Source organism: Myxocyprinus asiaticus, chromosome 15 (genome assembly GCF_019703515.2).
Source record: "Myxocyprinus asiaticus isolate MX2 ecotype Aquarium Trade chromosome 15, UBuf_Myxa_2, whole genome shotgun sequence".
Taxonomy (NCBI): Eukaryota; Metazoa; Chordata; class Actinopteri; order Cypriniformes; family Catostomidae; genus Myxocyprinus; species Myxocyprinus asiaticus.
The window spans coordinates 28170314-28458671 of NC_059358.1; the positions used below are offsets into that span (position 1 = coordinate 28170314).

At 38.4% G+C, this 288358-nt stretch overlaps 12 protein-coding genes and 1 pseudogene across 32 annotated transcripts; 6 read left to right on the plus strand and 7 right to left on the minus strand.

Moving 5' to 3' along the window:
* Positions 1-16204: 16204 nt before the first annotated feature.
* Positions 16205-37930, minus strand: LOC127452848 (leukocyte receptor cluster member 8 homolog). 2 transcript variants are annotated; one of them, XM_051718637.1, is made up of 16 exons: positions 37632-37930; positions 37493-37519; positions 36889-37027; positions 32638-32799; positions 26948-27022; positions 26413-26824; positions 26108-26276; positions 25730-25900; positions 25348-25569; positions 24722-24886; positions 24325-24619; positions 24021-24122; positions 23873-23941; positions 21044-21173; positions 20672-20879; positions 16205-20571 (listed from the first exon to the last, which is right to left on the minus strand). In XM_051718637.1, exons 4-16 carry the CDS (start codon positions 32758-32760, stop codon positions 20409-20411), a joined length of 2304 nt encoding a protein of 767 aa, XP_051574597.1. In that variant the 5' UTR covers positions 32761-32799; positions 36889-37027; positions 37493-37519; positions 37632-37930; the 3' UTR covers positions 16205-20408. The 2 variants fall into 2 exon arrangements, with proteins under 2 accessions (XP_051574597.1, XP_051574596.1); XM_051718636.1 differs by lacking the exon at positions 37493-37519.
* Positions 37931-42502: 4572 nt separating this feature from the next.
* LOC127452986 (gamma-aminobutyric acid receptor-associated protein-like 1) lies at positions 42503-48102 on the plus strand. Its single transcript, XM_051718934.1, has 5 exons — positions 42503-42697; positions 45980-46069; positions 46206-46284; positions 46628-46746; positions 47605-48102. Exons 2-5 carry the CDS (start codon positions 45980-45982, stop codon positions 47668-47670), a joined length of 354 nt encoding a protein of 117 aa, XP_051574894.1. The 5' UTR covers positions 42503-42697; the 3' UTR covers positions 47671-48102.
* A 459-nt stretch (positions 48103-48561) lies between these two features.
* On the plus strand, positions 48562-53571 carry si:dkey-26c10.5 (uncharacterized protein LOC563797 homolog). 2 transcript variants are annotated; one of them, XM_051718932.1, is made up of 7 exons: positions 48562-48863; positions 48968-49090; positions 50237-50347; positions 52368-52487; positions 52600-52751; positions 52834-52934; positions 53123-53571. In XM_051718932.1, exons 1-7 carry the CDS (start codon positions 48749-48751, stop codon positions 53256-53258), a joined length of 858 nt encoding a protein of 285 aa, XP_051574892.1. In that variant the 5' UTR covers positions 48562-48748; the 3' UTR covers positions 53259-53571. The 2 variants fall into 2 exon arrangements, with proteins under 2 accessions (XP_051574892.1, XP_051574893.1); XM_051718933.1 differs by lacking the exons at positions 48562-48863; positions 48968-49090 and adding an exon at positions 49467-50134.
* A 158-nt stretch (positions 53572-53729) lies between these two features.
* LOC127452983 (transient receptor potential cation channel subfamily V member 6-like) lies at positions 53730-59717 on the minus strand. 5 transcript variants are annotated; one of them, XM_051718929.1, is made up of 17 exons: positions 59640-59717; positions 59065-59228; positions 58226-58289; positions 58002-58124; positions 57771-57911; positions 57529-57627; positions 56946-57121; positions 56650-56796; positions 56098-56177; positions 55628-55763; positions 55379-55465; positions 55174-55250; positions 54898-55063; positions 54733-54799; positions 54385-54653; positions 54143-54249; positions 53730-54044 (listed from the first exon to the last, which is right to left on the minus strand). In XM_051718929.1, exons 2-17 carry the CDS (start codon positions 59107-59109, stop codon positions 53810-53812), a joined length of 2019 nt encoding a protein of 672 aa, XP_051574889.1. In that variant the 5' UTR covers positions 59110-59228; positions 59640-59717; the 3' UTR covers positions 53730-53809. The 5 variants fall into 5 exon arrangements, with proteins under 5 accessions (XP_051574889.1, XP_051574888.1, XP_051574887.1 ...); XM_051718928.1 differs by having other exon boundaries at positions 57595-57627; positions 58226-58323; XM_051718927.1 differs by having other exon boundaries at positions 58226-58323.
* A 6690-nt stretch (positions 59718-66407) lies between these two features.
* Positions 66408-137958, minus strand: LOC127453426 (ephrin type-B receptor 5-like). Of its 4 annotated transcripts, XM_051719743.1 has the most exons (20): positions 130910-131015; positions 107813-107877; positions 102158-102430; positions 96961-97124; positions 95338-95633; positions 86689-86844; positions 86132-86403; positions 84486-84567; positions 82537-82661; positions 81337-81499; positions 80818-80932; positions 80650-80705; positions 79926-80042; positions 79501-79748; positions 78751-78969; positions 77079-77228; positions 70420-70604; positions 70180-70335; positions 69254-69319; positions 68118-68233 (listed from the first exon to the last, which is right to left on the minus strand). In XM_051719743.1, the coding sequence occupies exons 1-19, from the start codon at positions 130971-130973 to the stop codon at positions 69271-69273; spliced, it is 2955 nt and encodes a 984-aa protein (XP_051575703.1). In that variant the 5' UTR covers positions 130974-131015; the 3' UTR covers positions 68118-68233; positions 69254-69270. The 4 variants fall into 4 exon arrangements, with proteins under 4 accessions (XP_051575704.1, XP_051575702.1, XP_051575705.1 ...); XM_051719744.1 differs by lacking the exons at positions 69254-69319; positions 130910-131015 and adding an exon at positions 137501-137958 and having other exon boundaries at positions 66408-68233; XM_051719742.1 differs by lacking the exon at positions 69254-69319 and having other exon boundaries at positions 66408-68233.
* A 7302-nt stretch (positions 137959-145260) lies between these two features.
* On the minus strand, positions 145261-152549 carry slc2a3b (solute carrier family 2 member 3b). Of its 3 annotated transcripts, XM_051719025.1 has the most exons (12): positions 152458-152549; positions 152239-152362; positions 149539-149640; positions 149273-149433; positions 148792-149032; positions 148451-148613; positions 147920-148107; positions 147515-147619; positions 146580-146681; positions 146318-146392; positions 145986-146189; positions 145261-145887 (listed from the first exon to the last, which is right to left on the minus strand). In XM_051719025.1, exons 2-12 carry the CDS (start codon positions 152263-152265, stop codon positions 145624-145626), a joined length of 1632 nt encoding a protein of 543 aa, XP_051574985.1. In that variant the 5' UTR covers positions 152266-152362; positions 152458-152549; the 3' UTR covers positions 145261-145623. The 3 variants fall into 3 exon arrangements, with proteins under 3 accessions (XP_051574985.1, XP_051574986.1, XP_051574987.1); XM_051719026.1 differs by having other exon boundaries at positions 145986-146186; positions 152239-152520; XM_051719027.1 differs by lacking the exon at positions 149273-149433 and having other exon boundaries at positions 152239-152520.
* Positions 152550-162920: 10371 nt separating this feature from the next.
* Positions 162921-172489, minus strand: LOC127453272 (cytochrome c oxidase subunit 6B1). The gene is made up of 4 exons (XM_051719509.1): positions 172372-172489; positions 171860-171978; positions 169293-169393; positions 162921-163206 (listed from the first exon to the last, which is right to left on the minus strand). Exons 2-4 carry the CDS (start codon positions 171963-171965, stop codon positions 163153-163155), a joined length of 261 nt encoding a protein of 86 aa, XP_051575469.1. The 5' UTR covers positions 171966-171978; positions 172372-172489; the 3' UTR covers positions 162921-163152.
* Positions 172490-176544: 4055 nt separating this feature from the next.
* rasip1 (Ras interacting protein 1) lies at positions 176545-191764 on the plus strand. 2 transcript variants are annotated; one of them, XM_051719034.1, is made up of 16 exons: positions 176545-176860; positions 177924-178086; positions 178694-179145; positions 180271-180531; positions 180905-181134; positions 182163-182321; positions 182800-183004; positions 184609-184907; positions 186131-186292; positions 186925-186965; positions 188982-189136; positions 189641-189753; positions 189899-190187; positions 190344-190507; positions 190775-190916; positions 191001-191764. In XM_051719034.1, the coding sequence occupies exons 2-16, from the start codon at positions 177965-177967 to the stop codon at positions 191177-191179; spliced, it is 2973 nt and encodes a 990-aa protein (XP_051574994.1). In that variant the 5' UTR covers positions 176545-176860; positions 177924-177964; the 3' UTR covers positions 191180-191764. The 2 variants fall into 2 exon arrangements, with proteins under 2 accessions (XP_051574994.1, XP_051574995.1); XM_051719035.1 differs by having other exon boundaries at positions 177965-178086.
* A 43311-nt stretch (positions 191765-235075) lies between these two features.
* znf628 (zinc finger protein 628) lies at positions 235076-245886 on the plus strand. 6 transcript variants are annotated; one of them, XM_051719940.1, is made up of 8 exons: positions 235076-235555; positions 236304-236485; positions 236889-237399; positions 237798-237870; positions 239048-240139; positions 240520-240856; positions 241146-241300; positions 243054-245886. In XM_051719940.1, the coding sequence occupies exons 3-8, from the start codon at positions 237023-237025 to the stop codon at positions 245298-245300; spliced, it is 4281 nt and encodes a 1426-aa protein (XP_051575900.1). In that variant the 5' UTR covers positions 235076-235555; positions 236304-236485; positions 236889-237022; the 3' UTR covers positions 245301-245886. The 6 variants fall into 6 exon arrangements, with proteins under 6 accessions (XP_051575900.1, XP_051575901.1, XP_051575903.1 ...); XM_051719941.1 differs by having other exon boundaries at positions 235076-235537; XM_051719943.1 differs by having other exon boundaries at positions 235076-235373.
* A 3699-nt stretch (positions 245887-249585) lies between these two features.
* On the plus strand, positions 249586-252204 carry LOC127453524 (probable N-acetyltransferase 14; annotated as a pseudogene).
* A 3050-nt stretch (positions 252205-255254) lies between these two features.
* On the plus strand, positions 255255-259481 carry LOC127453529 (single-stranded DNA cytosine deaminase-like). Its single transcript, XM_051719965.1, has 5 exons — positions 255255-255364; positions 257936-258101; positions 258266-258545; positions 258628-258743; positions 259248-259481. The coding sequence occupies exons 1-5, from the start codon at positions 255345-255347 to the stop codon at positions 259296-259298; spliced, it is 633 nt and encodes a 210-aa protein (XP_051575925.1). The 5' UTR covers positions 255255-255344; the 3' UTR covers positions 259299-259481.
* A 5966-nt stretch (positions 259482-265447) lies between these two features.
* On the minus strand, positions 265448-270919 carry mfap5 (microfibril associated protein 5). Of its 4 annotated transcripts, none has more exons than XM_051719968.1 (7): positions 270838-270919; positions 269845-269928; positions 269704-269733; positions 268807-268839; positions 268637-268724; positions 268375-268448; positions 265448-265999 (listed from the first exon to the last, which is right to left on the minus strand). In XM_051719968.1, exons 2-7 carry the CDS (start codon positions 269888-269890, stop codon positions 265896-265898), a joined length of 375 nt encoding a protein of 124 aa, XP_051575928.1. In that variant the 5' UTR covers positions 269891-269928; positions 270838-270919; the 3' UTR covers positions 265448-265895. The 4 variants fall into 4 exon arrangements, with proteins under 4 accessions (XP_051575928.1, XP_051575926.1, XP_051575927.1 ...); XM_051719966.1 differs by having other exon boundaries at positions 269836-269928; positions 270838-270911; XM_051719967.1 differs by lacking the exon at positions 270838-270919 and adding an exon at positions 270044-270572 and having other exon boundaries at positions 269836-269928.
* Positions 270920-275345: 4426 nt separating this feature from the next.
* Positions 275346-283448, minus strand: sbk3 (SH3 domain binding kinase family, member 3). Its single transcript, XM_051719957.1, has 4 exons — positions 283071-283448; positions 280238-280382; positions 279854-280056; positions 275346-278166 (listed from the first exon to the last, which is right to left on the minus strand). Exons 1-4 carry the CDS (start codon positions 283074-283076, stop codon positions 277384-277386), a joined length of 1137 nt encoding a protein of 378 aa, XP_051575917.1. The 5' UTR covers positions 283077-283448; the 3' UTR covers positions 275346-277383.
* Between the last annotated feature and the right edge of the window lie 4910 nt (positions 283449-288358).

Here is a 288358-nt window from a genome sequence, read left to right on the forward strand (position 1 = left end):
CTGCTTCTTGCATGGCGTCACGTTACCCCCATAGAATCAGTTTTTTTTACGTTTCACTTATCGTTAAGGTGTGGATTTGGCTTTGAGAAACTGACCAGCAGTTATGAGCCACTTTAACCCAAAGCAGAAATCAAAAGCTGTTCGATTAAGTGAGATAATTCCACTATGAAATTCTCTATACGAGAGCGGAAATCTTTACTAATCAAATGCTCAGTTGTACAATAGAGGCATGAAAGCAGAATGCTCCGCCTTCAAATTAAGACACACTGATCTGCAAGATCATACATGTTTATTGGTTTTGTGTGTGTGTAAGCTGGGATTCAAGGCAAAATGCTTTGCCAATATACAGTATTATTAAGCTTACATATTCAATTGAGGGTGCTCTAACATTCGCAACCCCGTAGAACCGGGCTTGCATCTAGCAGCTGCACTGACATGATGGCAAAACAACAAGATACATGACTTATCTATTAATTTATTATCGAATAGTAGTGTAGCTTACTAGCTCACCTTTTGCTGCACTACATCGCGTAGCACATCCTCGTGCTCTCTGGCAATGTGACGCGTACGATTCCAAAAGGTATATTTGCTCATTCTCACGGTCTCTCCACACTCCCTTTTGATTTTTCCGTTCTTAGCTTTGATTAATACTTTGCATTTATTTTGGTTATAAGGTTCGCAACTTCACTAAAACAATGTTAGAGCTCCATAACCTCAGGCCTATTGCTTATTTAGCAGATTCCTAAACCAGCATATCACGAAGCGCATTCTGGGTTGAGCGAGCGCTCTGAGCGGCCTGAGCGAACGAGCGGAATCTTCAAAAAGGGGCTCTCCGCTCAGGTGAAATTATCACTGCTCCGCTCCGCTCCGCTCACATGCTCTGGTAAGGATACATGTGAATAAAGGATAGGGTATTTCACTCACAAAGAACTCTTATAATGGAGCAGTGATGCGTCTTATACAAAATATTATACTCATTTATTCACATTTGTATCTTTTTGACGTCCATGCAATGGTACTGCAAAGAACATATAGATCTGCTACTGAGGGTGTGACCCATCACAATAATCAAAATCAGATTACATTTTATCACTTTATGAAGTGATGCAAGGAATTACTTTTTATAGCTATACAATTATAACTTCTGTTCTGTTGTTACTTAAGTTACAAATACGATTTTAATTTGATCAAAATTATTGCGCTTCATTTTATTTTGTAGACGTGCATGTGCAAGTGTTTTAAGCGCTCTCTTCTACAGTAGGCTACAGTATGTCCTCACTCAAATGGCGCTAAAAAAGCCCGTGAACCATTTTTCTTGCTTTAATGAAAAACAGAACTAACAAATTAATTACAGTATACTTCCCAGTGCTACAAAGGACGTGCTGGAAGAATATGCTCAGTTCGCGCGTCTGTGCCCTCGCACAACAGCAGCTCTAGCCTACTCAGTTGTATGATGTGAGGTATCAGGACATTTTGATAAGTACATGAGTAAAGTGTCTAACCTGATGTCAGTCCTTTAATAAAGGCATCATTCTTTCTGCGGGGCGCTTCATCCTTGGAAATAACGAGTAGTGATGGGTCGTTCATGAACGATTCAACGAATCTTTTATGTGACTCAGAAGAACGAGTAGTCTCAGAGAGTGATTCGTTCATTTTGTGTTGGCCGCGCATGTGCATTGCGCAACCTACGTTCGTTTGTTACGTGAAAACCGCATAGGCGCTGTACAGGAAACAGAAATGATTAGTTCACCTCTCGAGTCTTTTGGTCCGAGTCGTTCGTTCTTTTGTCACGTGACAGCCGTATACACTATGCAGTGACAAAAGAACGAGCGACTCCGACAAGAAGATTCCAGAGGTGAACTACTCTTTCTGTTTCTCATAATTTGTCCTTGGCTGCATTATACATTTTTCCTTATTGGTATTATAATCAAAGTTTGCGGCGTGTTGGGGGGAATTGGCTATTGAAAATGTAACATTTTAATTGAATTCGGCTCAAATGAACGAAATTAACGAAATGACTTGAATAAAGATTCGTTCATTTTGCTGAACGAGACTCAAAGATTCAAGTCAGTAAAATGATCCGATCTTACCATTACTAGTAAAGAGTATTCCAAACTCAGGTCTGTTAAACTACCAGTGGATGAAGCTGATGACGACATAGGGGATATTCTGTCAGGTCCCGCCTTCTGCGTTCGGATTGCTACTTACTCTGCGATTGGGCAGTTGAGAAGTCGTTCATATCGTCTTAGTAACCATAAACAGAGGGACATCATAAAGTATAAGTTGCAGAAAAACAAACAGCCACTTAATTCGAAATTCAGTGCGAATTTTAAATGGTTAACTTTAGACAAGACAAAACTACCACATGCATTTAAATAAGTTGTTTAAATCTTTGTCGATTAATATTATAATGGGGGCGATGTAACATAACTTCCAGTGTATGAACCACTGATCTATGATCAGTGTATGAACGTGTTTTTACTCTCTTCTGTCCTATACAACTGATAAACCTATTTACTATACAGTATATTCATACAGCTATAATATACGATATGTAACATCATTTGTCACTTCTTTTATTTAACTTCATTATCATTAATTAATTCTGCAATTAGTTTTTAATCATTTAGAACTTTTAATTTAGTGTTTAAACTTAAATTATCAAGATGTGTGTTTGTGTAGCAAACTTAATATCAAGAGATTAAAAGTCATGTAAATTACATGTTTATTAAAAAGAACAATATTTTAAATGAACAATTAGAACAAAGGGATAGTTCACCCAAAAAAAAAAAAAAAAAAACTCTCTCATCATTTACTCACCCTCATGCCATCCCAGATGTGAATGATTTCTTCTGCAGAACACAAATGGAGATTTTTCAGAAGAATATCTCAGCTGTGTACGTCCATACAATGCAAGTGAATGGTGACTAAAACTCAGAAGGTCCAAAAAGCACATAAAGGCAGTATAAAAGTAATCCATTAGACTCCAGTGGTTTAATAAATGTCTTCAGAAGTGATATGACAGATGTGGGTGTGAAACAGATATTTAAGTTCTTTTTATCTGTTTCTAGGAATATAGAAAGTAATAACTGAAGATTTTATATTTCTTATCTTACAGAAAAGTGAGAAATACACTGTCAACTCTGAATTAAAAATGTTGTTTTCCAACCTTGCTGTCTTAAAATTATAATAATAATGCATCTGTCTCCATATATTATTCAATCAATTCAAGTTCTGCTTTAAATGGAATAAAATAACCTTGAAATATTTTCAGTCCCAAGGGTGGCTATGTGCTTACCATCAATTCACTGTACTTACCAATATTGCCTTCAGGACTTCGACAAAAAAAAAAAAAAAAGATTTACATTACTGCTGCCTGGCTTCAAATGTAAGCTTCCTCCCCAATGGAAATGAACAACTGTTTAATTTCACTTTTACAAATACTTTTTTCAGATAAATGGGTGATTCTGTAACTATAGGCACTTAAAAATTTCTTCTTTCTATCTAAAACTTAAATCTCCAAAACGGCAGGTCAATATTAGGATCAAAGAACATATTTGAAATCAGCAGTAAAATCTGACAACACTGGTATCATAAATTGTGCTTCTTTACCTCAGATTATGGAAGAAGAAGAAGAAGAAGAAGAAGAAGAAGAAGCAAAAAAAAACAAACAAAAAAAAAACAACAACGGATTTTCCCCAGATTGTCTCGCGCATGCGCATGAGCCCGTCTTTGCTAAGTCTCTGACACTCAGTTTAGCATTTCAATTTTGACTAGCAGTAATTCACATTTAAGATAGCTACAATGCATATATATATAATTATACAAAATATAATCACGGATAGTTAGACAAAAGCTTTAAAAGCCAAAACGGTCTTGCGATAAGCAGCATCCCACTAGCCGGTTAAAAACTACTTGATTTTGACTGAAAATGGTATACCTACCTATCGCAAGCCATTTTGGCTTTTAAAGCTTTGTCTAACTATCCGTAATTACGTTTTAAATATCTACAATTGCATTTTGACGAGTCACAGTTATAATTTGACTAGTCAGAATGCTAATTTGAGATATCTGCAATTATAATTTGACAAGTAAGAAAGAACATTAAAGATATCTGTTAATATATTTTGCCTAACTGAAATATCTTCAATGACGTCAAAGATTTTGTCACTTGTCACGTCACACATCCACAAAGATGATTAGAGATATCTGTAATTCAGGTTCCAAGATGGCACCGTGGATAGTCGTGGTTCTCTAAGCTGAGAAACAAATCGGGTATTTCTCACAAATGGACATGTAAATTCCATAAAGTTGCTAGCTACTATTGATAGATTGCTTATAGTTGCCGAATTTGAATAAATATTGACGTTGGTAGTGCAACAAGACAATATTAAATTACGAAATCAGCATCAGTTTCACTGTACAATTCAGAAAAATGGCTGAGGATCTTGGCGCAGAGATGGAGGTCAATACTTTAAAAGAGAAGTTTTAACGAAACTCACTCTTATGCATGTAAAGTAAAAAGCGGAGGAAGTTGTGATTCTTGTCCGAACACGCCAAACAAAAATCAAACTCCCAAAAAACATAAAAATGTCGTTGACTCCTCTGCCAAACAAAGTGAACTTTCTTTGAGTGATGTGCAGGAGAATATCATCCGAATTCTCTCGGAGAATATCAACGAGCGATCCGACCAGCTTGAAAGAATGGTTAAAGAGAATTCTTCCAACATTGAAGCTTTGGGCAAATCTCTTACCTCAGTGCATGATGATGTAATGGTTCTGCAGAAAGAAAAATGCAAATGCTTTCCTGGAAAAAAAGTTAAAGGAAATGAACACGAAAATTCATGACCAGGAACGTTACAGCCGCAGATGGTGCCTGCGTTTGTATTGACTGTCCGAACAAACTAATGAAAACGTGAAAATGAGAGTCATGGAAGTATGCAAAACGGTGGTTTCGGACGCGGACAAACCTGTGGTAGCAGACGGTCTGGATGTGGCACACCGGCTGGGTAGGCTTAAAACTTCGGATGATGGCAGAAGAGTGAAACCAAGACCGGTGATCATGAGATTCGTTTCCCGTACAGCCAGAGATTTAATCTGGAAAAATTCAAAAAACAACGAGTACCTGACCACCAAGGGGCTGCGATTTAAGGAGGACTTGACTGCTTTCGACATAGAAGCAAGGAATCGTCTTTGGCCGACTTTGGAGAAAGCAAGGAAAGAAGGCAAACATGCATACTTCAGTGGAGCGAGGGCCTTCGTTGATGGTAAACAGATTCGTCTTGAAGAAGGCAACGGAACTACTTAGACTTATGATCGTCTTGTTGCAGTCTGCAGTTGGCGGTATCTTGTAAGATAGGTTGATCTTTGTTTGGGAAAGAAAAGAAGAATGTATGCTTTTGGGTTCTAAATCTGGTGGTTATAGGAAGGGGCTCTTTAATCTTTTCTTTCCTAAATGTTTGCAACTGTGAAAATGTTTGCATAACATTTGTGAGAATCCCATTATGTAAAGTTTAAAGTTTAGGATTATATTAAGTAATCGTTGAACGTTATGTCTCTTTCTTTATTTTCTATCAATGCCAGAGGTATTCGTGATCTCCTGAAGAGAAAAGCTTTATTTTTGTATTGCAAAGGGAAAAGTGTCGATTTTTGTTTAATTCAGGAAACGCACGCATGTTCCTCAGATGCTGTGTTTTGGAAAAATCAGTGGGGAAAAGAGGTTTGGTTGTCATTTGGCAGCAACCGCTCGGCGGGGGTCGCTATTTTACAAGATAGATTTACAGGGCAAATACTAAATTTCGAAAAAGATGATTGTGGTAGATGGATATTGCTTGTGTTAGATAAGGATAACGAACAATTTGTAGTAGTCAATTGTTATGCCACTAATAATAAAGTGAACAATTATATATTTTTTTCAAATATTGAATCTAGGATTCAGCATTTCATTTCCCTATATCCTTCAGCTAAAGTTATTTGGGGAGGAGATTTCAATACTGTGTTTGATGAAACCATTGATAGATGGCCTCCTAAAACTAGACCGGGCCCTTCTAGCGAACTGGATAATGTATGTTTAAGATTGGGTCTTACTGATGTGTGGCGATGTAAGAATCCAGACAGGGAAGAATATACATGGAGTAATAAGGACTCATCTCTTCATTCTCGTATCGACTATTGGTTAGTGTCTAATGATTTAACAAATAATGTAACCTCTGTATTGATAGAACCTTGCATAATGACGGATCATAAAGGAGTATTTATAAAAATAAATGTGGTACAAGAACAATCAGTCAAAAAACATAGCAGCTATTGGAAATTAAATAAACTGCTTGAAAATGAATGTTTAAAGGAAAAAATTAAAGATATTATTAAAAAATATAGAACAATTGCAGATTTAGAAAAATCATATGGAAAGAATTGGGAATTAATGAAGTTTGATATTAGAATGGCATTTATTAATCAAGGAACATGGGAAACAAAAAATAAAAATATTAAGGAAAAATCAATTATTGGAGATATTTTTAATTTGTGTAAAAAGAAAAAGGAATCTTTGACTAATTGTGAGTTACAAAAATTGGATTTATTGCAAATTGAATTAGATAAGATCTATGAGGATAAAGCAAGAGGAGCATTTATTAGAACTAGACTTAAATGGTTAGAAAAAGGGGAAAAAAATACAAAATATTTTTTTGGCCTCGAAAAAAGAAAATGTGATTTTGCCTCAATTTCAAAATTAATGATTAACAACAAATTAGTAGATAATTCCTCAGTTATTTCGAAATATGTTGCTCAGTTTTTAGTAATTTGTATTCTCCCATATCAGCTACTTCCAACATTGATACTTTTTAAATAGCTTGGTGAGTGATACCAAAAAAATAGACCAGAACTTTCAGAATATTTGTGATAAAGAAATAGACATTGAAGAGTTGAGAGAGTGCATAAACTTATTAAAGAATAACAAATCCCCAGGCAACGACAGGCTAACTGGTGATTTTTATAAGACTTTTTCCAAAGAACTTTCACCTTTTTTATTATTAGTATTTGTAGAAGCTATACAAAATGGTGAATTGCCTGTTTCTTTAAAACAAGGAGTTATAACTGATTCCCAAACCTAATAAAGACAAGTTATTCATTGAAAATTGGAGGCCTATTAGTTTATTAAATAATGACAGTAAATTGTTTGCAATGATTTTTGCTAGAAGACTGAAGCAAGGTTTAGACAAAATAATTGATATAGAACAGTCTGGGTTTATGCAAGGCCGTCATATCAGGAATAATATTAGACTAGTCTTAGATATGATTGATTATAATCACCTTATTGAGGATGACAGTTTTATTTTATTTATTGATTTCTATAAAGCATTTGATACGGTGATTCATGATTTTATTTTCAAAGTTATTAAATTGTTTGGTTTTGGAGATATGTTTTTGAAAGCAGTTAAAACATTGTATAGTGGATGTAATAGTTCTGTCAAACTTGCTCATGGTACCTCACAAAGATTTGATATTCATCGTGGCATTAGGCAAGGATGCCTTCTCTCTCCTTTTTTATTTTTGTTAGTCACTCAGGTTTTAGCATCGCATATAAAAAGAAATCAATTTAATGGTATCACAGCTTTAGGTGTACAATTTAAACTTAGCCAGTTCGCTGATGACACTGCAGTGTTTTTGAAAAACAAATTTGAAGTACCAAAAATAATTAGATATATTGAGGAATTCACTGGTGTTTCAGGCCTAAAAATGAATATAGATAAATCTGTATTATTTCCCCTCAAAGATTGCTCCTCTTCAGAAATAGAGAACATTCCAGTTAAACATAAATTAACATATTTAGGTATAATAATTTGTAAAAATGAAAAACAAAGGAGTCAATTAAATTTTGAATCAATTATTGAGAAAACTAAAAAGAAATTTAATTTGTAGTTAATGAGGGACATCTCATTATTTGGGAGGGTATTATTGTCAAAGGCGGAAGGTATATCTAGATCTGTCTATACGTCATTATCGTTAGAGGTGCCTCCCAAGACTACTAAAGATTTAGATCAGATTCTTTATAAATTTATTTGGAGGAAAAAAACACATTATTTAAAAAAGGAGATAATTTGTAATCCTAAAGAGCAAGGGGGACTGGAGGTCTTAGATTATAATACTCTCAATGACACTTTTAAAATTAAATGGTTGATAGAGTTTATGAAGAATAGAGAAAGTCCTTGGAATACATTTCCTAATTATATATTTAATACTCTTGGAGGCATAGACTTTTTGTTGAAATGTAATTTTTCTGTTGACAAAATTCCTGTTAAATTGGCCTGTTTTCATTGACAAGCCCTGTTAGCATGGAAATTGGTGTATAAGCACAATTTTTCACTATTTCATATGGAATAACAAGGACATATTATTTAAAAACAAATCTTTATTCTATCATACTTGGTTCAAGGAAGGTATTCTTTTAGTAAGACAGTTAGTTAATTCCCATGGGTACTTGTTGTCATGTACTGAATTTCTTCAGAAATTTCAATTACCAGTTAAACCAAGATAATTTGCTATTGTTTTTGACGCAATTCCAAAGAGTGTGATGTTACTTTTGAAAAACTGTAACTCAGAAGAAATCAGCATGGTTAATCTTTGTGGAAACATTTTCATTGAAAATGTTGATGTTTTAAAACAACAGTGTAGCAATAAGATTATAAGGAATGCTCTTTGTTCTGTGTCCTTACCGGCAGCAAGATTTTTTTGGTCTTCTTTATTCGGTAATATCTCTTGGGTTAAAGCATGGAAACTGCCAAATAAGTTTTGTATCAATAACAAAGTTAAGGAAGTGTCTTACAAAATACTTCATAGAATTTATCCTGCTAAGCATGTTTTGGAAAGATTTAAGATTAATATTTCATATTCCTGTGATTTTTGTGGTCAAGAAAAAGAAACTATTTTGCATCTTTTTTTCATTGTCTTTACTCAAGATTATTTTGGAAGGATTTGGAATTTTATATTAAAAGAAAAATGGAGTGTATGATAGAAATTTGTATATTTGATGTACTTTTTTATACAGAAAAAGAAAATTTGAATTGTAAAGAACAACATATTATACATTTGTTTATTTTGTTAGGAAAATTCCATATACATAAAAAGAAGTGGGCTCAATGTAAACCAAATTTTGCACATTTTATAAATGACTTTAAATTATATGTAAATCTCTTGGAAAAAACAAAAAAGCACTGAAAACATGTAATGCTCTGAAAGCATTGAAATTTATGTAATTTTCTTTATTTTTTCTCTCTCTCTGGCAGCTAATGTTAATTTGATTATGTGGATATGTAATACCTCTTGTTCTTGTGGCATTGAATCAATAAAGCATTAAAAAAATATATATATATCTGTAATTCAGTTTTGACTAGTCATAATTATATTTTCAGATATCTAAATTGCTCTTACCCCTAGTCGATCTGCTGTGTTGTGACATGCAATGACTCTTAATTACATAGCGCTATCGAAGCTGTTAAAGTAACTAGCTGCTAACAGAAAGATAAGTTGATGCTTGACAACTTAATAAACAATATCTTGATATGTGTTAAAAGGTCTCAGTTAACTATGTGTAGCAAAGTTATATGTTGCAGCACGGACCAATTTAAGTGTAAATGATTAATAAAGACAACCACAAACGGGTCTTTTGAATGTATTATGCAATCTATAAAAATGTGAAATTGGGCAAATAAATTAATGTAGTGGTTTAATGCTTCAGAATCAAGGCACCCATGTTTTTTAATGTTAAAATCTTTAAACACAGTTAAAAATTACAGTCACTTGAAAAGAGAGAAGCCTCATTCAACAATTTAAATAATCGATCATAACTGCTATAAAGTGGCTGTGAATTTCCTAGTTACTATAAATTCTGTATTCTGAATTAATACATAGCCTATATTAATAAATGGTAACAATTAAATACATTTAATTAATTAGTATATTAAACATGCTTGTGTATTATTTGCCAATACCGTTAAAGCCCACTTGATTGCAGTGTGTAACACTGAGAGAAGCAGTGCTCGAATTGAATCAAGTCTTATGGGGGGTCCCCACCATAATACTTTTTTTTTTTTTTTTTTTTTGGTGGGGGGTTAGTCTCGCAATATACAATTTATACAAAATATACAATATATTTATTTGATCATAATATGCATAACTATATAGTATTTATTAAAAACAGGCTTACATAAAAGAACAGGCTTTTGTGTTGATAAAGAATAAAAAAAATATACATTTTCAGTCCAATGTTATATAACAAAGAGAGAGAAGCTACTATTCTTCTTTTAAATGGCTTTCTCCAAGTAATATTGGATTTAGAGGGTGACAAAGCAGCAGACCCAAAAGGGCAACTATGGCAAATATACCAGGGCACTACATATAAGGCACTTGAAGACCCGTAAAAGCATGTGACTTCAAAATACATTGAAATGTCTCAAAAACAGTAGAAAATAATCAGATGCCTTCCAGACTCACTGGATGGTATCACTGTCAGATTCAGCAGTGGCACAGGAATAATTATTTCATAATGTCTCAGAAAGAGCAGACTATTCAACCGTTTCAGTCATAAAGGCTTCTTTATTCAGGAACAAACAATACTATGGTTATCAATATGTAAATCATTGCTATTTCAAGAATGAATCCCGCATTTATATGCGGATGTAATTCCCGAAACTTTGCAGCGTGTACGTGGCCGTTGGTCCTCCTCTTAGCAGCATGAAAAACAAGTTTTATACAAATTCTGAATGGATTATATATAGCATAGAAAGCGCACAACGAGCGCTCCCTTTATAATCACTAAAAAGCTGTCACTCATCTTCATCGTGATCTCTAGCACCCCAGTAAAATCAGGCCTATTAATAATGAAAAATGAGTAAGCCTAAATGTATCCAATTTATGCAAGGGAATACAAAAGCCCCGACATGGAGTGGATAGATAAAGTAGAAAGATAGAGATAGAGAGAGAGAGAGAGAGAGAGAGAGAGAGAGAGAGAGAGAGAGAGAGAGAGAGAGAATTACTCCTCAAAAAAGTCAGTAAGAAGCTTTCTCTTCCCGACTGCGAGTGGAGGTTTATTATTCTCCATTTTGTAGCTAAAGTTAGCTTCAGCGGAGTGGCGCCAAGCAAGCAGTCATGTCAACGATGTCATGCGCTTAGCGGTCTTTAGATATGGGGCGGGGCGTTTACATTTTAAAGGGACATGACAACTAGCCTATAAACAAACTTGATATAAATTATTGTAAATAATGAATTCACGAATTTTACCGTATCCACTGATGAATTTAATCAGATTTGTCATTATTATTTTCACTAAAATATAAGTATCTTGGGGACCCCCCAAGTCTATTTTTTACTTCTTTTGGGGGTCCAGGATTCAAGAATTTGCATTTATCTAGTAAAAATTAATTTCTTGATATCAATAATTTATATATTTTTTACTAGTAACAATGTAATTGTTGATATCAAAAATACTACATTCTTGATATCAAGAATTATAATTTTAATTAGTGAAAATGTAATTGTTGATATCTGTAATTACTTTTGCATAGTTTTGGCACCCTTTTAAATTTTAATCACATGTAGGATATGAATTGTTGATATCAACAATTCAATTTCTACTAGTGGAAATGCCAGTTTGATATCAGTAATTAAATTTCCACCAGTAAAATCGAGAATTCTTGATATCAACAATGACGTCATCACTCGTGGAAATACATTCTTGATATCAAAAATGGAATTTCAACTTGTAAAAAACGTCATTCTTGATATCTGTAATTAAATGATTACGTGTTAAAAAGGAATTGTTACATGTTAAAATGTCATTCTTGTTAAAATTGTCATTTCAGATGTGATAAATTCCTCTTTGGATATGTGCATAATAATGAGGAGTGAGTTACTTATGTACCTTATGAATATCCAAAAAAGAAAGGTATGGAACCTCAGGAGATATGCAAGAAGAAAGAGATTGTCTCTGTGAGGTACGTAACCTTGGTTCCCTGAGAAGGGAACGAGACATTGCATTTTTTAACATATGGGGAGTGCCTTCTTACACGACCTAGTTGAAACCTCTACAATAACATCAATATCCTAATATTGGCTATGGTGTTTGAGCCCCACCTGTTTTGGTGCGAAACTGTCTGCAATAAAAACAGGTGCACAAATACCATTTCCTCAGAATTTCTGACTGAGAACAAGGAGTGCATCGCTCGTACCTCAAGAAGTTTTGTAGTGCGGCTAGTGTTCGCAACGTCTCGTTCCCTTTGTCTTGGGGAACCGAGGTTACGAACATAACAGAGACATTCCCTTACGACTCAGTACACTTGACATTGCGTTTATTAACGCATGTAGGGAACAGAATCCCATCATGCCACACTACACAACATATCCAGAAAGGAAGCATGAGGGCGCAGTCTCGTGGGACGGCGACCGACAAGAGTATGCCGCAGTGAGTGACCCTCGTGTTGGGCCAGGAGGGGAGCACTCAGGACAAATATATGAACTATAGTCATATAGTATGAAATAACTCCTTCACGAACCCAGTTGGGAAGGGAGTTTAATTATAATGTAAGTGCTTGTGACTTACGGTAAATTATAACAGCCTAATACAGGTGGTTGTGTAAAAGATGTGGAGCTCGTTCTAAAAGGGAGGAGCATAAGTATATATATATATATATATGCCCAATGGATAGCAAGCGCTCTAAACAGAGAGGACTTGTGAAGAGAGAGATGTTACGTCTAGGTTGTAAAACCTTGCGAATGTGTTTTGAGAGGACCATCCTGCTGCAAAACATAAGTCCTGTACAGACACACTATTAGTCCATGCCCATGAGAAGGCCATGCCTCTAGTTGAGTGTGCTTTAACACCAATTGGGCAAGTCTTAGCTTGCGACTAATAAGCAAGGGCAATTGCATCGACAATCCAGTGAGAAAGTATCTGCTTGGAGAGGGACATTCCTTTTGTGCGTCCTCCATATCATACAAAGAGCTGATCAGACAGTCTGAACTGGCGTGTACGCTCAACGTATATGTGTAGTGCCTGCACAGGGCACAACAAAAGCAATTATTGTTCCTCATTCTAATTAATGGAGGAGGGAAGAAGGCCTGAAGGTGAACCACCTGTGCTCTGAAGGGTGTGGTTAGGACCGTAGGCACATAGCCTTTTCTGGGTTTGACAGCAGCTCTTGAAAGACCAGGGCCAAACTCAAGATATGAATTGTCGACTGATAGTGCATGCAAGTCACTGACCCATTTTATTGAGGCCAGAGCCGGCAGTAGTGCGGTCTTAATGGAGAGCATGCGCAAATCAACAGAGTCCAAAGGTTTGAAGGGTGGCCCTGCAAGAGCTTTTAGGACTAAAGTTAAGTCCCAAGTCGGGAATGTAACTGGCCGAGGTGGGTTTAATTGTCTTGCTCCTTTAAGGAACTTTATGATTAAATCATTCTTGCCTATAGAGGCGCCGGCTTTATGTGCGTGATACGCAGATTTAGTTGCCACATACACTTTGAGCATTGACGGGGTGAGTCCTGCGTCTAATTGCTCTTGAAGAAATATGAGAATTTCATGTATGGGGCAGTTTACTGGATCCTTGCCATGTAAGAGGTACCAATCAGTTAACACCTTCCATTTAGCGTCTCGTGGGCAGCGCTCTGGCCTGTAAAATGGTGTTCACGACTGAACACGTCAGATCTATTGACGCAAACCAATCGTGTGGGCATACATACTATAAGATCTGTTTCCGAGTAATCATTTTGAATGGGCGCTTTGTGTGTGCACAATTTAATTGTCTCAGATCAAGGATCGGTCGAAGTCTGACATCTTTCTTTGGAAAAAGAAAATAACGGCTGTAAAACCCTTTTGGGGCTTGATAATTTGGCACAATCTCTGTCGCGCTTTTCATGTAGAGATTGTGTATTTCAGCTCGTAACATTGCTGCGTTTTCGGGTGAAACAGTGGAAGACAGAACGCCATTGAAACGGCGTGCAAATTGGATCGTATAACCATGTTCGATCGTTTTTTGCAACCATTCTGAAATACCCGTTAGGGCTCGCCACGCATCCGCGTAACAGGAAAGAGGGCAATTCGATATGTTTACCGTATGTTATAATGCACCGCTCACGATAGGGAAGCGGTTGAGCATAATGTTTGTGCTTTGAAGAGGAAAAAGGGCTCTTTATTGAGAATGTGTGAGCATCTCGTGCATTTGCAACAAATGCTGTTTTCTTTTTTGCACATTGCATTTTTTTTTTTTTTTTTTTTTTTTTTTCATTTATTTGAGTGCAAGACACAGAAACAACATTTTGAACAATACTGTGAACAACAATATTCCTTTCCCGACAAACAGTAGTGGGGAGATGGGGAACAGTGTTTTGTGTCTCCAACAGGGTTGTGCCCAACAGCTTTTGCTGTGCATGCTGATACTCAGATGCCGGTGAGGCAGCAGGTCGGGCGATGGCTGTGATGTATTCTGTTTGGGCATAAAGTGTCTCAGAGCCTGTGACTGCTGCTGAATCATGACGTAACGCTCAGCAAATTTATTCACAGAACCGCTAAAGAGGCCGGCTAGAGACACTGGAGCATCCAACAGAGTGGCTTTTCCCTTATCACTCATTTCTGTGAGGGTCAGCCATATGTCGTTCGAGAACTGCCAGGTTGCCCATGGACTTGACGATGGCCTGCGCAGTGACTTTCGTGGTATGCAGCGCTAAGTCTGTGGTGGTGCTGAGTTCTTTGAATGTCTCTGGATCAAAGCCGTGCTCGTCCATTTGCCTGAGGAGTTTGGCTTGAAATACCTGGAGCACCTCCATTGTGTGGAGTGCTGATCCAACTTGTCCTGCCGCTGAGTAATCTTTGTCGACACGTTTGTCGACAGGGTTTGGAAAGATGTATGGGGTGTGATTTCCACGCTGTTACTCGCTGGGCAGAGGTGTGCTGCTTCCGCATCCTCCACAGGGGGTAATTGGGCATAACCGTTTTCTTCCCCGTGATCCACATTAAAGAGGATGGCGTCACTGCGCGCGCGAGCGAGCTAAGAAGGGCGCATGCCAAGACTTAGATAGTTATAAACTTAGGGGAATAATGGGGCAGATTTGTGGGACGCTGTCGTTTGACGGCGTCTAGACTGCAGGAACCATTCATCGAGGTGAGACTGTTCAGGTTCCTCTAGGGGAGACCATTCAAGGTGAAGCTCTTCATCCGCCCTTGTAAGGATGCGGAGCATCTCCCTGTCAGTGGTGTTTGCACGTTCCTCGTCTTCACTGGAGGGAGGGGCGGCAGCATCATCCACTGACCACTCGCCTGAAGCAGCAAGAGACATGACAACGTCATTATTATCCCCAGCGTCAGAACCACTGCACGAGACGAGCTCGTCTCGCACATAGCGTATCGGAAAACATAGCGAGGCGTGCCACTACGAGGACCACCTCAAAGTCATCCTGCTCGACCTCGCGTCCCCGCCGTGCCTCCTCCTGTGAAACCTCGGGTATCACAGAAGAGGCGGGTGGTAAGGCACGTGAGGCTGAATCATCCCTCAGAACCAGGGTGATTTACGAGCAAAGCGTCTTGAGACTCACGTCCACACAGTGAGGGCAGTGTCTCCATGAGAGCCGTCTCTACGTGGGCGCGGCCCAGGCAGTAAATGCAGCTCTCATACTGATCTGACAGCAGAACGTGTCCCTCGCACAAGGAACACTTACGGAACGATATCTTTTAAGAAGTGATGCGAGCACATGACTTTTAGATATCTAAATATTTATATCACACAATATACAATTGCTTTGTAAGGATTCACAAACCCTGCCGAAGCGCTGCGGGGAATAAGATACGGAGGCCCGTTTACCAGCAAATCGTCAATGCGGTGTGATGTTCGCCGGAGCACTGCAGTGGAGTGGAAAGTCTTCCCGCTAAGATTCCACCCACTGACTCAAGTATATCGACGTCAAACACCATAGCCAATATTAGAATATTGCCGTTATTGTAGAGGCTTCAACTAGGTCGTGTAAGAAGGCACTCCCCATGTGCGTTATTAAAATGCATTTTCAAGTGTACTGAATCGTAAGGGAACTGGATATGGTGTAATGAATACTGCATGTACAGTACAATAATTCTACACAAGAATTACATGACGTAATTAGTAGACTAACCTGGGAATCAGTATAATATTTAGTAGACAAATGTAACGCATATGCTTATACAGCTTCATTCAAATAAATCACTCTTTATTTTTTCCCCTCAAGATAAGAAAGTAAATACATTATATACAGCATTTACAAACGGCAGTACATTCTAGGTGAACTCCACTGTACAACATTTGGAGCTTTAATCAGGGAAGAGATATTAGAGCCGAGTATGAGACGTAAAAGAAAAATGTTGCAAGCACAATCCTGCAGAAAATACTTACTGCCAAGCACTGACCACATGTAAAAAACAAAAAAACAATCCAAAACCACAACATTGCATTACAGAACCCAGTACACAGAAGAGAGAATGGAGAGAGGTACAAACAGAAAGAGAAGGATAGAGGATATAGATGGCTGAAGAAAAAGGAAAAAATGAGAAGGAAAGCAAAAGCAGTCACTGAATGGCTAGAAGTTCAAATGATTTAGGAGAGAGAACATCACTTACAGAGGCAAATAAAAACAACAATTCACAAAAGCAAAGAGCCTGATGCATGAGAAAGACGAAGAAATTAGGGATTATAGAGGACCGGCAATATTTGAAGAGACAGATGGATCTGTTAGTAATGTAGCTGTGAATACAACAGTTTAACAGTAAAATCTAAAGAGCCATTTAATAAAATAAAAATAATAAAATAAAATAAAAACCCTACTGGCTTCACTTTAGATGATTAATATTGCTTGGGACAACTGGTATTAAAGGCCAAAAATCAAGTAATAAATAGAGCATTATGGGCACCATTTCATTAACACTGCAGTGGGATCTAATTTTGGTGTACAATAGGGCTAGAACTACCTATATGTCCAGGAATGTCCAGTATGCCATTCTACAGCTTATATCGAATCAGTCCATATCATGAAACAGAAAACCCAATCTAAATGTAACCAAACTATACAGCAATAACTAGCAGAAAAGAAAAAAAAAGCAGATAAATACTAAAGGAGAAAATTAATCAGCTACAAACGCAGAGAAAAATCAAGCATTAACAAGAATGGACATTAGGCATCACTGAACATACAGCAGATGAACAAGACTATATAGTGATTCCTAAAATAAAACTCTTACATTGAGATGGTCTGTATTCTGACAGGCTTTGAAATTAGTAGTAAAAAGTGAAACATTGTAAATTCAGATTCATCAGACAACAACAGGCATAAGGAATCTCAATAAGCAGATGTCTGGATGTCTCAATGCCCATTTTCCAGTATGTCTTTGGACAAGATCTGCCCTCATCTTTTAATCTCTTGCTTTGCTCCGCTTGTGCCTGACTGCAAGAAGAGAAAGAGAATCTGGTAATGGAGGAGTACAGGAGGAGAGAGAACAGGGGATGGGAGGGGTTGGAACAGACAGTTGAGAAGGAGAGAACAGAGTCAGTGTGGCAATGTAATTTACATTCAACCAGTATTTATCCTAAAGTGATTAATCCAGGTACAAGCAAATACAAGCATCGAAATAAAATTAGTAAAAATGAACACAACTGAAAGGAAAAACATTGCTTAACTATGTTTAAAAAGCTTTCACTGTTGCCCCAACTTCAATGCATTTCAGTATTCATTTGACCTCAAATCAAAACATAAGTTGAGAAGTAACAGCAGAAAGGATAAATGCATTTTTGCCCCAAAACAATATAAATTGTCAAACAGGGTCTAAAACCTGCATAAAGTGTAATGAAACCAAATCTTTCTCTTGTTGCATGGATATTTTAGGTGTCTCTCATAACGGACATGACCAAGGTTCTGTTAAAAGCATGCTTTTAGCAAGAAAAAGCTGAAGAGGGAAAGAGAGGATGATGAAAAGATAAAAGACTGACAAACAGAGAATGGGTAGGGAGGTGATGAGAACAATGAGCAACGAAGAACTAAAACTGACAGACACAGCGATCAGTGCTTTTTGGCTATGACCAACAAGGGAAAGATTTGCCATATTATTCATTCATGAAATCCCTGACAGCATTAAGAGTTTATATTTAATAGCAGCCTGAGCTTTACTTTCGAACTTATTTCATGTCTTGTGTAGGGGAACCAGAAATTTAAGAATATTTTGAAATGTTTAATTCAATTTCACTTGTTTGCACCAAACCATACATTAAGCGTGCACACGCCCACCCAAGAAATTACATTAAAAACGGCCATCAAAACTCTTGTATGGCTCAAAATGACTTACCATTGTACAAAAAAAATAAAAAATAAAAAAAAAATAAAAAAACTATGAAACCAAAGTACTATATAAAGAGAGAGTAATAAATCTCACTCTGCACATTATTTACATCACTACATATAGCATGTACAAACTTTACGAGTCATTAGCTCTTTTAGCAGTCTTGAGCAACCATCTTGCTAAAGCACTCATTTTTCAATTCCAAGCCCTATCCATGCTGGCCAAATGTCAAAATTACCACATTAAATATATATCTATTTACATTAACACCAAAAATGATAAAAGGCTCCTTGCTTGTTTGCAATGGGAGCAGTTATTTGAGTCCATTACAGACCAAAGAGCATTAAATTTTCAGCATAAGACTTTGAATTGGTACACTGACTGTAATATTAACTATAGTGTATCCATGTTTCTCTGAGACTGTAATATTATGGCCATTATGCTGTATAAATCTGAGAATTACTACTGAAATCACAGTAATATCCCTTAAAAAGCAGATCCATTAGATCTTAATTTGTTTGTACAGATCTCTTGGTATCACTAATACTTCAATCTTGCTGAAGCAGAGTGCAACAGGAATCAATATTATGGCCTATTTCAAAATGGCGCACACAGCTAAATAAATAAACATAACACTATTGAACAAAATGCCAGACCTTTGATAACACCTCAGCAGAAAAGCGGAGTATCCTTTTACCAGTATTACAAACATACTAAGCTTGCACAGCCATACAAACCCAAACAGGACAGAGAATGCCCTCATAGCGTGACGATCACCATCTGAAGGGAACATCTTGCTGTGAGGGAAACTGCTCTTGCTTTTCCTTCAGAATTACTGAACTTGGTCAGGCTGCCTGCATAATGGGCGTAGGGACCATCTATGTTGGGTGGTGCGTGAGGGAACACTCTCCAGTGGATAGCTGGTAGTCAAACTCTGGGGTAAACATTTCCTAAGTGGACCAGGATGACTTTAAAGCAGTTGTGCCTATTCAGATCACAGATGGGCCGTAGGCAAACATTTTCTAAGGTAGCGAGTCACTGACTGGCAGCAGCCATTTCATTGAGATGCACTCGCATCTGTAGAGATTAGAAGGGTAATATGACTAATGAAGCCCAGCTTCTTGAGTGTTGAGATGCCATATCGTGTGCTGTAGGAGGAGCGGAGACTGTGTGGGAGGGAGACAGACAAGTGATGGTGTGGAATGAGGCCTATCTGCATCTCTGGAGGTGATCATCTTGTTACATATTTCAGTTCGAATCTTATGGGCTATTGGCATGAAGATCACAGAGCTGAAGGGATGTAGAAGCTAACTGAGCACCTCAAACTCCACTGACTTACTGAAGACATCTTGGGCAAGGTGAAATACAGGGCATACAAACCATCCTCTTGCCAATCACAGGATTGCCTGGAAGCTCACTAGGCAAAGTCCATTAAAGATGACAATGTGAACTTGGGTTGTTCTGGAACAGACATCTTGCAGCAGTAGCCTTTGTCTTCTCACAGACTTGATGAGCTGGCAGTAAAGTGGCTCACATATTAAAACTTTTTTCCTTATTGCTGTTGTCAGGTCTTGAGCTTTGCGGCTGTTTGCTTGAGAGGAGAGAAACATGAGAACACAACACAATTAGCTTGAAAATGCTTTGAGGTCTGTGGTGTAGGAGACCCTAAGTATTTCCTTCCGGCTGTCTGAACCTCGCTCTCTGACTGCTTAGCTGATTCCATCAGATCTTTGCCCCATGTTGATGAGATAAACTGTAAACTAATTATGCTAAGTCAGTGTTTGCCAAATACTTCACTAAATGGGTTGTGTGAACAGGCTATACTACATCTTGAAATGGCACCATAGTGACTGTGTGGATTTGTTAATTGTTCTTCTCTGTCAGAAAGTCCTTTACTCTACAAGAGTTAGAAACACCAGAGATCTCATAAATATAAGCAGCTATATATTCTAAGTGTGTGTGTGTATTATGCAGATATCTGGTCCCTTTTCTACAGTCTTTCAATAGGCTGTGGACTTTTAAGCAATATAAAAGTGTAAATTCCCTGGCCCTCCACCTTTCCTAATACTAAGAGGTGGACAGACAGGCTGAGCTGACTTTACAGTCTATTTTGCTAGGGTCAGAGGGGATGAATGTAACCCCAAGACCAGTTAGAAATTCTAAACAGGAATCTAAATCTGGGAAGCCCAAGCTGGACTCCACATACTCCACCGGCACAGAGGGCCTGAACCTGCAACAGAGGAAAAAAAAGAAAACGTAGAAAAATTAGACTTCTACAGCATAATTTTTGCAATGACACTTACGTTCATCTCCCTGCTATCTGCACTCACGTTTTAAGAATGGCCCTCAGCGCCAACTTCCTTTCACGCTCCGCAAACTTGTCTATAAGGTAAGAAGCCATACGCGGAGCTTGCTGATACAGTTTAAAGAACCGGTGGAAGTTTCCAAGCGCCCAGGCTGTACGGAGCTCAAGAGCATGAGCTACACATGGGTCAGCACGAAGCTCAGGGGTCAGGTACACAAGCTCAGTTGTAAGGTCTATAAAAAAAAATAAAAAAAAACATATATATATAAAAAATAATAATAAAAAAAAAAAGATTTAACCAAAGGCATTAAAGTCTTGCTGTGCATCCAAGAATGGGGAAGCCTGAATTAAAGTGCAAAATTATAGGGAAGGCCAAATGACTGAAGTAATGTGACACCTCCAGAGTTCTGAGTAAAGATGTAGTAGATAAGTCTGTAGGCGGTGAATTCTCCCACATTGTCTGATGGGCAGTCCTTATACAATGCCTTCAGCTGGGTCTGGCACTGGTTGAACTCTTCGTGATCGCCCTGATAAAAGAAAAACTTGGGTGTAGTGTTGCCACGATACCAAAATTTCAGTAGTCGATACAGATACCAATAGATACTTCAGCAAAAATGTGCTAATATGGTAATGTGCTACTGAACACACACTTTTAGCCCATTTAAAACGTTACATTTCAATGTAAATTTAAACAAATGCATGTGTCCTTCAAGAGTTTCTCAAAGTATGCAACTATGCATTGCTTAAGTGTTTAAGAAGGGCTCTACTGAAATCTACATCCCGTGTTTATTTTATAAATTTTTAGAATTCCATGTTTTAAAATTTAATTTTATCATCAAAAGTGTCTAATAAAATGAATTCCTAAAACTTAAATGAAAACAGAACAATTATTTCAACATACCATTGCATTTTTTTAAACAAACTTTTCAGTACAATAGCACTTTTGCTTTTGATATGTTACTTAATTATTATTATTATTTTATAATTTAAATAATTCTATTACAATTAATTTTACATTTTACTACACCATTGTAATATTTGTCTGAATTTCTTAAATTTCAGGCATTCTGCTATTATTTTGATGTGTTTTGATTGAATCTTATCCAGATCCACAGTTCGCTACATGGCCCAGTATGATTATTAAAAGTGCAAATGCAGTGATTTATTATATATATTATTTTCATGACTGAAAATAATGAGTGCTGTGCTATGCTTTGGCATCTCATAACACACAGCCCACATGATTCTGTGGAGTTTGGAGTTATGAGCAGCTTGCTTCACACATTCACTTTTAAAGCACGTAGCTCAAGTGGACTAAAGCCACTTTTTCCACCATTGGGCCGAACAGTTCTGAGCATGTTACGGAACGGTTACAGCATTTCCACTGGAGCACGGTTCGGTGCGATTATAAACAGTTCTTGACCCTGAATTCTTGGCATGGTTAGCGAACCATATTCAACCGTGCTGGTAGAATGGGTTTAGTATGTGGCGACTCATTTAGTGTATCTTCATGATGGTTTAACTAGTATTGAAGCCTACATTTATTTTTCTACATGTCTTTTTTGTCAGGGAAGTAGATTAATAGCTCATTTAAATAAAAAATATCAATATATTCTCATATACTATTTTTATAAAATACTTTGTCAATAAATATTCTTTTAAGCTAGCCTGGGAACTTTTAACTTTCTGCATGTGTGTGTCCGGATGTAAACACACGTTTACCTTCTTTTTTGCAACGGGGCCGTGTCTTTGCTGTTTGTTAGTGGAGTAAAACCGGGGAAAAGCAGTCCTAAAAACTGGAATATGCGATCATCCTCCATACACTGGCGGGCAAAAGTTTGGAATAATTTACAGATTTTGACGAAGAGGAAGGGAATTTGTACTTTAATTCACCAAAGTGGCATTCAACTGATCACAAAGTATAGTCAGGACATTACTGATGTTAAAAAAAACAGCATCACTATTTTGAAAAAAGTAATTTGATCAAATCTAGACAGGCCCCATTTCCAGCAGAAATTGCCAAAAAAAAACTGAAGATTTCATACAAAGGTGTACACTACAGTCTTCAAATACAAAGGACAACTGGCTCTAACAAGGACAGAAAGAGATGTGGAAGGCCAGATGTAAAACTAAACAAGAGGATAAGTACATCAGAGTCTCTAGTTTGAGAAATAGATGCCTCGCATGTCCTCAGCTGACAGCTTCATTGAATTCTACCCGCTCAACACCAGTTTCATGTTCAACAGTAAAGAGAAGACTCAGGGGGTGCAGGCCTTATGGGAAGAATTGCAAAGAAAAAGCCACTTTTGAAACACAAAAGAAAAGGGCAAAGAAACAGACATTGGACAATAGATAATTGGAAAGTGCATTATGGATCATAACCTCATTGAGTTTTTGTGGGATCAGCTAGACTGTAAGGTGCATGAGAAGTGCCCGACAAGACAGCCATATCTATGGCAAGTGCTACAGGAAGTGTGGGGTGAAATGTCACCTGACAGCTGGACAAACTGACAGCTAGAATGCCAAGGATCTGCAAAGCTGTCATTGCTGCACATGGAGGATCTTTTTTATGAGAACTCTTTGTAGTTTAATAAGTTCTATACATTTATTTCAAGTTGAAATAGTCATTTTTCATGTTATTAATGTCCAAACTATACATTGTGATCAGCTGAATGCCACTTTGGTGAATAAAAGTACCAATTTCTTTCCATAAGAGCAAAATCTGTACATTATTCCAAACTTTGGCCACCAGTGTACATAGTGCGCCGCACTCGCTCCAATGTTTACCTCTCACGTGGATCCGTTATGTACATTCTACTGATTTCACAGCATCACAGTGGAAAAAGAAAGCGTAACCGTGCCAACTGGCCCAGAATGGTACAATTTTGCAATGAGAACTGTTCGGCTCGATGGTGGAAAAACAGCTTTAGATTGCAGTCTTATGCCATTTAACAATCAGACTAGGACACATCACAATTTTAATATGATTAAATGTGCACCCCCCCCCCCCCAAAAAAAATGTCAAATGTGTGTGCGAGTCATGTGTCAGTCAGACAGCGTGCAGGTATCGAATTGAGTCAGTGCTTGGTACTACCAGTACTGCAGAAACACTAGTATCGTATCATCTTTTATATTTTAGTACTGAAGTACTGGTAATTTTGACACTACATGGGAGCACACTGAATGAGAGCTGACTTCAGTTGGGAATGCAAAAGGCACTACGTACCTTTTCCAGAGCGATACGAGCATGTGTCTCGTAGACCTCCACTGTAAAGTCTGTACGCACACCTTGAACCTTAACAAAACAAGAATTCAACATAAGATCCAGAGACAGAAAGAGAGGGAGAAATAAGTAGGTGGTAAATTTTACTCACAGTGAGGTCCTGTCGTATTGATTTCATTTGTTCACATGCATACAAGTAATCCTGGTTTGTTTTCCAATGAGTTTTAACCGCAACCAGAGACTTTCGCAACACCTGGAACATGAGAAAAAATCCAACACAGTGAAACCACACAAACAATGCATGAAACGCATGCTCTGATCACAATCCAAAAAAATAGCTCGATAATAAACCACTGAATATCAATGTCACAGCACCCTTTATTCACTAGCAGAACTATGACAACTAAGCAGATTACTAATGATATGAAACCCCTCAATTTACAGGAGACACTCACAGGTACAGGTCTGACAGTTGCTGGGTCAGGAGCACAGGTGAGGCGCAAGTAGTTTTTGGTGATGTCCTGGCAAGTGCCGACAATGGGGCAATCGTCCCAGCTGAGTCCTTCCTGAGTGCCGTTGGGCAGGTCAAAGACATTGATGTTTAATACAAGGGGCTCAGTGCGTAGTTTAGTGTGGAAGCGTGAAGCTCGGCTCTGCTTCTTGGCTTCCCGATTTGGGTCATGAAAGTCCAGACCTGCGTTACCGCCTTTTCGCTTTTTACCAATACCACTGCTTGGATCTTCCATATTCCTGAGGAAAAGTAATGGGGTGATTGGAAATGTTGTGCAATGTTCCCTATAGTTCAGGTGGATTTCATTTATTTTTGTCATACAATCAGTGCTGATTTCTTACCTCCGCCCTCTGTTTGCTTTGCCTCTTCCTCTGCCTCTCTCTCCTGCAGCTCCTCTACCTCGCTCCCTATCTGCCCCACGGCCTCGGCCAGCCTTTTGCTGCCGCCGGGACAATGGAAGTCGAGGATCACTTGACATGCTGCTGTCTGACTGGGAGCCAGAGTCACTGTGGGCAGGAAGTCAATCACCAATCAAATCTTGCAGTGATCAAATCAAATCAAATCAAATCACTTTATTGTCACACAGCCATATACACAAGTGAAATGGTGTGTGAAATTCTTGGGTGCAGTTCCGATCAACATAGCAGTCGTGACAGTGATGATACATATACCAATTTACAATAACATCAAATTAACACAACGCAATTTAAACATCTGTTATACATAATTAAACTCGACTTAAAACATCAAATTAACACAACACAATTTAAACATCTGTTATACACAATTACACTCAACAATTTACAATAATAACATACATTGTACAGTACACAATATGCTGTTTTTTTTTTTTTTTTTTTTTCCCAGCAACAATTCTCCTTATTAACCCAATTTTACAATCTTACATAGTGTTTTTTATTTATTTATTTATTTTTTAGATAATTTAGTTTGTAACAAGGCACAATACCTGCGGTTATGTCTACTCCTGTCTCGGTGGCGGCTGTGAGGTGAGGGGGATCGTGAAGAAGATGAGTGGGAGGAGCTGGAGGAGGGGCTTCTTTGAGAAAATACATTCCTATAGTTCCCCAGCCTGGCCCCGCCCCTGCCTCGAGTGGCTCCACCTCTCCCCACACCACTGTCCTTTGCACGTTGAGCAACTACTTCCCAGCGAGACTGCTTTGGCTTGAGACTGATAAAAAACAAAGAAGGTAGTTTAGAGTCAAAGGTTAAACAGTTTGTAAAGACAGAACTGATTATATTTACTAATTTATCTATATGAACAGGCCATTTTGGCAAAGAATGGTAAACTAAACATAGTTCAGAAATCCCAGGTAGAAAAGACAACTCACTCTGGCAGTGGTTCTCTAGTCCAGTCAATAGTATAAGCAGAGCCATCCTGTAGTCTGGACTGCAGAAGATCTTTCAGCACTTTTTCGGTACAATCCTTATCCTCTTCAGATTCACAGGCTGTGAAGCAGCGCTGCACATACTCTTTCATTGCCTGTGGCCAGTCCTGAGGCCTAAAAGAACAAATAAAATGTAGTTTATATTAATTCTAAAAAATGTCAATATACACTGGCTTAAATGATAATATCAAAGATCAATTATGTGAGATACATTTTAAATTGTATTAGCACAGCTCTAACAAATGTTCTGTTGTTTTTAACTGAAAGATGTGCATGTTCCAACCAGCACTACTAATTTAGGATATTGCCTTGCACTCTCACCGAGTCTGGGCACTTCCAGCCGAAGTGGTAGATGTAGTAGGCCCAGACGATGCAGGGGCAGCAGCAGAAGTCAGTCCAGGGGCCTGTTCACCTGGAGGGAAGTTCTGATTGGCCATGACATATGGACGCTTGTGTATATTAAATTTGACAGCACCAGTTCCAGGAGCCTCTATAGAGGAAGATTCAATCACAACTCACCAAGCAGCAATAAAACATCATACTGAAGCACACATTCAATTGGAAGGGTGACATCTAATTACACATATACACACACACACACACACGAAATACACAGGGACACATACGTTTCATGCGTTGCCACAGCTGCTGGCCAACTTTGTTCATATTGTTAGGTTTCTTAGCATCCACCCTGCCTGGTCCTCCATATGGGCCTTGTCCTGGACCCTGCTGCTGAGTGGGCTGATATCCTGGACCCTGGTAACCCTGGTACCCTGGCCGAATCGGTCCTTGATTGTAGCCCCGCATGGGGTTTGAATCAGTGGGGCTGTATGGCAGGGTTCCGTTAGGGCTGTAGGGGGTCTGGGACAGTGGTGGAGGGTACTGGGCATTGGGTGGGGGAGGTATGGTGGGTGGCGGAGGGGGTGGGGGCTGGTCAGAGGACGTAGGGCTCTGGGGTGGAGGCTGAGGGGCTACAGGAGGAGGGGGTTGGGAAGGATAACTGGAGGACTGATCATCCATCATAGGCATGGCAGGGGGCTGAAAGAGAGAAGAGGGGGGAAATGCATTGCTTACACAGGATTTCCACTAGGTTACTCTAGGTTCTCTCTCTCTCTCTCTCTCTCTCAGCAGGACTTCACACTCATGTATGGAGGTCTATACCTGTCCAGTGTGGGTTGTGGGTGTCTGGTAGGCCCCTGGAACACCATACTGTCCTGGAGGATATGCTCCTCCATACTGTAAAAATAATTATACAATATTTAGAGCTGCACAAAAAAGGACTCAATACCAGTTACGCTCTATTGAAAGCATTTGTGGCATAATATGTATCGTGTTCAAAATGTACATAATGTTTAATCGTCATGTTCTCCTTGCCGATGCACGCATCGAATCAACTGCATCCATATGGATTTTAAGCAGCACTATGAAAGTTTGAGGGTAGCCTATCATGCGTGATCACATATCTAAATATACAGTATTATATTGTTTTACAAAATTGCCTTAGTCTTTTACTGTTACCAGATGGCCACACACAGAGACTACAAGAGAGCAAATTGAATGAAATCCCAGATGCAGTTTATTGTGCTACTCCAATCCCAATCAATAATTACCAGGAGAAAAAAAAAAGCTGTACACAATACAGGACGTTTAATTGTAAAGAAGCCCGAAACACACATGGGACTCTTATTTTGAGATGTCTGCACTCCCTGTTGAGAGCTCACTGATAGCTGATTTGCTGAGAAAGTGAATCTGATTCAAACTGCCAACTTGAGCTCCTGAGTTCAAACCCTCAGTTCTTTTCGGGTGATTCATGAAGATCCGGTTCAAAAGAATCATTTGGTCACGACTCTCGTGCTGGGTTTGTTGCGTGCGGTGCAGCAAGCTCGTCAGAAACAGACCGGGTGAAAAGCAGCGTGAGACACACTGATGGTGCACACTCTATAGATGTATTCAATAACTCACAAGATATCTGATGAAACCGCATATGAATGCACACCCAACTGTCGCCAATGGCGACTAGATTTTAAATTAGTCGCAATAAATTATTTTGTCACATTTGTGACCATTTTAGTTGCAGTCTGAAGCCCTGCACTGCCATCTTTTCTCTCTCTGAATGAGAAAGTGATGCAAGAACTAGGAGGTCGACCGAAATATCAATGTAAAGATTACTTGGGACGATAGTTGCGTTTTTAACTATTGGCAAAAAAAAAAACTACGATAGTTTCCGATAGTTATTTTTGGCGGGCGCTGGAGGGTTCTACAGTCTGAACGCCTTGGTTCTACGGTATAATGGCACCCTCTAGAGGTTGAATAAAAACAATCACTGACTCCACATGGAGTTTGTTGTGCAAGGTGACTAGGCTATTTATAGAGGGGGGTGCTTCAAATGTGGGTTTAAAATATTGACAGGGAAAAGCCAAGGTATGTATACAATGCACGTTATTATTGTCATGGTACAATAGCCATTTACATCAGTAATTTAAAACAAAGGTGGTTTGATAATTAATTAGTTTATAATTAATAGCTGCACTGGAGAATTGCATTGCCGATAAGGTGAAGAGGCCAGTCAAATGGACATTGGTTGTTCGAATGGTTAGAACATTAAGGATGGAAACTGCTTACTTTTAATATGCCGTTTTGAATAAAAATTTGTGTAGATCATTTGAGTTTCTTTCTCCAGGGTAGAGGGGCATCCAAATTGTTCCAGTCAGATTATAAATGAGCGCTCCAAAGACGTTTTTTTTTCCCTAAGTGAATTTATAAATTAAAATCAGTAGTAAATCAATCATTAATGGCAGTTTTTGCTCAGCCGTTCGTTTACTTCAGAAGAGGTTCATTGTGTGAATGCACGTGCACAGGAACAGTTTTATAGTTTTACATTTTATAGTTTGACTATAAAGTTTCCCAAAGTTTTATCTGTTCTGACAAAATGAACTTCTGTCCAAACTTCCTGATTTTTATGATGTAGTTATGTACAAAAAACTTGGAGCATGATATATCCATCTGAAATACATTTTATAGCCTATTCATGAGAGGGCACATTGTAATACTATATAATACAATGTGTTCATGTGAGGGCATATGGATATATATATAGAAAATGCCATTCTAAAATTACTTTTAAAAGACAAGACATGAGTTGATTTTAAATCTATCCCTTTTTCTCTCTCTTCCTTTCTTGTCCATAATTTATGGATTTAATGACAATAAATACTCTGCTTAATCACTACTGACAATATTTGTTACAGTCGCTATTTGGCTTTGCAAGGCAGTGTTATGTTACAGTTGAACAAACACATTTGACCTGTAATATCTTAATAATACTCTAATTTCAGATGGTGCCATGTGTACATGATCATAGCTGGACTTCGCATTATGAGGGGTAATCTGATGCATTGTAGCATTTACAAGTTGATTCTGTATACTTGTGAAATAAAGGCAAGTTCGAAAAATTCATGCAGTGCAGTTCACACTGCCTCTCTGTCTTTGGGATCAGTTTTGTCTTCCTGATAAATGCTCCTTTTGTTCTGAATCACGAGTTCCTCAATTGTGGTGTCGTGCCAAATGGCCACAGGATGCTCTGGTCTCATGATCTCCCATTTTGTTCTCCAGTAAATTGGTGTCTAAATTAACATGAGGGGGGGGTTCTTGACCACCACGGCACCTCCACAAGCCCTGCTTTTATTTTGTGGTAGTTGAATTTATGCAGACTCTAAATATTATTTACTATTCAATTGATTAAATTCTATTTTTAATAAGAACATTTCAATATTAAGTGAAAACAATAACGATACAGTGTATTCAGGGTCTTAAATTAATTTCAGAAAATGAAGGGAATTCCATCTAACATGGTCCATATGGGGGGGATCAAATCTATAATACTAAAACTAGGGATGTGTGAAACTAGTTGACTAAATGGTTCTGATGCTGCTAGTCGACACTGGAATTACTATGAATTGTTCAACATTGACAACGTTTATATGCCGACTGCTTAACGGATGAAACGATATTTTATTATATGTGCTCGTCATGTTTAGAAAACATTAGATTTATTGTACATTTCACACAGGCCTATTTTTCTGTCATATAGCCATTTATTTTTCTACATCGTAACTGTTATTGGTTCCCGTTCTTTACCGAACAGCGGTCATATATATCAATGTCTAATGCACGTCCAGGAATATGCGCAACTTTCCAGCGAATTTCTCTCGTAGATTTGGCTTACGTAATTTTCAACAATATTCTGACTATTTTAATATGTTAACTAACTTTTACTTTGCATCATTCATAATTTTTCAATAAATTTGCCTGTATTTGCTAACGTTGATTCAGTGAATGCGCATCACATTCTATATTTAATGTAAAATGATAATGCAAGGAGCACGTAGCAGATAAATGCCCCTCTTCAGCTGAATTTAGCGTCAGATTTGGAATAGATTAAGTATTTTTCTTAATCTTTTTTCCCACCGTTTTCTGAAGGTTTCTTTTTAGACTAATCGATTCATTTAAACATCAGTGAAATTAATCGTTCTGCACATCCCTAACTAATACATCAAAACTTAAATCTCACGGAGGGGTACTTTCCTCAATTCTTACCACTAGTTTTTTTTTTTTTTTTTATAAAGATTTAAAAAGATATAGTTCACCCAAAAATAAAAATTCTCTCATTTACTCACCCTCATGCCATCCCAGATGTGTATGACTTTTCAGCAGAACACAAACTAAGATTTTCAGAAGAATATCTCAGATCTGCAGTTTCATAGTGAATGGTAGCCAGAACTCTGAATCTCCAAAAAGCACAGACAGTCATTGTAAAAGTAATCCATATGACTCCAGTGGTTAAATGAATGTCTTATAAAACAATATGATTGCTTTGGGTGAGAAACAGAGTCTTTTCACTATAAAATGTTTACTTCCAGTCACTCTTCAATGCGAGTACTTGAGAGGAATAAGTTCATGCAACCTTGCTTTCAGAACAATCATTAGTCTCATGGAATAATTTATTAGACTTCTGAACTATATTACTATTCTATTATTTATTACTTATTAAAACTGACTGTTTTACATTATTCACTTATTGAAGAGAAAATACCTGTAGAGGTAAAATGGGAGCACTAGAAAGATGGAGATGAGATGTAACAGGTGTTTAAGCATTTCTCTTCACCCAGCAGCAGAGAAGTTCTGGTAGCATTTTACACGAAATATTTTTGCTATTTCTGCCTTTCTTGTCAAAGGTGCTGCAATATGAGGGAGCACCACGATATGAAAGGCAGAAAACTAGATCGCTCCAATGTTGACAGTTTTGCTGATAATAAACAGGAGCGATAGTTTTATCGCATCACTCCCTCGCAGAGATAAAGTATTAAATAAAGTATTCCTTTTGCATGTTGAATTAACAGGTTTATTTATCCCTTATATCTAGGGTTGGGAACCGAGAACCAGTTCTTGTTAAACCAGTTCTATTCTTTAAAAAAAAAAATGGAATCATATGATCTTCGTGACTTTCGGTTCCGTTAACGGTTCTCCAGCGTGCAATTTTCCGCCGATGTGGCTGGAACGCAGTCCTCAAATACTCTGACAGCGCTGCCCACTACTGACTCCACAGAGTAAAAACACAGTTCTACCAGTGTATTTAATTCCCAATCGAATGAGTCTCGAGCCAGCTTTTTTTTTTTACAGCGCGAAACATTTGTTTCTGGTACAGTTCAATTCCCGAACTAATTATTCAAAGGAGCCGGTTCTTTTGAATCAACAGTGCAAAACATACAGTGCTTCCAGTATACAAGTAATCTTATGTTGATGTGCAAGTTATGAATGTCCAACTAAAAAAAACAAAAAACTGTTGAATTCTCAGAAGCCTGAAGTACAACATTAGGCTACAAAACACAGTAAAATCTGTCTCTGAAACTGTTACAGTTTATTCAATGATGACCTGTCTATTAAATCAAGCAGTGCAGTTACTGACTGGTTGTTCATATGACAATGTATAATTAAAAGATACACAAGTTTTGTTGTAATAAGTGGAATTTTATAAAATAAATGAATTAATGAAATATGCCATCACATTTCATGTTGGTTTAGATTTACTTAAAATAGAGTAAGGATCTATTATTGGATTGTATTATGTCTCTAAAAGCCTGCAAACTCACTTTAACAAGAACTGTATTACATTTATTTCTGATTGGTTATATCTGCCCTGTACAAATCTGAAATGATCTCATTTGGTAACGGACAGCAGAGAGTAGTAAATGCAATAAGAAATGCATTTCTCATTTCTAAATAATAATAAAAAGTACTAAAATAATTACTGGGATCGTTACTGGAACCGGAGGATGAGGAATCGTATTGTAAAATTCCTTACAATTCCCAACCCTACTCAACATCTTGAGTTCAGCAAATAGCTATGCGACAGCGAGCTTCCTCACTGTGCACGCTCACACTAAACTCATAAGTGTTCAATGAGCTGCTGAGAGCTGCGAGAGGAGCGAGCGAGCGAGACAGAAAAGATGATTTATACATGCAGATTCTTATTGATTTGATTAGTTCATCTGTATAGGTTGGTTCACCAATTCTCAGCTACATGTTGAAGTGAATTAAGCGTATGGGAATTGCCGCAATTTACAAGGGGAACATGTGGGAATAATTCAAATTGGGCACAATACCCATAATCCATGCCGAACTTCAGGTCCTGGTATTATTTGATATGTGAAGACATTAATCCACAAATGCTATCGTTAGAGCTTAACTTATATTAATCCTGGCACATTCCTTTCAGTAACTGAAGTTCAAGTTGTAACGGACTGTATACGGACACATTGTAAGCACATAAAGGAGTGTGTATGTTTATATACCGGAGGCATGGGGTAGTAGTAGTTATAGGGATATGGGTAACCAGCATACTGTTGCTGGTTCTGTTGATACCACTGTTGATAGTACTGCTGCTGCTGCTGCTGCTGCTGCTGCGGTGTCGGCATTGCAGAGGAGTCTGTAACTGTTGTCTGATACTGGCCAGCCTAACATACATAAAATAAATGATATATACACAGTTTATTTCAAAAGTATTTTCCCCCATCCTGATTTCTTCTGTTTGTGTATCTCATACTAAATTGTTTAAATTCAAACAAAATCTAACATAAAAGGCAATCGGAGTAAACACAAAACTTTAAATTCTGTTATTTATTAAAGCAAAAAGTTATCCAATACCAACTGTGCCAAAAGTATTTGCCCCTTAGTTCCTAAATCCCCAAATCTATGAAACTGCATTCATAATGGGGTTCAGCTGGACTAGACACACCCAGGACTGATTACTTCCAGCCCTGTTCAAATCAACACCTAAACAGAACTTTTTCAGCAGCATGAAGTTGGCTAAAATGTCACACACTATGCCAAGGTCAAAAGAAATTCCAGAAATTGAGGAAAAAGGTGAACGACATACATCTGTGAAGGGTTACAAAGCTATTTCAAAGGCTCTGGGACTCCAATGAACCACAATGAGAGCCATTATCTACAAATGGAGAAAACTTGACAGTAGTGAACCTTCCCAGAAGTGGCCGACCTTCCAATTTCCTCCAAGTGCACAGTGACGACTCATCCAGGAAGTCACAAAAAAAGCCAAGGACAACATCCAAGGAACTGCAGGTCTCTCTCAAATCAATAAAGGTCACTGTTCAAGACTCCACTATCAGAAAGACACTGGCCAAAAATGCCATCCATGAAAGTGTGGTGAGGCGAAAACCACTGCTAACCCAGAAGAACATTAAGGCTTGTCTCAATTTTGCTAACACACACCTTGATCCTCAATCCTTTTGGGAGAATGTTCTGTGGACTGACGAATCAAAAGTGGAACTGTTTGGAAGACAGGGGTCCCGTTACATCTGGCATAAATCAAACACAGAATTCCACAAAAAGAACATCATACCTACGGTCAAGCATGGTGGAGGTAGATTGATGGTGTGGGGATGTTTGCTGCTTCTGGGCCAGGGCAACTCGCAATAATTGAGGGAAACATTAATTCTGCTCTCTACCAGTAAATCCTAAAGGAGAACATCTGGTCATCAGTCTGTGAATTGAAGCTCAAGCGCAACTGGATTATGCAGCAAGACAATGATCCAAAGCATAGGAGTAAGACCACCTCTGAATGGCTCAAAAGAAGCAAGAATAAAGTTTTGGAGTGGCCTAGTCAAAGTCCAGACTTGAACCTGATTGAGATGCTGTGGCAGGACCTTAAATGGGCAGTTCATGCTCAAAAACCCTCCAATGTGTCTGAACTAAAGCAGCTCTGCAAAGAAGAATGGGCCAAAATTCCACCACAGCATTGTGAAAGAATGATCTCCAGTTATTGGAAGCGTTTGGTTGCAGTTGTTGCTGCTAAAAGGTAGCACAATCAGCTATTAAGTTTAAGGGGGCAGTTACTTTTTCCACATGGGTGATATAGGTGTTGGACAACTTTTTTGCTTCAATAAGACATAAACTCAGCAAAAATAAATAAAGTCCTCTCACTTTCAACTGCTTTTGTTTTCAGCAAACTTAACATGTGTAAATATTTGTATGAACAAAGATTCAACAACTAAGACATAAACTGAACAAGTTTCACAGACATGTGACTAATAGAAATGGAATAATGTGTCCCTGAACAAAGGGGGGGGGAGGGTCAAAATCAAAAGTAACAGTCAGTATCTGGTGTGGCCACCAGCTGCATTAAGTACTGCAGTGCATCTCCTCCTAATGGACTGCACCAGATTTGCCAGTTCTTTGATTTGGCACTTGCAAGTTCCCGGACATTTCTGGGGGGAATGGCCCTAGCCCTCACCCTCCGATCCATCAGGCCCCTTGAGATCCTGGCTCTTCACTGGCCATGGCAGAATACTGACATTCCTGTCTTGCAGGATATCACGCACAGAACGAGCAGTATGGCTGGTGGCATTGTCATGCTGGAGGGTCATGTCAGGATGAGCCTGCAGGAAGGGAACCACATGAGGCAGGAGGATGTCTTCCCTGTAACGCACAGCGTTGGGATTGCCTGCAATGACAACAAGCTCAGTCCGATGATGCTGTGACACACTGCCCCAGACCATGATGGACCCTCCACCTCCAAATCAATCCCGCTCCAGAGCACAGGCCTCAGTGTAACGCTCATTCCTTTGATGATAAACGAGAGTCCAACCATCACCCCTGGTGAGACAAAACCGCAACACGTCAGTGAAGAGTACGTTTTGCCAGTCTTGTCTGGTCCAGCGAAGGTGGGTTTGTGCCCACAGGGCAACGTTGTTGCCGGTGATGTCTGGTAAGGACCTGTCTTACAACAGGCCTACAAGCCCTCAGTCCAGCCTCTCTCAGCCTACTGCGGACAGTCTGAACACTGATGGAGGGATTGTGCGTTCCTGGTGTATCTTGGGCAGTTATTGTTGCCATCCTGTACCTGTCCCGCAGGTGTGATATTCAGATGTACCAATCCTGTGCAGGTGTTGTTACACGTGGTCTGCCACTGCAAGGATGATCAGCTGTCCTTCCTGTCTCACTGTAGTGCTGTCTTATGCGTCTCATAGTATGGACATTGCAGTTTATTGCCCTGGCCACATCTGCAGTCCTCATGCCTCAGGCACGTTCACACAGATAAGCAGGGACCCTGGGCATCTTTCTTTTGGTGTTTTTCAGAGTCAGTAGAAAGGTCTCTTTAGTCTCCTAAGTTTTTATAACTATGACCTTAATTGCCTACTGTCTGTAAGCGGTTAGTGTCTTAACAAGCGTTCCACAGGTGCATGTTCATTAATTATTTATGGTTTATTGAACAAGCATGGAAAACATTGTTTAAACCCTTTACAATAAAGATCTGTAAAGTTATTTGGATTTTTACAAAATTATCTTTAAAATACAGTGTCCTGAAAAAGGGATGTTTCTTTTTTTGCTGAGTTTATAAGTAACCACCTTTCCATTTACCATCAGGCAAGTATCTGTCTAAACATGCAGGCAGAAAATTACTTACACAAATGAAGACAAAAACGCAATTATGAAATGTAAAAAATTATAATGATAATAATCACTGAAATATAAATCATGGTTCGAGGTGAACGTGTTTTTGTATTTTATGTTTTAATCACAGATGTATAGGCTGCAGAGTTGTAGTCACAATGAACTGCTCTGTGGAAATAAATTGAACTGAACTCAAAGCACCTCCTGAGTGGAGATGTCTGAGGTCATTTGCAGCACTCACAGACAATACTGTTTTTACAAAAAAAAAAAAAAATATTCAGAAGACAGAAACAAAGAGAGTGAAAACCCTTTACATACACGTGTTCCACGAGGCTGCACGCTTCCGTTCAAACAGCGTGTCATACATGCGCATAGACGGCTTTTCTGTCATCTGTTCTTAATAATACAACAAAGTGTTTCTTCAAATGTGTGTTTGTGTGTCTACGGGCAAATTATTTGTAATATTAATCTGATAATAATAATAGCCTAATAATAATAAAAGAAATTAATGGGAAAACAAGCCAAATATCATCTTGACATCTCAAAGGCATCAGCTATTGGCGATCACTCTGACCATCGTCGATCCCCGAGATCGTCTGTTGGCACAACCCTAATGTGCATTTCTCTCTATAAATTAAAATGTTCAGACAGTCTCCTTGCTGGTTTTTCCAACACATTCAGAATCATTACCGCTTTTGCCCGTGTCACTGCGGCTCGCTTTGTGTGTGCGCTTGTAAAATGTATATTTTAAAGGCTCATTATTACGGTTCAGTATTTCTCTTTAATGTAGAACAGTGTTAGCAATGTTACTTATTCTTTCTCAGCCCTGGAACTCAAACCATTTTCTGATTCCCCCCAAAATATATATGTTTAGGTAATTAAATTAATATTATAAACGTGCGACAACAAGTCGACTAATGGCTTAAACTAATGGCTATTAGTCGACTAGGAAAATATTTGGTCGGGTTAGTGTAGAAAAAACCCCCCACAAAGATAGAAAAAAAATCAGGAAGAGGGCAAATACTTTTTCACAGCACTGTATATATGTCACATTCCATAAAACTGCAATAAACAAGTGATGCAACTGAGATAAAAACTAAAAAAAAACAAACAAACAAACAAAAAAAACATACCTGTTGGGTGGTGCAATCTGTTGGTGAAGTCTTGGAAGACTTCTGACATTTACTGATGGATGCTAGAGCTTGTCTGGCTTTTTCCCATTCTGGGTTCTCATGGACTGGGCCCTCTCCACTTGAATTAGTACCAAACGGCCTATGGATGACAACATGATATATATATAACAATCCCACTTTAGGGTACGCCATTTGTACAAGCAGTGACGTACCTACAGGCAAACGATTACAAAAATAAAAGCAAACCTAATTCCTGACAAAAACAGCAATCAGTCTATATCAATTATCTTAACATTTTAAAAACTCTAAAGTTCGTTTTACACAAAAACAGAATAATGATTCAGCAGGATTACAATCTGTACTGGTTATCCAGCAAATGTGGCAATTTAGGCCAACACAGGCCTGTAGTAAACAGGCCAAACGTTACAGTACCGATGACTGACTGATATGAGACTTAAACTTCAATTAGAAAGAATAGTGTCAACAGCACTATATTTAACTAATAACAATAAAATCATCAAAAACAAACAGTTTTACGATCGACGACAGATTTTCTATATGCAAAGAGAGCGAACGATACAGACCAATGGAGATTTATACTTACTTTCAGCTTGCAAATGCTTGATACGGTCTGCCATTTGTGAAAGTAACCGTCCAACAATCAAAATGATACAGCGGAACACATTGGTTGGTAAAATAAAGAAAGAAATAATCTGGAGTACAGAACTTTGTAAGACTCTTACCAGCTCGGTGTTGGGGCTTGTTGTGCCGCGTTCGCCGCCATTTCCCAAAAGCTAACGAGTTAGCTACCGTTAGCTCGTCCACAAATTATACGCAAAGTCTGAGAAGACGCAAGTAAAAATAAATATAGGATATTCTGTAGAAATCGCTTAAAAGGGTTACGCCGCAATGGTTTATACCGAATAACATTAAAGAAAACAAGTTCGAGAGAATTTTATGAAGACATTGGAGCCCATTTCGGAGATTCTTCTAACTCAACGTGTGACTGTCAACACCTCAAATAAAATGGCTGGAAACAGCGACCCTGGAAATTCTGTCACCTTCTCTGATTGGTCGAGAGAATATTCCGCACATGCACATTCGAGGGAGAAGACTAAATTGGCATCGTTTAGAATTTATGTAACGTCCCATTCTGGCAAAGTGTATACATTTGTAAAATAATAATAATAATAATAATAATAATAATAACTAGATAGTAAAGTTTGAAAACAAACTTTATGTTGGCTTGACAAAGCCTTGTCTGAAAGTTTAAAATAGTTTGAAAAGTTGGAAGTTTGAAGGTCTTACAGTCAGACAGATAGAAGGAACATCATACAGATAGACAGCCAGCTGCAAAAAGTCCTATGCAACCCTACCCCTTGCTTGTTTTTCTGAATGGCAAATTGGTTGCTAGGGTAACCCCATCTGGTTGCTAGACAGTTACCAAGGTGATACTGAAAAGGCTCCTTGCTACCCTGAGTCAAATGAATGAAACCAGTAATCTCTACGATGTTCTGGGGCAGAGATTTGTGATTTTTTTTACTTAGTTGCTAGGGTAACCCCATCTGATTGCTAAGCAGTTACCAGGGTGATACTTATCAAGGCTACTTGCCATCCTGAGTGAAATAAGTCAACTCAAAAGTCTCTACGATGTTCTGGTGCAGAGATATGTAATTTGTTACTTGGTTGCTAGGGTAACCCTATCTGGTTGCTAGGCAGTTACCAGGGTGATACTTAACAAAGCTTCTTGCCATCCTGAGTGAAATAAGTCAACCCTCAAATCTCTATGATGTTCTGGTGCAGAGATATGTGATTTGTTACTTGGTTGCTAGGGTAACCCCATGTGGTTAATAGGCAGTTACCAAGGTGATACTTAATGAGGCTCCTTGCTATCCTGAGTGAAATAAGTCAACCCTGAAGTCTCTACTATGTTCTGGTGCAGAGATATGTGATTTGTTACTTGGTTGCTAGGGTAAGCCCATGTGGTTGCTAGGCAGTTACCAAGGTGATACTTAACATGGCTCCTTGCTATCCTGAGTGAAATAAATCAACTCGGAAGTCTCTACAATATTCTGATCCTGAGATACCCATCTTAGTGATTTTGAATGGAAGTCAATGGTGTTTGGTTGCTAGGGTGCTCTAAATGGTTGCTAGGGCGTGGCTAAGTAGTTTCCATGATGATACTTGAAGACTGTTTGCTCACCCAATTCAAACAAGCCAAATCTCATGTCTGTAGGACATTCTGATCTGAAGATATCACACTCAGCCTTTTTGAATGGAAGTCAAAGGGGTTTGGTTGCTAGGGTGCTCTAAATGATTGCTAGGGCATGGCTAAGTAGTTTCCATGATGATACTTGAAGACTGATTGCTCACCCAATTCAAACAAGCCAACTCCCATGTCTGTAGGACATTCTGATCAGGAGATATCCATCTAAGCCATTTTGAATGGCAGTCAATTGGTTTTGGTTGCTAGGGTGCACTAAATGGTTGCTAGGTTGTATGCAGTTGCTAGGGTGTTAAAGTGATAGAGTGAAAGAAAGAATAAAAAGAGTGATGTAAAGATATAAAAAGAGTGATAGATAGAAAGTATGAGTGGTGGAGTTATAGGATGTAGCTTGAATCCTCTAAAGGAGTTATTACAGGAAAAAGTTTTCATACCTTGAATGGAAGTCAAAGAGACATGAGGCCTATTCGGAAGTCCGATACTGGAATACCGTAATTCCGATCAGTTAGAAAAGATAGAGCACACTATTCGGGATTAGTCTGAAGGTCTGTGCCGAGTTTGGTGCATGTAGCTTAAAAACTCTTGGAGGAGTTAGAGTCAGAAATTTTAGTCTCAGAATAATAATAATAATAATAATAATAATAATAATAATAATAATAAGCTTAAATAGTAGATCAGTATGTTGGCTTTGTCAAGCCAACATAATAATAACAATTTCCCTATTCCACAAAATTGACCTTTATTCAACTTATAGATTCTGGTCAAATGTCCATGCTCAGACATGTACAAATAAAAAATAAATAAAAATAAAAAAACACAATTGATTTAGTCTACTCATTCATACCTCCCAAGATTAAAAAAAAAAAAAATCTAATAGTGGATCGCTGTGTAGCAAACATGCATTGTTCCTTCATGCATCACCCTGGATGTCCATTGTATGAATCACTTTCTGGGGTAGTCTATATTTACTGTGGTACCACATCATAATAATGACTGTCAATTTGCCAAGACAATTAGACCCTCAACTAAACCTTTCTCTTGCATCACCGGGTTTTAAAAACAGTTCACACCCTCGGAGCAGGACGAATCAACCAATTCTCAGGAATATACATTTCCATTTCTTTTCTTGCCTGATACTTTGTTCCAAATGTGCACATGCATTGAGTAACAATAAAGTTTTAGTGTTAATGGAATAGTTCACTCAAAAAGAACAATTCTCTTATCATTTACTCACCCTCATGCCATCCCAAATGTGTATGACTCATGAACACAAATGAAGATTTTTAAAAGAATATCTCAGCTCTGCTGGTCCATGCAAGTGAATAGTGGCCAGAACTTTGAAGCTCCGAAAAAAGCACATAAAAGTTAGCATAAAAGTAATCCATAACACTCCAGTGGATAAATCCACGTCTTCTGAAGTGATATGATAGGTCTGGGTGAGAAACGGTTCAATATTTAAGTCCTTTTTTTTTTTTTACTATAAATCTCCACTTTCACATACTCCTTGTGCTTTTGGTGATTTGGATTCTGCGAACATATCTCCACCTACTTGTCAGGCAGGAGAATTTGTAGTGAAAAAAGGATTTAAATATTGATCTGTTTCTCACCCACACCTATCATATCGCTTTGTATACACACACACACACACACACACACACACACACACACTTAAAACCACCTGCCTAATATCATGTAGGTTATATTTTATATATATTTTATTTTTGCTGTACTTGTACTCTGCACAATAAAGTTGAATCTAATCTAATCTTATATATATATATATTTAGGCCTATTGACTTGGAGAATGTCATGTGACCATCAAGAAAAAAACATTAAAATACTTTCCTTGCACCTTATAATATATGAGTATAAACAACTTAATCATTAATTTAAAAAGTTTTCAAATACATTTCTTGTAAAAACTATTTTTTTAAATAATATCATGAATTTTTGAGTCAAAAGTATAAATACGTTTTCTCAGGGTTATACCACATGAGCCGAACAAAATGAGAATTTTCATAAAAATGTCAAAATATAAGATATCTTTTCAAAACTCCCCACACAGTCATGAGGGTATAAAGGGGTCCGCTCTGTTTTATGGTTTTTGCCAACATAAACAACAAAATGGTTACCTACAGGTACATGTTGGTTCCACCATATGACTTTGATTTTGTGGACAAAGTTTTTAAATAATGTTATTTTAAAACATAAATGTTTCACTGCTTATTTTTAAAAGAAATAATAAGAAAAGATTATTCTGCACTACTTCTGCCAATATATATATATATATATATATATATATATATATATATATATATATATATATATATATATATATATATATATATTAAGAATTTCAGCTTTTAATGTGTCTCTGGATGGTTACACCACATGACATTTTTGACTCTAAGCTTCAGAAAAAATATCAGAATGACTTTAAACACAAAACTTTTACTATGCATCATAGAAGAGGTGTATTCAAGTAATTGTTTTGAGTGAATGGCATTTTTTATGTATTTTTGAATAATTTAATAGATCTGGAAAAAAAAATAGCATCACATCAATGACGCTATGGTATTCAAATGGTATTAAAAATTAAGTAATAACATTTTGTAAGACCACTATACCATTGTAACCATTAAGATATCTGTGCATCCACTGTCTGGCATGTATTATGGGCAGCCTAGTGTAAAAATAAAGGTGGAGATGAGCATCATTTTAAGAGAATTAGAGACTATAGCCAGAGCTTACAAAGTATGCAGTCAAAGACTTTGACAACAATCCACTTTAAAACAAGACAGAAAACAACCCACAGACTAATCAGAACAAAGCATTCAATTGTACTTTTTCATTTGAAGTAAGTGTTTGCAACTACTCTAAACAATATATACATGCACTTCCCACTGATCAATCTGAGGAAACATATTTGTTATGGAGAGAAACTAATGGAGACATTTGTTATTTGGTTGATGTCAGTGGTGATAATAACTAAGCTTTTGGGAAGTCTGATTGTTCTTAATTGAACTGAACATGAACATTAGCCAGATCATTAGGACGTTAGTAAAGAATGCCGTCATAGTTTCTTGGTACGTTAAAAAACTGGGTAAAATAACAGCATTATCTCTGTCCTGTGTTGTAGAATCACATGCTGGTTCGTTTTGCCAATATAAGGACACATCAGACACGTAACGCAGATACACTACAGAGCTCTTCATTGGCCTAATTTTCCTTTATTTTGATTGGTTCAAATGACCAAGGGGACACACGAGCGACAGTTCAGCTGTGCAATAGAAAAACTGTAAACATATTGAAATCCCGCCCCTTTGCCCTCTAAATGGTTAGTGATTATGTCAGTCTATTTTTCTAGTTCTCATTATCCTCAGAATAGGGCGGTACATTGTTTGTTGTTGTTTTAGTGGGAGAAGTGGACCAGTCGACGTTTTCAACACAGAAGGGGGTTTATAAAGTTTTTGCGTTTGGGAGACTAACATAGACACAGTTCTGACAAGGGCATGTAATCTTCGTCCAAGAAGGGTGACAGGCCAGGCGCAATATTGATTCCTGAATCTATCAGTTGTATTAGAGGTATGTTTTGTGTGTTTACCATAAGGGTTAAGTAAGAAGTCCAGTCAGTCGATTGTCTGAATCGTGTGGATATGTGGTGGATTAAAAGTTCAAACAGCAACCCAACAGATGCCCGCGATACATTCACTTTTGTTCGCTGAATGAGGATTGTACGGAAGAGCAGATCAGGTTGTGTGAGAACTAGTAGTGGGTGAACTCACGGCCTGGCGTCAACAGCATTTGTTATCGGCGCCGTTATCTCACATTATTATCATGTACTTTCTGACGCGAGCAGGTTATTGTTTTTTATTACTAAAAGCTGAGTTTGTGGAAATTGTAAGTTTGCTTAGAGCAGGCAGTAGTGGGGAGAACATGTTTTCGCACTGCAGCACTCTGTTGCAACTTGAAAACCGTCACCAACGACAATCAATGCACACAAAAGCCTGTTGGCCTCTAAAGTACTTTAAACTACTGGAAATCCTTACAAAATTGCTTGTGGCTGTACCATGGTATAGTGATGGTATCAGACAACAAAAACCATGTTACTGAATATTGACTATATTCATATATCATGGTATTTAAACAAAGTACTTCAAAGAATGGTACTTTTTTGTTAATGAACATTCACGGTTACTGCGATATCAATCAACGGTTTTAGTAGTAAAATACAAATACAGTAGCACGTGTTTGTGAGGGATGTAGTGAAAAAGCCACCAGCAATGGTCTTTTGCACATTAAACAAGCTATTTAGAGTAAATAAAAAAGAAACCAACAGGGCCGAGTTACATATGACTCAGAAGTCATAGTAAATGGGAATAAATGCAAACCCACTCTGAATTCCCTACATCATGCAGACATGCTTTGTTATGAAGCAAGCATTTCTGTTCTGATGGAACTGGTGTGCATTTCTGCATGATGTATCATCCCTCTACAGGATATGAGTGGATCTACTGGGGGGTATTCAACTTTCAGGAAATGTTAGTAGTCATAGCAGCTTACTCTCTGAACATAACCTGCTCCGGAGTAGGTTATTTTCCAGAGTTAGTTTAAGGTAGATGTTAGTACATTTCAGAGGCTATCAGCGCAGTGTGTCAGATTACACACAATATTATACTTTTAAAGCAATATTATGGTAAACTGCAATCTTTACATCACAAATCTTCTTTTCTCCAACATTTCCAGTCTGACACTGCAGATTTGCATTCAAAAGTGAACAAACTGTACATTGTGCTTTAACTTTTAATGGGAAGGTTTTAATACTGTAATATTTTTTAACGCAGAACACATTGGAAAGTCCCCCACACTCTTCACTGTGAAGACAGGGCTTTATGTATTTATATTTAGCTCTTCTAATAAATAATTTTTATTCTATAAATTTCATAGAATAAAATTATTATAGCACCCACATTCTATTTACAGTTCCTTCAGTCAATGAATATTAATGATATTTATAAAATAACATTCCATAGTATCAATATGTAGGTAATGTATGCCAGTTAAAAGCTTAAGCAATTAATCACTCGTTATTCTTCTTTACTAACTAGATAATATGTGATAATTTCACAATTGCCCTCATTTAGCTGGTGGTCAGGTGATTCAATGAAAAGATGTATCTTTCTGATGCTCAACTTCCTCTACTCCATCAGAAACTATACATGGTCCATCCCTAAATTACATTTTTGTTCTGTATTTCAATAGGGACCTTTTACAGCTTCCTATTAACAAGGAAGAGATGAGTTACTTTTCCCTAATGCTGAGATTATGAACATCTATATTGTATAGTCAGACACATGATCTTCAATTAAAACAACACCATTTCATCCTGTACCAAGTTGGTGGAGGCAGATGGACCCTACTGTACATGACAACACAACATGACAAGTTTTAATGCCACATCAAATGAGAAAAGAACACAATGGACATGTAACTCCTATCACTGTCCACCACTGTTACAGCACAATATATGTACCAAATTTGTTGACCGTAGGTGAAAAAGGGGGTGCTACAGAGGCCCCATTACATGCCCATGTTTAAGGGGGCGCTACAGAGCCCCCCTACACGCCCCAACTACAACTTTTGTCCAGGCCTTATGGCCGACAACTCTGTTGTGTGTGCAAAATTTCATTAGGTTTTAAGCATGTTAAGTGCCCCAAAAGCACGCAAAACCTTGAAAAGAATAATAATAATAATTCTTAGAAGAACAATAGGGTCTTCGCACTTTCAGTGCTTGGGCCCTAACAAGCAGTTATACAGGCATCACTGTCATTAGAATATTCATTTCCACAGTTATGGAAGATGCTAAACCATTTCCCATGACCATCAGTGATGAAAATATGATGTCACAAATGTAAAACTAATGTATGATTTACTATTGCTGGTAAATGTTGAGGCAAATGTTGTGACGATATAATGCCACATAAAGTTATCTGACCCAGGTATGTTGTTTCTCTATCAAATATACGTATATAGTTCAGCTAATAGATTTGACAGAGCTAATATGTATTTTAAATGTGCTCATATTGTTTCAATTGCACCTTGTAGCACAAGTAATGTGTAGAAACAGTACAGCTGTTTTGACTTATATTGTAATAGTCAGGACTCTGGACATGCGTAAACAACATCTGGACTGAGGGCAAAGGAGAGGAAGAGCCCCTGGTAGGATGGCACAACTCCCAGAAAGTTTGCTGAAACAGAATCAATTCCCTACATGCAGCATTTCTGCATTATGTAACGTCCCTCTACAGGATATGAGTGGATCTACTGGGGGGTATTCCCAATTGTAGAGCATCTGAGTGACTGATTCAGATAAGAAGTGTGTCTGAATTCATTAATGGCCATCTTGTATTGGATCTTAAAACCATGCTGCCTGTTTTTGAATGATATTACTACTGAGGTGGTTGGTAAATAGTAACATATAATATATATTTTTGTAATTATATAATAGGAACATGTCCATTTGTTGTATTTTTGAGCTTTTTGCCTTTAAATTCATAGAGAAAGTGAGAGGAGGTAGGAAACGATGGGGAGAATAGTGGGAAGTTGGCTCAGAAAATTACATTTTAAAAGTTGGGTTGAACGTGTATACAGTAAGCACCATAGAGCACTAAGTTGGATCATTTGCACTTCCCTCCAGCCCCATCTCCAACATCAAATTTGCATTTTATTGTAGTTTTTCAGGCGCCTCCAGACTTTTATGATGCAAATTGCTGTGTGAGTGTAAATAGTCACTCAAACAGTCATTTTAAATATGTTTTTTTTTTTTTCATGTTTGTTGATATTATTGTTCATGTGTTTTGCTCTTAGATGTCTAGCCAATATCAGCAAAGTGTTCCACTGGAGGTCAGGAGAGCGGAAGGGGAGAGAGTCCGCGCCAAACATCCGGATAAGATTCCAGTCAGTCTCACTGTTGGAAACAACAATAACACCTGTGTTACATTCCAGCTTCATAAAATATTAGGGGGTTCAGTGCATATATACTGAAGTGTCATATATTGTAATGAATGAATGTTTATTTTGTTTATCTCATTAGATAATAGTGGAGAGAGCTGCAAGATCCCGAGCTCCTGAACTTGACAAAAAGAAATACCTTGTTCCTTCAGACCTCACAGGTGACCACTCTTATTCTGTGTATCCCATGTATTGCTCCACAGTACATTGCTGATCCAATAATAAGAACCGCCGCTCCCTATATGCATATAATGCAGTCTGTGTTAGGCACCGGCTACCCTTACTCGCATGTTATACATTATTCGACTGCCTTGCGCTTGCACTTTCTCAACCCCCCCCCCTTATGCAATAATTCCAGACTTGAGCTACCGTCTCAACTCTGACCCTAAACTTCCTCATTCCTGTCATCCTCTTAAGGAAGAAATGAAACTATTTACAAATTAAGTTTTGATATAAATAAATCAGTTTCTGTTATTCTGTCCCTCTCCCTCTTTTTTTCTAAAGTCGGGCAGCTTTGCTTCCTGATCAGAAAACGGGTGTCTATGAGGCCAGAGGAAGCTCTCTTCTTTTTTGTAAAAAATTCCCTCCCTCCATCCAGTTCCCCCCTGTCTGCAGTGTATGAGGTAACTCAAGCACCCTTTCTCTTTGCTAGTGCTGAGGAGTATACAGATTCTATAGCTATAACACATTTTATGTACTGTAAAATTTCTATACAAAGAACTTTAAAATCACAAAATGGCCATTATTATATATTTATATTCAGTCATTTAGCAGATGCTTTTGTCCAATGCGACTTACAAATGAGGAACATTCAAGCATTTTGTCATATAAGAGCCGACAATATCAGCAAATCGAGTTTGAAAAGTGAGCTGCTGTATATACAAACTATGCTATATATATATATATATATATATATATATATATATATATATATATATATATATATATATAAAAAATTCAAACTACATTTAACCTTTCAGAGCAGTCTGACCAATATTTCTGACAAACAATATTTTGACTTTGCAGCCACTTTTTGTATTAAGTTCTTTACTTGTCTGTTACCACAAGATGATGTAATGAATTATTAAATAGTAAATTATGTTTATTTGTGGCCTTCCTCTGTAAATATTGATATGTGATAAATTGTGACTAATTTGATTAATTGGCACAATAAATGAAATTAAAATTTTAAGTGATTGACAGCCCATATACTGTATGTGTGTGTGTGTGTATATGTATATATATATATATATATATATATATATATATATATATATATATTTAAACTAATACCAAAGCCAAGTTGTATGTTATTTTAGCAATATACCCTCAACTCACATCACAAAACATTAATAGGATTCGAAAAATCTTCCCTATGTCCTCCAGTATAAATTTTAGTCCTGTGTGTAAAAAGGGGTTAGAGACCAGGTTATTATTGACCATGTCTGATCTAAATGTTTCGTCTCTGTCCATGTTTTTAGGAACACCATGAGGAAGACTTGTTCCTGTACATGACATACAGTAATGAGAGCGTTTATGGTGCCTGAGACAGAGGATAAAAGGATTGGAGAGAGGGAGAGGGAAAGATGATTGCTAAAAAATGGAAGGAGATAGTTTTATATTTTACCACAGTTATCCCATGTCCAATACATTGTTCCTTACATGGGGCATTGGTCTTAAGTGGGGTCTTAAAAGGGTGCTGTTGAGGGCAACTATAATATGTTTAACTAAGTGGATTTATGAAAATAATGTATTGTGTGTAAAGGATTAAAACTACAAAGGAAGAGAGAATCTGAAAGGTCAGAAAGACAGCTGAATTGTGAAAACACAGTGGTAAAGCAAGAAAGTATCAATTTCATCTTTCTCGCCCAGGGGCGAGTCATTTGTATTTAATGCAAATAGGATTTTGTTATTATTTTTATTATTTTGTAAAGTATTATCAATAACATTTGGGCATATAATAAAGTCTTTAAAATGTTTCAGCTTCACTTTTTGGTCATTTCATTATATGTCATTTGCGCTGTGTATAAAATGCATAACGTTTGTTTTAGTACATATGAGGTTTGGATCATTCTTGTCCACTATTTGTTCCATTTAATGCTATAAGAAGGATTTACTATTCCTGTTTTAGCACATATTCACCTAATATTTAGCAGATGCCTTTCTTCCGAAGCAGCTCACATATCCTGTTTCAAGTTGCCCGTGTGAGATTGCACTTGCAACTGTTATAGCAGCCCAGATTCTTAACGATAAGGCTACCTCAAACCAGTAATGACCCATAAAAGCAAAGTGATTGTTATGAGATGTTTTGTTTTCTTCTTTTCCTCCAGGATGAAACATAAGTGGTTTTATTACATATGACACTGACACTAAGAATAAGAGAAGTGAGGGATATCGTGGCGAGGTGCTGAATTGTAAATAGGAAGTTGCGGATAAAGCAATGATCATGTGTAATGTTCAGAATTATCTTGCTGTGAAAAAGAATTAGTGTCAGGTCAGCAAATTTAAATGTGTGAAGTCTTCCAGCGATTACTAGTTGTGTTTAATGGAGTACAGGAGAACTGTAGTTCTTGATCAGTTTTATCAAAGAGTTTGTAAAACTTAATGGGACACTGATAAATAAGTATGGAAACCGCAGAAAGAAGAGTCATGGAGAGCAAAGAGACGGAGGTTGAAGTGGAGTTGAAGGAGATCACCACAGCTGAGGAGAAAGAGGATAAGGAAAAGCAGGAGACAAATGGTATAAATATATATATATACTTACTATACACAATCCAAATATTTAGTCTTCACTAGGTTTGATTGTCTTTTTATCTTTTCTTATCTAACCATTCTTGTATTCAGCTAAATCTTCTAACATTGAAGAGGAAATTGTAGAGGAAGGGAATGTATACTCTACTTTAAGCAACCCATCTGAGCATGTCTATGGTGTGCCCTCTTCAACTCGGTCTTATACAGTCAATAAAGGTAACACAATTAGTTCTTTTAAACCTAAATCACTGGTGGTCTTAAAACTATGCATTCAATCCTGACAGTCAGTGCTGATGCCAAACCAATAAAGTGTCAATAAATAAAATACAAAAAGACATTTTATTTAATACTAAAAATGCCAAAAATAACTTATTTTGTACATACTTAATATTATGACATTATCATGAAATTTATAAACTGACAGTGTTCAAGATAATGCAGTAATTAAAGAGTATAGGCATACTTGTGGGAAAAGTCATTGCATGATTTGAAAAATGTGTGGTAGATCCAGCTGTCTCTTCTAAAACAGGTCATAAAGAGGAACAAAAACTGAGGGAGAAAAAGAACAAGTGCTGCACTGGACAGTGAGTTAGAACAAGTATTAAAGCCAAATGTTTTATTTTTATGTGTAATGGATGCAAGTGATCAGTATATTATTGTGTCTGAATAGAACGGTGGAATTTGGAGGACGACTTTGAGTTGAAGTGCTCTTTCATGCCAAACGGTTTATTTCTTTAGCATGTTTGTTTGTCAGCCTAAACTGCTTTCTGTTACCAAAGTCCCACATAAATGAAAGGCCTTCTACTTTTTAATGCAGTAATCTTTTGCATGACCATCCTTCAGACCTTATCTGGGACACAGCAGCGTTATTTTGTTCTCTTAAAGGACTAGAAGGTCAGCGGGTATCTTTTATTTTGTATTTAAAGCAGTGCAATGTTTCCTGCATGTCTACAGTGTTGCCAGCAGAAGGGCACATGAGGACACAGAGCCAGTGTTGTGTTACAGGGCTTCATTATACACCGTCAGAGTTTCCACAGCAACGGGTGAACGAATCAAACGCCCCTACGCTCAATAAAGCAAAACCTGGCACTGTTTGTGTGAGTGCGCCAAACTCATTAATCTTTTAGTACCACAAGCTGTGCAAAAGACTATAGATTGCGTTAGAACAGCACAGACGGACCATGTACATTAAACTGTGTAATTTCGGCAAGTACACGGACGGCAAAGTATCGTCTGGGGCGAAGCAGCAGCCGGATTCAGGTGATATAATGATGAATCTTGTGAGTGCGTAACTGCGCATCTCTTGACTTCCGTATTTTGTTGGTCATCGTAACGTCAATTATCTGTGCTATTTTTCTCCAGACACATCACCAGATATTCACGGGAAGATTCGTGTTTACCGGATCATTTCACTGATTCTCTTTGCCATCTGCGTCCTGTTGATGATTGTGGTCCTTGTGCTGTTTGTCAAGTGTAAGTGCAACCTCTCTTTTTTTACACTTAGGTAGAAGCACTAATACATTAAGACTTATTTTTATGGAAGACATGAAAATAGTTTATTTTTATACATTTTGAAAGGGTACGAAAAATTAAACGTTTTCCCTTCCAATAATTAGCCATACTAATGATGCCCCACATTTTGAGAATCACTGACCTAATCCCTTTGTGTTGGGACAACATGAATATTTTTGTTGTCTTTTACTGAAACCACAGGGGTTTCTGGTTCCTAGTGTGATTTGCATAGAACTGGATGGAGAGAGGAAATTTGATATTAAGTTTTTGTGCTAGATGAATAAAGGGGGAGACTAGTTTTTAATGTCGACATTTAGATGATTTTCTGTAATGTTGGTTTGGCATTTTGGGGGTTACTTACCACTGTGGTGAAGAGTGGAGCTTGAGAATAGTTTGAGAAGGAGAGCTAATTAACACTTGAATACAATAGTGCTTTGTCTCATGAGCAATTTCTGAACCACTCACAGGTGAGTGGTAAGTCTCAACTTAGTTGTAAGTCATGCCAGACAGTGCCATACCATGTCAACATAAACTGTAACTTACCAATTCTTAATTGTAAGAATAAGTTAGAACTTCTGAAGTTCAAAGCCTATTATCAAGCAAGACAAACATATAATAATATACCTTCACATCTCCATCCTTGAAGCAGATTTCTCTCTGTCTTCAAAATACAGCTAAAGAATGGGGCCTGGGTAGCTCAGCGATTATTGACGCTGACTACCTTCCCTGGAGTCGCGAGTTCGAATCCAGGGTGTGCTGAGTGACTCCAGCCGGGTCTCCTAAGCAACCAAATTGGCCTGGTTGCTAGGGAGGGTAGAGTCACATGGGGTAACCTTCTCGTGGTCGCGATGAGTGGTTCTCACTCTCAATGGGGCACATGGTAAGTTGTGTGTGGATCGCGGAGAGTAGCATGAACCTCCACATGCTGTGAGTCTCTGCGGTGTCATGCACAATGAGCCACGTGATAAGATGCACGGATTGACTGTCTCAGAAACAGAGGCAACTGGGACTTGTCCTTCGCCACCCGTGTTGAGGTGAGTAACCGCGCCACCACGAGGACCTAGTAAGTAGTAGTGGGAATTGGGCATGTCAGTTTGGGGAGAAAAGGGATACAAAAACAACTAAAGACACAATTTTTCGTGAGCACTTAACCCTACACCTTTTTTTTATTTTTATTTTTTTTATCTTGTTGCACTCCAGTCTCTGTCTTGGCTAAACTGATACAATTGAAACTTTGTAATGCAGCACTTATCATGTTACTGTCTCCTTAAGATTAATCGCTTATGTTGTATCATTCCTCATTTTGTAAGTCACTTTGGATAAAAGTGTCTGCTAAATAAATAAATGTAAATAATTGTAAATGTCATTTGTAACACTAACAAATCCAAATGAATTGCATTTACTCAGAGCTTTTGCCCAGTTTATATGAATTTCTTAATTTCACACAATTAAACTGCTTCTTGTCGGAACTCATCAATCCTGTTGAGTGGAACCACTTGGCACTGCTTTTTTAAAGTAAATCAGCTGTTTATTTTATTTGAGTGCACTGTCATCAAAAAGGAAATTAAACAAAATGACAGATTCTGAAAGCTTCTTAGGGGCCGTTTCCACCGAACGTGTTTTTTGCATCTGTGCTGTTTTTCCAAAAAATTTCTAAGTAATCATGTGCTAGACAGACGTCTTTGATCGTTGTACCCCATCTCACTGTTTTTTCATCTTTTCATTGTCATCAACTTTTAAAAAATGTCTCTCGAGACACTTGCTTTTTAAACTTTTTTTAGCACAAGCGAGTTTGGTCTGAACTGCCCCTTACACAGGTAAAAGATTAGCCCATATTAGGCTGCTTATTTATTATGGTTTTACAGTTGTAACAAAAACTATTGTTATTATGGCATTTTGGAAAATATGAAGCTGTGTTTGTAATGGTCAGTTTTTAAGGTGTCAGCTGTGCTGAAACATTGTTACATTATGTTATGAACAGTGACTGGGAAGCAGCCATGTGAGATTGTAAAGGACACTGACAGGACTCCACTGGCACAGGAATGCAGCTTGACAAAATGCCAAGAGGTTTACAGACAGCAATCGGTTCATGACAGCAAACGTGAGTTTGTGGACAAAATACATACAGCTATCTAAAATATTTTTTGTTAGCTTTAGTTACAGTTTATATGAAACTTTTTCATTTCACTTGTTTTCTTGTTTGTGTTGTGCAGAGTGTGTGTGCAGTGATTGTGGCAGGGACTGGTTGCGTTTTGAGAATTCTTGCTACTTCCTGTCCCAAGACCGTCTCACCTGGCAGAAAAGCAGGGAGGAGTGCCAGAGGAAGGGAGGAGATCTTGCCATCATTACTAATGAACGTGTGCAGGTATGTAAATCTGGCTAATCAAAGCCTAACATGAGTTAAGTTCTTTTGATCTGTACCGTTCCACAATATCTCATCTCTGCAGATGTACCTGACTGAGAAAGGGAAGTTGCACTACTGGATTGGGCTAAATCATGTGGGGACAAATCAATGGGCATGGATTAACAACAATGTATTGACAGTGAGGTAGGAAAATGTTATAGCTGCAGTAATGTGACTAAATGAGAATAGGCTACATAATGACTGGTACATTAATGAGTAAATAAATCATCACATGTTTAAAAAAACAAAAAAACAAGTATTATAAAATGAACAGATTTAGTTGAATGTGGTTTAGCAGATAATTACTGACTATGCCTCTACTGATTGCACAGATATTGGGGAAATGATTCCTCCAGTGGGGACTGTGCTCTCCTAGCTACCAATGAACCACCTGAACGGAGCTGGCACCCATCCTCCTGCAGAATATACTCACAGTACATCTGTCAGAAGATCTTAGGATCTGCTTAGCAACACCAGCTAGCAAAATCACCTGCATATCTGGTCATCAGAACTTAACTCCTATAATTAAGACAATCATTAATCTTTTTCATCTAAAAATTAGTCAAATGTAGTGAGAATTGAGCCAACAGCATACAGTGCATTGCTTTTTTTGCTCAACGTGCATTACGTAGTTAAGCTTTAAGGGGCAGAAAAAATGTTTTTTGGAAGCTGTCAAGTTTATTTGTCAGTATTATCACTGAACTAATTTTTAACTGTTTATTTGCACTAAACATGTCTAATGTACACACAATATTGTAATAAAATATATGCTTGAATTTCACATACATTCTAATTTTTGTAATGTCTCTGTTTGTATTGCTTGATTAAATTTCTACCCTTATATTTAACAGTATTGATAGCGCACAGTTTGAATTTGTCTACCAAACATTTCAAGTATATATTTAAATCTGGTAAAACACTGAAATAATTCAGAATAAGTTAAATGGAACTCAATATATTTTATGAATGTCACATCAGTTTACATTACTACATTACCTTGACCCGTTTTCACACATACTTCAGAGGGAATCAGGGCTATCAACATTTTTTTCCCTCTCAACTTCTATGCTCTGTTGAATAATCTGCCAGTATTTTAGAGGCCTCCTTTTGTGTGAACTATGATGTCCTTCAGTAGACTTGGTTTGCATTTGATTGCTTCCAGTTTCAATCTTCACAGTTTCCTCCTCCTCCTTTGAAAATGAATTAATATAACGTCTCATCTTTTGCACAAATGGGTCATTGCGATCCTCCACTCTGGAATCATAAGACAAAGATTGAGCATAGTCAAGATCAGTGTGTTCAGGAATGCTTTTGCATTAGAATTGTGATCTGTGGAATTGCAGAGTACTTACCGGAGGTACCAACGTTCACCCAGGCCATACGCCAGACCACAAGCACCCAGCCTTGGCCACAGATGCAGTGGAATCCTCCTTTCAAGCATCAGAGTAGTGACCACCACCTAAGAACAGAGAAACCAATTTTCAACCTGCTACAAAAGACGCTCTAGTCTCTGGTATGTCTGAATACAGTTTCCTCGCATGTGTCCAGTGCACTTACTGTAGTGGGACTGTAGTCTACTAGCTACACTACCAACCTGGGTCCTCCAGAGTTCGTCACGTTCTTGGGTGACCCTCCACTGTGTGTCACTCATCATGGCGACCAGGAGGTTGAACAGGAGGATGTAAGAGATCATGCTGAAGCAGACGTGGAGACAGTGCACGACTGGATGGGTGTAGATAGTGTGGTCCACCGGCAGGTCAATCAGACCAATACTCAGCTCAAACTGAGTGAATATGGAAATGGGGAAAGAACGGTATGCTGGTACAGCAAGAGGTTCTTGAGTCATATAGACCATCCACAAGGCTGAGAAGGGTAAAGAGAAGGGTCAAACTTTAAACATTCACAAATGAATATCTGGTAATTTAACTATAATTGAACTAACCAGCAGAGAATCCTATGAGAAAGATGAGGCTCAACCACATGAACTTTGTCAAGTCTCCAAATATTGTCTACAAAACAAAATCCGCACAAATACGTTATGCTATGTTGGGTTGGAAAACAAACAACATTGAAATGCTGTCTCTGCTGTCTCTGCTAATCACTCCACCTTCTGGATCACAATGACATAGGGCCCCAGCATCTCAAAACCTCGGGCGAAGTACATAACATTAGACCAGCAGAGAACCAGAGACCAAGCCATTAGCACAGCCTCTCCTGCCATTTCAGTGATCCTCAGCACACACAGAATCACAACCAGACCCGCATAGCTAACCCTGCCACAGAAATATATGGAAAGGAAACAACAGAGATGTAAAGCATTCAAGTCAAACCTATCTCATTCAACATGATAATGGGCTGGTTCATTATAACAGCATGAACTTACAAAGTGACATGGAAGGGGCCTCCAAGGGCACTTTGGCCAAAATAGCGTTTAGCCCCCACTTTCACAATACTGGGAATCTGAAAATAATTAAACATTAGGTATGAGGGTTTTGATTCAATAGCAATCTTTAAATGTTTATATCTTTAGATGTTATAGCATAATGTTTCTAAAGTTACATTGGGTTGTATGGTAAAATTATACTGACCTCTATCAGAAGAATAATGATGGCTCCTATGACACTGATCATTTCTCCAATTAAACGGATGTGATCTTTACGTGTCTGATAGTTCTCCTAAACAAAGAGAAATTGAGTATTTGCATACACACATTTGTATACTGTAAGTGCTTTGACATTCAGGAAAAACTTGATAATACTGATTCAATATTCACATAGTGATTTGCAGTGCACAATGTGCTCTAAACTTCTGTCTCATATTTGCACATGCACACATACCTGGAAGGTTTTCTGCATTTTTATTGTGTGGTCGTTGTCGGCCTTGGTGTAATTCTCAGGAAGATTCTTCAGGGGACGGTATATACAACACAGAGTAAATATGCTAATGTACAGCAGGTACACCAGCATCAATAACCTAAAAACAGATCAATAGTGCAACAAGTATTAGCAATGTCAAACATCTTGAAATATAATCAATGTTCAACATAATTTTAATATATTTTGTAAGGCTTCGGTGCACACCACTGCTATTAAAGTGATATGTTGTCTGACAAAATCTTAAAATGCTGAATATGTGCAACTTTTGAAGCTATTGAACAGTCAGCTAAATTATGATAAACAGGTACAACAGGACATACAAAATGTCACGTTTCTTTTAACCTCGATATGTCATATTACCATACAATTTGTTCTATGATTATGCTATCTAACTAATAACTTATTATGTACAGTATGTAATAATAAGGCACCTGAAGTAATGCTTCCCAAAAAGATTCCACTTCAGACTGACGAGCTGTCGCACTGGAGTCAGCTCAAGAACCCTCCTGGCCTAGGACAGAAAGATGCACAAAACACTCAAGGAATGAAGTGTAATTAAGATATTAACAAAGAACAACGCATGCTAAGTCACTTAGGTTTAGGCTGATACTAGAAATGATTTTGATTATCATTATTAATTTGAACAAATACAGTTAATGGTATAATTCACCCAAAAATGTAAATTCTCTAATTATTAACTCACCACTGTGTTATTTTTAAACCAGTATGTCTTTAATTCATCTGTGAAACACAAAAGATGTTAGGCAGAATGTTAGGGACTAATTGACAGCCTCTGTCACTTTGTCAACATTCTTTAAAACTTCTCCTCTTTGTTCCACAGAAGACAGAAAATGACAGGTTTGGAACAAATTGTAGGTGAGTATATGATGCCACAATTTTAATTTCTAGGTGAAATAACTCTTTAACATTAATAATGACCCTGTTTGATATTCTATACCCTGCATGTCCACACATTAACGCACCTCTCTTTTCTGACTGCTGACAATAACCTCAAGCACTGATAGGTCATCCACCCTGGAGTCAATCTCAGTAAGGTCATAAAGGTTGGAGGACAATTGCCCCAGACTCCACTGAATAATTCGTCTACGATTAACCAAGTGCTGGAATGCCTGCGTAACATTTAAGGAACATTACAAAAGCATTACACAATATTCTTTAAAACCTCACAATAGCCATACATAACAATTTAATGAAAGATAAGACGTCGCTGTTATCAGTGTGTTTTTGGATGAGGTTAAAGAAACGATCTCTCTCTTACCACAAGGTTGCCCTGCTTAGCAGCAAGTTTGAAAGGCGTGAGGCCTCTAAAGTTGGGTATCATGTCTAGAGGGACAGTAGGTTCCAGCTCTGCATCGCGTGTCATCAGCATGTCAAAAATCTGACATGCAGTTGTTTTATTGGGCTGCAAAACCAACAAATGTAGGATGGTATTACCTGTTCATGAGAGAGAGAGTTACAAAGAGAAATCCAGGGAGGACGTGTATACTGTGAGTAAAATAACTACTTAGGCCAAAGGGGTAGTTCATCCAAAATGTAAAATTCTGTCATCATTTACTTACCCTCATGTTGTTTTTAAACTTGCATGACTTTCTCTCTTCCCTGAAACACATAAAGGAGATGTTAGGCAGAATGTTAGTCTCAGTCACCATTCATTTTCATTGCATCTTATTTCCATATAATGAAAGTGAACAACTGAGGTTGGTCTTCTGCCTCATATCTCCTTTTGTGTTCCACAGTAGATTAAAGTCATAAGGGTTGGAAACAACATGAGAGTAAATAAGTAAATGACAACCACATTTTCATTTTGGATTACCCCTATTATTAGTTTATGTTTCTTCTACCCAGGGAATCCTGAGCCCGAATATTGGCGCCAGCCTTTATCAGCATGGAGATAATTTGTTCATTACCCGCACAGCTTGCAAACGCCAGGATGTGTTCACCTACAGTCACAAATACGAATATATATAAATAAATAGATATTTTGTTTTGATAGTAATACTCATGGGGAACTACTTCTGATGCTAATCACTATTTCTGTAACATTGTGATTAATAAAATAAAAACATGAAAGTCTCCATCTCACCAAAGTACAGAAGTCCTCCTCTTCTTTTGCGGAAGTACATGCCTGTGACCCTGGGTGTTGCAACATCACCCCCTCTAATTATCATCTCTCGGACTAAGTTCTCATTCTGATTAATTGCAGCAATATGAAGGACTGTTAAACCTGAAAATCAAAGCATACATCCATGGGGTTTTGATGCACATATAGCAGTTGAATTACAATAAATGTTTGATGTATTGTATGCATGAAGACCTTGGTAAAGTTCAGAAGTCATAGGCTCATTAATGAGCTCTGGTGCTCCATCCATTAACGCCACAGCTGCTTCAAAATGATCATTTAACACAGCAACATGCAAAGCAGTCTCTCCAAGCTCTCCTGGAATGCACACCAAGTGTCAGATCTACATCGACAGAACACTGTTTTTGTTATTCAAATGCACAGGAATATTGTAAGAAATGCTTAAAACTGTGATTTACCTCTCTCAAAGATGTTTGTAGATGCACAGCCAAGAAGTTTCTTAATACAGACTGCATCATTCTCCTTAGTGGCAGAAAACAGGGGAATGTAATTTACTCTAGAGAACATAAAGTGAGATGCTCAAGTACAACATCAGGTAGGAGCTGAAATCAGGACAAATACAGAAACTAAGGTATCATACAGCTAATATTTACTACAGTTCCTGAAGGTGGCACAGTATTGATATTCTTTAAACACGCTATTTCTATTCTTCTTCAGACTAATTCAGACTCAATTCAAGCATTGCTTTATAGACAATTTCAGCTTTCTGTGCGATCTATTTCTGTTTTTAGTTAAACTTTTTTTTTTTTTTTTTTTTATAGATTTAAGATTAAACTTAATTTGACTTACATTAGTAGAATATTACACTGCAAACACAGAAGCTGTGCTATTTATGTTGATTGCTGTGCAAAGGCAGAAATCAAAGCACATGCTGAGTGTCATGATGATGGCAAAGTTTAAGGTGAGTCTGATGCAAACATTTAATTTAGGCAGAACCAAAGAGTTTAGCCTAAGCTTACCAAAACATTAACACTATTTCTGTGCTGCCTTGAACACATTGGCATTTCCTTCTTTAAATGCAAATCTAGTTTTTAATATATCGTTTACATTTTTAATAGTTATGAAAAGTAATAGCGATAAATAGTTGTCTGTATGATATTCATCAATATTTTGCTTTCAAACACTAGAGCTTTTGAAAAAGATTTTTATCTTAAAGTTTTTTTTTCCTGATCTTTAAATAATGTAAATAACCATTTCACCTAATAATCAGTATAACATAAATACATATGTCTCAAACCTTTTTGACTGCATGAGGAAGGTCTCGTCTAGCATTTCGTTCCATCTTTTTCTATGCTGAAGACGGAACTTCATTTGACTCCACCAGTGGTTTATCTCCCCTGCAGCGGTTCTGGAGATGGCTGGTGACATGGTTGCTGGTTCTGGAGTGTCGGACTAAAAAGACTGACAAGAAGAAAATGTACATTGTCAAATAGGCAACTCTGTAAAACGTACTTTCAGAAGTTTTAAAATAAACGTGTAATTAAAGCAGTTTCTCACTTCATAGGCTCTTTTGATATTACTTCAATATTATCAATCTGTTTTATCTTTATAATTTAAAACACATCTTTAATATTAAATGTACAAAATGTCAGATTACCCCTTTTTTTTTTTTTGTGTTTTTTTTTTTTTTTTGACAAAACCATATAGTATACAGTTCTTGTGCCAAAAGTAATGTATGTCAAACTGGAGAAAAACAGTAAAAATAGCCACTAATGAATCCACATTCAGCTCATTAGTATCAGTAATTAAAACACTTGCAACAACACTGCATCAAAAGATGCCTGCGCTCACAAAGCAAAGTCAATAACCTACCTTACAGAAATCTGAACTATGTTATTCCAATATGTTATTGTTAGGAACAGATATATAGCATGTTTGTTTGACTTTGTCAGTGGAAAATAGAAAGTTAAGCAGTTTGTAGTCTGACATCAGTATTTATACTTCTAGCTAAGCCAAGGAAGGAGGGAGGAGAACGTCACACAGGTGGACAGTGAAAAAACTAGGATCCACAGAGTTTAGGGGCTCAGGGAGTGACACTTCTGTATGCTACTACTGTGCAAAGGCAAAACACAGTAACTACAAATGTATTTTCTATTTTCATTATAAATGAGAACACTAGTGTGCAATTTATCAAGGTTATATCTTTGAAACCGAGTATATCCGCAGACTGTGTTGATCTCCTCAATAACTTTAACTTAAAAGTTAAAAATGCTATTGATGGTATTGCTCCTATAAAGGTCTGGATGATCACTGGCAGGCATAAAGCACCTTGGAGAAACACAACAGCAGTAAAAAACATGAAAAGAAAATGCAGGAAAGCAGAACGATGTGGCAGAAAACACAACTTGAAGTCCATTATAATATCTATAAAGACAGCCTTCATGCTTTCAATTTGGAATTAGGCACAGCTAGGCAGACCTTCTTCTCAAACATTATTAACAGCAATATAAACCACACATGCACTCTTTTTGCTACAGTAGAGAGACTAACAAACTCCCCAACACAGGTTGCCTGTGAAATGCTCTCTGACAGAAAATGCAATGAGTTTGCATCTTTTTTCATGAAGAAGATAAATAATATTAGAATGCTGTTCAGCTCGTCCTCATGTTGCACTGAGGTCAGACAGCACCCACCACTAATACCTTCAGAAATTAGTCACTGTGTCCGATTATGAGGAAATTGATGGCAAAACCCTGGAAGAAATAATACAGCATCTTAAAACTTCAACCTGCTGTATTGACACACTCCCCACAACATTTTTCAAAAATGTGTTTAACTGTCTGGAAAAAGATCTGTTAGAAATAGTAAATGCATCACTCCTTTCAGGCACATTTCCGAAGTCCCTGAAAACTGCAGCTGTCCCTTCTTAAAAAGAACAATCTAGATAACTCAATATTGAACAACTACAGACCAATTTCAAATCTTCCTTTCATAGGCAAAATCATTGAAAAGGTTGTTTTCAATCAGCAGAACAAATTCTTAATCTCGAATGGCTACTTGGACAATTTACAGTCTGGTTTCCGAGATTGTTCATTTCCGCTAGAACAGCTAGAATGCTGTTCTAGCGCTTATAAAGATCCTAAATGATATTTGGCTAAATACTGATTCAGGCAAAATATCATTGCTGATTTTGACACTGTTGACCACAACATTCTCCTTGACAGATTGGAAAACTGGGTAGGGCTCTCTGGGCGGTCCTCAGCTGGTTCAGTTCATATCTAGAAGGTAGGGGTTACTATGTGAACATAGGCAACTGTGAATCTGAGTGGTGAGTCCCACAAGGCTCAATTCTAATCTATATGCTCCCACTAGACCAAATTATGAAAAAGAACCAAATTGCATAACATAGATATGCAGACAATACCCAGATTGATCTAGAATTGATTTTAAAGTACAATTACTCGCTTTTAAATCGTCCAGTAGCCTAGGACCTAAATACGTTTCAGATATGCTTGTTCAATATAAACCTAACAGACCTCTCAGATCATTAGGATTAAGTCAGTTAGACATAAAGAGGGTTCACTGAAAACAAGATGAGACAGCGTTTAGCTATTATGCCACCAGCTGTCACATTCTATCTCCCTCATGTTTACCCTGGACTCTTATTTTGAAGTTTCCCTGGACTCTTATTTTGAAGTTTCCCTCTGGACTCCATTTCCCACAGTGCACTGCCCTCATCACCTCCATCTGTTCCACATCATCCTCACCTGTCTTCAATCCCCTCATTAGTTCTTGTGTGAGTATATATACCTTCCAGTTTCGTTCAATGTTTGTCAGTTCTCATCTGTGTTATGTTTGTTTTAGTTTGTTGTTTTGGTTCATGGCACTCTGTATTGTCTTATATTGTTTTCATTAAAAAGCCTGCAAATAGATCCATCACCTCTCCTTTCATCTTCACTACCACAAGCTGTGACACCAGCAGCTGGAACCAGCTTCCAGAAAAGGTTAGATGTGCCCCAACAGCCATATTTAAGTCCAGACTGAAAACACATCTATTTAACTGCATTTTCTGACTGAACATTGTGCTGCACTTATTGATTTCACTGAATCATTTAGCTTTTGTCTTAATTTATATAAAAATTAAATAGAATTTATTTATTTTGTCAAACAATTGTGTGCGTAAACAATTTTTGGTTATCCTCCGTTTAATCAGGGAAGGTTAACAACTGATACGGATGGTGTTAACAACTTCATTATCCTCTGCTGTGCAAGGGAAGGTTGACGACAAAGTGTGTATCAACAATTTGATTATCCTCTTTATTCAGGGAAGTTAACAACAGTTATGGATGGTGTTAACAATTTAATTCTTTCTTATTTTAATAAATTATTTCATGTTCTTTTGTCTTTATGTATCTTGTATTTTCTTTATATGTAAAGCACTTTGAATTGCCATTGTGTATGAAATGTGCTATATAAATAAACTTTCATTGCCTTGCCTAAAACATCTTATGTGCCTGGATTTTGTGTACATTACCCCTACCAGACCTGATCTCCTATTGAGAATCTACTGTAGGGGGGTCATGTGATGCCATGCAAGGAGCAGACTTTGTAAATGGCGAGCTCTGCACACTTTGCTAGTTTAATTTTTGTGTCAGTTTAGTGAGATTTGATACACCCTGCTACATATTTGTTCTTTTGAAGTCAACATGGCAAAGAATTCAAAATCCTCGGGCTCTGGTGATTTATAAAAGACATGTGCTCAAGCTGAAACCCGACAGGCCCACAGACCAGGGACTCGGTTTGGATGGTGCGGCGGGAGAAACTCTACGCCAACTGGCGAGAATGTCTGTCTGTGCTGACGAAGGTTGTTGCAGACTTTGTGGATCTCGCTGTAATACGTAGATCAATAAAACAAAATTCTCTGGTTACAAGATTTGTTGGACGTTGAGAACAGATCGACTATCTGGAGTCCTCGGAGAGGAAATTAGCTGCTAATCCGCTAGCGACCAAGGGAGATTTCTTTTTTTTTTTTTTTAACTCTGTTTTTGAAAAATTGGAAGACCTTGAGAACCCTAGCTGGCAAAATGATGTTGGAATTCCTGAGCATGAAGAAGGCTGAGATATGGTGAAATACCTAGATGAGCTCTTCCCGAGTCCGCTCGACATAACGGACCATAAGCTGGAAATCGAGCAAGCTCTCAGAGTTCTGGCTCGCAGATCCTCTGAGGGAGATAGGCTTCGATCAATTCTGGTCAAATTTGAGATCATCCGATAAAGATTTTGTGTTGGGCGAGGTGGAAAGGAAGAATTTCTTGGAAGAATCACAATTTTCTTGTTCCCGGACTTTGCGAATTCGACGAGAAAAACGTGATCGATTCAAAGAATGCAAGAAACCCTTACATCAACGGAAGCTCGCTTTTGCACTGATGTTTCTGGCCAAACTGAGAATAGAGACTAAGGATGGCCGCAAAGTATTTACATGTCCCAAGCAAGCACTGTCCTTCATAGAAACATTGGAGTGAGTAAGCCTTTTGGTGTTTCTGATGTAGCCCCCGAGTGGAATAACTCGCTGTACTTACTCTTGGCTGTCTTAGGAAACTGGGCGCTATTTATAGTTCTTTTTGTGCTGGTTCTGCCTAGCGGCTGGAGTTTGTTTTGTGGAATAACACTCCAAGAAACTTTTGCATTGATGGAAGATCGCTTTTACACTGAAGTTCCCAGCCAGATCGAGAATGGATACTAAGGATGGCCGCAAAATATCTATATGTCCACAACAAGCGATGTCTTTTATAAAGTTGATGGACTGAGGAAGTCATGGTGTTTTTTTATTTTTTATGTGGCCTCCGAGTGAATTTGACTCACTCAATACACTCTTAACCGTCTGAGGAACTGGGATGCCTGTTTTGTTTCTTTTTGTGCTGGTTTCCGCCTAGTGGCTGGAGTTTTTGTGGAATAACACTCCTTCAGGACAGTTGTGGATGAATCTGCTCATTCTTTGTGCTTATACCTCCTATTTGTTGGAGTTGTTTTGTGGAGTATTTTTGCAGGACATTGGGAAGATTAAGTCATCTGCTGCACTCATGAACAGCTGGCTCACTGAACACTCGTTTGACTGTCCGAGGAAACTGAACGGCTTTATATTTATAAAAATATATAAATTCCCGCTAGCGGCTGGAATTTGTTTTGTGGAGGAACACACCTTCGAGACTGTTCTGTGAGTGAATCTACATGTTCTTTGTGTTCTGCCTATTGGCTGGGGTTTGTTTTGCAAAGTATTTTCTGTTATGTAATTTTGCCTCAAAATTTGTGCAGAAGCACCGGACTTGAGCAATCTAATGGCAAAATTGTCCCAGGGGCTCTCGTAGGCGTACGTGGACTTTTTGAGTTTAGAGGGATTGACGCCGGTTGGCGCTGTCGTGTGCTGGGTTAATGCGCATGTTTTTCTTTTTTCTGTTTGTTTGGTTCGGGGTTTGATTGTTGCACTAATGTTAATGTTTATAATCTTGTTTTTGATACACAATTTATTTTTTCTATTATATCAAAATGTCAATTGTTAATATGAGTGGGTTATCTTTCTCCTCGTGGAATGTGAATGGGTTGGGGCACCCCATAAAAAGGAATGTTATTTCTTTTAAGTGTAAGAAATATGAAATGGTGTTTCTTCAAGAAGCTCATCTTTCCTCGTTGGAAGCTGAAAAATTTGGGAAGATATGGGGTGGACATGTTTTCTTTAGTGCTGGCTCAAGTAAGAGCAGGGGAGTCATTACATTAAGTAAACATCTACAATTCAAATCTCTCAAACAGATTAGAGATAAATTAAGAGTCATTATTGTTTTTGCTGAAATTCAGGGGCAAAGGTTTATTTTGACTAATTTACGTACCTAACGCTGTTGATCAGGGCTTTTTTTATAGATCTTGAAGGGATGTTGCAAGCCGCTGGCACCCCTCATGATATAATATTGGGAGGATACTTTAATCTGTTGATGGACTCGTAAAAAAACAAAAGTGTGTAAGCCCCCTAGAGCAACATTGATTCTTCAAAGGATGTGTAAAAATCTTGGTCTTGCAGATGTTTGGCAACTTTTGAACCCATCTGGTAGGGACTATACATTCTTTTTCATCAGTCCATAAGATTTATTCTAGAATAGATTTTTTATTTTTTATATCTAAGTCTTTCATTTCATCTGTTGTGGATTGCTCAATTGGAAACATTTTAGCCTTAGATCACGACCTGGTGGTTTTAGAGGTGTTGCCACATATGGAGAAAAATAAATCATGCAGCTGGCGCTTTTAATGTATCCCTTTTGCAAAATCCTGATTTCCAACAAATGTTAAAGGCTGAAATCAATGTCTGTATGGAGACCAACTGGTCCTCAGTATCTTCTGTGGGCATGGATTGGGAGGCACTTAAGGCAGTTCTTAGGGGTTGGATCATACAGTATGCCTCATTCATCAAAAAATCTAAAGCACGAGAACTCATGGAGTTGGAAGGGAATATTAAAAGTGCCGAGGCAGAGCTTAAGCACCGAATGTTGTCTGATGGCCTCTGAGAACTGACCTGATTGAAATACAGATATAATACTATTTTGTCACGGAAAGTGGGGTTTTGGTTATTCAGGGCAAGACAGTCATACTTTGAGTCGGGGGACAAAGCAGGGAAGCTTTTGGCTATATATATATATATATATATATATATAAAGCAGTGAGTTTTTTTTCTACCATTCCCTAAGTGAAATCTGCTGGTGGTGAAATTTTTACCTCGGCCATTGATATTAATAATGCCTTTAAAGAGTTCTATCATGATCTTTATAGTTCCATGTCTTCATCTACTGATATAGCTTACACCCCCTTAAAGCAGCAGATTCTGTGAGAGTGGTGATTACTGCTTTTGGAAAAGGTCATGAGGCATCAGTGTATTACTCCTTGTTAATTAAGAGTCTAGGGGACGGAGCCTGAACCACTCTCGAGATTATGGGAGAAAGATTTAAACTTGGAATTGGAGGAGGGAGTGTGGGCTAGGATTCTAAAAAAACGTCAACTGCATCTAGAGATGCAAGGGTGTGCCTTATACAATTCAATATTTTACATCAGTTCTGTGAACCCCCTCTAAATTGTATAGGTTTGGTCTTAAAGACACACCCACCTACTGGCAATGCCAATCAGAGAACGGAGACATAACCCATGTCTTTTGGGGGTGTGTTGAGATGCAGAAGCTTTGGTTAAAGGTTAAAGAGTCTGGTGTGCGACGTATTAGGCACTCGGGTATCATTTTGCACCAGACTCTGTATCTTGGGCGATGGGGCGGTCATCGACATTGAAAGTAGACACATAAAGAGTTGGGTCTTAACCAGTGTCATGATCGCCAGGCAGATCATTTTAAGGGGCTGGAGCACCCTCTTTTCAGGAGCGGTGCTCGGAGATAGGAAGGGTGGCGGCCTTTGAGGAAGGGTCATTTAGAAGAATGGGGAGGTACAACATGTTCATGGAGAAATGGGGCGTGTATGTCATTTATGGATATGTGATTTTTTTTTTTTAATTATTATTACTATTTTTTATTTATCTATTTATTCAATTATTTCTATTTTTTGTGCGTGTGTGTCTATATCATTTGAGACCACAGTGATGTTGGGGTCAGGGTGGGATTGGGAGGGGTAATAGTGGGGGTTGAGACTGATTCTGTGTGTGTGTGTGTGTGTGTGTGTGTGTGTGTGTGTGTGTGTGTGTGTGTATATATAATATATATATATATTTTGTTTTATGGTGTTCATTTATGTGAGTCAAGAAAAAATCATTAATCTGAAGAGAATCTACTGTATGTCCACTTCCAAGTAAAGTTGACTCACACTGATCTGTGTCTGATACATGACACTTTGCAGACTCTCAGCTATTTATGGGAGATAAGAAGAATACAGTAGAACTACAACAGTGTGATGATGTGGACAGAATCCTTTGTGCATTAAGGCACTCTCGGCACATTACATTTTTATTTAACTTATGATTATTAAAAAAAATGTGCAGTACATATCACACAGTAGTCATCTTTAAACAAAATCTTGTATATTTTACAAATTTGCACAATAGTGGAATAATGGTGAACAACTGTACAATGAAACAGATCCAAATATACAACTACGACCCCCCCCCCCCCCAAGCACACCCTTTTTTTATTTACTTTAGCAGCACCACATAGATTCTTTCATCAGTTCATTGCAAGTCTGTTACACAGACACACACACACCTAAAATATACACAAGTGCATCTCTTTAACTTCAGCCAGCAATTTACTGCAACACTACTTTACAATGTTCATGTATTAAAGTGTGACTCTATGCTACATCATTAATGGGATGAGATAGTCATGAACAGGATGTATCATGGGAAGAGGGAATTGCCCACTAGTGGACACATTTTCAGATTGGTGAAGGGAAATGTTCTTAGGAATGGGCTCACAGCAGCACAGATTGTGACTTGACGCCTTTTCAAGACCTCACATCACATTCAATGTCATAGGTCTTAGAGACTGTTCACACCGAATGGTTTTTTTTTTTTTTTTTTTTTTTTTTTTTTTATATAAAGATGTTTGCACTGTTTCAATTATTTTCCTCTCTACACATGCACTAGACAGACATCTTTGACCTCAAAACACTTGCGTTGTGTTCTGTTTGTTGCACTGATGTACCAAGGTTTTTTTTTTTTTTTTTTTTTTTTTTCACCAGAACACATTTGGTCTGAATGGCCCCTGTAGTCTTAGGTAAGCAGTGAACTACTGTGGCTGTAGTGTGAGATTGCAAATACAAACTTGACAATGTTTGTGTATCATGCTATAATAACTATTGTATGATATTATACATCAGTCCAGAAGCTGAGAGCCTTTAGGTGGTTTTATGGGGTTTTCATGTTGCAACCAATGAGAGTATTGTCTGGCTGTATACAGTAGTTAATAAAAAAAACATCTAGTGTCATTGACCAAAAGTGCCACAAAGACAAAAGTCAGTTACTATCCATTCAAAGTCTTTGATTGTCCTTGCAACTGATTGTGAAAAGATCTTTCTTTTTTTGTGTGTTTAAGGCGCAAGTTCATACTGAATGCCATCAAGTAATGAACTAATAAGTGAGGTAGTGCAACATTGAATAAGGAAGAAAGTGAAAGACTGATATGGAAGACAACAGTTCAGCAAGGAAGGGCGGGACAGATGGGCAAATAAGTAAAAATAAAACGCTCTTCTTTTTTTCTCAGCTACTTGTCTCTTCCTGATTCTCTCTCTTTTTATTCCAGTGTTCCTGCACCTCTGCTAGCTGCCACACGCTGGGGACTACATCCTTCAGCATGCACTGCTGTGTCAACACAAATTGGGGAGCCTTAGACCTCCACATGTCCCTGAGTGAGGTGTGTCCTGAGCTGCTGTGCTGCATTTACGATCTTTCGCTGATGACCAAGCAAATTCACTCCTAGAACTTGCACATCCCTAAGAGATAAGAAAAAAGGCAAAGAACATGTAGGGGCACATTTTATTTACATACAATACAGAAATATGTGGGTAGCATAACGGTTTTATCAGCATCAAGGTTTTAGGTTCAAATTTGTATGAGGGTAGTCAACATAAAATGCTTATGGGAATTTGACATGTCCTGCACTGTACAAAGTGGTAACCTGCTATTGTTACCTTAAGGAGCTATTTCTGCCTGACCTAACCCATAAAATGTTTTTGTTGTTGTTGGAGGTGGTGGTGTAACCTAATGCAGTCAGGTGGATTCATGTTTTTTTATATATATATAATTTTTTTTTTTTACTTAAACCACTTAATTTAGATGTTACCACACAAAGCACATATTTCAGGTTAACATTTTTGTGTGACATGCTGTCAAAAAAAAAAAAAAAAAAAAAGAAAAAAAAGCGTGATTCAGTCATGGAAAGTGGTTTCAGATGTTTTACTATGCAGTTTCAACTTCGAGTAGACCTAACTGAATCAAGTAAACCCAACAAAATTTAACATGTCAAAATAACAGTAACACTTTTCAATGAGGTTCCCTTTGTTAACATTAGATTAACAACATCAGTTAACATGAACTAGCAGTGACCAATACTTTTACAGCATTTATTAATCTTCGTTAATGTTAATTTCAACATATACCAATACATTTTTAAAAACAAAAGTTGCACCAGTTAACATTAATGCACTATGAACTAACACAAACTTACAATGATCATTTGTATTAGTATTAACTAACATTAAACAAGATTAATAAATGCTGTAAAAATATATTGTTCATTCATGATACATAATGCTTTATCTAATGTTTACAAATGGAACCTTGTTGTAAAGTGTTACCAAAATAACAAACGAAAAACTTTCTGTGATCTGCTAACTAGTGATAGAAAATAATAGCATGCAACACTCATGCTAGTGGGAAGCACTATTAAGTGCAATTTGGTCACCATTCTATGGTCAGCACAACTTGATTAATAAAAGCAATATATGGCATACTCAAAATATAATGGTCTTCATCGTAAGCTCAAGCTCCTCTCTTCACCGTGATGGTAACCCCCAAAACTACAACATAACAGAAATTATTCTAAATCTCAACACAATACTTTTACAGCATTAAACACTAAGAATTCATCTTGTAAAGAGGCACATAAAATAGCACTTTTACTCTCCTTGTGGAGTCCCATGCAAAGCATGCTGGGAACTAGAAATCCTCTGCCTGGTTTCAGTTAACCAAACAAAAAAAATATTAATGTGGTCCCAGTGCAAATGGATTAAGTAAAGCTAGTTGAGTAGAACTGATGATAGTGAATTTTTTTTGTTGTTGTTAAAACTAAAACAATTCTACAAAGCACTTTGCTAATTATCTGTATAATTATTACATATACAGCTAAAAAAACATGATATTATTTGAAAGACTACATTTGTTAAAAAAAAAAAAAAAATGCATTTGTCACACCACAGGAACATTAAAATGAACTGGTGAAGGCAAAAGGGGATTAAAAATTATGAAAAATGTAAAAGAAATAGTGACCAGTTACAAGACTTAAGATATACTTTTTTTTTTTTGTATACATACAGCTTACAGTATATTAAACAATAATCTTGATGTTAATAAAAACATCTATGGACACACTATGCATCAATTACACATAAATGTATAAGGAAAAGTACTGTATATATCTTAGGTCCTGTAATTGGTCACCATTCCTTAAAGGCTTATTTTTAATGTTAATTAATGTTAAAAGCACAAATATTCCATTTAATCACTTAATATGCAATTAATAACAGCTGCTTGTATAATAATTATAAAGGAAATAACAAAATGCTGTTTAAACTAGTTTTAGATGGAGTACAGCATGTGACATCGCAAGTGTTAGTATACATTTTATTAGCTTGATATTGTAACTCGGGAAAGCACTTACTCCATTGTGAGCATGCTCACTCTTTCCAAACTGTGGTACTGTGCCCTCTCAAATACATCCTTATACCGGTCCATCTTTAGAGTCGTCAGCCAATCCCCGACTGTTACCACTGATGAGAGGTCAGTAGGGGTGGGGCTAAGAAGTGGCTGAGTGGGACTAAGAAAGAAGAATATATCAAAAGATGTATTAGGTTTGTTGCCTCTTTATAAAATGTGGGAAACGTCTATTTAATTAACTCACCGGATGTGCTCGGCCTTCAGGGAGGCGGGGTGTCGTATGAGACGGTCGATGGATGACAAGAGAGAATCAAAGCCTGGTCGGTCCTGCCTGTCACCCTGCCAGCACTGCAGCATAAGGCCGTGAAGAGCAGGAGGACAACCGTTTGGAGCAGGCAAGCGGTACTGATCAGTCACTGCCTTCATCACCTATAGAGACAGACAGAGAGACAGAAGGAGTAATTAGAGAAGAGATGACAACTGAAAAGCATTTAATTGGACGAGGCACAGAGAAATACAAAGACAGCGTGGTGGACGAGTAATTCAGAGAAAAGAGGAACTGAAAAACAGCAAGAAAAAGGAATAAAATGAAAAATAAAATAAAAATAAATCATCATTATACAGGGAGAATATGTATAACTTATTAAGCCAGCATGTGAGTACACACCCATTGAGGTATTTGTCATGTGTATTTTGCTGGTTCATGTTTTTCATGTCTTTTATTTTGAAATTCTAGTTCCTGTTTCATGTGATGTGGTTCCCTTGTCATGTGATTTCATGTGATGTGGTTCCCTTGTCATGTGATTTCATGTTTCCCTCCATGTTCATGTGTCTTGTTTTTCATTGGTTGATTGTGTTTGTTATCTTGTTTAGAGTTCTCAGTATTTATTGGTTATCTTTGTCATGTGTTCTCCCATGTTCATGTATTTAAGCCTCATGTTTTCCTTTGTCCATTGTCAGGTACTGATTGTTAATGTAACATTGTTTCCATGTCAAGTCAAGCTGTTCATGTTTTGTTTACGTTTATAGTTGGGGTTTCTGGTTATCACGATTGGAAATAAACTGCACTTGGGTTTCTCACTTCATCATCATCTTCGTCTGCCTGTCATTGCCTGCTGAGCTTCGTTACAATAATAAAAATTCCTGATAATATAACTGTCAGTGAACCGCTCTACATGAAAGAGTCAAAGCCACTTAATGCAAACTTTAAATCCCATGCAGTAAAGTGCTCACATATAGTATACTATCTATACCAGGGGTCTCTTCAACAGGGGGGTCCTACTAGGTGGTACTGCAGGGGGTCAACCAATTATTGTCTGATCTCAGATTAATTTTAGTGAAAAAATTAGAATATGCTTAAAAACCAAAAAACAATATTAACTAAATGCAATAATGATGCAATGTAAGCATCACAATAAAGTATAAATACATTAATATGGTACTATACCCATGTTATTATAGCCCAGGCTTAAAATACACTACTCAGTTTTATGCAATATGCAACAGAGGGGTCCCTGCTTCATCTCTTTATCCACCAATAGGTCCTTGGCCTGCAAAAGGTTGAAGATATCTTATCTATACTATGATTGGTTTATGTGACTGCTCATGTAAAGGCCCATTAGCTCCCTCTAGTGAAGTAAAATTAATTACAGCCAAAAGACATTATTTACTCTAGCGCCATCTTTGATTTTAAATAGGAATGACAACGAGGCTGTGAGTGATAAGAGCCTTTCCCACAGCAGGTACTAAAGGCCGTTTTAGGTACTTTTCTCTGGAACTAGTGCTTTTCGTCACTTTCACACCTAAGGAACTATAGTTCCTCGAAGCTGTTTTTGGGGGATATTTTTAGCTCCTACAACGGAGTAGATACTTTTGGGGCTTATAAGGACTGTAGGAGGTGCTGCAGCCTGTTATTGGACAAAAACCTGCATTGAGAAAGGAGAGAAGCTCCACGGCCACCATAGTAAACAAACTAGCTGCTAGCCTGCTACTGAGAGGATTGTGCTAATTTTACAATTCCCTTAACAGTAACAACATATAACAAACTATCCAAAGCGAATCACCCGATTCACATATGTGTGTGTGTGTGTGTGACTTCATTGGGAGACATGCTTTGAGTTTTCATTGCATCTGTACTGTGTGACTATACAGAAAATAAAGTGAATTCTGGATTACTACATTTACTTTTTCCTGGGATGACAGATATAAATGATCAGATGTTTATCGAGAGTGGGTTATTGAACTTTATTATACACTAAACTGTCATTAAATCTAGTTTACATGAGGGAAGTATTGTGTGCGCTCTTACTGTGTGTTTAACTTGCATCAGGACGTCTTCTTTAAGTCAATGAGTGAGTATTTTAGTGCAGTAATTTATGTTGAGTCATAAAAACCTTTATTGTAAAAGATTGTTGATAAATAGGTTTATAGTGAATTTTCAACACGTTGCTGCACGGAGCACCGCATGCACGCCTAGCGAGCCCAGATTAAACTGGAAAATGGTGCCTTCAGAGGCTGTATAAGGATGGATGAAGGTAGGATGAAATAAGGTGATTTCTAAACTGTTCAGAGAGTTCCATTAATCCAAAAACTATGTTGTTTACACCATTAACTGATAAGGCCTACGTTTTTCCGATGCAGCCAAAGTACGTATAAAACAGCCCTAAAAAAAAATAAAATGTAGCTCTGATCCTGGTGTCCTCCATCGGTGTTGTTGATTTTGTTGTTGCTATTGAAACACGTGCGCAAATAACGTCAGAATAAAAATGGTCGATACTAGATGACGTCACTACGATGGTACTTTATGAATGCGAATGCAATGGGAAAAGTCTCCTCGGGTGTTCCGTTCCTCGTAAGAGTTCTCATCTAGAAAGTTACTAAGGGAAAAGTACCAGGACTGTAGGTGGGAAAGGGCCTATAGACTTACAGGGCCCTATTTTAAAAGTGCTAGCGTTAAGCGCAGCACAATGCTATAAGTCATAAGTGCAAAGTCAGTGGGCATGGCCATGAAATTTTGGTATTTTGTGCAAGCATGTGCTTAGTCTAGGCACAAGTAGGTTTGGTGAAATTGCACGCACAGAGCGCAAATGGGCTGGATTAAGTGCAGTTTAATCCTGAGGTTTTCTCCAGTTATTATTCCACCGTCCACGTCCTATTAGTTCATTCCCTCAAGCACCAGCGATATAAACCAAGACAGCACATTCATAAGAAGTTGGTATTGTAAATGGACTGTGTGCAGTGAATTAGAAGAATTGAAAATTACGTTCTTTTGTGCATTAAAATGCGTCCTTGATGATTGTCGGGCATATATTTCTATGACAGTGACACGCTCCTTTTATACGCATGAAAAATGTGATTCTCCTCAGAATTTGGATGTAGGCTCCATTAAATGACAGAGAATATAAATATTATTAATCATTTTCATCTACTGACACACAAATCATAGCTAGTATTAATAGTGATTGTATCGCCATGGACTTCACTTCTATCAAGTGATTTTTGATCAATTAAATTAATTTATTGAAACGTGATCAAAATAAACCAAAAATATTTCTAAATTGAAATTACACTTCAAACTAAACAAAAATATAATCAAAATAACGAAGTGGCCAAAAAATCATAGCCTACCAATTCTAAACATTTTACTCTCCAACTTTTTCCACCGGCCCATTTTGCAGTGACTTAATCACTCTATGAGAACAGATGGAAAAATACCTTTAGATTTACAAATTAGACCATAACTGTAAATTTAAACATAATAATAATAATAATAATAATTGAAAAATAAACCATGACCTGTAGATAGTTTAACACAAATCTCATATAATTTTTATTTTTATAAAAAAATTTCATATAAGACACATAGAAAACTCTGATTGTCAGGGACATAATCTGATGTTCCACTGTATTTTCAGAGTTTGGACATGAAATTTATTATCACCTGCTGGTGGAATCTCCAAACTGCAAATGCAGGAACTGAGTTTAAACTTTGCGCTAAGTTAAGATATGGTTTTCAAACATCTTAGCGCAACGACCTATTTCTCAGGAAAATAGCATTTTGCGCTTTGCGCCAATTCATTAACATACCATACACCCACAGTTTGTGCGCATATACCCACAATAGCGCAAACACTCCCACCCACGGCCACTTGCGTTTTGCGCTGGCACAAAAATTGAGATTAGAATTAGCGCTTTCACGAAAATTGGATAAGATGTTGCACATGGTCGTTGTGCGTAGCGCTGCGCTTGGTCGTTGAGCTCATAGCCCAATCTCTCTTCTATGGGCTGTACTGCAGTTTAAAGTGTTTTTGGATCATTCCGCAGACAAAACATTGATAAAATATCTATCCAAGAACATTCAGTATACAAAGAACTCGAACTAGAAAATCAGATGTGATCTAGGAGCTTTATACAGCTTTACACCATTTGTGCCACTGATGAGATGGTAAGTCTATCCCTCACAGCCTTGTTGTCATTCCCATAAAAAATCGAAGATGGCGCTAGCGTGAATAAGGTCTATAGACCCTTTTCACAGACGTGTTATAAATGTAGGGCTTTACTGGTTGTTTAGATCAGTGTTACTATCAGAAATAATAATTATTTCTGTAGTTATTAATTAATATTTAAATTAATTAATTGGATCTAACTCATTAAAACCTCATATGGGGCTCCAGTAAATGTAGTGCGCTACGTTTAGGAGCAAGTTTGGTTATTAGCAATAATTAATAATTATCAAAGAGAATTACTAATTATTAAAATCAATAGAACATTGATTAGAATCAATGTTAGCTTTTTTAAATCCGTTAAATCAACAATTATCAAAGATAATCGTTAATTGTTAACATCGATGAAACATTAATTAAAATTAATACTAGTTTATTGATCATTCAAATTCAATCATCAAAGATAATTATCAATTATCAAAAATCAATAGAATATTAATAAGGATTAACATTGACGGGGCACCACCCTGGAATCAGGGACTAATAACCAGATAGTATAACAGTCTCAATATTAGATTGTTTTCTTAGGAAAATCGACATCCGAAGAATATCGATTTTCGGGAAAAAAAACAATGAATGAAGGTTTGAATCCGAGCACTGACATCCCGTCAGCATGACACAGGTGTATGCAAAACAAACCAAAACACTTCTCTTTGTAATATAAACAAAGTTTATTTATGCAGTAATATCAATTAATAATTAATACAATACAGTCAATAAACTTCCGACTTACAACTACAAACTAAACAGTGATATGATTAGATATGGAAATAAAAATAATCCTATAACACATAAGGTGTGTGTGTGACAGTGTGTGTGTGTGTGTGTGTGTGTCAGTGTGGGTAGTGAGAGAGAGAGAGAGAGATGAATAAGTGACAGCCCGAAAGCTGATTTCGCGATAGCGGGAGAGAAAGCAGCTGTGCTCATCACTCAGAGACGCGGTTTTACGAGCAGGGCACGTAAAAGTCCTGCGTTATTTGACCCTAATGGATGAACTCAGTTTCTGTCTCACCTGCGATGGCGAAAATGCACAACAATCCAATTTGGTTGGACCACAATACAGCAAAACAAATTTGTGATAATTAATACCCTGAGTGGACATGGCGGTCCGTAAACTGTACAAGCAAAAACCTTGAAACACAAGAATAACACGCTATAATATTCTATCTCTGCCCAGACGTAACCTCTTATTTGAATCGCATGAGGACACAGGTAGAATGTGTTTTCCTCCGTCCTTTAACTTTGATCCGGTTCCTTGAGGCTCGGGTGATGACGGGAGGCCGATTCCTCGCTCTGTCGGCGGGCGGTACAGTTGTTGATTGTCGGCGGGCGGTACGGTTGTTGATTGTCGGCGGGCGGTACGGTTGTTGATTCTCGGCGGGCGGTACGGTTGTTGATTCTCGGCGGGCTGGCGGAGAACTCAGAAATGTCGACTTGATTGAAGATGGAAGGGAAATCTTTAATCTCTTCACTTCAGTAGGCAAACGGATGAAGATGCGAATTGCTCGGCGGTCTTCTTGTATCCGTTAGAATGTTTGGTTGAACACAGAGTAATCTCAACTCGTCCAGCGAGATGGAGATTGTATGGCTACAGTTTCAAGTTGGACATTACTCCCTTGTGCCACGAGGTTGCACCGGAGAGCAGCAAAAGCTATGTCTTTATTTGGTGAACGAAGTCGCTGGAAGAGAATTCTGGAAGCATTTCAGAGGTATTTTAACTCCTGATGATGTCATGTTTGAGGGACTTCTGTTGTGTGCCTCATCCAATAGGAGTCAAGAGTTCGATCCTCCAGTGAGCAAGGCTTCCTGGATTTGTAGTCTGTTTTGGACTCCCTTTGTTTGATTTTGGCACGATTTTTATTAGTAAAATTTACGACTTAGTAGATGGGGCTTGAGTTATGTTTTTATGACTGTTAGGCCTGCCTTTGTCTTCTATCTGAATACATGAGGCCCAACATAAATAAAGCAGGTTTCCGCCTTATTTAACAATGTAAATATTGCATGTCTTTTTACATTTCCAATTTAAAAAATATTTGGTGTAAATTTATATCATTGAACTTTGTATTATATTACCCTGGAGTAAGTTTTAAAAATAGAGTTACCACAGCTACAATGAGGCTTCTAACAGAGCTGCTGAGGGAGAGAAAGAAAACGTAGCCTATTTCTCTCTTCTTTCTGCTGTTATCCAGCGCTTTATTTTTTTTTCTTCCTATGAAAAGCCATGAAAGTGAGTTACATTTATTGTGGTCTCCTATTCATTGCCATACAAGTTTACCGAACTATGATTCTACTTACGCTCTGCAAACCCGGATATGTGAAAAGGGTCCATTGGTTAATAATACTGCTTTGTGACAGTTTGGGATGAAAAACAGGCATGACTGTGAAATGTTTGAAACCTCACCTCTTGGTTGCTCATGTCCCAGTATGGACGTTCTCCATATGACATGACCTCCCACATGAGTATCCCAAAGCTCCAGACATCACTGGCTGAACTGAATTTACGATGCTGGAAAGCTTCAGGAGCTGTCCACCGCACAGGGATTTTACTGCCCTACAAAGAGACAGACAGACAGAGAGACTAATTTGATTAAAAGCAATGAAATACATTAATTAAACATGATTCTATTGCTTTTTAAGAAGACACAAAATCTCAAAGTAAAATGCAAAGATGTCTATGCCTAAAAAGACACCATGGCAGGCTACTTTGTCCATCATAAGGAACAATGGGGTTGAGAACGGGTTGAGAGGAATTACAAACAAAATATTTGTAATATCTTTTATTTGAAACAGTTTCTGTTATCCCAACGTAATATGCAGAGACAACTATAAGTAAACCATTCGTAGGTTAATTTCCATGAAAAGTGTAATACCATGTCTCTGTGGTGCTATTAAAACATTGCTCTGTTTGTTTAAGCATAATAACCAACTCAACATAGTAACATTGGCTCAAAGAATGGTGTGTGTTTGGGCTGGAACTAATTGTTTTTTTGACCAATGGCAGACGGGGGGAGTGTTTGGGTTATTATTTTTGCAGTTCTGTTTGGTGTCACTGGTGGCACAGAAATAGCACACTTCACATTTAAAGGTTGCATGATAAAAGATTGCCTGATGGGAAAAAGAGGGTTGATGACAGTTGACATTAAAACAATTTTTTCACCCAAAAATGAAAAATTCTCTCATCATTTACTGACCCTCATGCCATCCCAGATGTGTATGACTTTCTTCTGCAGAACACAAATAAAGATTTTTAGAAAAATATTTCAGCTCTGTAGGTCCATGCAATGCAAGTGAATGGTGACCAAAATTTTGAAACTTCAAAAAGCACATAAAGGCTGCATTAAGGTAATCCATAAAACTCCAGTGGTTTAATCCATGTACTGTTCAGAAGAGATTCAAAAGTTTTTGGGTGAGAAGAGACCAAAATATAACACTTTTTCACTATAAATCTTGACATCAGCAGTCTCCCTGGAGATCATGATTTCAAGCTTGATTACACTTCGTAGCACCATCTAGCACCATCTAGCACTCTGCACATTCATCAAGCAATAGGAAGTATCCAAGTCGCTTTGGATAAAAGCATCTGCTACATGACTAAATATAAATGGAAATGTAATTGTAAATGAGCTAGAAATCATGATAGTGCCAAGAGACAGCAATGGCAAGATTTACATTAAAAAGGATTTCTATTTTTGTCTGTTCTTAGGCAAAATTAATTAGATCGCTTCTGGATACATGGATTAAACCACTGGAATCTTGTGGATTACTTTTATGCTGCTTTTATGTGCTTTTTGGAGCTTCAAAGGTTTGGTCACCATTCACTTGTACTGTATGGAACAACAGAGCTGAGATATTCTTCTAAAAATCTTCATTTCTATTCTGCATAAGAAAGAAAGTCATACACATCTGAGATGGCATGAGGGTGAATAAATGATGAGAGAATTTTCATTTTTGGGTGAACTATTTGTTTAACATGGGAGGAAAGGAGAGCTTTTTTCTGACTTTTGAAGATCCACAACTTCTTTTAAACATTTAGCTATGAAGGCTTTCTACATTTCCATCTTACTATAGCCTACCAATGAAGCGGTGTAGGTGGGCATGTTGTGGTCCAGACCCCTCATTAATCGCGACAGGCCAAAGTCAGACACTTTACACACCAGGTTTGAATTCACCAGTACATTCCGGGCAGCGAGATCACGATGGACAAAATTCCGCTTTGAAAGATAGCACATACCAGCTCCAACACCTCTCACCATACCAACCAGCTGCAACACGCTGAACTGATCCTCGTTTTCCTTTAAAAAATACAAATATATTGGTTTCAACTTATTATCTGAGAGAAAGACTTATTGAAGGAGCACTCAGTAATTTTTTTTATTTTTATTAAAAAGTTTAACGCATAAAGAAATGAATAGTACTTTTGAAAAATATGTTTATAATTGAAGACTCCAGTCATAATAAGAGTTTAATTATTTTAAAATGCAGGTTACCTCATGTTGGTGGATATATTAAGCTCATTTTATCAGCCAATTAGCACTTGCTTGATATTGGTAACCCACCTGTTTTTTTTTTTTACACTTTTACTCATGCAATAAGACTGCAAATAGTGTATATCTACAATGGCACTGGTAACTGAATACAATTGCTTTTGTGTGATGCTGCATGCACGCCTCTAGGTGTCCATGTAAGTTCAACACAACATAAACAAAAGATTATTGAGTGCGTCTTAAAATTCAATGACAAAGGGAGAGAGCAAAAAAGAAGAGTCAGAAATAACAAGTAAAATGCAAGAGAATATCCTGTATTGTGTACCAATGCAGTCTTACCCTGATAAAGGCATCAAGTGGGCCATTCTCCATGAACTCCGTGATAATGCGTTCAGGAGGGCTGCGAGTGATCACCCCCTCTAGTTTCAGAACATTGGGGTGATCAAACTGGCCAAGGACTCCTGCCTCACTGAGGAACACATTCTTCTCACGGTCTGTCACTCCCCAACGCAAAGTCTTAACTGCAATCAGCACTTCTCTACGACCTAGAGGCCTGTACCAGCCACGGGACACCTCCCCAAACTGAGCTAGAAAGAGAAGTGATGGAGTGATAAGAATTTTCTTTTTCAAACAGAGGTTCAAACATTTTCACCTGAGCTAAAACAGCCAAAGAATTAATCCATAATGCTTGCTCTGATTTACACACTTGTTAGGTTTGTTATCTTGCCTCTGGAAAAGCAATGGACTTTAACAAATGTACTAACCAGCACCAATGACCTCTTCAATTTTTAAGTGAGCAGGATCGATTTCACGTGCAAATTCTTTGACGGCCTCACTGGGGTCCTCGTAAGTGGAGGGGTCCACGTAATATTTCACCCCACCTGGATGAAAAACAGCAGTCACATTAAAGGGATAGTTCACATAAAATCATTTACTCCCCTTAATATTATTCCAAACCCATATGACTTTCATTCTTTCATGGAAAACAAAAGGAGATCAGGGTTGGTAAATTATGGTAGATTTTAAATGTTTGGGTGAACTATCCCTTTAAAATTTCTGCAAAGAGACTATCTAATGACTGGTTCTGTCACAGATATGCTGTCAAAGTGCTCACGTTTTCAGGTCAAGTAATACCAGAAATATGAATACCACAGTCAGCACAACAAACATAGAAACTACTGACACAGCAAGAGATTTATCACCTGTTGTCAAAATACTAAAGGTCTCACAAACCCCACATATCTGTGGTGTTATGGCATATTGTTTTACAGAAACACAGTTATTACATGATGGCAATAATTACACACCACTATGAAAATATCAAGTGAAAAGTGAAAACATTGTGTTTTTTCTCTTCATTTTGCTGAGGGCTGTTTTACATACAGAATCATGCTGTAGAGTTATGTCCATTAAACAAAATATCTAGTGAATTGGAAAACACAAACATTTATACAAGCATGCATTTTCTGTTTACATTTAATGACATACCTCTGTTGCTGATGTATCTCTGAAGTCTATCACTATATGGGCTCTCTCGCCTTTTACTAGTGGAAAAAGACATAACAGATAGAAATATCAGCAACACAGTCTTTATTTTTAATTCTATATATTCAAAAATACTTAGCTGAGTGAGGTATATAATTTAGTTGCGCATACCCTCGAAACACAAGCACGATGATGATTGCTATCACTACCAATAGAAATGCTACTCCACCCATCACTGATCCAATCATAAGAGGCAGCCGATTTTGAATTTGTTTGGAGAGCTCCTCTAGAAAGTAACATGGGATTAGTTAGAGCAGAGTCATAGAAAAATACCTTCTAATAAAAAAATAATATTGCACATCTCTGACGGTATACATAAGTGCATAAATAAAAGATTTCTTGAATCTTGCAAAGCGAAGCCCACAGCGCATAATTATGCACAGGCAGTAATTTGTATGTACTGTATGCAAGGTGCTAACATTTTCACCAAGACCAAGACTAGTCCAATAAAATCGAGCATTTTGAAGAAAGTGCAATATATTGCATATTTCAAGTAAATGAAGAGACCATATAGATCAAGATTGTACTGCCACATTAATAGTTTGAATATGTTTGTATAGCCATAGTGTTAGCTAAATAATAAACTACGTGTGGATCTATATGATATATTACAGTAAGTGAAGTAATTACCTAGTGCAAGAGTGCTGAAGTAAATAGTGTGGCTGTAGGGTCCGTAGCCTCTCTCATTTCGAGCACGGATCTGGAAAGCGTAGATGGAGCCTGGAATCAGACTTCCAACTGTCACTGTGTTAGTTTCACTGAACACATTCATTGCACTGTCCTCATCAGAACCCTGTCAAAGAGAGAAAGCACCATTTCTGTTATTTGTAGATGTTATATTGTTAAAGGGATAGTTCACCCAAAAATGAAAATTCTCTCATCATTTACTCACCCTCATGGCATCTCAGATGTGTATGACGTTCTTTCTTCTGCAGAACACAAATGAAGATTTTTAGAGGAATATCTCAGCTCTTTTGGTCCATACAATGCAAGTAAATGGACGCCAAAATGTTTATGCTTTTATGCTCCAAAAAGCGCATAAAAGCAAGTTCAGTGTTTTAATACATATCTTCAGAAGTGATTTGATAGGTGTGGGTGAGAAACTAATAAGTATTTAAGTCCTTTTTTGCTAGAAATTCTTCTCTCTGCCCAGGAGGGGGCAATATGCATGAAGAAAGTGAAAGTTAAAGTGGAGATTGACTGAGCTGGGAGGAGAATTTATAATAAAAAAGGATTTAAATATTGATCTGTTTCTCACCCACACCTATCATATCGCTTTTGAAGACATTGATTTAAACACCGGCTCGTACAGATTACTTTTATGCTGACTTGTGTGATTATTGGAGCTTCAAAATTTTGGCACCCATTCACTTGCATTGTATGGACCTACAGAGCTGAAATATTCTTCTAAAAATCTTCATTTGAGTTCAGCAGATGAAAGAAAGTCATACACATCTGGGATGGCATAAGGGTGAGTAAATGATGAGAGAATTTTCATTTTTGGGTGAACTATCCTTTAAAGGGAATTTCACCCAAAAACGACAATTATGTCATCATTTACCCACCCTCATGTTATAACAAACCCATATGACTTTCTTTCTTCCATGGAACACAAAAGCTGATACTAGGCACAATGTTAAGGACTGACAGCCTCAGACAGCAGCAACAAAATTATTTTTGAAATTCCATAGAAGAAAGTCATAGGGGTTTGGAATAACATGAGGGTGTGTAAGTAATGACATAATTTAGAAAAAAGGATGAAAGGGCTGGGACAAAGGTGATGCACAGTTTTATGTTGATTTAAGATTTCGGATCAGTTACAATAATGACCTTGTCGTAGTATCGGAGCTGGTATTCCAAGATGTCACCATTCGGCCGGTCAGGCTGAGGCCAGGACAGGGTGATGGAGTCTTGAACTCTGCTCAACTGGTGCAGCATTGGAACCTCAGAAGGCACTGAGACACAAACATGTAATTATAACAGTGACCACAGGGGGGCTCATCTCATCATAAGCACCATACTTTTCTTCTGCTTTAAGATCTTCCATGCTTTCCTCATTATGAATGTTTTGATTTTTGTAAATATTTGAGCACATGTCGATTAACATGCAAATATAGGGCTAAATGAAATAAGGCCTTTACATCATGCTTTGGTGCATGTTTGACGGTTAGTTAGACATTGCTGAAGCCTCATCTGTGTTAATGAGGTCATGAGTTAACCATTCTCCACTCCCGCCTTCTCCCCAGCCCCCTGACCCCCTTCATCTCACCCTAATATCTCTGTCTGTTAATCAGTCATTTGGAAGTGCACGGAAGTGCTGCTAAACACTGCTCAAAGCTTTAAAGGGATAGTTCGCCCAAAAATTTAAATTCTCTGATTATTTACTCACCCTCATGATATCCCAGGTGTGTGTTACTTTCTTCACTAGAACACATGTGAAGAAAAACAGAAAAAACTCTTAGCTCAGTAGGTCCTTAAAATGCAAGTGAAAGGCAATTTCTCTTTTGATGCTCCAAAAATGTAATCCATACGACACCAGCTGTTAAATTAATGTCTTCTAAAGCGACAGTTAATTTTGGTGTGAAAAAGATAAATATTTATGTACTTTTTAACTATAATCCAACGCTTCACGATAGGGTCGAGTCCAAGCGGTCTCTCGTGTGACATGGATACAGATGTAATCTCACATTCTCCACTCGGTTGAGACATCAAGGATGAGCACACCAATGCACCATTGTGAGAAAAGAAACAGATAAATACAGATCTAAACCAAAACCAACCAAGCTACTGTACAACGTTTCTCCTTTTCACTTGTATACAGCGTTGCTCTTCCAGCTGACGCATATGTGTCAGCTGTTTCAAATGCCAATCTGATTACGTCACACACACATACCGCTGCTGACCGGAAGCATGATGTAGAGTAAAAAAAAAAAAGAGTACTTAAATATTTATCTTTTTCGCACCAAAAGCGATCGTGTTGCTTTAGAAGACATTTATTTAACCGCTGGTGTCGTATCGATGACTTTTATGCTGACTGTCTATTATTTGTGGAGCATCAAATGAGAAATCTCCATTCACTTGCATTTTAAGGACCTACTGATCTAAGGTATTTTTACATTTTTCTTCAGATGTGAAGAAAGAAAGTCACCTGGGATATCATGAGGGCGAGTAAATAATTAGAAAATTTTCATTTATGAAAATGAAAATTCGGTCATAATTTTCTCCCCCTCATGTTGTTCCAAATCCATATGACTTTCGTTCTTCAGTGGAAACATAAAAGGAGATGTTAGGCACAAGTTTAGCCTCAGTCACCATTCACTTTCAAAGCATTTTTTGTTTTCCTCCATACAGTGAAAGTGAATGATGACTGAGGCTAACATTCTCAACATGAGGGTGAGTAATGACAGAATTTTCATTTTTGGGTAAACTATCACTTTAATGGTCAGTCATATGAAGTAACTCCTAGAGGTAGTAATAACTAGTAGAAGGAAGAAGAAGAGAGACAGTGTGGGAGGACATCGGAATTGTGCCCTTTGTCTCCAAAGTTTCTGTTCACTGCCACATTGATTATACTCTCTCCATTTTGTCATATCTTTCAGCCTCCCTCTGCTTTCTTGAACATTATATGAGTTGACAGGATATCGTGACCCAAAGCCACTGGGGTCCAGATAGCTGAGGATGAAAAATGATGAGGAGAAAAGAGAGATGGACTGAAAGGGGGGCCATGGGTAGAGGAAGAGAGAGGAGAGAGAAAGAGGTAACATTTCCTGTACTCTTACCTGATTGGCTGGTGGTGAAGTTGATGCTGGAAAACTGAGGTGGAAACGGACTCAGTGCTGACACTTCATTTATTGCTTGAATCTGTAAAATCATACACAACTCGTATAGCAGCAGCACTCATATTCTCATATTCCATGCACAGGAGGTGCAGTAATATAAGGACCAATGATAATTACATAAGGTGCATATGAGGGTTAGTAATGATGGCCATCTTGGGCAATCTGTGGAAGTATAAGGGGAAAAGGGGCTAGTTGTTTCAATTTTTTATTCCAGTGAATATTTCTTAAGGAATAGTCCATTTCTGTACCTTGGCACATACCTTAAAGTATTGGTAACAAAAAAGTTTTTTAACTAACATTTGTGACAATATGCTAAAATTATGTTGTCACACTGAATGGGGTATTAGAAACTATTGAATTACTTTTCAGCAAAATTTGCTATAACTTTGCATCACAAAACAATCCATGAGACACCAAAAATGTAAAAGATGACATATAAAATATCAAACAAATGCTTTGGCCAATAGATATTGTAATGAATAAATTACAGCATTTAAAACGTGCATGACAACAGTTTTCCCATGCCCAAACCTTTTTATGAAAAACATGCTTTTACTAAAAACAAAAGTCAATCTTTCAGTTACAATCTACCTTCACTGTATAGTTTAACCTTGCCTTAATGTATGCAGTGTTGTTGTATTGCATTCACCCGTTTACCCATGAGCTATTATTATAATTCAAATTCATTATGAAAAAATAAAATATATAATGAAATTGGAATTTTAGTTTGGAGGTTCAGAATTAATAGAAATGTTTCTAATTTAAGACAGTTTTAAACTTGGTGTAATTTATTAAAAAAAATTATAATAATAATAATTTTGCAATTGGACTTGACTCAAAACCAGATAAGCCCTTGTGACAACCAGCCCCAGTCTTCCCTATATTATGCTCTTGTCTGATCTTGTCTGACCCAACTTTTGAGTCTGTGCAACAGTCTCATGACAACTCATAATAATTTGTACAAAATGGCGAAATTGTAAGATTTCAGACAACTTGGCTTGTGCAAAAATGTATGACTTTTAAGCACAAAGAGACTAACCAATCAAGAAAAATATTTCAAACTGATCCAATACAGGCACCAAATTTTAGCTAGCCTCCTATCCAACACTTTAATTTTTTAAAGAAAACATCTGTGAACAAATTTGGTTCTCATTCCGTTTTTATTTATGCAATGCATATGACTGATGTATGTCAATAACCTGAAATATGCTTCCCTCATCTCATTTTAAGCCTAATGTTTTCTTACTTTCCTAGTACACAAAAGTTATTTTTCTATTAAAATGATGGTTAGGGTTTGGGTAAGAGGTTAAACAGGAAAAATCGTCATAACATTGTGTGTTGGTTTGTTAATTGTTTTTATGGGAGTAAAAGTCTTGTACCATTTCTTATGCTTTCGCCTTCTTATACTATTATAGTGACTTATCATGAGACCATCTTGGTCTCTGATGGTGGAAGACAATGCGGTAAACATTTCAAAAATGGAATCATGCTTTTGTGTATTGTAATCCCAGTATAAGACAGGTGCTTCTCGGAATTGTAGTCTCAGTATCTAAATGAACTAAGTGCATGTAGGCATGGCTTAGTACCTGTATGAGGTAGGTGACTCTAGTGAGCAGGTTTTTGAGGGTGACCTTTGTCTGTTTTAAGCCATTTTGAGCAGGGGAAAAAGTGACTGTCTCTCCACACCAGGAGCACATGCTGGGTGGGGTGTTAGTGGCAGAAGGGCAGATTCGACACACCACCCCATACCACACTTCACTCCGACCCCCCATGTCCTTGGGAGGTCTCCAACGTAGCGACACCCCACCCTCTGAACTCTCATACTCCCAGGATAGAGACACCGGTGCTGACGGAGGGCCTGGGAAAGACAACATGAGATTATTCACAGACATCATTAGTACTCACCATCTCCGCAATCTTCTAATGATTACCCTCAGTCTCAGACGGCACTTTCAAAGAGCTCCTACAGTCTGTTCACAGGCCGTCTGATACATATAACACAGAGTAAACCTCTACTGACTAAAGTGATGAAAGAATTTAAACTTTGGTAGAATTTGGTTAATATTTATGAAAACTGTTTATGCATTGTCTTCTAATAAATAATTAGCCATGTATCCTTGCATTTAGCTGTTTGGTCTCGTACTTGTGCAGGCAGTGGTGTTGGCATCAGTTTGTGCTCGGTAGAATCCACTCCGACATTCGCAAAGTTTCGAGCCGTCTGAGCTGGTTCTGCTGTTAGCCGGGCACTCTGTGCATGAAATTGAGCCTGCAACTGCTTTATAGAACCCAATCTGGCATGCTGTTGAAAAGAGAGAACAATTATGGCACAAGATGTACTCAAGCTGTTTAGAAAGTGTCAGATTTCTAGTTTGGAATTGTGTCAATTACACCAGAACTGGATGCTTATCAGATGAAAAGCACAGAAGGGGTGTATAATTATCCAATTGGATGCAGTGAGTGGCAAATTAACCGTAAACTGTTGCGAAAAGGATTGGAAAAACAATTTGTTCCAAACATACAATTAGTGAGTGCAAATTGAAAATGTATGTTGTATTGCTCTGTCAAGGTCTTGTTTTATAAATGTTCCTTTTTCAGCTTATATGGTAACTGGAAAATAGATGCAGCACTGAATCATCCTCCAAACAAACTAATTAGATCGTATCTAGAATTACTTGGAATTCAAAGAGTGAAAACATTGTTAGAAGGAAATCACTGAGTCAGATTGTTACAAAGGGCTTCTACATTTTAAATGTGCTACAGGAAACATTGCATTGCAATAGACCTTATGCATGCTAGTGCCATCTTTGATTTTTAATAGGAATGAAAACGAGGCTGTGAGGGATAGACGTACAGTCTCTTCAGTGGGCTGTACTGCAGTTTAAAGTGTTTTTGGATCGTTCCGCAGATAAAACATTAATAAAATATCTGTCCAAAAACATTCAGTATACAAAGAACTCCAGACAACATGAGTTATGGAAAATCAGATGTGATCTAGGAGCTTTATACAGCTTTATACCATTCGTGCCATTGAAGAGATGGTAAGTCTATCCCTCACAGCCTCGTTGTCATTCCCATTAAAAATCAAAGACGGCACTAGCATGAATAATGGACATGAAACTGCCTGAACCATTGGCCATCCCTTTTCAAAAAGACTAATTTGATTGGCTGTTAATTTGAGTCCATTTAACAGCCACCAGACCCCAATGTTTTGCCCAAGGAACATCGCTTTATTGGTTGCTTCATTGGACTGTAGAGGTTGGTTGAAATTATATGTTCAGCAGCTATGAAACACACCAATCTTTTATTAGAGATCGATTGTGACCCAGCTTGAAGCTCAGCAATGAACAATCGGAGAGCTCTATTGATTCTCTACCCTTTCAATTGTGTGGCCGTAGAACAAGCCACAACAAACAAAATATTACTGTATATACAGAGGTGGTAAACATGCAAATCAATATGTTTGTACAATCCACTTTAAAATATCTGAGTACATCAAACTATGTCATCGAGTCACAGAAGAGCTAACATTATGACAGTAGAGACAGTATAAATGTGCACTGAGATGCTTTGCCATGAAAAGCCTGTGGCACTTGAAAAACTTGAACATAATTACGTTTGATTCAGAGTTCAGAGTTGCTGTTTCATTGCTTTCAGCCTTGAACTCCTCACAAGTCCTCTGCCCTCATGTGAATAGACAGGTCATACAAGTATAACACATTTTCAGCATAACTTTAATGAACAGACAGATGGACAGAGAGAGACAAAGAGAGACAGGAACAACGGGGCGGGGGGGGGGGGGGGGGGTGAGAGAGAGACAGCGAGAGACAGGAAGAACAGTGGGATAGAGAGATATTTAAGATAATTCAGTTTTCAGCAAGCTAAAAGGATTTTTATGTTCTCAATATCTGTCACATTTTATATTCACTGTTAAACACTACCATGAGAAGTGAGAATGAAAGGAAGATGGGCACAGTGAGAGAAAAAGAGGAGAGTGTCATCCATCCATCTTTCATGTAGATGGAATATATTATCCAATGTGTTCTCCTATAGCTGTGACAAAAGACACACTTTAGCTACAAAACTTCCACACTCATCAGATGTCTCCTACACCTTTCAACATTTCTCCCTCCTATTCACACTCCCCATTCACTCATTTTTCAGCCAACCACAGTCTTGTTTTTGTCTCTAGTGGCCACTTTTTGGCCACTAAGTATCTAGTTTTCTCAAAAATAATTTCACACATTTAAGGGTTGTTATTAACTGGCCCAGATTTCTTAAGAAAATAGTTTAAATGAGAATAAGTCCTGTTTCATGCTGCACACATAAGCAGCAAATTTGCAACAGCAGGCTCGCATTGTGCTTTCACATTGACAACGTTTCAGCTGCATGAAAGGTTCTGGGGCTCTATACAGAAGATAAAGTGATTTCTCCACATTGAGGAAGAAATGAACTAAGAATGAATTGCACCCACAGTAAAAGCATGCTCTTAACTACATCGCACATCTGGATATATGCCAGGTTATAATGCTCTTCTCCATCATTTGATCATTATTTGGCTAATTACTGCTGCCATGATCAGTAGAAAAAGTACACAAAGATCTCTTTTTAATAAAATTAATTTTTTAGCTTGCTATCCTCAGGTGGTAATAGTGCAATGTTAATTGCGCCGGGCAAATAACAGTTTTTGTGAATGAAAGTGTTTGTGTGGAAAGGAATGCCAATGACTTAATTTAAATACTCAAGACAATTATGCTTTTATCAACTACATTGCAGGTGTTTAGTGCTGAAATACCACATTTAAAAGTGCCACTGTTCACTTTCCTTAAATAATGGCCACAAATTATAAAAAAGTTATTTTGTGTGATCTGTTGAGTGATCTATATATTGACCATTATTACAAACTTGATCATCATGAAATATAATTAACACGCAGAGGGGAATCACATTTACATCCAAATGATGGTAACGGGATAGTTCACCCAAAAGTGAAAATGTTGTCATCATTTACTCAACCTCATGCCATCCTATATATATATATATATATATGACTTTCTTTCTTCTGCAGAACACAAATGAAGATTTTTAGAAAAATATTTCAGCTCTGTAGATCTATACAATGCAAGTGAATGGTGATCAGACCTTTGTAGCTCCAAAAATCACATAAAGGAAACATAAAAGTAATCCATAAGACTCCAGTGGTTAAACTGATAACTTCAGAAGCAATATAACAGGTGTGGGTGAGAAACAGTTTGAATCTCCACTTTCACTTTTACATCTGAAGGTCACATGTGATGCCTGTTTAGTTTCACTTTCACATCTGAAAGTGAAAGTGGAGATTTAGAGTTAAAAAGGACTCAAATATTGTTCTGTTTTCATCCACACCTATTATATTGCTCCTGAAGATATGGATTTAAACACTGGAGTCTTATAGATTACTTTTATGTTATGTGATTTTTGGAACTACAAAGGTCTGATCACCATTCACTTGCATTGTATGGACCTGCAGAGCTGAGATATTCTTCTAAAAATATTTGTTTGTGTTCTGCAGAAGAAAGAAAGTCATACACATTTGGGATGGCATAAGGGTGAGCAAATGATAAGAGAATTTTCATTTTTGGGTGAACCATCCCTTTAAAAGAAAATTCCAGTATTGATACGGGTTTCCCGATTCGAATCTGATTCACAAGCTCTCGATTCAATTCCGATTTCAATTTGATTCAATATAGATTCATTGGGTTATATATCAGTTATACTGTCCACTTTGCTTATATAAAAAACAAATCTCTTCCAGATAATGCTGTTAATTATACAGAGGACCTTCTTACTATGTAGATTACGAAAATATACCTTTAACGAATTATATTTTATTAGTTTTTTATAATTTTCATCACAAAAAGATTAAATATAAATAAGAATAAATATTTGATAAGCATTTTATTATTTAAAAAAATTAAACTGAGATAAAAAATGGACATTAGAATAGGGAGTGTGTTGTATTCAGACACGTGGAAAAAGAGACATTGAAAAAGATGCAGATGCAGAAGGGAAAATGTAAAAGCAAATGGGCAGAGAGAGCGAGAAACCTCACTGAAGTGTATAATTTGCCGCTGACATCGTACTTGGTATTTAGATCGCTGACCCAATTTTTCTCTCTCCTTTCCCTCTCTCTCTCCCTTTCTCTCTTCCTCTCATAGTTGCTCTCATTCTCTTTATTTGGCTTGCAGCGCTCTGACTAAAGCCCACAGATGCACAAAAACAAACACAAACACATGAACTCACTCTCACACAATCACAAACACACGCATACAACAAACACAGTAATGCAAATGCATCTTCAAAAAAGGGACATGAAAAGGCATGCACTTATTCAGTCTTTCTCTGGGCTGTGCATCTCAGACCATAATGTTGAAATGACCACAGGACACACATTTCTATATAATTAATCTCTATAATTATGCCATTTAATCTGGAATTCTGTCCTAGTAATGCTCTGCTGGTTCCTGGCATTACATAATGCTCTTTTTTTGCTGATTGGATTGTTCTGCATTAGCTGAACTGGAGTCTGAAAGTTCCCGGACATCCCGTCTGTAGTAGATGATTGTTGATCCCAGGTGATTTATTATAAAACAATATAATCATGATTCTAAACAAGTTAATTTCTCTGTTGCTCACAAAAAATTGGCTTCAACAGTCCTAAATGGGAATTGTTTTGGCAGGGCTTTAAAAAAAATAAAAATATAATTCCCTCATAAAACAAGATATTGAACCTGACAATAGCAAGATAATGCTGAAGATTTGCAGAATGTGTTGTAATAAAAGATGCAGTATTCTGGTTCTGATTAACTAACATATGGATATAATAAGCAAATATAGACAATATGCATGTTTTATTCACTGACAAGTGCCAAAAACTTACAGTATATCCATTAGCCATGTGCTCAGCTAACGCTCAGTATCTGAACATATTTAACAGTCATGGGAACAGTGCCAATATAATGTTAAAAATGATAAAATATAATGAAAACAAGTCAATCAAGTAGCTCTTTACACACTATAAACAGCCTAGTGTTCACCAGTTAGCCTCCATTTTGGTTTCATCCACTTCCGAGAATCATACTGTACTGATTTACATGGCAATTAAAAATGTCACTGCACTGCCTTTATGGTATCTGAATAGTCTTGGCAATGTAGAGAAACAGACTATATGAACCTAACAGCAAATCAATGTCACCCCTCCCTCAGGGTTGCTACCAAGTATCATATCATTATGTCAAGAGTGGGAATGAGTCATACTGCCTTTATAAACACCATAATATTGAACAATATAAGTGAATTATACCCTAAATTTAGAAGATTCAATAACTGTGACATTTGAGTTGTGCATTAGGCAAAAGTGGATGAAAAGACTCTACATTTTCACTGTACATTATAATAGCAAAGTTTTCATGTGTGGATGTGCAGGTGTAATTGTTTCATATGCTCATTCATGCTTTAGCCACTATAATCTTGAAAGACAACTAAGGGCAAAGAAAAAGAGCAGTCAGGTCTTTGGGGGCTTTGATTCTCATAATTTGCTCGTAGCTCACAGTCTAAAATCTGCTGTCTTAACCTGCACATTTGTCCAGAAAAATTTCTTTAACACATGAATTCAGTTTTTCACATTTCAGAATTTAGCCAATTCTAAAATCAATTAAAGTCAGTCAACTCTGTTGCCAAACCAGAGAGCAAAGATGCATCATGGGTAAAAATACAATTCCATTGAGATCACTTCTCATAACTTATTTACTTTACATTCAATTACATTTTTTTTACATTTATTCATTTGGCAGACACCAAAAGGAACAGACCGCAACAGTCTGGTTCTGGAAGTAAAAATCTCATTTATTTTTTCATAGGGGAACTGATTATTAAAAAGAACTTATAAATCTTTAAAGAAAGAGGAACCTTGAGTGCTGAGGTTGTTAATCTATGGCATGTGCTTCGGCTGAAGTGACCAGTCCGTGTTATTTCAACTCCATTTTTCAAAAAGCATGTTTAATAACTGAATTCCTAGTGAAAAACTATACTACCCATAATCCTGAAGAGAAAGTCTTCAATGCTTTAATCACGGCAGACGAACTGTGGAAAAGAGTTTAGCAGCAATCGCCCACTTCCATGATGCACTGTGAATGATGCAACCGAGTCGGTCTCCTTACACTCTTAAACTACTTATATATTTGTAGATAAGTGAATATATTCATCTGAATATTTTGCAATATACTTTAAATATATTGATTATACTTTAATCAATAGTTGTATTTTATTTTCATCATTTTAATTTTATTATATCATTTGTTGAAAATGCTTCCTTGGATTGTAGTTCATTACCTCATGAAAGACATTATGTCTTGTACCTTCATTTTCCCCCCCTCCAATTTTCAGTTATTTTTTTGGTTCAAATCAAAGTTTCTAATGTTGCAATTCAAAGCAGAACTAGTTGGTTTGGTTCAGGGCTTAGAACCCTTTTTTGAAAGTTTTTATGGAATCCCAATGGCAAAAATGCATGGGATAAAATAACTCAGATGGCAGAAAAAGTGGGCAGGTACTGTTACACTTCATTGCAAAATTAATGATTATTTTCAAACTGGTTTCCCAAACACAACCGACCCATCCCTCCTTAACTGGTAGGAAAACACTTAGCTCAAAATCACATAACTACTTTAGTCAATGTTATGTCAAGCTGGTTTGGATGCACAAAGAGATTGTTGTGATAGAGCCACAGTGTTTACACTTTTCGGGGAAATAAACCTAATGGCTTACTTGCAGTTGTATTATTTTTTTATTATTTGTATTATAGTCATATTAAGCTGGGATAGGAGAATGTATTTAAAAAAATAAAAAATAAAAAAATCTCCACATCAGCTTTAATCAGAATTCACATAATTTTTTCATTTCAGTTACTGCGCTTGCAGTACAGGAGACAAAGCATGTAAGGATAGTTGAAATCAGTCAACCAATGAATGTTCCTGCTTATATTGCACCAAATCAAAATCAAAATATAATATAAAACACCTATGCTGACTCTCATAATTTAAGCACAGAACACTTTATGCAAAACATAATACATGATATAATTGTACACAAATAAAAGCAAACCCTCTCTATCACTCTGTCAACATGACTCCTTCTGTCCATCCAACATTTTCTTGACTTCTTCAGGATTTGTTGCCTGCTCAGTCCTCTAGTCTTTAACTTGTGTCCACTACTAGATCCTACCCCTCTCCTGTTTCTTGTAGTTTCTGTCACTTGTTCAGCTGAATGGCCATTACATCACTGTGACCTAAATGTGTCACATCCCCCACTCACTCTCCACCCCTCCACCACTCTACTTTCATCTTCAAGATATCCCAAAACTTCTTTTCTGATTTACTTGCATCGCCCCCAGAATTTAACCCTGTAGTGCATTTCCGCTCTCCTCCACTTCTGTAGCACCCCCCCCCCTCTCTCTCTCTCTCTCTCTCTCTCTCTCTCTTTGTCTTTTCATTTCTTTGACCTCATTCCCTCCATTGCTTTGGGAAAGAGAAGAAAAACTTGTTGATGCTGAAGATGAGTTTGTCTCAATTTGACTGCTATTTCCTCTAAGAGATAAAAAACATTGCTCTTTCTCTCTCGCTCTATTTCACTATTTCTTTTTGTCAAACAATCTACACAGAACACAGATTAAAAAGAATACAGAGAAGAGATGTGTCACCCACATACCCACAGATACATATTATGCTGACAAAGTGACAAAGAACAATTCTGATACACAAAGACAGATAAAACAAAAAATCCTTTTGCACACACGCTTTTTGTTTTTCCATCCTTGTGGGGAATTTCTATTGACATCTGTTGTTTTTATAGTGAGCTAAAGATTTTACCATCCCAAAACCAACCCCCCCAGACGTACTTTTCTGCATATTTATATTCTCATTAATACATTATTTAGTTTTCATTGGGGGGACTGTTAGCTGGTCCCTACAATGTCAGATTTTACAATGCTTCTGACGATATCTGGTCCCCACAATGTAGGAAAAACTTGACCCAGAAACACAAAAACATCTTTTAAATATTTACACCACTTTTAATTAACTATTTAAATATTTTAAATATTTAAAATATGTATTATAGTAAGTATATATTTATTTATATTTTTATATAAAAAAATTTGCTACTATTTTGAAAAAAATAAAAATAAAATAAAAAAAACATTATATATTTTATTTATTAATCATGTTTCCAAATGAGTACATCCTCAATGTCCACAAATGAAGGTTTTGTTATTTAGCCAATTTCTGGGGACAATTTCGTCCCTAAGGTAGCTAAGTAAACCCATACAAACAGTGCTGATTGTGTCTTTTGTGCCTTTAATTAGATCTGTGTTTATGGGCTCCTCACTGTATGCATGAATACATCCGTGTGTCATTTTCTGTCCATCAAGATTTGCTCATATTACAATGACAGGAAGCCAGCAAAGTACTGATTCAGAGATAACTGACACAACAATGACACACACAGACAACTAAATTATAGGCTGGTGGTTTAGCTCACATTTGCGTAGTTTGGGGTCTGCCTGTTTTTTGGTTATGTTTATGCATGGGTGCGATCATGTGTTGATTAGAATCATTATGTGGGTGATTAAATGGGTACTCTTAAAAATGGATCCACACGGGTAATCCTTAACAGTACACCAGTGTAGAGAACAGACAACTGGATCCAGTTGAGAAATACTTTCCCTATATCAGTGTAATGTATAGAAGTTTTGTTAACTCACCCAGACAGGCTGAGCCATTATGGTTGGGCTCATATCCCACGTCACACATACATCCTCCAACAGGAACCAGCCATTCACCTTCGGTGTTACAATGCATTCTTGGTGCTGTTCCACCCTGTGATTGGCTATGAGGTACACAAGTCCCAGTCACTGGAACCAGAGAAGTTGGCTCCGCACCTGAGGGTGTGGCTGGGTAGATGGCCAGGTAGCTACTTGTAGCTGGGCAGCGGCGATAAAATATTGAAACACCCATGAGCGATACACATGCTCCACTGTCTACTATTGCTAACACAAACCTGAAATAGAGGGAAAGCAGGAGAGAGACAAAAAGAGTGATACAAATATGAAAAGATGGAAAAGCCAGCAAAAGGGGCCATTCACACAAAACGTGTTTTTTGCTTCCGACTGTGCTGTTTTTCAAATGTTTTTCTATGTAAGCACAAGCTAGACAAAAGCCTTTGACAGTTGCGGCACGTCTTGCTGTTTTTTCATGATGCATTTTTTTAGACGCTCTGTCAAGTTTAAAAGAACTGTTAAAAATTAATCTCGAGACACCTGCGTTGTGCTCTATTTGTGACACTGCGTCTAGCTTTTTTAGCACAAGAACGCGTTCGGACTGAACGGCCCCAGGTCACTTTATGCATCTGCAATCTTGGGGTATGCATTTTCTATTTACACTTGGCCACATATATGATTCATATTAGCAAAATGGATATAAATCAGATCAACTAGTCCCACACTATATGCATTTATAACAGAATTCATGAAATGATGCTAATGCTGGGCAGTTAGATTTTGCTGCATTTAATGTGTCACATAAGAAATAAACCCAAAAAGCTATAATGGCTAAAACTGCTTGACGATTATGGAACAAAAGGCAATAGGTGTTATGTGCTGCATTCTCTTTGTCATCTTTGGGCTCCCGTAGTTCCGTTTGTGAGGAGTGAAGTTTATGTTCAGGATGTGGCCTGAGCAACCAGATGCATTTACACTTGGGCGAGTCAAATCACGTGTTTTATGAGTTCACTGGTTCATATAGTCCTGGAGTGCATTAAGGTAAACATATGGCGTGCTTTCCAGAACGGAGGGGCTCAAGCACAGGACTAGGCTTGAGCTCTGAGATCCCCCCTGGACTATCTTACTAAAGCAAGAAATATAAATATTTTGAAACAATTGGTATAGGTGTTATGAAATATAAAGTTTGAGATGGGGAGGTGGAGGGATGCCGGAAGAATAGTCACCGGTGCGAGGGAAGCAGCCACTTATATATCCTTGGGATGTGATTGGCAGGAACAAGCCTCTCCCAAACTTATGTTTAGAACTTCATTTCGTCTTCTCCTGAGGTGGTTTGAGTGATTTGATTGCTGTCCTTCTCGAATGCATCTTGGAGAGCATTTCCATTTGGTCTTTTTGAAAACACATTAAGTGACCAAGTGTACATCCCATGTTTTCATATTCAAGCCATATCAAGGCAAATATTAACACTGCGGCTGATATTTGCTCAGTCGAATTGCCTGATCCTGGGTAACCACATTCAGTGGCAAGCTCATTTCATCTGCACACAGTGACCCCCATTCATGAAGCGTTTTAGGGAGACAGAGGAAAAGCAAAAGGTCATCGTACCCTTTGCGTGTGAGAGGAGCAAAGCTGCGGGTTTTGACGTTGATGCGCCGTGTGCTTTCAGATTTGTACTGGTGAGGTAGACTGGGCTCCACACGGCTGAAACTCTTGTCTGCTGCGATTGTGTCGATCTTCACCCAGCCCTCTCTCGAATCCCCACTAGAAGGCTGGAACAGCGAGAGAAAGACAGAGAGACTTGTACATTGTTAAGTTTTCTCATATTACATTTTGCCTTATCTGTTCCACAGTAAAAATAGCAGTGTGCAAGTTTGAAACAACAAGAGGGTGCTGAAATTATTTTCATTTTTGGGTGAACACTTGCTTTAAGGGACTATTTATAGTGCGTTAACATTGCATTTAAAACATTAACTAAGAGTGGGCAAAAATGAAGAGATGACAAGTGCCTTACATAACAGAGATGTTGTGAGGCTTGCCAAAGTATGAGAAACAGTATTTTCTTTACACACAATGGACAAATCCCTTTCACAGAGGAATCAGTCTATAAATGGCATATTTAGAGTTGACTCTGCATATTAAGCTGGGATATGAGAAAAAATGTTAAACATTAAAAAGATTACACACATCAGCACACATCAGAATGGAGATAATCATAATTTTCTTTGACTTAAGCATTGAAAAATATGTTTCTAGTTTTAATATTTTACATTAATATACAGTATTTTTCATTGGAAGCCTCCAGGCTTTTGACAGTATCATGTTGGCTTCGTCTTGCATTTCTCTTGAGTGATACATCTGGGGAAATTTACTTCATACAATATACAATCATTTGAAGAGCATGTGGGTCTTATTTTCTTTGAAAACTAATCCCATGGATCCTCAGGCTCCTCCATAACAAAGATTCAAAGTGTTTTAGTGAGTCAAACAAAACAAAAAACAAAAAAACAATTCAAGACAGAATGCTGCAAGATTTCTTCATTTGATGCCTGTGTGTAGGTAGGACAAGATACCTACACACATACCTACCTTAAAAAAGACTAACACACTCATGTTGGCTTTATGATGCTTATACTGTCCTGCAGAAATATAATAACTTGAAAGTAAGACTTAGAGAACTGTACTGCCCTACAAAGGCAAAAGACCTTAACTCGCTAGAGTGTGGAACTGAGAAAAATGACTTTAAAGTTTTTTAGTTGTCCAGCCAAATGTATTATAGGTAGGACACTGAAAATCTGGCAATTAGATGTTTTAGTAATGAAATATATCTACATAAAAAAATCTTGAGCTCAAACTTTTCTTCTGACCCCTATTTTGAAGTTACTGTACTCTGCCTTTGTATTGTCTGCAAAAAGTGAGAATTCATGCCAAGGCAAAAGGCAGTAACTTCCACATTATCGATATTTTGTTGCTGATCACTATTTACAAAATTATTATAGTAACACCTGTATAAAATCTAGTGATCATGGCATTTATTTTTGATGATTTACAATTACTTATAGCCATGTACTTATTGCTATCCTGTGCTTTGGTTGTATTCTGATGGCATTTTTAATACATTAGACATGACACATACCTCCATAGCGGAAAAGAATATCTTCAATTGGTGTGCAGCAAAACTAACAGGTTGACTGCAGATAGGTGACACTTAATTATATGAATAAATACAAGATAAGCATATTTCTAATGAGTAAACATAATTTAATTAATAATGGAATGCAAAGATATAACAAATCATGTACAAATTTAAAATGCATGGATTGGAATAAGAGATAATAAATACAGCCACAGGCCTACAAGTTAGTGCCACAGCTGGTTAATCAAGGGTTAAATTTAGCTACCATGCTCCAGTGCACAGGTCTCTGACTGGTGGACTGGATTGGCCAATCTCAAAGGCTATAATATAGAGTATGTGACTATATTAATTGTTTTTCTGAATCTGACCGTAACTGACATCCAGACAAAAAGTTATACATGTGGTTGGATACCGTTTTGAAACCAATTTATTTATTGCTGTGTTCATTAACATAAAAGGATACAAGACATAAGTTAGCCTAAGTGCTTTTACATCCAATTGAATGAAAGTAGTCTAGCCTAAAAGATCGACTTGTGGATTGATGTGAACGCCAGCAAGTAGGAATAATGCTCAGAAATCAGAATGCTTGTGGATTGTTGTGGATTAAACATCTGCGATGACGTTCATTGCCATGGATTTTATCGGGTTACCAGAAAAGGTAGGACAGATTTAATTGCGAACTGATACTACTGATTTTATGTGTGATCATGCTACATGCTACGCTGTCATGGCATTCGAGTCCACACTCGTGCAACTAGTGGGCAGCCCCAGACTCACTGACACTGATGTTGACAGCAGTCACTGATAGGCTGGCACTGACTGAATAATCTGCATTATGAAAAAAAAAAAAAAACTTTGAGAATATTTACGATTACTTATTGCTGGCAAGTTATCCAGTCTTTGCTGTTTGGTAGCCTATTCATTGGATAGCTGAGTAGCCTATTTATGCTATAGGCTGCTAGCTAGCTAAATGAAGTAGATTGCGATCTATCTATCTAAGTAGTTTGTCTAATGCATCTTTTGTGTTACACACTTTCTTACCTTGACCTTTATGTCGGCATTTCAAAGCCATCTCAACCATCATTTTCCCTTAAACGCTATAGAAAAACACTCAACAATATTTGTTTACTACACTTTTATTCAGGTATCGTGTGTGTCAGATTGCTTCAATGACAGATGTACGACAGTACACAGGCTACACCGTAATTTAAACGTGGTAAACTTTAATGTAAAAACAAAGGCAGAGTACAGTAACTCCATGCCGGCACAGTAACTTCATTTTGACGCACGGCTAAACAAAGGCAGAGTACCCTAACTCAATTTGAGCATTCCAAAACAAAGTCAAAGAGCGGTAATTTGGAGTTACGGAGTTCTGCCTTGGTTTCTCTTGGGCTTTTGGAAGTTACTGTTAAGACAACCCATTATATTCTCGAAAAAACAACAGAATTGACTCAAGATAATTATCCACATGATAAAGGAGGTCTTGAAAGTCTCAAAAATATCAATAACTCATTTTCGACCAAAAACGAAGTTACAGCCTTTTGCCTTTGCACGGCAGTGTAGACAACTGAAGTTCTATGCACTGAGGGTTAAAAAAACAAACAGGGCCTCAGGATACCTCATGGTACTTTTCCAGAGTATGGTACGCTTTGTCCTTTAAAAAAAACAAAAAAACATTAGAGGCACAAATCCCATGTTTGTGGTAAGAACTACTAGATGTCCTCATATGGGGACAGTGGGACTAAGTTGTGAAATTTTAAATAATACCAAGCTATAGAAAGTCTGATTTTTTTAAATCAAATTGTTTATGTTTCCAGGGGGTGTTGGTTGTTTATGTTTTTGAGACATTACAGACATTATAGCTGATTTTCTGTAAAGCTGCTTTACTTGTGTATTGGGAAAACCACATATAATAAACTCTGATATAAAAAGTATTTGACTTTTCTCAAAATCTCAATGTTCTCTCTTTGCACTGTCAAACAAACAAGTTATAGCCAGTGCTAAAACATTTTACCAATTAGCATAATTAATTCTGATTCAAAGTCATGGCCAGCATTGTCCGTCACTGCCAACCATGTGAAAAGAAAAATGTTGCATTATAAATTCTGAATCTATGAACTGATTACCATTGCCCCCTGTCTGCCAAACATGTTCAATAGTCCAAACATCATCTGCAGCGTGAAACTGAACTTTTGACCAGAAGTTTGGAGTGTATGCACTTGCATTTGAAAGCTATAGGATGTTCCCTTGCTCCCTATTTAGTGAATGACTTGACCTCCAGTCTACTATCTGTATGCACTGGTGTGAGAACAGTTTGAAATGCACCTTATTTTCACCCGAACTCCATATACACAGCCTCCGAAAGCAACATTTTCCAACTTTTGAATGCACTCATTGATTCTGAATGTGATAATGCACAGTGAATATGTGATTTCTAAGGGAAAAATAGCCCTATAATCATCGTCTGTGGTCACTTGGTTTAACAGCGTGCGGATAAAATTAGAGACTCTAATTGTTTGACACAGTCAGGTTTCAATGTAAAAACGTAATGAGGTTTCATACAAGATGTATTTTTGTTGCCATTTCTCCCAAAGACAAACTCCGTTTGTCACATGACTCGGTGCATCGAAAGTTTAACTCTTTAATGACAGCCCAGAGTGTCCTGAAATTAGATCAGTTGGGTCAAATTTAATTAAATTATGCATAGCATATAGCGAAGACAAAACAAAATGAAGTGGGGTCTCACGAGGATATATGTACTTTTTTTTTTGGGAAATCTGGTAGCATAATGGTTAAAGGAATAGTTCACCCAAAACTAAAAATTCTGTCATTATTTACTCACCCTCATTTCGGTCCTAAGCCATATTATTTTCTTTCTTGCTTAGAAGACAAAAGGAATTTTTATCCTCACAGGACTTTACACCATATAATGAAAGTGAATAGTGACTTTGGTCTTTCAAACTCCAAAAAAGACAATAAAAAACACAACTCCAAAAAACAGACCATAAAACCACAGTAAAAGTAAAGGCAACTCATGCACTATTTTCCAAGTCTTCTGAATACATATGATTATTTTATGCGATGAACAAATTTAAATTTAAGTTGTTATTTACTCTTAAATCAAATTATTAATCAACTCCCATTTAAATATAAATATTAAATATGCCATCACATCAATAACATCTTCACTGGTTCTTGTGTCATGATGTCATGAATTTTTTGTTTACGAGACAAAAAACAAAAAAACAAAAAAACATTGAGGTTTGATGTTATTGACATGTCACCATATTTGATTTGGACGCTGTTTACTTTCATTGTATGGCAAAAAGACATTTGAAAATGTTAAAGTCTTTAGAGCAATAATAGGGTGAACAAATAATGACAGAATTTTCATTTTTGTTCCTTTAAGCTTATCATAGTCAGGGTTGTGGCAATCATTATAATTTTGGGCACATCCTTTACACTTCTAGACATTTTCTTTTTCATGAGCTATGTTTTTTGGAGATAATAATAAATGTTAAAATTCTTCCATTGCATCAGATCATATTCTACTTGAAAATTTCTTATACAAAAATTGAGTTTAGTGCAATAACACTTTTCAATCCTACTTTAATCCCATTAAAATCAACTTCCCCTGCCTTGAATGAGCTATAATCCCTCATCCCTCACCTCAGCTGCCCAGGTTCTCTTGAGCTCTCTCTGGGAGTCAGCCTGTTTGTAGTACAGTGTCAGTGTCTCCCTGCATGTTGGGGAGGGGGAACGTAGACTGGCACAGTCGCGGACTGAGAAACGTAGAGTCACAAAGATCCGTGGAGCTGACTGCCGATACAGGAAGGGTGTGGCCAGCCAGTTGTCTTGGAGACGAGGGTTCTGATTGACATTGCAGACTTCAAAGGTACGCATGAGTTTCCCTTTGTCGTCTAACACACTCACCTCGTCCCACTGGAAAAAATGAGAGAGGGAAATCAGCCATTACTACGGTACCACAACATTTCTGATACTCTCTTAAAAATATACACATATTTTTAAATATCAGGTGCACAATATATAGATAAAGGAATTTAGTTTTTCGCCCAAAAATGAAAATATGATCATCATTTACTCACCCTCATGTCATTTCAAACCTGAAGGATTTCCTTTGTTCTGGAGAACACGAAAGAAGATGTTGGGCAGAATGTTCATTCTGCTCTTTTCCATACAATGAAAGTGAATTGTAAGCAGGGGCTGTCCGACCAAAAAAGCACCATGATAGATCCATAACATTAGTGCATATATGGAGTGTTATATATGAAGTCTCCTGAAGTGATAAAATAGATTTGTGTAATGAACAGACTGAAATTTTAGTAATTATTTACCGAAAATATTTAACCATGTCTCATAACAACTCATAATAATTTGAATGAAATGGTGAAATCCTAAGATGTAATATGAAAAGTTACAACTTTTAAACCAACCAATCAACAATCAACTTTTAAACCGATACAATACAGGCATCAAATTTGAGCTTGCCTACTATAAAAGCACTTTATTGTAGGAAAGGAAACATCTGTGAACAAACTTGGTTTCCCATTCCATTTATTTATGCAATACAAATGACTGATGCAGGTATGTCAATAACCTGTGATATGCTTCCCACACAAATCGTGGCTAAATCAAATGTAATCATACAAGTTGGGTTGTAAGAATAAGTATGACTTTCACACCAGCCAGTCAGGGGATTCTCCCCTGTATCCTTCTAAAACATGACAATTAGTTTCTTCTGTCATACACAGCATGCTCTTTACCCTTTAAATCATGCTTATGGGTTTAATTTAGATATCGAGTTTGGGTTAGTGCATAAAATTAATAAGCATGTACACAATGTCTGACACATGGAACTTTCGCTTACTTCCACATTATATCCGGGGATTTGCACGTCTACAATTCCTACAAATTCATACTAATGAACTCGTACGATTTCATATGATTTTGACAGCTTGTACGAAATTCGTACGACTTTTCATGAGATCGGTTTGTAGGCTTCCCATGTCTTGTTCCAAACCCTGATGTTTATTTTATTCCGTGGTTCACAAAAGTTATTTTCCTATAACATTTTCACATTTTATGGTTATGTTTAGATTTAGGGTATGGATAAGGTTTTAAAACTGAAAAATAATATAAACGCTTGTTCAAAACCCCAATATTTATCTTTCTTCTGTGGTACCTAACGGTGATTTTCCTATTAAAATCATTGTTAGATTAAGGTTTTGGATAAGGGGTTAAACTATATGGTTAGATTAGGGTAAGGGGTTAAAATTAGGAAAAATCCTAATAACAACATTATTTATTCATTAATTATTTGTTCATTTATTTTTCTCTGTGGGAGTTAAAGAGCCCATATTATGCTAATTTACAGGTTCATAATTTTATTTTGGGGGTCTACTAGAATAGGTTTACATGCTTTAAATGTTAAAAAAAGACATTATTTTTCTCATACTGTACATTTCTTTTCCCCATTCTTCATCATCTGGCTGAAATGCTCTGATTTACCTCTTGTCTCTTTAAAGCCCCCCTTTCCGATAAGCCCAGTGTGCTCTGATTGGTCAGCTGGCTTAGTCTGTTGTGATTGGTCAACCGCATAGAGCATGTGTCGGAAATGTAACGCCCCTTACCATAACTGAGTTTCAGCTCCTGAGGCTTCGTGAGCAGCTCTGTAAACACTATTGTAACTATGATAACAGTGGCATCGGTTTTTGCCGTACCAGTCCAAGCCAGAGTCCGATAATGAAAGTTTGGAAGAACAAGCTGATTGACCCGAACAACCTTCACAAGCACGATTTGAGCAGGACGTTTCACAGTGGTACGTTTTAATTTTGTAGCTTTCTTACCAGTACACTGTTGATTATTGTGAACCTAACAAAGCTTCAAGTAAAAGACACGTAGTGCATCTAAGTTAGTCATCTTTTGCTGGAATGGGTGTAGCCAAACTTGTTCGCCCAAGCTATGAACGGAGAACAGAAGCTTACTCCCTCATTACTGTGTATTAGAGAGTTAGTGAGCAAGTTAACCGTGGACTACCATGGATAGCGGTCGTAACATTACAGCTTGTAATTATATAATTATATAAGACTCTTGAGATCGACCATTTTGTTACACAGTTTTAGGTAAAAGCTGGCCCACAGCTGAATAGTAAACCCTTACCAAAACAATAACATTACATAACAAGTTAGCCGAGCACTACCATGGATTGCGGACGTAAAATGACCATTCGTAAAAAGAAATCTATCTCCACACTTGATCACTATTCATGATAGTAAGAATGACAAACAATCTGCATGATTCTACACAATTGTAGGTAAAATTGGGCCTGCAGCTGATTAGCAAATCTATTTCAACACAATAACATTAGCTAGCAGGTTAGCAGAGACCTACAGCTGTGCACTGGGTGTACACCGTAGCTACCACAAAAAACTCTGCATTTGAACTCTGGGTAGCAGATAAATCCACAAATAATCAAACATTACAGGTTGTGATCCTGAAGTACCAGACTGTCCCAACAAAGTGCGAACTGCCCCATCTTTCAGGAGTAACCAACTTGAAAATACAGCATTGGTTGTGGTTGTACTACTAAATAATTAAAATAAATTTTAACCATTGAGACTTCAATTTGTCTGCCTTTGGAAGTCCAAACAAAGAGGTATTGCTTTCGCAGTGAAGAAAACAACGTCTTCTCCACATGGCAACAACACTAACCCAACTCATCCTGTCCTCGGCTATAACTACGCTTGTTTGTGGTTGGGCCAAAGTAGATACATAGATACTTTACGGAAGAAATGGCTGGACTGTAGTCCAGCCATTTCTTCCGTAAAGTATCTATTTTCTTGTAGTTCTTGAGCAGTGTTGTGTGTGGGAGAGAATAACTCCCTTTTGCTTTGTAACTTTGCAGACCTTTTACATGCACAAAGAGCTATATTACACAATAAAGGAAAGGTAAAATCCCAAAAAGCATAATAGGGCCTCTTTAAAGTTGAACATTTTTGTACAAGCAAACTCGATTTCTTACGCTTTTGCCATCTCATACTGTCATTACATGTCATGAGACAGGGGTTGAAAACATTCTCTTCCACCATAGCTCTCAAATCTCATTTGTGCAATTTGAATATGCACATATTGACGATTGGTTACTAGACACATGAGAATCAATGACATTTGGCATCATTGACATCAAACCTGGTGTGAGAAATCTTGATGAATACTTGAATATTTAAATATGTGCATGATTTGAGAGCTAAGGCAAAAAATATCAGTGAAGAACGACTTAATAAACTACCTAAAAATGCTCCTCACACAAGCTATTATATGACTTTAAAAGACTTATTATAAAGCGCACAAGTCTGTAGTGCACAAGAATGGACTACTTTTATGGTACTTTTTCATTTTTGGATCTTGACAGTCCCTGGTCACCATTCACTTTCAATGTATGGAAATAAGCAGTGTCATACAGGTTTGGAACAACATGAGGGTGTGTAAATGATGACAGAATTGTAATTATGAGTGAACTATCCCTTTAACAGAGCCTACTCTCAATTGAAGCATGGTGAAAATTGAGAGAAATAGTCAATATTGGAGTGATATAGAGAAGAAAATGCAATGTTAGCAAAGCTGTTGTGTGTTTATGGGACTCATGTCAACAGATCTGAATCCATATATCTGTGGAAAAGTGTATTATACCTTTTTATGGGGGGGGGGGGGGGGGGGGTGAATAACACAGATTGGATGCTATTGTGTGCTTTTTCCAGGAAACCCCAAATCTCTCCAGAGATACACAATGTAAAAATAACACACGTACACAGGCACACAGAGACATACACACACACACTCTGACTCACAGAAAGGCGGCAAACAACTGTCACACTGAAAAAGGGAGAGGAGAGGATGAAGAAAATAAATACAGACAGAATGACTAAAGAGAAAGAGAGAGAAATACTGGCTCAAAAACTGAACAGGAAAAGACTGCTGGAATATGAAGAGAGAGATTTAAGAAAGAGTGAGCATACACTGTGAGAAACATTTTGTCAGGTAACCTAAAAATGTGGTAAAAAAATACAAAAATAAAAATTGTAATATGACTGAATCAACCTGACTAAATTAGGTTACACTCACAAAACTTAGAGTACTTCTAAGGGTCAGATCAGAGTAGAAATAGCTCCTTAAAGTACTGTAACAACAGCATATTTGCAATTCGTTCTGGGAACAAGGAAAGAAAAGGACTTGAATGGAAAGAAACCAAGATGGGATGAACAGCTTGAGAGAAACAGAAGATGAGTGAAGGGGAGGAGGAGGAATTCAGTAAAGCACAGATGGATAGATCAACAATGATATGTAGACAGGCCGACTGACAGAAAGAGGGAGAGAGAGAGAGAGATGAAGGTGCAGGAAAGATTAAGGGAAGTAAGGACTGAGTTCAGTACTACTCAGTAGGTCAGAGGCCCAGAGCTGCTCAGGGCCACAGAGACATCAGATATCACGCTCGAGATGCCATCAAATACACACATGAAAGGATGAAGGAATTGAGAGAGGGAAGGTTTAATATGCCCCATTTCTTGTCCTTTCAATGAGGTGGGATTAAAGCAGAAAGCACACACTCACAATCACAATCTCTAACCCGCTGGACACCAACACACAAGTAAGAGACCATCGTGTACAATCAATAACATCAGAATACGCTAAAGTGTGATTGTTTTCTCCACCGTATGTATTTACTGTAACCCATGTGTTCTGTTCTGTCTAAGCCATGAATTTTAATACATTTGTAATTAATAAATTTTAATTTGATCTGAAACGGGCTTTAAAATTACACTTAACTTTGAAGTATCAAATTGATACTTTCTGACTTTTTACATTCTGAACTATAAAATAAATTTAAACTTGATAACCTGCTTTGAATGTCCTCCATAAAAAAAAAAAAAATGTCAAATAAAATGTCATTTGTGAAATAAAACATGAATAAATGCAATTAATTTTTATATTATTTTAAATTATGTTATAGTGTTTTAATGTGTTTTTGTGGGGATCAAAATAAACCCAAACAGAAACAGTGTAACTAGAATCGAGACCAGTCATATTTCTGCTTCACATTTAAGCTTCAATAATATCCTTCTACTGGGTTTGATTAGGTCAGAGCAACATATTTAAAGAATTTGGTTAATTTAAAAAACATTTTTTTTTTTACATCATTGGGGTCTCTGGGACCCCAAACATAAAAACAGTAATGTCAATCTCAATAGAACATGAGGGTTAAATTGCAGTGAATGTGTGCTGTCTAATCTAATTCATGAATCTTACCCCTGTGTCAGGATACGTTGTCCAACCCAGTTCAGCGGTAGACTCAGTAGTATCCAGCAGCATAACTGATGGAGGCAGACAGAGACAGAAAGGGAGAGACAGACAGATGGACAAATATAGACAACGAAAGAGATTTAATTAGTTATGTTTATATTTTTAGCATTATTTTATTTAAATTAAATAATATTATATCATCTATAGTTGGGTCCAGAAATCTGTGTGAGAACACTATTGAAAATGCTTCTATTTTGCATCTCATTTAATAGATATTCCTAATAATTATGAATTACACTGTTTCTGTCAGGTAACCAAAAAAAAAAAAAAAAAAAATGTGCTTCATTATGGAGCTAGAACAATGACTTAAATATTTGAATCTGCAATGTGTTCATTTGAATTTAAGACATGTGACATTTAACAAAACTGATGATTTTTGTGGTGTATTTTATAAATTTGTGATTTTAAATCAAGTTTTTTATTTTTATGTTTTAGTGGTGGAATTAGCTGTATACATTCAGATTTTCAAATTTTCAGTAAAAATAAAATCTGAAATTTTACATCAAATTCCACCTTCAAAAATTCAAAACAAAAAAAATCTGCTATTCAAAAAATAATAATAAAAAAAAGTCTAATATTCATATGAACATATTTCAGATTTAAATGCTTTAGTCATTGTTCTAGCTCCATACTTCATGCGGTAACATGAAAATGAACTGGTTTTATTCAAATTAAAATAAAGTTAGGCCTACTTAACATGTCTAAATTAACTACATTTGACCAACAAATGTTTTTTTATTTATTTATTTATTTATTTATTTATTTTTTTAAGATTAAATAAAAGAGAAATTGATTTTTAAGGTAACAGTTGAACATTTTGCAATGTAACAATTTAAGTGAAAAGTTCAGCAGAAAATTTTTAATTGAAAAAAACAAAATATTTTTCTGTTTATTACCAGGTTTAAATTAGATTTTGAATCTGACATTTTCAATTTGGACATTTGGACCCCACTGAATGTAAAAAGAAGAGCACAAATTATAGGAGAGGCCCTCCAGAAAAATTTGTCCTCAAAAACACTAGCTAAACAACACACACACAACACTGCAAGGCGTCTGTCACTTTCCCATATGACAAATGCACCATGGGCAAAACATCTGTCAAAATACAGTCTTATCCCATCATATCAGGCTTTCCCTGACATTCATCTAATGAACAGTGTATCACTGAGTGAGAGAAAAGAGATATTTTGAGTCCATAATACTGTTTACAAATGAATTATTTCTGAAATGTTTAAATAATACACATATTTTTCCAGATGAGGGCCTGAGCTGTGGCTCTTCTGGGCAGCATGAAATGGGCCAAGCCCTCATCTAAAGACCTTAAAATCCCACAAACTGAACAAACTGAACAGAGCAAACAGAAATACGCACCGTCATATGCATGGCACATGTTCACAGAAGGCAGAAATCACACACACACACACATTTTATACAGATCTAATGATAATTTATATCCCCTGACCCTAACCCTAACCCTACCCCTAAACCTAACCCTCACAAAACCTTTTTGCATTTTTACATTTTCAAAAAAACATCGTTTAGTATGTTTAATAAGCCATTTCCCTCATGGGGACCGCTGGCTGGGCCCCACAAGGTAGGGGATCTCAGGTTTTACTCTCCCTTTTGGGACATTTGTAGTATAAACATGTATACACACACACACACACACACAAAACTCAGCTGTCAAATATACTGAGGATGAGAGTGTTTTTAATTTTATCTCCCCCTCCTCTTCAATTTGCCCTTAAAACCATGAAACTGATATTATTCTGTGGCTTACGCTAAATCCACCCCCTCCCCTCCCTCTCTCTTGTGCGTAAACAGATTTTTTTTTAAGATTATGCTCACAGATGGGGACCCCACAAATCTCTCCACCAATCCATCATTTTCTGTCTCTTGCTATTTGGTTCGTATCCATCTCCTCTTTTCTTCTTGAAGACTTAGTGATGTCTTGATGGTTGGGATTAGGGAGAGCTTTAGTGTTTTTTACTTTAGGAGAGAGCAAACATGAAAAGAGGACACTTTTATAACTGTTTTGGCAATCTTCTGCTTTTAAAGGATTAAACCCTTCTAGTGAAACTTTGTTAATGGTTCAAACAGGACAGAGACAGCTATAATGCAAAACATACAGTGGAGTCCAAGAGTCTAAGAGACTAAATGCTTCTATTTGCATTTTTCTCATTTAATACAACATTTCTCATGACAAATTATATAATCAGCTTAACAATTTTACTGAACAGTTGAATGGGAAAAAGTACATGTATTTGAAAATGTGAAGAATTTGGCATGTTCTCCGTAAGCTTTAAAGAGAACATGCACTCAAGCTGGCATGGACTGCACCAGTTTTATGCAAAACCTGATTATCTATGTTATCTAGAATGATTTGAGAATGTTCCAAAGGGCATCTTATGTGCTTTAATGGATGCAAGGAGATCTGACTTTTTATACAAAGGAGTTAACATGGTAAAGATCACAAATTTGCTTACATTTCATTAGTAATCTAGATATAGTACCAAATCTTAAATATTTTTCTTAATCCAAATGTATAACTTTTCTTTGTTTTAAAGTTTTTAGAATCCCATTTTTTCAATATGGTCTCAGACTCACTGACCTCAGTGTACCTAGAACAAAACTAGGCCAAAAAATGTCTAAATATTCCAGTTTGAAAATAATTTCTTCTAATTCAAACTGTATCTATCAACTAATGTATTAATTGCATCTTAAATTTCACTATTAAAATGTTTTATGATAATGAATTAATAGAAGTATTTTTTTATTTGTCTGTTCTTCATGAATTAAAAACAATTTAAAACAATCTATATTTTTCGTCTAAGCGGAGAACTGCTTTAACTTCCAGCATTTAATCTTCATAAAAGCAATACAATGAAATTCATGCTGATTCTGCATGTCACATTTTGGCTGACCATTAGCGAATACGCACCAGTTGCTCTCTGGCTTTAGAAGGCATTTTCTGCAGAGCATTTTCATGCATCCTTTTCAACACATTCAATGAATGCTGCGGAACAAATGTGATTATGTCTACACACTTAGTGTGGTGTTTGCAATTAGTAAATGGAAGTTATGCCAAATGATAGAATACCCACAAGAAAAATACTACAAAAACTTCCACACTTATTGTCACAATTAACATGGCATTATTCATAAAGTTGAATCTTTATACTTCATGCACGCACACACTCAAACACATACACAGTTTTATTAGCACCTACTCAGCAAGTCATAAGCACACAGACACACAAATGCACACCATTAATCTTTGACCCTAAACAATAATTTCTATTCTGTATATGAATATATATACAGAATATAAAATCTTTCTGTATATATATATATATAAAATAATTTTTTATTTATTATTATTTGACACACATTCAAGTGTGCACACACATACATAGAGCAACACGCAGTGTTTAACATTCCCTACTTTTATCTCTAATCATTCTACATAGGATGACTTTTACTATAATAATTCACACTTCTTGTTTGTGGCATTGTAGATGTAAGTAAGTTAAATACAATACGTATGGACTTATAAAAATTGCAATTACGTAAATGTATAACGACAGTGAAATGAAACCATGCATGCATAGGAGAATCATGGACAATCTACCATGAAATCGTAAGCTCATGGTTTGTTAACTAACATTTAACACATATGTTTATATGTGGGAGTGCATCTGCCTCTTACTTGACAAACCAGCATAATCAAGATAAATAAAGATTACATAAAAATGTGTGGCACTTAACATCAAATTCAACTACATCTATGGCTTCAAAAAGGTTCTAAGGCACTATTAATAACCATCCAAATGAATGTATTATATATTACAGACATCAGGAGAGAATCAATTATTAGCCGTCTTAAGTGCTAAAATAATCTAAAACTCCAAAATTACCTGATGTACACATTCGCACACAGACGACCATGAGGACAGCTCGAGGTGCCTCAGTGGGTAGAATATTGTCTCTCCATCTGTAATTGTGGAATGAACAGAGCTAACAGGGAAGTCAATGAAAACACATGGGCTAGTTTTATGATCATTTTTGCTTGTTTTTAAGCTTTAAATCGAGTCACCATCAACTGCCATTTTCTCAAAAAGACAGAGTGGAATTTTATTTATTGATTTATTTAAAACATCTCCTTTTGTGCTCAACAGAAGAAAGATAGTCATACAGGTTTGGAATGACATGGGGGTAAGTAAATGATAACAGAATGATAATTTTTAGGTGAACTATCCCTTTAAATCAGACTATCTAAGTAGCACTTAAGTCACCACCTTATACATTTTTGTATTGCGCTGATGAAATTATAATGTTAGCTATGCATTATGAGTGTAATTAGATTAGAGGCACAAAACTATTTTAAAACTGTAAACAGATCAGATATTACAAATTAAACACAAAAATAAAACTTACTGAAAACCTTGATGTGCTCCTCTATAAAGCAGATTTATCTATACAGGCTTATACAGGCCTAGCTGGTAAACAGGGATTATATTCTCACATTCTCTTGAATAAAATATTTTCTACAGAGGTGGTGTGTCAACAAGATTAAATCTGTTTGCGGTTTCAGTCTATTACTTTCTAATCTGCGTGGTTGGAAATATTAGACCGCTATACTGAACAAAAATAGGTGAGAATCAGTTTCATCTAAGGCTCTCCCTTACGTTATTTGTTCCTCACTGTAATTAAAACTGGATGACTTGAACTCCTAAATAGCTTCTGAGACAGCCTGTGACCCTGAGCGTGGACACTAATAATATGCCGTTCTGCACTCAGTGAGTCCATTGTCATCCAGAGAGGAACAGGAGTGATGGGAATGTCTGCACACTGATGGAAGCAAAAACTGCTGTGTGGGCCAAACCAAGTAAGTGCTAGAGTAATGCACTCCACTGACATGTCATTCTTATTCCTGTGCCACACACACACACACACACACACACACACACACACACTGTTCCCCTCACTCTTTCTCTCTGTCCCCCCTCTTTTTGTGTTTATTATTAAACAGGAAAGTGACAGAAGGGCCCTGTTAGGGCTTAAACACAGAGATACATTTAGTTACATTATTGATGTGAGAGAGTGGAAGAGAGAGACAATGTTTGTTTAAAAAGCTGTGACACAGAAGCACTGAAAAAAGAGAGACAAGCATCTAGAGACAGAGAGTGTGACAGAGGACAAGAGAGAGGGTAAAGAGATAAGAAGATGCATTGATTTTTTCGCCCTATACAGTTTTAAAGGGATAGTTCACCCAAAAATGAACATAATTCTTTCACTCACTTTTATATCATTCCGTAACTGTCTCTTTCTTGCATGGAGCACGAAAGGAGATACCTACAGTACTCTACAGACAAATTACGCATATTGTCAAAATTGAGTTGGGACTGAAATTGGGTCACTATGCTCAGATTCAGAGAAAATGGACTGTGAAAAATGCAAGTAACTGCAAAATCCAAACAAATGTTTTTTTTTTTTACTCTTTTGGCATAGTTACTGCATTTTGCTTTGCAGGGCAGTACTGTTGCAGAATGTCCAAGCTGCTCTTTTCCATACAATGACAGTGAGTGGTGACCATGACTAGAGTTGCCACCAGATCCATAAAATATGGAATTGTCATGTATTTAAAGATGGAATGATGATTGTCCCGGGCCAAGACAGACCTCGGTGACGGTGAAATCGTTCAAGGGCAGGGGTTAAATTGTGTCGGAACAAAGAAAAAATAAGAACAAATTGGCAACTTGTTTGCAAATCCATTCCATTATATGTATGCTTCAGTCCATTTTTTGTTTGATGATGATATATTTCACACATTAGTGAGTTTACTTGCTCAAAAAACTTTCAATTATATAACATTAGGTATTGTGCCTCTCTCTGGTCCAGTGGTTCTCAAAGTGTGCCCCCCACTTAAAATCGACTTCAATTTCACACATTTAACAAAAATAGTGACAATACACGCAAGAACCAATGAGTGCAATTTCTTCTCTGCCTTTTCTCCTTCCTTGTTTAAACTTTCTCCTGCCAATGCAACACATCCTCTGCGTGCAGCTCTCGACAGCCCAACGTGTGTAGGCCTGAGCGGTGTGACAAAGACGTTCTCACGCATACCACTTTCAAATAGGTGAAAAGGTGAGTTAACACATAAATTTCAGCCTGTTCCTCACACAACCCTATTGTATGGCTTAAGAAGAATTTAAATATAAGGCATGAGTGTTATGGACAACTTTTATAGTGCTTTTATGTGCTTTTGGAGCTTGGACAACCACAACGATCATTCGTCAGTCTTATGTTTCACTGATGAAAAAAGTCAAACTGGTTTTAAATGACGAGGGTGAGTTAAATGAAGGCAGAAATGTTCATTTTTAGGTGAGCTATTACATAGGCCTATTAACATTGCTCCTACACAGAACCTGATTTACCATACGGGCCATGCTCGTCTTAGGTCTGTTTTTATTTTTACTGGTTATTAAAGTTTTCCAGTATCATTGATCAGGTGGAAATTATTGTGCATAGGTCTGGACTGCTCCCGAATCAGTGCGTATATGCCGCTGTCACATTGTACCTGTTACTTTTCTCAGTGCTGGCCAGTATGTGCCAATCACAGTCTTTTATTATTCCTGGATGAGGATTTAAAAAATGCCTTTGTAGATTCTGCTGAGGCGGATTTCCGTTCACAGGTATGAACCCTTGCAGATATTACATTTTAGCACAAATAACTATCCAGTGTAAAAAGTTTTTCTTGTTTCAAAGGGCCACTGTTCTTGTCAGCTGCGGACCCTGGAAGAGGCAGCATATTCAAGTGTGTCAACGTTCTGTAGAAGAGCACAAGACAGCATGCCCCTGCATACAGATGTGCATTCTACAATCTGTTCCGTAGATTTCATGAATTATGCAACCAACTGCTGCCAGTTTTGACACCCACTGATCTGTAGTTGCAATTTTGCTGGGTTTATTAAAAAGCTTTATACCTAGAGCTAGTAGTTTTGTATCCAGGACCACTCATATCAAAACCATATTACCAATACCAAGTATTCACCAGTGTTGTAGTACTCAAGACCGAATAAGGAGTCATCAAAAAATATACAGTATCATGAGTGCTTCGACTTATCTGACAAACATTCCTCTGACTGACCAAATAAGTGATTATGACGTGTGTCCTGTGTGTCTTGTGTGTCCTCTGTCAGCTGTGTATATAATCAGAACTAGTGATTTTGATTTCACGAATGAATATTTTTTTTTGCCATTTCTTTTCAGTGAATTAGCCAAAAAAATATAAAAAAGGTCTGAACTGAATTGCACAGTCTAATTTGTTTGGACTGCTATCTCACTGAATCATTTGCAGTGGTGTCTCACTCAGCAAAACAGTATCAGGATATTGAAGAGCACTCTGCTGGATAAAGTTGATATTTACCTACAATCATTTGAAACAAAAGGCTGCTTTTTTAAAAGGTAACTTTGAAAAAACTTCAAATGGTGCTGTGTCATGTGAATAAGGGGCTGTTCACACTACACACGCTTTTGCGTCCATACTGTTTTTCAGTTGTTTTTTAATGTAAACATACTAAACAGATGTCTTTGACCATTGCACCGTGTATCACTGTGTTTTCAGCATCTCACGCAGGAGAGTCACAGTTTTTTATAAGTTCTTTTGTCAAGTTAAAAGGAACTTCAACTGTTAAAAATGTGTCTCACGACGCCTGTGTTCTACTCTGTTTGTTGCACTGCGAGTTGCTTTTTTAACTTGTTCGGTCTGAATGGCCTCTAAGTCTTTTAGAAAAGCTTTAACCATTAACAATATAATTGCTATTTATACTGAAGAAAATGTAAAAATATGTCTCAATGTTATTAGAATTCAATGGTTGGGTGTTGTTGAAAAAAACTTGAGGTAAAAATGCTTGCTTGACATACTATGAATGGAAGTAGTACATTGAGGAAATCACAAACAAATTTGAAAGTAAAGGTTTGTATTGTTTGTATTGCCATGCAAAGTCACATAGGAACCTTGCACTTAATTTTGTTAACACTGATATTTTACACTTTTAACACTGACATTATTTTATTTTATTTTTTTGCATTTTACAATAATAATAACATGTAATCAATAATGTTTTGTTATTATTATTTAATTATAAAAGGTTTTTAACTTTTTGGGGGGGATGGGGAGGATGGGTCATGTCATGTCCCTTGTTGGACAGCGAAATCATTCAGGGGGTGAAATCATTCAAGGGGGAACCCCATACTTCCTAGTTTCCATGGGACCAAAACCCGTTTCGCAGAGTGAATGCATTAACTTCCTGGTTTTCACAGGACCAGAACCCATGTCTCAGAGTGAATTAATTTACTTCCTGGTTTACATGGGACCATATCCCATGTCTCAGAGTGAACACCATTACCTCCTGATTTCCACAGGACCAGAACCCATGACTCAGAGTGAGCAATTACTTCTAGGTTTCTACGGGACCAGAACCTGTCTTAAAGTGCACACAATTTACTTCCTAGTTTCCACGGGACCAGAACCCAAGTATCAGAGTAAACACGATTACTTCCTAGTTTCCACTGGACCAGAACCAGTGACCTGAATTGAGCGATAACTTCCAGGTTTCCAAGGGACCAGAACCAGTCTTGGGGTGAACATGACTACTTCCTAGTTTCCACGAAACTACATGTGACCAGAACCCATGTCTCAGAGTGAACCAGTTTACTTCCTGATTAACATGGGACCAGAACCCATGCCTCGGAATAAACTTGATTACTTCCTGGTTTCCATGGGACCAGAAGCCATGTCTAGGAGTGAACACTATTACTTCATGGTATACATGGGACCAGAATCTGAATCTCGGAGTGAGTGATTACTTGCTGGTTTCCACAGGATAAGAAGCCATGTCTCGGAGTTAACACAATTACTTCCTGGATTCCACGGTACCAGGATCCATGACTAGGAGTGAACACGGTTACTTCCTGGTTTCCACAGGACCAGAAGCCATGTTTCGGAGTGAACACGATTACTTTCTGGTTTTCATGGGTCCAGAAGCCGTGTTTCAGAGTGAACACGATTTCTTAATGGTTTCCACAGGACCAGAAGCCGTGTTTCAGAGTGAACACGATTACTTCCTGATTTTCATGGGACCAGAACCCGTGTCTAGGACTGAACACAAAATTGCTTCCTTGTTTCCACAGGATGATAACCCGTGTCTAGGTGTGAACAAGATCACTTCCTGATTTCCACAGGACCAGAAGCCATGTTTAGGAGTGAACACAATTACTTCCTGGTTTTCATGGGACCAGAACCTGAGTCTCTTTTAATTTTTTTTGGTCACAAATTCTCTCTTATACCTTTGTATAATGCTGTGCAGCATGCATATAATAGATTTATAAAAAATAATAATAATAAAAATAAAATAAAAATTCCTTTAATAAACATTATCTTTATGTGCTAGGGTTTAGAATGATGTGTGGGTGTCCAGCATTAACAGTGCTGTGCCTCTGTGAGTTGTGTTCACTTGAGTGCTCAAAGACTTGCTCTCACTCTGGGGTGTGGGCTTGCTTATGAAAGGCTAATGCTTTCTGTCTTTTATATGGAGACTCTGTGTGTGTATGTGGCTTTCTAGGTTCCCAGAAGTGTTAACACACAGTGCCACAGTTCACGCTTGATTAGTCAGTCCTGCTCGAGTCAGCTCGCTACAACATTAATCTTGCTGTAATACTGAAGATAGAGTTTTCTACTCCAACACCTTTACAGGATAGTCTCATACACACATGGCAGGACTTTAACTTGACTATACCTACTCCACACTTGACAATCACGTTTGTACACAACATATACATGTATGATACTCATTGTACAGTGGAGCTGAGTCCACTTGTAAAATGTTTTTCTAATTTAATAAAGCTTAACAATTAGACTAAAAATTTTAATTAATAATGTAAAAAATACTGAAAGTATTTCATTAGTTACCAAAAAAGAAAAAAAGAAAAAAAAAATTGTAATCTTAATATTTCTTATTCATTTTACATCAAAACATTACTTTGTTTTACATAAAAAAGTTTATTTTCAGGTGAAATTAGAATTTGAATTCCAGATTTTCGATGTGGGCTAAGACGTTTGGACCCAACTTTATGTATACAAATGCATTTGATAACCACTAGTCTTTCTAAATATATTAGTGCAAAAAAAAAAGTTCTGCACATTTATAGCCAGAGGGTCATGACAGAGCTAATGTGTCACTGACTGCACAGTTTCCATTTGGTTGCAGTGTGTTTATGTGTGCTTGTTTATGTATGTAACTTTGGCAGTTTCTCCTTCATATGCTCTAGATGTCTTTATGTACAGACAGTCACCCTACCCCTACCCCTAAACCTAACCCTCACAGAAACCTTTTGGTATTTTTACATTTTCAAAAAAGCATTGCTTAGTATGTTTTTTAAACCAATTGAATTACAGGGACACTATAGGGGTGTCCTCATAAACCACATTTATAGCATAATACCCTCGTAATTGCTAGTGTGTAACCTAAAAACATTTCCTCGTAAACCCCAAAAACCAACTTACACAAACACACACGCACACACGCACGCACGCACGCATGCACGCACACACGCACGCACACACACACACACAAACAAACATACAGTCACTTCCTCATCACCAACAAACTACAGAGATGGAAAGAGAGAGAGACAGGGATTAACATAATTCCAGCTTTAAGTTCAAGCACGTCAGTGTATATTATCAGAACTCCTCATTTTGGGGCTAGCTTGAATTTAAACTGGTCTGTGGTCTATCAAGAAATGTTCCAACTACTTTGGCTAGAGTTATGTAAAGGTTAGGAACAAATGTTTCTAAAATAATGTAAATGGAATATTCTTATTACATTATTCGATAGAAGTTCTCACATTGTTTGGAGAAAACTTCATAGTACAATATTGTTCTAATGTCCTTTAAAGTAAAATTCTGGACAAACTCAGAGTGGACAAAAACAGGTACACAATGGGCAGGTACAATGTGAATATGATTGTTATAATCACAATATGACTTTTTGTCCAAATTGTGCTATCTACTATGAAAACAAGACATTTTCACATTCCCACAACCACAATGTAACATTTGGAAAATGTTTAAAGGACATACATTTGTTAGCTGGTCTGTCTTTCACTAAATAACGCTGCTTATGACTCACCAGGGCACTGGCAGCACCCTTCTTTTTCTGTAGCCTGCAGATGCAGACCTGGACAGCTTTGATTTGGCCCTAGAGGCGTGCTGTATTTTTCAGCTAGATCTCATCAGTGGCTAGACCTGTGCAGACACCGGTTCACCAGGGGACAATAAAATGTTCTTTTCTTTTTTTTTTTCTTTTTTTTTTTATCCTGCCTTTATTTAACCATGTTAGTCAAACTGAGCTGCACAAAATGCATTTGCAAAAATCTTCCCTTGCAACAGTGGAGGGTGAATCATGGAACATACAGTAAAAAGCAGCTCAGTATGTTCTGCCATCTTTGCTCTTAGTGGGTTGACATCTCCACTCTTTTTTTTCTACAGTACATTGGGCTATTCAGATGAACGCTGTGCATCCAGAAAGTTAGTGCCATAGGGCAAATGTATAAGACCATAAAAAACTGACAATTTTGCTCTGTAATCTACACTATAATAATGTTTTGGTTTTGTATTTTTTAAGGTAAATATGCTTCATATGGTAACAATATTATTTAATAGGACTGAATCAGCTTGACTGCATTTGGTTACACCAATGAAAGTAATTTTAAAGAGTCAGGTCAGGTACGAATAGCTCCTGGAAAACCACTAGAAATGGCTTGACAAGCTCAGTTTTCTGAGCTTGTTCTTTTCTGTGTTGACATATTTCCTATTGCATCAGGAAATTGGGGTGGGACATATCAAAATAGCCAATAACTTTAATTTACATCACCACTATAAATATGATTTGCTATATGAGTTGCATTCAAAGTCGCATACTGTCCGGGAATGTACTGCATTTAACAAAGAATGTACTTGGCCATTAATAAAATATGTTCTTTAGGTGTGCAGGTGAGCAGTACGAATACATTCCCAGACATATTTCATCCAATAAAATTTTCCGACTTGTGCCACAGTAGTCCTTCTGTCAGTTCAGACCAGACTGGATTGCCTTCGTTGCTCTCGTGCATCGATGAGCCTTGGGCATCCAACACCCTGTCGGTGGATTGTGGTTTGTCCCTCCTCGGACCATTGTTGGTAGGTACTCACCACTGCTAACCGGGAGCACCCCACAAGTCTTGCTGTTTCAGAGATGCTCTGACCCAGTCATCTGGCCTTAACAATTTGGCCCTTATCAAAGTCACTCAGGTCTTTACTCCTGCCCATTTCTACTGCATTCAACATGTTGACTACGAGAAATTAATGTTTTAATGAAATAATGTTCGCTTACCATCTAATCTACCCAGACCTTCTATGTGGCCTTGTTAGGAGATGATCAATGTTATTTGATTCAGCTGTGAGTGGTCATAATGTTTTGACTCACCAGTGTATATCACTTACAGTTAAAAAGAACTGCCTAATTAGCGGTTCTCTGCCATTTTCTTTCCAGCGTTTTGAATCTGATGTCTCCTCAGCTCCTGTGGCATTATGAGATAGTTCAGTGTCCAGTGGATTTGTATTTCAGAATCTTGGCAGTTGTAGTAGGTCATCCGAGTTTTTATGATTTATTACTACTGTTTTATGAATATTGATGAGTATTCAGACATACTGCTCAATTGATATGTTATTTTAGTATACTATGTAGTTGGGAAGTATGCAAATTAGGATACAGGGTTGCTATTGCTAGGCTGCATCCGAAAACCAGAAAATGCAGCTGTATAGAAAGGTAGGATGAAAATATGGTGCTTTTCAAACTGTTCTAAAACAAGTTTCCATCCAGTTCCAGTATTTTTAGCAAGTCAGTTCACTTGGCAGCCATCTTTGGAATGCTCCAAGGCAGCCATTTTCCATGTAAACAAATGGCATGCAAGTGCAGCTCCTATCACTACTGAAATGAAGTCTGACAACATTGGTATCATAAACTGTGTTCTTTACCTCAGATTTAGCTAAAAACACTTCAAAATAGTTGATTGACAAGCGATGTCTGTCTCTAAAAGGTGATTGGCTCTTTTACCTGTAAGGCGGGACTTCCATTCTACATCCATTGGCCATTGGGCATTCCCATTTCTCCCATTCATTTTAATGGAAGTGGCCATTTCTGCCAAATGGTCTCTGGTTCCATTCATTCAAAAACGCTGTCAGTTAAGCCATTAACTGACTAGGCAGCAAGGCAGAAAGTCAGCTGCCTACATTATCAGATGCAGCCCTAGTCAGTTAGGTGGTAGTGGATGGTTTTAGAGTGAGGGACATTCTCATTCTAGAGAGCTTTTGATTAGACAAAATGAATAAGTGCAAGATGAGTCATTAATACTTTTGTTCTGTTTAACTAAAGAACTCTACATTTTAAATGCTGATATCTGACTAAAAGCCACAAAACTCTCATTTAGATTTCATGGGGTCTTTAATATGTAAGTTTTCACATATAACAGTGTAGCCTATTAGCTATGTTATTTGATTAGTTTGATTTTAAATAGTTAAGTGTCAACTTTCCTTCCTTTTGTTAGTCCGAACAGCCTTCATGACTCAAACCTGGTTCCTGTATACCCTCTCCCTTTTTATCTTGTTAGTGGCCATTCTTTATGTGAGTTAGTGAATGTGTGAGGTGAGCAATCGGAAGGGTTGGCATTGTCAGGGGGAGAGGGTTAGCAAAAGATGGGAGTGGAAGAGAGCAGGGTGATGCAGTTTCTTCTGGGGCAACAGTTTGGACTTGATTGAGTACATATCCCTCATCTAGGCAAGCTGAGCTGCGTGACTCAATACACTGACAGCAAGAGACCTCGCTAGAAGATTACGTACACACACGCAACTACACACACATAAATCCAACCCGAGAAGAACTGGACATGAAACAGACCTAGAAATGAGAAAAGCAAGCCCAGTGAAGCTCAAGCCGTGCTGCCTGAGGGACCTTTTCATGGCCCTGTGTGAGACATGAAATTAAACCGCGCTCTCCTCCTCTCTCCCTGCACCTCTTCATCCTCATCTCCTCCTTCACAGCTCCCTTTTTTTTATATGGTCGTGGGTGTAAAAGCTGCTTTTAACAGAACGTGGGGCTTTTAAATCATTCTGTTTCTCTCAGCTAGTGACACCCTGCTGTGTCCTCACACACACTCCATTTCAACACAACACCCCTGCAGAGTCAAGTGATGGCTAATTACCACTAAAGGAGTGCTCAGTAATTTTTATAACCAGACCTCAGGGTTTGACCTTATAATGTTGTCTTCAGTCCAGACTGACAGCACTCTACCAGGTATAAACTCTCTTTCTCTCTCTCTCTGAGTAGAAATGGAGTTGGGTTGTGTTTTTAGAAGTTCTCAAACTTGCTTCACATTGTCGGAGAACCATTGTCAGAGAAAAATTGGCTGAAAAGACCAGCATGAACTTTCTTGTTGGTCTGAGTAGTTTATGCTGGTTTGGTGCTGGTCTAGCTGGTGGACTGTCATAGCCATGTTGTTCACTGGTAAAAATGCCGATCAACCTGCATGGTCTTTCTGATGAAGCTGGTTGACCAAGGATGGCTTGCTGGTTAAGCTAGAAATGATGCCTGGTAGGAACACCAGCACAATGGCATCCCAGCATCCAAAGCATAAAGTATATGCTGATCACCAGCAATGCTGGCTATTTCAGCAAGTTTCAATTCAAGTTTGTGAATCTAAAAATACTAATTTATCAAGACAATTACTACTTAATTATTTGTAGTTTTTTATGGCAACTGAACAAGCAGAGAATAAAACAAATTAATTACAAAGGACCAAACATTTTGTCTGTAGCAGTGGTTCTCAACTGGTTGGTTGCAGATGAAAATATGTTGCAGCAGACTGTTTTGATAGGGTCATAGACAGCAGTGTAAAAACAATGCTAAATACAAATAATAAAATGCAACTAACCACATTAAATATTTAACAATGCATAGTTAGGATAACAAAAAGAAAACGCTTTGCATATATATATTATTTGATGACAAAGAAAGGCTGTGTATCCAATCAAACTCTACCGTATTCTGGTGCAAATTTGTCTGTTACTTGGTAGAAACTTACGGTGGCTGAGAAGTGCACAACACAACCAAATTAGCAAAGCAAATAAAAGCTGAAAAACACAACGGAAATAAACCACAATACAATGGAAAAAGCCATAATGTAACACAATTAAGCCACAGCACAGTGAAAATAACAGAAAATAAATATATTTTAAGCACTATATTTTAAGTCATGTGGCAGTCTGACTCAATGCATGAGAGATTATGGTGCTGCAAGACACTACAAGAGTTCCACGGATAATGTGTCACAAGAGGCATGAGCATTTCTTCTGAGCGCTTCACCGTCCAAGTGTGGGCTACACCCTGCATACAGTCCATTTTCGTGGGAGCAGGACACCTACTGTAATGCCTGTATGTAAGAGTAGCTGCAGGGATTGTGATGTCATTTTCGCATCATTGCATTACGGATTCGAGCAAATGTAGATGAAGTTCCCCTTCTGTCACTCACTCGACGTTGTGTCGATGTAGTGACACTAGGGGTCGATCTTGAGAGCCCGATACACCTTCAGATCTTTGAGAAAAGGCCAATGAGAATTGGCGAGTAGAATTTGCATGCCCCGACATACAGGTATAAAAGGGAGGCTGGAATACGGATTCATTCAGATTTTTTCTTCGGAGCCAAGCGGTTGTATTTCAGCGAGCTGAAAACTACTACTGATCCATTCACCTCTTCAGAAGCGTGTGCTGTTGGATATATGGCGCATTCCAGCGGCTTTCTCTCCACTCTGCACTCCACTGCAGACTATGCCCCTGGGCGCTTCGACAGTGCTTTAAAAGAGTTTATTTCCTCTAAAGAGTATTTTTCCTCTATTAGAGCAGGCACAGTGACATTGAACGTCTTTTTAAAGATGCGTCTTTTTAAAGATGCCCTTCCATCTCTGTGCAGTTCCTGGATGCAGTCGTTACCTCTCCGCCTCTGACGGTCACGATCACTGCCTCACATGCCAAAATCACGTTGAGGAAGCGTTCGTGGATGGTTCATGTTCTCATTGCGAGAACATGACCATGGCAATGTTGCGGTCGCAACTTTCCTTCTTTCGAGGGAAAGCCATTTCAGCTGCCCACCCCGCTGGTCCTTCTACCTACGGGTACGAAGGCGATTCGGGGGCTTCAATGGGTACGGTTCCGCTGGGTAAACCCCCACGGACCGCCCACTCCCCGGTACGCTCGTTTGCACCCGTCCAGTTCTGGGATGAAACAGGCAGCTTGCATCAGTGCCAGCCTAATGTCTCTTTCGGAGCTCGTGAGCCAGATGAGATGTTGATTGCTGCATCGGAGAGCGCCTTGGTGATGTCGGACGCCGAGGACTCGACAGGGCCGCCGCCTTCAGGTGTGGCAGCCCGGTCTGAGGTTGACACGGACCTGACCGCCATGCTTGCCCGGGCCGCCGCGACTGGTTTCTGGGTTCGGCGCGCCACTCGTGGCCCCCTCCAGTCCCCTTCTTCCTGGAAGTGCATGACGAGCTGACGCAATCATGGAGGGCACCTTTCTCTGCCCAAAACCGATCCTTCAGTTCATCTGCTCTCACTACCCTCGACGGTGGGGTGGCCGAGGGTTATGCCGCGATACCCCAGGTGGATAAGGCAATTGCGGCACACCTGTGCCCGCTGAGCGCCACCACCTGGCGGAGTTGCCCGGCACTCCCTTGCCTGTAGGACGACATCATCTCTGGCGCCTTACGGCGGGCACGCGGAGCAAGGTAAGTGCTTCGAAGGTCCCCTCAGCGCGGCTGCCTCGGGTCGGAGAACTGCTCCCTGACGCTGGCCGGAACCATCTCATCTCGGCTATGCGATTCAATTCGCCAGGCGCCCGCCGCGGTTCCGCGGCGTTCTCTTCATGTCAGTGAAGGACGAGAGCGCCTCCGTCCTGTGGGCGGAGATCGCGGTCCTCCTACAGAAGGGCGCAATAGAGCCTGTCCCTCCAGCCAAGGTGAGACAGGGGTTTTACAACCCTTACTTCATCGTTCCCAAGAAGGGCGGTGGGTTGCGGCCAATCTTGGACCTGCAAGTTCGGAACCGGGCCTTGCACAGACTCCTGTTCAATGTGCAAAAGCACATTTTGACGTGCATCCGGCATCAAGATTGGTTTGTGGCGGTAGACCTGAAGGAAACGTACTTTCGCGTCTCGATTTTACCTTGACATAGACCCTGCCTATGGTTCGCATTCGACGGTCGGGCATATCAGTACAAGGTCCTCCCCTTCAGCTTGTCCCTGTCCCTTCGCGTCTTCATGAAGGTCGCAGAGGCAGCCCTTGCCCCGTTAAGGGAAGTGGGCATTCGCATACTCAATTACCTCGACGACTGGCTGATTATAGTGCACACTTGAGAGTTACTGTGTGCAAACAGGGACCTGCTGCTCACGCACTTCAGCCATTTAGGGCTTCAGGTCAACTGGGAAAAGAGTAAGCTCTCCCCGGTTCAGAGCATCTCTTTTCTCGGCACGGAGTTAGACTCGGTGTCAATGATAGCGCGCCTCACATGCGAGCGCACGCAGTCGGTGCTGAACTGCCTGAACTTATCCAGGTGGGAAATGTCAGTCCCAATGAAGTACTTTCAGAGGCTCCTGGGTCATATGGCATCCTCAGCAACAGTCACGGTGCTTGGGTTGATGCATATGAGACCGCTACAGCACTGGCTCCAGACCCGAGTCCCGAGGTATGCATGGCACCACGGCACACATCTTGTGGCTCTCACGCCCGCCTGCCGCCGCCTTTTCAGCCCTTGGACAGACCTTGCGTTACTGTGGGCTGGAGTCCCTATACAGCAAGTGTCCAGGCGTGTTGTGGTTACAACGGACGCCTCCAAGAGCAACGGGCACGCAGCCGCTGGCTCCTGGACAGGACTTCACCTGCGTTGGCACATCAACTGCCTCGAGTTGCTGGCAGGACAGCTCGCCCTGCAGAGGCTATTGCCATTGATCCAGGGAAAGCACATGTTGATCCGGATGGACAACACGACAACAGCGGCTTATATAAACCACCAAGTGGTTTACGCTCTCGTCGCATGTCACAACTCGCCCGTCACCTCCTCCTCTGGAGTCAGCGGTGACTCAGATCGCTGCGGGCCACTCATATCCCTGGCAACCTCAATGCCACAGCAGATGCTCTGTCATGGCAGGTGACGCTCAGGGGAGAGTGGAGACTCCACCCCCAGGTGGTCCAGCTGATTTGGAGTCGATTTGGCAAGGCACAGGTAGACCTGTTCGCCTCCCAGGAATCCTCCCGCTGCCCGCTCTGGTATGCCCTGATGGGAGCTCCCCTTGGTACAGAAGTGCTGGCACACAGTTGGCCCCAGGGGCTGTGCAAATACGTGTTCCCCCAATGATCCTACTTGCACAGATTCTGTGCAAGGTCAGGGAGGACGAGGAGCAGGTCATTCTCGTGGCTCCGTTTTAGCCCACCCAGACCTGGTTTTCGGACCTCACGCCCCTCGCGACAGCACCTACCTGGCAATTCCCCTGAGGAAGGACCTTCTTTCTCAGGGACGGGGCACCCTCTGGCACCCACGCCCAGACCTCTGGAATCTCCACATCTGGTCCCTGGATGGGACGCGGAAGACCTAACTGGTCTACTGCCCGCAGTGTTTAACACGATCACTCAGGCCAGAGCTCCTTCTACAAGGCAGCTATATTCCCTGAAATGGCGTATCTTCGCTAAGTGGTGTTCTTCCCATAGCGAAGACCCCCAGAGGTGCGCAGTGCACAGTCGGGTCAGTGCTTTCCTTCCTACAAGAGAAGTTGGATGGTGGCTGTCCCCCTCCACTCTCAAGGTCTATGTAGCTGCTATAGCAGCACACCACGACGCTGTTGAAGGTAAGTCTCTCGGTAAGCACGACCTGATCATCAGGTTCCTGAGAGGCACCAGGAGGTTGAACCCTCCTAGGCCGTGCCTCTTTCCCTCATGGGACCTCTCCATGGTCCTTTTAGGCCTACAGAGAGCCCCGTTCGAGCCCCTAGAGTCAGTCGAGTTAAAGGCCGTCTTATTGAAGACCGCCCTCCTGACCGCGCTCACTTCCAGTCAAGAGGGTTGGGGAACTGCAAGTGTTCTCTGTCAGTGAAGAGTGCCTAGAGTTCGGTCCTGAAGACTCTCACGTGATCCTGAGACCCCGACCGGGCTATGTGCCCAAGGTTCCCACAACCCCTTTTAGGGATCAGGTGGTGAGCCTGCAAGCACTGCCCCCGGAGGAGGCAGACCCAGCCTTATCGTTGCTGTGTCCAGTGCGTGCTTTGCGCATCTACTTGGATCGCACGCAGAGCTTTAGACACTCTGAGCAGCTCTTTGTCTGCTTCGGTGGACAGCGGAAAGGGAACGCTGTCTCCAAACAGAGGCTTGCCCACTGGATTGTGGACGCCATCGATCAGTCCGTGCCCGCCCCCTTGCGGGTTCGAGCACACTCCACAAGGAGTGTGGCATACTTGTGGGCACTGGCCAATGGCACATCTCTAGCAGACATCTGTAGAGCAGCGGGCTGGGCAACACCCAATACCTTCATGAGATTTTACAATCTCTGTGTTGAGCCGGTTTCATCCTGTGTTCTTTCAGGTATGAACAGGTACGTTTCATTACGCGGGGCAGCTGGCTGGGTGTACTGCTTGTGTATAGCGCCTTTCCCCTCCACGAGGTGAAGCCGTGCGCTCTTCTCTCCCATGCGTGTTCACAACCTGTGAACCCTGGATGTCCTTCCTCCTAGCCCTCTGGCTCACAAATTCAGTGGAGGAATTCGTAGTCGGACCCAGTACGTGTGCTAATGTGCCCTGTACTGGGGTAAGTGCTCCACAAGTCTCGGTTACCCCGGTAACCTCCTGTGGTGTATCTTCCGCGGTACGGTCTCCCTTTTTCGGTAGACCTGCGTCTCCCTTGGCAGAGCCTTCTCTGCCCCGGTCGCTGCGTTTGTAAAGCTCCTCCCCTACGAAGGGCAGGACCTAATGCCGCGCCTCTACCATGTGCGGCCTTAGGCCCATATGACGTATTCACCACTTTTTTACCCTCCCCTTAAGGGCAGGGTGTGGCCTCCGTGGGGTCTTTTCCCCCTGAAAGAAAAGGAACGGAAAAGAATGCCTTCCCCAGCGCATTTTATGAGCATTTAAAGGCCCCAGCCGGATATAATTTTCTGTGGAGAGAAAAACTTCTGCTCCCATACTAGATATGTCTCCTTCCCCCCCTCAGGGTTGTTGGGAATTACATGATGTTTTGAGGCATCTGGGGAGGCTACGTGCAGTCCGAGTGCATCTGTTCCTACACTCACAATAGCTTGCCTACACTTGCATCGGCAGTTCACGAAACACAGTTCAGCCATTGTGGCGTTTCGTATAGGGACCCCTAGTGTCACTACATCAGACAGAAGGGGAATGTCTCGGTTACTGTCGTAACCTCCGTTCCCCAGTGGAGGGAACGAGACGTTGTGTCCCTCTTGCCACAGGCTGAACTACACCGCTGTAATGGCCGGGACCTTGTCTCGACTCCTCAGTGCAAAAACCTGAATGAATCCGCATACCAGCCTCCCTTTTATACCCGTATGTCGGGGGGAGTGGCATGAAAATTCTACTCACCAATTCTCATTGGCCTTTTCTCAAAGATCTGAAGGTGTCTCAGGCTCTCAAGATCGACCCCGAGTGTCACTACATTGACACAACATCTCGTTCCCTCCATCAGGGAACGGAGGTTATGATAGTAACCGAGACGTTTTGTGCATTAAGAGTTGTGGTAGAAACCCAATCAGGTATGGGCCAGAGCACTTAAGGACAAATAAGTACAGTGTAACTATTTCTTTTTTTATAATTGTGCTGTGATGTGTCTTATTAATTTCGTTGTGCTGCTTATTTCATTGTGTTGTAGCTGATTTTCATTGTGCTGTGGCTTTTCCGTTGCGTTGTGGCTTAATTTTGTTGTGTTGTGGCTTATTTCCATTTTGTTTTCTGCTTTTATTTGCTTTGTTAATTTTGTTGTGTTGTACATCACTCGGCGACCATAGTAGCTAGCCAAATATAGGTTGTGTGGCATGCTCGTAAATCCTGTACAAAACTATGCAAGGTACAGTAACATTAAATACAGGTTCACTTGCAACAATGATAAGTGTGGTTTGTGCCAGCCACAGTTTGATTTGTACTGCGAATTATTGGCTACAGAGAGTGGAAAACCATCAAAATTCAAGAGACATTTAGAAACCAATACTGAACCAATAAATACATTTCAATACTTGACTCTTGTTTACTTTTGTACAATAAACATTTTTGGTACTTTATTCGGTCACCACTTGATGTCCAGTGTAAAATCTGTGTCCTGAAGCAAACCAGTTGAGAAACACTAGTCTGAAGTGTCTAATGAGCCCAGAAAAGGTGTCTTCAGTTGCAGACTGTAAATTACCTTACAGAGATATTGAAGCCAGGAGGCATTATGTGAACAGCCAGGCAAGGTCTATGCGAATGGCTAAAGTGCTAATTAAAGGTGATGAAGGTTGTAGGTCTTTGCTATAGGAGGGCAGGTAAAGATGTTTGTTGCATTAGTTTAGAGTTATGGGCCAGAGGGAAGGTCTGTGTGACTAGTTAAATGTGATGAAAGGTATGAGTTTCAGGGAACGTCTATATGTACTTGCCTTGAATAATAAGAGCCTATGTTATGGGACCAATGTGTACACTGAAATATTAAATGGTTTTATTCGAGTCAAAAATATGATTTAACATCACTGAATCAACCTAAATACAACCAGGTTACACTAACAAAACAAATTTTATGGGAGAGATCAGGTCGAAATATGAAGAAATCAGGTAGAAAGTTGAATGCTTTATACAATATGTCACATACGCACACAGTGCAATAGCAGTGAAAGCTTTCTCTGCATGACATAAAAAAAAATAAAGATGCCAAAAATATATATAAAGTTGAGGCTTTAAAACGAGACAAATACACACATATAATTCCATACACAAACATTTCCACACACCCTACTGTTTACCATTTTTGCACACAAATTCAGATAAAGTTAGAATAAATAAACAAATAAATAACTGTGTCAAATACAAGCTTCTGTGAGACAACACGTTCCAACAGACTGGCATTCAAATACCACACACACACACAAACACAAAAATGAGTCACTGAGAGCTCGCTCAGATTTTTCACAAAGAGCTCAATATGAGATGCCAACTTCATCAATCCGTCTATTTAAACTGCTTATGTCTGTCTGCAACACACTGACTAAAAACACCATTTAGCGAATTGAAAAATAGCACATAATTCACAGAGAGAATGAGCAAACACCAGTGAAAGGCTACACAGATGTATAGTATAGTGAGTAAGGTGTCTGTATTGTTGCACAGCTGAATGTTCCTTGGGGATTGGTGGAGGGCCATTATAGCAGTTATAATATCAGCAAAGGGGGCAGAAAGTTGGGGGGGGGGGGGGGGCTCACTAGGGTCAGAGAGAGACAAAGGTTGCACCACAAATTATTCACCCCTCCACTAGTTCTGTTCTACACTCTTTTGTTAAGAGTGAACGCAGCTTGGCAGGGTCCATAGAGAGCTCTTCAGTTCACAGTAACATCTCATAAACACATGCACTCATTATACAGTATGTGGGTCTGTATACTGTAGATCCTCAGACACACATACACACACTCCAGCTGTGTGCCAATGTTTATGACGGTGAAGTATCAGAAACACAAACAGACATACAAACTCATTTCGAATACTTTGGAAATACATGTACACATAGACTTGCATAAATGCCAGATGGCAACACACTGCCAGACAGGACAGGACAGTAAAAGCCAGCAGATAAATCCCCCAAACACACACACACACACACACACACACACACACACACAGGGGGGCCAGGTGCACTAGGGGAGCAAAGGAAGTTTCATACCTTCTTCAGTTGAACTGGGGTGGACCACAAGAGAGAGAAACACAAAGATTCGCCACATTTCCATCAGAGCAACACACGAGAAGTCCAGAGAGCAAGAATACGAGCAAGGGAGACAGGAGGAAAGAGAGAGAGAGAGAGAGAGAGAGAGAGAGAGAGAGAGAGAGAGAGAGAAGGGAGGAGGAGTCTGTCTGCTCTTTTTTATCTCAGATTAAAGGGGAGCGGGGGTGGGGGGGTATTTATGTATGATTATGATTATGGCTGAGAAGTCACTCAGCAAAGAACAAAGGGAGAGAGACACTGTGTAAGAAAGAGAGAGTGAGAGAGAGAGAGAGAGAAATGGAGGAACTGGTGAACTGGCTTAAGCCACTCAAAGGGAGCAGCATGATGGAAAGCATAAAACGAGTTTGGCTAGTTTGTAGAAAAAGTGTCTAGACTTGCAGACACTTTCACAGTCGAAAACATAATCCAAATTCATTTGGTTAACACTCTGGTTTGGATTTCCGAAAGGGCAAAGCAAGCCAGCTTGGAAATTTCATTACTCAGTAAAAGAAGACTGGAAACCTGCCTATGTGTTTTTTTTTTCCGCTCTCCTTTCAACTGTTTTTTTTTTTTGCTCCAAAACCATATTTTGCATTTTTTTGTCTTGGCCTAGGTCACATCTTATTTTCAGCATCTCTCTCTCTTTCTCTCAAAATTCAAATAGCTTTACTGGCATGGTAAAAGAAAAGCTTTACATTGCCAAAACACAGTAATATTAAATATACATACATAACATTTACACACATATACATGCAGTTAAAGAAAACAATAAATACAATAAATACAATAAAATAAAGGAATTGTAAAAAGTGTAAATAAAAGCAGTTTGTTATGCTGTTTTCAATTTTAGGCTTGTGGCAGAGTGTTTCGGTTATTGTGTGGTAGTGGTCCTGTTCCACTGGTTGTCCTTTTGTCGTGGCAGGACATATTTCACAGCCAGGTTTGAGCTTGCTGGGGTTTCTACAAGTAGGTATGAAAGTTTGTCCTTGTGATGTATCCGATTAAAGTCTTTGAGATGGGGAAAAAATATTTCCCTAATTTGTGCATATAGGGCATGTTGTTAAAAAGTGCAGTTCTGTTTTCTCTTCAATTTGTGTACAGTGGGGGCACAGCCTGTCTTCTTTTGGTAACCAGGTCTGTCTGTGTCTGCCCATCTCTAAGGCAAGCTTATGTTCACTGAGTCTGTACATGGTCAGGACTTTTCTTAGTTTAGGGTCAGTGACTGTGCTCAGGTATTCTTCCAGTTTATATTCGCTGTTTAGGGACAGATAGAATTCCAATTTACTTTGTTGAGCTGTTGCTTCTGTTCAATGTTTTAGATATTTTTCTTTTTGTGTTTTAATAATTTGATTTGGTCTAGCTGGGGTTTTGTTCTGGGGATTAGCTGGACATGTTTTAGATTGTAAAGTCAGCTCTTTGTATCCTAGGGCTTTGTGGTGAAGGGGTTGTGTATCACTATGTTTTTTAGGTGGGCATGGAATTGAATGGCTCTTTTTTGTATTTTAATTAATTCTGCTCTGCATGCATTATTAGGTGTTTTTCATAGTACTCGCAGTATATTTTTGCAGAATTCTGTTTGTCCCATATGGTGAACTCTTGGTTTGTGAGTGGGCCGCAGACTTCACATCCATAGAGTGCTAGGGGTTCTATAACCGACTGAATTCTCTCTCTCTCTCTCTCTCTCTCTCTCTCTCTCAGTTTTCATTTTTAAGGTGCTTTATTGGCATGACAAACATTAAACAATTAAAAGAGTGCAAAACAAAGACAGTGCAAAACAATGTACATAATATAAGAAAAAAAAAAACTAAAAGGATAATGTTAAATAATAAAAATTTACACAAGTTAAGTCACACAGAAAGGAAAAATTAAATATTACACACACAAAAAAAAAAAAAAACTAGAAAGAGACAAAGTAAAGTATGTTGGAGATACAGACTCAGGTCAGTTCACTCACTGTCCCTCATTCTGTGGCAGACAGACACATATTGTGCTGCTATCACACAGCAGTCCTTGTATTCACCTAATAAAAAGGGCAGTATTTTATTGTTTGTTAAATGGTCAAATGTGCTGTGAATATGTTTAATTTTGTGGTAAAAAATTTCTCGGATGTCTGTGTATTTTATGCAGTCTGTTAGAAAATGCAGCTCTGTCTAAATTTTGTTTTGATCAGTGTGATCTTCCTGTGGCAGCCATGTTTTCCTGTGTCTGACCATTTCTATAGTGAAGTTGTGTCCACTGAGTCTGTACCTTGTCAAGGTGGTTCTCAATTTTTTATCTGTAACAGTGTACAGATAGTCTGCCATAGTATATTCTCTTTTTAGGGCCAGATAGCATTGCATTTTACTCTGTTGTTGTGTTTGAGTTTCCCAATAAGTGATATCATTTTGTTTTATTTGTGCTGTGATTTGGCTGTATCTAATTAGTTTAGAGGTATTGTTCTGGTCCAGGAGCCAGTTGCACCAGATAGCAGTAGCAGCTATTTGTCACAGTCTGTCTCCCTCGTGTTTCCTAGGACTCTTATTTTGAAGTGCTAGTACTAGTTAAGTCTTACCTTAAGAACAGGTGGTGCAACCAAATTAAGCACTGACTTAGTTACAAACTAACTAGTAGTTACTAAATCCTTAGTGTAAACTTTACGCCCCAACTTACGTGAGACCTTATGCACAGCTGTGCAGTGTGATGAGGGTTAGTAGATGTTGGTGAAGCATCAGGACTAAAGCTCTGGTCCAGCTGAGAGAGGGGTTTGGTTTCTTTGCTCAGTTCTTGGTATTGCAGGGCTTTATAATTGTATGAGTGGGGGTCGCTGAGTTTTAGCTGTTTCCAGAATTTGATTGCCTGTTTTTGTATTTTTATAATTAGTGGCTATTTGCCTAATTCTGCCCTGCATGATTTATTTGTTGAGTGCTGGTGTACTTATAGAATATTTTTACAGAATTCTGCAAGCAGGGTCTCAATTGGATGTTTTTCCCATTTGGTAAATTCTCGATTTGGATTTGTCAGTGGACCCCACACCACACTGCCATACAGGGCAATTGGCTCAATCACTGATTCTAACATTTCTAGCCAAATTCTAACAGGTATCTTTATAGGACATTGTCGTTTTATGGCATAGAAAGCCCTGCAAGCTTTATCTCTGTTCATTTACTGCAGGGTTAAGGTTTCCAGTGGAAGTGATTTTTAGCCCTAGACAACTGTAGTGTGATCAGTGTGTTCTTTGGTTATTTCCTAATGTGAATATTTGTTGCATTACCTGAGATCTGGATCATTTTCTGGAAGGTCATGATTTTATGCCAGGTCCTCTGAGTACAGAAGTCATTTGATTTCTGAGTTGTATAGAGTGAGACCAGGGGCTGTAGATCCCTCCAGACTGGTTGCTAGTTCGTTGATGTAAATGTTAAACAATGTTGGGCTTAAACAGCAACCCTGTCTCACTCCATGCTCCTGGGAAAAAAATCTTGTTCTTTTTTGTGTTAATTTTGATGCCACATTTACTTTCAGTGTACATTGATTTAATGAGGTCATAAGTTTCAATAAGTTTGTAAAATAATCCATTGTGCCAGATTGAATCAAATGCCTTTTTTTTTTTTTTTTTTTTTAAAGTCAAATTTCTTTTTCTTTTCATTTCTTTTCCTTTTATTTTGGACAACATGTTTTTCAAATAAGGTTTGTAATGTGTAAATATGTTCAGATGTACAGTAATTTGGTAAACATACTATTTGACTTCTGCTCAAGACATTGTGTTGTGATGAAGACCAAAAGTCTTTAATTATACTTCAAGATATTTTTCCCAGACTGTTACTCACACAAATGCCTCCGTAATTATTCTGATCAAATGAATCTCCATTTATTTTATTTTTTTAAAGATCGGTGTTACCAGTCCTTGATTCCAGATGTCAGGAAAGTAATCTACACTCAGAATCACATTGAATAATTTTAGAATGGCTGATTGGAATTTAGTGATGCTATATTTTAACATTTCATTCAATATCCCATCAGGTCCAGATGGTGTGTTTTTGTTTTTTTTTTTTTTTGGGGGGGGGGGGGGGGGGGTAATTTAGTCTAAGTTCCTTTTCAGTAATAGGAAGGTCTAATGGGTTTTGATAATCTTTGACTGCCAATTCTAGTACATCCAATTGTTTAGTTATCTGATTTTGCTTAAAATTTGTGCCCGTTTCTACTTTATTAAATAATGCTTTGAAACGTGTTTCCCATATTTCTCCGTTTTGGATTGCCATTTCTTCCTAGTTAGTTTTTTTTTTTTTTTTTTTTTTTTCAGGTTGTTCCAGTTGTCCCAAAATTGGTTTGTATTGACTGACTTGTATTGCTTTTGTGTGTATTGTGCTTTTTTTGGTGTATGTTTGTATTTGTTTTAATGTTTCACTGTAAAGAAGGCAAATCTCTGTATTATTTGGATCTGTGTTTTTGATTAGAGAACATGAGTTTTTTACGAATTTCCTGACAATCTTTATTTTTTATCCCCTTTTCTCCCAAAATTTGTAATGCCCAATTCCCACTACTTAGTAGGTCCTCGTGGTGGCACAGTCACTCACCTCAATCTGAGTGGTGGAAGAAAAGTCTCAGTTGCCTCCGCTTCTTAGACTGTCAATCCACGCATCTAATCACGTGGCTCACTGCGCATGACACCTGAGACTCGCAGAATGTGGAGGCTCATGCTACTCTCCACGCACAACTTGCCACACGCCCCGTTGAGAGCGAGAGCCACTTAATCACGACCACGAGGAGGTTACTCCATGTGACTCTACCCTCCCTAGCAACCGAGCCAATTTGGTTGCTTAGGAGACCTGGCTGGAGTCACTCAGCACACCCTGGATTCAAACTCGCGACTCTAGGCCCCCCCCTATTTCCTGACAATCTTGATCGAACCAATTTTTTTCATTTTTGGATGCATAATTTTGTCCAGTTTTTGTTTTCAATTTTGACTTTTTTTATTTTTATTTTATTTTATTTATTTGTTTATTTATATCATTTACAGTCAAATTAACACCTTTAGTGTGAGCATAAGTGGTATCCAGAATCTTATCAAAGAGCAGTACTATTGTTTGGCTGCTTATTGCTTTCTGGTACACCTCTGTGCTGTTTTCAGCCCATCTGTATGGTTTTCTGATATTGTACAGCTTAATGGGCTGTGTGTTATTAGTGTTAGTCCTTGCCCTTATGAGACTGTGACAAGGAGGAGGGCCGGGCCGTGACTATGCACGCCCGGCCCCCAATCGGGTTAATCAGCCAAGGAGAGGGATAAGTGTAACGAGATGCGGCAGCTACAGGCAGCTGCCCTGTATGCATCTGTTTGTTTTGTCTTTGTTTTAATGTCTCATTAAACATTACTTTGATGCTTCATCTGGGTCACGGCACCAATGTAACGGGGTCCCCTCTGTAGGGCTTTACTGGTTGTTTAGATCAGTGTTACTATCAGAAATAATTAATAATTATTTCTGTAGTTATTAATTAATATTTAAATTAATTAATTGGATCTAACTCATTAGTTCATTAAAACCTCATATGGGACTCCAGTAAATGTAGTGTTCTATGTTTAGGAGCAAGTTTGGTTATTAGCAATAATTAATAATTATCAAAGAGAATTATTAATTATTAAAATCAATAGAACATTGATGAGAATCAATGTTAGCTTTTTAAAATCCTTTAAATCAACAATTATCAAAGATAATCGTTAATTGTTAACATCGATGAAACATTAATTAAAATGAACACTAGCTTACTGATCATTCAAATTCAATCATCAAAGATAATTATCAATTATCAAAAATCAATAGAATATTAATAAGGATTAACATTGACGGGGCACCACCCTGAAATCAGGGACTAATAACCAGATAGTATAACAGTCTCAATATTAGATTGTTTTCTTAGGAAAATCGACATCCAAAGAATATCAATTTTCGGGAAAAAACAATGAATGAAGGCTTGAATCCGAGCACTGACATCCCGTCAGCATGACACAGGCATATGCAAAACAAACCAAAACACTTCTCTTTGTAATATAAACAAAAGTTTATTTATGCAGTAATATCAATTAATAATTAATACAATGCAGTCAATAAACTTCTGACTTACAACTACAAACTAAACAGTGATATGATTAGATATGGAAATCAAAATAATCCTATAACACATAAGGTGCGTGTGTGTGACAGTGTGTGTGTGATTAGTAAGAGAGAGAGAGAGAGAGAGAGATGATTAAGTGACAGCCCTAAAGCCGATTTCGCGATAGCGGGAGAGAAAGCAGCTGTGCTCATCACTCAGAGACGCGGTTTTACGAGCGGGGCTCGTAAAAGTCCTGCATTATTTGACTCTTTAATGGATGAACTCAGTTTCTGTTTCACCCGCGATGGCAAAATTGCACAATCCAATTTGGTTGGACCACAATACAGCAAAACAAATTCGTGATAATTAATACCCTGAGTATTAATAATGAGCAGACATGGTGGTCTGTAAACTGTATAAGCAAAAACCTTGAAACACAAGACTAACACGCTATAATATTCTATCTCTGCCCAGACGTAAACCTCTTACTTGAATCACATGAGGACACAGGTAGAATGTGTTTTCCTCCGTCTTTTAACTTTGACCCAGTTCCTTGAGGCTCGGGTGATGACGGGAAGCCGTTTCCTCGCTCTGTCGGCGGGCGGTACGGCTGTTGATTCTCGGTGGGCTGGTGGAGAACTCAGAAATGTCGACTTGATTGAAGATGGAAGAGAAATCTTTAATCTCTTCACTTCTGTAGGCAAACGGATGAAGATGCGAATTGCTCGGCGGTCTTCTTCGTATCCGTTAGAGTGTTTGGTTGAACACAGAGTAATCTCAACTCGTCCAGCGAGATGGAGATTGTATGGCTACAGTTTCAAGTCGGACATTACTTCCTTGTGCCACGTGGTTGCACCGGAGAGCAGCAAAAAAAAAAGCTACGTCTATATTCGGTGAACAAAGTCGCTGGAAGTGAATTCTGGAAGCATTTCAGAATTATTTCAACTCCTGATGATGTCATGTTTGAGGGACGTTCTGTTGTGTGCCTCATCCAATAGGAGTTGAGAATTCGATCCTTTAGTGAGCAAGGCTTCATGGATTTGTAGTTTTAGACTCCCTTTGTTTGATTTTGCCGCGATTTTTATAATTATAATTTAGGACATGGAATGTGTGGGGGCTGAGTTAGGTTTTACGACTTGTGTTAGGCCTGCCTTTGTCTTCTATCTGAATACATGAGGCCCAACACCTCGTATCCCTACCATTGACAATGTACAGACCCAGACTTCGACAGAGGATCTTTCCCATTCTTATTAACAATATGGTTATGGTTATTTCTGTGAAGATGAGAAATAGTTTATATAGGTCAATTTATTGTTAATATATTTACTCCCGTGTGACCCTAAAGTCAGACTGTTGTCCTGTTCTTGTGTTCTGGTCCCCACAAATAAGTACATTTCCTTGGGCCTAGAAATGGCATGTCTCTTTTTCTAATGAGTAAAACATGTCTTCACTGTAGTAGGGGGACTACGATTGTGGGATGTATATGACACACAGGAATGTGTTTCAAGTTTTAGAGTTTAAGCCAGATTTGGTGTCAATACATTTGTGGAATTTAGAGTGGTACCATATTATTTGTCCTCCTGAGTCTCTGCCTTGCCAAACTGTGCTGAGATTCTGTGATGGTAAAATTATTTCTTTATAATTAGGGGGAGAGTGGGTGGTGGTGTCTGCCTTGCTCCATGTCTCCTGTAGAATTATTATGTCCATGTCCTTAATGCTTTTGTGGAATTCTGTGTTTAAACTCTTCAGCCCAAAGACTGTTGATTTTATTCCTTGTATATTTTCCCACAGAAATTGACAGGGTCATTCTTAGAGTTCAAGAAAAAGAGAAAACTTTTCTAATATATTATATTGTGGATTTAATATAAAATGTTTTAGTAATATAATAATTGAGTCTGTAATATATATTAATAGACTAGAGTGTTATTGAATATGACTATTTTGACATTCTTGTGCAAAAGTGACATTTGTTGGATGCGCTTTTTTTTTTTCATGTCAGCTGCGCACTGATGTAGTCCAGCAGCTGTCTGATCTCACCCATCTCCAGAGTCTTTCCCTGTCCTTTAAGGGCCTGGGCATAGCTTCGGGTCTGTGGAGGTGGTGTTAAGCAGGGGGTGTTGTCAGCAGGTGGTGGGTGAGCTGGGTTGGTTACTGGGGGCCATGGACCCTTAGTCTTCTCTGACTAGGGTGATGTCTCTGGTGGGGGTCTTTGGTACTGAACTGCTGCAGATACGTGTCTCTGGTGTACTGGTGCAGTCTGGGGTTTCTTGTGGTGTCCTGATGTAGGTGGGGGTCTGTGATGTTGTGCTGGTGCATGAGGTGCTCTTAAGAAGAGTTCTGTATGGGGTGGGACACCCCAGTGATGGCCAGGAATTCTCCATGGTGAACCAGTGGGTTTCTGCTGGGTGTGTGGTTGAGGTGTGTTTGGTGGATTGGCAGGTGTCCAGTTTTGAGGGGTGTTGAGGTGGTCTGTCTTCATGCTATGTCTTTCAATGTTTTTGCAAACATGTTTTCTTTGTCCTTTTTTATGTGCACATGGTCAGAGGTCTCTGGTTGTGATGGTGGGGTGATGAGCCAGGTGCACATTGGGAAGGAGAGCACATCCTCTGGAGATATCAGCATTGACTCTTCAGATGGTGTCTGGGTGAAAGTCTCTGCGGGGTAGAAGAGTGGAGATGATCTTTCGTGTTAGGGCAGATATCTGTAGCCTTTTCTGCTACTTTGCTGACCAGCCACCCAACTCTCTCCTGCTCATTTCTCAAGTCGTTGATGCCTGTGTGAAAGATGATGTGTGAGGGTGTGCCAAAGCTGGGGTCAGAGTACTTAGAGCGGCACCTGTTTTTGAGTTTTGATGTTTTACAGCCCAGAAACAGCCTTTCTCCATGCAGGAACTTCCCTTTTGAGGTCTGTGAGGATGGCAATATCAGCCTCTGTGTTTTGTGGATGTGGTCTATCAGCCTCTGTGTTTTGTGGATGTGGTCTGTCTGTCTCTCTCTCTCTCTCTCTCTCTCTCTCTCTCTCTCTCACACATTCTTTCCAGGATGGACAGTCTTAGGAAACTGCTATACTGCTACAGACATGGTTCTATGATGAGTTTTACAGTTCTCTTTTTAAAAACGATGCACCCTGCTGGACACAAAGTGAAATCAACAGAAGACAACAGTACCTGATGGACAGTCCTGTTGTGTGTGAAGACACAGCACAATTTCAGTGCTGATTGTGCCTGCTTAAACTAGATTGCAGATGGTTAGCAAATAAGACGGTGCTTTTTGCGATGAAATAGCACGTGCTAAAGCGGCATAACCATTTAGTAAATTTGCCCTTGTAGCGCTACTAAGAATTCCTTTTAATTTGAGCAGTCCGACACAGCAAAATTGACTCAACAAATGGCATGAGTTGGGGACAGGAATATCTGTTTGTTCCATTAACAGAAGGTTGATGAGAAGGCTGTTTGAAAATGTTTATTTTCGCAATTCCATTCGGCGGCATTAGTGACGCAGAAAATACACACTTAAAGCTGTCTATTTAATGCGTTAATTCAGTGTGATTAATAATGATTATGACAAAAACTTTATGATTAACTATATTTAGTGCAATCGATTATTAAAAATAATGCATTAAAACAGAGTGAGATGCTCAAAGTGAATGCAAAAACATGTCCTGTGAAAACAGATTGACTAACTCAATAGCGAAATGGAGCGCTGTGGACTATAGGAGCAGTATGAATGTAATAAATATAAATAATGTACTGTATTTTGGGGCCTGGGTAGCTCAGTGAGCAAAGATGCTGACTACCACCCCTGGAGTTCGTGAGTTCGAATCCCAGTGCATGCTGAGTGACTCCAGCCAGGTCTCCTAAGCAACCAAATTAGCCCGGTTGCCAGGGAGGGTAGAGTCACATGGGGTAACCTCCTTGTGGTCACTATAATGTGGTCCTTGCTCTTAGTGGGGCATGTGGTGAGTTGTGCATGGATGGCGTGAAGCCTCCACGCCCTATGTCTCCGCAGTAACGCGCTCGACAAGCCACGTGATAAGATGCGCGGGTTGACTGTCTCGGACGCGGAGGCAACTGAGATTCGTCCACTGCCACCCCGGATTGAGGTGAGTCACTAAGTCACCACGAGAACTTTGAGTGCATTGGGAATTGGGCATTCCAAATTGGGGAGGAAAAATTGGAGAAAATAAAAAAATAAAATGTTCTGTATTTGACTCCAGCCAGGTCTCCTATGAAACCAAATTGGCCCGGTTGCTAGGGAGGGTAGAGTCACATGGGGTAACCTCCTCGTGGTCACAATTAGGGGTTCTCGCTCTCAATGGGACATGTGGTAAGTTGCACGTGGATCGCGGAGAGTAGCATGAGCCTCCAAATGCTGCGAGTCTCTACAGCGTCGTGCACAGCGAGCCACGTGATAAGATGTGTGGATTTTCTGCTAAATTTTGCGATCGGAAAAGCATTCAACTGTGATCATTTTCAGAAAGATAGGTGGCGCTAGAGCGTTATTTATGGTGAGCATTTAGATGTCAATCAAATTTGATTTCATTTATTTCATTTGTCTTACTCCCATTTTATTTTATTTTATTTTTTTTTATCTGTCTTTTGAGACTTCATTCATTTACTCTAGTTCATTTGTTTTATTGTTCCATTGTTTAAAACTTTAACATTACTAGTCTGTAAACTTAGCTGATAGCCTATCATTACTTTGCACTCTTTCTGTTTTAAGCCATATTAATTGAAGTATCAAATATTTTATCTGCATTCAGGGACAATTCTCATTCATCAGTAAGACCAGCAGCACCATAGTAGATCCTGGTAATGTTAGCTAGCTAAAGCAGTCACAAGTGCAGACCCCAGTACTGTAGAGCCAGCAAGTGCCATGCCAACTGTCCCTGCAGGTAGCCATAAGTCCTTTTCCTTTTATTTATTGAAAATTGGCACCTTATATAGCGTTGACCTATTGTCAGTATGAAAAATAATAGATACTAATGTTCCTTAGAATTAACTCACTGAATGTTGTTTGTTTACTAAGAAACTGCTCTTTGAGAGAGGCTTAAAGTCTTAAGTGTCCATTTTAATCTATTACGCCATGAAAGATTGTACCACTTTGCACTGTCAGAATGTTGTAATAATCCTGCTGGATCTGTGCTGGTACCCCTAGGTTTTTTTTATTTGCTGCACTCCCTGCTCTGTCCATGCATGGCTGCATGGATGGGCGGAGAGTTTGCTCAGAACATAACCATACTGCCAACACCAACATATTGCTTGAATGAATGCTTTATTACTTATAGACAATTAAAGCATTCAAGTCAAGCATTCATTTGACGGGAGTGGTCTTGACTGAATTGGGAGTTACGGACACACAACGGGGGCCCCCAAACAAAGTTTTGCTTAAGGCCCCCAAAAGGCTAGGACCGGCACTGTTTAGGAGTATGTTCAATGATTTTGTTTTTGAATTGTCTGAATATATATATATATATAATCAGATGATTGCAACACGCTCCAAAAAAATTTAGATAGGGGCAGTTTAAGACTAATAACAATTTGATGAGTTAAAATAAGGCGATGTGAAACAGATGTTAAACAGGTGAGGCAATTGTGTCATAATACTGTATAAGAAGCCTCCAAAAACAGCCTAGTCCTTCAAGAGCAAGGATCGTTCAAGACTTGTCAATTTGCCAACAGATGCTCCAGCAAATAATCCAGCACTTTGAGAACAATGTTTCCCAAAGACAAATTGGAATGATTTTGGGCATTTCACCCTCTACAGTACACAATATATTTAAAAGATTCAAGGAATCTGGTCAAATCTCGGTACGTAAAGGGCAAGATGAAAACCACTTCTGAATGCGCGTGATCTCTGATCCCTCAGACGTCACTGTCTTAAAAACGTCATTCATCTGTAATGGATATCATGAATATGGGCTTGGGATAACTTTAGTAAACCTCTGTTAGTTAACACCACCCCTCCGCTGCATCCACAGATGCAAGTTAAGACTTTACTATGCAAAGCAGAAGCCCTACATCAACACGGTCCAGAAGCGCTGCCGACTTCTCTGGCCTCTGTCTCATCTTAGATGGAAAGTAGAACAGTGGAACTGTGCTTTTTGGTCCGAGTCCACATTTCAAAAAGTTAAAAAAAAAAAAAAAAAAAAAAAGCCCTATCACATTCAAGCTTTTTAATCATCTGTGGTTAAATCAGACACTATTATTAGATTACATTATGAAAACCATCCTATGATTGTGGATTACATGTACAGCAATACCTGAAACAATATATATATATATTTTTTTCTGGATGAAACAGTCTCAGGAACAGGCAAACAGTCACAAACACGTGTCAAATCAAATTGTGTAATGAGTATGTGTTTGTATTTTACAGTATCATTTGATCTCAATCCATTACACAAATTAAATATGAGCTCATGGCATTTGTACATACAGTATACTGATATTTTTTTTATTTTATGTTTTTTTTTTTTTTTAAGCAAAAGCTAAAAAGGCTTCATAAATGGGCATTATAAAAGCTATACATATAAGAGAATATATAAATATAATGCAAATTTCTAACACAAAAACTGGAAACCATCTTTGGTGCACACTTGGTGAACAGAAGCTCAGAAAGCAGCTCAATCAGCCAGACTGTAAAAAAAATGCAGTTTTAAAAAAACAATATTTACGTGTACAGAGCGATACTTAAACAGTGATGTTCTTAAATACACCAAAAACTTAATACGTGAATTATTTAGAACCAAATAGCCCATAATTTAGGATGCACATGTATTGCACGTTACACAATAAATGTCTGCTTGTGATCACTGAGCTTTCATGATTGACATTCATGTGATCCTGTATCAGTGTTCATTCAGTGATGTTGAGTAACTGTCATGAGAAATACTTAAGTAATGAATAACACTATTTAAACCGATACTTCATAACTTCAGAAGGACATTTGGAACCAGTATTAACCTATATAAACTGGTTTTACAATAACACAAGTACATAACTGCAAAAGTATATCAGGCTAAAAGAACAGTGGAGGAAGGGCTTCAAAAATCAGTTTGTTCAGAGGCTCTTGAGATTTTCATTTTTTCATATTTGGCCCATATTCTAAAGTGCATTAGAGTTTCCGTGTTTGTTCTCTGTCACTATTACACATTATTTTAAAATGTGAAATTTAAACTTATGACACAAAACCCAAAGATATATGTCTTACAGCCAAAACAGCCTGTAAAACTGCAGGCCTGAATTGCAGACTCAAACATATGTGCATATCACAGAGACACAATGATAAAGAAGTAGATTAAGTTGCTTTGTCTTTGGATACGTTAGGTCAGTACTTTAATTTCTGTGAGGCATGCTGACAAAAATCACTGACAACCTGAATAGGGTGAAATGTGTTAAGCATAAATAAATGATACAAACATTCCACTATTCTTCTAGGTACAGATTAGACAAACAGCATTTCAATAAATAATCACACTGTATTTCTAATTTTCTGATCAGGTGAATAACAACCATAATCTTATTTTCACTTTAGAGTTAATCTGATTTAAGTCTTTGGGCAATATAAAAAATGTGGATAATTAACTTGAAAAATAAGATGTTGTGATCAGTTCCTCATAACTAAGATCAAGTGCTTAGTGCTTGGTAGAATACTATACATCAGTTATTTAACAACTAAACTAATTTGACAATGCACACCTCTATATTTAATAAACATTCAGCAAATTGTTAGAAGGCCTCTGTAACCAACATTAATGTGTAATATATAATATATATATTTACTTGGGATATAGAGATAAAAATCCAGGTAAATTCCTTGTAAATTATACATTGCTCAAAACCATGCCTGAATTGAGTGCCATGAATACTTATGTGATTTATACAGACTTTATAACTGTCATTTAAAGTTTATGTTGCAGTGTGTATATATAATACTATAATGAATATCTGTCTCCCTGTTTGATGTTTATAACCATCTACATCAGGTTCCCAAACTTTTCAGATTGTGCACGCTCGTCTTATACTTGACAATGTTCAAACCCCCATCAACCTATCTCAACCTAAACAAGGAAATATCCAGAAACATGATCACATTTTTACCTAGAAGAACCAAACGCTACTTGCATGTGAAATAAATAAATAAATCACTATGTATCAGAAAATATTGTTGCACATTTAAGAATGGATATTGCTGCTTTCCTTCTCAGTGAGATGGCTAGGCCTGCATGTTGATAATTGACTTGTCAGCTCAGTTTTGACAATATTTACTAACTGACAACAGAAATGCTATTATTACAGTAAAACAACTATTTACGACTGTTATAATTAGTCATGTAAAATGTTATTTACCAATAAAACACAATACAGACAAATCTGTAAAAAGATAAATAAGTTTTGCATACTCCATGAGGTAATTCAATGCAAAGGGTGCGTACTGTTGGGAATCTACATGATCTGCCTGATATGATTATTACCCTGTACTTTACACAATGTCCCTGCTGGAGATTTTTTTTTTTTTTTTAACAATGCCGAATAGTTAGCTGCCTCTGTTCTCTACCCTCTGCTGTACAGTAGGTCAGGTTTATATTGTGGATAGGTTAAGGGGTTTTCTCTATGTGTTTGTTCCACTTTTTCCTGTCTCCTGTCCAGGTAACTCAGTCATCTGAAACTTCTCTGATGACGGGGATACTGGCAGATGGACAGCACCCTCTGGAGAAGAGTAGCTTGCAGCATTAGAGCCTGCAGCACTGGCAAATCCACTGGCAATGTCTTCAAAGGTGCGGCCCTTGGTCTCAGGAACCCGGAAATACGTAAACACGAAGAAGATGATGAGGAGGATAAAGAATATGATAAACACGTACGGACCACACAGTTCCTGGAAAGAAAGCAGGTATTAGTATTAATTATTAGTATTAGTGTGTTCCATAGTGTCAAAAATTAATTTTTTCATTAAGGGGTATTTGACTTGCTAACCAGTAGTAGTGGGAAAAGCAGTCCAACAAGAAAGTTGGCGGTCCAGTTGGAGCATCCTGCCACAGCAATGGCTGCAGGCCGGGGACCCTGAGCGAATAACTCTGCCACTATGAACCATGGGATTGGTCCAGGTCCCATCTCAAAACTAGCCACAAATCCAAACACTGCTGCAATGGCTAGAATGCTGATTGCTGAAGTTCCCTGCTAGCCATATATGGAAACAGAAAAATTCAGAAAGTGAGAGCAAGACAGAGAGATACAGTAGTTGAGTGGATGAATTCTAATGTAATTTAAATGTAAGTTGGGGTTCAGTCATAATAACAGATACTTACCCCTTCAGATGTTAATACAGCAGTGCTGTTCTGAAGCAGTCCAGCACCATCTTCCATTGCTGTTCTTTCAGGTTTCTTAGAGCAATAAGCAAAGGCAAAAAAAGAAAGAAAAATAAATAGTTAATTAAAACGTCACATCTGCTGATGATCAGCAGTTTGTCATGTAGGGCCATTTAATGATTATATGCAACTTTCAAAAAGAGCTAAGTAGGATTTGTCATGTGCAAAGTGCCTGGCAGGTCAAAAGTACCACCAAACTCACCACCAGTTTAAGAGAAATGGTCATGAGCAGAGCGCAGGCAGCCATTCCAGCTAGTCCAATCATATGAAGAGTTCTTCTCCCTGCCCGCTCCACCAGGAAGAGCTGTTGATCAAAGCAATGGGAGCATCCACACAGAGAGAGAACAATCCCAACTTAAGTAACATTTTGGTACATTCTCATGTATTATACCTCTGTTGTATAGTGTATGGGCAGGGTTGGGAGGGTTACTTTTGAAATGTATTTCACTACAGATTACAGAATACATGCTGTAAAATGTAATTTGCAACATATTCCATTAGATTACTCAAGGTCAGTAACGTATTCTAAATACTTTGGATTACTTCTTCAGCACTGGTGGATTTTTTTCAATTGTTTTGACTATAAAAACTCTGCCAGTACAGTAAGACAAAATACACGTTAAAAATACATTCTCCGAAAAACCTAAATATCTTATGCAGTGTATCAAAGGTTTTACTGTGAATTTTCTTGATAAAACAATATGATCATGCCTGGTAACATGTGCATGTAAAATGGCTAGAAATAGCATTTTAGCTTAGCGTAACGCTGACAATTTACACAAGGTTTATTTCTATTTCTTTCTAACTTCTCTGTCTGCTCATATGAATGTAACACATCATAAGAAAGTGTTTCACCGCTGTTCAAATGCACTTTGGATCTCATCATTTATATGTATAAATGTTTTCCATCTGAAAGGACTAAATATTAAATGAAACAAATGACAATAAAATGCAAAGTAATCTCTTCAGTAATCAAAATACTTTCTGAATGAAGCTGTATTCTAATTACCAATGATTTAAATTGTAACTGTAGTGGAATACAGTTACTTATATTTTGTATTTTAAATACGTAATCCCGTTACATGTATTCCGTTACTCCCCAACCCTGTGTATGGGAAAGAGCAGTGAGAAACTCACAGAAACTACGGTGAAGACAGTGTTGACCGCACCCGCCCCAATCGTGACATAGACAGGCCCAGTGATGCCTGCACTTCGGAAAATCTCTGTTGAATAATAAAATACCTAGAAAAAAACTGCTGCTTAGATCAAGATCAATTCATGTGAACGAGAGAAGGAAAACATTACAAACTGACAAAAATTTAAGAAATACTGGTCAAACAAAGAGCTTTGTGGACATCAAGTGGAAAGTTGTGCAGTCATGTCAGTGACTGGAGTTCTGATGTAAATTATGGAAGTTATTGAGAACTGAATGACATCAGTAGTTTTGGGAAATGTAGTGACAGTGTCAATGCCAGCTTTGAAAGACTTTTATGGGGATGTGCTAATCAAAGATCATGTTTATACACTAATGCATTGACTCACAGCATTGATGCCGGACAGTTGTTGGGACAGCTGCAGGATTATAGCTATAATAATGGGTTGTTGGTAGGTGGGGTTACGGAACAGTTCTGGAATAGACACCTTCTTCTCCATGGCCATTTTCATGGCCTCTTCCTTCATCTCACGAATGTCATCCTCCACATCTGAATGCCCACAAAGACGCGTCAGCACTGAGAGAAGAGGAAAAATATAAACAGTCAGTGCCAAAGAGTATAAATACAATTTAGTGGCTCTGTATGTCATCATTTACTTACCCTCACCTTGTTCCAAACCCTTATGATTTTCTGTCTTCTGTGGATCACAAAAGGAGACGTTAGGCAGAATGTTAGGGACTGATTGCCTCAGTCACCATTCACTTTCATTGAATGGAAAGAAAGATGCAGAGCAAATGTAAATGGTGGCTGAGGCTAACAAACTCCCTAATATCTCCTTTTGTGTTCCAAGAAGGAAATAAAGCCATATTGGTATGGAACACATGAGGTTGAGAATTTTCAGCAGGCATAGCGGACTCACCTTGGCGCGCCTCCTCCTCCTGGTTCAAATTCATAAGCAGGTAGCGAGGGCTCTCTGGACAGAAAATCAGCATAACACTCTGTAGCACTGCAGGCAGGACAGTCAAAGCCAGCAATATAGGCCACAAATCCTGAGACCCCAGCAATGACTCCAAACCAAAGATCTAATGTAAAATGTTAAAAAATAAGCCATTAATAACTTGACATCAAAAGACATCTATTCCAATATGTCTGTTTAACTTTTTTGTATATAATTAGTAAGTCACCACATATTTGACACAGAGCACACAAACATAAATATTTGACTTGTTAAATTAATGTTAGTCTACGGTTAAATCTAACCTGTGCAACCAAGATGCCGATGACCACCCCAAGCTGGTGAAGGGTACCAAAAGCTCCTCGCAGTGCTGTTGGAGCAATCTCACCCACATACATGGGTGTCAGACCCGTACACAGGCCACAGAACACACCAATCACCAGACGACCAAATATCATCATCTCATGGGAGTTGCAGACGTTGGATAAACCCATCATCCCTCCACCAATCAGAGCCAGGATGTTGGACAGCAGCATGGACTTCCGTCTGTACAGAGGAGATGAATAAAGGAAAATGAAAAAAATACATGAATTTAGAGGGAGTTTAATTCTTACTATAATAGCATCCACTGCTGGGAAAACGAACATCGTTTGGCAGGATCCCATTTTTTAAAACAGAGCTTTTGCTTTTAATTTGTTTTATAAGTCCTTCATCTTTGTTTTATGATTATAATACATTGCATAATACACTCATTTATGTTCTTTATTATTCTTTAAATTGTTTCACCTCCCAAGCTTGTTAACCAGAACACCAACACAGAGAGACCCGATCATGCCCCCCACACTGAAAATAGAAACAGCAACACTCCACAGAGTCGTAACAGTGGAAGCGTGCATGGGCTCTCCAGTGCGCACCAGAGTCACATTTCTAAAGAAGTCCTTCACTTTCTGATCATCATTTGAGAAAGGGAGAAACAGAGGGAGAGAGAGCGTTTGTTTCTGAAGTGCTGAAAAGTCAGTGTGAGTTACTTATAGAATTAAACAAAGATTTACCTTATCAGGTGCATTGATGACTCCTGTGTTGTAGCCGAACTGCAGTGAGCCAATCACAGCCGTGGACACGCAGAACATGAGGCAACACGTCACCTGCTTCCTCTGAAAAAGAGAAAGAAGTAGCATACAGCCCATTACTGTGACATGCAGAAACTCACAAGAGCGAATGAAAGAAATAGAGAAATAAAAAGCAACACAACAAAGTCTCAAAATGTGCATACACATTGCAAATATGTGCACAAATGGTGTCCTATTTTTTCTTTTGCCATTACTTGCACTACCCGTGTCATGTGAATCAGCTCTGCATGTGTGTGATGTTTCGGAATTACAACATATTACACAATACCGTATTTACCAATTTATTTATGAAAGTAGAACAACAGAATAAACCTGGTATCACATCAATAAACTACACTGAATAAAAGTTAACCTAGAAATGTACTTCATGTAACATCTAAATTAACTAGTTTTATTCAATCCAAATTATTATTTAACATCTCTGAATCAAACTGAATACATTAGGTTACAGCAACCAAACAAATTTTAAGGGTTAGACCAGGTAGAAATAGCTTTTTAAGGTAACAATTGCAGGCTACCTTTTTATAGTGCAATTATACCCCATTACTGCAGTCATTCATTAAAGCAGAGTATACTGTACAAAACCAAGAAATCAATTAAATCAGTCATTATTCTGACCTGAACTGCACTAAACAACCAACGTAACGTTAATACATCACCTGACATAATAACTACCATATATGTATTCATGTATCATTTTTTAAATGAAATATTGAAACTGGCTGGCTGGTCATATTACTTAAAATGTGGAAAGAGAGGTTGATGTGCATGGTTAGCTTTGGGCTAAGTATCAAGCAATAAATATCATCTGTATAGAAGTTGATCTGAAATAAAAGATGTCAGTACACTGTAAACCTGATTGTTAATTCTACACTTTAAAAAAGTAGTAAGTTGAAACCTGCAATTGTTACCTTAATGAGCTATTGCTGCCTAGTCGAACCCTTAAAAATAAATTTTGTTGCTGTAACCAAATGTAGTCATGTTGATTCAGTAATGTTAAACCATATATTTGACCTGAATAAAACCAGTTAATTTAGATGATACCACAGGAAGCACAAATTGGTTACCTTACAAAACATCTTAAACAGTGTACACCTAACTGATGGGCCAAAAATGTGTCAAATGAGCTGGCAACTGACCTGTTCCTTCAACACATATCTATATACAGTAGATCAGGCAAAGAAAACCACACTTTTAGGTTAGCTCTTACTAACATACAAAATTTGGCAAAAGTCAGTACAAAAGCACAGCAATGAAAACAGTGCCCTGTGCCTTTAAATCTGTTCACAGGAACTGCATGTGTACACATGTTACGAAAAAAGACTATGCTGAAGCAAACACATACCCAAACGCACGCACACGAACAGAGACTTACTGCCGGAGGAGTGTCCATGAACAAGGATAGGGTGTGTGCATATATTTCTGTCATGTGATCTGTGAAGTTTCAGGGCTCCTTGAATCTAAGGTTTATATATGAAAGTTCTACTGAAGAACGATCCATCACTTCATTCATCCTTCATTCCCATTCACATCTGCACCCTCACCTGCTCTTTTCCCAAATTTATAAAATTAACCATACTCATTTATTACATCAGAACACTCAATGTTAACACTTAATAGCTTAGTAATAAACAACAGTTGATATTACACACTAAATTGACAAACTTGGGAATTTCTTGTACAGACTGTTCATTCTAAAACAAGTAAGAACTGGTAAGAATGCGGTAAATATTATGCTCAAGTTTGGACATGCCATCAGAACTCTGCTCTAAAGACTAATTTCTCCTCACTCTCTCTTCCTCTATTTCTTAGTTGACATGGTACAGTATGTTATCCTATCTCATATTCCAAAATAGAAATTGCACTGATATTGTTGTCTCTCAGATTGTAGATTGACTCACTTAACTTCCCGAGAATGAGCAACATTTTCTCCAGGAAACAGAGGTGATTTGTGTGCACTATAGCCAAAAAAAATTTGCTAGGAGTCATTGATGGGAAATCAAATCAGTGTGGTTTGAATGAAGCAGAAATAATGTCATATTAAAGTCACTGCATTCCATGTGTATATTTTGGTGGTGAGCCAAATCAACTGAACACTAATGTCCTGAAAGCCAAGGATAGCTAATTAAACACAGTACAAGTGCATGGAACACACTAATGAAATTATCAAGAACCAGTAATGTGACAGCCTCTTAAATCAAGCTTTATCTAAACCATAATTTATTTATTTTTTTATTTTTTTATTTTTAAATACGTCATACTTCAAATACATACTTCAATAATTCTTGCAAATCAATTAATAGTGGATAATTTAGTTTTAAACAAACTATGTTATTTGTTATGAAAAATAAATAAATAAACATATTTAAACTACACAGACAATTGCAATAGTTAAAGATCAGTAGACTCCATCTCTCTCCAAATACATTATTTAATATGAATCTACAACATTTCTGCCAAAATAACTTTAGTGTCACTAATGTTTAAAAAAACATGGTAAATTTGAATCAGAATCATTATGATGAAGTCTTGTCCTATAAATAAGGCAACAGGCTAAACGTCAGCACTTGTTCTGTATATAACTTGCCCTTGTGCACACTGACAGAAGAGAAAAAACACTACCTTATTACTGTCTTTCATCTTCTCCATCTTGTTCCCTGTTGCAAAAGCGAAGACTTGCACAGTGTTTTAAGCTTTTGGTCTTCCTCTTCTTGCAGTGAAACTCAACTTGTTTTCAGGTAGACCTCTGAAGGAAAAATAAAATGGTATAATTATTTTCTCTAATAAACAGGAACGAGACACGTTTTAAGCCTTTGTCAAGAACCACAAAAAGTTGATTTCCTGCAATGGATGTCTACTCAGTTGAGATGTCAGTTGAATGACCAGTATTGTGCATTGCAAACTGCAATGTAAATGTGGAAGTCAAATACAAGAGGCAGAGGACCTCTACTGGCTAATGATCCTCCCTCTTTTTATCACTCGATCAAACTCAAACAAAGTTTTACTCATAAATTATATGATGCTTTCTTGTAATGTCAAAATCCTACCAAACTGCAGTATTAAACAATCTACTGGTGAGTTAAAAAGAAGTTATAATTTTTACTCAATGATAACTTGATAACTTCCAAATGCATACTTAATTCAAGACAATTTGCATTTGATCTCTTTGTTAGGATAAAAAAAGAGAAAGAAAAAAAAAAGAAAGAAAAGAAACTACATAATTAAAGACAAAATACCCACACATTAATAAAGACATAATGCACAGAATTGTTAAAAAGTTAATTGGAGTGCAATACCATCTCCTAGTCTTTAATATAGGCTATACATCTAATATAACCTAGCATATTATTATAATAATTTTATTAAAGGTGCAATATGTAAAACTTTTCATGTAATATTCGCACTTTTATTGCCAATGTGTGAACGGCTTGTAATGCAAATTAAAAAAAAGAGCCCTTCCTGGACTTACTAGTTTGCATATTAAAGCCTGTAGACTGATTTTCATGCAAAGGGAGCGGGTCGCCTTTGCCGGGAAAATCCTAAGGATGTGACGTTTATGCGTGCTCCCGAGAGCCTTGCTTCAGTGCTTCTCTTCCGTTATTCAACAGCAACAACAAATTGCAACACTAGGTAACGTTATCTTAGAGATGGAATCCAGCAAACGTCCGGCTCCCAGCACAACACCGACTCCTACACAAACTCAGAGTAAGCCAAAAAAAAAAAATAAATAAAAATAAAAATTTTTACTGAATCCCGTCTGGCTAAGTGGGAACGTGATTGTGGTCGAGTGAAAACTAGAATGAACATTGGCAGAGCATTTGATTCCTGGAGGGACCTTTGTTCGGTTTTGGGGATCAAAACCGACCCTGAATTGGTGTTCTTCTTATTGGACAGGTAAGCTTACATAACTGCAAAGCATGTGAAATATAGTGCCATAAGGATTGATCTGTGTCATTTTAGCTAAACTACAATAACACATGAAATAAATGCCAACGTAGGCTATCATATAAATGCAGTCAATGTATCATGCAAAGAAAAGTGATTACTTCAAACTACAGTCTCACATAGTCAGACCTATATCCACACTTTGTTTTAGCCCTGTTCCAGCACTGGAGAGTCAAATATAATATACAGTCTCAAAGTTTGTAGTAAAACAATCATAACTGTGTAATTTTAATTATGTTACCTCAACTGTCAGCATGATGCCGGTGAATCACATTGTCTCTTTGTACGTTACGTCATTGTTTTGGTTGATGCTCACTCGCTCGCATCCCTATGGAGTGTGTGTGCATGAGCAACAAGTAACTGGCTGCAGTTCACTTAACGGCCACAGGTGTCATTAATAACAAGGGTTTCTGAATCTTACATACTGCACCTTTAACTGTGGAATATGTTGTTAACTGTGGTTTCTCCTGGTATTTCTGATATCAATATCTGCATGAAACAGAATTTTAATTTGTCTGTACATGTATAATAACATTATTCTGAAGGCAGGAGGTGTCAAGCAAAATGTGAAATGTCAAGCACACATTTTGCTGTGAATAATAAATTCAAATAAAATCAATATAGCCTACAAACAAGTGAAAGTCCCGCAAGTCAATCAGGATTTTTTACGATAAGACACCATTATTTAGTTAAATAATAATAATAATGTTAAATTTATATAGCGCCTTACCAGAGTTCAAGAACACTTAACATTCTCAAATTTAGCACAGTTTAAAGAAGAAGAAGAAGAAGAAGAAAAGCATGTTTCAGTTTCTTCGTTTTATATAAGGAGGAATATTCCTACTAGATGAATACTCTATGGAGCATTTAAACCCTTATGGAGCATTTTAACTTTTTTTCGGAATAAAGTCTTAACCAGTTAATAATGTTAATCACTGATGTGGATATAAATGTGTTCAACTTTAAGAGATGGATAGAAGGGCTCCAACGTGAAATCATCACTTCAGGTCAGGAATTTAACATCACGCTCAGGTTTAGGCTACAAATGAATACATGAGAATCACATGTGAATCGTGTGATACATTAACATAGACATTTCAAGAAGTGGAAAGTGTAGGGGGCCTGGGTAGCTCAGTGAGAATTGACGCTGACTACCACCCCTGGAGTCGCAAGTTTGAATCCAGGGTGTGCTGAGTGACTCCAGCCAAGTCTCCTAAGCGACCAAATTGGCCCAGTTGCTAGGGAGGGTAGAGTCACATGTGGTAATCTCCTCATGGTCATGATTAGTGGTTATCGCTCTCAATGGAGCACGTGGTAAGCTGTGCGTGGATTGCGGAGAGTAGCATGAGCCTCCACATGCTGTGAGTCTCCGTGGTGTCATGCACAACGAGCCACATGATAAGATGTGCAGATTGACACAAGCGTCTGTCAAAAGCGGAGGCAACTGAGACTTGTCCTCCTCCAGCCGGATTGAGGTGAGTAACTGTGCCACCATGAGGACCTACTAAGTAGTGGGAACTGGGCATTCCAAACTGAGGTGAAATGGGGATAATAAAAAAAAGAAGTGGAAAGTGTATATGATGTTGTATCTTAATTAATGTTTCACTTGATAAGCTCCAGACGCACACAATTAACAGAGATCGCGCCCATCCGATCTGAAATCACACGGTGCGCATTTCCATTCATAAGGTTTACACTTTAGAAATATTGGCTGCACAGATTCATAAATTAATTGTAATTTTGGATATGTTTATTTAAAATGTCGCTTTATCCTTGTGCTTTTTGGATAATCAGTCAAACGAATATTTTTTATATTATTCAGATGAATCCATTATTCGTTTTGAAGTCAATATTCGTGTCTTTCCGAATAAGGTATTCAGCTTCGGGCGCATCACTAGTGAGTTAGATTGGACAAGACAAAGACTTCGCTATCACTAGAGCATTGCTAGAATGTGGTTTGATGGCCAACTTGACTTTTTCTGACATTTTGTTTGTTAGTTTTTGATCTACATTACACATCTGTTTTAAATTGGTTTCAGACTTCTTCACTTCAGGGTTTTTTTTTTTTTCTAAAGTGTAGGCCTTTTACTTTTGTTTTAATTCTCTGTTGTAGTAATGGTAATGCACCTTTGAAAATATTTTATCTAGTGTATGTTGATGACATTTAAACAAGTCTGTCCATGTATTGGCAATAAAATATTAGGTTTAGTGCATCATACACAGCACATAACTGAAGCCTATGGAAACTTATGCTGTCTTGATGCTGTAAGGATACTGCAATAGCGATATCATTGACTACTACAGGCTCGTAGAGCATCCTTAAAGTTTTTAGAGGAAAAGACTGCAATGACACTCTGTAGGTCCATACAATGCAAGTGAATGGGTGCCAAAATTTTGAGAGCTGAAATATATTTCTAAAAATCTTCATTTGTGTTCTGCAGAAGAAAGAGTCACACATCTGGGATGCCAGGAGGGTGAGTAAATCATGAGAGAATTTTCATATTTCAATTAACAATCCCTTTAACTAGGTGATAATATATTATTAACTATTTAAATAAAGGTAACTAGATACAAGAAGACTTTAATTTTCAAGTAGATTAAATTTTCTATTTACATTTTGTTGTTTCTATTTAATAATTTTAATTGAATGGACTCAAATTTAGGTCATACAAAAACACAGCTTAAATAAAGATTATAACTGATTCTAGGTCAATCATTAAATAAACTTAATTCTCCACTGAAATGCATAGATACCTGTACTTCAGTTGCACCTGGAGAAGGAATGCAGCATCACTGCTGACGCTATGGGGTTTTCTCTGCAGGTGTAACTAATCTCTGAAACTCTTTAAAATCTTGCCAATTTAAAATGACAGACAGTGCTTTGTGCTCCCCCTCCCTAGCACGTAATCGGGCGTATAAACAGTGGCACCCAGTGCTATCTCATCAGAATATTCGATTGAAGGGTACAGAGCAATACTCAGCCCTTGTAGCGAAGATTCAATAGCGCAGCCAGCTTACTCAGCCTTTCAGGGAACCGTGGTTACAGTCGTAACCTTATCGTTCCCTTTTAAGTCCGTCATTTCAATGCTGTGTCATTGCTGATGATATGGGGATTGTATACCATCACACCGTGCTACTGATTCGCACGTGGAATGATGCCTACTAGCCAATGGAGTAGTAAAAGTCTAACAGAGTCTCCTCTTTATATCATATTAAGAACAGAGAAGCAAAATGATGAAGAGATGGATATACATGGCGATGATGTTAACCGGATCGGGTAGCGGAGCGTCACAGGATGATTTAAATCACTTTCATGTGTGTATATGTATAGAAGGCACTAACCAAATGGATAGTAAAAAGGTGACTACTGACTGCGGATTATGCGATGACCATGTATAAAAAAGCTGGTAGTAAGCAGCCCTCCTTCACAGTAAGCACATGGGAAGACAGAGAGGTGACATCCAGGTTGTAAACGTAGCGAAAGTGCTATGGGAAGCCCAACCTGCAGCTAGGCAGATATCTTCAAGGGAAACCTCATTAGACAATGCCATGAAGAGGCCATGCCTCTGTATGCCTTGCGAGTCATATGTGAGCGCAATGGTATTCACTTTCCAATGTGAAAGCCTTTGTTTGGAGATGGCCAAACATTTAAAGCGACCCGTGACGCAGACAAAGAGCTGATCCGAAAGTCTCATTTACCTTGTACAATCGACATATGCACGCAGTGCCCTTACAGGACATGGTCGGTGCAGCCGCTCTGCTTTGTCCGAAGCAAATGGAGGGTAAAAGCCTGAAGGGTAATAACCTGTGCCCTGAAGGGAGTGGTCAAAACTTTCCGGATGTAGCCTTTCTTAGTTATAAGAATGGCTTTTGACAAGCCTGGTCCAAACTTTATGCAGGAGCCGCTGTGCCCGACATGTTTTACTGAAGCCAAAGTGATAAACGGTGCAGTCTTTAATGAGAGTATGCTTAAACTAACTGTATCCAGTGGCTCAAACTGGAGGCTTGTGAGTGCTTTTAACACAAGCGCTAAGTCCCAAACTGGCACAGTGATGAGAAGAGAAATGCAAGGCGCAAGCCGGTGACAAATCATCCTCAACTTCTCACTGAACTATATCCTATATTCTCACACGCCTCCCTCATGCGGTCCCTCAGGAGCCACAGGAGTATGGCGGGAGGAGAGACTGGCCTCAGCTTTCAGAACGAAAGCAAGCTGAGAGCAAAGTGTTTCGAATTTTTATACATCCACCAAAAACGCAGATCAAACACGGCAAGTGCTGTCAGCATGGGCTCTGCCCAGGCAATCACAGTGCTTGTACTAAATGGGCAAAGATACCTGAAGTGGAGTTGAGGAGGCATGCCAGGCTGAGCCAGCGATAAATCTCCCTGAAATCTCCATGGTCTTTTCCCCATCCTCACGCACCTCCCTCATGCAGATCCTCAGAAGCCACAGAAGTATAGTGGTAGGAGAGGGGGATGGCTTCAGCTTTCAGAACAAAAAAACAAGTCGAGGGCACAGCATCTTGAGATTCATGCATTCACAGTGAACACAATCAGCCTCAACAATCGCCGCTGTACGTAAAACAGCACTTGTGGCCACCACACAGAGGGACATGCTTGTGGAAACATTTGCAAAACGCCATCTTTATAAAGATGTCGATAAGCAAACGTCTCTTTTACGATTGTGCACAATACACAAATACACACAAATACAATCAGGCTGTAGCACGTATGTCACACACAAAATTCAATAAAATTCCAATAATTCAAAAGATTTTTTCCCTTGAGGACCACATGCGTAGAATAATCAAGTCACTGTGAAGCGGTGAAAACGGCAAAGATGCTTGTCCATCCGCTGACACACAGGAGGGAAAATTCCACATTCTGTCATTCAACAGCAAAGAGTAGTTATCGGTGATCACTAAAGCACCACAGGAAGTAGAAGAAAACTCAGATCCACCCACTGTGAAGTGTGCAAATCTTGATGGCGATTCTAGTAGAGAAAATCCAGTTGACGTGCAGAGTACGAGAGAGAGGTATCACTACCCTGAAGGAGAAAATTCTGATGAGCCATATATTCGCCCTATGACATGCACTAGGGAGGCAGAGCACAAAGAACTATCTGCCAATTAAAACTGGCAAGATTTTAAACAGTTTCAGAGACTGGTTACACCCGCGGAGGTAACCCCATAGCATCAGCAATGATGCAGCATTGAAGTGACAGACTTTAAAGGAAACTGAAATAGACTTAATAGGGTCCAACTTGACCAAAGGGGACACAGATCAACCTAATGGTGACATCACATGAAACAACTATTTGCAACAAAACAACATATATAATTCTACAAAAGTGCTAAAACCTCAATGAATTCTTAATAACAACTACTTCCCTTTGATCAAGAAAACATAATGAATGTATTCAAGTGCAAGGCAGTATGGGTATTCCCTATAGCCACAATTTTGAACTCAATTGTTTGAGTTATTTACACTTAAAATCTTAAGTCTATGTTTTTGTTTTTAGAAAAAAAGTTCAAGGAACATAGATATTTCCGTTATAAGCTCAAAACTTGGCATTTCAAGTCATTTTTTTACTAAGCCAACTTGATATTTCAAGGAATGGCAGTGCTAGGGTTTACATGTGCTCTCTTCAAACTTTATATTATCCATGATTAGCGATTGCCCTATCTGTGTATTCAATAAGATATTGAAATTGATTGTAATGTGCCTAAGCCTCACTCATTTCCATAAACCAAATGATATCTACAAATATGAGCGCAGGCAATGAAACATTTGCTTTAATCGCTAGATCACACACTTGTATCAAGTGCCAGACAAACCCCACAAATTGTCCAGTCTTGTAAGGGAGGACTGTTTATTTACAAACAAAAAAGTCAGCCTCTCACAGTAGCACTCACTTGACAACAATAACTGTTTCATTGTCACAGAGTTTAAGTAGAAGTATTCAACAGACATCAACCACATCTGTCTGAGAAACAAGCTCTGCAAAACTAAACAAGTATTTTTCTTTTAAATTATGATAATAGAGCAATGAATCAGACTATAACAAGCATGATCATGTAACATGATCTTTTATAGAATTGTTGACAAAGATATTGCTTTATTACTAAAACCGCCTTTTCACTGTCTCTGACATTCACATCCAACTGTCGTGTTTTCCCCTCTAGTGGCATTCGTGATTAATTGTCATTTTGCTCGCAATGGATTTTGTTAATTGAAGAAACTACCAGAAGTTGACCTCAGAATGACATTACTGTGTGTGATTTTGTTGAGCAGATGAATGAATTCAATAAAATGAATGATTAAAATTCACTCAGTATTAATTATTAACAGTATTATTTATCATTATTACTGTTTTTATAGCAACAACAACCCTAATTCAGCAAATATGAATCAGAACTTCATAGATGTGATTTTAAATAGGTAGGTTTTGTGTGTGCAGAAATAAATGACACATGCATACAGGGGCATAGCTTCTGGGGGGAATGGGGGGGAGGTAAAGCTTTTTGTGATATTTGCAATGCAAACAATCATTTCTGACTTCTACATTATTAATTGGCCAAAATACAGAAGTAGCAGGCGTTTAGAAATAAAGTTTAGGACAAAGTCTATTGATATTTCTCACTTTGCGCTGATAGTTTTGTATGAATACATCACTTCCGGTCGGGCGGTTGCATATGGTCTAGTTGCACGAGTTGAAATATTGTAACGCAGCCAAAGCTCAAATCGGATCTGAAAATGTCGCATCCAGAGACAGTCAGAACCTCACGCAGCCCCTGTGTGACTCTCCATTGGACTTCCGGTCCATCGTCTGTCGTTTGTTGGATGCAGTGAAAAGGTGGCTTAACTGATAACTGTATTAAAGGTGCAGTATGTAAGATGCAGAAACCCTTGTTATTAATGACACCTGTGGCCATTAAGTGAACTGCAGCCATCTACCTGTTGCTCGTGATCGCGCACTCACTCCATAGGGATGCGAGCATCGACCAAAACAATGACGTAACGTACAAAGAGACAATGTGATTCACCGACATCATGCTGACAGTTGAGGTAGCATAATTAAAATTACACAGTTATGATTGTTTTACTACAAACTTTGAGACTGTATATTATATTTGACTCTCCAGTACTGGAACAGGGCTAAAACAAAGTGTGGATAGAGGTCTGACTATGCGAGACTGTATTTTGAAGTAATCACTTTTCTTTGCATGATACAATGACTGCATTAATACGATAGCCTACGTTAGCTATCTAGCCAGCTTTATCAACAGCTGTTAGCTAAATTTGGTGGATGATGACAGTAGCTGTTTATAAAATAGACTGTACATTATATATGTTTTTGCATTATCTTGAACATTGTCTAGCATTCATTTCATGTGTTATTGTAGTTTAGCTAAAATGACACAGATCAATCCTTATGGCACTACATTTCACATGCTTTGCAGTTATGTAAGCTTACCTGTCCAATAAGAACGCCAATTCAGGGTCGGTTTTGATCCCCAAAACAGTTTGTTGTCGCTGTTGAATAGCGGAAGAGAAGCACTGAAGCAAGGCTCTCGGGAGTGCGCATAAACGTCACATCCTTTGGATTTTCCTGGCAAAAGCGACCCGCTCCCTTCGCATGAAAATGAATCTAAAGGCTTTAATAGGCAACCCAGTAAGTCCGGGAAGGGCTCATTTTTTTAAGCTGCGTTACAAGCCATTCAAACATTGGTGATTATTATTATCAAAGGGTGATTATTACAAGAAAATGGTTACATATAGCATCTTTAATGTAGCCTACAAATACAGCTTCATCTGCTAAGAATTTTTTTTTTTTTTTAATTATTAATTGGCAAGAGTGTATAGATGATTGTTTCTTTTTCCATATCTCACCATATGTTTCGGTTTGCAGTGCATCAAGTGTTAAACCTGGTACCATGTTATCAGGGTGACAAAGTCAAGAGTGCATAATTACACCTTTAATGACAATGAAAACTGCTTTGTGAGCATGAAGGCATTGGTTCATATCCTGATTACTACACTTCCTGTGCTTCATTGAGTAAGACACTTAACTACTGCAGTTTTTGAATTGCAGAATGTCTGCTGACATTCTGCAATTCATTACCTAATCTAACCTGATTGAATAACTTCTGACCTTCCGACTGTTCCATAAAGGGGAAAAATCATTTGTTGTTACTGTATGTGATGGTTGGATCTGATAACGAAAAAAACTTTAGAAAACAAAAAGACTTTATGAAAAAGGAGTAAGGGTAAATGCAAGTCAAAGCAAATGTTTCAGGAATGAAACATTCTCCTTAAAGCATTTCCTGAAACTAACATAATTACTTCTCTTAAATGTATATTTAAAAACACAAAATTAAATTCATAGGAACAACAAAGTCTAAATAAGGACCTGTAGTATTTGATTCACAATCTAAAATGTTATTTGACTGTATCATTGGTTAACTTTGGGAAGCCCTCTCAGTCAGGGGAATGCTTTACTCAATCGAAATTAAAGTGGGTAAATGAAAGTAAACAAAAATAATAAAGATAAGCTATTCCCATAAATGGTCACATTTTTACATTTAGTATTATATTTACAATACATTTTAAGTCAGCTGTCGACTACTTTTTAAGATCCTACTGCCTTTAACCAGCTACTGCAATGAGCACCCAAGTCATATTACTTTACTGCCATCTGCTGTTTGTAATGCACAGCAGTCAATAGCATGATCAATTTAAGCAGCAGGATTATTCCCGGCGTTATTCAAGTGGCTCTCTGTAACCTTGTATTGACTGCTTATTACTGACTTACCTTGTTACCTTATACTGCCAATTCAAACTGAATTAGCCTCTGTGAGATGACTTGATCTCTGCATGGCTAAAGCCAGTAACTAAAGGTAAGCGCTAATATAAACAAATAAATCCTGTGGAATTAAGAGAAATAACCTTGGTTTTTGACACTCTTCATAATTCCAACACTGCATACGGTCTGAAAATAATTTTTTTTTACCACTGTTGATTTTGGCTTGCTTACTGGGGGGTATACAGTATATGCCATTATTTTCAGTAAGGCTGCTTTGGAACAATAATATGTATTGTAGGAAGTACAGTACAAATAAAATTAGATTTTGCTTCTCCAACTCCACACCTCAAGGAGTCACTAGAGACTCCATTGTCAAGTCTCTAGGTCAGACTTAAGTATTATAATGTACCTTGGAAATTCAGTAGTGTGTTTGAGTAAGAAACATTGAAACAAAAAAAACAAACAAAAAAAAAAAAACATCGTTTACATGGCAGAAATAAACACTTTTAAATACTTTTACCAAAGCAGAGGTAAAACAAATACAAAACCAACATTGGTTGAAATTGTGTGTCTTTATTTTGTAACTTTCAACAGTAAGTGAAACCAAGCATGATGCCATGTTATGACCTCAAAACGCTGACTTTATGACACAGTTCCTCTCTGAATGAGCTTTTATCCTTAAGCTTGCAAACCAAAAAGACAACATCAAAATCATATTAATAATTATAATATGAGGTACTCTACAAAACATTGGGAGTCCATAGGTTGAAAGTAACAGCAAGCATTTAGATCTTTCCAGGAAAGCTTCCATCCTCAATCTGGCCATCCCATTTCTCAACCTGAAGAAAGAACACAACAACACACTGCATGTCAGACATAAATTCCAGCAAACCTTTACTACATTTCTTCACTGTTCTCAAAAAAATGTCACAGTGATCAACTGTCTCTGGCTGTATAAATGGGAAGGGAATGGGAAAAGTAATATTAAGTCATAGATAAGATTGCTGACCGAGCAGATCTTTAAACATTCCTCTATAATTAATTGCAGGATTTAGCAATTGCAGAAGATGTACTTTAACTTACCTCACTAGATTGTTCTTTCCTTGAACCAATGTACTTATCTACTACACTCTTATGAAGTCTATGAATAGGGATCATTAGATTAAAGAAAAGGTAAGGAGACCCTGCTGGCTATAGTTGATATACACATGAAATCGTCTGAACCTATGTACACAGAAGCACCGTTAGCGCTGTTTTCAAATGATTTTATGCCTCTAATTTGAATCAGCAAGTATTTAAGTTTCAGTCTTACAGATACTGACCCTCCCCCCCATATTTTAACTGAGGATATAGGAAAGAAGCACAACAGCAACACTCGGGATTATTAAGTACATTTTGGCATACAGCACTGGCTGTCTTCCAGGAGCACAAGTAAATACCATGACAGTGATACTTATTTGTGACAAACCCAAGCCTTGTGTGGGGTAAGTGAAAATAATGAAGAATGGAGAACTCGGAGTAACTAACATGAGGTTGCACTATGACTGCGCCAATTTGTTTCTCAACGTTTTGGTGATTAATGAAATCTGCTAAATTGATCAATTTTGAAGAGGGCAGTTAAATAATAGTGGGATGCTGAAAATGCTAACTGAATTATATAAGGTTTTTCAACAGTTTTGCTATTCCTATATCAACACCAATATCCCGTTTATACATTACTATCCAAAAATATTGTGATACCCAAATACCCAATGAAATGGTTTGACAAACACAATGTTCTTTCCCATGTTGATGCATTTCCTATTGAAACAGGAAGTTGGTACGGGTCATATTGAAGGGCGCATCCTTTTAATTTTTTTTAAAGAGACTATAGATTTGAGTTCACCTCAAAAACACCCTTGACAGCCACGGGCGTCGGAACCAGGGGACCACGGCCCCCCCACTTTTAGCCTAACTGAAATTCGGCTGACATAAAAGTATGTGCTCTTCTGGCACATGCATTAATAGTAATATAGCATGGGAATTGACTAAAAAGGAGTGAATACTAGCTGCTTTGAATCATTGTTTTCCTGTTCTTGATAGATAATAATGATCAAACTGATGTCTCGCTCAAGCAATCAATAAGTCAGGCTTCATCAAATTTAAACATGAGATGGGCACTTAAACTCGCTTTGTAAAGCTTCGAAATCTTAACGAATCACTTGTTTTGAATCAATGCTTCTAAGTGTGTATCACACTTACCAGGTCATGTGAGCCCATCAGCAGGTGTCACGCTTCATAAAATGACAATTAACTTTAAACAAAACTTAAAACATAATTATAACCCCCAATAACTTTTAAATGTTAATTAATAACACCCCCAAACAGTCCCCATAACCTGCAGATGCATCTCATTAATTATGCAGTGACAACAGCAAGTCCTCAAAAATTAACAACAACAGATGTTAAAGTATATTAATACTATAATTCAATGTAGTTTTAGCATCTGATATTCATTTAAATAGATAACCATGCCATTTTGCCCTTTGCACCAATAAAGTGAAAAAATGCAGACATCTGATTGATTAATCTAACTATTGATCTACAAAATCTCCAGAACATGAATAAAAAAGCCAGAAATGAAAGAAAGTGGATGAGGGCGCTGGCTAGTTGTTGTTTGTAGATGCGTGGTGATGGTGAACTATAAGGAGATGTTCTGGTATACACAAGTCCAGATGTTTACGTAAGTAGTAACAACTTGCATTATATGACTTATATGATAGTTGCAGAATGCCCATATACTGTTTGAAGAATGTTATCAAGCTAAACTGTTTGCACAATGTTATCAAGCTTATCAAGTAAACGAACGGGTGATGTGGGTTTCGTGTTACTCTTTTTTCAAGAGGGAAATTTGACTTAATTCACAGTAAGACAAGACTGATATCGAAGATAAGTCTTAAAGTCAAAGCATAACTTTAACCCTTAACTCTTCAAGTCACACAATGTTGAATGCAATATGCCGTTTTAAAAAAAGGTATAAAACACAGGGCATTTAGTGCTTGTGTAACGTTGCTGAACGCAGACACAAACAATACAGTGACTGTCAAATGATTTAATAGAGACATAAAAAAAAGAGGGACCCATACGACACGTAGTTGAACCAATACAGTGTTCCAGAAGTATCCGAAACTGAAGCAAGCAGCCTCATCAAAGGTATGCCTGAACTGTGCAATGACAAGGGTATAGCCAGTGGCACAGAAACAGATTTGAATCTCTTTAGTTAGATTACGTCAGCATTCGAACTGTGTATGTTGATAAATAACTAGTCAGTCACCATGATTTGACAATGTTGGAAGCTGGTCTGGTATAAATTGGCCATATTCATTTTTTTTATTATTTCTTTTTTATAAACTGGCCATATTGACTGCAGAATGTTGTTGTGATGATGTCACAACCAGCCCAGTTTGTTGCGCCCCCACTTCAAAACTCGTTCCGACGCCGGTGTTGACAACTTGTACGATGGACAAAAGCAATAAAGACACTCAATTCATTCTATTGTGAAGGAGCAAAGATCCGAGAGAGACAGTCCTGATGAAGAGGCCCAGGTCATCATCAGAACAACACTGATGTGTCCAAAATATTAGGCTGTCAAATTATTTGCTTACAACTTTGTTTATTCGAGATACTTTTTGCTTACTGTTGCATTAGATCAGTGGCTGGTGGCATTCATATTTAAAGGAGAGGGGACAATTTCATTCTACAGTATTGAACAAATATTTGTTTTAGAGGTAGACAGATACATCAGTTTTACCCATGCCGATGGTTGCTTTTTGCAAATAAAGGTTATTGGTAAAAAAACAAAAAAAAAATGGCGATAGTTGCAGATATAGTTCTTTTAAACAATTAAATATACAGCATTGTAACATGCAAAGTCTCCGTCATTTAAAAATAAGAGTGCCCGATGCGTTTCGAGCATGTTTACAGTTAAAAGTCCCGCAATATGCACCAAATCTTCATTTTTCAGATTAATACTAGGATTTTAGTTGAACAATCAACTACATCTGGGATTAGTGCTGTCAAAAGTACCGGAAGTTCGGTACTAAGTAGATACTAAAATAAAAAAAGATGTAACGATACAAGTGTTTCTACAGTACCGATCACCGACTCAAATCCGGTACCAGCACGCAATATGACTAACACATGACTGCTTTAAAATGTTCACAGGCTTATTTTGAACGCATGCTCTGTTACTCCTTTTACACTGAAATAGAAAATTTATCATATTAAAATCGTGACATGTCCTAGTGTTATTTATTAAACTGCTGAAGGCTGCAATCTTAGCACAGATGAGCTGCGTACCTTGAATGTATAAATCTGACCGCTCAAACACTGGAAACTCCACAGACATTGAGAATAATTTGTGTTGTATCAGATGACAGAGCAGAGCACTGATCCACTGTGAACCACGCAGCACATGTAAACCACATTTATTAGGGGTGAAATGGTTCAAATTTCTCACACTTCGGTTTGTATCAAGGTTTTAGGGTCACTGATTCGGTACGGTATTTATGTTCAGAATTTTTTTTTTACCTCATTACAAATCACCTTGGTTTTACTACAATAACCATAGTTTAACCATGGTATTTGTAATAAAATCATAGTAACCACAAAATTAACATGGTTACAATACTATAGTAAAATCAAGGTTGCTATATTGAAACTACCGTATTACTGTTGTAAACAATGGTTAATTTTATCAAAACTATGATTTCTGCCAAGAAATCAATGGTGACAGCAGTCATTGTTACTTCAGTCAAGGCTACTGTAATATTAAAACCATGGTTACTATATGGCTACTACTGTATTACGGAATACAACCATGGTTAATTTTCGTTAGTGTCCTTAACTAAAAAAAATAAAAATAAAATTCTCTAATTACTAACTCAACATTTAACTTAATACCTGCATTTATTCTAAATGCATCAACAAAGTGCATTTCATACTCAACTCAACATATATTCAACATTTGGTAGCTGTACATCACTATAGAAGGAAAAACTTTGCTGTTAAAATGGATGCTAGAAGGGATGTCGTAACGCAATACGAGTGTTTTAATCATATGCGGAAATCCCACATCTTCATCAGCGTAGTAGGGCAACATAACTTTGGCAATGAACAAAGTCGATTTATTTATACGCCACTCGCATCGAGCAATGTCTGCAAACAGTGCCTGTTTTGTAAATGTTTTATGACCATCGCAGTTGTGATTGACTGCAAAAAGAAAAAGTTCCAAGACAGGAGACTTTAATGATGCAGGGGCTTCTCTCTTGCGACTTGTTTTCTCAGCTTGCCATTTTCAACTTCACACTAATGCGTGCAGAACTGTGATGTCATCAACTGATTTAACATACTTACAATTAATAGGACAGCTTCTCACTGCAGAAAGTTGACCCACGTGAAACATGCAAAGCGTGTCTACAGAACGATAAATGTGCATTAGCGGAGGTTATAATTAAGCATGTCTATTTGGCGCTTTATTTTCTTCGTCAAACTGTGTGATCCAGAGGGGTCATTAAACTTGAGACGAACCGTGGTGCAAATGCTTACTGAACCATACGGTTTGTTTTTTTTTTTACCGAGAACCGTTACACCCCTAATATATATATATATATATATATATATAATTCAATCACAGCATTTGCGCTTTAATCTCAACTCAAACTTTATTTATATAGCATTTAAAACAACAGAGTTGACCAAAGTGCTTCACAGTAATAAAATGTAAAACATAACATTTGAAAATTACCACATACACAAACACCAGTAATCTAAAATCCGAACACTCCAAAACTGTGTCCTACATTTAATTTGTCAGACTCAAAGGCCAGTGTAAAGAGATGAGATTTCACATGTGACATAAGTCTTCAAATGATCACACCGGACCCTGTTGTGAACTGTTTAACTGTTTATTAATCTATAAAGTGAAGCTTCTGGCAAAAAACCCACATCATAAAAAAAAAAAACACAATTCTAAATAAAAGGTAGATGCCTGAAATTGAAGAAACTGTGACAAATATATAACAATTGTATAGTAAAATGTAATATTCACCGTAATAATAATAATAATAATAATAATAAAGCAATATATCACAAGCAAGACTGCTGTTGATTAAAAGATAAAAAAATTGCAATAATGTGGTAAAGTTCCATTTTCACTTGTTACATTTTTAAGAATGAATTGATTAGACACCATTTTGATGATGAAATTAAATTAAACCCTAAAACAAGTTCTGGAAAATAATAATTATTAAACCATAATTTTTTTAAATAATTATTTAATTATATTTTTGCTGTGGTATCGAAATTGGTATTGAGAACCATGAAATTTCACTGGTATTGGTACAGACTACTGAAATTTTAGTACCGTGATAACACTATCTGGGATTTTATTAATTTTGTAGCCTCTATGGTGTGCCAATCACAGTAAGGATTTTTTTTTTACATTTACATTCTACATAACTATCGGTTGATTAAATCACCACCTTAGTTATTGGTATAACAAAATCCACTATCGGTTGAGCTCTTCAACCCAGAGCAGGGGAGTCGTCATCAAAATTTTGGTCTATTTTTCCCAGAAGAGAAAGTGTAAATCTTAGATGCATATTTCTGCTAAAACTTTTATCAACTTCTGTGTAAAAAAAAGTCTAGGTTCTCCCCATTCACTGCCTATGAAGTCAAAGCTCATGCACAAGCCTGGCACATGGAGTTCAAATATACCACTAGTGAAGGTTTTTCTTTGGAATAATATGCACAGATGAAATAAGTGATAAAATAAAAACATGTACTAACAATATAAACAGCGTCACCTGATTTCATGTTGACTCTTAAGGTTCGAATTTCTAATAGGGTTTCAGATAAATAGGCATTTTCAGTAGAATGGTCTTACCCAGCTCATTGGGCACAGGCTCTTGTAGACTCTCTGATACCATTCACAGGGAGCAGTGTCCTGTCCTTTGCTCGACAAAGCCTTACTACACCGGTGAAAGTCTGAGAAAAAGAGAGGCATAAGAACCATTAAATTATATGGATTGAAATCAGCCAGAGATGGTCCAATGTCTACGAGTACACTAAAAATATCTACCGTTTGTTATGCAAGAAACACACTTTATGCAAGTACGCAAAGGCAGACCCGAGTACCTGGCCAACGAATTGCCAACACGTGGTCCAGTTGAACATACTTAACTGCGTTCTTGCGTTACTGCTGCAGTAAAAAAAAAAACAGTACTCAAGAGGGCGAAAGAGTTACCTTCAACAGTTTGTGCCATAAAACCTGATAAAGCTGCTTACAGCAAACCATAAGTTGCTATAATATATTTACTTTATCTTAATTTCACAGAAGTATTCTTTTCAAATTGTTGCTCCACCATGGAAGTAGTTGAGTTGAAAGAAAAAACTCATCATAGAAGCAGAAAGGTCACGCTAATGTCTGCTATACTGCCCTTTACGGCAACATTGAGTGTAGGGTTATGAGTTGCGGTCTGGCATATTTCAGAATGTACCGATGTACAAATCGAGCTAGAAGCACCTGCGTTCATGTGCTTGCGTACAGTATGTTTCGGGCTTTACTCTTGATACTGTTAATTCACAATGTGTTGGGAATTTGACACTTGTGTGCTGATAGTAATATATCAATAGAATGTATGTTTCACATTGTTGGTGAAAAGTAGTAATCCACACATAGCACAACAAATCAAAAAATCAATAGTTTCTTTCTATTGGACTGTAAATCCATCCATCTCTGTGCATCTCTCGTCGTACAGTGTAAACGCTGTTTAGCGTGCATGTGCTCTCATAAAGGCACAGCGTGCTAGTATTGTTCCCCCAGCAAAAGCGACTTTTTCTTCCATTTTTAGCTTGTAAAGTGCTGGATGAAACTTATTCAAATAAACTTTGTTAAACCCTGGTTATACATGTGACTGGAAATTTGAGCTGCTCAGTTTCCAAAGCGTAAGTATAAATTTAACTAGGTAATGTTTCAAAACGTAATCATTCGACATGGCGAATAGTGTTTGATATGAAAAGAAGCAAAATCACTATGGCTTTTATAATTTTCAGAGCTCTTCAGCTTGAAGATGACATTTAAATCAGTCTACTTCATAACATCCTCCTAACATATCAGTTACATATCTCATTTCTGGACTGTACAGGTATTGTCTTTGTGTATCAGTCAGTGTTGGTCTTGATTGGATTGTTACATTTCATGTTCATATACACATTCTTAATTTATAGATTTGGTCTAATATCTATCTACTGTATATTACACATCACAACCAATTTAGTAGCATGGTCTCCTCTCTCGGGAATACATATGTTTAATACGTTCAGCCAACAATAAAATCTTTAACTCACTAACAAAATCTTTGATCCTGCTTGTGAAAACACTACATGTGGCCCAAAAGTTGACAGGATGACTAAACAGGTGACCAGAAATCCATTATCCCATCCACTGAACACTTTGTTGAAAAAAATTTGTAAATGGCAGGACAGCTCAGGTTAATATGATGCATTTATTAATTCAAATCAGTAAAACACTTATATGGGTTACTGCAAGGCATAAAGCTGTAATGTACAGTTGTCTTGCAAATTATAAATGTGATACGATTTTGGGGGAAATTGTCTGAAATATAATATATATATTAAAAAAATGTAACTACAGACACTTATTTAAAAGATAATTGTCAAAAACAAAAGAAGAACTAAGGAGAGAAGAGCGCACTGGACGCCTATTTGATAGTGGAGACTTATAGTAAAAAAAAGGACTTAAATATTGATCTGTTTCTCACTTACACCCATCATATCACTTTTGAAGACATGGATTTAACCACTGGAGTGGCATGGATTACTTTTATGCTGACATATGTGATTTTTGGACCTTTGTCGTTTCAGACCCTGTTGACTTGCATTGTGAGGACCAACAGAGCTGAGATATTCTTCTAAAAATCTTTGTGTTCAAAAGAAAGTCACACATCTGGGATGGCATGAAGGTGAGTAAATGATAAGAATTTTCATTTTGGGGTGAACTATTGCTTTAAGCTACCTGCCCTGAGTTGGTTGGAAGTCCAACAGTAAGGATCTAAACTTCTAACACAAGCAGTGATGTAAGAACTGGAGGTTTACTAAATAACAACTACTCTACTATTGTTGTGACCCTGAAAAAAAAAAAAAAAATTGCCAAGTTCGCTCCAAGTCCTACTATCAGACTATGATTAATCAATCTTCTCAAAAAGCATCTGCTGAATGGCAATTAACAGAGCCTCATATTCATGTTGATGATTCTGATGAATTTGTACAGCCCACACAGATACACTTTGTCTCTTCTAAAAATAACGAGTTTGCCAACTGATTACTCATAATCAGTCCAACGACTGGCTGTACCAATGGCACAATAAAGTCTTCATTAACTTAAATGGTTTATTCAAATGTGAGACTTCTAATGCTTTCCAATGCACTTACCGAGGTAATTCTGAAAACAGTTTCGTGTCTGGTTAGTGTTTGGGAAACGGGCATCGAATGGAGCCGTTCTGTAGTTCTTGATCTTGTCCTCAATAACATCAGCCATCTTCACAGATAGTCTGCAGGACATTGAGTAAACACTGACATTCACACTTTCAGTAATAGTTTGAGTTGGTGCCAAAGTGATCAGACGAGGCCTGTCTTCATGCTAAACTTAAACCGGTATCCTTCAAATTAAATCTCTAAACATTTAACGCATAATTGTACATTTTAGAGAACTAAAATAAGTTTAATGGTGGTTTAAAACGGCTCGCATATTCGTTAAAGTAACATAACCTTGATATAACCGGTTTAAGTAGCCTGCTGCTTGCTAACGGACAAATATAAATGCACAGTTTCTCTCGAGGCGCCCAGTGTTATTCAGTGACTTTCGCTGTTTCAAAATAACTTACACACAAGTCTAACAATTGTAAGATACCTTGAGCGAGACAAATACAAATGTTGAGGCCTACCTTCAGTTGCGCCCTTCTCCTGATGTCCTCTCGAAATACTCCTTCTTTTTCTTTTTTAGGCGGTTGGCAAACCAGCTAATGGTGCATTAACGCCACCAACTGGACTGGAATGTGAAACATCGATAATAGGAGAGAGAGAAAAAGAGGAAGACTAAATTCTGTTATATAAACCAGTTTCTTTTAAATATTCCAACAGTGCATCATATACTATGTACTGACCAGATGAATATTGCAGAAAAGTTTATAGAGATATGTTGATACCCTTGAGCTTAATTCTTTTCTCATCATATGCTTTACTGGAGAGAAGCACATTACTTGAAAGTTTCCAGCTGATCGCAGTGTATACAGTTTCCTGATACGTGCTTTCCTATTATTTAAAGTGAACTGTACTGACCAGAGTGCCCAATATGGAGATGGGTGATTATTGTTTCTTCTCTCCTTGTCCTATAATTGCCTCTCCCAACATATAATGTCTTTGAATATTATATAGATGACCAGGCACTCTTACTTCATTATCCCATCTATCTTGTCAGTTTTTGTATGCAAAAACTCTTAACCATCCCTTTAATTCTGCTTTACCCAATGTGATGTCCAAGTCTATCACTTGGTGTTTTAAAGCTTGCTTTGCCAGATAATCAGCCTCTTCATTCCCTTCTACCCCATATGTGAGCAGGTACCCATAAGAAGTACATGACAGTGACTAGTCTGTTAATTCTAAATATGCTTTGTTGAATTTCACAGACTATATCATCTCTGGATGATGGCTGCCCACTTGCCAGACTTGCCAATGCTGAATCTGAGTCAGTGCATACTAGAGCACTCATTGGGTGGACTTCCTCCACCCATTGCAGTGCTAACATAATTGAAAAACAAGTATCAAGTCTGTTGTCCTTTTCTTTACATATATTTTAAAATGTGGAATGTGTATTGCTGATGCTGTTTGACCAGAAATAGGGTCATTTGAACCATCAGTATAAATCTGTAATATCTCAAAAGACTTTCCCAGCGCACTGAAATATGGGAAAACAAAGCATGTGGGCAGAGCAAGAGGATGACGCAAGACGGGGCTTACGAGCCTAGTACACTATATAGGCTTGATTAACACACTTGATAAATATTTGTCATTAAGATGTATGTTGCATGTGTGTACGGCCCTTTTGTGTTTATTGCGTGTCCTCTCTGATCTTCAGATGTAAACTGACAGCTTCCTTCTGGAGACTCATCCTATGTTTACAATATTACATCCACTCAGTTGTAGTCAAAGCATTTAGCGTGGGGTGTACAGTGTAAATAATTAGATAAAATTGTGTTTAAAGTGTTAAATCACAAAGTATTTCTTGATTTGATGTCAATGCATAATATGGTAACTAACTACCGATGTATGAGAGGAAGAGTCTTTTAATCAAACACATTTTTAGAAACTCCTATAATAGGCCTATAAGCAATTGTCGGATATTGTGGCAAATATTTTCTTGATGTTTGCCTTGACTTGTGGCCTGCGCTTAGCAATACAAAAGGACTTAACATTGTGGGACTGGATACTGGGGGCACTACACTGTTTACAAAATAATATTGTCATTTAGCCTACCATCATAAAACAAAAGGCACAGACATTGAAAATCAAAATATGGAGCATGATAAGAATTAACATCTTTGGGTAAACCATAACTAAGTGTGGTTTCTGCAGTGTACATATAGTCTTTTGGCTGATCAGATGCCCTGCAGGTTTCTATGATCCCTGAACACTTATATTTTTGTATGTTGACCTACTTTAAACATGTACTGAATGACCATTCTTCAAACAGCATTTTAATTGGCTAAGAGCTTGTCATTGTCCTGCAATTATGTTGCATTGGAGTCAATTATCTAATTTAGAAGGCACAGCTTGCTCTATAGACAACCCTTATCACTTCTCATTTTTGGGGAAAAGAATGAACATGCAATAGTCCTGAAAATGTGCAATGTTCCTTCTATAAGAGTCCAAAATTAATATCTAAACTAATTTATAAATGTACAGTACCTCCTTACTGTCATGTACTGTATGCAACTGAGTAGAAAGTTGTTGTTATTACGGTTTTGACAAACCATAATTTTCTTGATTACTACAGCTTTAGCCATTGCAGCAAGAAAATGCTTAACTAAACTTAGATCAGTGATGGACATTTTTCCACAGCACCTAGACCAAAGGTAGTAAAGCTTGAAGACAATGTAGTTACTGTCCTCTGCCTTTACAGGGCACTGCTGGCTACCAAACCACCTTCTCCTTCCCCTCCTCAGTTAGACAAAACTGTTGCATCAAGAGTCCGAGAGATGTACAGTAATGGAGCTGAACTTTCAAAGAAAGCCAAAGAAAGCATAAAAATACTGTATGCACACTTATTCATTCCGTGCACATTCTCTCTAACCAGGAGACAGGATGAGCTTTCACTTACATACTAAAAACAAACATGGAGATACAAGTCTGAATGACGCACAGGAGCCTTCAGAGCCTGCTGTCAGAGCTTCCTGTCTGTGAGTCCAACTGCTTTCAGAGCTTTTGACATAGACACATTACATAGAACTGCATCTGCTGCCAGAACTACTGTAATATTCTGGATGTGGTTTACCTTCTTCATGATGGCTATAACATTGAGTGCAACCAGATGCAACTCTTTTCTTTTGTATGCAACAAGATAACTTATTAGAAAGAGCTTGGCTTGTAAATTAGGGTTGCCAAATTTTCAAAAGGCCAAGATTTCGGACAAAATATGGGACATCCCGACTAATGCGAAACAGTCAGTAATCCCTGTGTTAATTGACTAATCATCAGGGTTACACAGTCCTGGAAAACCTAGAAATATTAGAAATTTTTTACATTGTGTTTTCCAGGCATGGAAAAGTCATAGAAAGTTTTAAATAAAAAATTAATACAATTTTAAAAAGTCATGGGAGTTTTCTTTTTTTTTAGTAAATATACATGTTTTAGGTTATGCTCTTCTCTGAAATGTCATCACTTAGATATTGCTCTTGTTTAAAGCTTTAAAGCAAACCATATCTGTGAGTACTGTGAATTGTTCTTTTGAGTCGATTGCTTTCAACCAGTTCACAAATTGGTCTGAATGATTCATTAGCGAATCTATATGATTTGTTTAATCCACTAATCAAAAATGACTGAAAAGCACATGGAAAAGCAGGCCCAGATAGAATTTGCAGACGTTTCCTCCCATATTCTTTGCTGATTTTGAGGGATAATTTGCATTCTAATAATTTTGAGTTCTGTGGAAGGGGTTTTAAATACTGTATATAGTAAAATGTGTTAAATGGAGCTAAGAGTATACACTCTTATTGGTAGCTGTAAGCATAATTAAATTAACTAAAATATTTAACTAACAAACAAGCAAGGGTTGGGGAATGCATAACTTTCATTAATGACAGATATGAATGATAAAATGTTATGCACTCAGATTCTAAACCCTGAATTCTGAAGTTCTGTAGGAATTTTCATACAATTACTATTGTTATTATTTACCAATGAATGACCCCCCTCTCCCCATTTATTTTTCTCTTTCTTACTCTTCACACATAAAGACACATAAGCTATAAGGATATATAGGTATAAAAACATAGTTCTTTCCTGACACAATCATTCTGTTGTTGACAAGGTCAAAGGTTACAGGTGCCTCTTTGACATCCTGTTCCAGGTTTCCTGCTTCCTCTTTTTTCTTTTTCTTTTTCTTTTTTTTGCAAAAGCCCTACAACAAAAATCTAAGAGCGTACTAAGGATAAAACATGCTTAGGCAAGTGCTAATTAGACTTGTACTTATCCCTTAAATGATTTTTCTTTGGGTAATAAACATATACACACTTGTAACCCTTAGAGAGATATTCTATTTCCAGTAGATTGTTTCGTTAACCCCAAAATTAACAATTCACACATAAATGTCACCTTTATCTCCACTGAGTTCTCTTACTATACAACATTTTTGTATGAATGGCAGAGCACAGCTGATTCTAATTGGGCACACCAGACAGTTTGACTAGTCCTTATTCCATTTCTCTTGGCCTCTTTATATGTAGCAGTGTCACTGACATGTCTGTATGTGAATACTTCATAAACTCTCTCTCTCTCTTTCTCAGGATATAGGTGTTGTCCATTGAGGAGGAAGGAAATTCTGTCATGTAGAACAATGGGCCTGCTACTCTATCAATAGACAGAAAAAGGGGGATAGAAAGAGAGGGAGAATTAGAAAGCAAGAATTAGTGCTAGAGGAGAACAGGGAGAAAATTCTAGATAAAAATGAAAAAGATTTGCTGAAAGCAAATTATTGATGAAAAGAAAAATTCTGGTCAAACAACGCAAGGTCTTAGTCAAAAATGGACTATTTAAACGTACTTACGCTGGAATAAGGAGACACAGGAACTGGTATACATTTTTATTTAATACACTTTACACACAACAACAGCTATCCAGAAGATTTATCATATATAAAGAGGAGGCCAATCACAGTGGGTAAGTCACATTCAAATTATCTGGTGGCGAGAAAAGCCATTTTATCATGCAAAATGTCAGATTTGGTATTCTTAAACTGTAGTCAGCATATAATTCAAACCGTTTCCCAACCAAAAGCTGTACATTTTGTTTCTTGGTAGTTCTGCATACACCATTTACTTTCTAGAATGTGATTAAATCAATTATGGTCAAAGAGTCGACATAATAAATAATGTATAATCCGCTGTTGAGTGAACTTCACTTTTGAGGAATGACAGAGGGCAGATGACCCTTAGGGGGTCTGTCCAGGGATTTTCCCCATCTGTCTGTGAGGATACATGGAGGTGAAGCCCACATTCAGGGTGGAGGACAAAAACTATATGTTATTACATATAACCGATGTTCAATGTTTTTAATCAAAGTACAAAACAGACGATATTCATAGAATGTGGTTTGGCTGTATGGCTGAACTTCAGCGGTGATATTTTCATGTTGGTTGATATCCTTGTCACGGCCTCTTGGCGAAGCCACTTGACTCTTACTTGACTTCCACAAGTTTGCTTAGCTCAGGAGTGACAGTGCCAAACCTCTGCTTTTCATTAGAGATATAGACATGAATGTGAAGTGAATCTTTTTCTCAGAGCCGTAACTATTCACCGCCTGCCCTGTCAACTCTGTGGCATTTCCCACTAGCTGCGTTAATACTCTGTTACTCACAGACTCTTAGATGTAGAGAACAAGAATGTATAACATTGCACGTCCTGATTATTCAACGGGATATTAGCTTTTCCTGCCATTTGTCTACTGATGTCATAAAGTGCCATTCACTCAACTGCTAAAATCTGATTTTGGAAAGGATAAAACCTCAATGACACAAACCAAGGAAAAGAAATCTTTCCTAACTTCAAAAGTCTCGCAAGATGTCTAATATTGTTACCTTATGTCAATTTTATCCAGTTTTTTTTCTCCTTCTTTTCCATCTGTTTTTCTAGAACATTTCCCCCTTTTTCTACCTGAACATCTTAATGTCTTCTTTTGTCAATAGATTTTTGTCATTTTATCTTTCCATTCTTCACACCTGCAGCTGTTCCATCCAATCTTCACCTCCCTTCCTCTCTCAATCAGATGGAGGAGTCTGGTAGCCCCCGATTTAGGAAGCTCCATTTCCCAGTGGGCTTGTGGATAAATTCTCCGCGTAAACACTTTGCCAAGCTAGGAGCCCGCTGGCCCAGTGCTGCCTCGGTCAAGTCAGTGTTCTGAACTTTCCCTTGCTTTATTAAATAATTTCTCTGTCCCTATAGGCCCCACTGTACAGTAACAATTTCTCAGTATTGACTGCATAAGTACTGTAAAAGACATTTCTACATCCAAGTTTGTAAAGATTTGCATGCATATCATTAATATTAAAGATTTTGCCAACTAATTCATAAATTTAGCAGAAAAACATGAATACGCTGGACTAATGTTCTTCTGTCATGTTGAGCTACAAAGGATTATCCAGCTCTTAAAGGGATAGTTCACCCACAAATGAAAATTCTGTCATTTATTCATGCTCCCAACGGAACACATAAGTAATGTTAGGCAGAATGACAGCCTCAGTCACCATTCACTTTCATTGTATGGAAAAAAGTGGCAGTGAAAGTGAATGGTGACTGAGGCTTACATTTTGCCTGGGATCTCTTTTTGTGTTCTGTGGAAGTGAAAAAATCCTTTGGGTTTGGAATAACATTAGAGTAAATGATGAGAACATTTCTATGTTTGGGTGGACTATCCCTTTAAGTGTAGGCAACTTTGATTGATATGTGTGATATATGATTTGTCTATCACCTCCTTTCTGTTTTTATTTTTTATTAGGTCCACAACTAGTTCAGATGCTGCTTCCCTGCATGAGGCCCCATCATCCATCCCTCCTTCCTCTCTCTCTCACTCCACCCCTTCTCTAGCCCCACCCTCTCCATCCCCTTCTCCAGCCTTCCTCCGTCCCCGCCCAGCCAATCAGCAGTCCCGTGCCAAACGGCTGTCCCACCTCTTCCTGAGAGGCCGATCCAATAGCGACCGAGACCGTGGCATTGGAGAACGTGAGAGGGAAATATGGGCACATTCTGCCGCCCCCTCATCACATCACTACCTGCCTCCTGCTTCCTCTAATGCCCCTGGGCTGGTCAAGATCTATGGAGATGCCCTGTCCAGTGGGGCTAACTATCGCAGCCTGCTGGCAAACATTCACTCCACTGCTCGCCAGCTAATTCAGCAGGTCATCAACCGCTACACTGAAAGAGAGAGAGAGAATGAGAGTGAAGACACAGGTATTGATTCCCTGTAGTGGAAGGATTTTGATTAGATGTTTAAAGGGATCATGTGTAAATTTGTTAAAATACACACATCACATAAAATGATACATTAACAAGTTTACCTCAGTAGTTTAAAGGGATAGTTTACCCAAAAATGAAAATTCTTTCATTATTTACTAACCTTCATCCATTTTAAACCAGCATACTGTTATTTTTTTCAGTAGAACACAAAGGAGAAATTTCGAAGAATGTTTACTCGGCTCTTTTCCATACAACAGTGACCTGAAGACAAAAAAGCCTCATAAAGTCACCTTTAAAGTAGTCCATACGACTATACGTTTTTAAAGCCATACGATGACTTTGTGTGAGGAAAAGAGTGAACTTTCAGTTTTTATTCAGTGATAATCTTCCATAATCTTCCCTTTCACCGAAGTGCTGAAATCTCATTCATGATTATGTTCAGATTCAAAATTCATCATTCAAACCAATGTTGTAACCAAATGTAATGTGCGACCTCGAAAATGCAGGATGAGATTTGAGAGCTGCAGTAAAGGGGAAGGTTTTCCAGTAATGACGACTTAAATTTTGGTCTTTTCTCACATAAAGCTATCATATGGCTTTAGAATATTGTGTGTGTGAGTCACATGGACTACTTACAGTATATGGTGTTTTTATGCCAGGTCATTTTTTGGAGCTTGTTAGCTGTGATCAATCAAAATGTCTGTGGGTGGAAAACATCTTAAGTGTGAAAAAGTGTGAAGATTCTTCTGAAATTCTCAATTTGTGTTACATGGAAAAAAATAACAGCATACAGGCTTGGATTTACATGGGGTGATTAATTAATGACAGAATTTTCATTTTGGGGTGAACTATTCAATTAAATGAGTCTACATGTGGGATTTACCCAACTCTGTCTGATCCCATTCTTGTATTTAAATTTCAGTGCCTTTAAACTTTAAATACTGCACTAAAAGCTACCCAAAACTAATGAAAAATGAAACTTGGAAAAGCTATAGAATCTAGTGTTTAAGTAGTGCATTTTGAGTGGAGACATCACAGATCAAAAGTTGGAAATCAGGCTTTACCTGCTCATTGTATCAATCCCTTCTGAATCTCCCAACTTCCTGTTCACCTGGTCAGCTCTCCAGAAATATTCCCCCGAGGACTTCCTGTTATGTGATGTCATTGGAAAGCCCATTCAGCAGCCAGATGGAGCCATTAAATGGGAAACAGAGTGCCGAAGGAGTGTTGCATCCTGGGAATGCCCCTTACAGCTAGTGGATATGTGGAGACCAAAGGATGGTTATGAACGACGGTTCGAGATCCAGTGCCTTGAGGAATATGAGAGGGAGGAGAAAGAGAAGGAGAAAGAGAGAGAAAGGGATGGAGAGAGCTATCAAGGTTAGAATGCAAAAATAATGATCGCCTTCAAACTGGTTTCCCGAACACTCCTCCCGTCTGTTATTGGTCAGTCAAAAAAATGAAAGTCCTGCTCTAAACTTACACCACTGGTTGAGGCAATGTTGCTATGTTGGACTGGTTGAGTTGCACAAACAAACAAAGCAATGGTTTTACGTTGCTACATAGCCACATTGTTCACACATTGTTTGGCAGGAATCAATCTGAAAATGTCTTTTTGTTGTCATTTTAAGTAATTGCTTATTTTAACATATGTACAGTTACACACTTCTGCTTTAACGTGTGGTAGTATTGCAAGTGTAATAGCCAGAGTGACAATTAATTTGTGGGAAAACACTTACTATTGTGGTAACAGGAGTGCGTTGGAGGCGGAGTCGCATGGCCTCTGGGGGTGGTCCAGAGGAAGAACGAGGTCATCGGGGGAGGAACACTGAACTTAGGAGGAGCATCAGTGATATGAACCTGAGTCTAAGACGTCGCCAAGGCAACAATGCTACTAATGACCCTCGGTGTACGGGCAATGCCCCAAACAATGGACAGGATAGGAAGAATATAGTGAGCATGATAGCAAATGAACCAGGAGAGGTAAAATAATGAAGCAGACAGACTCTGGCAAGCCTTTGCTAAACATTTCAACCTCAATGGTGTAAAATGGTATTGATTATTAAATTTAATAGGGGAGACCGGGGCTAGTTGTCACACTTTTTACTCCAGTGAATATTTCTCAGGGTATAGTTTTATTTTTGTCAATTTCTCTATGCATATATTGGCTACAATAAAGCTATTAAACATTTCCCCCATTATTGTCCCAGAAAAATAAAGAGTTAATTGAACACATTGACAATTTGTGACAACATGCCCCATGATATGGGTTAAGCTGTTAAAATGGAACCTGCCATTAAACAGCTTACTATAGTTTTATCTGCTAAATTCAAACAGTAAAAGAACTATAAAACACAAAACCTTTCATGAAACAGCAGAAATGTAATGGGTAACATACAAAAAGAAAACAAATATTGTAATATTGTAATTTTACAAATGTATAAGTTTTATGATGATAATTTATTATATTTATTATTATAAAAATGTATAGTTATGTTACATGTGACAACTTGCCCTGACCTAACATTTATAAAAAAATACTCTTTTCTTGAGAACACAGTTCAACCTTTCGGTTCAGTTGTACCTTCATGATAATTTTGACCCTTGCCTAAATGTACACTAGTGTGTTTTTTAGGGTTCCTTGTTATTAGAGTACTTGTTTACCCAACAACATATACTTTAGTTTGGACGATAGAATTCACAAAATTGATTTTAATTTTAGACCATTTTGAACTACGTGTTTGAAAATCAACATTCAAAACCACTGCAATTACACACATTTGTGTAACTGGACTTTTGACTTCAAAACTGATATTTTTTATGTAGACCTTGTGACAATTTCCCTGTGAGACAACTAGCCATGGTCACCCCTTTACCTCTTACAGAGAATCTTAAAAAAACATAAAAAGTCAATTTGATATGTTTGTGCCACAATTAATGCATGAAATCTAAACAAGCCACACAGCTGATTCAAATATCCATTCTCAGTTTTCTCTTCCCTGATTCTCAAGGTCACTAGGTCAAGAGGCGGAGGTGAGGCAGACAAACGCACTCGGGCAGTAGAGGAAGAGAGAGACACCTGTGACCTGGAAGTGATGTCGCAGAGTCTGATCCTTCCGCCAACGGATCGCCCATACTTCCTGTTACTGCAAGGCTATGACCAGAGCAAGGCCAGACATGCATCATCTCACTTATCGTACAGCCATCCCATGACCTCATACCTGTATTCCTCGAATCACTACATACCATCAATGCTTTCATACTTTTGAGTGGAATGGCTATTGAACGCACAGCACAAAACAACCATACAGAAGCTCTCTATACACACACGGGCCGGACAATACCAACACAAACATGCTGTGTCTACATCTTCATCTTGGCACAATGATCTCACACAAGCGCACATTGTTGAAAACTGTAACACTCCTTATTCCTTATCGTCTGTGTATTTTTGTACAATTTAAGATTGCACAGATTGTAATAAAGACCACAATGAAGATGATAACAGTTTTTTTCCACTCTCTCTCTTTCTCTCTCTTGCTGTCTCTTCCCCATTCTCTTTCTTTTTATGCTTCTCTATAAACCTCTCATTAATTCTCCATGCACTTCTCTCTCTCTCTTGCTTGTGTTTTGCTATTATGTGTGCAGGACTTTGTGCTGTACATAATGGTGGGTCACACACATGTTTTTGGGCGGAAGCCAACATTCCGAGAGTGTGAGATGGACAGGGAGAGAGAGAGGAAGGGGAAGAGGCCTCTAAAAGTGGACACTTTCCTCTCAGCCCCCGACCTGCTTGTTCGACACCTCCTAATCAGGAGAGACACAGCTGTCCCTGAGCAACCCCGCGGTCAAGGTATACTAACACATAGACCTCAAAAGTAACATTGAAAACAAGTACAATCCCACAGCTAAAACTAATGCTGTACAGTGTTCTGATTTTTGTTGTGAAATCAGTTCAAGAGCATTGAAAACATTCTATGATGCAGTTGTTCTGATTAGGGTCAAGAATTATACAGTACAGCCAAAGTCTTTTTAGCATGTCAGGTCACTCGGCGGCCACCTTTGGAATGCTTCTGGGCAGCTACTATTTACTTTAATGGGGAAAGACCAAAGATCCATAACGGTTGGTCAAGATTACGATCAAAGAACATATTTCAAATCAGCAGTAAAATCTGACAACCATGGTATCATAAATTGTTCTGCTTTACCTCAGATTACGCTAAAAAACTTAATTTTACAGGCTTGTCTCGCTAATGTGCATGAGTGTTCTCGAGTTGATTGACAGGTGATGTCTGAATCTAAAAGGCGATTGGCTCTTTTACCTGTAAGGCGGTACTTCCTTTCTACATCCGTTGATCATTGGGCATTCTAATTTTTCCCATTTATATCAATAGAAGTGACCCATCTCTGCTAAATAGCCTCTGCTACAGCACAACAGATATAATATAGACTTTGAAAGGATTAGTTCACCCAAAAATCAAAATTCTATCATCATTTACTCACCCTCATGTTGTTCTGAAAATGTATGACTTCTGTCTTCTGCAGAACACAAAAGCAAATAATTTAATTTAATGTTCCTACAATGGCAATAGAGACTCATTTAAAAGCTTAAAAAATCACCCAAAAGTGTCTTAAAAGCAGTCTTAAAAGTGACTAGTGCATTGTATTTCAAGTCTTTCCAATTGTGATGAATGGACTTTAATTTAAGTTGTTATTCTCTCTTAAATAAATTAAATTAAATTAAATTAAATTAAATTAAATTGTAGGCTTTTGACCCGGAACTTTTTCAGTCAAATAACGCGATGCTGTAGCACCATTGAGTGAACTGTTTATTATTATTATTACTATTTTAAAAAGTGTACAGACACTCTCTCTAAACGTGCACAGAGCTGCGGGAGGCGGGAATGCAACTGATGGAACAAGACAGACAGTCTGACTAAGCTGATCCACCAATCAGAACGTTCATATCAGACGTGATGATTGCTAACCAATCATATTTTCAGTTTTAGTAAGGGGGCGGGACATTTCAAGCTTCTAATGCTGATGCAAAAGCATTCCTGGAATAACCATAATTTGCACTGTAAATTTATTTCCCTGCTAAATGTAAAAAAAAAAATTATACAATTAACATTTTTGAAAATACTGCATGTTATTGCACCCGTGCTAGTTTTTGGGGGTGCCCTTCATAAATTCACAGTATGCCCACCTCTTCAGACACTACTACACCACTGGTCATGACGTCATGTCGCAACCTCACTTGCTCTTTTCTCAAAGAACTGCCATTTTTGAAACGGTGCCTCCAAAGAGTTCTTCCAGTGTGGCAGTCTAAAGAACCTCAAATGGTGCCTCTAGTATCTTTTAATTTTTGCAATGAAATGTGCTTTTTGGGTGATCTGAGAATAACCTGGAGGAAAACTGATTATTACCATTATACTTCTGTTTCCCATTCTCCCTCAGCCTTGGCATATCCATTTAGAGGAGGACCTGTCACTCTTAATGGAGCTCCACTGTACAGGGAAGCAGCCCTAAAACCTGGAGACTTACTGGGTCTTGGCAGTCACTTCCTTTTCCTTTATCGTGACCCCCGTGTGACCCCTGCCCCACCCCTGGCGTTACCCCCACCATGGCAAAGTGACATGTCAACTTCCTACAGCCCTAGCAGCGTGACAGATAGACAGGAAATGCTCAGGCAGTATCTGGGGTCTACAGAGTCGCTGCTGAGATTCCACGCCAAACATGCAGATGCCCTGCTGCAGGTAAACACTGATACAATCAAATACTCCTTGAGATATATCTGTCATAAACAAATACTAGTATATACCAGTAAATAAGGGAATTTTATCATGATGATATTCCACAACAGCCGAACAGTAATCTACAACAATTTAAAAATCAGAGTGCAATCACAGTTCAACCACAGATGGCAAGATTTTGGCCTAAATGTTTATAATATGGCCAGCATGCAGCACATGCTTAGTGAGTGCTGCAATGAAATGTAATTTTGGGAAAAAATTATCACTTGTAAACTACAAATATTGCAGTATTTTAAAGGGAAAGTTCACACCAAAATAAAAATTCTGTCATCATCTACTCACCCTGATGTTGTTCCAAATCCACATGTCTTTCTTTCATGGAGCACAAAATGACATGCAAGGCAGAATGTTTGCTTCAGTCACCATTGTTAGCTTCAGTCACTATTCACTTTCATTGCATGGAAAAAAGCTTCAATGAAAGTGAATAGTGACTGAGACTAACATTCTGCTAAACATCTTTTGTGTTACACAGAAGAAAGAAACAAGTATAAGTTATCCATACGATACGGTTTAGTATCAGGTTTATGGTTTAGGTTCAGCATCATTGCACATCTATGAGTTGCATTTTCATTTTCTGTTGTTGATCATCAACCTTTTGGCAACTGTAAAGCATTTGAAAAGGTATTTTTAAAAAATTCAACCCGCGACTCGATCTTTTTAACTCAAATCTGCATTTTCAAAATAGTTCATCTAGGAGTGAAAACCGGGAACCTGGCAACAGTGTCTGGTTTGTGTACAGCACTCTGTGCATGCATCAAGGGCAAGGAAGTGTGTGAATGAGCTTCTCTCATGAAGAGGCCAAGGAGACTGTAAATGTCAAGATTTATTGTGAATACGGACTTACATTTTGGTCAGTTTCCCACCCAAAGCATTTGCATAGTTTCAGAAGACATGGATTGCAATCGAATATGGATTACCTTTATGCTGCCTTTATGTCCTTTTTGGAGCTTGACAGTGTTGGACCATATTGACTTACACTGTATGGACAAAAACTCCTCATACATCCTTCAAAATATCTTCATTGGTGTTCTGCATTAGAAAGAAAGTCTTAAGAGTTTAAGATGAAATGATGGGAAAATTATTATTTTTGGGTGAACTATTCCTTTAAAGTTTGCCATGGCTTTATAATGTTTATTTATTAAAGGTCTTTCGACTATATATTTCAGGAAATTATCTCAAAGAACTCCACCCCAGATTCAGGGGGTGGGGCCTTAGCACCTGCCTATCTTCTGTCACTCATGATTGACTATGCCTCGAAACATCTGGATCCTGCATTGACACCACAACTGCTATTAAAGGCAGCCAATCAGATCAAAGGGATTGTTTGGGTGAGTATCCAAATGTCTAGGTGACATAAAACATCATGATATTCTAAAGTGTAACACTGAAACCTTTATATGGAATAAAGTCAAGCACAAGGTTGGGCGGTTATGTAACAGTACAGTGACAGCCTTTGGAGTGTAAAGGCGATGTTGAACGTGGCTTTTAATAAGCCGTTACTGTTCTTCACACTTTTTCTGCCCTCTTTTGCTCATGTGGGTTTGTTATGTCATAGTTTATGTGTAAACTATGGCATAGATAAAACTGGGCTAAGAGTTAAACACAACAAACACTTGTTATAAATGTAATAAAGGTCATCTGCAGAGAGAGTTTGTGCATTGGCTGTTGAAGCTGTCCAAGAGTGTCTTAAGATGTACTCTCTTTCTCCTCTGTGCACTGTGAAACTGTGGTTGAGGAGCCACAGCTGCAGACACAGATGGGCTAATACTGGAATTTCACCGTAGTTTGTAAACAGAGGTTGACTGATGTCATTTCCACCCATTTGGAAAATATGCTGTCATTGTCCGGACACATCAGCCAAACACACCCGCCCAAGCATTCATCCGAGTCTGCTTTAATCTCTCTCTTTCTCTGTCTGTCCCGTTCTCTCTCTCTCTCTATTCCATTATTAATTTCTCAGGACAAAATTAAAGAGTTCGGTGACAAACATTCAACACAAAAGTAAGAACCTGCACTTCTCTATGCTATACTTCATCTGTATACACTGTTCAAACATTGTTGCTCAGTGACAGATATGGGCTGTAAACAGCAAACACCTCTTACCTTGCCCAGCATTGAGCTCGTATTATTCCATTCTGTTGCTGTCAAATTGTCATGCATGCACATGTCAAATTTATACTGCTTATTAAAACAAAATTATCACAACACACAGTGGTCCCAAAATGTATTTGGACACTTTAACCACACTTAACAATTTTTGAATGTCTTTGTGTTTTATAAACAAAATCAAACCATGTGGCATTTATTGTAAAGAAAGACCGTACAAGCACTCTTTTTAAGAAAAACACAGAATTTCTCAAACAAAAACAAGAATCTCTTACATTTCAAATGGTAAAACAACATTGTTCAAAAAATACAAAAGTATTTGGTCACTTTCTGGTTGTCAAACGTAGTGGAACATTTCCATAGTTAAAGTAATGAACTACACCTCTGGTTACTCTGCTACTGTGTGAATCTTAGGGGGGAAAAACTTCATACATCCACTAATAATGACCTTGTGACCAATTGATTAAAAGTAGTTGCAAAAATCACAAAGAAAATTTAGATCTGAGAAAAGGTCTTTTTTGTTTGTAGAAATCCACTTGGTTTGATATTTTGTTATCTAATGCAATTAAATTTTAAGTGTGGTATGCGAGTAAGTGTGCGAGTAAATACGCTGACTACCACCCCTGGAGTCGTGAGTTCGAATCCAGGGCGTGCTGAGTGACTCCAGCCAGGTCTCTCAAGCAACCAAATTGGCCCGGTTGCTAGGGAGGGTAGAGTCACTTGGGGTAACCTCCTCGTGGTCACTATAATGTGGTTAGCTCTCGGTAGGGCGCGTGGATGCTGCGGAGAATAGCGTGAAGCCTCCACATGCTCTATGTCTCTGTGGTAACGCACTCAACAAGCCACGTGAAAAGATGCGCGGATTGATGGTCTCAGATGCGGAAGCAACTGAGATTCGTCCTCCGCCACCTGGATTGAGATGAGTCACTACGCCACCATGAGGACTTAGAGCACATTGGGAATTGGGCATTCCAAATTGGGAGAAAAAGGGGAGAAAAAAAAGGGTTAGTTCACCCAAAAATGAAAATTCTCTCACCATTTACACACCCTCATGCATTTCTGTCTTCTGCAAAACACAAACAAAGATTTTTAAAAGAGTATTTCAGCTCTATTGGTCCTCACAATGCTAGTGAATGGTGACCAGAATGTTGAAGGTCCAAAATGGAAATAAAGACAGTAAAGTAATCCATATGACTCTAGTGGTTACATCCATATCTTCTGAAGCTATATGATAAGTGTGGGTGAGAAACAGATCCATGGTTAATGGATTTTTGTTTTTTACTGAAAATGCACACTTTCACTTTAACATTCTGGTGTGGAAGTGACTTTCTCTTTCACATTCAGCTAATTACTTATTGGGGCTGGTCAAAGGTGGAAATGTATAGTAAAAAAAGGACTTAAATATTGATCTGTTTCTCATCCATACCTATCATATTGCTTCTGAAGACATGGATTTAACCACTGAAGTAGTATGGATTAATTTTATGCTGCCTTTATGTCCTTTTTGGACCTTCTGAGTTCTGGTCACCATTCACTTGCATTATGAGGACTCTATATAATATTCTTCTAAAAATCTTTGTTTGTGTTCTTCAGAAGAAAGAAAGTTATACATATCTGGGATGGCATGTGTGTGAGTAAATGATGAGAGAATTTTACATTTTTGGGTGAACTTTAAGTGCCCAAAAGAGTACAAACACTTTTTGGGGTCACTGTAAATTAGACATTTGCCTCTGGGTGTTTTAAAAAGGAGTGCAGCAGAATTTAAACAATTATCCTGAGATTATTAGCCACACCATATCAAAAATTTTAACAAACATACTACATACAGTACAGTATATAGACAAATTATGTGTGTGTTAATTTGGTGCTCCAAGTTGAGGTTTTTATAGTGGTTTTGTTATGTGTTTCCAGTTCAGCAGAGGTTGAGGTTGAACTTCCTCCACCAAGCATGCAAAAGCTCTCCTCTGACCTTCGGCCTCTCATGTTCTGGATGTCCAATGCCACTGAGCTCCTAAACTTCTTCCAGGTCAAAGTCGAAGCCCTGGAAAAAGAATGGGAATTTGAAGGTTAGAGAGATCAGCAATTACACCATGTTTTTTCTAAATAAAAAACACTTACAATGTTACATAACATGCCATATCTCCTTTGGACGTGTTATGTCTTTTGTTCACCTAAATCAGTTTCCTCTCATCTCTTATTATGCCACCTTGTCCTTTTTGGTCAATCTGCTAGTCTAAGCAAACTTCAATATTATGTTTTGTGGAAAAAGCCTGAACATTTTAAATTGAGTTACAATAAGAATATGTTCTACATACTGCCATATGAGTGATACATTTCAAATATGAGCAGTTCATGGTCATGGAATGTACATAGTCACAATATTTATGTCAGAACTTACTTGTAATTTAATGTTTAGTTTATGGCATCTCTTTGGTTTTGGGATAAAATGAGAGGGAGTAAATGAGAACAATATTTTACAGTATGGACATTTTGTGTTATAAATGGTGAGTTTGGTCATTAAACAAAGAGTCCACCTGTTGCTTTGTGTTTCATCTCATCATAACCTGTAGCTCCAGGTGACCCTGTTCTGTCAGCTGACATGGACACCTGTTCTGAGGCACTGGCACAGCTGGATGATGTCATAATGCACACCTTTCAGCAGTGTGTTTACCATCTGACCAAGGTGAGAGAATAAGCATTAGTACTGCTTGAATGGAATTTATCATAAGTACATAGCACCTACTCATGTTTTGGTTAGTGCAAAACATTTATTGATGCATTTATAACTCATTCTATTCAAGTTTTTCTCTTCCTCTGTGCTCTTGCAGACCTTATACTCCCTGCTCCCTGCATTGTTAGACACTAACCCATTCTCCAGCGAGGAGAAGAAGAAAGGAAAAGCAGGAGCTAAAGACAGAGCAGATAGTGGAGGTGAGGGAGATGAGGAAGAGGACGTCTCCACTCTACCTCCCACTGTAGCTGGACTGGTGGAAGTGTATCGGTGCTCTCTGCAGCTTTCCCGGGAAGCTTGCCTCTCTCCACCTTTAACCTCCCAGACGTTTGGCTACCTCTTCTTTTTCACAAACACGTCTCTTCTCAACACACTCTTGGAGAGAGGTTAGAAATAATATCCAGTCTTTAATAAACAGTGTTGTGTTTGTGCTTGGTTTGGAACAGTGATGACAGCAGTTAACCATTCTGACTCAAGGAGGACAAGCTGGAAAGAATAGGAGTTTGATATTGAAAATTATTCATTTGTTCCTTTTCATACAGATAGTCTGTTCTCTTGGTCTCGTGCGGTTCAAATTCGAACCAATCTGGACCTGGTCCTAGACTGGCTACAAGGAGCAGGCCTTGGAGATATTGCCTCCGAGTTTCTAAAGAAGCTATCGGTTACTGTCAACTTCCTGTGCGTACCTAAGACCCGCCTCATTCAGGTGAGAGTTTGAGAGTACACTAACCACTCCCCCTCATGTCATTTTAAACATGTATGACTTACTTTCTTCCGTGGAACGCAAAAGGAGATATTACCCGGAATGTTAGGGACTGACAACCTCATTTTCATTGTTGGGTGAACCATCCCTTTATACTTTAGCCATTCATGGAATATGTATAGAAGTAAAGGAGTTCCCTTTCACCTGTATATCTTAATAATTTAGTCGAAATTTTGTTGTTAATGATCAAAATTCACTCTATTCCATCAGTCTTCCTGGTCCAGTTTACAAGAAGAACATTCCTTGCTAAGTTCTTCCCAGCTTCACCATCTTCTCACTCACTATAAGCTTGGACCAGCGAGAGCCCCACCTTCCTCATGGGCTCCACCTCCCGGTACCGAACTTGGAGGTGGTGAGTAACAAGAAGACTATTCTTAAGACTATTCTTTATTTCACATTAACTTTACATCAATAACATTATTCTTTGTTGTCAAAGATATTTTCGAGAGTTTCTTGGACCATCCTCCTCTCATCCTGCCCAATGAGACACCCCGCCTGGACCTGAGTCAGCCAATCCCAAGCCCTGAGCTACAAAAGGAAGTGACTCGTTTGCGAACGTTCCTGTGGGGGCTGGACCAGGATGAACTACCAGCTAATCAGCGGACTAGACTGTAACATTAATTGTTTTGGCCATAATGAGATCTATAGCAGTGATTAGCCTTTAAATACTAGTATATAAGGGCCTGTTTATATAGAATTCATTTCAGGTGCCATTCCTCCTCTTTATGCTTATCTAGGACATCTGTTAGATTTAAATACATAATCATGTTATACATTGGCTTAATAATAAATCTGTACAATTCATTGCCTTTTAGTTATCTTAAATAGCTGCTTGAGAAGTAAGAGAAAGACAGGAATGTGCTTTTGGGGCCCTCAAAGAAATATTCGCACAAAAAACCATAGGTCATCATACCAATATTATAAAAAGAATGGAAGAAAACTTGATTTTATAGGAGCTTCATTGCCTGGTTGCAATGATAAATGCCAACCTATAATTTTAAAACATTGTCTTCAAATGTGCTTTTACAGTAGGCTTTAATTGATAGATATTATCTAAATACAACACAACCATAATCAATTTAAACTGTTTATATGATCAGGTAAATTAGTTGTATTAATAACACCTTAAAAAAATGCATTGACCTCTTCCATTGTAATGTATTTTCACATAATCTGTATTAAACAAACAAACAAAAGTTACATGTAATGACCTGAGTTTTTCGTTAATGTATTCTCAATATAATCTTTGATTTTGCAGCTCCTGGCAAATATTACTTTTAGGAAAAGAAGGCAGACGTCTGTTAAAAGAATATTCCAGGTTCAATATACAGTACTGTGCAAAAGATTTTTCACCAAAACATTTGTCTTAAGATGGTTATTTATATCTTCAACTTTAGTGTGTCAATAGGAAATATAAATGTTACATTCCCAAACATTACTTTTGCAAACAGAAAAGATTAGAACAGAAGAACAGGGAGCCCTGCAACAGATGTCATGGCCCCCACAGAGCCCCCCACTGAACATCGGGTCAGTCTGAGATTACATAAAGAGACAGAAGCAATTGAGACAGCCTAAATAGATAAAAGGACTGTGGCGAATTCTCCAAGAAGCTTGGAACATCCTATCTGCCAACAACCAAGAAAAACTGTGTCCAGGTGTACCTAGTAGAATTGGTGCTGTTTTAACGAATATTGATTTAGCTTTTTTATGTTTACTAGACTTTGTATGACATTAAGTGATAAATGAAAACTATTTATGACATTATTTTTGAAGAAATCCTCACTATGCAACATTTTTCACAAGTGCCTAAAACTTTTGCACATTACTGTAAGTTAAGCTCAATCGACAGCTTTTGTGGCATAATGCTGATTACCACAACATTTATTTTTGACTTGTTTAAAAAAATAACAAAAAAACGCTTACTTGCATTGTCTGTGTAAAGCTAAATCCTATTTTACAACGTATTTGCAATGATGACATAACGCTTTAAAACATAAAATGACCATAAAAACTACGATTTTAACAACTTTACAGATCAAATAGTACATATGTTTTAAAATAAGAATTAATTTCATAAGTATTATTTGATCAAATTATAAGCTTCACATTTATGCCTTTAAACCTCCATAAATTGGCCCTATTCACTTCCATTGTAAGTTTCTTACTGTAATCTTAATTTTTTTTTTTTTTTTTTTTTTTGATGTTTTTTAATAAAAGGAGGGACGAATCGAAATGAATTTTTGTGGCAATCAACATTATGCCACAAATGCTGTTGTATTAAACCCGGAATATTCCTTTAATTTCATGGGAGACTGTTGGAAAAGTGGTGGCCACATGCTGTTCTATTAATCAACGCTGGGTGGCATGATCGCTATGGACAGAGACACCACTGATCTACTGATGGTTTTTTTTGTTTGTTTTTTTTGTTTGTTTGTTTGTTTGTTTGTTTTTTTGTTTTTTATACCCACGTACATTTTAAAAAAAGTAAGACCTTTATCACCTTTATGAAGATTTGTTCCTACACGTTTTAAAGTGATAAATACCAAAGTTGTTGCAGTTATTGTGACTACTGGAAACCCCGCTATGAATTAATATGGCAGTTCTGGCTTTCATTATGCTTAATTTATCTAATGGCAGTTTACCAATACCAAGTTACCACCGTTTTATTGTTGTAACCATAACTCTGTTATGTTATTTTGACTGAAGCTACAGTACAGCCAGAGCTCTTAAGATATCACTTCTGCTGTGACAGAGCATAGCTCAGACTGTTTGTGTTTGTCATTTCTAATAAAACAGCCTTCTCACAAACAGTGTGACGTTCAAAAACAGACAATTACTGTTCTTGACCTAAATGAAGCGCTGGCTGGAGGCGACGTCAGGACCATCCTTACCTCATATGTTTAGCTTAACATGTTTTTGAGGATAACACAAAAATTCCCAAGACTTATACGGACGTCATATCGTCTTTAATCCACACTTATTGTAAGAATGTGTTTTCCTTCAACGAGCCAAATCTCTGTTCCTTCCGGTCAGTTGCTGCTTTATTGCATTTTTACGGTAAGAATGTGATCCCAAGAGAGCCGTTTACATCACTCCGGATTTTTAATTTACCCGAGTCAGAGGCACCAGTCTTCGTCTGGTTTAAAACCCCGCCATCCGCGCCATGTCACCGTCCCAGATCGGTGGCAGATTTATATGAGTCACGATTCAGCCTCGATGTTTTCGAACTTTAATCAGTTAAGTTACTATACAACTTCTGATCTGCAAATCAGTGTGGTTTATGAGCGAGACAGTCCAGGAGCTATTTAAACTGCTCATCCATTCATCATGGAATAATTGAAGATTATTATTTGGGTTAAAGTAGTAAAGATGTTTTTCAGGCAAGTGGTCATACAGCTATGGGTCAGTGATGCCAGTGTGATGTGTCTGAGAAAAACAGTCAATCTCCCCATCCTTGTTCTGTGTCACTGTCTGCCCTGTCCTGAAATGTTTGTCTGTGTGTTGCTCACATGGACAGGCAAACACACGCAGCATAGATATACACCTATTCCTCCAGGTGCAGTTTTCCGCACCTGTTGAAGTTCCTCTCAGTAATTAGGACAACACAATTATTTTTCAGAGTCAAAAGGGGAAGGAGGGGGGACCGAGCAGACAATGGAGCACTTATTCTCTCTTTCGTTTCTGTTTCTACATCTCTCAAGTAATGATAGATTCTTCCATCTTCAAAGCACACAGGTTTCCTACAAAACCGCTGAGTCAGAAAAGAGAGAAAGGGAGGGTCTCTGTAAGTGTCAGGATGTGTGTGTTCACTCTTGTGGACCAACTGTGTGTGTGAGGATGCATTGCACGTCTCCTCCAACATGATTTGGCTGATTTATGAGCCTTTTAAGTTGTGAGGACTGCTGAAAACATACAAGTTGGATTTTGACATGTTTGACTATACTGTATATGTGAGAAAATTCTATCCTCATAAGTATAGCCAAATCTGTACACACACGCACGCACACACACACACACATATGTTGGTGCAGCTATCATTATGAGGACTCTCCATAGACATAATGATTTTTATACTGTACGAACTATAGATTATATCCCCTCACCCTATCCCTGAACCTAACCCTCACTAAAAACTTTCTGCATTTTCAACAAAACATTGTTTAGTATGTTTTTTAAGCGATTTGAATTATGGGGAAACTAGAAATGTCTTCATAAACCACATTTATACACACACACACACACACACACACACACACACACACCACACGCAATAATCTGCTTTCTCAATGAGTGCCCTTTTGAAGGTCTGCTTTAGTTTGCCTTTATTACACAACATGGGGCTTTCCAGGCTAGGACCCAAATCATCTGATCCTTCAGGCCACCAGCTGCTCAACAACTTTTGAGTGTGTGATATCTTACCTACTGTTCAAGCATAACTAAATCAGACCTGAATTTATTATGAACAGAATATGAGCAACCAGTCTGATAATAAATACTACACAAAAGACTGTTCTCATTCAACTAGGGCAATCAATGCAATCAAAAACAATGATTTAGATGTTTATTAAGCATGCTGAAAAGACCAGCTTACACCAGCATAAATACCCTTACTGGTCCAGGCTGGTTTGATAATGGTCTAGGTGGTGGAGTGGTATTGGCAAACTGTTTGGTGAAGCTGATGGACCAGCTTGATTTTTCTGCTCAAGCTTGTTGATTAAAGAAGTCTTTCTTGTTAGTTCACCCAAAAATGAAAATCATTTACTCACCCTCATGATATCCCAGGTGTGTATGACTTTCTTTCTTCAGCAGAACACATTTGAAGAAAAAAAGAAAATTATCTCAGCTCAGTAGGTCCTTAAAATGCAAGTGGATGGTGATCCGACTATTGAAGCTCCAAAAAGAACAGACTGTCAGCATAAACGGCATCCATACGACTCCAGCGGTTAAATTACATGATCACTTTTGATGCGGAAAAGATTCATATTTACATACTTTTTAACTATAATACATCGCTTCCGGTCAGCAGCGGTATGCATGTGTGACATAATCATGTTGGCGTGTGAGACACACAACAACTGACGCACATGAATCTCAGCCGGAAGAGCAGCGCTGTTTACAACTGAGTAGGAGGAATGCTGTACAGAAGCTTCATTGGTTTTGGTTTTGATCTGTATTTGTAGCTCTTTGTTTACTCACAAAGGTGCATTCTGGATGTCTCAACTGAGAGAAGAACGTGAGATTACATCTGTAACATGCCAACACAAATACATCACATGAGACCACGTGAACATGGCACTCTCGTGAAGCTTACAGGAAGCGATGGTTTATAGTTAAAAAGCACTTAAATATTTATCTTTTTTTTACACCAAAAGCTATCGTGTCACTTTGGAAGACATTAATTTAACCGCTGGAGCTTCAAAGGTCTGATCACCGTCCACTTGCATTTTAACGACCTACAGAGCCGAGATATTTTTCTAATTTTCTTCAAATGTGTTCTGGTGAAGAAAGTCATACACACCTGGGATATCATGAGGGTGAGTAAATGATAAGAGAATTTTCACATTTTTGGTTGAGCTATTCCTTTAAGCTACAGTAGTTAAAGGGATAATTAACCCATGCCATCTGAGATGAGAATGAATTTCTTACTTCTGCAGAACACAAACAAAGTGGCCAGAACTTTAAAAGACCAAAAGCGTATAAAGGCAGCATACAAGTAATCCAGTGGTTTAATCCATGTCTTCAAAAGTGATATGATAAATCCTTCTTGCTGTAAATCTTCACTTTCACTTTCACATTCTTCTTCTTTTGTTTTTGGCATTTCACACGTTTTTTTGCATTGCCACCTACTGGGCTACTTAAATGTTGACCTGTTTCTCACCCACACCTATCATATCACTTCAGAAGACATGGATTAAACCACTGGAGTCATATGGATTACTTTTATGCTGCATTTATGTCCTTTTTGGAGCTTCAAAGTTCTGGCCACCATTCACTTGCATTGAACGGACCAACAGAGCAAAAATATTATTTTAAAATTTTTCATTTGGGTTCTGTTAAAGAAAGAAAGTCATACACATCTGGTATGTCATGAGGGTGAGTGAATTATTCATTCATTTGCATAAAACAAACTGCAAAGGGTGAGTCAATAGCTTTACATTAGTTGACTAAAAGCTCTGTCGAATATAACAAATAAATATTATTGAAACAAAGCTCTGAAATGTAAATAATTTTGCAAAATCATTGATGTCTGTCATCGACACACCCATTTCAACGTTACAACTTGGCAACTCAGGTAGCATATAGAATTCTGAGTTTCCCACTGGTAAATAGAACTTTGCTTGATCATTCATGTGCATGGAACTCATTATTACAATATTTCAGACTCCTCTTGAAGGCCGTATGTGCATGCATGAGAATAAATAACTACTTAAATTACATTCTGATCATTATACAAAATTATCGTATGGCTTCAGAAGACTTGGAATATGATGCACAAACTGCATAGACTTCTTTTTTTGACACCTTTGTGTGCTTTTTTAAGCTATAAAATGAGTCACTGTCAGCTGATATTGTATGGAAATCAGTGATCACAACATTCTTTAAAATATCTTCTTTTGTGTTCTGCAGAAGAGAGAAAGTCATATGGGTTTGGAACAACATGAAGGTAACTAAATGTTGCTTGCACCTTGTTTTAAAGTATTATCTTTCTACCATCATCACAGTTTGATTTCTGAATCACTTTTGAAAGTAAGTCATCCAGACTTCAGAATCAGCATTCAACACCTGCAATATCCAGTCAAACTGTTGCATTTATCAGGAACTTTGAGATTGTACTGTATATCTGGCATAAATTATCCAACATAGCACTCTAATAATTTTGGTGTAAGGTTAAAACATTTGCAGCATGCTTGGTTCCAGATGTCTTTTAAAAAGTATGTTCTTAAATAAAAAGAGGGCAAATAGCATAAATGGAGACGTGTGTGCGCACAGTAGATCTGTCTGCAGCCAGTGCGGTCAGTGAGGTTGAGCTGCCCTGAGTTTCCTATCCTGCTCTGACAAAGTCGGTGTGTGTGTGTGTGTGTGTGTGTGTGTGTGAAAGAGAGAATCTATCCATGCATATTTGCATGTGTATTTCTATCCATGAGCGGAGGGAGAGTTAACACATGTGTCACTTTTCATTTACATTCTTAGAGAACCAAATCCTTCTCTTTCTGCCTTTACGTGTACTTGGAAAATATGGAATGGAGTGTGTTTGTGTTGTCAGTGTGTGTGCATGGGAAAGAGAGAGTGCGTGTGTGCTCCTGTGTCCACATATGTAGGTTTGGGGTTAGACTCGGGATGAGTGAAACATCCAAAGCTCTCCTCTGGGACAGATTCACTTTCTCCTGCTGCCAGGCCGATTGCGTCATCACTACCCACCATATGAGAAGAGCCCTGTGATGTCATAGAGAGAGGTTATCCACTGGTGACAGAGGTTCCACGCGCACATATTCACTCACGTTCTGTCTGACTGTCTGTCTTTCTTGTACTCTCTCCCTTTCTCTTTCAAATTATAACATCAACGCACTCTGTCCCTTTTACCACTTGCTCTCTTCCCTACCTTTTCCTCTCTCTCCCTACAGTACATCTATCATCTAGTTTCTCTTACTCCACCCTAACCTTTGCTCTGCTTTTCTCTCCCCACCTTTCCCTGGCCCTCCCTCCATTTTATATTTGCTCTCTTTCAGGTTTGCCTTGCCTGGGCTGGGACTCTCCGTTCTGGTCTTGAGTTTAGGGGTCTTGTCCAAAATGCACACCACACCCCGACTCTCCCGTTCAACCCCTTCTGCATCTCCCCTGCTCTCCTCTCATCCCCTCATCTCTACCTCTCTCAGTGGCAGTGGGGGCAGCGGTGCTGCGGGTTGGGGCCGTGTTCCGACAGACCTGGTTTTTCTGTCGTGCTTTTGTTCCATTCTGCGTCATCGTGTTGACTGAGCAGACCCCACACTTACCGGGCAGTCGTGCACCCAGGCTCAGCCTAACACTGAGCCATGTTAGTGGCTGTAATCTGATGGCCGTGTTTATTATATGTAGCCTCTCTTTGAAGGGGTTGAGAAAATCTTTGGGCTTTTTGTCCAGTGCTTTGGCTGCCCGCGCAGAGGTGCCTGCAGTGGTAATAGTCAGGAAGAATAATATTTGCGTTTGTATTCACTCAAAACACATTTTTTCCCATATTAGTGTCAGAGAGGGGATAAAAGGGGACAGGACGGGAGTTCTCTCTCCCTCTCTATGTCTTTTTTTGTCTCACTTTCTCTCTTGAGAGTGTACAGGGAATTCTGGGCCCTGGCTGTGGTGGCAATCCTGTGTCTACTCCATCAACCCTTATTACGCCTCCACAATCCCATAATAGGTACTTAACCTCTTCAATGTGTTTGATGCTCACGGCATCACTCACTGTCTGTGCCAAAACAGGCACTTTGCCTCCCTCTCTCTCTCTCTCACTCTCTCAGTCTCTCTCAAATTCATTTTAATTCAGTTCAGTTCTGTGAACTTTAATGGCATCATCAATAATGAGTACATTTGTGTGTCCAGACCAGAGGCATGTTAGCTGTAGGCAGTTAGTTACAATGAAGAACAGTGCAAAATCAATAAGCAAAAAATAACATTTATAATAAATACATTTTAAATAAATTAATATAGTATTAAAGGAGACCCTAAACTGCCCGTAGGTGTAGTGAGAGTGTGAATGTGTATGTCTGTGTGTGTGTTGCCCTGTGATGGACTGGCCACCTGTCCAGGGTATTTCCCTGCCTTTGGCCCATGACAGCTGTGATAGGCTCCAGCACTACCCGCAACCCTGCATAGGACAAACGGCTATAGATGGATGGATGGATGGATGGAATATAGTATTAAATATAAAAAGTATTAAATTGATCGTTTACCCAAAAAGGAAAATTCTGTCATCATTTGGTTACCCTCAATATATTATAAACCCATATGACCAGTGTCAGAAATTAATCGGCATGTGTGCAAAAAAGCCACTGAAAATGACAAAAATGCCCTGCAACTAATTTTATTCAAAGCTTAATACAACTGATCACACAATGTAATTGATAATGATTTAAACTTATAGGAAACAGTGTAACTGAATTAATTTGGAATTTATATTAATACATTAAATAAATTCAACTGTTTTCAAGTATTTTTAAATGCCCTTGTAAAGGTAGAAAAATGCGCCTAAAAATAAGATCCATGGGGAAAATATTGCCTCACTATAAAAAAGTTGATTTCCGATAATGGATATGACATTGCTTCTTCTGTGGAACACAAAAAGAGATGTTTAGCAGAATGTTAGCCTTAGCCACCATTCACTTTCATTTTATGGAAAAAAAGATACAATGAAATGGAATGGAGACTGAGGCTACATTCTGCCGAACATCTCCTTTTGTGCTCCACAGAAGGAAGAAAACCATGTGGGTTTGGAACACATGAGGGTAAGTAAATGATAACAGAATTTTCATTTTCGGGTAAACTGTTCCTTTAAGGAAGTGGTTCTCAATTTTTTTGGACACGCCCTCATTTTAAACAAGAACCCCCCCAAGTAATCTAATTGAAAATAATTTTGTTTTTACTGGGAAAAAAAAATACTTTTAAAAGATAAAACTACATTTTCTTTCATCTTCATTTTACAAAAAAAAATGTTTATTTAGAAATACAATGAAAACTGAATGAAAAGCTACACTTCACTTCAGGGGGCGATTGGCAGCTCAGAAAAAAATTAATCCTCCATTCATCCGCATTTAACTACCAGAAAGTTTTATATCTCGTTGGAGACAATTTTACTCTAGAATAGTTATTTTTTAATAAAAAATTTATAATTGCAAGGATTCATACCTATGAATGGAAATAAGCTTCAGCAGTCTCTATAAAAGTTTTTTAAAATCCTCATCCAGTAATAATAAATGACTGTGATTGTCGCATCCTAGCCATCGCTGAAAAAATAACAAGTATCACGTGACAGTGCCGTATATGCGCTGTTTCCGTAGAGGTCTGGACCTTTGGACAATAATTTGCACCTGATGAATAATACTGATATACTTTAATAAAAACTGACCTTTCCACCATCATTTACTCACCCTCGTTGTTCAAAATCAATATTACTTTTTTCATCCGTGAAACACAAGATTGAGGGATGAGAGGATCGTGTTTGTGGCTGTCCAAGCTCCGAAAGCAAAGCGCCATTAAAGTCATCCATAACACTCGTGCCTTAGATTTCAATTCTTCTGAAGCCGTTAGATAGTGTTGTGTGAGGAACAGACCGAAATTTAAGTGTTAATTCACCTCGTCACTCATTTGAAACTGGCGTGCATGCAAGAATGACCTTGTTTACATGGGCGCACGACATCAGCGCTTTGGGCTGTCAAGAGCTGCACGCACAGAATGCGCTGCGGTGCCAGGCGAAAGTTTAAACAAGTCAAGAGAAAAGGCAGAGGAAAAGAAATTGCGCACATCGGATCTCATGTTTATTTTCACTATTTTTGTTGAATGTGTGAATGTGAATGAGTCTTCCACGCCCCCCACTTTGAGAACCACCGCTTTAAGAAGCCAACAATGTCAATGATAAGAAGCAACAAGTAACATACTCTTAGTGAGACTAATGTAAGTTTGTAGGTTGTCTATATTTATTACTGTCATAACATTTTCACAGTGCTTTCCTTTCATGATGTAGTTGAAGTCATAATGATCCTATAAGCAGTATCAGATGTTCTGTACTGTATATACAGTAATCACTATACATGAGGTGAGCCAATGTTTGTTTTATACATTTAGTGGTACACAATGTCACCTCTGTGGTCATAACCAAAATACTTGTATGTACATATGCATTCTATAGCTTTGTTTTATAATCAATCTAGGATCTCATCAATAGGACACTTTGTGAATGGCAGCATGCAGTAGGTATGTGCGTGTCATCTCAGTGTGATATCTTGGAAAGCCCTCTGACATCACCTGTTAAACTCCAGTGATGCATTCTCATTCAAGTAATTACAGCGTGCCATTTGTAAATCATTGAGAGGGCGGGGCTTGAAATTGAGACAAATGACAGCTTTCTCTCCATTTCAGTGGCTGCTAGGGTAAAGAAAACATTAGATAACTTTTATTCTTGCTTTCATCCTTTGAATCTTAACAGGAGAGGATGACATAGATGCTTCTTCCTCCCATTCTGTTGAACAATATTACATTATCTAAAGAGTGCATGGAAATTTACATATGTTTCTCTCTTACTTACGCTTTTGCACATTTATACAGACGAGCCGCAGTTATACAGCAGCCATGAGAGTCTCTATCCTTTCCTAGACTCCTCCCAGAACTGATCTATACACATTAGGCCCAAATATAGAGAGACTGATGGCTCTTTTGTCAAGACTGTGTGTGTTCTGGGTGGGAGGCCTATGGCATGTGCTTGCTTAAGGCCCGGCACAGTTCAAATGATGATGTAACATCAGGAAACAGGAGGAAATCAACCCTGGCGGTCCTGTAATCCGATCCCCCCCCACTCCAACCAACCCAACATTCTCTGTCTTTCTTTCTTTCTTTTTTTTTACACTCATTCTTGTATTTGCCCATATTTTGTAAGTTTGTTAAAGCCTATCAATGTAATTCAAGGGTGAACATGATGTCAAGCAGGAGTCCCCTGCTGTAGGCTCAATGTGATTTTGCAGTGAAAGTCAACTGGATTGTGTGAACAGGTAGAGGCTCTGATCTGAGATCATTGCTGACATGGTGACAGACAAACAGAGTGTTAGAAGTACTGTTACTGATCTAGGATTAGTTCAGGCTGAGTCATGACAAGGTTGGTGTGACTGATCCTTTCAGAATTGTTTGAGTAATGCTGCCCTACTGTCCCGCGGTGTGTTGATTCTTTCATCAAGGATTTTACTCTTTCTCTCTTGTTTGCTGTACTCCTCACCTCTGCCCTTCCTCTCATCCTTCTTTCCTCCATACTTTCCTTCATCCTTCATGCTTTATTACATGTCTGCTGTCTTTCGGGGAATTTCCCTCTATCTATGACTCTTCCATTCCTCACATTCCTTTCATACCTACAAGGCTAAGACGATGAAATATGTGTGTGTCTATGAATGAGTCTAAGAGAGCAAGGGATAGAGAGACACTAAGTGGGTGGTATTAGCGGGACAACAGACCCAGGAGTTTTTAGTATGAGGACGATGTGCTTCATTGATCTTTCTGACTGTGGGAGGCTAATTGGCCATGTAAACAGATGTATAAATATAGAATGGTCATTATGACATATATCACATTTCAGTGGCTGAAACAGAGGGAGAGAAAGTGAATGAGCAAGATGGAGTGGGATTGTTTCACCTTAAGAATGTGAAAGTGACCAGTCATACGGTAAACTGTGACATCCTGTTACATGACCTTTCAGTAATTGTGTTGTTTTTTTCAAGGCCAGCTGAAATAGCTAGGTGTATGTTCACTTTTTTGGTTCAGAGAGCAGCAAGCTTTTAAATATTTTTTAAGAAAGGAAGAAAGAAAGAAAGAAAGAAAGAAACATTTATCGAGAAGAACAAGTCATGGCTAGTATTAAAAATGAATGAAAGGTTTTTTATATCACCTGCTGGTGGAATCCCCAAATTGCAAATGCAGGAACTGAGTTTAGACTTTGCGCTCCACAATAGATGTGGTTCTCAGACGTCTTAGCACAATAATCTGTTTCTCAGGAAAATAGTAAATTACGTTTTTTTTTTTACAGTACACATCAATTACATACAGTACACCCACAGTTTGCGGCCACAGATAGCACAAGCACTTGCACGTTGTGCTGGCACAATAACTGCATGTACAATTAGCGCTCTAACGAAAATTGGATAAGACCCAGCGCATGGCCATTGCACGTAGTGCTGTGCCTAGCCCAGACATGAAAATAAAGACCTAAGTCTGTAGAGTTTGTATGAGTGTCCTGACTTGGATGAGAGCAACATTGGCTCAACCAACTCAACTCAATCTATTTTCCAACCAATGGCAGAAGGGAGAAATGTTTGGGACAACATGATCTCACAGGAACTCAATATGTTGTTACCAAATGTTCCGATACCCTGTCATCAAACCCATTCTACCAAGTTACTGACAAGTGCCATCTCCCATCAGACATGTTTTCATCAATTCAGCTATGTTCACCTTTTCTTGTGGCGCCGCAGAGACACGGTTCTGGCCCCATGGAAACCAGGAAAAGATCACGTTAAAGGGATAGTTCACCCAAAAATGAAAAGTCTCTCATCATTTACTCACCCTCATGCCATCCCATATGTGTGTGACTTTCATTGTTCAGCAAAATACAAATTAAGGTTTTTGGAAGAATATTTCAGCTCTGTAGGTCCATAAAGTGCAAGTGAATGGGTGCCAAAATTTTGAAGCTCCAAAAAGCACATATAGCATCATAAAAGTAATCCATACGACTCTAGTGGAATAATTAATGTCTTCTGAAGTGAAACGCTAGGTGTGTAAGAAATACATGCATGACATAAGCGCGAAAGCCTCCTCTGCATAGATATTAACACGTAGATCCCTTATTAGCAGCTGTTCCTATGGACTGCGAAACTGTTTCCACACAAAAGCAGTTTATGCAGTGGTTTGAGCAAGTAGCTCGGTCTGAGGCATCTCATTCACTTGAATTCAAACCGATTCAAACAGCTCTTTTTGTTGACTGTTCCAAGATGGCACTGCAGTTAATCAGAATCAGAATGAGCTTTATTGCCAAGTGTTCTCGTGTACACAAGGAATTTTTTTTTGGTGATAGGAGAAACAAGTGCACACAGAACATTACAGTGAGACACAGAATATAAAACAAGGTAAGAGTATAAATAGACATACAAATAATAGGACGTATAACATAGAATGGCGTATGTACATGTGCAAGTGGTAATGTATGTGCAAGGTAGGGGTATGTACAGTTATTGAATTAAATCTAAGTGAATTTACATAAGTACATGAGATACTTATTTACATTATTGCACTATGGGGGAGTCCTGAGGCAGTAAATGGCCTGAGGGTAGAAACTTGTGCCTGGATGTCTTGGTGCTCAGTGCTCTGTAGCGCCGGCCAGAGGGCAACAGCTCAAAGAGGGAGTGGGCAGGGTGTGTGGGGTCCAGAGTGATTCTACCTGCATGTTTCCTCACTCTGGAGATGTACAGGTCTTGGAAGGTGGGCAGGGGGGCACCAATAATCCTCTCAGCAGTCCTGACTGTCCATTGTAGCTTCCTTCTGTCTGATTTGGTGGCTGAACCAAACCAGACAGTTAATATGTCCAAACCAGCCAAATGAGGCATCTGTGTATGAATTTCTATGCTCCTCTGTTGTAAATAACACAGCGCTTCCGTAATTTTTCGTATTTCAGGCGTCAGTTCTCACGTGAACTTGCCAATGTGCTTACTTCACGTGAGAGGCTGCGTGACCTAAATCCTTGTGAATTTTTAAAAAAAAAACGTTTAAAATATTGATCTATTTCTTACACACACCTAGCGTTTCACTTCAGAAGACATTAATTAATACACTGGAGTCGTATGGATTACTTTTATGATGGCTATATGTGTTTTTTGGAGCTTCAAGATTTTGTGTACCCATTCACTAGCATTTTATGGACCTACAGAGCTGAAATATTCATCTAAAAATCTTTGTTTGTATTCTGCAGAAGAAAGAAAGTCATACACATCTGGGATGGCAAGAGGGTGAGTAAATGTTGAGAGAATTTCATTTTTGGGTTAAACTTTGGGATAAACTATAATCGAGTGTGATTTGGAGGTTGTATTTTCCCTCTAAGATTAAATTGTTATTCCACTGACAGTTAGGTTTAGGGATGGCGTTTGGTTAGGGCGTATGGTTAATCAAATATGCAATCCTCTTGACTGTATTCCATGAATGTATTAATAAAAACTAAAAACAACTTGCTTTAGAACTACCTTTTGATCCCTGTGGACATTTCAACTGGAAACTGGAGCTCACACGTGCCCTTTTGTTCAACAAGACTTCCAGCTTCGGCCACTGGGAGCATTAGTTTGAATTTCAGTAAGCATAGACCGATGTCAGATGAAGAACTGCATCGAAGAACCTACTGTTGCCATATTCACTGAGAATTCACTGTCTGTTCAGGTAACTTGTTTGAAAACAATAAGCTATTCCACTTGATGATGCTAGTGGCGCAGAAACTACACACCACCTTTAACCTCCTGAGAACCCTTGTGACTGCTGTGTGAATTTTCCATTTCCCTATTGATTTGTAACAAGTAGCAAAATAAAGGAAGAAAGAATTCTAGAGCAAATAGTTTTCCTAAAAATTGATGTCCACTTACACTGGCGGCCAAAAGTTTGGAATAATGTACAGATTTTGCTCTTATGGAAAGAAATTGGTACCTTTAAAAACTTGAAAAATTACTATTACAATTTGAAAAAAAATTTCAGAACTTCTTAAACTACTTCAAAGAGTTCTCATCAAAACATTCTCCACGTACAGCAATGACAGCTTTGCAGATCCTTGGCATTCTAGCTGTCAGTTTGTCCAGATACTCAGGTGACAGTTCACCCCACGCTTCCTGTAGCACTTGCCATAGATGTGGCTGTCTTGTCGGGCACTTCTCACGCACCTTACAGTCTAGCTGATCCCACAAAAGCTCAATGGGGTTAAGATCCATAACACTCTTTTCCAATTATCTGTTGTCCAATGTCTGTGTTTCTTTGCCCACTCTAACCTTTTCTTTTTGTTTTTCTGTTTCAAAAGTGGCTTTTTCTTTGCAATTCTTCCCATAAGGCCTGCACCCCTGAGTCTTCTCTTTACTGTTGTACATGAAACTGGTGTTGAGCGGGTAGAATTCAATGAAGCTGTCAGCTGAGAACATGTGAGACGTCTATTTCTCAAACTAGAGACTCTGATGTACTTATCCTCTTATTTAGTTGTACATCTGGCCTTCCACATCTCTTTCTGTCCTTGTTAGAGCCAGTTGTCCTTTGTCTTTGAAGACTGTAATGTACACCTTTGTATGAAATCTTCAGTTTTTTGGCAATTTCAAGCATTGTATAGCCTTCATTCCTCAAAACAATGATTGACTGACAAGTTTCTAGAGAAAGCTGTTTCTTTTTTAACATTTTTGACCTTATATTGACCTTAAGACATGCCAGTCTATTGCATACTGTGGCAACTCAAAAACAAACACAAAGACAATGTTAAGCTTCATTTAACGAACCAAATAGCTTTCAACTGTGTTTGTGTTTGTGATTTTCTAGTACCAAATTAGTAATTTAACATGATTACTCAAGGATAAGGTGTTGGAGTGATGGCTGCTGGAAATGGGGCCTGTCTAGATTTGATCAAAAATTACTATTTCAAATAGTGATGGTGCTGTTTTATTACATCAGTAATGTCCCGACTATACTTTGTGATCAGCTGAATGCCACTTTGGTGAATTAAAGTACCAATTTCCTTCCGAAACAGCAAAATCTGTACATTATTCCAAACTTTTTGCTGCCAGTGTATGTGGACAGCGGGACTAAGTTGTGAAATTTTAAGTAATACCAAGCTATAGAAAGTTAGTTTTTTTTTTTCATCAAATAGTTTATTATGTGTCCAGGAGTGTTGGTTATTCATGTTTTTGAGATGTTACAGACATTACAGCTGATTTGCTGTAAAGCTGAATAAATAATTCAGGTTCAAAATAATGGCCAGCATCATCAAATCATTGCCAGCCATGTTAAAAAATGTTTTTTGCATAATACATGAATCTATGTACTGATTATCATTATCCCATGTCTGCGAAACATGGTGGTCCAAACTTCATCTGCAGGCTGAAACTTAACTTTTGGTCGAATTTTAGGAGTGAATGCACTTGGCTGCATAGAAAGCTATAGGATGCACCCTTGCTCCCTATTTAGTGAATGACTTAACCCCCAGTGTGCTGTCTGTCTGCACTGGTCTCAGAACATTTCAAAATGCACCTTATTTTCATCCTTACTCCATATAAAGCCTCTGAAAGCAACATTTTTCAGATTTTGGATGAATACATTTATTCTCAATGTGAAAATTAACAGGAAATATATAGGAATGCATTTATTAATGTTAATGAATAGAACCGTATAGTACAGTGATAACAAAATAAAATGTAACATAATTAATATTTGTGATTAAAATTTTTTATTGATTCACACATCAAACAAAGAAAAGCAAAACATATATACACAGAATCAACATTTAACCCCCACTACCACCTCTGAGCTGAGCAAAAAAATTATCTTGATTCTGAGATAATCTTGGAGGAGCTTGGCGAGGTAATTAAGGCCTTGCCTACAAGCAAGGCACTGGGGCCAGATGGCTTTGCCGCTGAGTTTTTTTAGATCTTATGCTACAGAACTGGCTCCACTTTTGCTAGAAGTTTATACAGAATCATTAAAGAATGGAAAGCATCTGCCAACCATGACGCAAGCCCGGATCAGTCTGATTCTTAAAAGGACAAAGATCCAAGCAAGTGTAAGAGTTACCGTCCAATTTCCCTGATCCAGCTAGACGTTAAAATATTGTCAAAAATTTTGGCTAATGATTAACACATCTCTTACATATAGATCAATCCTCCTCCCAATCCCCAAACCCACCCCGACCCTCAACAAAAACCCTGTGGTTACACATGAGCACACAAACACACACACACACACACACACACACACACACACACAAAAAAAAAAGATATATATATATATATATATATATATATATATATATATATATATATATATATATATATATAATAATCACACACATTAATAACTACACCTCTCTCTCCAATGCCCTACCCCGAGAGCCCTCCAAGAATGCCAAATATTTGCCCCATTTCCCAACAAACAAATCCAAATTCCCCAGTCTTTTAGATGACCCTTCTTCGAAAGCCGCAACCCTCCCCATCTCCGAGTACCACTCCTGAAATGGGGGCACTCCAGCCAACTTCCATCCCCTTAAAACAACTTGTCTGGCGATCATGACACTGGTTAGGACCCAATTTTTTTATGTGTTTATTCCCTATATTGATGACCGCCCCATCGCCTAAAATACAGAGTCTGGGGCACAATGAAATTTGAGTGCCCAGTACATCACACATAAAACTCTGAATCTTCAACCAAAATTCTTGGATCTTAACACACCACCAAAAAACATGGGTTGTGTCTCCATCTTCTGATTGGCATCGCCAGCAGGTTGGTGTGTCTTTAAGACCAAGCCTATACAATCTAGAGGGGTCCAATGGAATCTATGTAAAATCTTGAATTGCATAAGGCGCACCCTTGCATTTCTAGATGCAGACTTGTCATTTTTTAGAATCCTAGCCCACACTCCCTCCTCCAATACCAAGTTTAAATCTTTCTCCCATATTCTCTTGATAGAAGTTAAAGCTCCGTTCCCCAGACTCTGAATTAGCAGGGAGTAATACACTGATGCCTCATGACATTTTCCAAAAGCAGTAATCACCACTCCCAGAGTATCTGCCGCTTTAGGGGGGTGTATGCTACTCCCACAGACAGTACATAGCAGGTGGCGCAGCTGTAAATACCTAAAGAACTGAGATCTGGGAATCCCAAAATTTTCAAAGGATCTCAACACTCCACTCTCATATAGGTCACCGGGTGTATTAACCTCCCTCACAATCCACTCTGACCAGCAGAAAGGGGACTTATTAATACATAATTTTGGGTTCAGCCATATTCTCAAGGCAACATTTAAATAAATGTCCGAATTAAACACTCTGGACACTTTTGTCCATACCGAGTGCAAATGCGAGATAACGGGGTGTAACTTAACTTCTCTGATTAGTTTGATAGAAAGGCTTTGCAATGGCGAAATAGGGGCAAGAACTTCCTGTTCAATACAAAACCAGGGAGGGGCTCTCTCAGGTGGAAGGGACCAAAGAACCAAATGACGAATGCATAATAATAAAACAAAATCTTGGGTAGACCTAGCCAACCTTTGTCAATTGGCCTATGCATCTTACTGAAATGTAATCTGGGACATTTACCATTCCAAATGAAGGACTTCGCTATGCTATCAAATTGCTTAAAATAAGAGAGGGGGACATCTATAGGGAGAGACTGTATCAGGTAGTTGAATTCTGGAATACAATTCATTTTAATAATATTAACATTCCCAATCATAGATAAATGTAATGAAGCGCACCTGCCCACATCGCTCGAAAACCTTTTTATTAAAGGGTCAAAATTAACTAACTAAATCACACAAATTTTCTGGGAATAAAATACTCAAATACTTAATACCCTGTTTGGGCCACTGGAAGGCGCTTGGCTGAAAAGCCATTACCGGGCAGTACACTGTCAGAGCCAAAGCTTCGGATTTAGACCAATTAACTCTGTATCCTGAGAACTTAGAAATGGAATGAGGCAAGGCATAGATCTAGTAGGTTCAGAGACGAATAATAAAATATAATCTGCGTAAAGCAAAAGCTTATATGCCCCACCTCCCACCACCACCCCTGGAAAATCATCCTCCATTCTTATCGCAGCTGCTAATGGTTCCAGGGCAAGACAGAACAATAATGGGGAAATAGGGCAACCTTGCCGGGTACCCCTATCCAGAGAAAATAATCTGAAATTAATCCATTCATTTGCACCGCTACCAGGTGTCTATAAAGTAACTTAATCTAACCAATAAAAGTATTCCCAAACCCGTACATTTCCAAAATCTTAAAAAAGATAATCCCATTCCACCATATCAAACGCCTTTTCGGCGTCAAGTGAGATGGTAGTGATCAAGTGAGAGTCTGATCATTCGCCACTGAAAACATGATATTGATGAAACACCTAATGTTATCTGAAGAGCTATGGCCCTGAATAAACCCCACCTGATCTATATGTATAAAAGATGTCATAACTTTACTTAATTGGTTAGCCAAAATTTTTTACAATATTTTAACGTCTAGCTGGATCAGGGAAATTGGATGGTAACTCTTACACTCGCTTGGATCTTCGTCCTTTTTAAAAATCAGACTGACCTGGGCTTGCGTCATGGTTGGCGGATGCTTTCCATTTTTTTCTTTAATGATTCCATATAAACTTCTAGCAAAAGTGGAGCCAGTTCTGTAGCTTAAGATCTAAAAAGCTCAGCAGCAGAGCCATCTGGCCCCAGTGCCTTGCCTGTAGGCAAGGCCTTAATTAATTTGCCAAGTTCCTCCAAGATTATCTCAGAATCAAGAGAATATTTTTGCTCAGCCATCAGTTTAGGAAGTTCTAATGGTTCCACAAAGTTTATAATATCCTCATCAGTAGACAAAGACATGGAACTATAGAGCTCAAGGTAGAATTCTTTAAAAGCATTATTAATATCAATGGCTGAGGTAAATATTTCACCACCAGCAGATTTCACTGAGGGAATGGTTGAAAAAGACTCTCTCTGTTTTATATATCTAGACAGAAGTTTTCCTGCCTTGTCCCCCGACTCAAAGTATGACTGTCTTGCCCTGAATAGCCAAAACTCCACCTTCTGCGACAAAATAGTATTATATCTGTATTTCAATCGGGTCAATTCTCTGAGGCCATCAGATGACATTCAGTGCTTCAGCTGGCACTTTTAATATTCCCTTCCAACTCCATGAGTTCTCGTGCTTTGGATTTTTTGGTGAATGAGGCATACTGTATGATCCGGCCCCTAAGAACTGCCTTAAGTGCCTGCCAAGCCACTCCCACAGAGGATACTGATGACCAGTTGGCCTCCATATAAACATTGATTTCAGCCTTTAACATTTGTGGGATTTTGCAAAAGGGATATATATGATTATACGATTTCCTTTTCTCCATATGTGGCAACACCTCTAAACTCACCAGGGCGTGATCTGAGACTAAAATGTTTCCAATTGAGCAATCAACAACAGATGAAGTGAGGGACTTACATATATATATATATATATATATATATATATATATATATATATATATATATATATATATATAAATCTATTCTAGAATAAATCATATGGACTGATGAAAAAAATTTATAGTCCCTACCAGATGGGTTCAAAAGTCAAATATCTGTAAGACCAAGATATTTACACATCCTGTGAAGCGTCAGTGTTGCTCTAAGGGGCTTACACACTTTTGTTTCACTTTGATCAAGGACTGAGTCCATCAAAATCTCATCCCAATATTATATCATGAGGGGTGCCAGCGGCTTGCAACATCCCTTCAAGATCTATAAAAAAGCCCTGATCATCAAAGTTAGGTGTGTAAATATTAGCCAAAATAAGACTTTGCCCCTGAATTTCTGCTAGAACAATAATTACTCTTCCTAATTTATCTTTAATCTGTTTGAGACATTTGAATTGTAGATGCTTACTTATCAGTATAATGACTCCCCTGCTCTAACTTGAGCCAGCACTAAAGAAAACATGTCCACCCCATATCTTCCCAAATTTTTCAGCTTCCTGTGGGGAAAGATGCATTTCTTGAAGAAACACTATATCATATTTCTTACGCTTAAGATGAGAAATAACCTTCCTTCTTTTTATGGGGGCCACAACCCATTCACATTCCACGTGGAGAGAGACAATCCACTCATATTAACATTTGACATTTTGACATAATAGAAAAAATAGATTGTGTGTCAAAAACAAAATTATAAAGACCACATTCCAACATTAGTGCAACAATCAAACCCCAAACTTTCCCCCGAACCAAACAAACAGAAAAAAGAAAAACGTGTGTATTAAACCCACGCACAACAGCACCAACTGGCATCCATCCCTCTAAACTCAAACAGTCCATGTATGCCTACGAGAGCCCCCGCAACAACTTTGCCATCGGATTGCTCAAGTCCAGTGTTTCTATACAAATTTTGTGAGACAGAATTACACAACAAAAGGTAATCTCTAAAACAAACTCCAGCCAATAGGCAGGAAAAACACAAAGAACGTGTAGATTCATCCACATAACTGTCCCGAAGGTGTGTTCCTCCACAAATCAAACTCAAGCCGCTAGGCGGAACCAGCACAAAAAAACAAAAAAGAAAGACACTCATTTTCCTCGGACAATCAAGTGAATGTTCAGTGAGCCTGTCCACTCGGCTGTAACATGAGTACCACAAAATAGCTTACTCACTCCATTGACTTTATGAAGGACATCACTTGCTGGGGACATGTAAATGATTTACGGCCATGCTTAGCATCTATTCTCAATTTGGCCGGGAACATCATTGCAAAAGCGACCTTCCATTGATGTAAGAGTTTCTTGCATTCCTTGAATCGATCACGTTTCTCTCTTGTAGAATTCGCAAAGTCTGGGAACAAGAAAATGCTGTGGTTCTTCCAAGAAAGCCTTCCTTTATTCCTTGCCTCGCATAACAGGAGATCTTTATCGGATGATCTCAGAAATTTGGCCAGAATTGAGCCAGAACCCTGTGAACTCGCTCGATTTCCTACTTATGGCCTGTTATGTTGAGAAGACTCGGATAGAGCCCGTCCAGGAATTTCACCATACCTTGACCCTCTTCGGCCTCAGGAATTCCAACAATTCGGACGTTATTCCACCGGCTACAGTTCTCCAAGTTCTCCAAATCCAACTTGGTCGCTAGCAGATTAGCAGATAATTCCCTCTCCAATGACTCCAGATAATTGATCCAGCCAATGACCGTCGTCATTTTCAACATTTCTCGCCGCAATTCCCGCACTTCTCCGACCAAATTGACTCCTGGGCTCGAGACCTCCGGGGGGGTGTCAGCTTGAGCACGTAAGTGTCTTTTAATGTCTCTAGAGCCCAAGGATTTTGAATTATTTTACATATTGTCCTCCTAGAACAGTTATGGAACAGAGTGTATCGAATCTCACCGGTTTATGACATTAATAGTGTTAAAACTAACAAAGTGCATAGAGATCGCCATTCACACGTCTGAACCTTGCATGGCGTGACGCGACTCCAACATAATTAATATTAAAAATTAAGCGAAATGACCCACAGAACCACAGTGTTAATGTTGAAAGTTATTCAAAATAACACGTTTTTTAAACTTTTTAGGGAATGCAGTTCTAATTTCCATATATGTGGACAAAATTTATGGATTTTTTAAAGCGGCATATCAAACGAAACTAGAGAAACTAAGTCTTTGCAACCAAAGAGGTTTCGATCAAAAAACTTAGAGGTTTCTTACCAGAGGCACTTTTGTTGGCACTGCACCTGTAGTAGCACCTATGCGTGCATATAGCAAAGCCAAAACATGATATCCACACATATGGACGCAGGATTGCATGAGGTTAAGAGAAACCCAAAAGTGGGTCTAGAGATCAAAAGTGCACGTTTCTTTTATACAGCAGGATTGGGAAACATGGTGAGCAGGTAAACAGTTTTAAGGTGTCCACCAGTGGTGGAGAGTAAGGCTTGTGGGAATGATTGCCGTGCTTCCAGGGACTGTGTAGTTGGTCATATCCAGGCAGTGGAGTGTTGATACAAGGCAAGATCTTACACTGAAGGTCTGATACTGAATGAGGTGCTAGACCTCACTCTGGATCTCCAGAGTGTAATTGATGAGTGAGAAAAGACCAATCAGTGCAAGATTAAATGAAGCACACAGCTATATTCAGTATTGAAAATCCTTCGCAAATCTGAGGGAACTCAGGCAGAGAGCCAGTACCACCATGAGGGTGGGCATCAGAACTCACAAGATTAAGGTTATAGCAAGACAAAACATGAGTTTCCAAACAAAGAGTTTGTGACAACCCAGTCTACCAAAGACTCCATAATGGTGCTTGTAAAATGACTGGCATAAGAGGAAGCTGTCAAGTTTTGTTAAAAAGGGTGTAGTGGCATAATAGCTCCTTAAGCAGGGACATTGCTAAAATTCATGTGGCCTGTGACAAACATGTTATGGGTGGGCCCTACATTCAAGTAGATAGGAGCTGTACTTGTATCCCACTTGTATCCAATAAGTCCCCCTTAAAGGACTTTGACTGTAAAGAAAAGGTCAGTGACTCTCACTGTCTTCTAACAACTTTTACCTTTTGGAAAATCATGTATTTAGCTAGAAAGTCAGAACTTTCTTTTCTGTCGTAATTCCAGATCTCAAGCCAGATATTACATTCTTCATCCAAATAAATAAATAAATAAATAATAAAATAATAATATATAAGGAATCAAATCAAAATGGGTCTCAATATTTTTGTGACAGGTTGTGAGAAAGCACGTGAGCATGCTGTGAGCCGCAAATATGCAAGGGATAATTCCTTTATAATAGGAAAAACAAACTATATTTTTGTAATGAAATCATTCAAAATACAGTTTGATGGATGGCAGGAAATAATTATGACATAAATGTTCTCAATACATGAAAAAGTTCATTTTAGACCTTGGACACAAGGATCTGCTAAACGCCTACTTACATACTGCTTACTTTTCATTTTGAATAGAGGAGCATTAGTTGTTTTTATTATTTGCTGTGGTTTGGATTAGTTTCTAAGTGACAATATAGTCTTTATTAACACCACTTAATAAGAATGAATGGAAGTTGAATGTAAATCTCTTAGAAGACGTAAGAGTATCATTTCTTCACAGCACAATGGAAAGCACAAGTTAGACGACAGCGGAGATCGGCGGTCTTTGTTCTTTGAGCAGATTCAGTGTGGGACTCAATGGGACATTTTTGTAAGCGGCACAGAGTTGGTTGCATTAGTCACATGACTGACAGCATCAGAATGTATGTGTGCTGCCCTCCAAAGGGTACCCTCTTTCACATCGCTGGGGTCACGATGAAAACCCAGTCAGTGGGACAAGCCGATGACGTTCAAGCATTCCACGATCTTTTGTCTCCTCTGTCCAGCACACTCTCTTTCTCTTCTTCCCACTGTCTCAATGTCAGCCGACATCAACTGTCCATCGTATCTCATTCTGCTTCACATCCTTTTTCTCCTTTTTCTTTCCTCCTTACTCATCTGTTTTTCAGTCATGAAATTCCTCTCTTAGAAAACAAAAATGCCAAAAATAGCCCTGTGACGCAGGAGGAGGTTAAAAGGGGGTTCAGTAACATTTGGATGGCTTGTGACGCTGCTCTCTTGTGAGCTATCAGATGAGCTTGACAAAGACACTGAGAATGCAGAATGCCTCTGGCTTTCTGTCTCCTGGGTACCTTTTTTTTTGCAACAAAGAATGCACTAAAAATAGCCCCACTCACTCTCGTTCTCTTTTTACTTCCTTTGTTCCATCATTCTTTAGTTCTGTTTCAATTGCCCCAATGAGGTTCCTCAGAGAGTGAGAAAGGTGGAGAGAGAGAGAGAGAGAGAGAGAGAGAGAGAGAGAGAGAGAGATCAGCCAAGTGACCAGACCTGTTTACATATTTTACTGCTGTTTCCATCCGCTTGTTTTTGTTGTTGTTATTGTTTGGCAGCCCCTGGTTTATGTTCATCCTTCTACCTCATTCTCTTCCACTTAGATGAAGAGAAATGGAGAGACGGTGAAAGATGGAAAGATGGTTAAAGAGATGGAAGAGGTAAAAGACCCAGAGAAACAGACAGAGAAATAGAGACAGACAGGCTGAGAAAGTGAGATGGTGAGTGATACAGACAGTATACAATGACAGGTGAGGAAAGAATGTTTAAGTAGACTAAGAGAAGGACGGTCAGCATTTCTGTGTGTGTTATCCACGTGCTTTAACAGACTGAAATGATGTCTGCAAAATGTTAACATGCTCGTGAAATGGACAGATGAGACGCAGGGAGAGGGGGTGAGAGAGTATGGAAAGACTTGCCCACCCTGTAAATCGTTCCTTTATGCGTGGGATGTCTTCCCTATTCATTCTATTAAATTTTTGGGTCTCCTATTTTCCTCCTCTCTCTCTCTTTCTCTTGTTCTCTTGCTATTCCTTTAATATGTTTGAATTCTCTAGTGCATGATGAAAATATACAGTAGCAAGTTAAAATAAATAAATAAATAAATAAAATTGACCATGATTTCACTAAAGTAACCATATTTTAACATATGTTTAGCCATATTTGTAGTAAAACACAAACTATGGTAATAATAATCGGAATCATAAAAAAAAAATAAAAAAACATTGTCATAGTTGGAGCTACTGCATTTTTATTATAGTGAGAATTTTTTTCGTATTTTTTTGGTTGGGACCATAGTTTTAAAACCATTTAAATTACTTTAGTAAAACTGTAGTAACCAGGGTAATTTTAATAATAAAACTCTTGTGGAGGATCCCAAAACAATTTTGAGTGAATGCAAAACTATTTCAGAAAATAAATACCCTCCCTATCACTTAAAGGAATAGTTCACCAAAAAATGAAAATTCAAAAATGTCATCCCAGATATGTATGACTTTCTTTCTTCTGCAGAACACAAACAAAGAATATATCAGCTCTGTTTGTCCACACAAATCAAGTCAACAGGGTCCAAAACTTTGAAGCTAAAAACAGCACAATTGTAATCCATACGATTCTAGTGGTTAAATCCATGTCTTCAAAAGCTGAATGATAGGTGTGGGTGAGAAACAGATCAATATTTAAGTCCCTTTTTTTTTTTTACTATAGATCTCTACTTTCAAACCCTCGTAAGCTCTCTTCTCTCCTAAGAGTTCTTCTTTTGTTTTTGGCGATTTGCATTCATCGTGCATATCGCCACCTACTGGGCAGGGAGGAGAATTTAAAGGAGAAAAGCATTTAAATATTGATCTGTCTTCACCTATCATATCGCTTCAGAAGTCTTGGATTTAACCACTGGAGACGGATGAATTACTTTTATGCTGCCTTTATGTGCTTTTTTAAGCTTCTGGACCCTGCTGACGCATTGTATGGAGCTACAAAGCAGAGATATTCTTCTAAACCTCTTTGTTTGTATTAAGCAAAAGAAAGAAAGTCATACACAATTGGGATGGCATAAGAGTGAGTAAATGATGAGAGAATTTAAATTATTTGCTAAACTAGTACTAAGGGTACTAAAATTATCTGGCTCATTAATGTAAATTTAAAAGAGGAGAAATAGTTGCTTTTTATTTCACTTTTATTCATTTCTGTCTTTTTGAAATATTTTATTTTACCTATTGACCTGACCACAATGCACTCGCTTTATACGATTTTAATGTCTGTGTGTGCGTGCGTGCGTGTGTGTGTGTCAGCGTAATATCAGAACACTCCTGCCAAGCTCTAAGGACGGAAGACGGTTACTGCAATAAGAGATTTACAGCCTCTTATTACCATTTAGGAGAATTTTCGTAATCAGTAATACAGTGTTTGTAAGTGTGTGTTACTACCCAGCAAGGATATAAAATATCACCACTTCCACTACCCCAGTATGTCAGGTTAAAAGGGGATACATTCTACAGTACATTATTTGGTTGTAATTTAACTCTGTGTTTGCGAATAAACACTTGGCTCGGATACAGAGTAACATTAACCGTCCTTTGTGTGTGTGTGGCTGCAAAGTGTGGTGAATTGTTTGGCATGTATACAACACAACATTTACTCTTCTCTCCCCGTGTGATTTGATATCTTTTGGCAGGGGTGCAATCCAGCAGTGTTTGTGTGTGTGTGTGTGTGTGTATGTGTGTGTGTGTGTGAGTGTGTGTGTGTGTGCGTGCATTCTTCTGCATGTGTGTTCTTGCATTCGTACATGTGTGTTTGCGGAGTTGTGAGAAGGATTTTGGGACGTCACTTTATTGCCCAATTGCTTTTCCCATAGAGTCATTAACACACTCACTTGCTCATGATATCTCTGGAGCAGTAAAGGGGTCAGGAAAGGTGAAGGGTGGGTTGAGAGGGTTGCCAGATTGTGGCTGGATAGGACACACCTCTCTCACAAAGAATGGAAGCAGTCGAGGGTCAAAGGACACTACAACATCCTGTCATAAGTATTATCTTTCTTTTTTGCACTGTATTTATACACACTCCCACAAATGCACACATTCATCTTCCAGCAGTCACTCTCACTTTTGTTTCCTTATTTCTTTCTCAACACCTCTGTCATTGTGTAATTCCCTCTGGGATATTTTTTGAGATGGTACAGAAATTATTCATTTATATCAGATCATGCTTCTGCAAGTATCATTCCTGTTTTCCCATCACATTTGCTATGTTGCCTAACTGTTAAAATTGGGGTGTGTGTGTGTTCATGACTGAGGCAGAGATAGGCTGAGTCCAGAACATAATCAAATCATAATTTGATGGCCTAACAGACACCTTGTTTTGAAACACTAGAGAACACAGTAACTAAACAAAGTTTGATTTATTTTACTATTGACTAATGAACTTGAAACATCTTCAATTTTATCAAACTATTTATACCTATTTAGACTGGTAGACACTGGCAAACAGTGTTGGGGGAGTAAAATAACGCAATATTTTTTTATTTTAGTCCATAATATCTGAGTTACTTTTTAAATAAAGTAACTCAGATTACTTGCAAGTGCATTAGCTATACAAGCCGGGAATATTGCATGTTTTAGCATAATATGAGGTCAACATTCGGTTGAGGGAAACACAATTTGATTCATGTGTTAATACACACTGCTTTAAAAAAATCAGTAAACGCATTTAGGTAGAGGGATTATAAGACTAGTCTTCCACTGGCCATGACATGAGACACAGGGTGAAATACTTGCTCAATTCACTGACTTATGCAGTTGAACTGCTCCGTGTTACAGCTCCCCGTAACTGGGAGAATGGGATGAGAAAAGCTGTCTCTGGATCAGTGGCTCCGAGCAACGTTCTATATCAACTGTGTCGTAGTTTCTAAAAAGATTCTACATTTTTGTTTTATAACAAACAAGTGGTTTGATTCATGAAACCATTTTCATGACATTTTGGTAGCATTAAAAATTTTTCCATTCAAGTTGTATCAACATGCGCCTTTGAAGTTGTATGCGATCAACCAGTGGCGTCTGAACGCACCGTGGATCAAATCAAAACAAGCGTGCACTGAGATGACTTAAGTGAAAAATATTCCTGTATTATCAGACACATTCTTTGAACATGTTAGACTGGCATTCCCCACTGAATTTTATCCTGACTTTTGAAAAACATCTTTAGTTGACTCTGACACTGTCGATGGGCACAGCAAATGATGGCATATTTGATGCAGGTTCAAGTGGTGGAAAAGCAAATCATGCATATTCATGTTATTGATTCTTTATTATAAATATGACTTGAAGACCTACTTTCTAAATATCTGTTTGTTTACTATGTTGTTTTGACTTGAGTGTTGAACAGTAGCTTGCATGACCTGTAATGTCTCTTATTTGTAAAAATTAACTTTTTAATTAATTAAGTTACTTTTTGTGATGAGGAGGAGGGCGTGGCCAGGCCGTGAGGGTGCACAGCCGATGCTGAGTCACCTAATCAGCTGGGAGGGGGATAAAGATGAGCCGGGGGTGCCAGTTCAAGAGAGAGAGACACACATGCAGCCGCTGTGTGTGTGCGTCTATGTGTTTTATGTTATGTTCAGTTCTTTTATGTCATTAAAGTTATGTTGACTCTTCTGCCGGTTCCCGCCTCCTCCTTGCCCATCCTTACCCGTTACACTTTTTTAAGGAGTAACGCAATATTCTAATGAGTTACTTTTAAAAGTAACGTTACCCAACAATGCTGACAAATAAACGTACAATTATTTGTGCCCCCATCCTCTCCTCCCAATTATACCCACAATTATAATTTAAAACATTCTATATTTTTGAAGGAGTTTTCCATTTCAAGTCTGCTAAATGACTCCACAAATAATGGTTTTAATTGCTCTGCAGCCTGGCAGTAATACCAAAATGGACTGCTGTTGTAAGGTTTTGGCCTGTGAAATAAAAATGTGGATTTTACAGTATTATTAATCTGCAGAAGTGAGTTTGTGAAAGGCAGATTCATGTTTTAGACTTAGTTCACCAAAAATGTACATTTTGTCATCATTTACTCACGCTCATGTCGTTCCAAACCCTCTTTCAAACTTTCTTCAATGGAACACAAAAGGAGATGTTATGCAGAATGTTCATGCTGCTCTTTTCCATGCAAGGATAGTTATTTACCAAAAATCTTGCCCTCCTCATAGCTGTAATTTCTCAGTCACACTTTTAAACTTCAGAAGTATATATACAGTGTACTTAAACAAGGTACACAGTCAATGGTTTTGAGACAAGCAGCAACCAATGGCATTTGGCATCACTAAGCACATTTACATGGACAGCAATCAGGGCCGTGCACAGACGTTTTGGGGGGCAGCTCAAGTGGAAAAAAAAGGCACTCCTCTCATAATTATTTATAAAAAATAAAGTTACATACAGTAGCACATACATTTTGTATTTTTTTTTTCAATACCCATACACTCATACATGCAAATGTTTAATACACAACAGATTAATCAAACAAAATGATCAATTCACACAGAGACCATGGTCTTTAGCATTCACTGTTATCAGTGCTTCCCACAGGATTTGTGAGACTGTGGTGGGTGGACCTCGGAACCTCTAGGGGGTTCCAGGGGCGTGGTTCCCCATAAGAAAATGTTGTACATTTTAAAGTTAAATACATCAATCTGGTGCACTTTGAGAGAAAAATTAAGAGGCTAGATCTATGAAGAACGTTGTGCTCTTGTAAACAATTTTGTGCTCTATTAGTAATTTAATCATAAACACATTGGTAGTATAGATATGATATGAGTGGTGATGACACAGCAAAAAATTCACACCCACAAAGCATGATAAATGAGATGGAGTTTAACACAGTTCACAAATGGTCAAAACGCAAAATTGACTAGAGCATACATTTGCGCCATCAAAGAAATGAAGCAAAAGTGGTTCCCTGTGTTGAACTTGCTCCTCAGATGCTGACTGGGAGTGAGAGATGCTTTGCAGAAGCAATGGCGCAAAACACAAGGCTATAGATTTTTATGTTATAATGTGAAGTGTAAAAATAAATTTGGTTCATTATGAAACTGTGGAAGGACAAATTAGACTGTGGCGGGCCACTACATTTATCACAAGAACAGGCAGCAACAAAGAAAACAATGCCACATTGTGCATGCTTTAGTGGTCTATAAAATAAATAACCATTCAAAATCAACAAATCTTTACACAAAATTGAAATAGGCTGTTCTCTGAATAAATAAAATAATAAACCAACCAATCTACCCTCCAAACTACAAAGTAGGTCTATGTACAATTGCAACAATTAGGATAAGTGCGTTCTGTGTACTGAGGTGAAGGGAGCAGGATCATTCTCCTGCTTTTATAATTAAAATTAACAGTTAAACTTTCAAATCTGAGCTTGTAAAGGCCCTGGACAGTTGTTCTGAAATGCAATCAGTTGGCTTGCCTACAATTACCAGTAAATTTTGTCACAGGAGTAAGAATCTATAATTTATTAAGCTATATCTTAAAGCTTTTGCTAATCAGTATGAGCATGTAAACAGTGGACAAATCATATATTTGCACATTTTCTTGTGACGGGTGACAGGTCAGCTAACGTTTCTGATATTTAAATATGATTGACTATTAACCACGTAATGCATATTTGTTTGTTTCAGTTGCCTGACAAAGGAACTAGCCAACCGGAGTTCACTCATTTTTCATTAAATTTTCACAATGAACGAGCAAATCATTTTAGCGGTGAGTTCCTTGATAACTTCACTCTCCCAGAGTATAAAGTGAAGCATAAAAAAATAGGCTGCTTGGCAAGTAGTTTTTGCAGGTTTTACACATGCTTAACATCCGCCTACGCTTTCTTCGCCTGGGGAATTTCGCAGTGTAAAGATAAATGTGACCACACCTTAAGGCCTATTACGTGACCTTATTCGTCATCAGCTTATTAAGCATAATCAGTGTAAGGTTGTGCATGTAAAGGCACTCATTGACATTAGAGCTGGGTAAAAATATTGATTTTTCTAATTAATCGCATTCTTCATTTTAACAATCCTGATATCGATTCTCCCAAGATCAGTCTTTAACTCCATGCGGCAACCCTCTACAAAACGAGTAAATCACTCGCATGTGTGACCAAATTTTATGCTATGTGGCTAAAAATGTCTGTAAGTAACCATTGCCTTGTATATTTTCAGATTTCACTCGCCAGTGATTGAGTAGGAGCATAGCCTGGTAAGAAGTTCAGCACCAAGACCCTTTCACTCCGTGTTGAGTGTAAAAGTTTGGTTTGACTCGTTGAGTAGAGGCTAATGTGTGTCCTAAGACGAGACCCACGCAACCCATTTGTCATTGAATTGTCTCTTTTTATACCCTTCCTGTTCTTTACATCAGTTGTTGACCAAAAACAAACAAAAAAAGTAACATGTAATTCTAATCACACTTAGCCCGGATGTAGTAAAGAAACCTTGTGACTCCGCTCTTGTAACAATGCGCTCAACCAAAACACTTTTGTGATTTAATTCTGGGCTTATAAGTTGAATTCTTATGAGTTCAACAATCAGTCTAACTAAGCCTCACGGTCCTGAGACAAAAGGGCTACTTTTTGAACAGTAGTTCTTTAACTCAGCATTTTCATTAGTGCCTTAATTGTTCTAATTAAGCTTCTTGCCCTCTTCCCTGAGGTCCTGACTGATCAAAGGAAGCTATTAAATAAAAAAATTGTGTTTGTGTGTGGGATGGGCAATGAAACAGTGTGTGTATTCTTGTGTGCTGCTGTGTATGTCAGGATGGGAGGTCTGACGGTGAGTGAATGTGAATGGGCAGACTTACACATACTGTAATGAACGAGTGTGTGTGTGTGTGTGTGTGTGTGTGTGTGTGTGTGTGTGTGTGTGTGCGGGTTTGGGTGGTTCACGAGGACATTTTTTAGGTTAATGGTAATTACAAGGGTATTATGCTATAAATGGGGTTTATGAGGACATTTCTAGTGTCCTCATAATTCAAATTGCTTAAAAACATTCTAAACAATGTTTTTTTGAAAATGTAAAAATGCAGAAAGTTTTTAGTGAGAGTTAGGGGACAGAATCTATACTATATCTATATAGTTTGTACAGTATAAAAATCATTATGTCTATGGAGAGTCCTCATAATGATGGACCAATGTGTGTGTGTGTGTGTATGTGTTAGTGTGTTACCAATCAGCGCTGATGGCTCTGCTGTATGCTTATGTGAATGTGTGTGTGTGTGGTCCTCATATTCAGTCCATCACATCACTGATCACTGTAAGCACCAGAGGAAGGACCAGTAGTCTTAGCTGTCCAGTCACAAACCTCACAGACATTACACACCAACACCCACACATACACACACAACCCTCAAACATGGGGGAAGTGAGACATAGGTGGGGAGCAATAAGTGTCCAGACATCCTGGTACCTCATTACTGTAATATACCCCATTATGAGACACACAAACACACACACACACACACACACACATAATCAGACACACACGCCCTTTGGATTATGGACTACAACAGACTCACCATCAACCATCCAAGAGACCCCCATCAGGGCATGCAGGCAGAGAGAGTCGGTGAGTGACTAACTTCACTCTTTCTTTTATTCTTTTCCCAGCTGTGTCTTCAAACAGGTCTTTGATGTGGTAAATTAAAAGAGTGAGTGTGTCAATATCTCCCTCCATCCCTCCATCGCTCCTGCACACTCATCCATTTCCCTTCCTTCCATCTCTTCCTCTGTGCTCCCTTTCTTCTTTAAGGCTGACCCAACAAAACCAGTACGTGACCCTGCAACCGCATTACCTCCCCATACCCTGTGTGTGTATGTGTATTTAAGTGCATGAGAGAGTGAGAAGATGAATGGATACGTGTGAACACTGCTTTTTGCATAAATAACTTTGTGACATTGTGTGTGTGCAAGGGTGTATAAACCATTATATATACATTTTTAAATCATTTATGAATATGCTTTTTAAAGGAATGTTACAGGTTCAATACAAGTTAAGTTCAATAAACAGCATTAAATAAGAATAGTTTCAACTCGTCCCTTGTTTATTTTAAATAAGGCAAAAAGTGAGTGGGGCCAGTCCATAAACGTTAAAATGCACACTGTTTTAAAAGTATAGCCACAAGACGTAAACATTATATATGTTAACGTGATTTTAGTGTGATAAAATCCGAAATTTACTAGCATTATGGCGTTTACCAGATTACAGGGTTTAGCGCGTTGTAATATTGAATATATCTTTACACAGATAAGGTTTGTAAGCTATTTTATTTACACTGAAATCATGTTAACATGTATAATGCTTACATCTTGTGGCTATTCTTTTGAAACAGTGTGTATTTTCATGTTTATAGACTGGCCCCATTCACTTCCATTGTAAATGCCTAACTGTGGCACATATTGTGGTACTTTATTTTTTATTAATAATAATTTTTATAGCTGTCGATTGAGATTATCTTGCATTGAACCCGGAACATTCCCATGATGTGTATAATGACAGAGCGGAATGGGATATGATGCAGACCGCACAAATGCTCTTATATGAGTTCAGGCTCCAATGCCCCCCCCCCCCCCCCCACACACACACACACACACACACAAACACACACACACACTTTTCAAGTCGTTACTATACCGCTGAGTGTATTTATTAAATTGTGAATCAGAAAAAGGTCAGCCTTTAACCCCTCAACCATACTTTCTCCTGGTCTTTCTCTTTTTGTCTGGAAATTCCTCTCTGCCTCTTTTGCAACACTGTGCTATGCTTTATTGGATGTGACTCCATGTTTCCAGCACCATGTACTGGTTTCTGTATATGCTAAATTAACCTTCCCCCTCTCCCTGTCTCTCTCTCTCTTTCTTTCTCCTTCCATCCCTCCCTTGCTTGTACTTGTAAATTTAGTGCTAATGTTCTGCAAGTCCTCTATATGCAACATTTGCAGGCCTCTCTAGGGCCATAGCAAGGTTATCTGGTCCCCCTGACTGTATATTGCTCTGGGCCCCTTTCCTATTAAAACATACAGTTTAGAATTTGTTGTGGGGCCCCCTGGACCTTTGGGCCCCTAGAATCGTTACCACCTTTCAACCCACTAGCTACGGCCCTGGGACTCACAATGCAACACCTTTCCCTTTTATTCCCTCTCTCGCTATTTCTTTTACCCTAGAGAGATAGAAGGGGGTAGGGTCAGAGAAAAAAAAAGAGTGGAAAGGAAAGGGTGGAAATAACAAACTGGTGTCTCAGGAGCGAAGTTTGAAAAGGTGTGTATATGGTAAATATGTGCAATGCCATGTGTTTCTGAAAACACGTCCTGCTCTCGGAGCCCCTATGCATTGCCATGCAAATAATGTCTATTTATTCCTAATATATTGGAGTTGAGAGAGAGAGAGAGAGAGAGAGAGAGCGAGAGAGAGAGAGAGAGAGAGAGAGAGAGAGAGAGAGAGAGTTATGAAACTAAGATTGACCGATATAAAATGACAATGGGCTTTTTAAACTTCTGCAGTGATAGGTCGAGAGAGGGGAAGAGATCTAGAGATGAAAAGATAAAGAGATTGATGATTTGATTGGCACAGATCGCTTAGCGGGATGGGGCAGAGGAAGAGAGATAGCAGGCAGGCAGCAGGATGGACGCGGAGAGATAGAGACCTAGAGAAATGATATTGCCAGAGGAAACAAAAATCAAAACAACAGAAACTTTTTTCTTTCAAAAAATTCGCAAAAGGAGAAAGACAGCGCCGAGGGGCGGGAGGCGCGCGCTGAGAAGGCGAACGTGTATGTGTGTGAGAGAGAGTGTTTTTATGAATGAAGTGGTGACTCAGGATGTGTCATACCCCCGTCTTTATAAAGGGAGTTTTAAACAAGCCTAAACATTTCACTTCGCGAAAAATTAGACTTACACACACTCGCATCTTTCTCTCTCTCTCTCCCTCTCTATCTGTTTCTCCCTCCAAACATCTCTCTGTCCCGCACCGTGTATCTTTCCATGCTTACTCGCGTTTGTTAATACTAAACAACTATTACGACTGAACAGAGTCTTTATCGAGGGACGACTCGCTCTCACTAATTCTACACTTCTGTCATTCATTCATTTTCTTCCTCACCTCACACTCTTCCTCTGTCAACTACTGTCTCGAGCCGTCCACGCCGACACTTGAGAGAGCGCGAGACGAATTCTGGAGCACGTGACAATATCTGGAACTTCATTTATTTATTAATTTTTACTCTTTATTTATATATTTATTTATTTTTCTGCTAATTTATTTGCAACTTATTTACTTAGAAAGGACCTGGACAAATATGAAATGTAAGTGCCAAATAATTTTTATTTTCACTCTGTTTTATTTTACGCTTTATTTGGCATGGTCACTTATCCATTATTTACAGTGTAGTGGCACTTGTTGCTTTAACTCAGCAAATCGCCACTGTGTAATTATATCACTCTGTTTTGTAACCCATTTGTGATGCCTTAACTTAAGCTCACATAAACAATATGTTATCATATCTACAGACTTTTTGAACTGACAAGCCATCTGTGTTTAGCCCACGTGTGATTTATAAATATGGGACTTTTTTATGGATTGCTAGTGTAAAGTTAGCGTGACAGGATAATGGCCTGAGGCATTCGCGATTAGTTCATTAGAGAAGCATTTATCATGTCGACAGTAATATAGGATAACAGTGTTATTCGCTCAGGACGCGCGACAGCGCTTATAAGCGCGCGACTGTGTTCACAGACTGCTTCTTGTGATGCAACATGCTTACTGTGATTTCCTTCTTACTAAGAGATGAAAGCAGTGTCCTCTGGCTGAGACTATTGATATGCTTTTTGACATGTGGAAACATGGTGCTGTTGTAACAGTGGCACAGGCTGGTGGGACAAATTCAGGAATGTTGGTGTGCCTGCAGGCAGCGTCTACAGAATTAATCAATAATTTGTTCTCCTCTGCAGTGCTGGGTGACTCCTCATCGCTGCTCCTCTCGTTGCTGTTGGGTCAGCTGCATCTGTTCACGTCGGCTTCTCCTGCCCACCACCGGCACCGTTTCCATGACTTTGACAAGCTGACCAACCAAACCAGACACCTCCTTAAGCTGACTCAAGATCTTCTGGTGAGTTGAACAGTGCTGAGGTTCGTTTGATCTGGTGTGATAGCAGTGCTGGTTTATCAGTGTGTGTCTAACCAGGAAAGGAAGTTCACACTGTACTGTCAGAGATGTTGACGATTATCAGATGCTTCATCTTGACTGACCCTCTGTACAGCTCTGAGAGATTTGTGGACAGGAATTGCCTTATCTCTCTTTCTCTCTCACACAAACATAAATACGCTGTTCTGCTTTTCATTCAGCTGGCTCATATTAATCATGGTAAGAGGCGAGAAAGCAGATTGCGGTTGCTTTGAATCCATGTGGCAGCAGATAAAGCTCATTACTGTAGCCTCTGTCTTACAAAAAACATGATCTCTGGATTCAGGCCCAGCAGCAGGGCCAACATCCCAGACTCCATCAAAGCTAGCAATGTTAACGTTCATAAACTTTCAACCCAATGAGCCTGAACCTACAGGATGGGGGGTAAACAAGAATGTACAAGGCCTTACAAGGCCTTTTGGTGGATTCTTTGGAGCCTTGTACTCAAATCCAGCGCTCAAACCCCCAGAGAGCAAAACAACAAGCAAGACGGCTGTCACGGCGTGGGCTTTGGTACGGTTTTGTGGTTGCTAAGTGATGGAGATCCACACTTTGAGGGGCTTGAACCCACAGTTCTCCCCTCATCTTTCCGAGGCCTCCCTTCCCTTCCTCTCTGTACAGAAACATAAGCAGATCCTTGTTTCCATGGTTACTTGGAGGTCTTGTTTACCAGTGTGAGCGAAGCACATGGCACAGAAAGGTGAAAAGTACAGTGTTGCCAGTGTTGTCTTCCATGTCGGAAAATGTTAACAGATGTACTGCTTAATGCCACAGAATTGGTATGTGGTATATATGATGTTAACTTTGTTTTTCTTTTGACCTGGATTGTTTATTAAGCTATTATTTAGTTCACCTGTTCGATAGGTCTGATTCCATCCATGGCTGTGTCTAAAGGGGGGCTAGGGGGGGCATTCCCCCTACAATGCCAACCCCACCCCCCACCCCCCTTCCCCCTCAAAACATACAGTATAAATGCCCCACCAAAGATTGAATCCTAGTACCATCCCGGATTCGATCACTGATTCGCTTGACCTCTTTCAGGCAAAGTCCAAAATATCACCTCTCTAACTTCAACTGTTTGCTTATTAGATTACATAACTGGATACAATAAAGCTGTTCGCAGATTGGCTGTGAGTGTCAATGTGTTGTATTTATGGATGTTAAGCATCTACTTTTCCCTGTGTATGTGCTCCAGATGTTACAGGCGAGAACATTATCAAAGACCCCACTGGTGACAAAAGGGCCCAACACACTTTGAAAAATATTTTGTTAGATTTTCAATGACATGAAGCATTTATTTTGGTTTCTTTTGTTCTTGCATGGAGTTCCACTTTACAGGGGTCAAGGCTAGGAAAGAAAAATAGAATGGGAGTTGATGGAAAGTCCCCACAAGAAAGCTATAAAACCACGTGTGTGTGTGTGTGTGTGTGTGTGTGTGTGTTTATGCACTGAATGTGTTACTGTTAATTGTGTTAGGTGGTGAGAGTGTATATACATACTACGTTTGACTGTGTGCGTGCCTGTGCGAGTGTGCGTGTTGTAAATAGTTGTGGTCTGTGTAGGTGTGGGGCTACATGTTTAGCTTTTGGTCTCCACAGCAAAGTGTCCTGATAAAAATCAGTATGATTTATCACTCCCGGATTTGCATTCAGGAAAACAGGAGGAGGGAGGGGACAAGAATCAGTTGAGTGAGGTCATGATCCAAACGGGGAGAGAAGAGACAAGTAACCGAGGAGATAAAGAGATGAGAGAGCGCTCTGGATGAGAGACACTCAACAAGGTGTGCGTGTTGGTGTGTGTGAGTGCTTGTGTGTGATGATGATAGTCAAAGGGCCCACTCAGATGGGGAGAGATGAAACTCACACTAGTGAATAAAGTGATGACATGGATGGATGAAGGATGAAGGAAGGGATGGTGTGTGTCACCGTCTCGGCTTATATTATGGAGTCTTATAGATAGAGAAAAAGAAAACATGGATGAAGGATGTAGAGGGAGAAAGATACAGTATAAACAAAACAACAAAACAATGCATTGGAGTGGCACCGGAAAGCTGACTTGTACACGAGACGGCACTCATTGTAATCACATTGCTTTCTGATTGGAACATGGTGTTGTTTTTCTTTCCTGATGATGCTCCGACGATGCAAAGGGTATATTACACCTGTCAGTTAAACATCAGCACAAATTAGTGTACACAAACAACCCTTCCAATGACTTGTAAACAGTCTCTGCTCCATTCATGTGGTGGCCACATTAAGGAGCAAGCGCAAACCTCGGATCATTGTCTTAACACATCTAGAGCAAGTTCGGGTCACTCTCCTTCGCCCACTTGCGTTGTACCTTGTAAACACCTGAGCAATGTTAAATTGTGTTTTTGTCTCCATCTAGTGCCAGGTGTGGAGAGTGCAATACGTCAGGGCACCTTATTTTAGTCCTGACCCTGGAGTTTCCCTGCAGCCAAGTATTGTGATTCCACTTCAAACTGCTTAGTCATTGCATATGTTGTTATTCTTCCTCTAGAAAACATCCTGTGGCTTCAGGTCACAAACTTGAATTGTCTAGGTTCAGAAGTTAAAGCTTGATGGAACTCTGGGTGACTCCTGTTCCCTGTAATTCTGTGGTGGTGCTAGTGTATGCCAGTAGTTTCATTTCTGAGACAGCTTTTACTTGTTTTGTTTTGATTGTCGAGTTCAAAGTTGGAGACCAAGAACTTCTCATGACATGACTTTGTGGACATTTTTCAATTCAGTGTATGTGTGTGTAGTTTTATATTTATATTGATGCCCATTCTGTCTTTTTTCTTTTCTTTCAGAAAGACCCAGTGTTTGCCACAGAGGTTGATCACCACAGATTCAAGTCTCTTCCAGCGATCAGCAGCAGAGTCAGTGACCTCAACTCTTTGGAGGTGTGTGTGAAAGCAAAAAGGCCTCCATTCCCAATTATTCACTTCTCTAGCTGTACATTAGTCTATACACATATTTTAAATGTAATGCAGGACAGCTAGTTTGCAGTGACATTTGGAAACCACAGTTGTTGTTTTTTCAAATACTTTTACTAATGTTCCTGCTCTCTCCCTTTTGTTCTCTCTTACAGTTCAAGCCTACTCTTTCTCAGCTCCATGCAGACCTCAAGTCCTTTGAGCACCATTTTGAGTGGCTGAACAGAGTGACACGCAAACAGCAGCACAACTCAGTACCAAAGTTGACAGACATGATCTCCTACATGAAGAGCCTAATAAACTCCTTACAACGTCAGGTAATATGCTCAGACACACACATATACAGTATGTGACCTTCCCCATCATTTTGAGTCGCCGGACTCACATTTTGATAGTTATGTACTAAAGTAAAAAAAAAAAAAGGAAGGTCACAGCTTTCTAATTATATAATTTATTATGTTTCTATGCCAAACCGTTGCTATAATCATTAAAATTATGTGTCAGAAAACCTTGTTTTTGAGGAAACAGCCTCTAAAAATTCCAAACAATTTTCAGACATTAATCGATATAATTAAAAGATTTATTCAAACATACATTAATATAACTAACAGTTTAATATAACATTTCATATTATATAATAAACTGATATGCATATTAACCTCCTTAATCCCAAACTTTTCCCAGATGAGTGGGCACATGTATTTTACTCCTTGGATAGCCCAATAAACGAAACTGTATGCCTTTGCTAATTTTTGTTTTGTTTTTAAAGTGAGTGAAACTATGAGCTTTATTCTTCACAATTGTAACCTGTGGGAAAATACAGAGTAAGCATGATACAGTAATTTTGCTCAGTTGCTCAATAGGACCCAATAGAAAATTGCAAACAATAAAGTAACAATTTTTTTTTTTAAATCTTACTATCTGGCTGTTGTGGGGGAGAAGGGAATGAACAACTGCATATTTATTTTTACTTTTACTTTATTTAATATATTGTAATAATACTTTGAAATCTGCCATTTTATAATGGGATTCAGTCATTCTCCTATTAAAAAATGGGTCTCTGTATTTTTCCACCAGTCACAACTGTGACCACTTGCATGCATACTTGTCTTGTAAACATGATTTAAATTAGGCAGAGCAATCTTATTAATAAATCAATAATAGACCCTTTAAACATTATATGTACAAAATATGGTAGTTGTAAGTGGATCATTACAGGTTTTATTTGCTTCCTTTTTTGGAGTTTTGACACAGACATTATCTTTCAGAGGAGCACAGTGGAATGAAATGACTCTGGTCATGTGACTATTTGCACCACTCATGAAAAATGTTCACATGAAATCAAGACAATCTGCACTGACATTTACAAATGGCAACTCTGTGTAAAATACATCAGCTCTTTTTGGACCCTTCAAATTTCAAGCTAAATTTTGGTCACAATTGTAACCGGTGAGATTAAATGGGTAACATATCTATAACATCAATGCAGGCTCACAAAGCATACTTCGAGAATATCCATGTATTTATGCTTAGGCATGCACCTGCACACACAGCACAAACACACACACACCTCTGAGCTATTGATGGAGATCAAGTATCCACGAGGAGGTCACGCATCCACCAGCTAAAATACTATGAAATTAGTTAAACCCACTCTGCATCTTTTGTCGCTTCTCTGACAGTGATGGTATTTAAATTAAGTTAAATAAGGAGAGCTGATAAGAGAAATGCTATATGCAGTGTTCCCTTTTAAATTGATAGCAGCTGAAGCGGTTTGACGCACCACATTTAAAAACAAAAAACAACATTTATAGTTTGAATTTCATGACAACATTGTCATAATTTGAAAGCTGAGACTTAGACTCAAAACAGTCCAAAATCGAGATTTTCCACAAACATTGATTTTTCCAAAAATGCCCAATTGCAACTTACGACTCATTTTGAAGTGTCACATTTCTTTTTATCAGCAAACACCATGCACTGTTGCCGTAAAATATGCTTGCTTATCCATTGTTTTTAACCCTATACACTGTAGATATACTAACACTTATCACTTGAAATCACTTTATGATGTATTTTAACAGAGAGCTCATTTACTGTATTTTAATTGTGAATAATAATGAGTGCGTAGTGCGATACCGACACCATGAAAATATAATCATCATTATGTTGATGTTTGGACTTTGTGCTTCATGCTGTAACCTCTCATCTTTGTCAAATTTCAGATGACACGAGCAGAAGCTCCCCGGATCCCTGTCCCCTCTCCGTCACTCCCACCTAATCCTACCTTTCACTGGGAGGTGGTGCAATCCTCTCAGGAACTTCTGCAGCAGTTCAGGCTCTTCTGTGACTGGGCCTCTAGAGTGTTCCTTACCCTTAAATCTAGATTACCAGCATGAGGACTCTCAAAGGTCAGGACTCAATAGGTGCTTTCACACATACAGCCTTTTTCGTAAATTTAACGGCATTTTTTCCATTTAATGGCCATGGATATGTGTGAACAGCACCCGTTGTCGAAATGCCAGCAAATCAAATCATTTGAGCCAGTCACAAAGTTCTGAAGGAGCTTACGCGGTTACACCATGCGTTTAGTTGTAAGCCTGTGATGTAAAAAATAAATGTCATTAAATTGGACAGTGAAACAAATGAGCTGCTCTCCATTCGAGCAGAGCATTTCCGGCAAATGACATCCCAGAGTTTAAAGGTATACAGGTTTTTTTTATGCTGGCAACATGGATAAAAGATGGAAAGCCGTAGAATGTGTGAATAGCAGATATGGCATATTTACCGGAAAAGGTAATGTGGTTTCATGTGTGAAAGTGGCTAATGACACACTCAACCAAAAAGGCAACAGCCTGTAGTTTATGTATTAATAATGAGATGATTTCTGCTACTGTTACTAGCCCACTTACACATTGCACCAGTGGTTCAAATGTAAAGACTAAAATCTGCCTGGATGGTGAGATCTTTGCCACATTCTGAAGCCTGATCAGTAAAGGAGTCTAATTTGAAACAGTTCAACTTATCTGCTCTCCAGTCAACATTCTGCTTCTGGCGCTCCATTTAACCTTAAATCTTTCTTTGCCTTCTCCTTTTTAGTACAGTTAATTTTTCAGAACTATGTGTTATTTATGTATTTATTTATTTATTGATTCGTTATTTATTTGATAATTCTATTTATTTGATTCCTTGAGAAACATGTCAACAACATCATGTCAGCATAAAATATACTCTTTCTTCCTTTAATACCTGTATCAAAAAGAAACCATGTGTTTGCCAACGTCAACTTCATTCATGTCTCTTATCAAACTGATTGTATTTCCTCTTGTCTTAAATTCCTCTTCACTGTTACCTAGGTTACAGTACTTTGCCTCTATGTAGCAATATTTTTTGGTAGTGTAATGTATGTCAGTGGTGAATGAGAGAGGACTAGCACTGACCTAAACTTAGCTTGTCTTTCTTTTTTTGTTGTTGTCTTTATTTGCACAACATATTGGGGTTTATATTTATGAATCAGTCATGTGATTCAGGGACATGTTAAACCTCAGTTTTAAGCAACATCATTGAGAAAAAGACAACCCAAGCCTTAAAATACTATGTATTGTGATACTTTGGTACTATACAGCTAGACACGCTTGTTCCCGAATGTAAACTGATGTATTCAATGCAATTAATATAATATAGTTTTCATAATATAAGGTCCAGTGCTCTTTTAGTACGTTGCAATATTAACATTATTTTTCCTTTCCCTCCCTCTTTTTTATTTATTTTTTTATTTTTATTTTTTACGATTTTGATACAGTATTTACTATTTATTTATATAATAATTGATTATATTAAATAGTTGTTATTATTTTCAAATTATTTTTTTATGCTGATGGAAATCAAGACTTCTGTCATGTTTTGTACTTTTATACTACTTCTTATCAATTATCATCTCTGTTTGTTCCGTTTCTGTGTCTACACCGAAAGTTGCTACACGTATGTGCACTAAAACATGCAGAAACTGACTTTTTGTTCAGCGGCGTGCCTTGTGAGAGAAACAATAAAGGATTTGATGTGTACATTTCATAAACTTGGTTGTTGTTGTCTTGTCTAAAAGAGAAGCTGAGTGTACGATTACAAATACTAGAGATTTTATAACACGACAACATGTTCCACTTTCGAGCAGGCCAGCACAGTTACTGTAGTTGGGTTTATTCATATACAGTTACGCTATTAAATAGCAAGCATGCGGTGACTTTGACGCTCCAGTTCCGGTTAAACTACATTACCCACAAACCCTTAAACAGAGCACAACCAATACATAACAAACACCTCTTAGTGAATGGTTAAGATTTTAGACGTATTTATGGAACAACACTTGTATAAATCTGAATTATTGTTTTCTATAATTTTAAAAGAAACCGAGGACGGTCTAAACACATTTTATGCAATGTTCGTCACAGCAATTTTTTTCAACCAATGAAACGAGCCAACTGAGGAGGAGAGAGAACCAATAGGCGCCGGCTTTACTGAGAGGCGGTCGCAGACGGACGACTGCTGGTTAGTTTGTGCTCTTGATTATTGTTAAGGTTGTGTGGACTATCACTGCGGACTTCGGCCTTATATCACTACATCAAAACCGGACATTTCACAACAGTGATAAAGGGAAATAACAAATGCATTGAATAATATAATCAATCCAACAAATATTGCGACGTTTGAAGAACGCAGACAGGGACTGAGATGGATTCGAGAAGGCCGGGTCCTGACAGCACATAAATCAACAAAGAGCTAATAAAACAATCCTCGGTTGATTTTTATGTTAATTAAAGGGTGAGTGCGATTTGGTCCTTTATCTTCATTTTATTGATATTTTCCTCCATTTCCTCAGGACAAGAACAGACAGATAGAGAGCGGGTGAGGCAGGGAGGGGGAGTGAAGCAAGCAGGCAGGAGGAGGAGGATCTATAATGGGGAAGATGGATCAATGCTGTGTTGGTCTGTTTACTATTGATGGTCAGATGTGCCATTGAAATATAATTCTCCTGACATAATATGCAGTGTTGTCTGAATGAAAATGCTTATTTCTATGGTTAATTTCAAGAAGTTTTAGAAGGGTCCTGCAGTGTGACATATTATAATTCACCTTATAAATATTTAACTATTTTAAACACACAAATAATTCAATTCTTGTATAATTAATATGCAGCTTTTAATTGAGACTATATGCAATTTGCACTTTTCTTTTTACAAAACAACAATAATAATAATGTCACCACCACAGGACCATCAAAAATTAACTAGTGAAATCAAAAAGGAGATTAAAGGGATAGTTCACCCTAAAATGAAAATTCTCTCATAATTTCCTCATGCCATCCCAGATGTGTGACTTACATTCTTCTGCAGAACACAAAGATTTTTAGAGGAATATTTCAGCTCTGTAGGTCCATACAATGCAAGTGAATGGTGATCAAAACTTTGAAGTTCCAGAAAGCACATAAAGTCAGCATAAAAGCAGTCCATACAATTCCAGTGTTTAAATTCATGTCTTCTGATATTATATGATAGGTGTAGGTGAAAAACAGATACATATTTATGACCTTTTTTTACTATAAATCTCCACTTTCAAATTCTTCTTTAGTTTTTGCCGATTTACATTCTTTGTGCATATCGCCACCTACTGGGCAGGGAGGAGAATTTATTGTAAAAAAAGACTTAAATATTGATATGTTTCTCACCCACAATTATCATATCACTTCTGCAGACATGGATTTAACCACTGGAGTCACATGGATTACATTTATGCTGCCTTTATGTGCTTTTTGGACCTTCAAAGTTCTGGCCACCATTCACCATTGTATGGACCAACAGAGCTGAGATATTCTTCTAAAAATCTTTGTGTTCAACAGAAGAAAGAAAGTCTGGAACATCTGGAATGGCATGAAGGTAAGTAAATGATGAGATCATTTCAATTTTGAGTGAACTGTCCCTTTAAAAATGGCAAATAACTTGATTTGTTACAGCACCTGAGATGTATGCTTTCTCTCATACATATACTATGTAAACTGTAAATATAGGGATATGTAGGACATGTGATATGATGTATGCTGAATATTCAGTGTGAATTCACAGTCAAATACAGCATGCAAGGAGTGCTACTTAGGTGTATAATAATTCCCACTGGTGCTCTTTGGACAAGGGATATTCTATTCAGATGCTCTAGTGGTCCAAGGCATACAGGGTAGGGTTGAAATGTTTAAAAAAGCCTTTATTAAGTCATGGCTTTTGGATTCAGTGTGAATTAACTGTTTATCTGGATAAATCAAGGTAATTCTCTGTTTTATTACAGCTCTGTCGGCTAAGGAGAAATCATTTTGCCACTGAAAACCCCACCAAACACAAGCAATGGCTGCCATAATTAGAGCAAAACACAGAGACGACTGAGATCCCTTTACAACATCCCACCTTTTCTCACCGAGTGTGATGGCCAACACTGTTGCCACTCTGGTGGTCCAAACTGAACTCTTACCATCTCAAACATCCTCCTCCCTTTCTCCCTTTCCTTCCCTCCTTGCCTCTGTAGAGGATGGGAAGGAGGATGGAGAGAAGGTAGAAGAAGAGGGGAAAGAAGCACAAAACGTTGTGCTCGCAGGTGACATGGTGACATCATCAATGCCCCCTGTTACAACGGTGGCACAAAATCCAGAGGCTCCATTCCAGTGTTTGGAATGTGGCAAGAGTTTTAAGTGGTCATCCAGACTGGCACATCATCAAAGGAGCCATAACAATGAGAGGCCATATCGCTGTAACCTCTGTCCTAAGGCCTTCAAGGGCTCATCTGCCCTGCTTTACCACCAGAGGTGAGAGCTCTACCGATGCTATACAGTGATGTGATTTTGTGGTGCTTCCCGGAATCACCAGAAAACACAGATCGTTATTCCTTCCATGTTCTCTAATGCATGTCACTTTACAGAAACTATTGGCTTGATTACAGTTCCTTCAATTATCCCTTTTTTTTTTTTTTTCTCAACACAAGTGTCTGGTCAAAAGTAAGGGTCAGCCAGTATTCACAAAAATTAAGATCCATATCACTCAGCAGTCATTGCGTTGTTTGTTTATATTGTATTTTTTTATTTTTTTGTTTTGATGTATTTATGTCTGTTGTTGCTTGTAAAGCACTTTGAGCATGGGAAAAGCACACATAAATTAAACTCATCATCAAGTTCCCAATATAAAATTGGTTTGTGTGTTATTTAAGGTCTCATTCAGGAGAGAAGCCCTATAAGTGTGACGATTGTGGTAAAGCCTTCAAGCGCTCCTCTCTTCTACAGGTGAGACAATCCTGTCACAAGTAGAGCCTCTGTGATGAAATTCAGTCTTCATTCAAACTTCAAATGATAGCTGAAGATGAAATGTACCAATTAGGGCTAGGTGACTGGATATTCACAATATATCCACCATTATTTTGCAGGCAATATACAATTAAGCAACATTGTGAATACTGTGGCGATTTTAATAAGTTTCTTAGACTAAAGTTTTTTGCGATCTCTATGTCCTGTGACTTGCGAATATGAAAGTGTTAAGACAGATGTTCAGTAGCAAAATGGCTTTAGAGTTAGTAAGTTCAATTCTGCCTGTGAAAACTGTCCATCTCAATGAATTGATTTAAAATTCAATTATTTGTCAAAATGTCCTTGTGTGGCATTTTCACAGATTAGAATGTTTTAGTAAAAATACACAGTATGTACGTAAATATTGCTGATTATTACAGTGTATTGTTATATTGGTGCATATAAATGATTACTGTTAATAACATTCTCCCTTTTATTAATTTAGTGAAAAACTTTGGAAAACATGCCTTGATTTTTACTGTATTTTACTTCTCGCTTTAAACATTTCGAGGCTAATGGCTGATTGAAAGACACCCCCCCCCCCCCCCCCCCCTACAACCACAAAAATACAATTTAAACTATTTAAATCTATGTCTTAATAGACTTTTCAAATTTTTGAACATAAAAACAATTTTAAGGCACAAAAATGATTCCTGAAACAACAAAAATTGAAAAGGTAATGTGCAAAAATATCACAACATTGTATTGGCTTACAAATGTTGTAATTGATCAATTGTAGAAATTTCTAACATATAAAATACATGTGACAACATGCCCTAACCTGACTTTCATGAAAAATACCTTTATCCTAAGAACTCATTTAAACCTTACAGTAAAAATCTGCCTTCATAATATAGCTGAACCTTGCGTTAAATTAAGTTTTTGGAAACTTGCATGCAAAACCTCTGCTAGAGAAAACACATATTTGCTATTGGACTTCTGATTCCAAATCATATCATTACTGAGATAAAGCCCTTGTTTCAACTTCCCAAATGTGACAAATAGCCCCCTGTCTCCCCTATATTGAATATCGTCAAAAGGCTGAAAAAGTATTTGACTTTGGTTCTAATGTTAAAATACTTAATGTACTTACTTTTACAATGATTTATATATCCAGATTCATCGCAGTGTGCATACAGGTCTTCGCACTTTCCAGTGTTCCTATTGCCCTTTGACCTTCAAATGGAGCTCACACTACCAGTATCACCTCCGCCAGCACACTGGTGAATGTCCGTACCCTTGTGACAGCTGCTCCAAAGCCTTCAAGAACTCCAGCAGCCTGCGTCGCCATAAGAATGTACACCTGGGTTTCAAGCCTTACGTCTGTGATGTCTGCAATAAAGCCTTCAGTCAGTCCACTAACCTGCGGCAGCACATGCGCATACACACGGGCGAACGTCCGTATGTTTGTGGGGAATGTGGCCGCAGCTTCACGCATTCGTCCAACTTGGCACTGCATCGCATCTCTCACATAGAAGGAAAGGGGAAGGGTGCTGGGAAGGCTGGAGGGGCCGGCTCAGGGTCAGCTCCTCGAGAGGTGGAGGTGGTGCTGACAGAAGATTTGAACACAGTTGGGATGACAATTTCTGAAATGGTCGGCCTCGTGGGTGGACAGGAGGGAGGGGTAGGGCCGGTGTTCCTGTCTCACAGTACACCCTTGCCTGCTACCTCGGGCACAGCCAATCAAAATGTCCTTTCCCAGCTTTCTCTCACACCCACTTCCTCCACTATCACAGGCACAGAGCATTTGCACTTGAACAAGACGGACACTGGCACTAGTGTTTTGCTGTTTAGCTGTGGCAGCTGCAATGAGACATTTTCAACACAGAGTCACCTTGAGGACCATCAGGCTCTTCACCTGGATAGCCTGGGCCCAAGGACTGGGGGTGGGGTTGCAACAGAAAACAGCACAGAGGCTGAGGGAAGTGGGGTGTCACTGGTCGGGGCAACGCCATTGTTGGCTGATTTTGAAGAGGTTGTTGAAACCACCGCAGCTGCAGACAGTGGGCAGGGGGCTGAGTTACTTGGTCTGGATGGGGTCAGAAATGAATCGGGGCAGGCTCAGTTTGATCTTCTACAGAGCTTTACTTCATCTGTGAATCAGATGCCTTCTGATTCCAGTGTGCCAAGTGCACAATCTACAATGGAATGTGCATACTGTGGGAAGAGCTTCAAGACCAGGAGTGGACTAACCCGACACGTTGCCCAGGTGAGGGTGAGAAAGAGAGAAGAGTTGAATTTATGTTGAATTCATATTTATGAGATTTTGAAAGGATAGTTCACACAAAAAATGAAAATTCAGTCATTATTTACTCCCCCTCATGTTGTTCAAAACAAGTATGACTTTCTTTTTTCCTTAGAACATAAATGAGATATTAGGCAGAATGATAGCCTCAGAATGATAGGCAGAATAACACATCTCCTTTTGCGTTCCACAGAAAAAGAAAGTCATACTTGTTTTGAACAATACGAGGGTGAGTAAATGATGACTGAATTTTAATTTTTGCGTGAACTATCCCTTTATAAAGGAGCTAATTCAGTGAAATTTTGTGCTAATAACTCTCCATCTCTTATTCTTTTCTTTTTAAGTCTCATCCTCTCGCTCTGTCTGAGTCTCGTTCTCAATTCAACTGCTCAGCTTGTGATCGCTCCTTCCCGCTGCTCTCTTCTCTGCTTACCCACCAGCACTCCCACACTCCTGAGCAGAGATTGCTTGCAGAAGCGGAGGCAGAGATTGTCTGCCCTTCTCTCTCACTGCCCCTGCCCACCTTAAAGAGAGAGGGAGAAGATGCAGAGAGAGAGATCCATGTCAGTCTAATTGCTGTCACTGAGGAGGGAGAGAGACGAGCTGTGAAGCCATCTGCCAAAGCATCAGGAAAGGGAAGCAGGAGAGGTGGAGGTAGCAAGACATCTGCCACAAATAATGGTAAGAGAATGCTGCGGTAGATGTTAAACCATTTGTTTAGCTCTATAGAAATATAGACTGCTCTTACTGGCTGAAGTTTGAAGGTGTTGATCACAATTACATTCAATCCGGGTTTAGGATTTATGCTTAAGCTTTTAATTTATATTCAGTATATCAAAACCATAAATCTTGGTATACAAACACACATTTGACACAGTTATCACATGGTAACATTCATTTGTATACAGAATATGTGACTCCCGTATTCATCTTGTGGATTTATTTCTAATTCTACTTGCATTCCCTACAGAGAGGCCTTATCGTTGCTCTGAGTGTGGGAAGTCATTCAAAGGTTCATCAGGACTTAGATACCACATGAGAGACCACACTGGGGAGAGACCGTATCGATGCACAGAGTGTGGCAAGAGCTTCAAAAGGTCCTCACTGCTCTCCATACACCAACGGGTAAACAAAGAGGCTCTGCAAATTGATATGCTTCCATTGTTACTGCATAGGGGCAGTGTTTGAAATAAGTAAATTCATTGCATCATTAAATCGATTCTGTAATGTATTTAGCCTTCAGAGACCCAGTGAAACAGAACTGCAACGTTAAAATAATTAAATAATATCTAATTTTCATTTAAATATGTGTAAAACTACACATAATAGCTGATACTCTGAACTGTATCACAACGGGATTTATTATTTTTTGTATTTTTTTTTTTTTTTTTTTTTACATATTAACTGTTAGAGCATGCTAAAGTCACACAAAAAGGATAAAGTTAGATGAACACTCTTGAAACAAATTTAGCAATTTTCCTGTAATATTTTTTTCCTAATTCCCAACATGTTTATTAATGGAAAAGTTATTATTTCTCCCAAAAATAGAAACTCATAAACTTGTCTTTTTTATTTATTTATTTATTTTTTTAAATAGTTTTATATGAGTTTAAGTGTAGCAAAAATGCAGCGCTGAGCATTAGTGGTCAAACCTTTTCTATGTTCACTCTTTAGAGACTATTCAGTAAATCATAAATAATAAACTATTCCAAATAATTTTCATCTGTTTTCTGTGCTGTTCTGTCATAAAACAACAACAACAACAACAAAAAAACACTTTGTTTTATGGTATTCATGGAATATTAATATACTAATATTACATAGAGATATATATTTGTTATTAATTTGATTATACCAAGCAAATATTTAATCAATATTTATAGTCCCCATTTGCTTTAAATAGTCAAATTTCTTAACTGTTCATGAATTTACCTTCACTGTTTGTAACAAATTATATTTCATATGCATATGTGTGTTTAATTGTGTTGTGAATTCAAAAACTTCCACGTACTGTCTAACAAAACATTGGTGAAATTTTACAAACCTAAATGGCCAGTGTTGCAACTTGCAACATTTTTCCAAAATTCACCCCAAAACAAAATATTCATAAAGATCATAATTTTATAACCAGTGGGTTCCTTAAAACTCTCTTCAAGGAGGAGAAAAAAACAAAATGTCATCAATTTCAATAATTGGGTCTCTGAGGGTTTATTCATTAATTATATGGTAATAACTACATGAAACTCCTGTGAAAAGAGAGTACTAATTTGAATGATTTTTCATATTTTTATTTGTTTTTTATCCCTTTTTTCTCCCCAATTTGGCATGCCCAATTCCCACTACTTAGTAGGTCCTCGTGGTGGCACGGTCACACATCTATCTGCGTGGTGGAGGACAAGTCTCAGTTGCCTCTGAGACAGTCAGTTAGCTCATCTTATCACGTGGCTCGCTGTGCATGACACCGCAGAGACTCACAGCATGTGGAGGCTCATGCTATTCTCTGCGATCCACGCACAACTTACCACACGCCCCATTGAGAGCGAGAACCACTAATCGTGACCACGAGGAGGTTACCCCATGTGACTCTACCCTCCCTAGCAACCGGGCCAATTTGGTTGCTTAGGAGACCTGGCTGGAGTCACTCAGCACACCCTGGATTCGAACTCACGACTCCAGGGGTGGTAGTCAGCATCAATACTTGCTGAGCTACGCAGGCCCCCCAATTTTTTGTATTTTTAATGATATAATTTTAAGGAAAAAGTTTTTTTTTTTTTTTTTTTTTTTTTTTTTTTTTTTAAAACCTATGTCTGTTTTCTAAATCATCTGTGAATAATTATACATTTTAAAACATATCCACAATTGCTCCCAACCCATCTAGGTCCACACAGGTGTGCGGGCTTTTCAGTGCCCCTACTGTCCACTGACCTTTAAGTGGAGCTCACACTACCAGTACCATCTTCGCCAGCACACAGGTGAGCGCCCATATGTATGTCAGGAATGTGGCAAGTCTTTCAAGAACACCAGCTGTCTCCGTCGCCACAGTCAGCTCCATTCTGGCCTACGTCCGCATGCTTGCTCTGTGTGTGGTAAGGCTTTCTCTCAGACCTCCAACCTCAAACAGCATGAACGGACACACTCTGGAGAGAGGCCCTTCCAGTGTTCTCAGTGCCACAAGAGCTTCACACACTCATCCAATCTACAGCTGCACCTGCGCACCCACTCCTTACGCAAGGAATTCAAGTGTCAAGATTGCGGAAAAGAGTTTGTCATGCTCTCCTACCTGCAGAGGCACCTGAGGACCCATAGTTCCGGGGGTGTAGTAGCATGTACAAAGGAGATGGGGAAGGTGGCAAAAGGTGGTGGGGCACCAGAGACAACAATGCTGAGTTTAAACATGAATGTACTTGGTGGGCTTCCTTCATTGTTTCCCACTGATAGTAATTCTACATTGATTATTTCACCCCCAAATCTGGACATACCTCCAAACACATCACAGAATTATTTCATGATCCAGACGACTTCAGGGCTGCAGCTGATCCCACTGTCCAATCCTACACCAACACAACCAGCCCCTCCTCCTCCAACCCCTCCACCTCCACCACCCCCACAGGCTCAAAATTTCCTGCTTCTTCAGTGTCAGTCTAACAATGGAAACCAGCCTAGTCTGATTCTGGTCCCTACAGCATCCAATACAAACACTCTTCCCACACCTTCAGAACCACAGACCCTTCCCTTGGTGCAAACCATTTCAGCACTGCCCCAAGTTCTGGCTCCAGCCCAACCTCAAATCCAGCAATATCAACCAGTTCAGACACAGCAGAGATTTATTTTGACCAATAATAATGCTCCCCTCATCACTTCCCAGCCTCAAAGCACACCAACAATTGCTCGTCCCATTTTAGGCAGTTTAAGTCGTACCAGGAAAGGAGGTACTAGGCGTGAACGGAAGCCTAAAGCTGCTATCCAAAAACCTGCCCCTGTCATTAAGACTACAGAAGTAAAGCAACAATTGATTTCATCAGCTGCTACTTCCAAATCTACCACAATATCCAGTGCCACTTCTGTTGCTTCCTCAACGACAGAGTTCCAGCAACTTAATGCTAATGGTGATCTACCATCTGTGTCATCTGTCAGCTCTAACCAAGTGCCTGAATGCCCTATTGTCCCTGCTGTTGGCATTATGTCAGTGACACAAAACTCCAATAGTTCCCCTGTCTTTAGAGGTGATTCTGAGAGTGCTCCACTTGAGGAGAAACCTGTTCAAGAAATCTCAAGGGAACGCTTTGTTTTGTGTTTAGAGAAAGGGATGGAGGATGGAGGACAGGGTGATGGGGTGGAGGTGAAGGTGGAAATGGAGGGAGGGAGTGATGCAGGGCGGTCATATGTCTTGCAGATCAAAGATGAGGGGCAGCAAGAAGAGGGAGGCAGTAATGAGGGAGGAGAAAATTCATATGTGCTTCGGATTCAGACAGAGGGAGAAGATGAGGGAGATGGAGAGAAGTCTGAAATGGTCTCTCTTAACCTTCTACGAGAGTGGACTGGACAGAGCGAGGGGCACGGAACTTCTGAGACTGAAGGAAGTGTAGAGAAGTCATTTGTACTTCATTTTCAAACTGAGCCTCACCACGAGGACCTTCAGCCAAGCTCAGGCTTCATAGGAGGCCCAGGTGAGGATCTCAGCCTTTCCTGCCATCCTGCTCAAGCCTTGGTTCCATTGGAAGGGCAGGATGTGGTTTTTGAGCTGGGTGATGAAACAAAAATGGATGAAAGCACAGGACCTGCGGACAATGTTCAAATGATTGCACTGATAGAGGGTGAGGGCAACAGCTCTGGAGCAGGGGGCGGTTTTAAAGGGGCCGTTGGGGCAAACTCTCGGCAAATGGAGGGAATCTTTCAGTTAGAGGGAGGAGAGGGCATTGTTATAATTGAAGTTAGCACCAGAAGTTTGAGAGAGGGTGGAATAGAGGCAGCAGAAGTAGGACATACTTTAGTGGAAAGAAGTGAGGAAAAGCAAGCTAATGATGCACAAGAAACACGAGAGGACTTAACATCAGAGGGGCCGAAAGTTCATGAGGTGGAGAGCATATCATCATCGGAGATCGGAATGATCGAGACTTCAGGCTGAGTATGGCATAACTGGTTTTGGATTTATCTGGCTTTAACGCACATCACACCTCATGACACTGTTCAATGACAGTGTCCAAACTGTATTCATATAAGTAATGATTGACTCTCTGTAATTCTAATGTGTTCCTTTTGGACAGTGATTAACAGTTTTAGACATTAGGAAGCTGATGACAGTATTGTAGATGTAGGACCAACACAGGACCTACAAAAACTTTGAATCAACTGAGACTTGTCCCTTGCACAAATAGACATCCTTAGAACACCACAGAGTCTTCTTCCTCTGGTGTTTCCCCCCTCAGACTGTACTTTGTGGGGATAAAGCATATTGCTTGGAAGTTACAGTTATTCACCTGACCCCTACAGGGAACTGTTTCACAAACCACAATCATCAGAAACAACCCAGCTGAAAATAATGGTTTCTGATTGAAGGAAGTCCATAGTGCTCTTCTGCATCCAGAGTGCACTGAAAAGAGAGAATTTATGATTATTAATTATGAACTATATTCAGATATACTGTCATGTTGACAGTGACTGTACAAAGTGAACTTTTGTAAATTTGTCTGCTCTGTTTGTTTTCATTCTTAATATAGGTACTAGATTATGACAATTACCAATAAAAATAGGTATGAATGTCAGAATTTGTATTTGCTGTTTCACTCAGTTCAGTGATTAGAAGTGTTTACTTCATATTTAAGTAAATTCTGGATTACATTTCATGGATATGGTAAAACAGGGCTAAAGGCACACCTTAAGGAAAATTAGCTTTTTTTCTGGTCACAATGTGTATCAAGATTAGAGAAAAACACTTATTTTTATTGAATATTAATGGAGCAACATAATTTGTGTGAAAAGAAATACAAGTTTCTTTTGAATAAAATTATATTTATAAAGGTGGCAAGGGGGCCTTTTACCCCATTATTGGGGTAAAAGGCCCCCAGGGGGTTTATATTAATATAGTGTAGATACCAGGCACAATTTGTCAACTTATGCAAATACTTTTAAGACAGCAAGATGGTTTTTATTATTATTATAATTATTTATTTATTTATTTTTTTTGAGTAACAAATTAAGTTAATGCTTATTCAAAATAACCACTTCAGAAAAGGGTGCATAATTTCATGTTCTTTTCAATCACATTTTACATTTCATTTAATCTCAAGTATTATATAAACAAATTAATCTTCATTATGATTGGATCAGTCAATGTGAGCCCACTATGATCATTTTTTTTATATATATATCAAATCTATTCCCCCCATTTAAGAAAAACAATGTGTTTTATGGGGGCCTCTAGCCCCTGAAACGGGGGATGCTTTTTACCCCAAATACTATCCTTTCACTTACTGGATAGGTATTGAATGTTTATATACAGTTGTGCTCAAAAGTTTGCATATCCTGGCAAAAATTGTGAAATTTTGGCAATGATTTTGAAAATATGACTGATCATGCAAAAAAAAAAAAACTGTCTTTTTATTTAAGGATAGTGATCATATGAAGCCATTTATTATCACATAGTTGTTTGGCTCCTTTTTAAACCATAATGATAACAGAAATCACCCAAATGGCCCTGATCAAAAGTTTACATACCCTTGAATGTTTGACCTTGTTACAGACACACAAGGTGACACACAGGTTTAAATGGCAATTAAAGGTTAATTTCCCACACCTGTGGCTTTTTAAATTGCAATTAGTGTCTGTGTATAAATAGTCAATGAGTTTGTTAGCTCTCACGTGGACGCACTGAGCAGGCTAGATACTGAGCCATGGGAAGCAGAGAAGAACTGTCAAAAGACCTGCGTAACAAGGTGATGAAACTTTATAAAGATGGTAAAGGATATAAAAAGATATCCAAAGCCTTGAAAATGCCAGTCAGTACTGTTCAATCAATTATTAAGAAGTGGAAAATTCAGGGATCTCTTGATACCAAGCAAAGGTCAGGTAGACCAAGAAAGATTTCAGTCACAACTGCCAGAAGAATTGTTCGGAATACAAAGAAAAACCCACAGGTAACCTCAGGAGAAATACAGGCTGCTCTGGAAAAAGACAGTGTGGTTGTTTAAACAGCACAATACGACGATACTTGAACAAAAATGAGCTGCATGGTTGAGTTGCCAGAAAGAAGCCTTTACTGCGTCAATTCCACAAAAAAGCCCAGTTACAATATGCCCGACAACACCTTGACACGTCTCACAGCTTCTGGCATACTGTAATTTGGAGTGGCTAGACCAAAATAGAGCTTTATGGTCACAACCATAAGCGCTATGTTTGGAGAGGGATCAACAAGGCCTATAGTGAAAAGAATACCATCCCCACTGTGAAGCATGGTGTGGGGGGGGGGGGGGGGTGAGCTCTAAAGGCACGGGAATCTTGTGAAAATTGATGGCAAGATGAATGCAGCATGTTATCAGAAAATACTGGCAGACAATTTGCTTTCTTCACGAAAGCTGCGCATGGGACGCTCTTGGACTTTCCAGCACGACAATGACCCTAAGCACAAGGCCAAGTTGACCCTCCAGTGGTTACAGCAGAAAAAGGTGAAGGTTCTGGAGTGGCCATCACAGTCTTCTGACCTTAATATCATCGAGCCACTCTGGGGAGATCTCAAACGTGCGGTTCATGCAAGACGATATATACGTATATATGCAGTTGTGCTCAAACGTTTGCATACCCTTGGAGAATTGGTAATATATGTACCATTTTTAAAGAAAACATGAGTGAGCAGGCAAAACACATTTCTTTCTTATGGGATTCATATTCAACTGTAGGTTATAACAGAATGGCACAATCATAAAACAAAACATGGCAACAAAGAAAAAAATGAAATGACCCCTGTTCAAAAGTCTGCATACCCTTAGTTCTTAATACTGTGTATTGCCCTCTTTAGCATCAATGACAGCGTGCAGTCTTTTGTAATAGTTGTCTATGAGGCCCCAAATTCTTGCAGGTGGTATAGCTGCCCATTTGTCTTGGCAAAACGCCTCCAGGTCATGCAAAGTCTTTGGCCGTCTTGCATAAACCACACGTTTGAGATCTCCCCAGAGTGGCTCAATAATATTAAGGTCAGGAGACTGTGATGGCCACTCCAGAACCTTCACCTTTTTCTGCTGTAACCACTGGAGGGTCAACTTGGCCTTGTGCTTAGGATCATTGTCGTGCTGGAAAGTCCAAGATTGTCCCGTGCGCAGCTTTCGTGCAGAAGAATGCAAATTGTCTGCCAGTATTTTCTGATAACATGCTGCATTCATCTTGCCATCAATTTTCACAAGATTCCCGTGCCTTTAGAGCTCACACACCCCCAAAATATCAGTGAGCCACCACCATGCTTCACAGTGGGGATGGTATTCTTTTCACTATAGGCCTTGTTGACCCCTCTCCAAACATAGCACTTATGGTTGTGACCATAAAGCTCTATTTTTGTCTCGTCACTCCAAATTACAGTGTGTCAGAAGCTTTGAGGCGTGTCAAGGTGTTGTCGGGCATATTGTAATCGGGCTTTTTCGTGGCATTGGTGCAGTAAATGCTTCTTTCTGGCAACTCAACCATGCAGCTAATTTTTGTTCAAGTATTGTCGTATTGTGCTCTTTGAAACAACCACATCGTCTTTTTCCAGAGCAGCCTGTATTTCTCCTGAGGTTACCTGTGGGTTTTTCCTTTGTATCCCGAACAATTCTTCTGGCAGTTGTGGCTGAAATCTTTCTTGGTCTACCTGACCTTGGCTTGGTATCAAGAGATCCCTGAATTTTCCACTTCTTAATAAGTGATTGAACAGTACTGACTGGCTTTGGATATCTTTTTATATCCTTTTCCATCTTCATAAAGTTCCATTACCTGGCTACACCATTCTTTTCTGCTCCCCGTGGCTCAGTATCTAGCCTGCTCAGTGCATCCATGTGAGAGCTAACAAACTCATTGACTATTTATACACAGTCACTAATTGCAATTTAAAAAGCCACAGGTGTGGGAAATTAACCTTTAATTGCCATTTAAACCTGTGTGTGTCACCTTGTGTGTCTGTAACAAGGCCAAACATTCAAGGGTATGTAAACTTTTGATCAGGGCCATTTGGGTGATTTCTGTTATCATTATGGTTTAAAAAGGAGCCAAACAACTATGTGATGATAAATGGCTTCATATGATCACTATCCTTAAATAAAAGATTAAAAGTTTTTTTTTGCATGATCAGTCCCATTTTCAAAATCAATGCCAAAATTTCACAATTTCTGCCAGGGTATGCACACTTTTGAGCACAACTGTGTGTATATATATAAATAAATATTTTGTCTCAAAATAATTGTGATAATTTCTAGGATATTCATTAACTACCTAAATTTGCTATATTTTAAAAATTATTAAATGTATCATATTGCTTAAAAATCAACCTTTAGACATGGGGCTACACACAATGATCTCAGAACAGGAAACCTTTGCAGTGCATAGTGACAAACAGGTGTTTATGAAAGTCATGTGGTAGATTTGGTTGCTTTTTAGTGTTTTTGGAGAAAATAAAATCATAGGAGCCTTTTACCCATTTTACACCTAATACACTCCATGTTGGTATTGCTGCATATAATTAATCTTGATAAAATCTTGAGATGACAGGCTCCATTGCATTTTAGAGTGTATCCACAAAGTGCGCATGCGCACTAGCCTCAAACGTTTAATCGCCATGTGCGCCTTTACACTACGGAGTTTGCGCAGGGTCGTATTCACGGTTGAGGATAGGTTAAAATTATATTTCATGTTGGAAGAAACAATGCTGAATCCTTAAGTCCTTCAAACATTGCAAGTAACAGCCTTAAGTCCTTCAAACATTGCAAGTAACAGGCTTCAGTGAAGGGTATTCCTACATTACCTTACTTTGAATTTTCCCATGCGTCTCTGCATATTAGGTAAGTAGGTAAATTTGCCAATAGTGGCGTTTACCATATATGGATTTAAAAGGCATCTTGGGGCTTAACGGAGCATGCCAACTGAGACCATGCCATCATAAACCAGTTAAATGCTTCTGAACAGATGCACAGCCTTAACGGCGCAGACAAATCATATTTTTGTATAATGTCATATTTGATGCTAGCTATATTTTAAATCGTGTTGTCGCGGATTGTGTAGCGCGGTCCCTCAATATATTTAATATTAACAGTTTCCATAACCTGTTAAGCAGGCAAGCATAAACCACAAGTATATCACGTTGGCCAGAGTGATACAGTAAATGTATGTGTCCTCATTCGCATGTACTTGTCCTCGGTGCTCTTTAAAAATAGAAAAGAAGGTTTTGCGTTGTGGAAATAAATCGTTTCTGATTTCAGTTGCAACTAAACCAAAATCGCTGAAAAAAAGCAGTCCGGAGAGTTTATTTAACGTTAACATGATCTTGATTTCTTCATAAGGTTAGGTGCAATGGTTAGATTGGACCTTGGGGATGTAGTCCTCCGACGGATGCAGGAGAAAGACATTGAAGCTGTGAAGGCTCTTATCAAGGTGGGATCATTTAAATTTGTTTTATTATTCAGTGCAGTCAACTTCATATAACCCTCATGGACTGCTGTGTTTTTCTTCTCTTACTTTCTGTTCTTTATCACACTCTTTCTGTCTTTCTCTGTTTACAGGAGGGATGTGAGGGAACAGAGAACCGCCTGGTTCTTCACCTTCTTACCCGTCCACTTTCTCTCTTCATGCTTGCCACTCTCTCCTCCATCCTCCGCTGTGTGCTGCACTCTTTTATCATGGCCTTGGTCATTCCTGTCTTCATTCTCATCATCTACCTCAAACTCACCATACCACGATCGGTGGGCATCCTAGGTTCCAGCAGGCCATACTGGGACTATGTGGCCAGCAGTTACTGTGCAGACGCCAAGCCAGATCTACCCAATCCTCACTTGGGCAGAGCCAAACTGATCGCCAACCAAGAGAAAACCAGATGCTCTAAAAAAGCCAAATAAAATGTGGATAAAGAGAAGACAACTGAAAGAGAGGATGAGGATGAGCTCAAGAACAGGGCGACGGTTGCTGGAGAGGTGTGGGTGGCAGACTCTGATGGGGAGATTATGGGGTGTGTGGCTAGAGACGGCTGGGGTCGAGATGGTGTATGTCGGATCTGCAGGCTGGTGGTCCAAAGCTGGTACCGCAGAGAGGGACTGGGCAGATTAATGATACAGGGCTTGGAATCCAAAGTAAAGCAGAGTGGAATATGCCAGGTCTATGCCCATGTGCCCTTTCCTTCCAGAGTGGGAGAGGTTTTCTTCAGGAGGCTGGGCTATCGTGTGCAGGGTGAGACTGCAGGGACTGGGGGAAAGGAAGATGATGATTATGAAGAGCCAGAGAAGGGTTTTCTGGGGTTCCTTCTAACAAAAGTGTTTGTTAAGGATCTATTAGAACAGAAGTCTTAACTAGTATCTAGATGAAAAGAAAAACCTTCATAATTTTGCACATCTTTCCAGTGAAGTAAAGACAACAGTCAGAAACTCAAAGAACATCTCTCGCTTTGCTACAATGCATGTTATCTTGTATAAATCATAAATATATTAATAATAAAATGTATATTGTTCTACAAGAGTATTTTAATATTGTTGAACATTGCATATTCTATCTCTGGGTTTCAGAGCCCAAGCCATGAAGGTCTCAGTTAAGCCTGTGAAGGAGTGACTGAAAAGATTATCAGTGGCTTGACTCATTGGTTATAGCGCTAAATGGTTTTAAAGAAACTTTGTTGGAGTTTTTTTTTTTTTTAAGAGCATCTGAAGAGAATAAATTATTTACTGTTTTTTCTTTATTTTTGCCTAACTTATTTACCTTGTTTATTGTGTGGTATTTATAATATTGTGAACTTGAGTAATTGAAAACTTTTTGTATGTTTCCCTTGAGTGTTGAGGAATAAGCGCTAAGCTTTTATAAGGTATAAATAAAAGTTTTGCTGCAGAGGTTTGCCTCTTGACCTTCATTTTTCCATAAACTCCATACACACTAGTTATTGTGTTTCTAACTGCTTGTGTTTCTAACTGTCGATTTTTCTGCTTTGCTGATCGCTAGCTGTGTACCAATATATCTATGGTTTTGCTGCACTTCCCTGACAAGTTTCACCAGAAGCACATTATATACAATTTCCTTATGAATTGAATTCTGTTTCTCATATCCAGTCTGAGTGCTTTAAATTTAGTGCAAAAGACATTGCACAGAGACCTACAGTTAATTTCTGCATGCTACATACTCTAATGTGTATGGGTGTTTAGCGATGCAGAGTATGTTTGAAACTAAGAGCTGTTCGTGTTGTGTGGTTTGCTTTAAACACCAGCTATACCTTAACCACTCATACTACTACCCAACAGCACCTGTTGCTCTCATTTACCACCGGATGTTTATACAGTTTACATTGTGGTCGGGGAGATGCTCTCCTGCAACAGAAAGCTGCACTGTCACATTTAGTCTAAGCTTTCATTGCTAAATGGCCCAAAATCTTTGTCTGACTATTGTTGTACTTTTAAAACCACATGCTACATAGAGGCTCTGAACTTTTTAACAATTAACACCAATCAGGTTATTAAAGTAATTAAACAACTTATAGCCTAGCTAATAAAACAGAATATGTAGGCATGTAGTGCTCATTTTGCTGTACACATTGTGGTAGTGTGTCATTGTGTCTAGGTGTAAATGCAGGTTTCAGGATGATTGGAATTGTCACCTGAACTATTTACATTTTGTCAGACCTCACCAATATACTCACATTGGGATATAGAAATGAATACACTGATGAATGCAGTGCTTTGTGAATGTTTTGGCAGAAACCTTAACCTTCTTTTTCAACTGCTATGCAAATGTGATGTAAAAACCTGTTTTATGTGTTTCAGTCCCTATAAAGTTTTCATGGGCTGCCATTATGTTAGTCAACTAATGAGCTCACAATTACTTCATCATCTTTCCTTTTGTAGCTTTTTGCAAGTCATAGTGGCCAGTTTGTTGTGGAAGACTTTTTGTTATAATGAACATAGCTTCTCAGGCAATTGAACACCTGCTACTATGCCCCCTAACTGATGTGTAACTATTATTGTCGTCAGGAAACAGATGTGAGTTCATGACTCTTGAAAGTAAGTGTGTTTGGAGTTGTGGTCGAGTTTGTCTGCATGATGGGGTTCTGTGAGTGTGTGTATGAGTAGGTTTCGGAAAATATGACTTTGCATATCCTGCTATGATTCGTTCATTTGTATTGCACCCCTTGATACAATGTGGTGGTTGCCATCGTCCTTCCTAATCATGAGACAGAGGACAAAAGTGAGCTTTGGGTGACTTGTGGCAGTAACTAAATGTTCATTCAATTAGTGGTAGTGCTTTGTCTTCACTTCTTTGACATGATGAAAGTTATAGCCTATGAATGATAAAAAATAGGGCTGTTAGTGCAATTAATTATATAAAAACATAACACGTAAAACAATTAATCATGCCCTCTGACTGTAGATTCCTGCCAATTCAAGCTTAAACATCTTCATGTTTTTGCGACTTGCAGTCAGCAGGGGGCTATCAGTGCAACACCAGCTATACAGGTAACAAAACGACAGCTTAGTCTACAGATTGAAGAACTCAACTGCAAAACTGATCGCTGTGGACCATAGGAGTATGTTCAATGATATGGAAATAAACCAAACAATATATTGACTTCGAAAGCCACTTTTTTGTATTATTTAATCAATGCTTTACTTGCCTGCCTTTGACTTTGAATTATCTGAATTATTATATTTGTTTATATTATATTTATAGGCTAGTTATTTTGATTATTATATTCTGAAGTATCTTTATTTGGGTGCCTATCTCTGCAAAAATTATATTAATATATGCTATTAATTGGCATTTCATAGAATTCATTTGATTAAAAAAATTAATTGATCGACATTTAAACAAAACATTTAACTTTGTTTCAAAATGTAGTTGTCTTTCATTACAAAGCACCTTGAAATAAATTATTAGCAGCAAAAAATCATCAAATGATGAAAATCAACCATAATGAGCTTTATGGATATTCTTTTCTCTGTTTTCCCATCTTATACATACAGAGTGCATTATGGTAAGACCTCAGAAACACTTGTGGTCGGAAGGTAAATCATGGGAGCAAACAGATCTCTTCCAGATGTTCCTCTGCAGACATACACACAAGAAGGAGCTCATTGGGGAGCGGTGATTTCCCTGGCCACAGAGTGCATGAGAGGGTGAAGTAGAGTGAGTAGTGAGTAGAGTGTGTGCATATGTGAGGGTTAATTGCCTCTTTGGAAAAACCCTCTGGGAAGGTGTCAGAGCCTCCAAGGGGTTTTGGTGACCTCCTGTAGTAAAACCAGCTTTTTTGGGCCCCTGTGGGAAAAACTAAATTAGTGGAAAAGGTGAGGATGGAGAAAATCTGAGCAAGATAGTGAAGGTATATGGGAGTGTTTTTTTCATGTTGTGTGAGAAAAATGAAGTGGACGGTTCCCTGACTGGGTGCAAGAGCTGTTGGCAGCATTTTCTGGTGCACATTCTGGAGTAAAAAAGGTTACAAAATATGTCAACACTCAAGAGACTAATAAGCGTTTAGGACAAGGTGAAGCGCTATTGTGTAAACCTGGAGCAGAAATGAACAGTTTCTAAATAAAAATAAAACCATTTATCCATGATGTCATCCACCTGTTTGTCAATTCATATCTGGCTTACAGTACATAACAGTCTGTGTAGTTATCTTGTATCAAATTTAACATTATAACCAGTGAGAGATATATGGCAGTATCCTATACACTATGTGGCAGGGTCCAGTATAGAAGCGACACAATGTCTTTTGTCTGTGACTCATTTACATCTCTCTTTAAATATCACTTGTTAATTATACAGATTATTCAGCCATGTTGCTGTTTAAATGCACCGCAGAACTCCCAAATAGGTTTGAAAACCATTTCACCCAATCAGGGACCCTCTTTCTCACAGTTATATGAGCATGTCATACGTTTTCTATACCTCCCTCTTCCTCAACCCATTTTTAAACAATCACTCACTTTCACATGACTAAATGAGATAGCAAGTTTCGTCTTTCGGAATGATCAGCAAGCTGGACAGGTAAGTGAATGAAAACAAAACAAGTGATATTGAGAGTCAAGGGGAGTTTTTTTTTTTTTTAGACTGTAGGCAAAGTCAGTCGTACAGTATACTGTATAATGCAAAACCAACAGAACTAATGATAGAAAATACTTATGAGAACTGATTAATAAAGGAATAAATGAATGCATTGATGTTATTTACTTGATGCATTTGATGACATGCAGGGTTGAGGGTTCCTCCATAGTGCAATGACCTGTATGTAGATTTTCTCCAGTTTCAGAAAGTGAAAATGGAAACTGATAGTTATTATTATGTCTCTGAGAGTTTGTGGGCATGATTGGATATAAATGTTGCTCTGAGTCGCTATTTTTAAAGTGCAAGGTTTAGAACCAAGTCTAAACTCAACCAACCACTGATGACTCAAGGCAGTTCCAGTCATACTGTACAAGGTGATAATTACGAAATGATGTAGACAGACAGAGGAGCTTTGGATTTATGAATGAGTAGGAACAGTTCTCAGTAATGGCCCACATAAAAACCCAAATAATTAACTGTGACAAAGTTCTTTAACTCTCTGTAGGAGGGGGGTGCCGGGCAAACATCCAACATAAGACACTTTATTGTCAGCACTTTTCAGTGTAACAAAAACATTCAACACCACTGCTTTTCAGCAGCATACACCACACTGACCCACACAGACAGCTTTGTGGGTCTCTCTCTCTCTGGCTGTGTCTCGTTTGGAAGGATGTGTCCTCCGGAGGTCGCATTTGTCGGCCGCATACGTCATCGAGGCTGTCTCGTTCCATGAAAGCGAGTAGGACACTTCGAATGCAGACTTCAAATGCAACCTTCTTTCATGGGAATTCAGAGGATGCATGAGGTGTATCCTTCGTGGACATTCATAACCCACATTTCTTTGCTTCAACGGAAATGTCTAAAAAAAATTACGCCAATTTGCCCATAAATATGATGTTCAAACGTGAGGAATGTTAATTCCCAAGTTGAAGTACCTCAGTAGATGGGTGCAGAGTATATAATATGTATGATTATATTAATATATAATTAAAATAAAGTATTAGACTAAAAGTACAACTGTAAAATCTATTTTATTTTCTCTTTACATCATTATAACTCTCCAGAGGGACTTTGTTCCCTTCTCACTCAAAGTGCTCATGCTTGTTAAAGAGTGGCGTGCTGTCATAGCAACCATGTTACATTCTGTTTCCGTTTGTCCTACAAAGGCCGTCTCGCTTAAAACGAGATTTGTTTAAAGGAGGATACCGCAGCCTTCAAAGGACGTGTCCTACCTAGCATGCAGCCTTCCAAACGAGGCACAGCCTCTGTCTCTCTCGACTGCAGCTCTGGTTGCGGCTTTGTCCCTTGCCCGCCAACACCGCAATCACCAATAGCTGGGCAAGATAATTTGCTCCAGGTGTCCATCCCAGCCTCGTTCCGCACCGTCGTCGCTCGGCCCCGCCCCGCTCGCCACATACCCCCATCGCCCGACTCAGGCCGGGAGCTCTCTGGCCTGTGCCGCTGCCCTTTCGGCTGACCCAGCGCCGGATGGTTTTCCCTGCCTCCAGGAAACAGGAACAGCTCTAGAGGAAGGAGAGGGGGAGGGAGGAGCGAGAGAAGGAGAGAGCGAGTGAGCGAGAGAGAGAGAGATAGAGAGAGAGAGAGCGTGAGCGAGAGAGAGAGAAGAGAAAAAAAACTGGTAGGCTCCCGAACACGCCACCCACCTTGTCCTCAGCCAGCTGGAACACCTCCGTCAGCAGTGATGGCACTGGACTCGCTCAGCCATCCCTTTCGGTAGCCTGGTGACAAACCGCTCCAGTACCACCAGATCGTGTATCCTCAGCGTCGCGTTCTTGAACCAGCAGCAAGGTCTCCAGAACAGCGTGGTCTTCCTTCAAAGTCCTGGGTTTCGGCACCAATGTGACAAAAAGTCTCTTGCTTATCATAAAGGAGGAAGCAGGAACTGGGTGAACCATCACGAAGACTTTTAATGACACAGACAGTTCAACTCAAACACAACATAAGAATGCTTTTCAGCATACATGAATGCCAGCACACACATACACTCAGCTCTATGTGTCTCTCTCACAGCTGACTTTTCAGCTCAACGCAGAATGCACACATTTAGCGGCTGCGTGCATCTCTCTCTCTCTCTCTCTCGAACTGGCATCTCCGTCTCCTCTTTATCCCCCTCCTGGCTGATTGGGGTAACTCAGCGCCAGGTGTCCATCCTTATGGCCCGGCCACGCCCTCCTCCTTGTCACATTAACTTTTAACAAATTTAACAAATTTAGATAATTATTGAAGGGATAGTTCACCCTCCAAAAATTCTGTTATTATTCGCTCACCCTCATGTCATGTAAGACTTTCATGAATTTTCATTTCTGGGTAAACTATACTTTTAAAAGTGAAGCTCACCACCTGCATGTTAATTCAGTTTGAGAGTAACTGGAACCTCACATCTTTTTCAGCACAATAATGTTAATCTATATCAACTATCACAATAAAACCTCTAAAATACATTTTGTAGAGGAAGGAATAACAGCACTAACAGAATGTCATATTCTGCTATAGTGTGCTGCTGACTCAGAAGAAATTTATCTTCCATTATAAGAATGTGCGCTGGGCCCGTGGGAGAAACGAGACTTACCTTTGTTTTGTGGTGAAGAGACGGACCGGCCCTGACTCACTCTCTTTTGACTTCGGACACTTGCGCAATCGCTCCGGCTGCCATGTAGAGGTGAGGGAAGGATGAAAAGACAATAGAGTGAACAAATAAACAGAAATATCAGGATAATGTGCATGTGAAGCAGGTTATAGGGCTTATAAATTGGGTTGATGTCCTCTCTCACTCAAGCTCCCACTGTCTCTGTGTCTTGCTTCTTTTTGCTTTTTCTATGAAAGCTGCTCTTCCTGCGGTACTTGGGGGTGCTGTGTCCAGGCCTGTGGGGTTCGAGCGTGGACGGTGCAAGAATGTGTTATTCAGTGACCTGGTTCTGCTCCTGGTCGCCCTGCTTTAAATGTGCACGACAACTTGCCCACTTCCTGTCGCAGACGCCCAACCTTCGGCTGAGAATCTTTGTGTCACGCCTTTACTTCTGTGATGAAGAGGACAGCCAGGAGAGAGAAGGACTAAGACACCTGAAGAGGGCAGGAGTGCAGATCTCTGTTATGACGTATAAAGGTAAACAGGGGAGGGAAAGAGAGGGATATTGCTCTGTTAATATTTGTGATCTTATGAATTGTGTGCAACACTTGTCTTATAGACTATTTCTACTGCTGGCAAACATTTGTTGCACGGAGGGAGAGGAGCTTTAAACCCTGGGATGGTCTTCACCAAAACTCTGTGAGACTGGTTCGAAAACTCAGTCGGATCCTTCAGGTTACAAATTTACAATAACTTAATATGACTTACTATTATGGCATTATTCACAAGAATACTTCAAGGTGAAGTTGTCATTTTTAAAGTTAAAATTATTTCTCCCATCAAACCTTAACATGCAGTGACAACTATAAGTAAGCCATTTGTAGGTTGATTTCGCTGAAAATATTAAACGTTATAGGTCTGTAGTGCTGTCAAAATATTGTTCTGTATTACCTATTACCTGCCCCAATTTACCAATACCTGCTTAACCAATGTCTTGAGTATGGGGCGGGATTATCTATGTGTGTGACCAGTGGAAGATGGGGGTAGCGTTTGAAAACACGATTTATTTTTGCATTTCTGTTTGGTGCCACCAAAAGCACAGAAATCACACGCTTCACCATTGACAGTAACATTTGTGATTGAAACCATGCATTACATAATTATAAACATTTTTATCTGATGTTAAAGGCTATGGCATATTTTTCTATACTGAATTACATACCTTCTTTTTCATCATAGCCCTGTGAGACTGAGGATCTGAGAGACAGTTTTGCTCTCCTCGGGCTGTGACCACAAATATGAGATTCTCAAATCAATGAACACTGAGATATGAACAGAGTAAAATGAAGAAATGGTGCTGTCTGACCTGAGACTTGAATCTTTTGACTTGAATTTGAATTAATACTGATATTATACTGTATAGCATTAATGTGATTATGTTGGATGTCACTCAAAATCAAATAAAAGCTGAGAATTAGCATTTTGGTCTGTATTCTGTCTGTGTTAAACCATTACACTTAATAGTTTTAACTATCCCAGGAGAATATGGTGCACTTATTTTCATATGATGCTATTTCCAGAGGTTGGTTTGGCATAGACTATTAAAGTGCACCTGTCACAAAGTCACAAACATCCAAATTTGAACAAATTGAAGAAAGCTTAGTATTACTGATTTTAATTTACATCTACACCATGTAACTTTTTTTTGGTATAAAATAACAAAATGTTATTAAGGAGAGAATGCAACAAAAATCCATCTTCCAAACCATGTATTTACTTTACCCAAATACACTTTGATAAACCTATAATAATGCTATTATTTTATAAATATTTTAGAGCTGTCGGGATGGATTTTGCGGGAAATTGCATACATACGCCATTCGCCCGTGCGTGTTGATGTCATTTCCATACACAGAGAAAATAAGATCCGTCTACTGTAGCGCATGTGTGAGAGTAGCTGAAGCTGAAAGTTTCTTGTCACAATGAACGAAAAAAATTGACCATGTAAAATGGCAAACTTCCGGGGAATCACTTTGTACATACAAAGAAACACCAAACAGAGCAGAGTCTACAAGCAAAAAGGCAAAGTGACAGAGTCCGTAATAAAACCTGAATCAACATCGGCTTGGCTTTTCAGATGTGTACAACTCCGAGATCTGAAAGGATTTAAAAGTGACCCAGAGATGACTTTTTTCTTACTCAACATGTAAGATATTTTATTGATATGGTTTATGTATAGTTGTGTAATCACACACACATACACACGTCTGTGTGTGTGTAGTGAAATACAATAATTATACTGTAAGCGGTGCAGGACTTTTCACTTGCTAGCACACGTGTGTATTTTTCTTTATAACGGCAATAATTTATATAAACAAATAATTTAGTCCTTGGCTTGCCAAGGACATGTGAGTCTTGAAATGATGTTGACCACTTGTTGGTAACAATGATAATCTATAAATTAGTTACTACCATGGTCTATTTGGCCAGAATATCCTGCAGTTATAAAAACTTTACGTTTTACCTTATCAGACTAGCAATCGTTATGTCTAATGTTAACGTAATTTATTTCAAAGCAACAATGTTTCCAATAAGTCAAAACAACAGCATAAGATATGGCACTTACCTGCTCAGATGACATGTTTTCAGATATCCATCTTTTCCTTTTTTCATTATTTATTTTTCCATTCGCTCTGATAAGATGTCCTGTATTCATGTGTACACCAGTGCTATGAACCACATTCATCCATGCAGAGGAGCAGAGCCGAACCACAACCCAAACAATGTGCTTCCGCAAGAGGCATGCAGTTTTATTTTTAACCGCTAGAGGGCCAAAAGTTACATAGTGTAGCTTTAAGTAATATCAATAAAGGAGTCAAAGTTCCTACATTACATTATATTAAAGCTTGTTTAACAAACGTTTGCAGAGACAGGTGTATAAAACAGTAAATTATTCTCTCTTTTGATAACCATACACCTGTAGCACAAAAGCTAGCGCTGCAGCGGTGTTTATCAGTTGGGTTGCTAGGAGATGTCTCTGATTACAGTAAAACACCGGCTAAGCTAACAGGAGCATTGCAGTTTTGTTTCCTTACACGTCATCTTCCAAGCATCTGGTAATGGACTGCATTTATGGTTGGAGATCGGAGATATCAAGAAGGAATATCCCAGAGTAAAGATGCTGACTACCACCCCTGGAGTCGTGAGTTTGAATCCAGGGTGTGCTGAGTGACTCCAGCCAGGTCTCCTAAGCAATCAAATTGGCCCGGTTGCTAGGGAGGGTAGAGTCACATGGGGTAACCTCCTCATGGTCGCTATAATGTGGTTCGCTCTCAGTGGGGCATGTGGTGAGTTGCGTGTTGCATGACCGGAAATTGAAAACAGGCGAATTGTGGCACACTTCGGCATTCAGGAAAAAGGTGGATAACTTGGGAAATTTTATTGCACCATGACAATTTCTACCTGTTGAAATTGCTTTTAAAAATGTGTTTTTATTTTAGTACCAAGCAACAAACCAAAATTGTTCCTTTACAGATTAGGGGTGTAAATCAGACGTTTCACGATACGATCTTGAATCGATTCTCTTGGCCTGCGATCCGCTATTTGTCGATACTTCAATGTCTGCCATGATTCGATTCGATTCAGGGGCCTGTGATCGCTATTTCCGATATTATGTGCCTATTTTACACAATCAATCTTTTTTGTTTTTTGCCCTCAAATGCGATCAAAATTAGGGGTGTAGCGATCCATCGATTTGGATCGATGCATCGATCTAATAACCAACGATCCACTGTTATTGATACAACGTGTAAATATTGATATAGACATTTCCAGATCGATGAATCGTTACACCCCTACTGGTTTTATAAAATTCTTACATGATCAAGCCAAAATTTCTATCTTTCTCTGTCACACATTCTCCCTCAGGGTTAAAAGTGCATATGTGTTTACTTCACACACATTTGTGACCTAAGCTTCTGGATGTACAACACACTGGCTGAAAAAGTGCCTGGCAGGATAAAGCCAGCCACACTCTCTCATGAAAAATATGGGAGAATACCCAGACACTGTTGGCACTTCAAACATCTTTGTCACATCCTGTGATATTTACTTATTATTGATTTCAAAACCAGGAAGAAGACAATTAATATAATAACAAAAATTAAATTAACCAGTATTTCATTGACATTAATAATAATGCATTTCTCATTGTCATCCATCTGTCTACATCTCATCTCTAATATGTTATTGAGTTTCAAGACCCTTTAAACAGAACAATGTGATCTGTAAACAATCTCAGGCACTGTACACAGCAATTCAATTATTGCATTATTAATTTATTATTACATTGTTACTATAATTTACCTTCACTTATCAAAACTCAAAAAAGAGTCACTCTAAGGGGGAAAATTTGTCTTTTTCACAAGAAATGTCCTCATTAAAAGAAGTGCTGAGTATAGCTGTAAATAATTTTAGTATGGTTCCTATTATCACCAGGTTCTCTATGTATCAGTATGTGTGCTCATAGCAGCTGCTGTCTTTGGGATCATGTTTGGTCGCCCTCTACTGTTTGACCAATGTACAGATCTGTGTGAATGACACAAAACGTGTTTGTCTGAAAGACTTGCAAAACTATACCATCCAATTATACTACATGTAAACGGACAACTTTGTTGTGTTAAAAAGATTAATAACTATTTGTGTTGAACATACTTGAGCTGTTCAGCTGCTCTGAATCTGTTCTGGTAGCTAACCCTTTTCAGCTGACATGGTTCGGGGCCGGTACCTGGGCCAGTGAGCATTCTTGAACTGTTCTGTGCGTTTCCATTGCAGAAAATGCGCCAGCCCCAAAAGCTTGCCTCTAAGCAGTAACCAATTATATCAAGGGGAGGAGGGCAGGATCATTTTAGTCACCAGGTAAAGTTTTCCAAAAAACAACAGTAGCTACCATCTGCAGCAAGCAGTTTTTCTTCAACCTATAACAACAATTAAAAAAAAGAAATAATAAATAAAAATGTCAGACATCAAACTCATACGAAACGAGAACTCTACTTGCGATATGGTCTTCTACGGGGATCAAGATAAATTGGAGACATGGCAAAGGGATAAAAAGAGTCTACGAGTAAATACAGCAATAAATTATGCACGATGGCTTCAAATGGACGACTGACTAAGTCATAAAGAAATCGAAAAAAAAAACAAAAAAACTTAAAGGTATTAAGTTAACGATAAGTTATTATATTTGCCAACTTTGTTAGCTTTGCTGGGCTGGCTGACACTTGTCTCATGTTATTTTGTGCATTGTTTTGTTCAGGAAGGGGACTACTCTCTTAGTTAAGAAGATTGCGGCTTTCTGTTAAGTAAACCGGTGGGATTCTCAATCAAGATGTAAACATAATATTATATGTTAATAATCTATTATAAATATATTATAATCCAAATATAACCATCTGCTACAGTAATGTTAATAACAATTCCACTGTTACAGTTTAACCTCGTGCGACCCCGCATCCTGCGTGGATGTTGTATTTTTGCTTCGCAATACGCAACACATAATTTAAATTCATTTAAACTGACTGATCTCAGTTCAGAAGACTCAAGGCTGTCAGTAAAGGGTTAAACTTTCAAAGTATGGAGTCATGTGATAAAACAACATGGCGCTGATCACATCGGAGTTTGTCATTTGGAGAAATGCCAACAAAACTACATCTGTCAAGAAACCTAATTAAGTTTTTACATTGAAACAGATAGCACACCGGAGGTTAAGTCATTCAATAAATGGGGAGCAAGGGTGCAACCTATATTTCCTATGCAGCTAAGTGCATTTACTCATAAAACCCGACCAAAAGTTCAGTTTCAGGCTGCAGATGAAGTTTGGACCACTCAACATGTTTGGCAGACATGGGACAATGATTATCTATAAATAGATAATTTATAATGTATAATTTTATTATAACATGGTTGGCAGTGATCTGATTATGCTGGCCATTACTCTGAATCAGAATTAATTATGCTAATTTCTGATTGGTAAAATGCTTCAGCACTGGCTGTCATTTGTCTGTTTGACAGTGCAAAGAGAGAACATTGAGATTTTGTTGCCAAAGTAGAAAAAATGTGTAACATAAAAGTCCAATCAAGTCAAATATTTTTTATTTCGGAGTTTTTTTATTTGTGGTTTTCCTAATACACATTGTTCCAAATCAGCTTTACAGAAAATCAGCTATAATGTCTGTAATGTCTCAAAAACATGAATAACCAACACTACTGGAAACATAAACAATGTGATTTAAAAAAAAATCACAACTTAGTCCCACTGTCCAAATATGTGGACATCATTTTTTAGGAAAACTATATTTATTTATTTATTTATTTATTTATTTATTTTGCCATGTTTATTGGTTGCCACTAGTTAAAGGTGACACAGCAGTCATGCTCGGGTCTCAGGAGGTTATAGGCTAGTACTTGCAAGTTAAGCCACATTAAAAAGCTCATACAAAATATCGTAATTACGCTACCTGTCGTTTTGAGCGTAGATATTGTAAAGTCCCGTGACGTATATCTATATAGCTACAGTATGTGTGTGTGTATATATGACTCAGTGTGTTGTACTGCGATGTAATGTTGTTGTTGCCATGTGTATATTTCTCTCTCTTGTTTGCCTTTTTTCTTGTCTCTGCCTTCTTCCTTCCCAGGAATGGCTAACGAGATGATGAGCCTTGAAGAGATTGACACAGTGGATTGATGTGCTCGTGAGCTCAGCAGCCTTAAGGAATGTTCCGGGTTCAATACAAGGTAAGCTCAATTGACAGCATTTGTGGCATAATGTTGATTACCACAAAAATGAATTTCGACTCATCCCTCCTTTTCTTTAAAAAAAGCAAAAATCAAGGTTACAGATAGACACTTACAATGGAAGTTAATGGGGCCAAGTTTTGGAGGGTTTAAAGGTGGAAATTTGAAACTTTTAATTTTATAAAAGCTATTACATGAACAGTTCTGTTAAAACTCATGTATTATTTGAGATGTAATGTTGTTTAAATAAGTTTTAGGGTTTGTTGACATTACATCAAAATGGCAACAAAGTTGTAAAATTGGATATAACTATACACAGAAAAGGTTAGTAATTGATTTTATCATACTAAAATCATGTTTACACTCACATTGTTTATGTCTTGTGTCTATACAAGCACAGGCTCGGTACGAGATCCATCGCCATTTTGCAGGAAAAGGGCTAAGCATTTCTTTAATCATTGGTCAGAGGTTGAAGGTCAGGGTGACAATACGTGTGAAGAATTCCTGCCATACACTGAGATTGTAAAGACTGTACCTTGATAAGAGTATGCTGTATGTACAAGGACATTTTAACATATAAAGCATGATTATCTAAAGCATACCAGTCAATAGTAACTTTTGTTCATAAAAAGAGTAAACTTTAAGAATTAAAATATAAACATTTTTATTTGCTATTGTGCATCTGATATTTTACTTACAGTGGCTGGTGGGCACATATATATAGTAGGAGAATATAAAGAACATAGTGGTTATACAATAAGCTTTAACATTCAGCAGCAGAACTGTGCATCGTCATCCCACCTGTGATGGAATTAAGATCCTATAAAATATATGCTTTAAAAACACTTAGACATTCATCCAAGCTTATTTCGCTTCTAAGCACAAGCATTAAAATTTTAAAAAGTGACATAAAATATACGTTTTATGAACAGTAATGATTGTGGAAGTCACTTGACCACAACTTATATTTGTTTTAGGAACAGAATACGGTTACAGTTTGAGATTTGTAATTCAGATTTATCGTTGTATTTGTTTCAACAAGAACTCTCTCCTTTTCTCTTTCTCCCACCCTCTGCCCTTTTCGTCCATCTCATTTTAGGCTCTGCTTGCCCAGGTTTTTTGGTTGTCACGGCGACAGCCTCTCCTATTTGACCTTTTTTGGCGTTTCGGCCACCCAGATTTCTCTCTACAGAGTTCGGCTGAAAAAGAGGGAAGAAAGAGAGTACTTACCATCCTATCATTGTCATATATTGAGTGCAAGTGTCTTCTTGTGTTAGTTTTAAAGGGGGCATACTGTATTTCCCTGCCCAGTCCAACCAAACCATTTATGAAATCTAAACTGCAAAACTGGGTCTTTCAGAAATCATCATGATATTAATTTTACCCACCCTGATAAATGAATAGTGTTAAGTATGTTGAGGTTAGCCAAATACAGTTGTGCTCAAAAATTTGCATACCCTTGGAGAATTGGTAATATATTAACCATTTTTAAAGAAAACATGAGTGAGCAGGCAAAACACATTTCTTTTATTTCTTATGGGATTCATATTCAACTGTAGGTTATAAAAGAATGGCCCAATCATAAAACAAAACATGGCAACAAAGAAAAAAATGAAATCACCCCTGTTCAAAAGTCTGCATACCCTTAGTTCTTAATACTGTGTATTGCCCCCTTTAGCATCAATGACAGCGTGCAGTCTTTTGTAATAGTTGTCTATGAGGCCCCAAATTCTTGCAGGTGGTCTAGCAGCCCATTCATCTTGGCCATATGCCTCCAGGTCATGCAAAGTCTTTGGTCGTATTGCATGAACCACACGTTTGAGATCTCCCCAGAGTGGCTCGATGATATTAAGGTCAGGAGACTGTGATGGCCACTCCAGAACCTTCACCTTTTTCTGCTGTAACCACTGGAGGGTCAACTTGGCCTTGTGCTTAGGGTCATTGTCGTGCTGGAAAGTCCAAGAGCGTCCCATGCGCAGCTTTTGTGCAGAAGAATGCAAATTGTCTGCCAGTATTTTCTGATAACATGCTTCATTCATCTTGCCATCAATTTTCACAAGATTCCCCGTGCCTTTAGAGCTCACACACCCCCAAAACATCAGTGAGCCACCACCATGCTTCACAGTGGGGATGGTATTCTTTTCACTATAGGCCTTGTTGACCCCTCTCCAAGCAAAGCTCTATTTTGGTCTCGTCACTCCAAATTACAGTGTGCCAGAAGCTGTGAGGCGTGTCAATGTGTTGTCGGGCATAATGTAACCAGGCTTTTTTGTGGCATTGGCACAGTAAAGGCTTCTTTCTGGCATCTCGAACATGCAGCTGATTTTTGTTCAAGTATCGTCATAATGTGCTCCTTGAAACAACCACACTGTCTTTTTCCAGAGCAGCCTGTATTTCTCCTGAGGTTACCTGTGGGTTTTTCCTTTGTATCCCGAACAGTTCTTCTGGCAGTTGTTGCTGAAATCTTTCTTAGTCTACCTGACCTTGGCTTGGTATCAAGAGATCCCCGAATTTTCCACTTCTTAATAAATGATTGAACAGTACTGACTGGCATTTTTAAGGCTTTGGATATCTTTTTATATCCTTTTCCATCTTTATAAAGTTCCATTACCTTGTTACGCAGGTCTTTTGACAGTTCTTTTCTGCTCCCCATGGCTCAGTATCTAGCCTGCTCAGTGCATCCACGTGAGAGCTAACAAACTCATTGACTATTTATACACAGACACTAATTGCAATTTAAAAATCCACAGGTGTGGGAAATTAACCTTTAATTACCATTTAAACCTGTGTGTGTCACCTTGTGTGTCTGTAACAAGGCCAAACATTCAAGGGTATGTAAACTTTTGATCAGGGCCATTTGGGTGATTTCTGTTATCATTATGATTTAAAAAGGAGCCAAACAACTATGTGATAATAAATGGCTTCATATGATCACTATCCTTAAATAAATTCAATGCCAAAATTTCACAATTTCTGCCAGGGTATGCAAACTTTTGAGCACAACTGTATAACAGGCTATTTACATTTAAAAGTCCTCTAGGTAAAAAGCAGCACAAGCAGCCTGTTTAAGGGTCAGAGAGAAGGTGAAAATTTGTCATTTAAAAAAAAATTATTATGGTTCAAGAAAGTAGGCTTAAATAATAATATACAAATCTACAAAAGTGTACAATATGCATTTTGCATTCCATTTATGTTCTGTTACGGAGACTGTTACTCTTTTAATTACATTCTGATACAAATACTACTAAACAAGTTCAGTTATTTGCATCTGATGTAATTTTGTAATGATGAAAAAACGTGAATTGAGTTGAATTGAATTGTCCTACTGGATGGTCTTTAATACTGATGTGGTACATAAACTAAATTTGGCAACCATGTTATTAAGGTTTTTCTTTTATTTAAATATTTTAAGGTAGCCATTTTCTATTTGATAATTTGGGGATGTTTCTTTCTATGTATGTAGTTTTTATTTTCTAAGTATGGTATGTATTAACAAATGAATCAAGATAACCTGTTGTAAGCCTTGTTTCCTGTGATACTATTATAAGTTTGTTACAGAGATGTTGAGTCTCACCCATCAGGAGCTCATCTTGCTGACACACGGTCCTCACACAGATTTCCTTGTTGATCACATAGACTCGTGGAAGACTGGAGGAAACCGATGTCAATTATTTTACATGCAGTTTATCAAATACAAATTTCTTTGTGTATGTTCAACACAGGAGAAGGTCAACAGGAAAGAGAAAGCACAGAGACTAGTATGACTGATATGGTCTTAAAAATATGTTTGTCTTTGTGTCTGAGTGCTTGCGTCAGAGTGTCAATGTGTTAGCCACCTGTAGAGACACAGTGAATGGATGCATCTCTTTATCGGTCGATGAACAGAGTACATCCTGGTACAGGGATATGTTTCCTCTCTGCAGTCTGTGAGGTAGAGACAGTACTCATTTTACCACCACTCCCTCTCTCACTTACATATTTACTTTCATTTCATATATGAACTCACCTGATGGCAAAGCATCTTCAATATTCTGTATTTCTGGTCAGAAGCAGAGACATAGCAAACACAATTCAAAACATGTGAGAGAGACTGTGGCTAGTTGTCACAATATTAACTCCAGTGAATATTTTGCAGGGTGGGTTTATTTTTGAAAGTCTGTTTGCCTATGTACACACATACCTAAAAGTCTTGGTTACAAAAAAAGCTTTTAAAATTTGTGATGTTTTTGCCCTGGGAAAAAGATACAGTTCATGAAATAGTAATGGCCTTTTTTGTCCCATAGCATGACATGTTGTCACACTATATGGGGTAAGTTTTCACAATTAGGACCTGCTGTTGTTTGACACTCATTTGAGAAGAATAGCTTGTTTGGAAATATGAAAATATATCCATGTTCCACAACATATCCATGTTTAAAATGTAAACACTTCTTTGGCCAACAGAAATTGTAGTTATTAATGATATAAAACTACAACATATAAAACACATGTGGCAACTTGTCCCAATATAAATGTGTCCTGACCCGAACTGACATTTTTGAAAACTACCCAGGTCAGCCATTTGGTTAAAATCTAGCTTCATAATATAGATGACCCTTGCCTTAATGTATCCCAGTGTGGTTTTATCGTGTTCCCTTGTTTACATAAGAGCAAAAATATGGTGACATTGGAATTTTAGTTTGGAGGACATTATCAGTTGCTTGTAACAAATTCAACCACTGCAAGAGAAAATGAGCATTTGTGTAACTGGACTTTTGACTTTTTAGTTACTGAGATCTAATCCTTGTGACACCTTCCCCATATGACAACTAACCCGGGTTTCCTATATGCAGAAAAACACATATGTTTTCACATAATCACAAGAACGATTAACAAGACTCTTATTTTGCATTGAAAGAATTACCAGTTTGTTGTGCCCAGACAACAACAAGTACTGTGGAAAAAGGAGAAGAGTTATGTTTGAATGAGCAATAAAAAGGAATCATTCATTCGTATTCATTAAATTAATTGGTTTGTGTTGTGTTGTTTTGATTACTTGAGTTACCAAAGAAACAGCACCATAGCAGCACAGGGACTGGAGAGCTGCCCATTTTTCAGGGTCTTCACAGGGTCCAATCACAGCTCAGAGCTGAAGAGAGCAAGAAATGTTTATTAGCTTTTTTATCAGAACATCCTTGAGATAGTTTTCAATGTTATGAGTGTTTATAATAGATGTAAGTAAGTAAGCTCATTCACAGGCCTACTTTAGCATGATCTTTTCTAGAGAGATTTGAGCCAACGAATGATTGGACCAAAACTTTATCCATTTATAGACATCCTCGAAACACTTGGACAAAACGAATTTAGGAGAGAAGAACTTGATGCTTGAAACTCATTTAGGTTTCCATGAGCTCTGACTCATCCAGATTCTCATTTATTGATGTCACTGAACATAAGTTCTCTGTTCTCAATCTCTCATTAAAGATATCGGTTACAGCTGTTCCATCCATCCAGTTTTGTCTGTTTCCTTCTCTCTTCCAGACTTTTTTCCTCTAAGCCTGTGTTTCTCTGTGTCCAAGATATGAGCTCACACTAAAGAATGTGCTTTCCCACCCCTCCCTGTGGACTCACCAAAACACATACACATACACATATACACATAGAAATATTCATACATACTACATAAACACGTACTGCATTTACCTCTGTACATTTCCACTAATCATAGATGTGCCAAAGGGTTCCATTGAACAATTATAAACTCAAAAGTTGATTGAATATACTGCATGTATGCATCAACACACAGGACAGTATACACTCACACTCTGTATTCTTTAAAATGTAAAGTATTTCTTATATAACTACCCTACACGTTGAGTAATGCAAATTTTTAACACATTGCGTTCATCAAGATTGGCTATCTCTGCCCACATTCTGAAGCCCTTTCTTGTCTATATTAATTTAGCATATCGAAACCAGTGACTAGACAAGGTAGATGTGTTATATGATGATTGTAATGATGTAATATTCTCAAAAGAATTTGTTTTATAATACTTACAAATTTAGAGTCCTCTGCTACTCCTTGTGTTTTTCACAATCGTTAAGTATTTTTACTTCTCCCCTCCCTCTCTCTTCCCTCCCCTCTACATCCCGCCTGTTTCTCTCTCTCTTTCTTTCTCCCTCTCACTCTTTCCATTTTTATTCAAACATTGGAATGAGTTCTGTAAATGGAACTTTTATGTCCCAGGGGTTATAATTGTAAAAAAGCTTTTTTGCTTTTTTTTTTTTTTTTTTTTATGTGAAGGCCATATTAAAACTGTCATGGAAACTTTTTAGCATGCCTTCATCATTTATTTTTCCTAATTTTCAAATGATTGATGATTTAGAGATTGTATTGTTTTACTCTTATTTCAAACTTTTAAATGGAAATCCATCACAGAAAAAATAATTACATTTTAAAAACTATAATCTAAACAAAGAACAAAAATAATCATAAACCATTTCAGTATTTATTGAGTGGCAAAGATTTATATACATTTTCACAAAAATATATTATATTAAAATTATAATATAATATAATAAATGCAATTAGAATGTGAATTTTAACTGTGTGTACTTAGAATAGATTAAATGCTAGCTAGGGAATTAGATTTAGAGAAGTGACAAACCTTAAAAGTCTTGGCTAGAATTATTATTATTATTATTATTATTTATTTTTTATTATTATTATTATTTATTTTTTTACATTTTACTGTTATTGCTCAGGAAAAAAGGATACAGTTCATACAGCGGGCATGTTGTCACAGTATATGGGGTAGGCTGTCACAATGGAACCTGCCAGTAAACAACCTATTAGGCTTCTCCTAAAGAAAGCACACAATTGTGCACTTTTAAAAAACCTCAAAACTTTGTAGTTAGGCTTACTAAAATATACAGTAGATTAGCCCTTTAGACAACTTCCCCATCTGCAAACTATCCTTGATCTTGATGATGACAATTCTCCATACCTGTATATCCACTTATGGATCTTAGTGGACACATTAAATAAACCAGTGAGGATGAAATGTAAATGTGAGAGTTTATATTTTAAAAGACCACAGGTCTAGAAGTTTCCATAGTTAAAATAATAACATGTATGTGTTAATATGGTAACAATAGCTTTGCTTTAGCCTTTTCTTAAATAACATGTAACCGACAGTGATGACAAATGATGATGCAACTGCATGTCGAAATGATCTTGTCTTCATTGCATGTATTTAATCATTTATTGTCACCGTCACACAAATAGCCTCCTATACAGGCGATTAAAAATATGACGTGTGCTCGATGACATGTCTTGACAACGTGTAAAACCTAAAAAGCTTAACTTTTCCACTATTCGTTTTGCCTTGGAACGGAAGCGCTGGTATTATCTTCAGGAATTTCAATCTACTGCTTCAGCTTATGTTCATACCATCACTCACCAGGGGTCACTGCAGAGCAGTGAGTGACTGAAGTCTTGTAGCGTTTTTGTGTGTAAAACGCGATGTTGATTTAACAAGAAAATGTGACACTGTTGAAAATAAACACTGCTGTTGACCCTCTGCCATATTGGCTCTCCGGGGCCACCAGAGTCCACCTTGTGTTGTCACTCACAGCCAGAGTGACATTTAACTTTAGGCCCAGTTCAGAGGTTAAACACTCATCATGCACTTGATACAACAGGACTGAGTGCACTGTAAAAGTGGTGACCTGCAATTTTTACCCTTGGGAGCTGTTTATACCTGATACGAACCTTAAAACTATTTTTTTTCTCCTCGTGGTGGCATAGTGACTAACCTCAACCTGGGTAGCAAAGGATGAATCTCAGTTGCCTCTGAGTCTGAGACCATCAACCCCACATCTTAACATGTGGCTTGTTGACCATGTTACTGCAGAGACATAGTGTGTGTGGAGGCTTTGTGCTATTCTCTGTGGCATCTGCACAACTCACCATGTGCCCCACTGAGAGCAAACCACATTATGGTGACCATTAGGAGGTTACCCCATGTGACCCTACCCTCCCTAGGGACCAGGCCAATTTGGTTGTGTAGGAGACCTGGCTGGAGTCACTCAGCATGCCCTGGATTTGAACTTGTGACTCCAGGTGTGGTAGTCAGTGTCTTTACTCGCTGAGCTACCCAGGCCCCCTTAAAACTATTTTTGATTATGTAGCCTAATGCATTCACGTTGATTCGCTGATGTTAAATACTATTTTTGACTTGAATAAAAAACAGTTAATTAAGACGTTACTATGGTACATGAAGCACATTTTTAGGTTAACAGACCTGCGGTCTGATTGTGGAATTCCATGTACTTCAAAAGGCCAATAGGGGTGGGAGAGGGAGGCACGTCCTGAGTCCAGGAGTTGAGTACAAATACAGTAAGCGTGCCATGTCGTAAACACCGATTTACATACAGGCCTGTTTATTGGAGGAATGTCCCCCCCCCAGGTGAACGTAACTCTCTTCAGCTACTACTCAGGGGAAATCCTAAAGTGTTGTCCTCAGTTGTTGTATTTTTTAAGTTTTATGTCAATTTTTACAATTGACTCTGACATCTCTCAGTTTCTTTCACACTTAGGCTATCTGTATGAGCTAGATTGCATGACAGCTTGGCTATTAGTAAGATTCCTTTCTAATAGTGAGGGGTAATCAGAGACGTTTAGGAATCCCAGAGCTATAAGATTGCAGTAGATGCAATCTGTTTGTATTAAATGACTCTTTACGTAACCAGCCTTCGAGCTGATTTTGATGTCTGCTCCGGTCAATGTCATTACACATTAGGAGTGTTAATACTGTAAGATACAGTATAAACACTGTTATAAAAAACAAAACAGTGAGCATAAAGAAAATCCCCCCCATGACTGTTTTGTCAGCTCAGAGTCTCATGTGACACAAAGTGCTCCAAGACATTTATCCAAAATGATCCAAATCTAATTCTGGTCCTTGCATGTTTTCAGACTGTATGTCTGCAGATAGTGTGGAGGAGAATTAGTCCTTGCTACTGTAAATGTAAATGCTATATAAATCAATTACTTATTCTGACTGCTATTGTGCAATATTTGCCAGTCTGTATAATGATATGTTTGGGCGATATAATAATTATCTCTGCATTCTGCTAAGGTCTGTAGCAAGTTCTGCTAAACACATTGCTGGCTCTGCTCTGCGCTCTGGATCATTCCCTCCCATTTTTATGATCCATTGCACTCTATGTGTCTCACACCACCCATCAGTTGTTCTGTCCTTCCATCCAGCTGTCCCCTGCAGTCTATCCCTGTCCACTGGTATTTACTGGCCATCAAATCTCTGTTTATGACATTGTTTTCATTTTTCTGATGTCGGAGATTCAATTTTACTAGCTGCAGTAAGTAGCCAAGTAATACTGTGAATTGCCATTTGTTGATAAAACAAAATTAGTTGATTCGAAATAAATGTAACTTTTTATTTTTATTTTTATTAAATCTTACTTGTGCAATTGAATAATTTACTTTCCTAGGTATCTAGAAAAGCCAAGGAGTTCATAAAACTTTCACAAACGCTCATGTCATGTACATTAATCTACTTGTTTATGTATCATAAGGATATCAAACAGAGATCTATATGTTGCGTAAACTGAGCTTCTGTATGTCGGTAGAAACCAAGTACAAAAGATAAAAGCAGAGACAGTTTAGCAGAGATAGGCCACTTCTATTAAAATGAATGGGAGAAATTGGAACACCCAACAGTCAATGGCTGTAAAAAAAGAGGTCCCGCCTTACAGGTAAAAAAGCCAATCACCTTTTAGATATAGACATCACCTGTCAATCAACTCGTGAATGCGTATGCACATTAGCTAGACAAGCCGGGAAAATTATGTGTTTTTTTAAGCATAATCTGAGGTAAAAAAGCAAAATTTATGATACCAATGTTGTCAGATTTTACTGCTGATTTGAAATATGTTCTTTTCTCATAATCTTGACCAATTGTTTTGGAGATTTCAGTCTTTCCCCATTCAAGTAAGAGCTGCATTTTTTATGCTGCTTGTTCACATAGTAAATAGCTGCCCAGCCTGCCCGAGAGCATACAAACATGCCTGCCTAATGGACTTACTTGCTCAAAAGACATTGATAAAAGGCTCCATGGGTTATGCATCATTGAAAAATGAATTAAGAATGCGTATTAAATTCCTGTTGCAAACAGGATGCATAATTGTAATTTATATTAAAGAAAGTAAAGTGAATCTGAACGAAATTCCGAGAAATTTCTGTAAGTGTAGTTTTTAATAATGCATTTCATTTGTCCATATGAATTACCCAATAAACATGTTATTTAAACTCATGAAACTGTTCTCTGGAATACTTAATTCTGATTGGTCAATCATACCATCCAGTGATCTGATCTGTCCACAGTCCGTTCACTGACCATCTAATTATTTTTGCACACAAAAATGCCTGTTCTAATCTGAATGGCAGACTTTACTCAACTTCAGGGTTTAACAGGTCAGGGTACTGGGTTGATACACTGTGCACTTTCAATTACTAATCTACTCTGTCAGAGTTTAAGTGGCATCAAATCCAGTTTTGAGGAATAACTAACTAAAAGTAGTGACACTTAGCATGTAGCATGACAGTAGCACAGCTATTTTTTAAGAAGTGTTGCTTTTCCAATAACAAGCTATATTTTCCAACGTGTTCTGATGTAGCTGCTTCATTTTCCAACATGTATTGGTGTAGCTGCTACACCACTGTAGTGTCACAAAACACTACATTTGTCAGATTGTATTGCGAACGCAGCAATGGAGCCAAGGGAGTAATTTATCATGCTCATCTAAACTGTCCTCTCTCTCATTCAGTGCCAGGAAAAACAGTCATTAAAATGAGCTGGTTCTTCTGGTTACAATAAATGATTCAATTATATTTAGTGTTGGGAACTCCAATTCATTTTAGCAAGTCGGTTTGTTTGGACAGTTCATGTTAATGAACTAGTTCACATAAATGATGGGGAAGCTACAGTTTCAAAGTAGCTTCACCAACACTGATCAAATCATTGAAAGATACTCAGAGTTTTGTTTGAGGCGCTTAGCCTAATAGAAATGTTATTGTCTTATTTTTTTTATTATTTTGTTTTTAAGCAGTTCAATTTTTTTTTTTTTTTTTTTTTTTTTTTTTTTTTGCTTTGCCAATAATGGAGGTATTCTTCTTTGGTTGTGTTTTTTGCTTGTATAAGTTTTGGCTGCCTGAATCGATGAATTTAGCTGGTGTTTGTCCACTAAATACTGTAAAGTGTCACTTTCTGGGTGTGTTGCTCTGTGTATAAAGCATAGTGATGGTGATTTTCTGGGAAAGAGAATGACAGTCTGACAGTCTGATCAGTCGGTCGGTCGGTTTGTTTTAATAAGCTGCAATGAGGACCAGACTTTATGCTGCAAGTCAAACGTTTGGCTACACAAGACCACAGAGAGTTCAGAACTAACTAGAGTCATTGAGGTTTGATTTGTGTGACAGCAGCTGGAAAGTTGGACTCCACCTCACATATTTAAATTGATCCACTGAATCCCAAAACAACATTAACCTGACACCCCCCATTGTACCTGTGTTTGTTTAACATTTCATATTACTCTTGTCCTATTTAGAGTGGAATGCTATTTTAGTAAGCCTTGCAATACATCAGCTCAGTGTTCTGATCATGTCAAGTGCTGTAATGAAGAAAGTCACAGTTCCTTAACACGTTTTGATGTACACATGAGGATGCTGATTTTGTAACTTGAGAATTACATATAGTATAACAGAGTCAAGAGTAAATATGTCACCAAAACATAAACAAGTTTATTACACCTTTTAAAGTGCATTTCTATATACATTATAACAGTTTGTTTGAGGTAGAGACACAATATTTGTGAATTCCATTCACATCTGATGAGCATTAATATCTACATTCATCTCATCTACCTATTTGACTCTCTGCATTTTTAGAGAGAATATGGCATTGCACCTGTGAAGAATTCTGGGCATTACAATATTCAGTATTACCAGCAGAATATGAGAAATGTTCAATTACAGTGGCCTCAAAAAGTATTTGGACACACTTGTACAAGACACTTGTATGAAAAATTTATGAATTTCATTGGAAATTTTAATTGGACATTTCATTAGATCAGAAATATCAAACCAAGTGGCATCTACAAAGAATTAGGCTTTTTCTTAGAGCTAACTTTTGGTTCGACAACCAGAACGTGTCCAAATACTTTGTCTTAATATTGAACAGTATATATACAGTTGAAGTCAGAAGTTTACATACACTTTGTTTTGAAACTCATTTTTTAACCACTCCACAGATTTCACATTAGCAAACTATAGTTTTGGCAAGTCGTATCAGACATCTACTTTGTGAATGACATGAGTAATTTTTCCAACAATTGTTTACAGACAGATTGTTTCACTTTTAAATGACTATATCACAATTCCAGTGGGTCAGAAGTTTACATACAAGTTAACTGTGCCTTTATGCAGCTTGGAAAATTCCAGAAAATAATGTGCCTTTAGACAATTCCAAAATATAAACACTATATAAAACTCTCTCTATATATAAAAGATTCTGTCTGAAATTTATCTCTCCCTCCTTCCCAATCTTTCTTTTTCTCCTTCCACCCCTCTTCTCTCTCGCAACTTCTTCTCCTCCTCTTGCGCTTCCCACTCCCTCATCATCTCCTCTTTCTCTGTTTTCAGTAACCAAGGTCCCCCGAGGTAAGACAGGATCTCATCAGGCCCAGGACGGAGCCAGGGGAGTGGGTGCAGCAGCTGCCTCAGCAGGGTGAGGACTAGAGAGCTTAAAGTATCAAAATGAGCGGGCAACTCTAATTCAGCCTCCTCACTGTTTCCTTTCTCCACCAGACTCATGATGTCCTCTGCTTGCTTCTCAAAATTCTCTCCCTCCCTCAGTACATTCTGTCCCCTGGCCCTCTCCTCTCGCTCACTTGTTCGATTGAACCAGTCTCTGTACTTGCAGTAGGATGGGTCTTTAGAAGTGCTCTCTTCCCAGGGGAAGCAGCCAGTCAGTAGGCAGTATATAAGGATCCCCAAGGCCCAAGTATCCAAACTGGGCTCCACAGACATCCATATATCTTCTTCCTCCTCTGTCTCACTCACTCTTTTGGCACCTTCCACCTCGGGCACACAGAAAGGGGAGTTGTACCACACAGCACGGACCTGAGTCCCCTGAGCCCTTGCCAAACCAAAGTCGCCCAGTTTGACCCAGCGACAAACACGGTCACACAAGAACACGTTCTCTGGTTTGATATCACGGTGCACAAAGCCCAGAGAATGGAGGTGTGACACAGCACCACTCAACTGGGACATCACACGTTGGGCACACTCCTCGCTCACCCTCTCCTACAGACACAGAGAGAGAGATGACGAAAATCTGTGCTCTTTATTAAACCTACTACTCAGTAGTACACGAAGTACTCTAATTAGACTGCATTAATGCATCATGCTGATGACAGGAACAGTTGTTTTGGCAAAAGAATGAGAACAGGGGGATATCAGAGAACGTGTTCATGCTGGAATAGTCATAAGAGTCTTTATTGCCTGAAAGACGGAACTTCAAAAAATGCTCCTCACATCATAACACGCCATACTTTTTCTGTTACAGCACAAGATGTGAGAATGGCCCAAAAACGTGTCCATTTGTTGTACTCTTTTGAGAACCTCCTAAGTGAAGTAAAGGTGAAGTGTGTAATTGTTTCGATGTTAAAATACTTCCTCTAATCTCAGCTTAATATGCAGAAACAACTACAAGTAAGCCATTTGTAGGTTGATTTCTCCTAAAAAGTTTAAACACTGTGACTCTGTGGCGTTATTAAAATGCTTTGTCTGTTTGAGCATCTCGACCAGCCCAACACAGCAACATTGCCTGAATAGTTTGGGGTGGGGCTACCTGTTTGTCAGCCAATGAAACACTGGGGGAGATTTTGGGAAACCTGTTTGAAAACATTATTTATGCAATAACGTTTGGTGACGCTAGTGACACAAAACTTACACACCAAAAATGGAAATTCTCTTATCATTTACTCACCCTCTTGCCATCCCAGATGTGAATGACTTTCTTTCTTCAACAGAACACAAACAAAGATTTTTAGAAAAATATCTTAGCTCTGTAGGTCCATACAATGCAAGTGAATGATGATCAGACCTTTGTAGCTCCAAAAATCACATAAAGCAGACTCATATGACTCCAGTGTTTAAATCCATATCTTCAGAAGCGATATAATAGGTGTGGGTGAGAAACAGAACAATATTTAAGTCCTTTTTTACTCTAAATCTCCACTTTAACTTTCACTTTCAGATGTAAAAGTGAAACTAAAAAGGCACCGCATGTGACTTTCAGACATAAAAGTGAAAGTGTAGTTTTAGAGTAAAAAAGGACTTAAATATTGCTCTGTTTCTTTTTTTGTAATTAATTATAATTATATTTATTTATCAAACATTATACATTTGCACATATACAGTGAAATTCTTTTTTTCACATATCCCAGCTAAGCTGGGGTCAGAGTGCAGGGTCAGCCATGATATGGCACCCCTGGAGCAGATAGGGTCAAGGGCCTTGCTCAAGGGCCCAACAGTGGCATCTTTGGCGGTGCTGGGGCTTGAATCCCTGACCTTCTGATCAGTAACCCAGAGCCTTAACCGCTGAGCCACCACTGCCCTTCTCACACACACCTATTATTTTGCTTACCTATTATTTCTTATGGATCACTTTTATGTTTCCTTTATGTGATTTTGTTTAGCTACAAAGGTCTGATTACCATTCATTTGCATTGTATGGACCTACAGAACAGATATTCTTATAAAAATCTTTGTTTGTGAAGAAAGTCATACACATCTGGGAAGGCATGATGGTGAGTAAATGATAAGAGAATTTTAATTTTTGGATGTACTATCCCTTTAAGTTCAATAATGCTTAAAGGTGCTTAAAAATGCTAAATCTTTGCTTATTTGCAAAAAAGATTCTAAGAGGAAATCCAAAATCATGTCATGCTGAAATAAGAAATTAATCAATTCTTTTCCATCCACTGACCTCTGACACGATTACATCATACAGGTCGCCATAGAGACCAGCCTCCTGGGCGAAGACATAGTGAACAGGCGTGGAGAAGAAGATACCCAAGGCCCGCGTCAGAGAGGGGTGTGTGCAACAAGAGAGGGAGAGATTGTATTCCCGCAGGAAGGCGTGGAGAGTTGTGGAGCGGCGAGGGAAGAACTTCAGAGCCATTGGGGTACCTGTAAGTTCAGTTTGAAGTGAGAAAATGTCATTCCGTTTTATCTGTCACAATTCTATTAGTATGGAATGAGTTCAGTTGTAAACAGGATCATGTCCTCTAGAGGATATTATCTACATGTTCAGGTATCATTTATATTTATGATAACAGGCCAAACTATCCAAAAGTGCATCAGTACTGACCTCTCTTTTTATGCACAGCCAGCATCACCCTGCCGTATGATCCCTCACCCAGCTTCTTTATTAGTTTGAAGTGTTCTGATGTCACCAATGATGTAATTGACTGGGCTGTGAGGTAGCACAGTTCATCTAGTTCTTGAGCTGCAGCCTAACAAGAAAAGCAAAATAAAAAAAAATTTTTGCAATCAATATTCTAAGTAAAGTTTCCAATGATGTTTTATTTGAAGCTACCTTGATCTTTGTGAAATGCAGGTTATGATTTAAAATGAAACTACTCATCCCAACTACACATTGGGTATAATTAGATTACAAAGTAATTTGTTACTGTAATCTAATTACTTTTTATTCAAGAAGTAGCATATTATATTTGAAGTTCTTGTAATCATATTACAGTTACTTACTTTCAATTAATTTAATTTTAAATACATTACTAGGGTTGTACATATTTCTAAAATAATATTTAGAAGATATTCAAAACATGAATTATGTTCATATGTACATTTGTTTGTGTTTCTGTGACAGCTGAAAGACCCCATAATGACTCATTGTAAGGAGAAACTTTGTGCTGAGTGTATAAATTATGTGCAACAATTAACAGGGAGGACATATAGACATTTTGAATTTGTTGAGCAGAAAAGTGTTTTAGATAGAGACTTAAAAGTAAAACAATTAGTAATGAGATTACTTTTTCAAACAAGGAATCAGTAAAATAATCTGATTACAATTTGAGAGACGTAATTTGTGATGGATTAATTACTTTGAGTGATTTACCCAACACTGCACCTAAGCAGAGGTCAATTCTGATGAAAATGACTGTCTGTGCATTATCCCTCTTAATACATTATATTTTATTGATTTAAGTTGAACTTCTTTTATTATTTGAGAAGAAAGAGACATCAGCAGGGTTCCTGTAGCTCAACTGGTAGAGCATAGTGCTAACAATGGCAAGATCATTAGTTCAATTCCCTGGGGAACACACAAATTATAAAATGTATACTCTGAATGCACTCACATTGGATAAAAGCGTCTGCCTAATGCATAAATATAAATGTAACAACAGAGTGATACAAAATATGTGAAACTAACACAGCTAGGAAATTGGTTCCCCAGGACAATGTTCAATCATGCAGTTTAGCATTCATCATACAAAGATATTTGACTACAGAATGCCACAATTGACCAATCAGAAAGTATTCCAGAGAAGGTGCATAAAAATAGTTGTGTAACAGTTGAACTTCCCATCTGTCAATACCTTCAGCAGCCTTTACTTTCCTGTCAAGCAGATGATGGTCAGACAATACCATAAGGCTATTAACACCTCTATGGCCCTGAAATAGCTAGGGTGCATGCTGCAACTGCATTTTTACGTAACACAAAGCAAGCAGGTAATTTTTACATTAGACACTGTATATTTATCAGGGGCATTTGTTAATTAGAATTCCTAGATGTGTGTGCGTCACACCAGTCCTGTTTCCAGAGAAGGAAACTTTGCTTTTTTGACATGCCAGCCTACGCAACCTTTAGTAACACCATGCATCTGAATAAATCCCCCAGGAACATGTGTTACTATTAACATCAGAGAACATATAATTGTGTGGTATTCTGTTACCACTTTATGAGTCTTATGGGAATCCACAGTGTCAGCTGAATGGAGCGGTTGTGTGTGTGCGTTGCTAGGCACTGAGAACAGAACCACCAGAGCTGTCTTTATCTTACTGATAGACGTCTCTAGCAGTGGCCTTTGATAACATGCCAGGAGTGGACTTGCATGCACTTGTTACATTTTCCATAGAACATTCATGCCTGTAATTTACAGTAAGACAAACACTGTTGATGTTAAAGCATAAACAGTCTGAGTGGCCACCCTGTATTTACAAGGTATTGCAAAGAATATGTATTAATTATATTACCCATTCATCCTTTGTATTAATTTTTTTTCCATTTTTCTATATTGCTCTTCAACTGTTCATATCAAGTTTTATATCCCAATTAGTCATTAGTGTACTGGAAATACAAGCATGTTTACTTTATGTAGACATCGTTTTATTGTCATAAAACCTAATTTTGCTTTTTATTTTACTTTTTGGATTTTTGTGATTTTCTTTTGCAACCTTTCTTAAATGCCTGAAGAAAATCTTTGACTGAAACATTGTTATTTACTGTAATAAAGATTTGCAGATTACGACAGCATGCAAGTCTCTTTTTGTTCTTTCAGTTATAATTGGCTTTGTTGTATTCACCAGCCTGTCACCCAGGTGTGAAAGGGGTGTATTTGTTCCTTAGCAAGTATCTATCAAACTCTGCATATAGTGCATTTTATTGGAATTGTGAAGTTTGCTTTACAGTTCATTCTTTTAAACTACATTCTTTACTATCTAAAGGCAATGACAACAGTATCACTGTGCCATTATTGCAATATTTACAATAGCTTTGTAATTTGGATTGATTATTAATTAAACTGTACATTTGCAATTGGATATGTATGCATTTGACAATGGAACACAGCACTCTATCAGAGTTCTTTATAGTACTAAATATATATTAAATATGATAAATGAAAAGTTTTCACTTGAATTTATAGGATAAAACCTGAAATGTAAAAGTGATTTAGTTCTGTAAAGCTGCCTTAAATCACACCTGTGATTATCTGTTAGTGACATCAAATCGAGTTTATTCTTGCATGCAAGCAAGCAGACAAATTACACTTCATAATAACATAATACATTGTCTAATTTGTATTCTTTAAATCATCTTGTGAAAAAATAAGAAAGTGTGTCATTAAAAGAATTCCTCTGTCCAAGGCAGCATAAGAAATAAACAGTAGTATTTGACTCACAGTCATAGCGCTGAAAGGTATCTCAGGAAGTCTTGGAAATAGTCTGTTTCTCTCTTTTCACTCTCTCTTTTCCATCTTTACAGGACTGATCACCGATTATAACTGTTGTTTGCTTGTTATCAACATACAACTGAAATTGACAATTGTTTAGGAATCTGTAGCAGTTAATCAGATATGTTACAGTGCAAGTGTGTGAGCATTAGTTCCTGATCCTTGTTTGTGGGGTTTTATATTTCTACTCTCTCTCTCTTGATCCTCAATGAGTATAACAACCTTCACCCAAGCCCAGCACCTTCCTCTGCTCTATCTCTCTCTCTCTCTCTCTCTCTCTCTCTCTCTCTCTCTCTCTTTCTTTCTCTGTCTGTCTCTCTCTCTCTCTCTCTTGTTCTCCCCTTTCCACAATCCCTTCAAAATTCTTCTACTTGATTTCACCCCAGATATCTATGTACTGCAGCTATAAGGTATGCTGCCTCTCTCTCTCTCTCTCTCTCTCTCTCACTCACTCACTCACTCACTCACTCTTTCATTCTCTCTCTCTCTCTTCACTCCTGCATGTCAGTGCTAGTGTCCCAATGTGTTCCACCTGTCTGTCAGTCTGTCTCACAACACCATATTCCGTTCCTACTGTTCCCTGCAATCTCTTTTCTAATCCCTCCTCTCTCTCACTCTTGATCTGTCCTTCCTGCTACCACTATCACTTTCATACTCAGTAAATTCCTGCTACTGTGCACTACACCAGTTCCAATCAGCAGCTATGGTGGATTAAGTGAGACTGAAGAAGATAACAAGAGGTTTTTAGGCAGTATGTGAATTGATTCCTGTCTAATGGGGGGGGGGGGGGTGTTGTAGGTAGGATTGTTCCTTTGTCTGTTGAAGTCTGCTTAGCGGACTTTTGACGTAGGGCCGTTTACATTTTTAAAGAGACATGACAGTCTTTGAAAATACATTTCAAAGACATTATTGTAAATAATTAATTCACGAAATTTACCGTATCCTAACTGCGTCAATTAAATCGTATTTGTCAATATTATCTGTACTAAAACAAAAATATTTGGGGACTGTCATGTGTATTTTGTTGATTCATGTCTTTTATTTTGTCATGTGATTTCATGTTTTCCCTCCATGTTCATGTGTCATGTTTTCATTGGTTTATTGTTTAATTAGCTTGTTATCAGTTCTGTTTGTTCATTGGTTTATGTTCCCCCATGTTCTTGTATTTAAGCCTCATGTTTTCCATTGTGTCTTTGTCAAGTATTGAATGTGTATGTGCATAGTAATGTTGTTTCTAGTCAAGTCATGTTTATAGTCATGTTATAGTCAAGTTCATGTTTATGTTTTATGTTTCACGTTTGTAGTTAGGGTTATAGGTTATCACGTTTGTAAATAAACTGCACTTGGGTTCTCTTCACTCCTCGTCATCGTCTTCATCATTGCCAGTGCCAGCACACGTTACAGAATACTTGACCAACTATGAACCCAGCAGTTCGGCTCATACGCCTACGTCAGGGGAATCGTTCCCTGGAGGATTACGTAGAGGACTTTTGCGCTCTGGCCAGCCAGGTGGACTTTAATGAGGTTGCCCTCAAAGACTGTTTTAGATTTGGACTGAATGAGTAAATTTTTTTTTTGATGCCTGGTGGTCGCAGTTCCCTCAGCCTGGCTCAATATATCGACCTCACCCTACAGATCATTGGTTCCACATTCACTGTGGGGGAGGCGGATGCCGAGCCAGAGTTCCACGACATGGCCGCCGCCGAGCCAGAGTTCCACGACATGGCCACCAAACCAGAGTTCCTAGTCATGGTCGCTGAGCTAGCGCCATCTTTTGCTCCATGCCACGTCACAGCAACGCCTCAGCCTGCTCCATGCCACGTCACAGCAATGCCTCAGCCTGCTCCATGCCACGTCACAGCAATGCCTCAGCCTGCTCCATGCCACGTCACAGCAACGCCTCAGCCTGCTCCATGCCACATCACAGTCACACCTGAGCAGTTGGACCTGGAGATGGTTCCCACCCTTATACCCACCCTTAGTTCTCCTGAGCAAGCAAGGGGAACTTTCGGCCCTCCGACCCCGCCTGGACCCTCCGAGCCCTGGACTTCGCCTTGGTCTGTCAGTCCCTCGACATTGCCTCAGCTCGGCGTTCCCTTGGCTCCACTGCAGTCCTTCAGCCTGTTGGCTTTGCCGGGGTCTCTTGTCCCTCCGGCTCCTCCTTGGTCTGTCGGTCACCTGGCTCCGCTTTGGCTCTCCGATCCTCTGGCTGCGCCTCGTCCCTCCGATCTGTCAGCTCCACCGGGGACCTAATTCCCTACGGCTCCACCTTGATCCTCAGTCCCACCGGCTCCACCTCAGTCTTCCGATCCCCAGCTCCGCCTTGGTCCTCCCTGCCATCGGCTCCACCCTGGCCCTTCAAGTCTTCGGCTACTCTCCGGGCACCAAGTTCCATGGCTCCGCCCCTCGAGCCTCTCACGGCTCTGCCTTCCATGGCTCCGCCCCTCGAGCCTCTCATGGCTCCAACCCCCACGGGCTTTGCCCTGGTCCCATGTCCCTTGCCCTTTCTCGCCACACCATGCCCCATGCCTCAAGACACCCCCCAGCTCCCTACAGAACTTTGGAACTTTAATGTTTTTTTGTGTTTGTTCTTGTGTTGGTGCGTTGGAGCCGCCCCTTAGTGGGGGGGATATGTCATGTGTATTTTGTTGATTCATGTCTTTTTATTTTGAAAAGTTTAGTTCCTGTTTCCTTGTCATGTGATTTCATGTTTTCCCTCCATGTTCATGTGTCATGTTTTCATTGGTTTATTGTTTAATTAGCTTGCTATCCATTCTGTTTCTTCATTGGTTTATGTTCCCCCATGTTCATGTATTTAAGCCTCACAGCCATGCCAGAGTCAGCTCTAGGCCATGTCACAGCCACGCCAGAGTCAGCTCTAGGCCATGTCACAGCCACGCCAGAGTCAGCTCTAGGCCATGTCACAGCCACGCCAGAATCAGCTCCAGGCCATGTCACAGCCACGCCAGAGTCAGCTCTAGGCCATGTCACAGCCACGCCAGAGTCAGCTCTAGGCCATGTCACAGCCACGCCAGAGTCAGCTCCATGCCATGTCACAGCCACGCCAGAGTCAGCTCCAGGCCATGTCACAGCCACGCCAGAGTCAGCTCCAGGCCATGTCACAGCCACGCCAGAGTCAGCTCTGTGCCATGTCACAGCCACACCAGAGTCAGCTCCAGGCCATGTCACAGCCATACCAGGGTCAGCTCCAGGTCATGTCACAGCCACGCCAGAGTCAGCTCCAGGCCATGTCACAGCCACGCCAGAGTCAGCTCCAGGTCATGTCACATCCAAGCTAGAGTCTGGTCTATGCCATGTCACAGCCATGCCAGAGTCTGCTTCATGCCATGTCACAGCCACGCCTCAGCCTGCTCCATGCCATGTCACAGCCATGCCTCCACGCCTACCATGGCCTAGTCAGGATCCTGCCATACCATGTTTCCATGTCATGCCATGTAGCCACGCCCCCCCTCCCCACACACGTCAAGTCGCCACGCCATGTTGCCATTAGCAAAATGTTATGAGATGTGAAATTTTTAGATAAAATTATTGGCAATTTAAAATAAAAAAAAAATCTCGATATGGTCAAGTTGTCATTTAAATAAATAATATACAGTCCCATTCGCTGCGTGCTACAGAGTGATCGCGAATTGCCACTCTGCTCTATCTACTTCACACACACAGACATACGCACACATGTGCACACACACAAACGCAACACAAACTACCCGTGCTTGATTTACATGCAGTGTGTTTAGTGTATAAATGGTTGTGAACATTCAAATCTCTTTCTCCAGTGCAACTCTGAGATTTTAGCTCATGAGTCCCGATTATTACAGCATTAATGGGAAGCTTGATATAACTAACCCATAAAAAAAAAAAGCTCTAGTTATGCCTGAAAATTGAAGACAGAAATATACCAGGGCTGGTAACATACCGAAGCCAAAATTTTGGTATCGGAGCAACCCTAAAATAGATATTTAAATAATAGCAGTTAACAGATCAACTTTGGCAGCCCTATTAAAAGTAAATATAAATATTATATATTCATAAATATGTGATTAAAAAACATATTTAAAAAATGATTTAGTACTGTATACTGTATATATTTAAAACTAAAATGAAAAATGTAATTAAAAGTAATTTTTATGTATTTTTGTTGGTTTTGGAGACAAGAAACAGTATTTTAGTTTAGTTTCAGTTTTTTAACAATCATAACTGTTCATATCAACTCAGGTTGCACAGACCTGTTCTTAATCAATACCTCTGTCTCCTCATTTGACTGCTCCCCACTGGCTCTCTTCACTGGTATTGAACCTGCATATTCAACCATCTGCTTGACAAAACTAACAGCTGAAACCTTACAGAACCTAATACAACTATCCTCTCCATGACAAACCCCTGCTCCATGCAGCCAATTCACATTTTCCCTCTTTAACGCTCAGTTTACCCTGAATCTCAGCTCTCTCTCTCTCTCTCTCTCTCTCTCTCTCTCTCTCTCTCTCTCTCTCTCTCTCTCTCTCTCTCTCTCTCTCTCTCTCTCTCTCTCTCTCTCTCTCTCTGCATTTCACAACTGACCCGTTTCTACATTTTGACTTAATGTCATAAAGATTTCCCTTGATGTCTCAAGTGTGACATGGCTACTGTAAGTTACATAAGACAAACAATCCCTGTTATCACTACCATGGTCAGTTTTGTTTCTTCAGCTGTCATCTGACGCTCTCTACATGCATAGCTGTTACTAATACTGTCTGCTCTTGGCTTCAAACAGACTTCAACTAGCCCCCTGGTCTCATCTCCATTCATACTTTGCACTGTGCCTCTGTCTATCCCCTGCTGTTCAAATATGTCACAAGTATGTTCGAGACATCATATAATTAGTTTAACATGTTACTCAATACCCAAGATACCCACACAAGTACCCACACATTATTTGCATTTGTGCAGTTATTTGCTTCAGAAGTTGGGGGTTACATTTAATAGTGAACATAAAAGCACTGTATTTGTATTCACTATTCAAATCAGTTATGTCTGTGGTGGCCTTGAGCTCTTATGCATGAGTGTGTGGGTGTGTGCATTTGTGTCTATTTGCAAGTACTTTTGTAAGATTTACAACATTTAAAGCAAAATTAGTTTAAAGTTTATTACATAAATTAAAATTTATAAAGAAAAAGGCCCTGACTACCACCCCTGGAGTCGTGAGTTCGAATCTATGGCATGCTGAGTGACTCCAGCCA

Bases quoted from the DNA above. Each gene is read 5' to 3' on its own strand.
- znf628 (XM_051719940.1), top strand. From the start codon at position 237,023: ATGGCCAACACTGTTGCCACTCTGGTGGTCCAAACTGAACTCTTACCA. The intron at 237,400-237,797 runs GTGAGAGCTCTA...GTGTTATTTAAG, and splicing joins GCCCTGCTTTACCACCAGAG to GTCTCATTCAGGAGAGAAGC. The intron at 240,140-240,519 runs GTGAGGGTGAGA...TTTCTTTTTAAG, and splicing joins TAACCCGACACGTTGCCCAG to TCTCATCCTCTCGCTCTGTC.
- LOC127453272 (XM_051719509.1), bottom strand. From the start codon at position 171,965: ATGGCTGATGTTATTGAGGACAAGATCAAGAACTACAGAACGGCTCCA. The intron at 169,394-171,859 runs GTAAGTGCATTG...TCTTTTTCTCAG, and splicing joins CTGTTTTCAGAATTACCTCG to ACTTTCACCGGTGTAGTAAG. The intron at 163,207-169,292 runs GTAAGACCATTC...TTCTTTCTTCAG, and splicing joins GCCTGTGCCCAATGAGCTGG to GTTGAGAAATGGGATGGCCA.
- si:dkey-26c10.5 (XM_051718932.1), top strand. From the start codon at position 48,749: ATGGAAACCGCAGAAAGAAGAGTCATGGAGAGCAAAGAGACGGAGGTT. The intron at 52,488-52,599 runs GTGAGTTTGTGG...TGTGTTGTGCAG, and splicing joins ATCGGTTCATGACAGCAAAC to AGTGTGTGTGCAGTGATTGT. The intron at 52,752-52,833 runs GTATGTAAATCT...TCATCTCTGCAG, and splicing joins TTACTAATGAACGTGTGCAG to ATGTACCTGACTGAGAAAGG.
- LOC127452848 (XM_051718636.1), bottom strand. From the start codon at position 37,672: ATGGCGGCGAACGCGGCACAACAAGCCCCAACACCGAGCTG. The intron at 37,028-37,631 runs GTAAGAGTCTTA...TGTCATCCATAG, and splicing joins CAAGCCCCAACACCGAGCTG to GCCGTTTGGTACTAATTCAA. The intron at 24,887-25,347 runs GTATTGTGCCTT...TCCTGCCCACAG, and splicing joins AGGAGTAGACATAACCGCAG to TGACTCTGGCTCCCAGTCAG.
- slc2a3b (XM_051719025.1), bottom strand. From the start codon at position 152,265: ATGGAGAAGATGAAAGACAGTAATAAG. The intron at 149,641-152,238 runs GTAGTGTTTTTT...TCTCTTTTTCAG, and splicing joins AGATGAAAGACAGTAATAAG to AGGAAGCAGGTGACGTGTTG. The intron at 149,434-149,538 runs GTAAATCTTTGT...AATGATGATCAG, and splicing joins TCATCAATGCACCTGATAAG to AAAGTGAAGGACTTCTTTAG.
- LOC127452983 (XM_051718927.1), bottom strand. From the start codon at position 59,195: ATGTCACCAGCCATCTCCAGAACCGCTGCAGGGGAGATAAACCACTGG. The intron at 55,466-55,627 runs GTATGTGTGCAT...CTCTTTGTTTAG, and splicing joins AAATGCAGAAAACCTTCCAG to GAGAACTATCAGACACGTAA. The intron at 54,654-54,732 runs GTTAGTTCAATT...TACCCTTCTCAG, and splicing joins TCTCATAGGATTCTCTGCTG to CCTTGTGGATGGTCTATATG.
- LOC127452986 (XM_051718934.1), top strand. From the start codon at position 45,980: ATGTCTAGCCAATATCAGCAAAGTGTTCCACTGGAGGTCAGGAGAGCG. The intron at 46,070-46,205 runs GTCAGTCTCACT...TTATCTCATTAG, and splicing joins AACATCCGGATAAGATTCCA to ATAATAGTGGAGAGAGCTGC. The intron at 46,285-46,627 runs GTGACCACTCTT...TTTTTTCTAAAG, and splicing joins TGTTCCTTCAGACCTCACAG to TCGGGCAGCTTTGCTTCCTG.
- LOC127453529 (XM_051719965.1), top strand. From the start codon at position 255,345: ATGATCAGCAAGCTGGACAG. The intron at 255,365-257,935 runs GTAAGTGAATGA...ATTCTGCTATAG, and splicing joins ATGATCAGCAAGCTGGACAG to TGTGCTGCTGACTCAGAAGA. The intron at 258,102-258,265 runs GTGAGGGAAGGA...TTTCTATGAAAG, and splicing joins GCTCCGGCTGCCATGTAGAG to CTGCTCTTCCTGCGGTACTT.
- LOC127453426 (XM_051719742.1), bottom strand. From the start codon at position 130,973: ATGGAAATGTGGCGAATCTTTGTGTTTCTCTCTCTTGTGGTCCACCCC. The intron at 82,662-84,485 runs GTAAGAGTACAG...TTTGTGTCTCAG, and splicing joins CTTCACCACCAGCCAATCAG to TGCCTTCTGAGGTTCCAATG. The intron at 77,229-78,750 runs GTAGGCTATAGT...GTCTCTTTGTAG, and splicing joins CCACCTACACCGCTTCATTG to GGCAGTAAAATCCCTGTGCG.
- rasip1 (XM_051719034.1), top strand. From the start codon at position 177,965: ATGGAGGAGTCTGGTAGCCCCCGATTTAGGAAGCTCCATTTCCCAGTG. The intron at 180,532-180,904 runs GTTAGAATGCAA...TTGTGGTAACAG, and splicing joins GGATGGAGAGAGCTATCAAG to GAGTGCGTTGGAGGCGGAGT. The intron at 190,188-190,343 runs GTTAGAAATAAT...CTTTTCATACAG, and splicing joins CAACACACTCTTGGAGAGAG to ATAGTCTGTTCTCTTGGTCT.
- mfap5 (XM_051719966.1), bottom strand. From the start codon at position 269,890: ATGGGCAGCTCTCCAGTCCCTGTGCTGCTATGGTGCTGTTTCTTTGGT. The intron at 268,725-268,806 runs GTGAGTTCATAT...TCTACCTCACAG, and splicing joins TGAAGATGCTTTGCCATCAG to ACTGCAGAGAGGAAACATAT. The intron at 266,000-268,374 runs GTGAGACTCAAC...CCTCTTTTTCAG, and splicing joins GCAAGATGAGCTCCTGATGG to CCGAACTCTGTAGAGAGAAA.
- sbk3 (XM_051719957.1), bottom strand. The intron at 280,057-280,237 runs GTCAGTACTGAT...CTGAACTTACAG, and splicing joins GGCTGTGCATAAAAAGAGAG to GTACCCCAATGGCTCTGAAG. The intron at 278,167-279,853 runs GTCAGTGGATGG...CTGTGTCTGTAG, and splicing joins ATGATGTAATCGTGTCAGAG to GAGAGGGTGAGCGAGGAGTG.